Here is a 286,023-nt window from a genome sequence, read left to right as displayed (position 1 = left end):
TTGACCATCTGGTGATGTCCATATGTACAGTCATCTCTTGTGTTGTTGAAAGAGGGTGCTTTTGCTGTGACTAGTGTGTTTTCTTGGCAAAACTCTGTTAGCCTTTGCCCTGCTTCATTTTGTACTCCAAGGCCAAACTTGCCTGTTACTCCAGCTATCTCTTGACTTCTTGCTTTTGCATTCCAGTCCCCTGTGATGAAAAGGACATCTTGTTTTGGTGTTAGTTCTAGAAGGTCTTGTAGGTCTTCATAGAACTGTTCAACTTCAGCTTCTTTGGCATTTGTGGTTGGGGCATAGACTTGGATTACTGTGGTATTGAATGGTTTGCCTTGGAAACGAATAGAGATCATTCTGTCATTTTTAAGATTGCACCCAAGTACTGCATTTCAGACTCTTTTGTTGATTATGAGGGTTACTCCATTTCTTCTAAGGGATTCTTGCCCACAGTAGTAGACATAATGATCATCTGAATTAAATTCACCCATTCCAGTCCATTTTAGTTCACTGATTGCTAGAATGTTGATATTCACTTTTGCCATCTCCTGTTGCTTGAGATCTAGGCCTCAGTTTACTCAGACGGATATGACCAAAATGCCAGAAAAACTTCTCAATAGCTAGAGCCTTGGGTTCAGCCTTGGACCTCCCTCCCTTCCTTCCACTCTCATTACCATCTATACGGTACCATCTCCCATCATCTATATGGTACCATTTCTCAGTACCATCTATATGCAGCTTTATACCTCCAGCCTGGAGCTCTTTCCCTGAACTCCAGACTCCAATTTCCAACTGCCTTCACCACATCTGCACCTGGATATTTAACAGGCATATCAAAAGTAATATCTACAAAACAGAACCTTTCAGTTCAGTTCAGTCGCTCAGTCATGTCCAACTCTTTGCGACCCCATGAATCGCAGCACGCCAGGCCTCCCTGTCCATCACCAACTCCCTGAGTTCACTCAGACTCACGTCCATCGAGTCAGCGATGCCATCCAGCCATCTCATCCTCTGTCGTCCCCTTCTCCTCCTGCCCCCAATCCCTCCCAGCATCAGAGTCTTTTCCAATGAGTCAACTCTTCACATGAGGTGGCCAAAGTACTGGAGTTTCAGCTTTAGCATCATTCCTTCCAAAGAACACCCGGGGATGATCTCCTTCAGAATGGACTGGTTGGATCTCCTTGCAGTCCAAGGGACTCTCAAGAGTCTTCTCCAACACCACAGTTCAAAAGCATCAATTCTTCGGCCCTCAGCTTTCTTCACAGTCCAACTCTCACATCCATGTATGACCACAGGAAAAACCATAGCCTTGACTAGATGAAACTTTGTTGGCAAAGTAATGTCTCTGCTTTTCAATATGTTCCCTCCCTAATCTTTCCCAACCCAATAAACAGTAGCCCCTGTTGCTCAGGCTAAGATCTTGGGCATCATTCTTGAATCCTTTCTCTCATATGCCACATTCCATCCAGCAGCCGATTCTGTGGGCTCCTAGCACTTCCTAGCCATGGACACGGTCCTCAGACTACCGCATTCACTTCCTGACATGGGTGCCCTGCTTCTAGCCTGGCGTGTACAGTCTGTCAAACAGCAACTGGAATGGTCTTTATGGAAAATCTGTCGCGTCATTGCTGTTCCCCCAGGCCCTCCAGTGGCCTCTCCTTTGCTCAGAGTAAAAGCCAGGGCCCACGGTGGATGTCCAGGGCCTGCTTGAGCTCCACTTCTTCTCTACTCTCTATGGGGCTCACCCTGGCTCCTGCCACTAGGCCCCTGCTGTGCACGAATGCCCAGGCGTGTTTCAGCGGGCCTGTGCCCTTCACCAGGAAATTGCCCTAGAGCGCAGGTTTGCAGACCTTCAACACTATCCTATTGCATCTGGACAAGCAGATCTGGGTTGCAAACCTTTGCTTGCTGGCAGGTCACCCTCCTCCTCTCCCACCACCCACTAGCCATTCTCAGTTCTTTACAGCTTTTTCCACTTCAAGGCTGGGTTTCATCTCCTCTTCCCAGGTTTGGAATGTGTCCCTAATCACTGGAGAATCTAATTACCAGTCCTTCTAAGTGAGTTCTCTGTCTCTGTTATGCAAATGTGGTTGTAATTGTGTCAGGCAGGTTTTGTTGCCATTTTATCTCTCCTCTACTGTGTCTCCCTGCCCCCACCCCCTACCCCTTTCAAAGTGGAGTTGCGGTTCCTTTTATTTTTTACTGTGAAGACCCCTGAGGTCCCCAGCTCCCCAACCACAGAAATCATCTTGATTACCCACTCTGGATCCCAGGAGCCGTAACAGGTCTGCCTCAGGGCAAACAGAAGGAAAAATAAACAGCGTTTAGTGGAAGTTATTTTATTTCTTTGGAGATGCAAATCAGAAGGTTCCAGAGGAGCTCTGGAAGCCTCAGTGAGGGTTGGGAGGAAGTTGGCTGTGCAATGGGGAGCAGACTGGGAAAACCAGCCTCTCTGCAGCTGCTGGGGATGCGCTGATTCTAATGATGCTAAACAGAGAGGGGAGGGCGGGTGTGTGTGTGTGTGTGTGTGTGTGTGTGTGTGTGTGTAGGAGTGGGAAACAGCGCCAAAGTCCAAACTGTTACACTTGCTATTTTGTCTTATTAAAAGTTTCTGAGCCCTCTCTGAGCAGAGGCTCTTGGGAAGCTCCGGCCCATTTATTTCAGCCTTGAAATTGTCCATTGGCAGCCCTGGCTGGGCTTCTGGGGTCCCTAGAAGGGGTGAGTTCTGTCCCTGGGATGGTCTGGGACCATCCTCAGCTGCCACATTCTGTAGACCTTTGGCTTCCCCAAAGTGGGCAGAGCAGAAGGCAGGGAGGTTGTTTGAGGTTCATTCACTCATCCACAAACACAGTGAGCGCCCACGACGCGCCAGGCAATATCCCAGGTGCAGGGAATGAGATTCCAACCTAATAAAGGGAGACAGACAATACACAAATGGGTGAATATATATTATAGCAAATAGCAATGAGTATAAAGAAGAAAATCCAGGCTGGAGAGATGGACTATAGCCCAGCAGACTCCTTTGTCCATGGGATTCTCCAGCAAGAATACTGGAGGGGAGGCCATTTCCTTTTCCAGGGGATCTTCCTGACCCAGGGATCTAACCCAGGTCTCCTACATTTCAGGCAGATTCTTTACCACTGTGCCACCTGGGAAGCCCCATATGAGGAAAAACACAATTTGGAAAAGGTGGTCAGGGAAGAACTCTGATAAAGACACATTTGAACAGAGCATTTTGCAGACAGTGAGGCTGGAAATCCAGGCCTGACTCCACTGGCCACTCAAATCTCTTGTCTGGACTCGGATGAACGTGTTCAGGATCCGCAGACCTGCCTGGGGGAGCCTGAGCTGGATCCCAACAGTTGTGCAACCTCGTGCTTGACTGGCTCCCAGTAACCCACCTGTTTAAATGGGACCTAAAGGGCTGTTCGGTGATTAAATGATATACTGTGTAAGCGTGTGTGGACTTTAAACCTGAGGGCAGTGTGCTCATTTAAAAGCACCTTCTCCGTGTGAGTCTTGCAGAAACTGTGTGGCTTCCAGTACAGCATAAGCTTGACCCCCTTCAGGAGGAGGTAGCTTTTGAGTTGAGAAGGCAGCTAACCCGGGGAGGGAGGGGGTTGGAGCCATGCAGCTGGGGCAGGTGACTGCAGAAGCAGAGTGACTGAGGAGCTGGAAGGACTCAGGGTGCTAGCAAATGCGATCTCACCCTTTCTCTCCCAAGCCCAGCTCTCCTTCTCTCGTCAAGGAAGCACAATGACAGCAGGGTCACCTTGAATGCAGTATTCGTGCATGTATAAAAATCATTAGCAAATGTGATCCTTTGTTATTAGTAACAGATAATTTGTGTTATACCACATACTGCCTGGACATGCTCCTTGAGGACAGGGGCCAGGTTTTATTTACTAATTGTATTATCACTTTTAATTTCTGGCACAGTGCATTGTAAGTTATCAGGAAATGTTTAATAAACAACTAACTAATAACACTCCCTTCTCCACTACTGAGGTGTCGGCCAAGGGAAGAGGACTCCTTAAAACCAGACGGCTTAGGTCTATAACCAGCGTGACTCAGCAAAGGATTTAGGCACTGCTGTCTCCCATGTGTGACTTCTGGGCAATGTTAGGATGTTGGAACCAATGTCCCAAGTTCCCAAGAAGAGAATGGATGGCAAGGAGCTTATCTAAAAGAGAATGGACTCATCTCATCCTCACCTCTTATCTGGACTCGAACATTAGAGCCTAATTCCTGAGATTAGAGAAGAATGAGTCAACTGTTATTCTTTTACAGGTGTGTGCGAGTGTGTGTGTGTGTGTGCATATAAATGTGCACGCGCATGCGTACATTGTGTGTGTGTGTTTTCATTTAAGTAGTGGTTGTGGAAGTATTTCTGCAAGTCAACTATTAGCTGAAGCTGTTTGTGCTGAGCTGGTTTCCGTGGTAACCCATCAGCTTCCTGTGCTTCCCTCTCTTCTCCTCCTCTATTATGGGGATACTTCTTTTCTAAACAGGAGGGCCAAGAGTAGTGAGAGAGAGAAGGGACCCTCATCCAATGCCTCAACTGCCCACTGACACCACAGCCAAGGAGCTGTTGCTGGAAATCTGAGGGGTCTGCCCCCACGGGGCTCCTAGCTGGTGGAGGGACAGACAGACTCCCTGCTCCAAGGTCACTGCCCCCCAGATTCCTGCTCAGGCTTCACCTCACCCTGACAGCTAGGCTGGTAGTGCAGGTACAGCTGTGCCCAGGGACTTAATTACATGCTTGGGATTCTGTTCTCTCCCAGATCAGGTATTCGTTTATAAAATAAAAGGACAGCAAAGGGTTTGGAGGAAGACAGGCACTGACAGAGGAAAAATGACAGACAGACAGGGTCAGAAAAAAGAGCACAGTAACCTTTTGACCTTTTGCTATTCTGAATAAAAAGAGTCCCCAGAAATTACTGGTGAAGGACTAGTTAGAAGATGAGGTCTCAGGCTCAGAACAAACACAGCCTGAGCCCACACGTTTTCCAACTTGCAGGCTACTTATTTTATAATACAAGGTGCATGAACCCATGAAACCTTCCCCTCCCCCTGCCAAATGTATATAAAGAGGGGACCACCCTTTTTTGATATTTTCTGATACAGTTAACTTCTTAGAGCAAGGAGACACATTCAAAGAATCTAGACTTGAGGTTTTATTTAGACTAGATGACCATGTGCCAGGCACCACTCTCATGCCATCACAATATATTAATTAGCTCATTTCATCCCGGCAAAAAGCCTTTGATATAGATGCTATTAAGAGCCCTCATTCTACAGAGAGGGAAAGAGAGGTGCAGAGACGTTGAGTAAATTGTCCAAGGTCACACAGCCAACAAATAACAGAGCCAGAGTGCAGAATCCAGAATCTGTGTTTATAATCTCTCTACTAATGTGCCTAGAAAAGAATTTAGACAACACCCATCCTGTTTAACCCTCTCACTTTACCTGGAATAAGGAAGTGACCTAACCAAGGTCATACAGCCCCTGAGCAGCAGACACCGAGGGCAAGTGCTTAGAGGATTAAGCTCTACCTGCTCTCTCCCCTCTGAAAAAGCTCAGCTGGGGTAAAGATCTCCCCCAGCCCCACGCCAGTCGCCTGCCATTCCGAGGTTCGTAGTCCTGGCTCCCTCCCCTTTGAAGTGCCTGGGTCTCACCCCCTGGGTGAAGGGGACATCTCACCCCCTGGGTGAAGGGGACCAGGCTCTGCCCGGCAGTGCCGCTGAGTGACAGCACCGCCCACCACCCTGTCATCTCTGCCTCATCCCCGTCAGCCGCCTCCCAGCTCCCAGCTGTCTGTCAGCAGCTGCTGGGATATAAATAGCCACCCGTTGGCAGAGCACCCTGGCAGAGAGGGGCAGGAGGGGGAGGAGATGGAGTTGGGGTGGTGACAGGCAGGAAAGAAACCTGGGGGTCTCCTTTGGGCTCTCGCTCGATAGCGGGGCTGGTAGAGGCCTGGCAGAGGAGCGGGAACCGGGGTTTAGCAGGAAGCGACCAAGCAGATGCCTGGAGCAGGCCAGCTCGGTCACATATCCCTGGGTGCTGGAGCAACCTGCATGCCCCAAACTCTTCCCTCTACCACCTGATTCTTGAGGACGCGCAAGGGGAGCTCCTCTCCCCACCAAATCTGTGGGGTGTGAGGATGCTGGTTCTATAAAGAGAAGACACTTCTAGAGAGGAGAGGGCTCCTGAGGCCTGATGAACACCCAGAGTAAGGGCAGAAATAAGAAGTAAAGGAAGATTGTGGCAAACTTGGGAGGAGAAGGAAGTAATTTAAAATTCAACTAACATCTATCAAGCCTCTACCATATGCTGGGTGCTTCCGCACACATCACCTCACTTCATCGTCTCTATAATCCCGGGGGTGGGCACTATCTCCGTTTTACAGATAAGGACACTGGAGGGTGATAAGGAGAAGCAAGGAGACTCGGGGCTGGGAGATCAGGGGCGCAGTCGTCACCTCTGCCGAGGAGACACGAGGAGGCTGATGATAAGCCCAGAGACACAGAGCCAGGCAGGGGCTCACTGGAAACAGCTCCACAGCCCCTCACCCTGCACCGCCTCCCAGCCGCGCACGGCGCAGCTGCGGGGTCGCAGGAGCTCAGGTATAGCCAGGGAGGCACGCCCCAAGAGGAGACAGTGACCAGGCCTGCTTAATGCCTTGACTAAGGCGGGCCCTCTAGGATCTCGCGGTGTAGGACGGTCTCACACTTCAGCGTCACCGTCACCATCACCTCCAGGGGTTGAAGCGGAGGGCTGAGCGCCGCCCCCTGAGTTTCTAGATCAGTCAGGGTATACTTTTTATTTTTTGTATTGTAAGGCACTTTATAATCATGGAAACCTTTCTGGCTGGGAAGAGGGACTGCCTCTTGGGCTAATCAGGTAGCAAAGTGTCCAGCTGGGAGCACATCTTCCTTTGATATGCAAACTAACCAATCTGAAGCCAAATCTCTTCTAATATTTGGCTGGGACACCCCAGGAGGCAATGCTTCCGCCTTAATCATCCCAAGGCTGGGTACCAGGCAACTAACAACACCTTATCGCTCAGAGCCCTCCAGAATTGTGCAAACCTGCCAACCTTGTCTTGCTTGCTTTTCCCACAATTCAGTTCAGTTCAGTCACTCAGTCGTGTCTGACTCTTTGTAACCCCATGGACAGCAGCACACCAGACCTCCCTGTCTGTCACCAACTCCCGGAGTTTACCCAAACTCATGGCCATTGAGTCGGTGATGCCATCCAGCCATCTCATCCTCTGTCGTCCCCTTCTCCCGACTTCAATCTTTCCCAGCAGCAGGGTCTTTTCCAAGGAGTCAGTTCTTTGCATCAGGTGGCCAAAGTATTGGAGCTTCAGCTTCAGCATTAGTCCTTCCAATAAATGTTCAGGACTGATCTCCTTTAGGATGGACTGGTTGGATCTCCTTGCAGTCCAAAGGACTCTCACGAGTCTTCTCCAACACCACAGTTCAAAAGCATCAATTCTTTGGCACTCAGCCTTCTTTACGGTCCAACTCTCATACCCACACGTGAGCACTGGGAACACCATAGCGCAGCTTTTCCCACACAAACCTCAGTAAAGGCTGTGCTGCCCGCTTCCTCCTGCACCTCCTGCCTCCTGACTGTGCTTCCTCATGTGGCCCTCCCTGTGAGGCAAGCTTCCGGTTTCTAGAAGCTGTGAGTATAATAAACGTGTTTCCCTGAGTGTCTCTTCCTATGGCCGCACCTGACTGACAACCACATAAAAGAACATAGTACAATAGCTCTAGGGTGAGCCCTGAGAACTCGAATTTCCAACAAGTTCCCAGCTGATGCTGCTGATCCAGGGACCCGACCTTGGGAAGGTGGGCTCAAAGATAACTGAGGAAGGACTAGACAAACTTGCACAGGGCTCAAGAAGCTTCATGAAAAGAACATGACCAAGTCCCCGATCTTAAGTTCAGTAAGCAGTGGTGACCGTAGACACCACTGGGGAGAATGGACACCAGGGTCTCCCAGGGAGAACTCATCCTGAGGAAAGGAGACTGTAGACCAGGCTCTGCAGGGGGTCCGGTACTGGCATAGGCATCGTGTGGGATGAGATGAACCGGTTACGCCCCATCCAAGGCCCGCTCAGTCAGAATCTGTGAGGTCTGTGTTTGAACAGGCTCTGCAGGAATCCTAATACAATACACAATACAATTGGAGAAGCCCTAGTCTAGACTGGCCGTCTGGCCGTAACGCTGGAGCCCAGGTTATCTTGGTAGCAGAGCGGCTGGTTCTGGCACAGAGGATAGCTGTAGCCAGCAACGCTCCCCAGTCCAGCTGCGAAGGCGGCCTTTGGGGACCGTGGCTGAACACGTAAGCACACGTTCATCCGCAGTGAGTCTGAGGCCCGGGAGTGGAGCATCCCTGTGCTGGTCTGTGTGAGAACCTGAGCAGCGAGGACATCAAGGCAGCCATGGAAAAGTGCCTCTGGAGCCGGGAGACTGCTGTCAGAGCCTCGTTTCAGGAGGAGTGACGCAACATGGACTGGTCAGGCTTTCCAACTGCCTGCTCACCCATCTCTTCCCACTTCACAAGGCCTAGGACTTTCCTTACAATTACAAGGGCCAGGAGTTCTGGCGGAAGAGAGGGGCATCAAGAAAGAGGTAAGGGACTTCCTGCTAAACTGGGCAGGTGGATGCTCAGAGGATTTAACTTAAATACTAAAAAGCATCTGTGACCTGACTTGTCTCCTAAGCCAATGAAGCAGATCACACTGGTTATCTTTTGATACATTTCAGAATTTATCTGTGTCTCTAACAGAGACGGGTTACCGGTACTCGCCACTGAAGGTTCTGCCTAACGGTAACCTGAACGTGAGGTAAGGTGTAGCCCAGCGTCCTCACCCTGCCCTCAAAGACTGCAGAGTTCACACAACTGCAGATGAGTCCATGAAGGTTTGCTGCAAGAGAGGGTCCTGGCCAGGAGAAGGAACGATGCCCCTGAGCACTAGGGTGCCCTCGCCTCACCCTCATTTCTCACGGTCACCTATGCCTTCTAAGCCCCAGGCGACTTTCCACCTCTGCTAAGGATGCTCCCTCCCACTGGAAGGTCATGCTCCACCCTACCCAGATGACAAGTGTCTGTACCTCCCTCAGGACTTGGTTTGGGGAACTTCTCTCAGATTTTCCAGACCTGCTCTCTGGTGGTATGGCCACTGCTTTGCCCCCACTGGACACTATCTGTCAGAGCACAGACAAGGCTTTTTGCTGTACTGCAAATCCCCAAAGGGCAAAGATAACTTGCCTTTCTCTTTAGGCTCAGCTTCTTGCAGGGTGAGCAAGATAGTCACTACCCAGGTGGAGTTTATAATCAGGTATGATTATTATAAAGTGATCCAGATAAAGAATTCAACCTTGGATGAGGAGCCTTAAATGCCTGATATTTTACCAATTAAACTACCAAGACCCAATCTGCTTAAGAAACAGGCATACCTGGGGAGCTCCCATTTGATTGGGGAACCCAGCCCCTGCCCCGGGAACACCAGTCTGGTAGGGGTGATACATCTCTGGTCCTCAAGAAGGTTCCAGCATGATGGGTAAATATATTCATCAAGACACTGTTACGTGCCATTGATGGGGAAGGTGGCCCCTAGAAGCCCAAAGCTAAATTGCCCTACAGCTCACAGTCCAGAGGAAGAGACCCAGGTCCTAATGTCATGTCCTGATCAGAGAAGGCCCTGTGGGGCCTGGCAGGTTAGGCAGGGTGAAGCGGGTAGGGCGCTGCTCACGCTGCCCAGGCACACAGATGGCTCTGCCGTAGGAGAGGGCTCTGGTGCAGGGCTGAGAGGGTGGACAGAAGAAAGGCCGCTCCGGCTGCAGGAGGCAGACCCCCACACCCAGCCCGGGATGGTGGGCACGGACGGTGCGTGCGAGGGCAGGTTCACCCCTAGGGCGCTTAAGCGCTGAGGGGAGCCTGGTGGTCCGGGTCAGCGGGGTTAAACAGCAGGCGCTGACTGACGGGGAGGGAAACCTTGAATGAGAACAGGGAGAGAGAGGCCCACAGGGTCAGAGAGGGCGGAGGGGGTCCTGTCGGATGCCGGGGTGCTGGGAAGGGGTCGGGGGCACTCAGGAAGGAGAAGACAGTCTCTCAGACCGTGCTGGAGGCGTGAGGCCCAGCATTCCCACCAACCTCACTCGGGTCCTCTGCCCCCTGCTCCCGGCTCTAGCACAGGACACGACCCCCTCAGGGCTTGGCACCAGCTCCTGGAAATCTACAGCTCTTAGGAGGACTGGAAAGCGTGTAGCCCTACTCCTTCCAGAGGGAGAGGCGGGGCCGGCAGGGATTTAAGTCCCACGGAAGTTAGGAATGACGGTGGGGGAGGGGGTGCTGAGCGGGAGAAACTGAGACGGAGAGAGGTTTTTAGCTTGTGCAAGGAGCCGAGTACGGAGTGGGAGCGAACCGAGGCAAGCTTCACTGTTGTCATGGCAACACAGGCAAACCCAACTGTGCCGTAAACACCGCCGTCTGCGAGTCTATTCCTAAACCCGGAGCCCCGAGGCTCTCCCTGGACAGAGAGGAGTGAGGACAGCAGAGCCCGGGGTGTGCGATCCCCGCCGAAGAGCCTGCCCCCGGCACGGCTGGACGCTCCCGGGACCAGGGCAGGGCCGGACTGGGGCCTCCTTTCGGAGGAGGCCGCCTCTGCCCTCGGGGCAGACAGAGGGCAGCCGCTCATGCAGGGTGCCTCCCGCTACAGAGAGGAGCTGAGAGGTGCAGCTTGGGCACCGGGAGTGCTGGAGCTGTGGGGGGCAGAGGAGATGCCTCCCACCAGGTGGGCCTTGCCTAGGGAACCCAGGACTCATCACCAGCACCTGTGGTCTGGCGAGGCACGGCCCTGCTCCATCCTCCCTGGGAGGGGGCAGGGGGGTGGCAGGAGACAGATCCCTTCGGCTGGCTGGAGGGGGGTGGCCGCAGGAATCCCTGCCACCTCCTCCTTTATTCTCCGCTCCCCGCCGGTCCCCTGCCTCTCCCAGCTCTCATCTTTCCTGCTCCGCCCCGCCGCCCCCCACCCCCTCCCCGCGCCGTCTCCACGCCCACAGCGCGCTGTTCCCTTCCTCTTCCTCTCTCTGCTTTCCTCCGCCTCTTGTTCCCTTGGTCGCACTCTTTGCCCGCCCCACCTGCCTTCTCTCTATTTAAATCGATACTAAGCCAGAGGAGTGGGTGGAAAAATACTGCGCTGGGACAGCAGGGAGGAGTGCTTTAGTGTCAGGCCTTTTTCCTCCTGCCACAGTGGAAGCAGCAGAGAGCCCAGGGGGCACTCTCCCGGGCACACGGGTCACCCACGCACCCCACCCCAGCACCACCCTTTGTGGGATGGGCGGTGGGAGACCAAAACTCAGGGGAGGAGAGGGGGATCGCACCCAGCCCCCTCTTCTGTGTGGACACCCTGCAGCTACCTGCGATCTCAGACTCAGGAAAACTGGACCGTTCCTGAGTGTTGTTCACCTTGGGACCAGCCCCAGAGAAATCCTAGCTGTTGTGCACTGTGGCTGGCTGAAGCTGACAGAGAGCCCTGTGCAGTCATGTGTGATGACCACGGGAGGAGAGCTGGGGCTCTGCAGGAACCCGGGCCAGTCCTCTGTGCTGGAAAACCCCCCAGCTGAGGCCGATAGAGAGGGCAGGTTGGCCTGAACGTCTGATGTGGATGGGTTGGTGAGGAAGACTTTCTCCAGAATTGAAACTAAAAGTTCATTAATGAAAAGGGCCCTTTGATTCCCATTCTGCAGTGGGAATACTGCAAAACAGTGATACTTCTTAAGTCGTAAACCCACCGTTGAGACTGCGGCTATTCCTAATGGCCTGTAAACACATTTCCTGAATCTTACAGATCCCTATTTTTGGGGGGTGAAACTACCCATCTCGGAGCCCATCCTCAACTCTGGAAGGCTACACTAGATATCGGACAGCCATAGGGTGTTTCAGGATGTCACCCTGCCCCCCATAGAAACTGTTGACCCTAGAGCCGCCCCCCCTCCCCAGATGAATCCAGACTTACAGCAGAGTCACCTTTAAGTCTCCAGGGTCCTAGAGTACAGCTAAGGGTGGTGAGGAGCAAGGTTGCATGTGAAGCGCTTTCAGCCCTGGTCCGCAGCTCCACCCTGTGCAGACACTTGGGATCCTGGGCACTGTGGGCAGCACAGTTGGTCAAGCATCAATCAGCAGCATCCGGGGCATGTGTGTGTGTGTGTGTGTGTGCACGTGCATAAAATGGCTAGATCACATGCACCACATGGGGAAGAAAGAGAAGATCAGGTTAGCCAGCACAGGAGGTAAGAGCGTGGGTTTGGTAAGGTCTCACGGAGCACTCAGCTTCTTCCTGGTACTCACTACAGTCTACACCTGCTGATCATAACGCTTGTTGTGATTGCTCTAGAATCTGGACATTCTAGAGCACTCTGACTTTTCAGAGCTCTTTCTCATCCATTATCTCATTTGATCCTCAAAGCAGTTTCACGGGGATCACTTTCCCAAATTCCAAGACAAAGGTTGAATTCAGAGAGGTTAACTGAATTGCCTAAGGTCACACAGCTTATTGGATTTGATAACCTCCCAGATGTTTCCATTGGGTTAGAAATGTGTTATTTCTCAAAAAGATATGGCATATTATTTGGTAGCTCACTGGTCTAAAACGTGTCAAGCCTAACATTGGTCTAATACAGCCCAGGAATTTGCCCCTCAGACCTCCTGGGCTTGGACCAGGGTGGAATGTGTCAGCAACTGCCCTAAAAGACCAGGAAAAAGTGAAAACTCTAGAATGCTTGGGGAAAGCAGCCCCTGTTGTGCTAGTTGCTTTCTGTGTGAATGCACACACGCACACATGTCACCTGGGCGCCCTCTCCCTGGGTCTCCTGCGTGTCCTGTCCTTGCTATTGTCATCCTGTGGCCAGGCCTATTCAAGAGCAGAATCCTGGATCTAGGAAAGGGGGCAGCCCTGTTCCCGCGCCCGAGGCTCTCCTTATGTGGGCTGCCTGTACACACAGCGATGCAACCCTGGCAAAGAAAACAGAAACAAATGCAGAGGAACAGCCCAGCTGCGGCAGCTCTGCATAGCCATGCTGGGGGTGCAGGGCAGGGGCAGAGTGCGGACCCGGGGGTGCTGAGTCCAGGCGGCTGTGTCTGCGGTTCAGAAACTAACTTTAAGGGTGAGCTCTAACCAGTACAGAAGTCCCGGGGCTCCTCCGCAGACAGTCTGCATTGAGCACGACTGGGTGGAAGCTTGGACAGCCCCTTGGGCTCTGACCCAGGCCTGAGGCTCCCGTTGGGGCTGGGGCAGGAAGATAAAGCTGCAAGAGATAGATATTGTCTCTGCTAAGGGGTAGAGAGAAGGCACTTCCCTAGAGGGCTGGGCTAGTGACTTTCTGTGGCCAGAGAAACAGTCTGCTGTCTGAGTGCAGAAAGCCCATCCTCAGTTCTACTGAGGGGCAGAAGGGGGTCCCTCCCACTACAGTAACTGGCCCCGTGAACAGGCTGGGAGAGGAACCAGCTTGCCAAGGAGGACACATCAGGGCACAGCAGGGCACTCTGAACTCCTGGATGCCAGACCTCCTGCCTTCTTCTTGCAGCTCTTCTTCACCATGGGCCTCATCCGAGATCTTCTGGAGGCTGATTTAAATCAAACTTGACTAAAAACTTCCTACCTTGTATCCCTTGGTTTACATTCCCCAGGCTCCAGTTTCCTGCTTGTAATTTGGACCTCAAGGAAAAGACATAAACATCCTTACATTTGAAGGGCCTCTAAGGAGCCACAGCAGCTCCTGGGACCCGGTGATCAGGGGGTGACGGCCCCAGCCCTCCCGCAGAGCCTGGCCCGGGGCTGGGAGACGCAGGGTCCTGCCCTGCTTGTGAAGCCAGGAGACACAAGGAGGAGAGCTCCTCGCACCACGGCTGTTCTGCAGTTTACAGCCGGGCACCTAATTTATAAGCTGTTTTTACTGCTGTTGTCAAACAGCCACAAACCAAAGAAATAAGCAGCCAGAGGAACAATGTCTGCCCTGGGCCTGGGCCCTCCCAGCCTGTCTGCTGTCTCAGGGCGTCTGTCTGGAGGGCCGGGGAGTTGAGGTGCTCTGTGACAGCCCCTCCAAAGTGACTCCCCCAGGCGCCTCTGAGGAGGGAGAGACATTCAGGGGGCTGGTGGGAAACATTCAAGGCTGGCCCCTGAGCTGGATGCCCGAGAAGAAAGCTCCTGGCCCTCTAGACAAACGAGGACGTGCCCAGACTTCCCCGCTTCCTGGCTGAGCATCCCTGGTCCGCCCTGTGGTCCTTTCTCCCCGGAGCCGCCAGGAAGGATGTGCAGCAGAAGGAAGGGGTGATGACATCGCCCCCCAGGGTGCACCCTGCCTGGGACGGGCCAGCTGTGGCTCTGCTCACCTGCAGACCACAGTGCCATGAGCGATGGCACATGATGATGGGCACTGTGCCCTGGGGAAGGGTGTCTTCTACAAAATGACACCTTACACGGCTTTGGGCCCCCTTCTCGTCACACGTGGGCCCGCAGAGGGCAGCTGACCTGCACCTACAGGGATTAAATGTGGTTCTGGGAGGGCAGGGCTGAGAACATGTGAAGGAGGCAGCAAGCAGATGGAAGGGGGCCAAGTGTGCGGGCCCATCCCGGGAGGGGCACGTGCCATCTGGGCATGCCTGCTGGACCTGGGGAGGAGGGCCAGGGCACCGGCCGTGTCTCACAGCCACTCTTCTGTCGGGGCAAACACAGGACGTGTTTGGTCAGATGCTGAGGCCCCGACCAGTCTCCCCTGCAGAGAGAAGCGTCAAGGCCTGGCTCCCCTCCTTAATCACGCTGGAAGAGCAGAGAAGGACAATGTCTCCCGGGCCTCCAGGAGGGTGTCACCCAGATAAGTATTAAAAACCGAGGTTCCTGGCTAAAGCAGGGGAGACAGCTATTTGAGCCACGGAAAGCTGGGCAGGTCGTGGCTACTCCGTTGATGAAGCCTGTTTGCCGTGGCTCAGCACAGACACCCAGGCCCAACCACAGCTCTGAGCTCTGCAGCCACCCAGACCGCAAGCTCACCTCTACCACTCAGAAATCCCTGTCCTTAGAACTGCGAGCCCAGGTGACTCCTCTGTGCATCCTTTAATCCAGACCCTGGCTAACATCTGATGGGAGCCCCTCCGCTGCTCCCTCCTGCCCAGGCAGCCTCCCTCTGCTGACTGCGACTGCCGCCCTTTCCAATCTTTCACGCGACCAGCACCACTCACCTACCCTCCCACCCACCCACCACAGCTCCAGTCAGTTTCATTTCCATTCAGCAGCCTGCGTGGGCCTCCCCTCAAAGAGGAGAATGCGAGATGCTGGGGAAGGAACCCTGAGGGATACCTCGTCCTCGCCCTCACCCTCAAGGGGCCCACAGTGGAGCAGAAAACCCTGGCATGATGGTGGATAACTGACAGTCATTTCCAAATAATTCCCACATGCACTCTAACCCAGGAGGGATCATAGTGGGTGAGCCTCCTAATAATCATGGAAGGCTTTACAGAGGAGGCGGGCACTCCAGGAGGAGGGGAATGAATCTTCAAGAAAAATGGAAAGGTAGGAACAGACATTCCAGAAGGTGGAAATGGAATGAGCAAAGGCCCAGAGGCAGGGTTTGACTCAGTATGGAGAGGGGATATTGAGTCCTGAGCTTACACATTATCTTTTCATTCACTCACTCATCCCTTTACTCATTCATTTGTTCAATAAATATTTTTTATTGAAGTACAATTTATTTCCAAAGTTGTGCTAATTTCTTCCCTACAGCAAAGTGGTTCAGTACATACACATACATTCTTTTTTATATTTGCTTCACTGTGACCAACACAGGATACTGAATATAGTTCAATATACACAGTGTGTGTGTGCTCACTCAGTCGTGTCCAACTCTTTGTGGCCCCTTGGACCGTAGCCCGTTAGGCTCCCCTGTGCGTGGGATTTCCCAGGCATGAATCATGGAGTGGGGTCAAACCCTCGTCTCGTCCTGTATCTCCCGCATTGGCAGGTGGCTTCCTTACCACCGAGCGACCTGGGAAGCCTGAGCTATATGCAGTAGGGCCTTGTTTATCCATTCTATATATACTAGTTTGCGTCTGTTAATCCCAAACTCCCAATCCTTCCCCCCCTCCCTTCTGCCTTCTCCACTGGTAACCACAAGCCTGTCTGCAATGTCTGTGAGTCTTTCTCTGTTTCATAGATAAGTTCATTTGAGTTGTGTGTTCATGTGTGAGATTTTGCATATAAGTGATCCATGCGGTATTTGTCTTTCTCTCTCCGACTTACTATCTCTAGTTCCATCCATGTTGCTGTAAATGGCATTGTTTAATTCTTTTTTTTTTTGGTTGCACTGTGAGGCATGCAGGATCTTGATTCCCTGACCAGGGATCAAACCAGTGAGTGAGTTTCCCCTGCAGTGACAGCACAGACTCTTTACCTCTGGACTGCTGGGGCAGTCTCTGTTTCATTGTTTCAATGGCTGAGTCATATTCTGTTGAAAGTCAACATTCAAAAAACTAAGATCATGGTCCCTTCACTTCATGGCAAACAGAAGGGGAAAAGTGGAAGTAGTGACAAACTTTCTTTTCTTGGGTTCCAAAATCACTGTGGATGATGACTGCAGCCATGAAATTACAAGATGTTTGGTCCTTGGAAGCCAGTTATGAGGAACCTAGACAGCATATTAAAAGCAGAGCCATCACGTTGCAGACATAGGGCTGTATAACCAAAGCTATGGTTTGTCCAGTAGTCATGTCTAGATGTGAGAGTTGGACCATAAAGTTGAGTACCAAAGAATTCATGCTTTCGAACTGTGCTGCTGGAGAAGACTACTGAGAGTTCCTTGGACTGCAAGGAGATCCAACCAGTCAAAGTCCTAGAGGAAATCAACCTTGAATATTCACTGGAAGGACTGATACTTTGGCCACCTGGTGCAAGAGCCAACTCATTGGAATAGAGCCTGATACTGGGAAAGATTGAAGGCAAAAGGAGAAAGGAGACTCAAGGGATGAGATGGTCAGATAGCATCACCAACTCAACGGACATGAATTTGAGCAAAATCTGGGAGACAGTGGAGGACAGAGGAGCCTGGAGTGCTGCAGTCCACGAGGTTGAAAGAGTCGGACACGACTTAGTGACTGAACAACAATACGCGAACCACATCTTCTCTCTCCATTCATCTCTTGATGGACATTTCGGTGGTTTCCATGTCTTGGCTCTTGTAAATAGTGCTGTTATGACATGTATGTTTTGAATTTCAGTTTTGTCCAGATATATGCCTGGGGTGGGATAGTTTTTTGAGGAACTTCCATACTGTTTTGCGTAGTGACGGCACCAGCTTCCATTCCCACTAACAGCATAGAAGTGTTCCCTTTTCTCCACACCATCTCCACCACAACAAATATGTCTTGAGCACCTACTCTTTGTCAGGCCTTGTGCTAAACCTTGGGGACAGAGAAATGAACTATGGATGCTGTTCTCAAATAACTCAGTCTAGTTGGCAAGACCAGCGATACATGTGAAGATAGTAAGGCACACAAGTTTTCGTGCTAGGGGACCCGGAGGAGGGGCCCTCCATCCCTGCGTGTAGACTTGGGCAAGATTTCTCAAGGAAGTAGTTTCTAAGCTGAAACATGAGGGACACAAATATAGAACGATTTTAAAAATATCCATAGTCACTATCATCATAATCAGCGTCGTCAAAATAACTGACATTTGTTGAGCCTTCACTGAGTGCCAGAGACTAATCTGAGCACTGTACATTTCTTCTCTTCCAATACTCACGATATCCCTGTAAGACAGATGCTATTCATTACCCCTGTTTAGGGATGAAGAAACACAGGCTAAGAGTGTCCACAAGACTTGTGCAAAGTGACATGGCCAGGAAGGGACAGAGTCAAGATTCAAACTAGGTCAGATGGAGCGTAACCTTTATGTCCCTATGTACCATACTAGAGGTCAGGAAGAAGTATGCTTAAATCCCATGACATTCATGTTTGCATACATGTGCGTGTGTGGGGGGGGTTGGTTCAGGAGAACACTTGTTTAGTCCGTCTGCCCACAGTACCACCACCATCACTGCAACTGCCCACACCCTCAAGCTCAGCCCTCCTGGCCCTGGACTGGGCCGATCCTGCAGTGTAAAACTGGTGCTCCGAAGAGCCAGAGCACCAAAAAGCAAAGGAACCTCCAGAAGAGCCAGAGGCATCGTCTCCCTTTTCCTAAGCTTGCCCCATCCTTCCAGCCCCTTCTGAGATGCCTGCCCCAGGAAAAGTAGGGTGGGGCACAGACCCACAAAGCTGACTCTGAGTTGTTTGCCAGGGTAGTTCAGGTGAAGTCCCACATCTGTCATCACCAAGTCTCCCAGTTACAAACCACAACAGTTAGCCAGAAATAAATGTATGTAACTCATTCTCCAAAAGAGGCAGCATGGAGTCCCATGGTGGGCTGCAGACCAGCTCTGCCACTGGCTGCTGCAAGGTCTCAGGGTCTTCATCCACAAAATGAAGCGTCTTGTCCATGCGAGCCTGGACACAAGACGAGAAAAGGGGGACATGCACTCCTGGATTATTGCCTACCTTTCTGGCAGCCCCACGAGATCAGGACGGGAAAGATGAGGGTGGGCCTAGATGAGCAGTAAGGAGACAGCATGGGATGGAAGCAGGACAGGCCTGGCTCCTTCCCCACCAGGGACTTCGAGCAGGGAGAGAGAGCAGAGCTCCTGGGGCCATTCACAAGGGGGAGGGGTGAGTGTGGTTAAAGCAAGTCTTAGGATAACTCTTTCAGGCCCCTACCCTGGACTCCCCTAGGGCAAGCTGCTCTCTGTAACCCATGCCAACAGCAGGGTGGGGCCTCAGATCTCCAGGTACACACCACGGGTTCAGAGAATGCAGACATGGCCCCAAAATAAAGCAGCAACAGAAGCAAGTCTTCTGGTAATTGAACTCAGGATCTTCCTTAAACTTGAAGGTGAAGCTGATTAGACTTAGAATAATCAAATAAACAAAATATGTTTATGCTCCTACTTCACAGGGTAGATAATCCACTTAGAAAAGAATACCCCAAGAGGAGGCACAGGATGGAAACATGCAGAGCGCCCAAACCAGATTATAATGATTCTGGGGGAAATGGATTCATTGCAGGTTAGAAGGAGAACTAAAGTATTTTAGCTATTGTTCTAATATTTAAGGATGCCAGCAGAATCTGGCCCTTCCAAACCTATCTTGAACATCAAGCCAGAAATCAAAGGCAGCCCAGGAACTGACAGACAGTGGTAGCGAGGGGTAGAGAGGTTCTTTTTTAAAAACAAAATAGGAATTGAATGCTGGCACAACATACAGGCCTTATTGAGATTTCACCAGTTTTACATGCACTCATGTGTGTGGTGTGTATACTTCTATGTACTTTTATCACACGTGTGCGTGCATGCTAAGTCACTTCAGTCGTGTCTGACTCTTTGTGACCCCGTGGACTGTAGCCCACCAGGCTCCTCTGTCCACGGGATTCTCCAGGCAAGAACACTGGAGTAGGTTGCCATGTCCTCCCCCAGGCGATCTTCCCGACCCAGGGATCGAACCCACATCTCTTATGCCTCCTGCATTGGCAGGTGGGTTCTTTATCACCAGCCACCTGGGAAGCCCAGTATCACGTGTGTAGATTCATGGATCTCGTGCCACAGTCAAGATGAAGAACTGCTCCCGTCACACCTCATGCTACATTTTTATGATCACATCACATCCCTTTTCTCCTCTTAAACCACCCCTCCTCCTCATACCCTGGTAACCTCTAACCAGTTCTCTGTACAATCTGTACAGTTTTGTCATTTTGAGAACGTCATATAAACAAAATCATGCAGAAGTGACTTTTGAAACTGGCTTTTTTCACTCAGCACAATGCTCTGAGAGCCATCCAAGTTGTTGCATGCATCACTAGCTCACTCCTTTTTGTTGTTGAATCGTATTCTGTGTGGTGTGGAGGGACCAGACTGTCTAACCATCTACCCTCTGAATGATGTTTTGGTTGTTTCCACTCTGGGGCTATTACAAAGAAAATTGGTCATTCATGTATAGGATTTTATGTGAACATAAGTTCTCATTTCTTCGGGTACCTGTCTAGAAAGATGACTGCAGGATCATATGGTAAGTATATATTTATTTTTTAAGAAACAGCAACTAGGACAAATAAACAGGCACATCTGGGAAGCGCAGGCACCTCCAGCACACGATCAGAGGCGGCCACTAAGTCTGGCCAGGTCCAACTGGGACAGTAACTGATACTTACCAGGCTACAGAGACTGAGATGTCAGCTGACCCAGCAGCAAATGGGCAAAAGCAACTGGACGGAAGAGCTATCTGAACGGCAGAGCTATTTCAAGCAATCTAGAGAGACAAATTTTAAACAGCAAAGTAATACTAGCCTCCAATAAACCCCTAAACATGCTAGAAAGATGGGTTGCCCAGATGATTTTCAAGACTTAACCACAGTCTGGTAAATCAGAGCCCTGCACATAAAGAATGCAATCAGAAGAACTCACTTGTTCACTAAGAAGCTGCCTTATGATCCAGCCCCAACCTGCCCTGGCTCTGCCTCCCTGGACCGGAGGGGCAGCCAAGTGGAAGGCACCAGATCACTCGGTCACTCTCTCAGCGGGCATCAGTGGAGGCTCATGTGCACAGTAATGTACTAGGCGTCTGATTCAACCAAAAGGAACCAGTAGATGGTCAACATCCGGGGGGCAAACAAGAGAATGTTGAGGGCTGTCCAAGGTACCTTAAGAAAGTTAGCATCTTCACCAGACAGCATTTCTTAAGAGAGGGCAGCCAACAGGCCGTGTGTGAAGGCAAGGTGTTGGGGCCTTAGGGACAGTGGCCACCTCTTATCGAGCACTTGGTCACCACCGACACCAGCAGTATGCCGAGCATTTGACAAGACAAATAGTCCCTGACTTCATGATGGTTTAACAAAGATTTTTTGACTTTATGATGGTACAAAAGAAACCCTTGGGTACACACCCTTCTTCAGATTTAGATTTTGATCTTTTCCCTGGCTGATGACATGCAGTCTGATACCCTCTCACTTCTTAACATGCAAACATTTTATATTTCACTTTCAGTACAGTTACAATCAACTACATGAGATATTCAACACTTCATTATAAAACGGGCTCTGTGTTATATGATTTTTCCCAATAAGGCAAATGTTAAGTGTTCTAAGCACATTTAGGATAGGTTAGGCTAAGCAATGTTATTCAGTAGGTTATGTTAAATGCATTTTTGACTTCAGATATTTTCAGCTTATGATGGGTTTATTGGGATGTGAGCCCATTGTAAATTGATGAAGACTTGAAATTTAATAATGTAAGTTTCATGCAGTATATACTTAATGAGTTTCCTCCTGTGTGCCTGGATGACTGAAGAAGACACTGATTTCTCAAGATGAGGGGAGTGACTTGGACAAGAGACTAAAGTGTCCTTGGATAGTCCCCACCTGGCATGGCTGGTGCTTTTCTGCTTATCCTGTGCTGGATGTTATGGCAGTGATTCAGTGATTCTCCATGGAGAAGGGTGGGGAAATTTGATCTCCAATGTGGGACTTACCTAGAGATTGAAAGAGCATATTCAAATGATATTATAAATCTATGTTTGGAAAATTAAAATTTTAATTTTTATCATAATAATTACATTAAGTTAGGCTTGATGAAATGTTCTCAGCTAGTGCAGATACACAGAACAACAATCATTCTCAAAGAGGGTAAAGTTCTGGGGTGAGATGCTGCTGAATCTCTGAAAGGGTGTGTACTATTTTTACGGTCATCACAAAGAAAATTTGAGTGAAAAGAAAAAAAAACCACATTATATTATCGGGTTACTATAATCACCCTGCCCTGCCCACTTTCACAAGCTCTGGAGCACCTGTCAGGGGCCCTGCGAGGCCGCTTGTCTCATCTTTCTTTCTGACACTGTGCCCTCCTCCAATAAGCCCATTATGGATGTCCACGTGTTTCCCTTTTCTCCGAAGGTTCTGCAAGAAAAATGCACCACGTGTTGGGGAAACCAACTGGAGCTGGCCCTGGCTGAAAACACCCTCGTTTTGGTGACCTTGTCAGGTCGGTCTGGTAGTGAGGGTCCCGCCACATCAAGCAATCCTTCGGCGAATCTGGTAGCAATAGGACAGGAAGGCTGGGCAGTGGGAGACTGCCGGGCCTCCATCCTGTCGCACCCACTAAACGCATCTGGCAGCCCCCAGAATGTTCTATACCTCAATCAGAGGAAAAGGAGCGAGATCAGCTTCTCTTTGTCCTTAAGAAAAAAAAGATACATTCCAGATAATTTCACTGTGATGAAAGGAGAAGAACCGCTGAAGTAGCAAAGGAAACAAATTAACGCCATCTCAGCTAAAATCACACACAATTAAAACCTGGATCTGCGTGTACTTTGCTTTGCAGAGAGAGCATCTTGAAAATGACATGCATTAGTCATCCCCTCCAGCCACCCTCCTCAGTGTGGGGAGGTCATCTCTGACACTGTGCGTGGTGGGCGTGGGGGCAGGGAAGGAGAGGGGCTGGGTGCCGGACCTGGGGCCTCAGCTTCCTGTTCTCCCATCTGGAGTCGGAAATCCCAGTCCTCTGGGAGGGGAGTGTCCTAGTGAGCAAGGGGCAACTTGTTCCAGAGGCTGTTTCACCCATCTTCCCTTCCAGGGTGGGACCCATCAGCAGAAACAGGGGCTGGGGTCTGAATGGATGTGCACCACTAGCCAGCCAGTCGTGCAGAAGCAGACAGAAGTGACCCAAGATGCCTGGCTCTCTGTCGGGTCCTGGTCTGCAAGGAGCTCAGCACTCATAGGGGGACCACCTGCTCAGGTCACCCGCTCAGGTCGTCCTTTCAGACAGACCAGCCTCCCTCAGCTCGGGAAGAGGGGGACTGATTTACAGCTGCAGCTCTCTTCTTTCTCCTGCTTTTCTCCTCCCTCCTCTCAAAATTTTTCTTCTCCCAGAAAAGAAAAGGAAGCCCCCCACCCCGACCACCAGCAAAGGAGATGAGTTTACAGTGCCTGAAGAAAAGACAGAAAAGACTTCATAAAGCCAAAGGCTAAGGGGTTCCCACATACAGAAGCTGGTGACCGGTGACAGGCCGTTCTTCATCCCCCCCGAGGTTAAAACAGGAAGAAATGTGGTTTGTGGCAGGAGGAGCAATAAGGATAAAACATAACGACGAGTTTTCTGACAGTGAAGATTTTAATCCCTTTGACAAGTGGCTCTCAGGAATAGTGGGATGGGGAGGCGGGGGAACTGCAGAGGGGGATGAAAACAAAGAACAACAGAAAGACACAGAGGACTTTGACCAGAGGACATGGGCCCGAGTTGGTGGAACCCATAAGGACCAAGGGAGACCACACGCTGACCACTCCTTGCACAGAACCAGGAACTTAGAGTCAATTTTATCCAAGTTGCTTATCATGCAAGACAATGCCTTGGGACAGGAGAATGGACCAAGCTGACCTCTGCCTGAAGAAGTATTTAATCCAGGAACAGGACAGTGTTCGTGCCTTCCTCTGTCTGTCCATTTTAAGGCTTAAGTGTCAAAACTTAGGGCCCAGGATGCTTGCTTTAGGCTGCTCAGCAGCGCTGGGAGTAGGGTGAGGAAAGCTGCCTAGAGCCGAGAGTTAAGGAGGTGCCCACTCTCGAGGACCTGTAAGTGCAAGGTCAGCATCTAAGAGCGGTGGCGGTGGTGGCGGCGGCGGTGGTGGTGGTGGTTTAGTCACCAAGTCGTGTCTGACTCTTGCAACCCCATGGACTGTAGCCCATAGGACTTTCCAGGCAAGAATACTGCAGTGAGTTGCCATTTCCTTCTCCAGGGGATCTTCCCGGCCCAGGGATCAAACCCAGGCCTCCTGCACTGAAGGCAGATTCTTTACCGACTGAGCCACCAGGGAAGCCATCTAAGAGCGGCACTGCCTTAAATTTTGCTCCGTAGGCAGCTAGCTTGCCTCATTCTAGAACGAGCCTTGCTGCTCAGACCCCTGCCTTTGCTCTTCAACGTGTTTCTGAATGGGGAGCATATAATAGCCTTTGATGAAGCTACAGTCCCAGCAGGGTCATCTAGACTCATCAGTTTTTACCGATTCACTTCTCCCTAATGCTATGGAGGTGAGATGGAAAGGACAAAGTCAGACACAGCTGAAATCACCCAATCAATAAGGCTGCTTGATCCAGGGAACGACGCAAACACTTACCCCTGCCCTGAGCACTCAGGGGACAGACTACCACCTAAGCAGACAGGGGCTGCAAGGGGCAGGGGGATATACGGGAGGATTCTGTATTATGCACAGAGAGCATATGAGAAGTCTGCCATGAGCAAGGTCCTCTGCTGGGCACTCTGGGGAAATAGTAATGAATGATACACTTCCTTGAGGGAGCTCATAATTTAAGTAGGAAGGTGGGATACCCAGATAAAATAAGTTTTCAAAGTGCAAATGATTGCAAATAAACATAAAGTGGCAAAAGTAAGACTATTCCTGAAGAAGAGAAACAGAGGAGTGATCAGAATCCGAAGTGAATCGGAAAGCTTCCGGCAAGGAGGTGAATTTTCTCCATGGTTTATAAATACATAGTGTTTCTCAAAGTGTGGTCCTCAGAATCACTTAAAGAACTGGTCAGAATCGCAGTTCAGGAGCCCCACTTCAGAGCTATGTGGGATCCAGGAAAGTGCATTTTAATCAGTTGCCCAGGGGGTTCTTTTGTATGCACAGTTTCAGAAGCATGAGTTTAGAAAGCAAAATTAGACCCAGGAACTGGGGGGCTGGGACGGACCTTAGGAGTGATCTCTGCAGAGCCCTGTGAGCTCTAAGATCTCTGCTGGAATTAATTCAAATATTGGAAGTAAGACCATAAAGACTTCCTTCTCTGAGAGAAAATAAGAAAGAAAATATAGGTGTTATGTATAGCCGAAGCAGTCTTGAGAAATAAGAATGGAGCTGGAGGAATCAACCTTCCTGACTTCAGATGACTACAAAGCTAGAGTCATCAAGACAGTATGGTACTGGCACAAAAACAGAAATATAGACCAATGGGACAAGATAGAAAGCCTGGAAATAAACCCATGCACCTATGGGCATCTTATTTTTGATAAAGGAGGCAAGAATATACAATGGAGCAAAGACAGCCTCTTCAATACATGGTGCTGTGAAAACTGGACAGCTACCTGTAAAAGAATGAAATTAGAACCCTTCCTAACACCTACACAAAGATAAACTCAGAATGGATTAAAGACCTAAATGTAAGACCAGAAACTATAAAACTCTTAGAGAACATAGGCAAAACACTCTGTGACATAAATTATAGCAAGATCCTCTATGACCCACCACCCAGAGTAATAGAAATAAAAACAAAAGGAAAACAAGTGGGACCTGATTAAACTTCAAAGCTTTTGCACAGCAAAGGAAACTATAAGCAAGGTGAAAGGACAACCCTCAGAATGGGAGAAAATAACAGCAAATGAAACAACGGACACAGGATTAATTTCCAAAATATACAAGCAGTTCATAGAACTCAATACCAGAAAAACAAACAACCTAATCAAAAAGTGGGGAAAAGACCTAAACAGACATTTCTCCAAAGATGTACAGATGGCTAACAAACACATGGAAAGATGCTAAACATAGCTCATTATTAGAGAAATGCAAATCAAAACTACAATGAGATATCACCGCACACCAGTCAGAATGACCATGATCAAAAAGTCTACAAACAGTAAACGCTGGAGAGGGTGTGGAGAAAAGGGAACGCTCTTGCACAGTTGGTGGGAATGTAAACTGATACAGCCACTATGGAAGATTCCTTAAAAAACTAGGAATAAAACCACCATATGACCCAGCAATCTCACTTCTAGGCATATACCCTTAGGAAACCAAAATTGAAAAAGACACATGTATCCCACTGTTCACTGCAGCACTATTTACAGTAGCTAGAACATGGAAGCAACCTAGATGTCCGTGAATGGATAAAGAATGAATGGAGTAGATAAATGGATAAAGAAGTTGTGGTACATATACACAGTGAAATATTAGCCATAATAAGGAATGCATATGAGTCAGTTCTGATGAGGTGGATGAACCTAGAACCTATTATACACAGTGAAGTAAGTCAGAAAGAGAAAGATAAATATCGTATACTAACGTATATATATGGAATCTAGAAAAATAGTACTAAAGAATTTATTTACAGGGCAGCAATGGAGATACAGATAGAGACATGGGGAGAGGGGAGGAGAGGGTGAGATGTATGGAGAGAGTAACACGGAAACTTACATCACCATATGTAAAATAGAGAACAAACGGGAATTTTCTGAATGGCTCAGGAAACTCAAACAGGGGCTCTGTATCAACCTAGAGGGTGGGATTGGAAGGGAGGTTCAAAAGGGAGGGGGTATCTGTATACCTATGGCTGATTCATGTTGAGGTTTGACAGAAAACAGCAAAATTCTGTAAAGCAAGTATCCTTCAGTAAAAAAAATTTAATTAATTAAAAAAAAGAAAATGTAGGGGTTAAAGACAGTGCTGAGAGCAAAAGACAGGATTAGGATACAGGGAGTCCTGGTTTCTTTGCCCTGCCAACCAGTTCTGGAATAAAATGCTCAGAAATGAACAGAGTCTGATTGGAAAAGAATAAAAATCAGAGAGAAGTCATGCCATGGAAAAAAGCTGGATTTGAGTAAACACCTTAGTTTTAAAATGTGAGATTGAGTCAACTCCTAGGCAGGTTGATAAGAAGTCAAGGATCCTCAAGGAGGAGATAGGGGTTTGGGGCTCTCAAGGAGGAGTTAGGGGTCTGGAATTCTCGAGGAGGAGGAGAGGACAAACGTCTTTTTTTCTCTACATTCCTTAGTCCTAGTTACATACAACTAATTAATTTTTCTTAATAATTTTTTATTAATACTTTTGCTCCAGTTTCATGAAATCTTATGTGTGTACTATGTCATGGTGTTCAATGAATATCTTACCATGGGTCTATCAAACCATGGCTATTTATTCCAAAAAGTCTGCAAATAAGATAAGGATCTTGATAGCTTAAGGTGAAAGGTGTTAAGCCCAGAACTGATGATTACACAGCAAACAACTCAGTTTAAACTCTGACTAAGGATTATATAATAACAATATACCCTGCTTGAGGACAGTTTTTCCTTCCTGAAAACCTTCTGACTAACCCTGATATCTTAGACTGTATATTATGGGAATGGGTCTGGTAAAATCTTTCTATTGTTAAGTTCTAATCTTGTTAGAACTTATTTGCTTATTTAACTTATATGCAGAGTACATCATGAGAAACATCCAGCTGGGCTGGAGGAAGCACAAACTGGAATCAAGATTGCTAGGAGAAATATCAATAACCTCAGATATGCAGATGACACCACCCTTATGGCAGAAAGCAAAGAAGAACTAAAGAGCCTCTTGATGAAGGTGAAAGAGGAGAGTGAAAAAGCTGGCTTAAAACTAACTCAACACTAAAAAAATGAAGATGGCATCTGGTCCCATCACTTCATGGCAAATAGATGGGGAAACAGTGGAAACAGTGACAGACTATTTTGGGGGGCTCCAAAATCACTACAGATGGTGACTGCAGCCATTAAATTAAAAGATGTATGCTCCTTGGAAGAAAAGTTATGACCAACCTAAACAGCATATTAAAAAGCAGAGACATTACGTTGCCAACAAAGGTCCGTCTAGTCAAAGCTATGGTTTTTCCAGTAGTCACGTATGGATGTGCAACCATAAAGAAAGCTGAGCCTCGAAGAATTGATGCTTTTGAACTGTGGTGTTGTAGAAGACTCTTCAGAGTCCCTTGGATTGCAAGGAGATTTGACCAGTCCTTCCTAAAGGAAATCAGTCCTAAATATTCATTGGAAGGACTGATGCTGAAGCTGATACTCCAATACTTTGGCCACCTGATGAGAAGAGCTGACTCATTGGAAAAGACCCTGATGCTGGGAAAGATTGAAGGCAGGAGAAGGGGACGACAGAGGATGAGATGGCTGGATGGCATCACTGACTCAATGGATATGAGTTTGAGTAAACCCTGGGAGTTGGTGACAGGCAGGGAGGCCTGGCGTGCTGCAGTCCATGGGGTCGCAAAGAATCGGACATGATTGAGCAACTGAACTGAACCGAACTGTGGTGTTGGAGAAGACTCTTGAGAGTCTCTTGGACTGCAAGGAGATCAAATCAGTCAATCCTAAAGGAAATCGTCCTGAATATTCATTGGAAGGACTGATGATGAAGCTCCAATACTTTGGCCACCTGATGTGAAGAGCTGACTCACTGAAAAAGACCCTGATGCTGGGAAAGATGGAAGGCAGGAGGAGAAGGGGATGACAGAGGATGAGATGGTTGGATGGCATCACTGACTCAATGGACATGAGTTCGAGCAAGCTCTGGGAGATGGTGAAGGACAGAAAAGCCTGGCGTGCTGCAGTCTGTGGGGTCTCAAATGGTCGGAAATGAGTGAGCGACTGAACAAGAACAATGGAGGGAAGGAGGAGACTCTGCAGCCCCCTCTGTGGCTCCCTCCTTTCCCCCAAAAGAGCATTTCTCCCAGGAATCTTCTGAATTCATTAAGTTAAACTGAATGGGATTTGGTTATCATATTGCCCAGTTTAGCTGTTTTATATTATATTATATACTCAAAGTCAATTTAACAAATACAGAGTGCAGGTGTATCATTTAAAGTTCATTAAATATGATGTTTATGGTGTTTATACGTATTCCTTTAAAAAGCTGGGCACCAGGACTTTGGTGAGGATTGTAATTTCCATCATCACATTGTTTCTGGGCAGAAACAGATTCAACCTACATCATTTTGCCTGCAATATCTTTTCTAGAAATATAACCCCAGATACATTTGCGGACTCCCTGCAGTTCCCTCAGTTCGGCCGTCTGCAGTGTCCTCTTGCCTTTCTGGTGCTCTGTGCTCCAAGGATGTGGATCCTGGGAGCTCCCTGAAGGCAGGGCCAGGGGAAGATCCAGTTTTTGTGGGGCCCTCTTAAGAAAAAGAACAAATACAAAATTAGCCCCAATGGTTTCATTTCTTTAGAACTAGAAAGATCACAACAATGTATGTGAACCTTGGAAATTCAGATCCCTTTCTTCTGATACGTCTTCATTCAGTTCACCAGAAATGCTTGGATAAAAATGCTTGCTGTTTGTAAACTGACCTCCCCTCCCCTCATCCCCTCAAGTGAACAACCATAAAGCTGAAACTTCATCAGCTTCATCGTGAATCTGCCTCTGGCAGGGACCCTGTGTTCTCTTTTCACTGTTGTTCCCCAACAGCCAGAATATAGGGCTCTGCACTTGCCATGCCCAGGCAGAGAGAGATCAGAGAGTGATGGACACTGCAGGCCAGTGTCTCAAAGCAGAGTTCATCTGCCACTTGAATCGGAATCACCTAGAGAGTTTGCCAAACTGCAGATTCCAAGAACTAGAGGATCTAACTCTGGGGTAGGACCTGTGAGGCTGCATTTGTACACATGCTCTAGCTGACACTTAAGCCTGAGGACCACCGCTCTGGGGCCACAGTCTCTACTGAGTTGAGTCACTGGTGGGACAACAGTCCTCAACGACTCCAAGGGCCTCATTCAGGGCTTCCTGAGGTGGGGGCTGAGCAGAGGCTACAACAGTGGGGGTTTCACTGAAAGAGGTGGCACCACCCTCCAACCTCCCTTCTCTAACTTGGCTCACCGCCAGGCTCCAGGAGGATCCCTCCTCTTCTCACTGCCCCCCACCACACAAATAGCATGCTTCCAGCTCAGTCTCTGACCCCTACATTAAAGAGCCAAGTGGAGTTGAGCTGAGAATCATTTGTAGTGGTGTGTAGTCCCGGCATCCTTCTCCCAAGACACTCTGGGGTCACAGAGTTCCAGGCTTCTGGCAGTAGTGATGCACAGCTAAGCCTAGAGATTAAATTTGGAGGGCAAAAGGTCATTAACCAGGCCATTAAATCTCCTGCGAAATTACCTAAGAGCTTCCAAAGGACTGAGTTGAGTGCCCATCTTTCCCCAGAAAAGTGTCTGGTTCAGAATGGAAACCATGGAAAACGAGTTGAGAGAGAGAGAGACGACCGTTTACTGAAATGTGCTATATGCCAGGTAACATGCTCACTGCCAGACACACGTATCCCCTCATCTTGAAGAGGCGGTGCAGGCTAGTGGTTCAGTGTTGGGACTCTATCATCAGATACCCTGAGTTCAGATCTCAGCTGTATTATGTACTGGTTACATAACTTTAAACCTCTTTTGTCTTCCGATCTCGAGTCCTAGGGTTGATGGACTTTTCAATGAGCTGAGGCATAAATATGCCTTACGTGTAGCAGGTGTTCAAGAAGTATTAACTGCTATTACTTGAATTATTTTCATAGAAAAGAACTGGAACCCAGAGAAGTTAAAGCACTTTTCCCGAAGAAAGAGAAAGTGATGAGGAGAGTTTCAAACCTCAGGCTTTGAAACCAATGCTCAGCTCCATTGGATTGTAAGGAATCTGGAGTCAGCTCAAGAAGTCTCCCCTATCCTCTGCCCTGAGACAATACAATTCCCTATCCCTTACCCAGCACACGTCTTACAGGTCTGCCACTTAGAAACAGCCAATTCGCAATGCTACTTGCTTTCACCCCACTTATTCTTTAATTATCAGTTATTGAGCATCTACTATAAGGCATTGCTTCCCTGGAAGCTCAGAGCTAAAGAATCTACCTGCTAATGCAGGCGACTCAGGTTCGCTCCTCAATGAAACGGCAACCCACTCCAATATTCTTGCCTAGGAAATCCCATGGACAGAGGAGCCTGGCGGGCTATAGTCCATGGGGTCGCAAAAGAGTCGGATTTGACTTAGCAACTAAAGAACTGTGAGCCCCTAGTCCTGACTCAGTGCTCCGTGGGAAGTCTCAGCCTCCAGAAGTCCCCATCTGGGTGGGGAGCTGAGACACACTACGAAGCATGGATGGGTGTTGAGGGGCTGGGGCCCTGGAGTGTCGCTCAGCTGGCAAAGGGCTGGTGACATTTCCTCCTTTTTAAGAGTAGCCTGAATACACTGACATTGTCCCTCAGGACGGTGAACTGACAAGGGACTCCAACACTCCTGCTCAAAAGCTTAGAGTCAAGTTTTGACTCCTTTCACTCACTCAGTCAGTGTCAGACTTCTACCAAATCTTACAGAGGCCTATTGCATTTACTCTCCAGTCTCACTGCTCCCCTCCCTTTTGCTCCACTAACAGCCTTCTCTCTAGCCTCCCATCTTCCAGCTTCTTTTATCCCAAATCACTTGTGTACTGGGCCAAAGCTAAACTGTTCAGCCTGGAAATTCATGCTCTTTGTTCTGCAGACCCAGTATGGTGTTACAGCAAGGGCACTGTGGTTCCAAGAAGAGGTTCAAATTCGGCCTATAGAACTTAAGGTCTCTGAGCCTCTATTCTGCTGTCTGTTAAAGGGAGGTGTAAGAGTCAACTCAGAGGATAAAATGAGCGGGGCATGTGAAAACGCCTGGTATCCAGTAGTAGCTCCACAAACTCCCTCCCTTGCCCCCTTGCCCTCCAAGCAACCCACTCCGCTCTGAGGTCTCCACTTGCCTGCATGTGCTGGCCCCTGTTTTCTGTCAGTTCCTCCATCTGGGCTCAGCCTGAAGCTCACCTCCTCCATAAAAGCTTTCCTGAATAACCTTAACCTATAAGAGCCTTTTCTTTCTGTATTTCTATGGCACTTCCTTTGCCTTGAAATGTTTAAAATTGTTTCTTGTAGTTCCAACTTGTCCCTCTAAGCTCCTAGAGGCCATCATGCCCCACAGCAGGGGTGGAGAGCATGGCATGGGAGTGGGTTAGGAGGTACAATGGGAACTTAATACATGCTTACTGAATACAAGAAGGTGAGAACCCCCTCTGTGCATACAGGACATACAGACCTTCAGGCTGATTTGATTTGAAAAGCCTCCAGGCACGGAGTTAGCACTGGCTGTGCCCTTGGAGAAGGCAGAGCGAAAAAGCTCTCTGAAGCTCACAGGAGGCATTGAGCTCAAGCCCTGGATGGAGGAAGGAAGACCGGATGCTGCTCCTGGCAGAACTCCCCATCCCTTGGGCTCCAGCCCACCTGCTTCTCTATGGTTGCTTCTGCAGGCTCTGGTGATGGATCTGAGCTTGTTTTGAGCGGTCCAGGTCAAAGGCCCCACTGAGGCATGGGACTCAAGCAGTTGGCCCCAGCAGGAGACACACTCCTAAGCTCTGACAGGGTGGTGACCCAGTCTTTGTAAGCCACCACGTAGCAGCCGAGCACCACCTTCAGCGCCCTGCTCTCCTTTCCTAGTGTTCACAACGCTCGGCCCGGAGAGGGGGCATTCGCCCAAGCCAAGCCCCTGAGTGGGCTTGCCAGTTCCTAACACCTATGGAGATGGACACCTTGCTAAAGACCAGGATGGAACCTTCCAGAAGGTCAGAGCTGCCGAGCTCAGGGGGCCATGCTAGAAGGGTATGGAACTGGCGGGGGTGGAGTGTATATTGCACACTGTTCTTTAGGATAAGAGACGCCTGTGCCTGTGGACAAATTCTAACCCACTCTTTGCGTTCCTTAGTCCGCTGTTAACTTGGGGGGAAAGGGGGTAACAGCACCGCGCAAGGCAAAAATGCTGTGCCTGTGAGTTGCACCTATCCTCTAGAAGCTGCTGGATTTCCCTTCTGTCTTCCTTTGCAAGGGAGTAAGAGGCAATATGAGAACGGCCCCTTTCCCCTCTCGGATCTCCCTTCTTCTTTCGGACCAGAGCTGCGTCTGAAGGCGCAAGGGCTCCGCAGCCCCGGAGGCCCAGCCATAGCATCCGGCCCGGCCCCGCCTCCCGCGGGCTGTGTCGGGAGCGGGCCGCCGGCCACTCAGGAGTTAAAACGGCAGCGGGCCTGGAGGGAGGGGGCGGCGCGGCAGGCAGACGGCGAGGAGGCGCCCGGCGCGGGCAGGGGAGGCCGGGGCGCGGCGCAGCGGCGAGGAGAGGCCGGGCGGAGGGCGCGCGGAGGGGCGCGGGCGCCGCGGGGGCCTGCCGGCCGCACCCGCGAACGCGCGGAGGGCGGAGGAAGCGCCGCTCTCGGCCGCCGCCCTCCAGCCCGGCGCGCGGGCCCGGCGCGGGCGGGGAGCGGGTGCTTCTACCGGCGCCGTCACCCCGCTCTGCCCCGGGACCACTCCCAGGAAAACTCCGCGGCGGGGAGGCGCCCGCGACCCCGCCCCGGCCTGTGCGCGCGGCCTCCCTGAGCCCGGCCCGGGCGGGAGCCGAGCGGTGCGCGGGCAGCAGACGGCGCCCGGGGTGAGTGTGCGGTTCGCGGGCGGACCTCGGGGGCCGGGGGGCCCGCTGGGGAGCGGGGGCTTGGGCGGGGGGCAGCCGCGTGGGGGCAGGGAAGGAGGGCCGGAGACCGGAAAGGTTGCGGGCCGCGCGGGCTGGACCCGAGGAAGGGGCGTCCGAGCCTGAATGCACCCGGAGAGGTCCGAGCCGCCCCAGACTGTGGCTGGGCAGAGCGGGGGCCCCGAGATGTCGGGGGGCCGCGAGGTTAGGGGGGGCGTGACGGGGGCGGACTCGCCAGGGAGGGCTCCGGAGCCTGCGGACTTGCCCTCCCTGGAGCTTGGGCGTCCAAGGTGGCCTTCGTGTCGGTCCGAAGTCTCTGGAGCCCGGAGCCCGGCTCCTCCCGGGCGGCCGGAGTCTGTGCGCGGCCTCTGCGCGGGGACCTGCGGCGTGGAGGAGGGGCCGGCTCGGGCCGCCGCGGCCGCCGGCCGACCGAGGGTGGGCCAGCCACAGGTGGTGCGTTCGTCCTGCGGGCGGAGGGCGGCGCGGGCTCCGGATGCCCCGCCGGCGGGGCGCCGCCGGGTGGGGGGAAACTGAGCTCCGAGAAGCCCCGGAGGTGCGGGAGACTGGGGCCTGGAGCGGGGGCCCGGGGGTGTTGCTGTGCCCCCCTTCTGGCCCTGCCCTTCCTCCCCCACCAAAGGAACAGGAAGGAAAATGTCAGCTGGGCTTTGTGCTCTGTTCTTCAGCCTGCCGCAGCTCCCATCTGTTGGAGCCAACGCAGCTTCTAATTGGGCAACCGGCAGGGTCGGGAGGGGGTGGGCTGGGCGCAGCGCTCGGTTGATAGAGATGGGCCGATTGGGCCCTCTTCTTGAAGACCCCAGAAGGTGGGTGGTAGAGGAAACAAACCCCCCTCCCCCAGGTCAGGGGGGTAGAGGTGGCTCCCTGCCAGCTTGGCCATCATCATGGGAAGATCTGGGTCTTTCCATGCGCCCTGATAGCCGCAGGCTCCCCCTTCCCTGACGGCTTGGGATGGGCTCTGGCCCATGTCCTCTTCCTGAATGAGAAGGCACGGATCCCCTCCCACTGCCCACTGCTCCTTAAAGTTCCCTCCAACAAGAGCACTGGGCATGGGGTGGGCAGGGTCGTGTACAGGGCACCGAGGCCCCCTTGCCTGTTGTTAGAAGAAAGTCACATGTGAGCGGCCTGACCCACTTTCCTGGCTGGCCAGGTGCCTTTGTGGGGAGAAGATGGAAAGAGAGACCAGCGAGGGGTCTGAGCCTTCTGGATACCTTTCCTTCCCCTGGGCTGGCTCACACTGAGTCTCCTTCCCATGGTGGCTGGGGAGGGGCCACCCTCTAGACCTAGGGTGAAACCTCATTGTTTGGAAAGGATGGAGCAAAACGCCTCAGGCTTCAGGATTGGGACCTGCCCAGGGTCTGGCAGACACCTGGCATCTAGGGGCACCCCCAAATCTACAGCCTCCCCCTGCACAGCCCAACCCAGAGGAGACGCTGAGTGGCAGGGGGAACTCAGAAGTCTCGCTAAGGCAATTCCACCCAGGCTGAGACAGCAGATTTCCTCTGGAACTCTCCACAGTTCCTACCCACTCCCCATCCTTATTTCCGGTGCCTCCCCCCCCCCCCCCACCACCGTGCTCGTCCTGTGGCTTCAGGAGTCTCTTCCTCTCCCCCTCACCAACAGTGTTCCCCTTCCTCTCTCACCCTCCTCCTCTCCCCAGACTTCTCCCTCCCTCCCTCCCTTCCAGGCCTGTCTGCACCTTTTCCCTTCTCTTCTGTAACCTGCAGCTTCAGCCACAAGCAGGGCGGCGCGTGGACTCCTGGCTTCCGAGCCTTTGAATGGGGACACCTGCGCTGGTAGATTTGTTGCATCCCCTTTGCAGGGGCGGAGCCTGGGTGGCCGGCCTGGCAGCTGCATTTCCCTGGCATCACTCCTGTACCAGGGCATTTGCCCCTCCTACCCTCTCTCTCTTTTTAATTTGAAATGGGAAGGAAAATCCATTGTTTAAAAAAAAAAAAAAGCATTCATTCAGCAATTTATTGAGCACCTACTCTGCTCAGCACTATCTTAGGAGCTGAGGATACAGCCATTACACCTTTATATCTCAGGGCTGAATTTGTATCTGGACCTCCCAGCTGATCAAGTCTTTGCCCACTAGGCTTTTTACCCATTACTTGTGTTGCTGGGGGAGGGGCGTGAACAGTCCTAGTAAATTGTCATCTTTATCATACTGAGTAACCTCTAATGTGACAGGCGCATCTCCTTACAATAAACCAGGTACTGCAAAGCTTCCGGACCGAGGTCATCCTGTCCTTAAGACATTTTTGACCTCCAAGGATGGATCAGTTCACGTCTCATCGTTTATCTGGGACGGCTAAATAGAAAGCCGGTGCCTTAGATGGAGAAGGGAGAAAGAAGCATTTATTACTGAGTACCTACTAAGCATCAGTCTGTCAGGAACTTTACAAAAATTATCTGATTTGATCCTCCTAATAACCTTCTAAATTTTGGATTATCATCTGCTTTATAACTGAGGACGTTGAGGACCGTAGAGGGTAAGCCACTTGTCCCGGGTCACAAAGGTCTCCATTTTGAAATCACTGCATCTTTGCAGTGCATTTGGCACCTGTGTTTGTGACATCTGGTAACTTATGCAGTTCTCTGAAGGTCACATTTTAACCAAACTTTTCAGAAGCATGCCTTGTCTCCTCCGAATATTAAGATATATAAAGATTTGCTGAATGGTTGCATGAATAAGCTTTCTCAAGGGATCAGGGAAGGCTTCCTGGAGGAGCTGGGACCCTGGGAGAAGAGACAGGGAGGGCAGTGGATCTTCCTGATCCAACACAGGTTTGTGACAAGCTACAGGCAGGCACACACACACAGCACGTACGCAGAGATCGCTGTTTTCATTCAGGGTCTGTGTGTAGGAGCTTGGTCCGTGGCCAGTCTAATGAATCAGTGTCACTGGTGTTCTCAGCTTCCTTGGGGAAGTCTGGATTCTAGAAAAGCTCTAAGGCAGAGAATGAGGGTGGAAGGCTTTCAAGCCTGCAAGAACTTTACGGAAGGACAGGGCCGATGGATGGAGGCTGAATGGGACAGGAAAAGGGGAGAGTGACCAAGGAACAGACAAAGGCAGGAGACATGCAGGAAAAGACACAGCGGGCAGGACAGACTGCAGGATATGGTGCACTTGCTAAGAGAGGGCGAAGAAGGATGCCTTTATCTGATACTTTCTGGAGGGGCTTGGTCTCTCTGTCCTACAGCTCAGAGGCTGGAACGTTCGCCACGTTAGCCGTATGCAGGCACACGCTTAGCCCATCTTTTCTAAGCACCTGCTGTGCGTTCAGCCCAGTGCTAGGTGCAAGGGATAGAAACCCAGCAGGTGTTGCCCCTGCCTTCTAGGAGTTCTAAAGCCACATCACTGGGGCTTGAATCCAGGCCCCATCACTTCTAGCTGAGTGACTTTGGGCAGGTTATCTAACATCTCTGTGCCTCGGTTTCCTCATGTATGAATGGGATAATAACAGTACCTACTTCATAGAATTGTGATGATTGAATGAGTTAATACATGTCCTGAGTTTAGAACAGTGCCTGGCACAGTAAGCGCCAGATAAATATTATTTTTAGCATTATTAAGTGGAGTAGTTATGTACTTGCAGTAATGAAACAAGTGCTATAATACAGGGCTTTCCTGGTGGTCCAGATGGCACAAGTGAAAGTCGCTCAAGTAGTATCCGACTCTTTGCAACCCCAGGGAGTATACAGTCCATGGAATTCTCCACACCAGAATACTGGAGTAGGTAGCCATTCCCTTTTCCAGGGGATCTTCCCAACCCAGGGTAAAGAATCTGCCTAAAATGTAGGAGATCTGGGTTTGATCCCTGGTTGGGTAAGATGCCCTGGAGAAGGGAATGGCTACCTACTCCAGTGTTCTGGCCTGGGGAATCCCATAGGCAGAGGAACCTGGTGGGTACAGTCCACGGGGTCACAAAGAGTCGGATACGACTGAGCGACTAAGCACATACAGCAGTTAGTCTTACAGTAACAAGACAGGTGCTGTAATCCAGGGATCTCAGATAAAGAGGTGACTGTGTCTGTCTCCAGTTTACGAGACGGACCTTGGAGGCCATGATACTGGGGCATGGTTTGAAAAGGAGTCAGCCAGGCAGAGGCAGCGGGCCTGAAGGCCCCCGCGCTCAGGACTGCATGTGGAGGGGGCCGTGTTGCGTGCGTGCTGCCCTCTATGGAGGGCAGGAGCCCCTTGGACACATCCCACTGCAGCCTCTGCTTCCAGTGCTCAGAGCTGGGCTTCCGGTGGGGCTGGCAGGTCACCCAGAGCATCCCAACACGCGCCAGCCTCAAACAGTTGGCCTTTGGGCCGGGGACCTGGTGCACCCCTAAGATTGCTAGGATTGGTCTCGTGACCGTGGCATCTTAACTGCTCTAAGCCTTCGTCAAGCAGTCTCTGCTCCAAACCCAGAGCGGCCACAGGCCTTGTTCTCTGGCTTCCTGCTCTTCCCGGGGACCCAGGAGATGCCTTGGCCTGAGAGCCTGTCTTAGAAGGTGAGTTGAACCAGGCTTGGTTTAGAATTCAGTTTCTGTCTGTACATTTCTTCCACCCACACCTTCCCTGCTGCTGAGTGTTTGATGGGCTTGAAGTTCCAGGATGAAGAGCAGACAGAGGGGTTCGTGGGGCGCTGACTGGTATTCAGCCTCCACCTCATACGTTGTGATGGCATTAATGATAGCAGCTGGCATTTATTGAGCACTAACTATGTGCCAGGCACAGTGCCGCGTGCTTTACCTACATTTTTCCATTAAGCCCTCAAAAAGTACCCCATTAGGTAGGTCCTCCTATTATCCCTAATTTAAACACCAGGAAACTGAGACTCAGGTTCAGTAACTTGCTCAAGGACGTGTCGCTAGAAAAAAACTGAGGGAGGCCTCAACATTCTCTCTGACTGCAGGGCTCCTGCTCCTTACGCCCCCAGAACCCAGTGTTCCTGGGCCTAGAGGTGCCCTGGTGGCATCCTGCCCGTTCTCCCCACTCCTTCCTACAGTAAGCTGCTCCCCAAAAGAGGGAGATGGGAGGGAGGAGATCTGGGTGTACCTATGGCTGATTCTTATTGATGTATGACAGAAAACCACAAAATTATGCAAAGCAATTATCCTTCAATTTAAAAAGATTAAAAAAAAGATGCCCCCCAAGTCCTGTCCAGGCTAGGGGCTGCCTGCCCCACTTTGGGGATCCTCAAGGAGGGTCTCCCTTTTTTTCCCTCAGATGACAGCTCCTGGAGAATCAACATTTTTTCCTTCTGCTTCAGCTAAGTGCTTCAGGGGCCACATGGAGCCAGTGACCTCAGAAGAGCTGCACCCTAAGAGTCAGTCCCTGGGGACCGACACAGTAGTGGGGCCGACGCAGAGGTGACTTCTGGGAGAGGTCTGCTCCCAGGGGCTCCAGGGAACCAGAGTGCAGAGTCCAGACACGGCGGTGGGTGGGGGAAAGCTTGCGATTAGTGTTGCCAGTGGGGTGTCTCTACAAGGGAGACTCCTGTGTGTTGGGAAGAACAAGAACAAGCAAACATCGTTTTTGCAAATATCTTGCAAGGCAGAGCCTCCAGGAGCAAACATGTGGAAGAAGGGGCAGCGGTTGTTAGGCAGCCAGCGTGGGTCCCCCAGGAAAAGCAGGTCTGTCTGCCCTCATCCCTACCAGAGTGGGAAGAAAAGGGGCAAGGAGAGAGGAAAGGCAGGGAAGGCCGTGTTCCTTTACACAGTGTTCTCAGAATGAGCATTGGAGGCAGGCGACGAAAGTGGCCTGGGAGGACAGGGGTGGTGATGCCCAGGAGATGGAGCGAACACAGGGGCAGCTGATGGGCAGGCTGCAAGCGTTAAGCGCTGTGCGTGCGGAGGGGAGGGGCTTGACACTTGGCTCTGCCCCGTCCTCACCCTCACCCTCCGCCTTCTCCTTGGACAGCCCTCCCAATGAGATGAAGGTCACTGGGGCTCGCGCAGCTCCAGGCCTCCAAACAGAAGGTGCTTGCCCAGAGTTGGCCTGGGGTTGGCACTGTGGAACCCTTGGGCTTCCCTGATAGTTGGTAAAGAATCCGCCTGCAATGCAGGAGACCCCCGTTTGCTTCCTGGGTCAGGAAGATCTGCTGGAGAAGGGACAGGCTACCCACTCCAGTGTTCTTTGGCTTCCCTTGTGGCTCAGCTGATAACAAATCCGCCTACAATGCGGGAGGCCTGGGTTCGATCCCTAGGTTGGGAAGATCCCCTGGAGAAGGGAAAGGCTACCCACTCCAGTATTCTGGCCTGGAGAGTTCCATGGCCTATACAGTCCATGGGGTTGCAAAGAGTCGGACACGACTGAGAGCCTTTCACTTCACTTTCATCTAGGGAGAACCTACACCCTACAGAATTTCCTGTCCATTGTCCTGCTCTGAGCACAGCTGTGCCTCGGCCATCTCAGACCAGGGTGGTGCTGGGTGTCTTCATTCGGCAAGTATTTATGAAGCACCTGTGTCAGACACTGGGTACAAATAACTGAGCAACCAGGGATCATCACCCTTACAGAGTTTATACTTTATTGTCTGAAGTGAAAATGAAGTTGCTCAGTCGTGTCCGACTCTTTGAGACCCCATGGACTTTTAGCCTACCAGGCTCCTCCCTCCATGGGATTCTCCAGGCAAGAGTACTGGAGTGGGTTGCCATTTTCCTTCTCCAGGGGATCTTCCCGACCCAGGGATCAAACCTGGGTCTCCCACATTCCAGGCGGATGCTTTAACCTCTAAGCCACCAGGGAAGCCCTTATTGTCTGAGGATACAGTAAATAAATAGTACAGTCGACCCTGAACCACACAGGTTTTAACTGCATTTTTTTTTTTCCAATAGTAAATACTGAAGCACTCCATTACCCCTAACATGCTTGGCTGAATCTGTGGATACAGAACTGCAAAATAGAGGGTTGATTATAAATTAAACTCAGTTTTCAACTGTGCAGAGAGAGGGTCAGTGCCCCAAACCCCACATCGTTCAGTAGTCAGCTATGTATTATTAGGTTGGTGCAAAAGTCATTGCAGTTTTACATTGTCAAACTTTGCCTATTGATATTGGAATATATTCTTAAATAAATGTGGTTATGTTATACATCATTTTAACGTGCATTTCTCGCTTTATGGTTTTTTGCTAATGACTTATTACTTGCTGTTTGTTTTATATTTATTTTAGACTAGGGAAATGATATTAGACAAAAAGCAAATTTGAGCGATTTTCTTGAGTTCAAAATGGGTCATAAAGCAGCGGAGACAACTCAGAGTATTAACAGTGCATTTGGCCCAGAAACTGCAAATGGACCTACAGGGCAGTGGTGGTTCAGAAAGATTTACAAAGGAGATGGGGGCCTTGGAGATGAGGAGCACAGTGGCCGGCCATTGGAAGTTGGCAAGAACCAACTGAGAGGATCGTCAAAGCTGGTCCTCTTAAAACTGCACGAGAAGTTGCCAAAGAATTCAGTGTCGACCATTCTGTGGTCATTCGACATCTGAATCAAATTGGAAAGGTGAAAACACTCGATAAGTGGGTGCCTCATGAGCTGACCTCGAATCAAAAAAATTGTCATTTTGAAGTGTCATCATCTCTTATTCTACACAATAACAACAAACGAGTTCTCAATTGTATTGTGACATATGACAGAAAGTGGATTTTATATGACAACCGGCAACAACCAGCTCAGTGGTTGGAATAAGAAGCTCCAGAGGACTTCCCAAAGCCAAACTTGCCCCCCACAAAGGTCATGGTCATTGTTGGGTGGTCAGCTGCCAAGCCAATGCAGCTTTTTGAATCCCGGTGAACATCTGAGAAGTATGCTCAGCTAACCTGTGAGATTCTCCATAAACTGCAACGCCTGCAGCTGGCACTGGTCACCAGAAAGGGCCCAGTTCTTCTCCACAACAAGTCCCGACCCCACGTCGCAAAATCAGGGCTTTAAAAGTTGAACGAATTGGGCTACGAAGTTTTTCCTCATCCGCCATATTCACCTGACCTTTCCCCAACCCACTTCTTCAAGCACCTTGACAACTTTTTGCAGGGAAAACACTTAAACGACCAGCAGGAGGCAGAAAAAGCTTTCCAAGAGCTGGTTGAATCCCAAAGCATGAATTTTTATGCCATAGGAATAAGCAAACATTTCTCCTTGGCAAAACTGTGTTGATTATAATGGTTCCTACTTTGATTAATAAAGATGTGTTTGACCCTGTTGTTGTTCAGTCACTAAGTTGTGTCTGACTCTTTGCAACCCCATGGACTGCAGCACACCAGGCTTCCCTGTCCTTCACTATCTCCCGGAGTTTGCTCAAACTCAAGTCCATTGAGTCGGTGATGCCATCCAACCACCTCATCCTCTGTCACACTCTTCTCCTCCCGCCTTCCATCTTTCCCAGCATCAGGGTCTTTTCCAGTGAGTCAGCTCTTCACATCAGATGGCCAAAGTATTGGAGCTTCAGTTTTAGCATCAGTCCTTCCAATGAATATTCAGGTTTCATTTCCTTTAAAATTGACTGGTTTGATCTCCTTGCAGTCCAAGGGACTCTCAAGAGTCTTCTCCAAAACCACAATTCGAAAGCATCAATTCTTTGCTCTCAGCCTTCGTTATGGTCCAACTCTCACATCCATACATGACAACTGGAAAAACCATAGCTTTGACTGGATGGACATTTGTCAGCAAAGTGATGTTCTGCTTTTTAATACACTAAGTTTGTCATAGCTTTTCTTCCAAGGAGCAAGCATCTTTTAATTCCATGGCTACAGTCATTGGTCACAGTGATTTTGGAGCCCAAGAAAATAAAATCTGTCACTGTTCCCACTTATTCCTCATCTATTTGTCATGAAGTAATGGGACCAGATGACATGATCGTAGTTTTCTGAATGTTGAGTTTTAAACCAGCTTTTTTTACTCTCTTCTCTCACCTTAATCAAGAAGTTCTTTAGTTCCTCTTTACTTTCTGCCATTAGAGTGGTATCATCTGCATATCTGAGGTTGTTGATATTTCTCCCAGTAATCTTTATTCCAGCTTGTGATTCATCCAGCCCAGCATTTCACATGATGTACTCTGCATATAAGTTAAATAAGCAGAGTAACAATATACAGCCTTTACATACTCCTTTCCTAATTTGGAACCAGTCTGTTGTTCCATGTCCAGTTCTAACTGTTGCTTCTTGACCTACATACAGATTTCGCAGGAGGTAGTCTGGTATTCCCATGTCTAAGAATTTTCCACAGTTTGTTGTGATGTACACAGTCCAAGGCTTTAGGATAGTCAATGAAGCAGATGTTTTTCTGGAATTCCCTTGCTTTTTCTCTGAGCCAGCAACAAGACCTGGAGCTGACTGTGTCTCAGACCATGAACTCCTTATTGCAAAATTCAGACTTAAATTAAGGAAAGTAGAGAAAACCACTAGACCATTCAGGTATGACCTAAATCAAATCCCTTTATGATTTTGCAGTGGAGGTGCAGAATATATTCAAGGGATTAGATCTAGTAGGCAGAGTGCCTGAAGAACTATGGACAGAGGTTCGTAACATTGTACAACAGGTGGTGGCCAAAACCATCCCCAAGAAAAAGAAATGCGAGGAGGCAAAGTGGTTGTCTGAGGAGGTCTTACAAATAGCTGAGAAAAGAAGAGAAGTGAAAAGCAAATGAGAAAGGGAAAGATATACCCAACTGAATGCAAAGTACCTGAGAATAGCATGGAGAGATAAGAAAGCCTGAAGTGAACAGTGCAAAGAAATAGAGGAAAACAATAGAATGGGAAAGACTAGAGATCTCTTCAAGAAGATTGGGGGTACCAAGCGAACATTTCATGCAAAGATGGGCTCAATAAAGGACAGAAACAGCAAGGACCTAACAGAAGCAGAAGATACTTCTTAGAAGAGGTGGCAAGAATACACAGAAGACCTGTACAAAAAAGATCTTAATGACCCAGATAACCACGATAGTGTGATCACCACCTAGAGCCAGACATCCTGGAGTGTGAAATCAAGTGGGCCTTAGGAAGCATCACTACAAACAAAGCTAGTGGAGGTGATGACATGCCAGCTATTTAAAATCCTAAACAATGATGATTGACTTTCCTGTAGCTCAAATGGTAAAGAATCTGCCTGCGACGCAGGAGACCAGGGTTCGATCCCTGGGTCAGGAAGATCCTCCAGGGAAGCGAATGGCAATCCACTGCAGTATTCTTTCCTGGAGAATTCCATGGACAGAGAAGCCTGGCAGGCTATAGTTTGTGGGATTGCAAAGAGTCGGACACAATTGAGCGACTAACACACAAACAATGATGCTGTTAAAGTGCTGCACTCAATATGCCAGCAAATTTGGAAAACTCAGCAGTGGCCACAGGAGTGGAAAAAGTCAGTTTCATTCCAATCCCAAAGAGAGTATTTGAGTTTAGTTATAATGATTTAAAAGTCAGTCCAAAACTGCAATTATGTTTGTACCAACCTAATAGAAAGTTGGCAAGTGCTAAAAAGAAAAATAAAGCCAGGAAGGGGGTAGAAGAGTCTTAGAGGAGGAAAGTGTAGCTTTGTACAGGTTGACCTTACTGAGAAAGTGACATGAGGAAAGAGGAAGGCGCAGGTACAGTCTTGGAGGCAGGGCTGTGCCTAGCAGGATTGAGGAGGCCAGATCTTGGTGAGCGGTGGAGCTGGGCTGGGAAGTTTGTTTTTTTCTCAGAGCAAGGGGAGTTTTTGCAGCATTTAGGGCAGGGGGTGGTATGGTCTGATCCTTTGAAACCCCAAGGTTGGGGCCATCCATTTCAGTGTTTTACTAGGTGGAAAGGAAGTTCTCCAGGCCTTGAAGCTGGTTTAGTCAATCTGCACTGTCCCAAAAAGTTGTCTCATGAAGGGCACAGCCTCCCAGGCAATAGCGGGTGGAGGGGAGAGAAGATAAAGAAACAGTAGACATGGTCTTGACTGGTGAGGAAACCTCCCAGTCATTGGAAAGGCAAAACTTACAGTCGCAAGAAATAAAGAGGGAATAATAACAGACCGTATTTAAAACCAAGCACTAAACTGTGTGATTTAGACTATACATGCTATCAGAACTGTGAGCTCTGTGTGGGAGTATATACTTCCCTGAGGAGGTGCAGCGGATTTGGGCCTGGAAAACAGGGTGGTGTTTGGATCTGCAGAGAGGACTCCTCTCTGGAGGGGAGCTTGTGGAGTGGGAGGGGGGACGGGTGGCCAGGCCAGGGGAGGGTGTAGAAGCTGCAAGGGCAGGCGTTTGTCTCTGGAGTGGCCCTTTCCCATCACCTGGGTTTCTGGGTCCCCTTTATGCTCTTGGGGAACAGGAGGGCAGCCATTTAGTGTTCTTGGCCTCTCCTTTGCAGAGCCAGCTGCTCTCTGTCCCTTGGAACCTCTTGCTCTTCTCATCCCCAGTCCCAGCTCTCTGGTCATTTTCATGGACCCGCTGTCTCACAGTCTGGGGCCCATCCATGAGCCCCCAGCCTCCTCATGTTCGGGACTCAGTTCTCTGCAATTCCCTTGAGCTCCATTTTTCTGCCCCATCTGCAGCCAACTTCTCTTCATTCCTCATTGCCTAGGCTCCTCTTTGGTGGGTTACTCCTAGAACATTACAGTAGTTTAATGTGTAGTGAAATGGGGTTTTCCCTGATGTCTCAGACAGTAAAGAATCCACCTGCAGTGCAGGAAACCTGGGTTTGATCCCTGGGTTGGGAAGATCCCCTGGAGAAGAGAGTGGCTACCCGTTTCAGTATTCTTGCCTGGAGGATCCCATGGACAGAGGATCCTGGTGGGCTACAGTCCATGGGGTCACAAAGAATGGGACATGACTGAGCGAATAGAGAGCACAAAATGGAAATGAAATTCTGCCCAGATGTGCCCCCATCCTTCTCTTTGTCTTGGAGAGAGGCTGCCTGGGTCCTGGGGGTCGGGCTTCCTTCTGGAGTATGAAGAGAGAGAGCCCTGGGGTGGGGTGGGATCATTGGTGGTGCCCTCCCCTGCCCAGGATGCCGGCCGACCCAGAGCCAAGCGTCCCTTGGGCGAAGCCTTCTGCCCAGTGGTCCGCTCTTCCTCCTTGGGGCCCCCCGGCAGCCTGAGGAAGAAGGGCCTAGCACCGTCACCTCCAGGATGCAGGCCTGCGCCTGGGGCTCGCCTGCCGTTCAGAGGAGCTGTAACCAGAGCTGCTTAACGTCCCTTCCCTGACCATATGCCCTTGGGCGTTTTACCTCTCTGAGCCTCAGTCTCCTCATCTCTACATCTGAATCAATAGCACCCACTTCATAGGCTTGTTAATGATCACAGCGGAGTTGCTGAGTGCTTGTGATATGCCAGAAGCTTTGCTGCATTCATCCCACTTAATCCACATAATGCTGTGAAGTAGATGTTATTTTCTCCCATTTTGCTGTTGAGGAAACTAAAGCTGGGAAACATGAAGTAACTTGCCTGAGGCCACACACAGCCAGCATATGGCAGCACCGGAATTCAGCCCCCAGTCTCTGACTCCAGAGCCCTGGTTCTCAACCAAGTGAGCTAATGAGTTAATCTGTGTAGAGTGCCTGCTCCAGAGTATAAGCTCAGTAAATGCTAGTTCCTCTTCTCCTCAATCTCTCCAAGGCCGCACCTCCAAAGAACAACTTTCCCCTCCTGTATCACGTTTCTTCTCCAGAGTTCCCTGAGGCACATGATAAAAGTAGGAATGGGAATGAGCCATCGGTTGATACCAGGGGGGAAGAAAGGCTGAGAGAGGAATAATTTTCATAAACTCAAAAAACACCAGGGCCATGATTAATACCCAGGGTACCTTTCTCATAAGAATTTGACTCAGCTCCACTGGGTCCCAGGCAGTTTGGCAGGGACTATCTTGCAGAGGTGAGAACAGAGGTTATGCTGTATGGGAGGGCCACCGTCTCCCCCAGGGCCAGTGTTGATCCCAAGAGGCCTAGAGACGCGCTAGCCGGGAGATTCTAAGACCTTTGCTTTCTGAACTTGGGTGCTGTTTCTTGAGTTTATTACAAATCATCTGGGGGCTTCTCTGGATGGATTTAGGAGGGGGACAGTGTTGAGGTCACAGTGAGGGAAGAAGGGGTGCTATCTCTTCTTGACTATCAGATCAGGACACCTTCTGCACGAGATGCAGTGCTGAGGGATGGGAATGGGTAATGGGGTGCAAAGGAAGCAAGGACATGGCCTCTGGGATCACCCGGTCTGATGGGGGAGGTCATTCACTTGCACGCCTGGATACACTGCGCACACAACTCCATCCGACCTGACCGGAAGGAAAAACAAGAACAGATGACTGCAGGGTGATGTGGTAATATGTGGATACAGAGGGATGGGAGAGGAAAGAGCTGAGACTGGTGGATTCCCCAAAACAGGGCTCTTCTGGTGGACAGAGACCTACCTCTCTGCATGCCCTGCCGGGACAGCCTAAGCTGTCAGCATTCACTTTGAATGGGCAGGCCCTAGAGTTCCTCTGAATTTCCTTGCAAGGGTCCCCCAGGGAGAAAAGGAGGTGTCCAGGTCATAGCATTTAAAACTGATGGCAACTGAGAGTCTTCTGGTCATGTGGCTTCAGACATTGCTAGAAATTGATCCGTTTTTCAAAACAAAGCTATATGTGTGTAGGTAGAATAATGGCCTCCCAAAGATGCTCACCTCCTGATCTGCAGAACTTGTAAATTTGTTATGTAACAGGGCAAAGGGAATGAAGCCTGTGAATCAGCTGACCTTAAAATGGAAAGATTATCCTGGATTATCCAGGTGGGCCCCGTGTTATTATCACAAGTCCTTTGAATGTGGAGGAGGGGGCAGAAGTCAGTGTCAGAGTGACGAGATGTGAGGAAGACTGGCCATTGCTGGCTTGGAAGGTGGAAGGGGCCGTCAGCCATGGAATGCTGCAGCCTCAAGAAGCTGGAAAAGGTGTGGAAACAGGCTCTCCCTGAGACTCCAGGAAGGAGTACGTACCTGCTGACATCTTGGTTTTTGCCCAGTGAGACCCATTTTGGATTTCCCAGGTGGTGCTAGTGGTAAAGAGCTTGCCTGCCAATGCAGGAGAAGTAAGAGACGCGGGTTCCATTCCTGGGTTGGGAAGATTCCCTGGAGAAGGGCATGGCAACCCACTCCAGGATTCTTGCCTGGAGAATCCCGTGGACAGAGGAGCCTGATGGGCTGCAGTCCGTGGGGTTGCAGAGTCAGACATGACTAAAGCGACTTAGCACACACGCACGAGACCCATTTTGGACTTCTGGCATTTCGAATTGTAGACAATTATGTTACTTTAAACCACTAAATGTGTGGTAGTATGTTACCGCAGCAACAGGAAATTAATACCGGCTGCTGTAGCTAGAGCAATGCTGAGCCACAGCCCCACTGTTCAGCCTCCTCCTGATCCACGACTGGAGGAATCGCTCCAGAACTCAGAGGCTCCACAGAGCCTTTTTGAGGTACACTGTGTCTGGAACACAGTCTGATTATTTTCCCAATGACGACATCGAGGCCCAGAGAGAAGTGGCTTTGTCAGAGTCCCCCTAGACTGGTGTTCGGTCCAGGGCCTGCTCCTATCCTGTCAGAGATCTCGGGTACTGACCACGTTCATTCCCATCTACTCACTTGTTTGTGGCCAGTGGATGTGTGTGCTAAGCCCTGGGCTGAAGCGCATGTGAGTACCTCGTTCAGGAAGATGGGAGAGGGTGGTTGAGCATAGTCCTGCCTTCAGCCCTCGGGCTTCTTCCTCCAGACTCGGGCCAGCTGCTCAGGTGTCAGCCTTCCTCCCTGGGGCTGGTCCCCGAATGTGCTTCGTCACCTCCTCCGGGCAGAGCGGCAGCTCTCTGAAGGGAGGGGCTACCTGCTGGCCCGGCTGCTCCTGCCCTCTGGCAGTGTGCAGGGCCTGGGGGAGGGTGGGGGGCTTGGCCCGCTACTCCTCCCCGCGCCCCCCTCCCCCCCCACCCCGCCCCGCCGCAGCCCGCGCCTGCTGGGGCTGCCTCTCCCTTCTGCTGGGCGGTTCGGTCTTGCCAGCCCTGCGTGCAGCACACCGGGGCCACAGGCCGGTCCCCGGGGCTGCCAGCTCCCGGTGCTGGTCTCCATGGCAACCCCACATTTGCTGTTCTGGTTCCTAATGACTTATTGGCATGTGTGGTAATTTGCAGAGCTTGGCAGGCAGAGCTAGGGGCGTTTGTGGGGGAGCAGAGGGGGGCTTGGCAGTGGGGAGGGGGTTCAGGTTTGGGATGGCAATCGAGGCATGCTTTTCTTCCCAGCCCACCCTTCCTGTTCTCTACTAATTAACACCTGCAGCAAAGGAGGTCCTTCAGGTCCAGGGCCCCCCTCTCTGAGGAGCATCAGCTCTCTGCAGGCCCCTGAGATGCAGATGGACAGACAGATGTGGAGCACAGCTGCTCACCTGTCAGGCAGTGGCGGGCAGGCATGGGCTGACAGCCATGTCCATCCGTGCAGGTCAGACCATTTCTGTTTTCTGGCGTCTCCGGCGTGCTCCCTGGGCCCTGAGAACAAGGGTCCCTCTTAGACAGAGAGTCTCTCCACCTTGTGGGGAGGCGACAGGTCTTTGCTGCGTCTTGGCCTCACACACTCAGAGAACCAAGCCAGGTCGTGCTAAGTGGGATGCCAGCTCGCATAGGCAGTGGGCGATCCAGCCAAGCAATCAAAGTGGGAGGGATGAGCAAGGGCCTGACTCTCTGCACCTCTCTTCAGCAAAGCTTACCCAGCCTCGAAGCCGCTGCCTCGGGCAAGGCAGCGGGGAGCCTTGCCTGTGTGCTGCACAGTCTTCACCCTTCTCTGCCACCGTCTTCACTTCTGTCTTCATTCTGGTCTCTTTAGGTGAGAGGTAGCTTGGTGTGTTGAAAAAAACACCATCTTTAAAGTTGGATGTATCTGGGTTAGTGTCCCAGAGCCACTGTCTACCACTTCTATGACTTTGGACATATCTCATAACCTCTCTTTGAAACTCAGTTTGCTTATCTGTAAAATGGGATTAACAGACCCATTTCACAGGGTTCTGGAAATGAAGCCAGCTCACCCTTCAACAATTGGCATGTAGTAGTGTGCTGTGCTTAGTCGCTCAGTTGTGTCCAACTTTGTGACCCCATGGACTGTAGCCTGCCAGGCTCCTCTGTCCATTGGAATTCTCCAGGCAAGAATACTGGAGGGGGGTGCCATGCCCTCCCTCAGAAGATCTTCCCAACCCAGGGATCAAACCCAGGTCTCCCGCATTGCAGGCAGATTCTTTACTGTCTGAGCCACCAGGGAAGCCCAAGAATACTGGAGTGGGTAGCCTCTCCCTTCTCCAGGGGGATCTTCCTGACCCAGGAATCGAACCAGGGTCTCCTGCATTACAGGCAGATTCTTTACCAGTTGAGCTACCAGGGAAGCCCCTGGCACCAATAAATATCAAAGAATTTAAGATATAATCTTTTATCTATACCAATAAATAGGAGCAATGTGATCAATAATTTAAACAATTCTGGTGGGCTTGGTAAAGTTTTCTTTTTTAAGTATTTGAAAAGAGTCTTCATTTATTCAGTAAATATTTACCAAGTACCTACTGTGTACAAAGTCCTGGGCCAGATGGCGGTCTTTCCTAATATTATGATTAGGGCATAGCTAAGTTGCCTGTGCAGTCCCTAAACACTGGCGTCGGACAGGAGGTGGGGGGTGCTGAGGAGGGCTGATGCAGAGAGAGGGGAGCCCAGGGTCAGCCTTGTAGTGCCCTCCTGTGGGTCTCCGAGGAGTGGCTGGCCCCAGGAGAACGGTCTGCACTGTGAAGGCTCTTTCTGGGTCAGGTACCGTGAGACATTCTGCCTGCCTCCTTGGAAGTGCGGAGCCTGTTTTTAGAACTGGGAAGTCTGTGCAGGAGCCAGGAGGAGGTCACACCTCCACTTCCAGAAGCTGCTGTGGAGGCTTGAGAGGGCCACCGGTGACCCCCAGGCCCAGGACGGAAGAGGAGCAGATGCAGCTGCGGCTCACCTGGGCAGCTGGGTAGATCCCAGCCCTTCAAGCTGTTGCTGGGAGGGAGGCGCGGGGGGCAGGAGGGAGCTGGGGACTTGGCTTCCGTCTCTGCCAGCAGATGGGCTTCTGCCTGCAGCCGGAGTCTGTCTGTTCTTCCATGGGCCTCCCCACAGCCCCTTCCGAGATGGAGCACTGAGACGGCTGGGCCTGGAGAGTCTGGCCCACGCTTCCCCACCCTCTTGTGCACGGAACAGCACACAGACATGATGACAGCGGCTCAGGAACTCTGACTCGGGGCTGGGGGGATCCGTGTCTGAGCATGCCTGTAACCCACCTGGGGCTCCCTAACGTGGATTGGGGAGCACTAGCTTAGCCAGTTCCCCAGCCTATTTTTACTGATGTGAAATCTGAGGCTTGGGGAGGGGGAAGGACCCGCCCAAGGCCACACAGCATGTAAGTGTCATCAGGACTGGTGTTCATTTGACTTCTGGCCCTGTGCTCGATCTGTTGCCTCTTCTCAAGACTCTTTCCGCTTTCCTTTCTGACCTTCCACTCTGGAGAAAGTACTTAAGGTGCAAGGGAATGTAATTCCCCTAAGGGACCATTCTTCCCCAAATCTCATAAAATTAGGCTTCATCTCCACCTCCCCCTGTCATCACCAAGCGCCCTCTTGTTCATAGAAGCCTTTGGTATCTGCCCCTAGGCATCCTCCCCTGGAACAAGTCTGTCCATCGTTCGGAGTGAGCTCAGTGACTCAATGGGCAATGAGTTCTACCCCCAGGCCCATCAGCCCCTTTACGGGCCTCCCCCTCAGCCAGCCACTCCCAAGGTCACACACTGGATCTTTCCCTTGCCTGGAGGTCACCTGATGGAGTCCCCTGCTTTCTGGCCACCACCTCCTAGCCCCCCAGCTTGTTATCTCAGACTCCCACGCAGCCATTTTTAACCTCGCTGAGACCTTTGGTTCACATGGACGTGGGGACCTATGTTCTAGAGTCTTCGGTCCACTGGCACCTCTGCTTTCTTGCCATCCGTGACCTTCATCTGCCTACTCTTCTTTGAATCCAGAGAGATTCCATGTTCCATCACTTTAAGAACTCTCCTGCCAATATCCTAAACTCTCCTGACTGTCTTCTTATTGTCCCAGAACTGGCAAAGTCCCAGTTCTGGATTAACCACGCTATCTGCTGCTTTCTGCCTGCATCCAGTCAACAAATCTGCTAGAAAAAGACTCAAAATGAGGCAGATTGGGACCTGTAAAAATTCACCATCGCCAACCCAACTTACCCTGCAGAACTGCCTGGTGTTCCTACCACATTCCTATGGTTATCTCCCTCTCAACTCTCCACGATGACTAGTTCACACCTTCCTTCCCCAAACTCTACCTACGCCCTCACTCTCAGCTCAAGACCTCGCTTCCTACTTCACAGAGACACAGAAGCGTCAGGAGGACAACCTCAACTCTTTCATCAAGCCCGGAAGCCCACCTGCCTCTGCCTAGCCCTGCTCTTCCTGCCTGTCTGAGCCAAGGCGGGAGGCGGTGTGGCCCCCATGGCCCAGCCCTGCTCCTCCCGCCTGTCTGAGCCGAGGGGAAGGCAGTGTGGCCCCCGCGGCCCAGCTCCTGCTCCGACTGCGGCACACCCTGTCCTCTGGTCTCAGAACGTCCTCCCAGCCATGCTCATGCCTCTCCCGTCTCCAACCACAACAGAAAGCGTCCCCAGCATTGCCGTGGGGCAACACGAGCCCCCTTGCTCCTTAGGGGCCGCGCGGCTTGAGAGGACTGGCTGGTTGCGCTGGCTCTCTGTTTCTGCCTTCCCGCCCCTCCCTCTCCCGGCTCTGCCTGGCCGCCGCCGCCTCCATGAAACAGCTTTCCATGGCACTAAGCGCAGGCAACAGTTTTTAGTTCTCAGAACTGTTTTTCACTCCTTTCCGACACTTCTTTTCCCTCCGCTTCTCTGACCCCCTATTCCTGGCTTTCCTGGTTATTCCAGATCTTCTTTGCTGACTCATCCTTCCCTTTTCTGACTCTCAGCGTTGGCATTGCTTATAGTCTGGCTCAAGGTATTTTTTAATGACCGCACAGGCTTGTACTATCAGCCCTGTGCAGGTGGGTGTCTCGCCTGCGTGTTTTCCTCTGACTTCCATATCCCTGTGTCCATCTGCCTAATTGACTAAGCGGGATGTCTCGAGAAACCTCAGACGTGGCATATCTAAAGACAGAGTCACGGTCCTCCTAAATCTCCACTGCCTTTCCGCTCCCCTGCCTGGTCCCCTTGCAGCGTTGCCTGGTTTTTGAATGGCACCACCTCAAGCCAGTTCTGTTCTGGGAGTCGTTGTCAACTCTTCCGTTTACCCCTTTATGGATGGACTTGCTAAGTCCACCCACAGGCCCTGTCCAGTCTCTGGAACAGCGCCCATGTCCCCCACTCCCCATCTACACACTCCCTCCACACTGCCTTCACCTCTTGCCTAGGACACTGGAACCCCCTTCTGATTCGAGTGTCTGCATCTGCCCTCGCCAATCCGGTCTCCAAATAGCTGCTAGAATGCTCTTTTATGGACGCAGATCTGATCTGGCCCCAGTCTTTCCCTCCTCTCGAAACTCCCCAGTGATTCCCAGTGCCCCTACACCCTCATGCTCTGCACTCTGCACACTGGCTTCTTGCCATTCTTTGCTAGGTTTTTTGACTCGTGGTTTTCACACATGCTGTGCCCTGGCCTTGCGTCACTCTTCCCACTCCATACTTCTCCCTCAATTCTAGTTAGCCTTCAGATCGCAACTCAGATAAATCTTTTTTAAAAAAAGCTTCCCCAGGATGCCTCCAGAATTTCTTCAGGCCTCTTGAACACACTCATAGTGTCCTGTATGCTTGGGTGCTTGTTGGACAAATGTCTGTCTCTGCCACTAGACTGTGACCCCGTGAGACACACTGGCCATTAAGTTCACTTTTGTAACACAGATTAGGTATACAAAAATTATTTGGGGAGTTTAGTGAAAGATCTTTAAATACAAAAAGGATCTCATGAGAAAAGGTGAAGGGAAAAGTCAACCCCAAATGCAGTGTTGGTGGACCAGATGACCACTGCCTTACCTGTGTTCTACTGTAAAAGGAAGCAGGGTTGATGTTCCTGTCTCCTTTCCCTTCACCCTCCTACCCCAGCTAAAGACCTTGCCTAGCTTCAAAGAAGATTTACTCTGATTTTCCAGCCAGAGGGATAGACTCCTCTTCACCAATAGTTCTGCCTACAAAGCTCTTTCACATATGTCATCATGGTGTTTTTTAAAGGCCTTTGAGCCACCCCTATGAGGAAGCTGGGGTATGTGTTATGATCACTTGTTTCACAGCAGAGGAAACGACTGCTCAGAAAGGTTTAGTGGCTTACTTGCAGCCATGGGGCTGGTCAGCGAAGAGTCAAGCTCAAACCTAGTGAGTGTGGCCCCACTTCTGTGCTCTCTGCCCTGCTCCATTCATGCTTGTATTCTAAAAAGAGACAAGTTCTGGGTTATTGATAGGAATGGGAGGAGTGGTACCAAAAAAAACAGACAGACCTACATGGGTGGGGAGGGAGGAGGTGGGTTGGAAAGTGACATGCAATCTGGTTTGTGTAGATTTACCTGCTGCGCGGCTCAGGGCGATCCCAGTGGGCTCTGCGGAGCCTGCACGGGCCTCTCACCTTTCCCAAGCTCTTAGGGTCCCTCGTTCAGTGCAAGACAGCGGGACCGGTCAGGCTCTGGCGACCCCAGGAGCAGAGTGTCTGGGGAATCCAGAGGAAAGGACAAGGTGACTGAGGAGGGCATGGGACAGTGGCCTCCATGCCCATCTCCGGATGGAGGGTTCCGGGCTCCCGGGGCATCCGCAGCTCCCTACTTGGCTCCTGCCTGCTTTGCAGTGTCTCCCTACCGCTCTCTGCCCCCTAAATGCCCTTCTCTGCCGCCCCACACCTTAAGCTTTGCTCTGCTCTTCCCCCTGCCTGGGTGCTTTTCACGCACACTCACCTGGTCGGCTCTCCCTGTGCTTCAGCACTCAGCCCTGGTGACATCTTTCCCAGGAAAGCTTCCCCGAAGCCCGAAGACCTCTTCCCTGTACTAGCGCACTCAGCATGCCATATGAAAAATCTCTTTCCCGTGTCTTCCTATCTTGTTGGATTGGAAGCTCCTTGAGAACAGAGGTCTCTGTGACTTATTGATGTGGTTCTCCCAGCAACTGGCAGGAAGAAGTAACAACAGGTAATGAAGGCTTGCCATGTTCTAGATGCTCTGTGAAGTGCTCTATATTAATTCATTGAACTTCAAAATAACCTTATCCTGTAGGTGCTATATACCCTATTTTCAGAAAAACATTTTGTCTTGAAATAAGTAAGGATTCACTGGAAGTGCAAAGAAGTGTACCAGGAATTCCTGAGTGTGCTTCATCTAGCCTCCCCCAACATTAACATCTTATGTAGCTACAGTTCCATATCAAAACCAGGAGACCGACACTGATGAAATTCAGTTTATCCATATGTCATCGTGCATGTAGCTTTGTGTAACCACCACCACAGTCAGGATCCTTAACTGGACGGTCACAGGGCTCCCTGCTGCTACCTTCATAGCTACACACCCCCATCCCTAACATCCGGCAACCTCTAACATGTCCCCCATTTCTGTTGTGGTATTTCACAGATGTTACATCAATGGGATCATGCAGTTTATATCCTCTGCCATTGGCTTCTTTCCCATCAGCACAGTTTCCTTGAGGTTCAGTCAGGTTGTTCCCTGTATCAGTAGTTGGCTCTTCTTTGTTGCTGAGTGGTGTTCCCTGATAGGGATGCACTACAGTTTAACTACTCACCCCCTGAAGTATATTTGCATTACTCCATTTTCAGGTGAGAAAACTCACTTGCTAGGGTCACATAACTAGTAGCTGGCATTTCATAAGGGTTTAGTAGTAGGCACCAAATAGATGTCTCTTGTACTAAGCTCAGCTGAGGGCACCTCGTGCTCTTCTGTTAGTTCCCAGCCTGGTGTCTTACACACAGTAGGTGTTCAGTGATGTTTGCCATGAGGATGTGGCTGCAATTGCATCTGTTTACATAGGTAGCAGTAATGTCTAACTTATCCCTGTGCCTAGACATTTGCAAGAGAGACATTTGATAGCTTACATAACTGCACTTTCAGTTTCACTTGGAATATCAGAAAAGGAAAATTGGGGCAGTAAATATGATCACATACAGGGCTGGCATTTTATTGCCTAAAATGCCCAAAGCTGTTGGTTCCAAATTAATATATGCCATATTTGCGTGGTATTTTGCATCTAATTTGCAGGTGGCTCATTTTAGCACAATGGAGAGAGGCCCTTCCAGCTCCTGCTTGTCACCCCCGCCCTCTCAGCTGCTCCAGGCAGGCTGGCTGGTGCAGGCTGCACAGACCATGGTTGGGTCCTGAAAGTACCCACCCTAAGCCAAGAAGGCTACCAGGGCATTTTTGCCCATCGAAGAGGACTGGAGTTATTGTCCCTCAGCAGGGGCATTAATTAAGGAGGATTTGTGGAGCAGTTGGAAGCCTCAGGTGTGGAGCCAAATTCGATTAAGTGACTGGCAGGGCCCCGCAAGGTGGACTTGTCTCCACCTGGGCACGGCACCCAAGGGACGGGCTTGCTCAAGCCCCTGTGCCATCCCTCCTCCAGGAGTCCAGTCAAGTCCTCACCAAGGGTGCGTGTTGGAGGGTCAAACAAAAAGGTGAGCCCTGCCCTCAAGGAACTGCTTATGGTATTGACCCAGCCTCAAAGCAGTGATTTAAACACCAAACTAAATGGTGCAGGCCCCCACACCAGTGAAGGTTGGTGGAAAAAAGAGGCTGTTAACTGGAGACAGTGTCCTGGAGGAGGTCAACCCGGTGGGTGTGCCTCTCGGGGGTAGGTCCTCCTTGACTCAGAGGCTCAGGGAGGAAACGCCAGAGAAAAGCAAGTGTGGGTCCAGCGTGAAGTTCACAGAGTCAGACCAAGACTGCAGAGCCACTGGGACCTTTCTGCAGGCCCCTTGGAATGGTGTCCTCAGACCCCCAGGAAAGCATGACCACTCTCTGCGGTCAGGGCCACTTCGAAGGAGCAGTTGGCTTGCCTCCCTCAAGAGCGTGGAGTGGTGGGTGGAGAGGCAGCGTGGGTGTTGGGAGGATGGCTTGCTGGGGGCTCCGCCGACGCCGGGGAGAGGGTGTGGCGTGTCTCATTTGGGGCCAGTGTTTGAAGGACTCGAGTTAGAGTTTGGTAGCTTAGGGACTGAGTGGAGAGAAAAGATCACAGCACTTGGTGGTCACCGGGGTGGTGCTGCCAGTGTGACAAGGGGGGGACCAGGGAAGGGCCAAGGAGGGCGGGGAAGAGCCTGCAGGAGGCCGGTCCTAGACGGGGGTGAGAACTGGGAGCACGGAAGACGGGGAGAGGGTTCCTCAGAGAAAGGGCTCCTCGCTGAGTGGCTGATTCCGTCAAGGGTTCCTGGAGGCTGAAAGCGAAGAAAATGCTGCCAGGTTGAGAAGAATGGTGAGACTGGAAAGCAGCTCACAGGGCACTTTTCTAAGCCTCTATTTAGGAGGAAGAGCAGACCAAAACGGCATTTTTATTGTTGGTTTTAAAGATGGAGAGAGGGCTGAGTTTCCTGGAGGTGGGAAGGGATGAGGTTGGTGTTTAAAGAGAGAAAACCCCTCTCCTTAAGACGGAGCGAAGGAAGAGAAGACGGGCCGCTGGGCGAGGTGGGGACGGAGGCCCAGCGCAGCGGGGCACGGGGGTAGCGCCTGCCCAGCCCATCAGCCCCGTCAGAGGACAGGGAGCGGACAGGGAGAAGCAGGTCTGGGAAAGGGCGCTCAGCATGTGCCTGGGCAGCAGGGAGCGGGCCAGGGAGGCTGTCTGCTACACGGCTGGTCTGCTGGCTTCTCTTCTTCCTGCAGTGCTTTGGGAGGAAAGGAACGAGGGAGGGTAGGGAAAATTGCTAATCTTTTCATTAAGATGGGGTGGCATTGACACCAGTAATCTTTGCCTCACTTCCTGGGACCTGGGCTCCTAGACTTCTCCAAAGACTTTCCCAGCCTGGCCGCCTCCTGCCAACAGCCCAGCCAGGTGGTCCATCCATCTGGCCTTGCCATCTGAGGAGTCTTCCACCTCTCAAAGGCTGAGGTCATTTCTTCTTGTCCTGACTTACCAGTGGATCCGGTTCTAAGAGTCCCACTTGCCCTCACTGCTCTCTGGGCCCTGCTTTCATTTTTCTCCCCTCCTTGGTCTTGCAACAACGGCTAAATAGCCTGCGAGAGGGTCAGGCGGGGAAGATGAATGCCGGCCTGTGGGGGCTGCATCCTGCCTCTCCATTAGGGAGTAGACAGAAGGCGGGAAGCAGAGTGGATAATCCAAGGAAACACCAACAGACACAACATGCCCCTTGTCGGATAATCCAAACAGCGTTTCCACTTGTGCTCGGAGAGTGCGGTGATGACTCGAGTGCACTGATTTGCTGGTCTAATTAGGTCTGATTTGGAGAGCACTGGTTGCATTGCCTAGAGGAGAGGCAGCAACAATCAAAGCATTGCTGGGGAGAAGCCGTCCAGTGAATAATCCCCACGTGCATGCAGAAGCAGGATGGAGGGTCCGTGAAGACCGCCTCCCCGCCGGCATCAGAGCAGTCCAGATCCTGCAGGGCACCCCGGGACACAGCACTCCACACGTGTTGTGTGTTGACCCCCAAAGGCCAGGTTAACCAGGGAGAATGCCTGCACTTTACTCTCTCCCTCGAGATAGGAACAAAGAAAAAAGGGGGGAAAAACCCCAAGTTTTTTCTGAGCTTAACCCTAACCCCCCCTCATTGCACTTTCCTCCCTGTCCTCCACCCCAGGCCTTGGAGGTGTCATGTTTGGTCACCATCCTTCAAGCTCTAGTGTTTCTGGAGGCCCAGGACCCAGCACTGTGCCTCCAGAGGACCCAGGCCTGTTCCCCTGCCGTCTCCCTGTCACAGCTCCTAGGGACACGCATTTGCTGTGTGCAGATTGCCAGAGTCCAGGCACACTCCAGATGAAATTGGCCAATTTTAGCTACAAATGAAAAGACAAATGAGATGGAAATTGCACAGAACAAGCCTAGTCCTCATCAGTAGGTATCAGTCCTGACACACGGAGCTGTGCAGCCTGTTCAGGCCCTTCCCTCCCGCCGAGGTCTGCAGGGTTCCCCCGTGCTGAGAAGACCAGCTCCTCCGCTCCCAACCCAGCGGAGGGGCGGTCAGAGAGGTTTCGAGAGGAAGCCAGCCAGGGTGTGAGCCGAGTGTGAGATGGTGGTGGGGCAGGGGGTACAGGTAGGGGACATAAAGCAGATGCCGAATCGCACCATGCAGAAAGAAGAGCTCATTATTCCAAAAAAGGAAGGAAAAAACTTTTTGAAAATCTGTGCGCCCAGCCCCACGCTAAGTGTTCACACTGTAAAAGTAGAGAGCCCTGTGGGGCTCCCAGCCCAGGGGACATGAAGAGAGAAAGCGAGAGGATGGGTCAGAGACAGCAAGTGCAAGAGCACATGCCTGGCAGAGGGAGGGGACACTGGGAGGAAGAAGCGGGATGGGCAGGAGAGCGGGGGTCAGCTCACACCGCGGGGACGGAGCCGGCCGAGCTCCACAGCCACCCAGGACGTCCTGGAGCCTGAGGTACAAAGCAGGCCAAGGCCTGGGAGGGGCGGCCTGCCTGTCCCCTGGACTGCAAGGGGCAGCCGGGAGAGCTCACCAGTGCTTTACAGACAGCAGCTACTTGGTTCCAGGCGAGGTGACAGGGAGTCCGCGCACCGATCTAGTGAACGAGGAACACCAACAAGCAAAATGTTTGGAGGATCGTTTACTTGCTCTTTGTGAAGAGGAGTCAAAGACCCAGGAGTTCTCAATCCCGGGGTTGAGAGACCTTACACATTTTCCGAGCTGAGGGAGTTGCAGAGAGGCGGGGAATGCAAATTTGTTTTCTTATGGATGTAAGCTAAATACAGCTTTTGTAATAATAATAACAGTAGCAGACACTTGTAAAGCACTTACCAGGAGCCAGGCTGTTGTAAGCACTTAACCCTATTCATTCATAGTAAATATGCTGTGGTCTGGGGTTCAAAGCCAAACAAACACATGTAACTTAAAAACCATCCATTTCCTTTCCTCTTCCTCACTCTGAAAGTTAAGAACTGGTGGCCACAGAAAGAACTCTGAGCCAACTCTCCCTTGCTTGGGTTAGCATGAAGCAGAAGTGCTGGGAGGCTGGATTTGGGAGCAGTTCCAGGAGGCCTTGGATGATCCAATCTTGGTGGGTCAGACAGACTCCCCCTCTGCCTCTGCATTCTCTGAGCTGAAGTGCTTCAAGCCAGGCCCCTTGCTAGGGTGGGGTGAGGTGCCCGTGTAGAGAGGAGATCTAGGAGATACCCTGAAGGGTGAAACTGGCCGTGAGGTTGAGTATGGCCAGTTCTCCAGGGACTGCTCCCTGCCCGTTACCAGAGCCAGAATCGATGTGCATCCTACCACTGTGAATGTCTTTAATTAAGCCTGATTGTCACCAGGGAACAAGTTTCTATAGTGACAAAGATACACTAGACCCTTGACATTCTCAAGGGAGACATCATAGCCCGTCATGAATCAATGGGTTAAAAACTACCCTATAATTTTCCCCGTAAAGCACAGTAACATATGGCTGAGAAATGTAACGAGGATAGCTAATGAGGGCAAAGTTACCTAACTCTTAGCTTACCGGGAGGTTTCCCTGAATCTGACTCAATAGGCTGCAAGTCAAGGCCACGCACTGTTTCATGTCAGATGTCGGCTGCTGGTTGCAGTGTAAGCCACTTTCTGATAAACTTGAGAATGCCAAGTGTCTACTGCTTTTCAAACAGCAGATAGCACAGAGGGACGGTGATGGAACGGGGTAGGCTGAACTCATCCATGTTTCTCTCTGCGGCCGCATGTAAACAAGAGCAGAGGAGGGGTGCAAGCCCACAGGGCAAGGGGCAGGAGACCAAAGTGAACTGGTGATGTCCGTGCAGCTTTGCAAGTTGAGAAGCTAACTGACTTGGCTTGATGGAGCAGGTAGAACCTAGAGATCCCCGATGGAGAGGCCAATGAGCAATGGACAGATTCCCGCCATTGAACCACAGACAGGCTCAGAAATCAGTGGCATCTGACGATAGGGTAAGGAGTAGGGCCAGAAGCAGAAGAGTGATTCCTCACCCTTTCACCACCAAGTAGCATCCTGGGGAGCACTATTCTCCAGAGAGCCTGAACCCAAGAAGTGCTGGCGTGGGAACACGGCTACAAGCGTGGGTGGAGACGAAGCAGGTTATTGAAAAATGGGCATGTGCTGAATGTTCGCAAGCCAAATGGGGAGACCCCCTTGCCCTGTTCTCCCTGTTGGCTCCCTGAATGCCAGTGACTGGGCAAACAGTGGCATCTGGGGGGCTCCACTGACACCTCCCTTGGTGAAATCCACACATGCACGCAGAGCTTCCAGATGCCTCACTCGTAAATACGAGCCATCGGCCAAGCACCACTAGATTTTTAAGGAAGGCATCCAAAATAAAAAAGCACGAGCCAAAATAAACGTAAAACAAATTGAGGACCGTAAACTATGCAGGGAGCAAAAGAAAATGTAAACAGCACCATCACGATTGAAATCCTCAGAGAAATAAGGGAGGATTTTTTTGTGCCCAAAGAACAAGCATCCTTTAAAAAAAAATTGAGAGATAATTCACATACCATAAAATTGGTCCTTTAAAAATGAACAGTTTCGTGGGTCTTAGTGGTATCCACAAGGTCAGATCGCCACTATGTAATTATGGAATGTTTCATCATCCCCAGGAAGCCCCGCATCCGAAAGCAATCACTCCTCATTCTTTCTTCCCCCTGCCCCTGGCAGCCACTAATCTACTCTCTGTCTCTGTCCATTTACCTATTCTGGACATTTCCTAAGTGGAATCATGCAACATGCGGCTTCTGGGTCTGGTTTCTTTCACTTAGCATAATGTTTTCAAGATTCATCCATATTGTGGCATTATCCGTATGTCACTCCTTTTTGCGGCTGGATAATATTGCATGTATGGATATTTCACATTTTATTTATCCATATATCGGTTGATGGACATTTGGGTGATTTGCAGACAGTGAAAATGTAAAGAACAAGAATGAACTCTTATAAACTTAAAATATATTTCATGTTTCTTAAAGGAAAATGATTACTTTCCAGATCACAAGAATCCATTAGGTGGCCAGCATAATTAGTGACAAAAGGCCTTCACAAAGACACATTTTAAAATTTCAAAATATTGGTGATAAATGAAGATTCTACAGGCTTTAGGATAACAGCAGACTTCTCAACAGAACCCTGGCAGCCAGCAGATAATGGAAAGATTCCTCCAAACACAGGAGGGAAGGTTTTTAAAATCTGAAATTATATTTTCAGTCAATCCATCAATTAATTACGGAGATTAAGACATTTTCAAGCATGCCAATTGTCAAGAAACTCACCTCTTGTTCAAACAAGTAACTTGCTGGTGTGCCCCACCAAAACAAGAAAGACGACGTGAAACCCAGGCAGAGGAAGAAGCAGTGAGAATGTTTGCTACCATAGGAAAAGCCTGGAAGGACCTGCGCCAAAATACTAGTATCGGTTAGTTGGAACTGGGAGGGGGAAAAGGAGATTATTTAAACCTTCTCCATGTGTTTTCCTCACTTTTCAATAACAATGCTATATCGCACCTACGTGACTACATACGTGTCGTCTCGTGCTGAGAGAGGAAGGCAGGAGCGAGGCGCAGAGGGCAGAGAGGAGTCCCTCTGCTGGCTCTCCCCTCCATTACTCCCACTGCAGCGCCCCTGTGACATGTTGCAGCCTTTGGGGCTGAATCAGACCTGCGTCCGTCTGTCTGTCTGCTCTGCTAGGCTGAGAACTTCCCCAGGGAAGGGCTGGCTCTTGTCTATCGTGTATACCCCTAGTGCCCACAGAGAGCAGGCACAGAATCAGAGCCTGGATGAATCTGTGGAACGAGAAAGGGAGGAGGAAAACAGAAACAGGAAAGAACAGAATTCCTACCAAACGTAGACCATAAAGTGAATGAGACCTGGGAGTAGGGACAGCGTCAGAGTTTTACAGATCTGCTGGCCTGGAAATGAAAGAAGTTGACTACAGGTCAAGGAAGGTAGTCAGCCCTGGGCATCCTCCACCGGGGGCCAGTGGAGTCAACTCCTGGAGTAATAATTCCCCAAGCACAGAACTGCACCGCTGAGAGGGACCAGTGGTTACGTAGCTTTTATCTTACAGCTCAGACTCAGAAGCCAGGATCCGGTGAGAGGGCCCTGCTCAGTCTCTTCCTACTCTGGGCCTCTGGTTCTTCCACTGAAAAGCCGGGAAGCAAAATGAGGTGACTGAGGTGAGCGCTGACCACCCGAGGCTCTTAGCACACGCATCCCAGGAGGCTGAGGACCAGCTCACCTTACTTAGGTGTGGAGGCTGCCCAGGCAGACGCCTCCTCCGCCTCCCAGCCAGCTCCTTCCCTCTGTGGAGGCAACTTCTGAGATAAGTGCAGTGCCGGACCACGTGGGACAGCAGGTGTGGACCCAGCCGCCTGCATCAGAATCGCCCGCTTAGAAGTGAGTTCAATCTGCAGGTTTCTGGGCCCCACCCCCAGGCTTGCACGATCAGGGACTTACAGTTGCATGTTAAGAAGCACTCCAACTGATTCTTGCGTGCACTCTGATTTGAGAAATGGATTCAGGGGGCTGGGATTAGGGTTGGGAGGTTCAGTGCTCATAATTGAAATAGCTCCCATTTATCCCGTACCTACCCCATGTGGGGCACTTTCTGACATCTCTCATCTTTACAACCACCAGCCGGCAAAGTAGGTATTACTCTAATTGTACAGAGGAGAAAACCGAGACCCAGAACAATTAACTTGCCAGACAGCGCACAGCTAATGCGACAAAGAGCCGGAATTGTAGCTGAGGTCCTTTTTTGCTGTCCTACTATGCAGCTCTGGCTCTCCGCCTGCCTCCAGTGTTTGGCGGGAACACGCTGCACCGCCGGAGGATGGGGTCGTGTGAAGGCGGGGCTGCCCGGGGGGCAGGCTTGGGGTGCAGCTGCCTCTTAGAGTCCTCTTCCCTCTCTTCTCAGGCTTCCTTCCCCCAGGCACGTTTTGACAGGGCTTGAAGCCATCCTTTACCTCTGTCTTCCCTTCTCCCAGCTTCTCATTGTCTTGCTAATTAAAGACGCCTCGAAGAATTGCCCTGCTAGAGTTGGACACGACTGAGTGACTGATAACTGAGCCGCTGGCTGCGTGCCGCACCCTCTGGGGAAGCAGCGGCAGACACTTGGGCCCCTGGGCCCTGGCGGGGGCCGGCTGAAGAAGGCGGCAGAGCAAGGGCGAGGGCAGCCGCCCGGGAGAGGGCTGGACCAGGCCGTCGCCGGGAGGACGGTGTTCCGGGATGAGCCCGCCAGCCGCTCCGGGTCACCTGCTCTGGTATTTGCCTTGACTCCCCTGGGATGCGTTCTGTGCCAGGTCACCAGAAAGCCCCACCCCAGAGTCTTCGCCTGCTCTCCCTTCTGCCTCCTGGTGACCAATCGTTTGGTTTGCTTGGAACTTGGCTTTGGGGATTCTGGACTTTAAAGCTGGGAACCGGGGACAGATTGGTCGTCGTCCTCGGCTGCCCCCTCCTCATTCGGGTCTGGGTCCACGAGTCCCTCCTCAGAGAGGTCTTCCCAGACCCCAGCATACAGAACCACCAAGTCACAATCCTGTTTTGTTCCTGGGTTGGTTTTCTATTGCTCCTGGAACAAACCACGCCGAATTTCGTGGCTTAAAGCAACATGCATTTGTTGTCTCACAGCGTGTAGGTCAGCAGTCCACCTGGGTTGGTTCTCGTGGTTTCTCTGCTTCAGGTTTCAAAAGGCCAAAATCAAGCTGTCAGCCAGGCTGGACGCCGCATCTGGAGGCTCTTAGGAGAACCCACCTGTGAACTTAGGCGGGTGGCAGGTGGAGCCCAGCTCCTTTCGGGCGTGAGGCTGATGTCCCTTCTTCCGTGCTGGCTGTCAGTGTCCAGAGGCCTCTCTTCAGCCCTGGGCGTAGCTCCTGTGCCTCCGAACTAGCAACAGGACCCCAAGTCCCTGCGTGCCTGGACTCCCCCTCCACTTCAGCTGGACAAAACTCCTGCGTAATAGGGACTTGTGACCAGGTGAGCCTCACGTAATAATCCCCGTCACTGCCCTTTAGAGTCCGCAACCGTAGTCACATCTGCACTGTCCCTTTTGCTGTGCAAAAGGTAACGGATTCAGCAGATTTCAGGGTTTTTAGAGGGCATCCTTGGAGAAGGCAATGGCACCCCACTCCAGTACTCTTGCCTGGAAAATCCCATGGACAGAGGAGCCTGGAGGGCTGCAGTCCATGGGGTCGCTGAGGGTCGGACACGACTGAGCAACTTCACTTTCACTTTTCACTTCACTGGAGAAGGAAATGGCAACTCACTCCAGTGTTCTTGCCTGGAGAATCCCAGGGATGGGGGAGCCTGGTGGGCTGCCGTCTATGGGGTCACACAGAGTTGGACATGACTGAAGAGACTTAGCAGCAGCAGAGGGCATCCTGATTCCCACGCTCCTTAAGAGCCCTCGCCACTAGCAGGTGTCTTGCTTGCATAGGTATTTATTCTCCGTTTACCGTGTGTCCCTCTCCTCCCAATGCAAGTGCCACATGAGCAGGACGGCATCAGTATCGTTCCCTGCAGTGTCTCCGGCCCTTTCCAGTGCTTGGCGTGCGGTAGGCGTGGCACAGTTTGTTCGATGGTTATAGTGATTGCTGGACACCCGGTGGAAAGGGCAAGTTCTGCAACTCGCACGAGGCTTCTCAGAGCCTGCCCCCCACGGAGCAGATGGCAGGAGGTCCGGCAGGGAGACGCCCGCAGCTCCAGTGCCCTTGGCACTGACTTCTGACCAGCCCAGCCTCTCTGCCAGTGTCCCCCTCCTCCTCCCGAAGCCCCCAGATGCTCAGTGTCTCCCTACCTGAGGACTCCAGAGGGCAGAAGCCTCAAGCTAGCTGGTGGCCCGAGGGGTGGTGAAGACTGCAGGCCAGCCTGGGAGGAGGCAGGGACTGCTGCAGCGGCTGGGTTCAAAGCCAATCCACCTGGGACTTCCAACAATTAATTTTCCCCATCTGCACAACGATCAGCTTCTGAGGGAAAACAATTAGCCCACTGCAAATTGTAATTGTCATCTCACTCCTGACTTTAATTTGGACTAATGAGGCTAAGTGATTCCCGCTCCCTCCGCCTCCCGCTGTCCGGGCCCTGGGCCCTCACCTGGGCAGGCAGTTAACCCTTGGCTGTCCGCCTTGCGCCAGAGACTTAGGGCCATTTGGTGGCCGGCCCAGGCCGGGGCTGGGCCGAGCAGAGGCTGGCTGAAGGAGAAAGGAAGAGAGTGCCTCGGGCCCGCAGGAAAGCTGCCTGTTTACGCGGCTCCTAAACGAACAGAGTTTTATTGAACAGAATTGACTGTTGGCTCGCTCCTCTGTCACAGCCAGTTACCTCTGGCGTGCGGTCTCTGGGGACCCAGCATCCGGGAGCCCTCCCTCCCACAGGCCAGGTGCCCCTGCCCACCCTCTCCACTCTTCCTGTGCTGAAGCTGTGCTTCTCTGCAGCCGGGAGAGTCACGGGGTTGGTGTCAGCAACTTGGCATCATTCAGTTCAACCCTGCTCCTGCTGGCACAGACCAGGGCTGGCACAGACCAGGACTTGCTCAAGGTCACTCAGGGGCCTGGCCTCAGAAGGAGCGCACACCACCGTGCTGCTTATTGCTTACCTGTCTGCCTCTTGTCTCCTCGGGCGCTTCCTTGCTCTCTTGCCCCTGGCTTGCCCCCGGGCTTGCCCCCAGCACAATGCCTGGCATCCTCACAGATGCAGGGAATGAGGCGCGTGCAAAGTCCTGAGTGCACCAAGCCCCTCACTCCTCTTGGCTGGGTTGATTCGTTCACTCACATTCATTCACCTGTCAGTGTCAATGTGTGCTGGGAACCACGCCAGATGCTGGAGCACAAAGACCAACAAGACCCTTCCCTGCCCTCGAGGACCTCCCAGCCTCATGGTTCTCGTGTGTGGAGCCATTCAGCCCTGGGTCCCCAGCCTCCGATGGGCCAGTCTTCAGTGAGAACCGACTCTGACCCTGACTGGCAGCAGGTGAGGGAGCGGGCCCTGGTCCCTGGCCCCACCCCTGCTGCAGAGCACCCTGAGCTCTCGTCACTGCTGCCTGTGGAGTTAGGTGTGGAGTCAGGAATTTGGATTCCTCATCCTGGCTTTGCCACTGGCTCTGTCTGTGCTAAGTCACTTCAGTCGTGTCTGACTCTGCGCGACCCCATAGACAGCAGCCCGCCAGGCTCCCTCATCCCTGGGATTCTCCAGCAAGAACACTGGAGTGGGTTGCCATTTCCTTCTCCGATGCATGAAAGTGAAAAGTGAAAGTGAAGTCGCTCAGTCGTGTCCGACTCTTAGCGACCCCATGGACTGCAGCCTTCCAGGCTCCTCCATCCATGGGATTTTCCAGGCAAGAGTTCTGGAGTGGGTGCCATTGCCTTCTCCAGGCTCTCTCTGTGGCCTCTGCAAACCCTCTCCTCCCTCCTGAAGCCAGGGTGCTGGGCTCTGGTGTCTGTACAGCGCCCTCTGGAGACTCGGCCGGGGCCCCCCACCATGGGGACCCGGTGGGGCTGGTGGGAGGCCCGGGCTCCTCAGGAGCAGCCTGGCTCCAGGCTGCCGCCACCCCCATGACCTGAGCCCATTAGGCCTGCAGGTGAAGGTCTGCGCTGCAGTGGGCAGCCATGCAGCCCCTTAGGTGACCGCTGGTGCCACAGGAGAGGAAGCGGGCATTGCTGGTGTGCCCTGGTGGGAGCCCCACATCTGAGTGCCATCCTTCAGTTTGGTGGGAGCACTGACTCGTGGGGAGGTGGAAACTGGGAGTCGGGAGAGAGGGATCTCTCAGAGCATCCTCTCCCAGGCTTCCATGGTGCCAGGCATGTTGGCAGCTGAGGGCAGCCTTGAGGGAGGCCCCTGCCCTGGCCCCTCCGTCGCCTCCTCCTGAGGGAGACACAGGCGACTGCCCCTCTGCTGCCTTCTCTTTGCGTGCTCCCCATGGTCTGCCCACACCTGGACCAGCCAGCCCCAGCCCTGGGTCGTTTCCTGCTCCTGCCCCTCTTGGCTTGGCTGGGCCACGGGCCCGGTCCCTCCTCTCCCGCCCCTACCTGTGCCTGAGGGAGAGGCATGGGAAGGTCAGGACCCCTGCTGCTCTGAGGGCGCTTAGAGCTCATTGCCATCGGCCTGTTGTCCCTGAGGACGGGAGGCCAGATACATCAGCATGGCTGGTTCTTCACCTGGGACATCCCCACTGCGGCCCTGCTGCCGCGGCATGGCCCGCTCCCCAGGTGGGAACCAGCTCTGACATACACGGCTGCGACAAGAGGGTGCAGCGACCCTCCCCCTGCGATGCACATCTGGTCCTTCACTTATGCTTGAACCTCCCCCGCTCACCCGCTGATGGGGCCAATGCAGCCTGCTCCAGGCTGGGGGCAGGGAGGGCACTCCCCAGCCCGGAAGTCTTAGGCTGACCCTGACTGGGATCTCCATCAGTGCTTGTCAAAGACCACCTCCAGAGTGGGTTCAGCTCACAGGTTCCTGGGTCTCACCTCCAGAGAATGTGATTCCAGAAGTCTGGGTGTGCATAGGAATCTGCAGGATTAGTAAGTACCCTGAACCTGATTCTGGTGTAAGAGGACCGTGGCCCACCCTCCATGAAAGGTTGCTTGATCTAGATGTGGTGAGAAGAGCTCTCCCCTGCTCTTTAAGGCCTTGGAGTTCAGGGTCAAAGAGAGAAAGCATTGGCCCCCAGCCAGACTTGGTCAGGGGTCTGGAGTATTGGCTCACCCGGGATCTTCAGATTGCTGTCAGCACCCCCTTCCTGCCTTGGTGCCCCTGGTAATCCTGGTCTTCATCCTTGTTCCTGCACTGGCCTGGGAGGTGCGTGCCTCAGCAGAGCAGAGGGGCTGGCTGTGGGCAGCATCTGGGAGCTGGCCCAGCTCTAGGAAGGGTATTTGCTTCCCCAGGGACTAGGCGATGCTCTGATGCTCCCCCACCTTCTTTAAACGCACTTTGAATCCCCCACTTGGGCTCACGAGGCTGGTCACAGCCCAGGCTGCACACGCTGGTGATGTGGGGGCTTCAGCACCATGCCCCCGGTCCAGACCCCAGCCCAGAGCCGTGGTGTCTGCCACAAGATGCAAGCACATCAGGCTACCCTAGGAGGTCAGGAACATCACCACTGCACCTCCCTCCGATACTGCTACTTGCCCCTCTCAAAGACAGGTGAGGGAACAGGCGCCCGGAAGTTAGGTAGGTCACAGAGCTTTGGGGCACACTCAGAAGTCATCAGCCCACCCTTCATTTTACACTGAGAAAACCAAGGTGCCAAGGGGTAACAGTTTCCCAGACTCTCAGAGAGGGCCAATGGAAAAGTTAAGCCTGCAGCTAGTTAGTGATGAGACTTGGGGAGTGTTCAGTCCTGGCTCCTACCTAGGACTAGGAAGGGGAAGCCTTGAGTGAGTGATGGAGGTAGGATCTGGACCTGCATCTTTCTAAACCGCAGTCTATGCTATTGCTCCTCAATAGAAATATAATACAAACTGCATTTTATATATGGAGTAGCCGCATGAAGGGCTTCCCAGGTGACTCAGTGGTAAAGAACCTGCCTGCCAATGCAGGAGACACAGGTTTGATCCCTGGGTCAGGAAGATTCCCTGGAGAAGCAAATGGCAACCCACTCCAGTATTCTTGCCTGGGAAATCCCATGGACAGAGGAGCCCGAGGGCCAGTCCACGGGGTTGCAAAAGAGTTGGACATGACTTAGTGACTGAACAGCAACAGCCACATTAAAAATGTGAAAAGAAACAGGTGATGCTAATAACGTGTAACCCAGTGTATCAGCCCAGATTATCATTTCAACATATAATGGGAGTAACAGATTTGCTAGTACTTTCATTCTTTCTGCACATTAAACCTGTGTAAGCTGGCGTGGACGGCAGCGTACTGCACTTCTCAGTCTGGACTGGCCACGGTTCACGTGTTCAGTGGCCATGGGGGCTGCCATGTTGGGCAGTGCAGGCCGAGGTTTTCGCAGCTGCTTGTTTGTGCTGCATCGCCCAGTGACTCAGCATGAAAGTCAGAGCCGTCCCCTGGCCTCTGCTGCCCTGACTTCCTGCTGTTCCCGTGGGCGGGCCTCCTCTTCCTTTGGGCTCTTACAGGATTGTGGTCTTCCTTCCCTCTCACCTGCCCATCTTCCCATCCACCTCTCTCTTGCCCCCCTCTCCTGAGCTCTCTCCTGGAGATCTTGTTGTCAGACAAGAAACCTTTAAATAGGTGAAACAAAGGTGACATGTCCCTCATTTACATTCAGGTTATATCTGGCTTTTTTGGCCCTGTTGAATGGCACTTCTATCAAAACATCTCATTTGGAAATGTCAGTGTGGTTTCTGATAAGTCATCAGTCACCGTGATGGCGACCGACAGACGGGAAAGAGTGTGGTGGTATCTAATGCGCTGCAGAACCTCTCTTCTGCAGTTGCGTAGTGTTTTATTTATTCAACGTGGCATGAAATCTCTCTTGAAGGAAAGAAGCGATTAACCCTGCCACACCAGGCCCCTCAAGGTCTTCTTTTCTCCTTAACTTGCCAGCCTTGCTTTTGCCTCCTTGCGCCTTTTGCACCTGGAGTCAGGATCTTGTGGTCACCACAGGCTCCATGGCACCTCCACTCCAGCGGGAGGCAAGCCAGCCGCCCTCCTGGCACCCGAACAGGAGCTGTGAAAACTGCCCAGCTGCTGCAGGGCCCTGGCTCTGAATTCAGGCGCCGGGGCTGCCCATGAAGTTGATGTGGACCTGAAGCAGTTCCCGTGTGCAAGGAAAGCTGGCACGCTCCACGGTCGCTGTTCACTCTGGTGTGGTTGTGGTCCTCCGTCTCCCCCTCTCTGTGTCCCACCCTTCCTCAACTGCAGAGAACCCGTGGGACTGCGCCCCCAGCCATGCACTAACTAGGTGCCTACAGTCCTGATTTCCTGTCAGTTTCAACAGAAACAAGAGTAGATTTTTAAAAAGAGCATTAAACATTTTTAAAAAAATGATAGTGCACATGCAAAAAAAAAAAAAAAAAAGCACACAGGAGTCTCAAGATTTTCCAGATCACATGTTTCTGATAGAAAATAAAGGTACTGAAATCTGAGGTGGGCTGGTTTCGTCCAAGCAGCTGGCCCCTGGCTCCGTCCTTCACTTCACCCCTGTGTCTGGAGCCCCCTCTCCTCTCACCCTGAAGGGCTCCCTCCCTCTCCCCACACTTCCTGCCCATCCTTTTGGGGCTGAGACTTTGGTCAAGTAAGCAAACATGGGATAGAAACAAGCGTGGGCTGAAGCCCCTGGGTTGTTCGTCTCTGTGCTGAGAGAGCCATTCCCTACCAGTACTTGGAGATGGTGACAGCTGCTCAGAGGCTCTCCTTGTGACCCCGAACCCCGTGTGAAATCCCCTGACCTGCATCCGGATATGTGGGAGGAGAGGTTGTCCAGACCTTCCTCAATCCATTCTCTCTTCATTGGTGATGAAGGGGAAATATCACACAGGCATGCATGTGCACGCACAGCCTTTCAGTGTGAGCCTTTCCCCATTCCTCTTCCCTCTGGGTGCTGTTATGATTTCTGCAGAAGACAGCATCTTGGGAAGAAAAGAGCTCTGGCTCTAGAGTGGGACCATCTTGGCTCCGGTTTCAGCTCTGTGCAGCTTCTTGCCTGGCTCTGGGCCAGTGAATCGCCTCTGAGCCTCAGTGTCCTCGCCTGTGAAGTGAGTGGAGGATGCCAGCCTCTCAGAGCTTGCCCTAACACTGCCAGTGTTCCTGATGGTTAATTCCCCTCTTCTCTCCCTTCACATCTGCTTCCTCCTGATGCAGGTGCAAGGTAGAGAACGGTCTGCAGTGATTGGCAGAAACCCTGTGCCCTGGCCCCATGGCTTGAAATAGGCACGTGCAGATCCGCCTTCTAATTGTCTCCCACTGCTCATGTAGTCTAGACGCGGGGTTAGATCTCCCCCATCAGAGCCCCAGCTGGCCACCTTTTAATGGGGGGCTGTCCCTTTTCAGGAAGCCTCCTGTTAAGGGCAGCCCCACTGCCAGGCATGGGCAGTCACACTACTTGTTCTTTTACCTCCAACCCACATTTGCTGCTGCTGCTGCTAAGTCACTTCAGTCGTGTCTGACTCTGCGACCCCATAGATGGCAGCCCACTAGGCTCCCCCTTCCCTGGGATTCTCCAGGCAAGAACACTGGAGTGGGTTGCCATTTTCTTCTCCAATGCATGAAAGTAAAAAGTGAAAGTGAAGTTGCTCAGTTGTGTCTGACCCTCGGTGACCCCATGGACTGCAGCCTACCAGGCTCCTCCTGTGGGATTTTCCAGGCAAGAGTACTGGAGTGGGTGCCATTGCCTTCTCCGCAACCCACATTTATTGAGCACCAATCATGTGCCAACCCCCGTGTGAGGTGAAGGGGAAGCCAGGGTGGAGCAGGCCCAGCCCCTGCCCTGGAGAAACTCAGGCCCGGGAGGCAGCCACCCCGTGGCTGCTGCTCAGCTGGGGTTGGTGCTGGGGGAGGGAGAGGACGGAGGGCAGGGATGTCACAAAGGAGGTGACAGTTGAGCTGATGATGGACGGTAATTAAGAGTTTCCCCAGCTGCGAATGGAAGAGCATTCCAGAGCGAGTTAAAAGGCCTGCAGGCACAGAAGGGAACATCTAGTTCCTATTCAGCTCAGGAAATGAGGAGAGGAGGGGAGGCCCTGCAGAGGCGGGTGGGGAAGATGGGGCTGGGGCTGCTGCTCAAGCAGCCGGGGTCTGCATTTGGTCAAGGAGAGCTGGTGGCTTCCCTCATCACAAGGAGAGAGCTGAGGCAGAGGGACTGAGTGACAGATGGAGCACCCAGAGGAGAAGGGGACCCCAGGGGCACATGAAGGATTGGGAGATTCAGCAATTTGGGAAGCAGTAGCTTCTGGCCCATTCACATGTTACCAAAAAGCCGTTCTCCCCTGGGGCCCTTTTTCTCTGATACTGCACTAGTGAAGCAGGAGGGTGTAGGTGTGCATGTCATAGCCACGTCTGCTGGGATATAGAATTCATTTGTTGAACTCCTGCTGTGCGCCAGCACTGTGCCAGATTTTTTGTAAGTATTACTTCACTCAGTTCAGTTCAATTGCTCAGTCGTGTCCGACTCTACGAACTCATGGACTGCAGCATGCCAGGCCTCCCTGTCTATCACCAACTCCTGGAGCTTACTCAAACGCATGTCCATCGAGTCAGTGATGCCATCCGACCATCTCATCCTCTGTTGACCCCTGCTCCTCCTGCCTTCAATCTTGCCCAGCATCTCATCCTCTGTTGACCCCTGCTCCTCCTGCCTTCAATCTTGCCCAGCATCAGGGTCTTTTCCAGTGAGTCAGCTCTTTGCATCAGGTGGCCAAAGTATTAGAGCTTCAGCATCAGTCCTTCCAATGGATATTCAGGATGTGTTTGATTTCCTTTAGGATGGACTGGTTGGATCTCCTTGCAGTCCAAGGGACTCTCAAGAGTCTTCTCAAACCACAGTTCAAAAGCATCAATTCTTTGGCACTCAGCCTTCTTATGGTCCGACTCTCACATCTATAACTTTGACTAGATGGTTGGATGGCAAAGCTGACTCAATGGACATGAGTTTGAACAAGTTCTAGGAGATGGTGAAGGACAGGAAAGCCTGTTGTGCTGCAGTCCACGGGGTCACAAAGAGTCAGACATGACTAAGCGACTGAACAGCAACAATCTCACTGAATCCTCAATAACCCTGTGAGACATTATTCCCATTTTACAGATGTAGGAATTGACACTCAGAGAGGATAAGTAATTTGTTCAAGGTCACACAGTTAGGAAGAAGCAGAAGTAGGATTTGAGCTCAAATCTTTCCTATTCTGAAGGCTGTGTTCTCTCCATGCTGCTGTGTAAAGCGTTTGGTCCCAGCTTCCTGAGCCTGTTCTTCATCTAGCCCCCGGGGTTCTGGAGGGATTTATATGACTTTGATGCTGCCTTTGTCATTAGAAGGCTGTCACTGCGGTGACAGAGAACAGCAGATATGGAGCTGTCACCGCGGGGAAAAGGTGACAAGGAAGGCACTTCATCCCCGCCGCTCGATTGGAGGCAGCCACAGCATTGCCTGGGCAAAGTGTCCCTGTCACGGTTGTTCTGCTGTGTCCCCAGAGTTGTCCTAGACCCCTTCTTCAAGCTGGTGGGATCCAGGCCTCAAAATCCACTGCTGGTTTCTGAAGGACGAAGAGAATTTTATGGAAAGGGGCCAGTCCATCCTCTTCAGAACTGACCCAGGAATAGAGCAGTGGTCCTTAACATTTGGGGCCATAGATACCACTCAAGGAGAAACATACCCATATGCCCACACTCACGTGCACACACACGATTTCAGGTATTTGCCAGGCTCTTCAGTCCAGCTGTGAACTCGAGATTAAGCAGGCTTTCTCTCCGGAGATGCGGGGGACGTGTTTATGATAAACAGAGTTGCTGTCTGTGTTTACCCTTCTGACCTTTTCCTCGTCCTATGGCTCCTAGAGGAAGCAAAGGAAGTGTTGCTCAAATCCAGTAATTGCTTTTCAAGTGTGTCTTTGGGGAGGCGAAGCCACAGACTGCTTGAGAGTTTTGGCTTCTCTGTATTTAAATTGCCAAGGCCTTCACGTCTGTGAGGGCTGGGTGGGCTGCCTGGGCAGTTGGGAGTGGGCTCTGTGTCTAAAAGTCTGTCAGGATGCCGGCTCTCAGGACCTCGGGAACTCTCCTTGCCCTGAATTCCCTGAAGACTGCTCTGGAGGAGATAGCCGTTGCCACAAGGCTCTGAGGACCTGCTCCTCCCCCTCGGCCACCTCTGGACGTTCCTGTCCCTCCCTGGCGGGAAGCACGTGTGCTTGTAATAGAGCTGCCTAATCACTTGTTTAAACTAGGCATTTGGTGTGTAATGACTCCTGGCTGGGACCAGAAAAAGCCATCAGCCTTTCTCTGCAGGGACCAGACCTGCCGGCCGTGGCTCCATTGGCTGGAGGAGCGGGGGTCGTCCTCCCGAAGGCAGCGCCCCTGTGTTAGGAGCCCGGAGAGGGGGTCACCTTTCAAAGTTGGGCAAAGACGGCTGACACCCCACTTCCTTCCTCACCTGCTCACCTCCTGGGCACAGGGTGAGCCCAGAATGGGAAGGAGTGAGAAGGCAGGGCACCAGGGGTCATTTCCCAGCTCCGCTAGTAACCTGAGGGGGCAGCTTCTGGAACAGTCTCCTGTGCACCTGCCTTGCTGCCCAGCTGGAGCAGACAGGAAATCTGGCAGGGCCTGAGGCTTCCCAGGCTCGCGACTATGACTGGAAAGCCAGCAGGTTTGCTATTTGCCCAGAGTTTTGAGATCTGGGGAGAGAGACGCTGGAGAAATATAAGCCACAGCTGTGTTAATTATTATTATTTTTATCATTATTACAGAGAAGAATGTTCCCTTGTTAATTCCCTGGGAAAACGAGCTGGCACCACTCAGGCCTTGAGCCCAGGAGAGCAAGAAGTGGTAAAAGAAATAAAATAGGCTCTGTATCTGCTCCCCTCCGAGCTGGTTCACCTGGCCGGCTCTGCGCCTCTCCCTCACGCATGTGCACACACACAGACACACACGCACCCTCACATGTGTGCAGCCTGAGCTGCTCCAGCAGAAGGGAGGGGGCACAGCCCCTGGAGCACTTCTTCTTGTGTCAGTGGGAGAAAGCTGGCCATGCCACAGCAGAACTGTGTGGGAGTTGGGGAGAAGACGCTTGCTTCTGTTGTTCTGGAGGTTTCGGTCGAGGAGCACTGTGAACACCTCCACCATCCACAAGTGGGCTCCCTCGCGGCCTGGCACGTGGTGTGGTGAGGAGTCAGGGCCCAGCGTCACGGGCTGGACGTGTGTCGTGGCTTCTGCACGTGCCAGCTGTGGGGCCTGGGCGGTGGCTTCACTTCTCTGAGCCCCCGTTTCCCCTGCAGTGCATATACCTGCCACTCTCAGAGGGCTGTTCACATGGGTTAGAGAATAGAGAAACTTTAGGAGAGGCCCAGGACAGAGTAAGTGTTCATTAAATTGTACCTGCTAAAACTCAGAGAAGATGTTCTTATCCCATTTTACAAGTGATCTGGGGTTCAGGGAGGGGGTCCCCTAGTTGATGAGTGGTGGAGCTGCTGTTTCTTCGGGAGATTTCCTTGGGGGCAGAGTGGACCTGGGCCTCCCACCACAGCCAGCTCCATCACCCCTGGGCTGCACACACATGGCCACCCCTCTGGGGACTTCTCCAAGGGCTGACCTGGGCTGCAGCTGCACCCATTCTCTGCCAGGTGGGGGCAAGGGTGTGGAGGCAGAGGAGACCCCCAACCAGATGGCAGCATCAGGAGCTGGTGGGGGCAGAGAGAGGAATGATGGATGACCTGCAAGGTGGGAGGGGGCAAGGAGAGAGGGCAGTGGTGAGGAAAGAGGTGGAGGCTGGGAGAAGGCGGGGCCCACCGACTCCCAGGGAGCCCGTGGCCAGGCTGCGGCTCTGTTTGCTCAGACAGCTGGATGCCCTTCCAAGAGGAGCTTCCTCTTGGTAATAATAAAACATCCTTGAACTTGGTGGCAAATCTGGCCACTAAATTTACCTCTCAAATATAATGTGATTGTGAATTGTGACACATGAATTATATCCGAAAAGCATTATTTATATATAACTGTAATAATTATATATAACTAATAATTATATATAACTGTAATAATTATATATAACTAATAATTATATATAACTGTAATAATTATATATACTGCACATACATATATACTCACATGCATATGCATGTGCTTGCGTATATGTGTGTCTGTAATCACACAGTCGTGTCCAACTCTGCAGCCCTTTGGACTGTAGCCCTCCAGGCTCCTTTGTACACGGGATTCTCCAGGCAAGAATACTGGAGTGGGTTGCCATGCCCTTCTCCAGGAATCGAACCCACATCTCCTGCATTGCAGGTGGATTCTTTACCCACTGAGCCATTGGGGAAGCCCCCATGCATATATATAAGTTTATAAATATATAAAATGGGGTTGTTAAGACCACTGGTTCTTGCCCCTTCCTAGTTGTATGATCTCGAGACTGAGGTTGGAGGCCTGGCCCTGCAGCCCAGACTGCAGCCGGCAGGCTCTCTGCCGGGGCCTGGCGCTCGGGCCCGGGGGAACGGACAGTCACGGCCGGGGGCCCCTACGCTCAGTGAATGCATTCATGAAGCAGAAGGGGGGCCAGAAAGAAGCAAAGAAGAGGAAAGAAACCAGCAAATTCTCCTCTGTCCTCCCCCAGCTCTGCAGCTCCTGGGGGAACCGAGCTGCATAATACAATGGGATTTAATAAAATGCCTTTAACTCACAAAGTTTGTCTGCCGCCAGCTCCTTAATTAAATTGCCTAATGCTGCTTTGCGATGGCAGCACAGACTCCTGTGTTTAAAGAGCGTGGTGTTGCCATGGCGCTCTCCCGGCAGGGCCAGCCGGCCTGGAGGAGCATACAGATGAGGCAGGGGCATGGCCCTGCCCGCAGTGTCCACCACACCACACACACACACCAGACACGCCACATACACACACACCAGACACACACACACACCAAACACACACACTAGATGCACACACACACCAGACACACAGACACACACACACCACACACACAAACACACACCAGACACACAGACACATACACCACAGACACACACACCACATACACACACACCAGACGCACACACACACACCACATACACACACAGCAGACACACACACACACAAACACACACCACATACACACACACCAGGCACACACACACACATCAGACACACACACCACAGACACACACACACACCAGACACACACAGTCACCAGACACACACAGTCACCCACACACACACCACAGGCCTGGCCCTGCCCACAGTGTCTCCCCCCCCACACTCACACACACTACAGTATACCCTGGTGTTCCTGGGAGAGGTTTCAATCCCTGCCAAGAACGCTAGCCGAGGCTTTAGAAAGGGGAGACCTGGGGACACTGAGCAGAACAGAGCTGGCCTGCCTGCATGGCAGTGGTCATGGGCCCCGCCCTGGCACTTGGGCAGCCCCCCAGCCGCCCGCTCCCGTGGGCAGCCACTCCATCTCCCCTGGTGCCCACCCAAATACCCTTGTCTGTGTGTGCTGAGACCCAGGGAGGGCTGGGAAACACTGGTAGAGAGTCCGTGAGTCTGATGAGAAAAGGGTAGGATGTTTTTTCACACATGGAGGGTGGAGGAAAGAGACGCTCACTTGCTTATGGAATTTTCCATTAGGTGCAGTGCTTCTCAGCAAAACCAGTTGGGTATTTCCCCCTCTACTTTATTATGAAAAATTTTAAATATTGTATCACAGCAAAGTTGACAGAATTTAACAGTGAGCAGTCATATACCCACTACCTAGATTCTACCATTAACCTTGGATGACACTTGCTTTATCATATCTCCTCCCATCCATCAATCCATCTTATTTTTCCTGCATTTTAAAGTAAATTGCTGGTATTAGTACATTTTCCCTAAATGCTTCAACAACCATGGAGTTCAACTTTATTTTACAGATTTGTTTTTTATGTAAAATTTACATGCAAATAAATTCTGGGGAGTTTTCATTCCATGCCTGCATTGCACCCCCAGAGATTGGTTTAATTGGTCTGGAGTGAGATGCAGATATGAGTATATTTTAAAAGATCCTCATATGAATCTCTGGTGCAGCCAGACTTGAAAAACAGAGATAACAGGAGGCAAAGAGTGATCATTTTTATTCCCCCAAGGAGAATGCGAAGCTCTGGTTGCCTGTCCCCGTTTACACTCCCAGCCCCACTTCCCTTCCCCCGGTACTGTGTATGCATCACATGCCCACATTCATGCTGCTTTTAGGGTGTACATGTGAATCCACTCACGCTCATGTTAGCCTTACAGGGTCTCTTCATCTGTATTTCCCAATGGCAAAATCCATATCTCTTTCAGATGGTGTACAAGTCACAGAGGTGAACCCGAACAAATCTTAGGATGATCAGGGTACTTACGATGACCGGGATCGAGGCAGCGGGTGCAGGGATGATGATGCTACTGAAAGGTGTTCACAGTGATGCGTGGTGAAGACAGTGAGTGAGGGGTCCTGGGGTCACAGCTGAGGGCGACAACAGGGTGATGCTGATGGAGACGGTGTGCTGCAGGTGGGGTGACCACCAGCGTGGTGTCAACCCCAGGTGGCTGCTGCGTGGTGGCGACTGTCATGTGCTGCTGCGAATGTTCCCCTTCCTGTGAGGGCGTGCAAACAGATGCTCACTCACCACACTGATGCCCGTCTGGGAAGAATATTGGTCGTCGTATGGCAGGAAGGTTGGTCCCCCATTTGAGAACCCCACTGCTGCAAAGTGCAGCTCCTTCCAAAATGCTGAGAGGTCACCTGAGAGCCGCACCCCTGGAGCCCTGGACGAGGCCCTGACAGAGCAGCAGCCCCGCGGTCAGCCGCCCCGTTTCATTGTGCTTTAACAAGACGCAGCTCTAGCGTTAAGTGCGAGTGGATCATTAGGAAAATTTATTTAAGTTGACCAGCTCTGAGCAGCTGGACCTGGGATGCCAGCCATCTCATGATCGATAGAGATTTTATTTGCTGCCTGCGTGGTTTCCTGTTCGTTTCATGCCTGGTAAGCTTGAGTGAGGACAGAGGAAAAGGGCTCGGCTTCCTCCCTGAGGCAATAGGGGGCAAAAGTGTGCAAAGCCCAGCACTCCTGTCCCTCACCACAGCACTTAGCTGGCCCCCCTCTGCATTCTCCTGGGCTGCTGGGATGAGAACGAAGTTAGGATGCTAAGGTGTACTATTTTAAATATATACACATATATCAAATATATATCAACATATATATGTATAAGGAATTGATTTAGGAAAATATCTGGAAAGAAAGTGAAAGTGAAGTCGCTCAGTCGTATCCGACTCTTTGTGACCCCGTGGACTATAGCCCACCAGGCTTCTCTGTCCATGGGATTCTCCAGGCAAGAATACTGGAGTGGGTTGCCATTTCCTTCTCCAGGGGATCTTCCTGACCCAGAGATCGAACCCAGGTCTTCCGCATTGCGGGCAGATGCTTTAACCTCTGAGCCACCACGGAAGCCCCCACTTTAAATATATACGTATATATCAAATATATATCAACATATATATGTATAAGGAATTGATTTAGAAAAAATATCTTAATGTTGTCCAACCCTTTCATTTTACAGATAAGAAAACTAGGGCCAAGTGGGCAACAAATAGAATCCCTGTTGAGAACAACACTAAGAATCCCTTTCATGTATATAATATTGCTAATGAGGCAAAGACACCTCACACCTGTGATCTGATTTGATTTTTAAACCAGCCCTGTGAGCTGGCAAGGACCTTCCTGCCCATTTGACAGACAGCTCCTGAGTTATTCCCAGATTTTTTCCACTAGCAGTTAAGCCTAGATGGTATATCACAGCCCATAGCATATTTCACACTTATGTTTTCATTAGATCTAAACCAGATCTCTGGACAAAGAAGGCACTAGTCTTATCCCCATTTCTCGGAAGTGAAAACTGAGGCTCATGGAGATTAAGCATTTTGCCAAGCTTGTACAGTTAGTAAGTGGTAGAGTGACAGCCAGAACCTAGGATCCCAGCGTAAGTTTGCTGGGGCTGCCATATCAAAGTACTACAAAGTAGACTGGATGGCTTAACCAAGAGTAACTGAATCGCCTCGGGTTCTGGAGGCTGGAAACCTGAAATCGATATGTTGGCTGGGCGGCAGGGCGTAGTCTTTCTGCAGCCTGGAGGGGAGGTTCCCCCCCAGCCCCTGGTGCTGTCTTTGGCCGCTCAGAGCTGCAGCGCTTCATTTGCGTTCTTCATCACCTCATTGCATTCTCCCTGTGTCTCCGCGTCTGTGTCCAAGTTCACCTCTTCTTACAAGGACACCAGTATTGGATTAAGGCCCACTCTAAACTAATAATCGGAGAAGGCAATGGCACCCCACTCCAGTACTCTTGCCTGGAAAATCCCATGGACAGAGGAGCCTGCTAGGCTGCAGTCCATGGGGTCGCTAAGAGCTGGACATGACTGAGCAACTTCACTTTCACTTTCCACTTTCATGCATTGGAGAAAGAAATGGCAACCCACTCCAGTGTTCTTGCTTGGAGAATCCCAGGGACGGGGGAGCCTGATGGGCTACCATCTATGGGGTGGCACAGAGTCGGACACGACTGAAGTGACTTAGCAGCAGCAGCAGCAAACCTAATATAACCTCATCTTTACTTGATTACCTCTGCAAAGACCTTGTTTCCAAATTAAGGTCATATGCACAGGCTCTAGGAGTAGGTCTTCATTGCATCTTTTGTGGGGGACACAGTTCAATCCGTAAGGGTCCAGTGGACTTCTGCAATGCTGTTTGCATCCTGTGCTGCATCCCACCCATTTTCTCCTCCGTGGCTTCCTCTGCCAAGGACGAGGCACTCCCCTCTCCTCCAATGAAGAAAGTGGGGCTGGCTCGGATCGCTTTTCACCTTCCGCTCTTCCCAAACGATTACAGGCTACTAAGGTGGAATCGTGAAATAGAGGCAGGCTTTTTTGTCTTTTTTATTCCCAGACAGTAAAAATCATTAAGGCTTGCTCTTAATTAGTTTCATTTCGAAGCTTCTAAATATTGATTTAACCTACACTCCTTTGTACTTGCTGCAGTCACTGAATTATGCCTGATATTGATCATGGGATGGAAGCGTTTCCCTCCACCAGGCCCTGGGCCCTAGAAGCCAGTGGTCCCCCAGCAGGTCTGTGGGGCTCAGAAGGCATTGATGGGCTTGGAGGCAAGAAGCCCCTGCCAGGTTGGATAGGGCCTTCCTCTCCCAGAAGGGCTATTCAGCTTAGGCCAGGGGCCAGTGTCTTTCTCTTGGGCTGGCCCACGCTTGGGGGAATTTGATCAGCTGGAAACTTCCCATTCCTTTCCAGGCCTGAAAAGAGCTGGGCAGGGGCAGCTGGAGGAGGGTGCTGTGGGGTCAGGGTTTAGAGCGAGGGCATTGGCAGCTGCCAGACCTTGTTTGACTCCTAGTTTTACCAGCTGGATGTTCTTGGGTGAGGGACATATCCTCTCACATCTGTGAAATGGGGCTAGTAATCCCCTTATCTTCCTGTGGTTTTGAGCACTGAGTGTGAGCACTCATGTCAGAGCCCAGCCCAAGGCTGGCTGAGAGAGTCCTCAGTCAATGGCTACCATTATTAACATTGCTGTCCCTCTGGGATAATAAATCTGGATTTGGAAGCACACAGTGTCTTTTAGCTAAAAGCCGTGGCTTTCACTTGCTTGCTATATGATCCTGGGCAAGTCACTTAATATCCTTTCCATTAAAATGGGAGTGATGACATCTATGACCTTGCCAGCCTATTGTGAGACTCACACAGGATCGTGGAGGTGGAAGAATTTAAACTGCGAGGTGCAAACAGTCATAAGGGTATTGTTATTGATGGCTACAGGAGGCACTGCCTTCCATGCCCTCTGTCTGCGAAACATGTGCCTTCTGGCTCCAGCCTGCTGTTCCGTCTCTTCACACCACCTGCACTCTTGGAAACTAAGGGGGACCACTCAGTTCTTGAAGTTCTCTTCATCATTTTTGTCCCGGGACCTTTGTTTCTGGTGTCCCCAGTATGTAAAGAACATCTTTCATCATCTGTGCATCTGTTGACCTGTTGATTTAGACAACACTTCCCTGGGAGGTTTGTTTTTTTAAGAAACAAAAACAACTTTATTGGTACATTTCATACCTTCAGATCTACCCATTTTTTGTGCATGATTGAATGACTTCTGGAAATTTCCTCTGAATTTTTGCCCAGTGTCCCTCATGAGGCAGAATTGTGTGTTCTCCTCTGGACCGTGTCCATGTTGCCCTTGGTAGGTACTTCTGTGACAGCTCTTATCATGCTTTAGTAGAGTGGGGATTTTTTAAATCTGTGATCACACCTGCCCTCCCCGTGACCTTGTACCCCTAGCCACCCATAGTGCCAGCATACAGTCGCGACTCTATTAATGCCCATCGGGTAGAGAGTTTCCTTGTGGCCAGAGGTGCGAGGCGTCTGGAATACTCAACCCTGACCTAGCAGCATAATGATATGAAGCTCATCATATGCGGAGTTTTAATTAAGCATTCCTAGCTGGCATTGTTCTTGTTTACAGAATTCTAGGCTCAGCTGGGGGGCGCTTTAGAGATTATCCAGCCCAGCAGTTCTCCAACATGGAGCCCATCGGAGGCACCTGGAGGGTTTGCTCAAGCACAGATAACTAGGCCCCACCCTCCGATCCTGGAGGTCTGCGGTGGGCTGGAGAATCTGCACAGCTAACAAATTTCCAGGTGATGCCGATGGTGCCGGTCCAGGGACCTCAGCTTTAGAAGCGCTCTGTGGCCCAGCCCCCAGGTCACAGGTGAGGGGCCCGGACACATCCCCAGGCCAGTGAGGCCAGGGGCAAACCCAGTCCTCTCCTGCCCCGCGCCCTCTGCCACTTCCCGCGCTCTGACCTCTGCTCCTGCCCTGACTGCAGAGAAGCTGGATGCGGGCCCAGGTCACACAGGGCCTCTGACAAAGGCTCCAGTCAGGGCAGGACGAGGGGGTGCTGACTGAGGGCGGAAGCAGGGGATGGGGAGGGCCCCGGGAAGGGGCAGGCCCAGGCTGGGCAGGGCGGGCCTGGAGGAGGCCACGCGGACAGGCCGTGCTCACTGCGGTCGGTTGCGGGGGGCCCTCCGCAGGGCTCGGCTGCAGCCATCTGTCTCGCAGGCCTGCCCGAGACAGCTGACAGAGAGGGGAGGCGGTGAGCCCCACCGGGGCCGAGGCTCCTTCCGACGCGCCATTTATCTCGGAGCTTCATCTGGCAAACCTGCTGATGAAACGAGTCTCCTTTTCTCTCCGCCTCATCAATTTTCATTCTGATTTCATTTTCTTTTTCCGTTAGAAGAGCTTTGGCCCTTCTCCTTGTGTAACTGGTCTGTTCCCCACTGGCTCCGCGTCTTTCTCCTCAGCCCCGAGCCCGCCCCCCAGGCACCCCTCCCCGCGCACCCCCGCTGTGCTCACCTTGGTGCTTCTCTCCCCCTTAGTTCTGGGCACAGGGGTCACAGAGTTGCCCTCGAGGGGCTCACAGTCTGACACAGGAGCTGAGCATCATGCTGGATGTGGGTTCCTCGATGAGAGAAGGAGCAAGGGATTAATTAGCTGGGGGCGGGGTGGTAATGGAAGACTTGAGAGAAGGACAGTGTGAGAGAGGCCGCGGAGAATTCCCAGGGTACACGAGCGGCGACAGGGACTTCTGGGCAAGGCCCCTGCATGTGCAGAAGCAGGGGAGCAGGAAGGCGCATTGCTTGCCGTTCTCTGAAGCCTCCCCCTCCTTCCGCCTGCACCTGGCTCCCAGGGACCCACTGCGTCTTAAGGGCTGCTGAAATGCTGCCCAGCACCCCCGGCTGCTTCTAGGAAGGGCAGGGGCAATTACAGGGAGGGAGCGGGAGAGGCTGAAGGTTGGCGCTTGGCCTTGGCTGCCCCTTGGGCTGGCGGCCAGTGCAGACGGTCTGTGGGCTGCAGTCACACTGGGACACTTGCAGCGCTGCTAGGAAGGGCCCTCTCGACCCTTCCAAGGAGCACCTGGGCAAATGGAGGCGCTGCTCACCTAAGCCAAGGAGAGTGAACTGTTTGTTGGGTGAGACTGTCAGACATTGGTGATCTGGACTGAGTTCCAGAGCCTTCTAGAGTCCTGAAGACTAGAAACAGAACCCTGATTGGAAGCCGCAGGGAGTGCTTAGAGTTGACCCAGGAGAGGGCAGCTCCACCAAGAAGGAGTGTCAGCCTGAGATGGAAGGGCTCCTGGGAAGGGCTGCCCAAACTGGGAGGCACACATCCACGGGCAAGCCGTCCGGGGCGGGCCTGGTGTGGGGGCGGCCTGGAAGCTGGAGACTGTGCCCCAGACAAACCCAGGGAGATGGAAGTGGAAGAGGGCTCCACTGAATGCCGGGCGCTTGGCAGGCATCACCTCTGTCAGATTTCCCCCATGAGGGAGGTCTCTCCCCAGCTACCGAGGAGCAGCCTGAGTAGGGATACTCAAGGTCACCAGGAGTCAGGTACAGACTGACTCCAAAGCCCTCTTTTGAATGGCTGACCTAATCTAAGGCCCCCGAGAGTCCAAAGCCAGTCCAGAGACCTGGAGATGCAGATATTTCTTTCTGGAAACAAATCCCTTCCCTCCCAAGCCAGGAAAAGGTTTTTACTGGAACAGTGACTCCTCTCACTGCAAAGTGGAAGAGAGGGCAAAGGTGGATGGGAAGACCTCATCCTTTCCCCAAGAGATGCCCCCCATTTTTATCCCTGATCTCCTCCAGTCTCCCCAGTATCTTCTACTCTTGGAACAGCTTCTGGTACCAGAATCATGGAAGCAGAAAGGGCTGGTGTGTGAGGCACAGCCGGGTTCCCACTCAGGCCCATCCACATCCGAGCTGTGGGACCTAGGTCTGATCCCTGGGCTCCACTGAGTTGAAGTTTCTCTTCTAAAAAGTACCCATTTACAGGGATGTTGGAAGGATAGGATAAGGTATGTAAAGGGCCAACAAATAGAAATCTGGCATATACAAAGCACTCAGGAATGTATCTTCCCTCTGACACTGATTTATATCATCCTTCCTGCGGCGTCAACAAGAGTTGAAGGGACTCACCTCAGTCAGAGAGGCCCTGCAGACTCATCATTTCCAAGCTTTTATAGCTGCGACTCAAGGGCAAAAATGCATGATTTTGCATCATATCTGACTGTGTACAAGTGTGTGTGTGTATAAAACAGAAAGAAAAACGTTTCTTAAAACATTGCTTCCTCTAGCTACATACCACACATTCTATTGTCTATTTCATTTTTTAATGCACATTGTTATCCACTTTAAACTGTTTTCATGACCCACTAATGGGTTGCCGCTCATAGTTCATGGTTGTAAACACCTCCCACCCTCTGCACTGCCCTAGGTTCTGAGAAGATAAAAATCAGTACCAAACCATTCCTTCCTCCAGGAACTTGCATCCTGGTTGAGGAAACAGGCTCACTGAATGGCAGTAAGACAGATGCTGTTACAGTGGAGGTTTGTTCCGGGTTCCAGGGGCTGCAGTGGGCATGACCACCTTTCTCGGAGGGACTCTGGGAACATGTCACAAGGAGGTGGCATTTGGGATGGGTTTTTAATGACTGGAGAGGAGTTTGACAGTTGAAGTTGGGGAGAGGTTTTGCCGGTTGAGTGCGAGGCCTGAGGAAGGGAAGGAAATAGCAGGTCTAGTCTGGGGGGAGCATGAGGTGTTTGGGAACAAGAGGGTCACTCAGGGCTGAGAAGGAGACACCAAAAGAGGCTATCATAAGAGTCAAGACAAGCGATGAGAAGGGATCGTAAGCATGCGCACTGCGGAGGGCAGTGTGAGGCGGGAGAGGGTCACGGTGGCGATTTCCAGTCTTGGAGACTGGTGGGTGCTGGTGCTGCCTGAGCAGGTTTGCTGGGAGATGTTGGGCTTGGGGCCCATCGAGTGAGAGGAGCCTCTGAAATGGGTAGGTGCAGGGGCCCGGGGCAGTGAGAAGGAGTCTGGTCTGGGCCTCTCTTCTCTGGCTGCTCCCCTGCTTGTCCCCTTGCCTGCTGCCGCAGACTCTGTCATCAGAATATCTATAGATCTGGTAGCAGAAAGCAGCCAGCAGTGCTGCCCCAGGAGGAGGCCAAGGCCCAGCAGGGCTTTGGGGAAGAGCTGCCAGGGGTGTGTGGGGCCAGGAGGTCATCCTGCCTTTGCCTCGAGGCAGCATAGCACTCACGGGTTCAGGTCATAGGGTTCCAACCCGAGGGGGGACCCTAAGATGTAGGACTGTAGATCAAGAAAGAGAAATACAGGCATCTCCCTTCTTGGAGATCACTTATTAAGAATGAGACCCTGAGAAGCTATAGTCACTGTGAAGCAGGAGGATGAATTAAGTGAATTTCAAGTCTGAGGTTCTGGAGTTCCCTAGAGCCTGACTCAATATTTCCAGAGCCGTGGTTTCGAGTTGTGATGGGGAAGGAAGGGAAATTCTGTGCTTAAAAGATGAAGTTGACTGATGGTGACAGAAACAGGGGGACAATGGCTACTCCAGGTGGGAGCTGGACATTGACTGGGAAACATCGCACAGGAACCTCAGGAGGGCTTGGAAGTATTTGTTTCTTGTTCAAGGGGTGGTTATATTGGTATCTACTAATGTAGAAATTCATCAAGCTGCACACTTGGGATTTGTGCCATTTATGTGCTCTCTTATTATACCTGAATAAGAGAAAGGAAAAGTTAACTACAAAAGGTAAGAGTTGAGAAGTAGGAGCTAAGATGGGGGGAGAGGCAATGGGGAAGGGGGCCATGAGGGCCACGAACAGGCACGTCCTAGACCTCGATCCGGGGTCCTCACAGCAGCTCTGTGAGAGGGTCTCATCCTCACCTCCCGGCCCGGGGCGCTGACTTTGCCCAAGGTCACACAGTGAGCGGCAGAGCCAAACTCAAAACTGATCGCAGAGGCCGGCTTCCTTCTGCTTCACCACTCCTCCTTTGCATAAGTTATTTATGGAATTCAGACTCTGGAAGACTAGATAAACGCTGAGGTCTCCTGCAGCCCTGAGGTCCTGGTTGTCTGTGATTAAATGGGAGGCGGGAGCGAGGGCCATGCTCCCCTCCCAGGAGGAGCTCTCAGGGGCCAGGTGTACAGATGGAGCGCTGCCCGCCCCCCGCCCCTCGTGTCCCCCCACCCAGAGCTTATCTGCCAGTGAGGAGGCCGGAGTTTATCAACGCTACACTCAATTATGCTGCCCATCTGTCTCTGCAGCTCAGGGGGCCCTGGCACTGAAGCTGCAGTGAAGGCCAGGCCATCGATCATTGCCTGGTGCTCCTCCCTCCTGAGGGCTCCCAGCCCAGGGGGGCTGGGCTGCAAGGAGGGGAGGGGGATAGATCCACTCTGCACCCACGGCTGTCTGGAGGAGCATCGCTGTCTGCTGGCAGGAGCCCCCAGCTGTGCTGGGCCAGAGAAACGGGAGAGGGGCCGCTCTGCCCCTGACGCCAGCTTCTCCAGAATTCTTCATTCGGTGCTTTGCCAAGGATCGTGGTTCAGTGGGAAGTGTCTGGAGTCCATTCCATACTCTCTGCTAGGTCCAGAGCAGCTGCCTGGAAGAGGGGGTCCGTCAGAGCTCACAGAGCCAGCTTTTCCAAAAGAAGCTTTGCTCCTCTCTTCTCTTGGGCTAGACCCCCCATGTCCCCCTCACTGAAGGCCAAGGCTGCAGAGGTCTGCACACAGCAGCCCCCAGCCCCCAGTCCAGAGGCAGACTGAGGTCTGTGCCACCACACAGAGGAGCAGGGGCTTCTCTGTGTGTCCCCAGGGGAGTCCCTGTAGATAGGAATCAAGGCATGGTGCCCGAGGGCCCCCTCAGGTCGCTGTTGGGGAGGAGAGGTAGAGGGTCAGGTCGTCCCTGAGGGGCTGGCCACTGAGGCAGGCTTGCTGGGCCACCAGGCCGGCCAGCATCGGTCTGCCAGGCAGTGAGCCGTGGGCCGGGGAGGCAGGCTATGGAGTCAGAGACCTGGGTTTGAATTCTGACCCCACCACGTCAGAAGCCATGTACCCTCCGACATGTCACTTAACCTCTAGGTGCCTCAGTTGCTCCTGCTGCAGAGACTAAATAATCTCTTCCTTCTCTACCTGCACACAGGATTGATAGGAGCATTACATACTTCACTCTTTGTATCCACTCACCAGTACCCTCTGCCAGTCCTACACTTGGCACCATGGGGACACAAAAACATGCACGACACGGCCCCTGCCACCAAGAGCCCGAAATCCAGCTCTCGGGGAAAGCATACACATGATAATCTGAACTCTTGCTCACCCGGGGAGATTATAGATAAAAGACAATTAGCTTTCTCTGCAGCTCCTGCAGAAACTGCTAATCAAGCCTGCATGAGTGGGCCATGTGCAAGACAGCCTTAAGTGGTGATGGCAGGTGAGTGGGCAGCTCTGAGTTCTATCCTGGAAGCTCAGCAGCGGTGGGGAGGACTTGTCTAGGCCTTTGCCAAGCATCGGGGCCAGAGGTGCATGTGAACGTGAGGCATCCAGCCACTCCCCCTCTCTAGATGCCGGCTCTCACCCCAGCCCAGCCACAGGGGCAAGGAGGTGGGTGAGCCTGGGGTAGAGGGAAAGGCATGTCTCTGAACATTTTAAATGAGCTTTTAAGTGGCTTCTCCATGCCCTTCACACCATTGTGCATCAGCAGAAAGAGGCTCTGGGACAGAGGCGCTGGAGAGGAGCCTGGGACTCGGTCAGGGCCTCAGGGCCCTCTCCACCCACTGCAGCCTTCTCTTCCCTCACGAGCTGTCTTGGGCTCTCCTAATCATTTTACATTTTTGGTCCTGCCAGAGTGGCACTCTTAAAGGTGTGGCATTTGGTTCTGCCCCCAGCTCCCCACCCCACCTGGGGATGACACTGGGCCCACAGTGGGCAAGCTTCATAGGGACTGGTTAAGTCCTAGGATCCAACTTCTCTCCCCCCTGAGAAGTCCTGGAGCTGGGGTGCCTCCCCATCCTGGGGGATGCGGAGAACTAAGACTTCCTGAGCTCTGTGTGCACCACACCCAGCTCCTTCAATCCTAATGACGAGCTCATTCTACACTAAGGAACAGATGCTCAGAATAGTCAACAGCTTTTCCCTAAGTGCTCTGGTAGGAAGTGGTAAGTAACAGTAAGATCTGTTTGCTGTCAGGCCTGGGCAAGAAGCAGAGGCCTCTGGTGTGCCCGTGAGGCAGGACCACAGTCTTAGCCCCACGACAGGGACAGCCCTGCTTCCTCTGCACCACACAGCACACTACAGAGTCCTCACCCCTCCTCCTGACCTCCACTCACCGGCCTGGGCGGCTGACAGAGTCCTCACCCCTCGTCCCGACCGCCACTCACCGGCCTGGGCGGCTGAGGTCCCCCGGCTCCCCTCTGCACGTGGATGGAGGTGTGCATGCTTTTGTACATGTGTGTTTGTTTGCCCTGAGTTTTATGTGTCAGTGTACACACACCCCCCACGCAAAACCTCTGTGCATTTTAAGTCATGTTGTTTTTCCCACCTTCAGAAATAGCTGCAGAGGAAGGTGGGAAGTAGTCGAATGTAAACAGGCATGCCGCTCCCCTGCTCAGAGGAGGCCTCCAATTGCTCCCCTCCCAGCCCCAGCATCCTGGAAGTGGGAGGAGGAAGCCAAAGAGCGCCTCTGGCCGACTGAGAGGCACCTGCCTGGAAGGTGATGGGAGACACAGCTCCCAGCTTCTCATAGCTCCCTGGCAAGTAGTCATCTCCTCAGGGGACACAAATGGGCACCCAGCCTGCTGCTGCAGCGGCCAGGGCAGCTCAGGGTGCCCAGGATTGGGTCGGGCCAGATGTGGGGCAGAGAAGGACAGTGTAAAAGGCACACCCTCTGGATTCCTGGCTCTTGCCACTTGCCAGCTGTGTGGCTTGAGCCAAACTCTTCAACCATCTCTGAACCTCAGTTTCTTCATCTGGAAACTGGAAGTATTAATGCATATCTTATAGAATCTTTATGATGGTTAAGTGAAATAAGACACGCACAGCCTTGGGTCCTGGCAAACTGCAGGTGTTTAGTAACCGTGTGCTCCCCTGACGCCTGCAGCTGGAAAACTACCCAGTCAGACCTTCACTTGGGAGTCAGATGAGGTCAGATGAGGCTTGGAGGCGTCCTCTAGTTCCCCATATTGGTTCTAGGCCAAGGCTGGACTTGCATCAAGGGTGATGCAGCCGGGCCCTGGGTTCCAGAGAATCTAGACTGGATTGTCCATGCCTGCGAAGGACAGCAGTCGCTGAGATTCTAAATGGGAGTAGGAGTAAGGACCCAGCCTCCTGGGGAAAGGAGCCCTGGGACCACAGAGACTGATTTATATGATAAACCCTCTCTGGGCCCCTGCCCTGGGATGTAAGCATGATGATGAATGACACAGGTTCCCAGCTGGAGAGACATTTCCACATGATGTGATCAGGTCTGTGACAGAAGAAAGCAGAGGGCAGTGGGAGAGCAGGAGCCAGGCCCTTAGCCTTCCAAGGGTGCAGAGGGTGAGAAGCAGCTTTCTGTAGGAGGTGACTGGCCTTAGGCTGAGTTTTCAAGAACAAGTGGAAGTTGTCTGGGACACCATGAGAAGGTGAATGTCGAGGGTAACTTTGGCCCAGAATATTGCCTGCAGTGAGTCAGTACAGTGGCCAAAGCTAGGAGAATGGGCAGAGGCCAGATCACCTAAGGTCTTACCTGCAGGACTGAAGAGCTCAGACCCAGGCTTAAACCCACCTCCTCCTCCTAGCAGCTTGGCCAGGGTGCTGGGGAAGGGAAAGCCCCTACCTCCAGGTAGGAAAGTTGGCAAAAAAGAAAGCCGACCTCCATCCCAGGAGAGCCTAAGCAGACCCCAGACGACCACCCCACTGCCCCAGCCGGTCTGGGCACAGGGTTGGGGCCCACTGCCTTTCAACTTTCAAAGTCTTAGGAGCTTACCCTGGAATTGAGAAGCCACATTTGGTTCTGCGACCTTCTACCCACACTGTGCAGAGAGATGTCTGAAAACTGTCACTTTATTTCCCATTTACTCAGTGAGCCGAGGAGAGAGGGAGGAGAGAAGAGAGGCAGGCCGGAGAGTCTATTTCTCGTCTCTCTGGGCTCAGAAGGGCTCTGAAGATGACAGCAATTCCAGCCACTCCCTCTCCTTCACACGCACACACCTTCCCCGAGTTATCCCCGGAGCGTCCAAGGCTCAATCTCTTGCTGCTTCCCTGAGGACTCCCAGTCCCTCCCCCAGCAGATGGGAGAAAAGGACAACAAAGCTGAAGGGCTGTAGGATGGAGCGCAGGAGCCCTGGCTCATCTTGTCCTTTGGCCTCTTGAGTCTAATGCGGGAGACGTGGGAGGAGGGGGTAGATTCGGATCCTTTGAACCCTCCTTAACTCTGCGTCCTCTCCTTCCAGGCTGCCCTGACGGGGCATGGTGACGAGTGAGCAGACCCGGCACCAGGATGGAGCGCTGTTCCCAGGAGGGCAGGAAATGGTGCCTTCCCGTTCCCGTTCCCGCATAGAATGACTGCCCTGGGGGGGTGGTTCCCTGGGTCCTGGCCGGGCTGCTGACCTTCAGCCTTCGAGCCGCCAAGAGCACTGGGACTCCAGACTTTTCTTGTGGATGGTCCCCTGCCCTGCAGCTCCACCATGAGGCTCCTCGTGGCCCCCCTTTTGCTAGCGTGGGTGGCTGGTGCCACTGCCACAGTGCCCGTGGTACCTTGGCACGTGCCCTGCCCCCCAGGGTGTGCCTGCCAGATCCGGCCCTGGTATACCCCCCGATCGTCCTACCGCGAGGCCACCACCGTGGACTGCAATGACCTATTCCTGACGGCGGTCCCCCCAGCACTGCCCGCAGGCACACAGACCCTGCTTCTGCAGAGCAACAGCATCGTCCGCGTGGACCAGAGTGAACTGGGCTACCTGGCCAATCTCACGGAGCTGGACCTGTCCCAGAACAGCTTTTCAGACCCCCGAGACTGTGATCTCCGTGCCCTGCCCCAGCTGCTGAGCCTGCACCTGGAGGAGAACCAGCTGACCCGGCTGGAGGACCACAGCTTCGCGGGGCTGGCCAGCCTGCAGGAGCTCTATCTCAACCACAACCAGCTCTACCGCATCGCCCCCAGGGCTTTCGCGGGGCTCAGCAACCTCCTACGGCTACATCTCAACTCCAACCTGCTGCGGGCCGTTGACAACCGCTGGTTCGAGATGCTGCCCAGCCTGGAGATCCTCATGATTGGCGGCAACAAGGTGGATGCCATCCTGGACATGAACTTCCGGCCCCTGGCCAACCTGCGCAGCCTGGTGCTCGCGGGCATGAACCTGCGGGAGATCTCTGACTATGCCCTGGAGGGGCTGCAAAGCCTCGAGAGCCTCTCCTTCTACGACAACCGGCTGGCCCGTGTGCCCCGGCGGGCGCTGGAGCAGGTGCCGGGGCTCAAGTTCCTAGACCTGAACAAGAACCCACTCCAGCGGGTGGGGCCCGGGGACTTTGCCAACATGTTGCACCTCAAGGAGCTGGGGCTGAACAACATGGAGGAACTGGTCTCCATCGACAAATTTGCCCTGGTCAACCTCCCCGAGCTGACCAAGCTGGACATCACCAACAACCCTCGGCTCTCGTTCATCCACCCCCGAGCCTTCCGCCACCTGCCCCAGATGGAGACCCTCATGCTCAACAACAATGCTCTCAGTGCCTTGCACCAGCAGACCGTGGAGTCCCTGCCCAACCTGCAGGAGGTGGGTCTCCATGGCAACCCCATCCGCTGCGACTGTGTCATCCGCTGGGCTAACGCCACCAGCACCCGCGTCCGCTTCATCGAGCCCCAGTCCACGCTGTGTGCCGAGCCCCCGGACCTTCAGCGCCTCCCAGTGCGGGAGGTGGCCTTCCGGGAGATGACGGACCACTGCCTGCCCCTCATCTCCCCCCGCAGCTTCCCCCCGCGCCTCCAGGTGGCCAGCGGAGACAGCCTGCTGCTGCACTGCCGGGCGCTGGCGGAGCCCGAGCCCGAGATCTACTGGGTGACTCCCGCTGGGGTTAGGCTGACGGCCGCCTGGGCGGGCCGCAAGTACCGGGTGTACCCCGAGGGGACACTGGAGCTGCGGAGAGTGACAGCGCAAGAAGCAGGGCTGTACACCTGTGTGGCCCAGAACCTGGTTGGGGCCGACACGAAGACGGTTAGTGTGGTTGTCGGCCGGGCCCCGCTGCAACGCGGCAGAGACGAGGCGTGGGGGCTGGAGCTCCGGGTTCAGGAGACCCACCCCTACCACATCCTGCTGTCTTGGGTCTCCCCACCCAACACAGTCTCCACCAACCTCACCTGGGCCAGCGCCTCCACCCTCCGGGGCCACAGGGCCACCGCGCTGGCCCGCCTGCCACGGGGCACCCACAGCTACAACATCACGCGCCTCCTTCAGGCCACGGAGTACTGGGCCTGCCTGCAGGTGGCCTTCGCGGATGCCCACACCCAGTTGGCCTGTGTGTGGGCCAGGACTACAGAGGCCGCCCCTTGCCGCAGAGGCTTAGGGGACCGGCCCGGGCTCATAGCCATCCTGGCTCTCGCCGTCCTCCTGCTGGCAGCCGGGCTGGCAGCCCAGCTTGGCGCCGGCCAGCCCAGGCAGAGCGTGGGTGGGCGGCCCCTGCTCCCAGTCTGGGCTTTCTGGGGCTGGAGCGCCCCTTCTGCCCGGGTGGTCTCGGCACCCCTCGTCCTGCACTGGAATCCAGGGAGGAAGTGGCCCAGGTCCTCCGAAGGGGAGACTCGGTCCCCGCCACCGTCACAGAATTCCTGAAGCTCAGCCTGTTCTCGGCAGTAGAGAAATAACTCGGACTACTTTTCACCAAGAGGGAAGCAATCTGGGCCAGACGCCCCGCCAGGAAATTGACCTGGACCCACGTGCTTGAGGCCTGGCAGCTGAACCGAGACAACCAGCTTCCAGCCCCAGGGGGTGCCCCGCAGCCTCCAGGAGCCGCCCTCACCTTCTGGGGGCGCCTCTGCTGCCATTCTGAGGAGCAGCTCCAAGGAGCAGGAAGGACTCTGGCTAGAGCCGCCTGCCTCCCCAGTTGGCTTTGTGCCCAGAGAGCCCTGGGCCTCTGCCTGGATGTCCCCTGCCTGCATCCCCAGGGCCCACAGGAGGCACCCCCTCCTCTTTGTCTCTGTGCAGTCTCAGTTGCTTGCTGTTTCCCCCACCCTGGGCAAGGGCTGAAGGCCTCTCCTCCCCACCGTGGGGGCAGCTGCTCCCCACGTGGCCCCGCCCCGGCCTCGCTGGATTGGAAGGACGCGTGGAAGAGGGATGCCCAGGAACGGCTCTGCCCGGCAGCCGGCTCGCACTGACAGTGACTTTCTGTAGGCAATTTTGTACCTTCGTGGAGAAACATGTCACTTCCCCTCAACTCAGTTTTGCTCCTGTTTTGTAAAAAATAAAAATAAATAAGAATAACAACAATAAGGGGAGAGGAAGGGAACAAAAGACGAGTGATCATTCAAATACTGAGTGTGACTACAGAACTCTCAGTTCTGAATCCCTTTGGAGCCTGAGGGTGACAGGAGGGCTGGGGGGATGAGGGAGCTGGGGGAGCTTGGAGCTAGAGGCGCAGTTTGCCCTGCAGGTTTGGAGTCTGACATGCAGGCACCTCCAGACTGCTCCCCAGAGAGCCCTGTTACTGAGCAGGAGATCTGGGGATGGTGTGCAGGAGAGGCTGACAGGAGAGGAAAGAAGAGGAGACATGGAGTGAGAGGGAGAGAAAAATGGAGAAGAGTCTGGAGATGGCGACAGTGGAAATTTCCATCACCACACACTGTTACCCCTTCCTTTTCTGTGATAAGCAATTAACATGCCAGTACATAGGAAGCACTTCCCAGCCTATTTCTAATTAAACAAACCCAAGAGGCAGAGTCACACAGAGAATTTCAAATCAAGACAGCAAGGACTTTGGCTCACTGGAGTAGGAGGGGTCTGGGGGGGGTGATGGAGGGTCTGAGGAGGGTAGGGCTGTGGGAGACTGTAGCATCTATCTTTCCAGTCCATTTCAGTATAATTTGCAATGAGCCAGGTTTGCTTTTGCAGTTTTTTTTTTAATGGATCAACTTCTTAGGACCAAATGTGAAGAGAAACATCTGTTGGAAAAGCAGAAGAGCCGAGGGGAGGGGGCTGCCGTGGCCAGCCAGTGGGGGTTCCAGAGCAAGAGGCTGCCAGACAACAGCTCTTGTTTCTGAGACGGGTCTCTTGAGATGGAAAAGAAGCCACATGTGAACCTGAGGACTCCAATGTTACAGACACAGTTAGCAGACATGAAGGAAGTGGGCTTTAAGTCACCCTCAAGGTTGCAAATGTAGATGCAAGGAAGCCAGACCAGTAGCCGGAGCTTCCGACCCCACGGACCCAAGAAAGAGAGCCCTCACCCAAGTCAGAGGGTGATGCCCCTCTCCCAGTGAACACAAAGACAGTAGGGTTCTCTGAAGACCTTCAGCAAAAAGCCAGGTTACAAGACTTCTTCCTCTTGGACAGAAGGGTTCTCACACACCAGCCTGCATCAGTCACCTGAGGGCCGGGTCAGCACGGAGGCTGGTCCCACCCCCAGAGCTTCTGATCCAGGTCTGAGTGGGACCTGAGAGTGTGCATGTTTAACAAGCTTTCAGGTGATACTGATACTGCTGGTCTGGGGACCACACCTGGAGAACCACGGAGCTCCAACCTGGGGTGGCTGCAATGTTTTGCTTCCTCTAGGTCCGTTTTGTTTTTTCCTAGACAGTGGTATAGGTTATGGCCCTGTGAGAGGGTTGCAGGGTAGGGGGGGCTGGAGGCTGGTCCATTGGCTCCTCTCCCCTCTACTGCAGGGCTGCTCAGCCCCGTTTCAAAAGGACAGCCCCTTGCCCTGAGTCAGCAGGCTCCACCCACATGTGCTCTTTCCCATGCGCAACTTACATGTTCTTAGGGGAAAGTGAAAAGAAAAGTCGCTCAGTCATGTCCAACTCTTTGCGACCCCATGGACTATACAGTCCATGGAATTCTCCAGGCCAGAATACTGGAGTGGGTAGCCTTTCCCTTCTCCAGCAGATCTTCCCAACCCAGGGATCGAACCCAGGTCTCCTGTTTTGCAGGTGGATTCTTTACCAGCTGAGCCACAATGGAAGCCCTCTTTAGGGGAGGGAGCTGGGAAAGCTTTAGGACCATCATAGCCAAGTTCGGGGCAGCCTATTCACTGCTGGTGAGGGTTCATCCTCTATGATCCAGAAGCTCCGTGGGGAAGAGGCAGGGCAGGACCTGCATTGATCTCGGAAAACTGAAGTCAGAAGTCAACACCTCCTCTGTCTAGGATGAAGGGCAGGTGCTACCTTCTGGACGGGCCCACATGGCAAGGAGAATCCAGGTGCAGGTCCTTTATATAAGCACCCAGAGCCCTGTGAGCCCTGCAGCCATCTCCCAGCAACACCTCCTTTGCCACCTCAGAACTCCCACCCAGAACGCCTCTAAGAGCTCAGGCTCAATCATAACAACCCCAAAAGTGACCCCAGCACACCTCAGATCCTGCAAGTGCAAATGCTTGTAAAGGTGCCTGGGGTTGGAGGGTGAAAGGCTGGAAGATGAAAAACATCTTTGCTACTTTCCTTTCCCAAAGACTCCTGAGTTACAGGCAGGGAGCCCTGAGGGAAAGGGGTGCTGCTCTGGCTCCATGTCCTCGGGAGTTCCCTGCACTGAGTCCTTGAAAGTGATCCCTTCTTCTGGGGGGAAAGGCATTATGGTGATTTAACCCGGTCTCAACTGAATTCCCTGGTCCTGAGCATGTGGCTGCCTCCAGAGAAGTTAGGTGAGCTGGGGAAGGATGGTGGTGAGCGGCCTCTTTTCTCCTGGAAAGAGAGCTGATGCTGCCAGGCTGAAGCCAGCTGTGAAGGGGAGGGATAGACACTTTGGGGTTGCCGTGTCCCGGAATAGCTAGAAACTGATCAAATGAGAGCCTCTACCCTGGTACAGAGCCGGGCACGTGGCTCAGGTGTGTTGCGACCAAGTGGGAGAACAGTGGGACTCACGCCCTGTATCTCTATTAATTCAACCTAAGTGCCATTCAAAGTCTTAGCTTTCCAACTAGACTGGGTGTGTGGGCAACAAAACATGCTGGGGTTAAGACAAACAGAGCAGCTATTTAGCCTGGTCTCTTCTGGATATTTAAGATTGCTTTTTAAAAAATGCTAAATAGGAAGCAGTATTTGTCACTGTTTGAATTTCAGGTTGTTACATTGGGCCTATCATTTCCATCTATTGAGATGATTTCCAAAGCCAGCTCAGACTTGCTGACTTGTCCCTGGCTAGGACACGCCTCTGCAGGATCCAACCTTGTCTCTCTGTCCTCATCTGCGGCCCAGGTGGTGAAGATGCAGAGGCCAGGATGTGGTTCTGTGGCTCACCACAGCGGCCTTCCCACTGCATGGACCCATCCACCAACACATCTGAGATGCTCAGCCACCTACAAACCACTTAAACCCACCCTCTTGCAGCCCACGTCCCTGCATTCTCCCACGAGACCGACTTCATGGGAGGCTCTGCCAACACAAGGATAGAGTGAGTGTAAGGCAGTGCTGCAAGCCCTCAGACCAGTCCCCATGCTCAGGAGTCAGTGAGCCGGGCTGACCTAGCGTAGCATGACCAACTGGGTCTTTCCTGGCCTCAGCACTGAAAGTCCCTTGTTTCAGAAACTCTCTGTGCTGGGAAAACTGGGATGGTTGGTCATGCTGGTCTAGTGACCTCTTTCTCAGCCTACCAGCCACCTTCTTTTCTGCTGTTCTCCTTTCTGCCTTCCCATCAACGAACATTTAATGAACATGACTATGCAGTTGACACAGTTCGAGCAACTGGGGATGCAGATAAACTCTCAGAGTCCATAAACCTTGCATTTTAGTGAGTGAAGAAAGTTGATGAACAGGACAGATAAGTAAGGATATGTAGCCTTTTGGGTAGTAGCAAATACCATGGAGAAAAGCTTGAGTCAGGGAGGAGGGTGAATTGGGGTGGGGACGTTACATTGGAGGGCTCAGGAAAGGCCTTGCTGAGAAGCTGACGTTTGAGCAACACTTTGGGGGAGGGAACCAACCAGTTATCTTGGAGGAAGAGTGGTCCCAAGGGAGAAGGCAGGCAGGAAGCGCAGAGCAAGGAGGAGGGCGGAGGGAGAGGAACTGTGAGCCCTGAGGGAAGGGAATAGCCTGGGGGTGGGGCCGGGCCTTGTAAGCTCCTGTGAAGACTCAAAGTTTTCCTTCCAGTGAGAGGGGAGACACTGGACGGAGCTGAGCAGACGTGGCCGGATTTGACTCATGTGGTTCCTCAGATCACAGGCGTGTGGGGAGGCCAAGGGCAGCGCAGAGAGGCCACTCAGGAGGCCACAGCAGCAATGGCCTCAGCTTAACCATCGCTTCTAGAACTTTGGCAGAGACGCACACTAATGTGCCCGTTTCCTAAGTCTATCCTCTCCCCCATTTTTGAAAATCAAAGCCTCACTTACTTTTTTGCAGGCTCCTGACCCCTCTCATTCTCCCTGTGACTCTTCACGGCAGCTCACTAGGTCAAGACTCCACCATCAAGTCTGCTAGTTCTGCCAGTGCCTGCCTCATAACAGAGACTGGAATTTACGCAAGGTAGTGAGGGATGATCTTCACTGGCCTTAATTCCATCTTAATTATGTTTGCCATTCAAGCACGTTAGTCATTCCAAGGGAGAAACAGCAGAGGCGGGAGTCCTTATCCTGCCCATTCCCTGACAACGCATTGCCGTGGAGTGTTGCAAAAACGCTGCAGAAGCAACTCGATGACAGCCCATTGGCTGTTCCAGGCCTGAAGTCTACCTTCCTACTGGATGGTTTTGCCAAAAGAACCCTTGTGTGCTCCTCATAGGTTTCACACACATCCCTCGCCTCCTAGTACAATTGTTACCCATTTGGGCTATCCTTTTACAGATGCCCTTTGATTGCAAGTGTTTTGTATTTTTTAATAGAACGGTAATAATGGCTAACGTTGAGCATTTACCATATGCTAGCCACTCTAGTGGAGAAGGCAATGGCACCCCACTCCAATACTCTTGCCTGGAAAATCCCATGGACGGAGGAGCCTGGTAGGCTGTCGGACACGACTGAGCGACTTAGCAGCAGCAGCAGCAGCAGCAGCCACTCTAGTAGGGACTTCGACGGACCACTTCATTTCAGCCACAGCTACCTTATGAAGTGGGTACAGGACTTCCCTGGCAGTCCAGTAGTTAGGAATCCACCTGCCAATGCAGGGGGCACGGGTTCAATCCCTGGTCCAAGAGTATTCCACATGCTTTGGGGCAACTAACCCTGTACCACAGCTCCTGAGGTCCAGGCTGTAGAGCCTGTGAGCTGCAACAAGACAGCCTACACGCTGTAGAGCCCGTGCCCCTCAACGAGAGACGCCGCCACAGTGAGAAGCCTGCGCTCCACAGCTAGAGAAGGCCCTCGTCCGGCAGCGAAGGCCCAGCAGCCAAAGATAAACAGATAAACATGTAAATAAATAAAGTGGGTGCAATTATCCCCATTTTACAAATTTAGGTATCAGAGCTCAGAAAAACTAAAGGACTTATCCAAGGTCGCACAGCAAGTAGGTGGCAAAGTCAGGATTCAAACGCTAATTCCAAAAAACTCAGTCTTAACTACTGCTGTACTATATTCAAATGTATGTACTTTTAAAGTGTGTCAATAGATTTCCAGAACACGGACACTTCTAAAATCTGTGTGCAGATTTTAGAGAACTCTCTGTGCAGCCACAGCTATTTTTAGATGCTGCCCTCTTTTTTTTTAAACTCAGGATAATTTGTGGCTTTATTGTCAGGCCTTCAGTTTTAAAATCTCTTGAACTATATTCTCTTGAGAATCAACCACAGCTTCTAATTCTTTTCTCTGAATTTTTGGAACATGCCTTTTAGAAGCCCGGGTGTCTGATTTTGCCCCCTCTCCCTCTGCATCCTTAGATACTGTGAACTCTAAAATTCCACAGTGGCTTCCCCTGGAGGTTCCGTTGTCTCTCCTCATCAGTCAGTTCTCTGTTGATCAGAATCACATCCAGAGCAGCCTTTGCCCATGAGCTTCCTTTTCGTCTGAGCTCAGACATCAGCTGGCCAAGTCGGGAATGCATCACAGGCTCCACTTTGAGCCAAGCAATGCACCAAGTCCTCCTACTGCTTCCTCTGGCCTCTGTGCCCGTTTTATGGCATCCCTTAGAGAACACGGTCCCCGTGGCCCCCTTCTGACCCAGTGGCCCACGTCATTCTCATACCACAGTGTCCATTCTCCTTTCAGCTTCATCCAAAAGCTGGCTCTGCTCCTTACGACCTTGCATTGCCCGCCACAGCTGTCAACCAGCGTCCCCACCGCCAGTCTCCACCACACACTCCAAGCCTCTGTGCCCCTCCGGTTTCCCTTCCTACAGTCCCGAGCCAGAGAACCCAGAGTTCCCTCTGCCATAGCCCCCACCACTGCTGTGCACAAAAAGAGACCTGCTTGTCTTGCTTGTGAATGTCTTAGAGCGGAAGAGCCAGGGTTGGAAATGGCAGCTCCCTTGGCAACAAGAAAACACCAGTTGGTTGAGGAAACACTAAGGAGCGATCCCTCATTCCTTCATTGCTACCCTCAGGACTCAAAAAGCATCAGGCTGTCAGCCTCTGAGGGAAGAAAGAACCCAGGCTCACCTACATGATAAGAACAAGGTGCAGTATGTGGTGGCCTGTTACTAAGCTTATTGCTATGTGCTTTCTCTCTTGCTCTTAGTCATAATGAGTTGTACTGTACAGATACGATTATTATTCCCATTCTACAGGTAAGGAAACTGGGACTTGGAAAATTTAAGCTTACCCAACGTCACACAACCAATAAAGGTAGAATGGGAGTTTGAGCCCGGTCTTCTAATTCTGAATCCCCGTGCTCTGCTCACCTACCCACACCGTGCTCTACATCCCGAACACAGAGTGAGTGATGTGTGCTCCTCTCAGGATGGGGGCAGGGGGCGAAGCTGGATGGACATAACCAGGTACTGACTGCAGAGGAGAGAGGAGATGGAGTCCCTTGTACTGACTGGCTCACAGGAGCTGGTGAGTGGTGCCAGGAGCAACAGCCCACAGATGGGCTCCAGGACCATGGGGTGGGCTGGCCCAGGCAGCAGAGCCACAGCAGAGAGGGCCACGCCGGGGCAGTGCCCAGCTACGGGGCTCGGAGGCCAGGGCATGGCAAAGTCCACCTCCTTCAGCTGAAGCCAGCCTCCCAGAGTCCCCTGGCCTAAGCCCCTGCCTTCTAATGGCCTCAATATCATTATCTCTGTGCATTTCACAGTGAGAGGAGGAGAGGGACCGGCTCTCTCCACTCAGGGCTGGACTTGTCATTGGGAGACGGATGGGCACTCTCCTCAGAGCCCTCCGTTAGAGTCAGTCATTCACAGATGGACTTGGAGAGTCCATGGGCCTCTCTGAAAGCCTGGCAAATTTTTCTGTGCACATGCATATGTGACATTTTCTGGAGAAAGGGCACCTTGGATTTAGTAAGACTGCAATGGGCCTCAAATCCAGAAAGACCAAGGATTACTGCATTAGAGGGTCCTAGAGTCCCACTCACAGCTGTAGGTCTTTTGCTGGGAGTTACCACAGGAAACAGGGCCACCCACAACTTGTGGGTCTGTCCGGGAGGATTAGGTTGATGAACATCCCCCATCCTTCGGTGTGTGGGCTTCTCTTCCATTGTAACAAGCGAGCTCAGTTGACGTGTGGCATGTGGGATCTTAGTACCTTGACTGGAGATCGAACCTGCATCCCCTGCACTGGAAGGTGGATTTTTAAACTAAATGGATTCAGATTTCCTCATATAGACATTTCCTTTAAAATGAGGAAGATGAATTCTCAGCATTTTCATTTGCAAACATTGTCTGCCCCTAACCAAACAAAGCGTCAAGCTTTCAACTCATCAAAACCTATAAGCTCCCTGGAACTCCACAGCACCCCCCACTTCAGCTCCATGGGTCCCCCAGCCCTGAGAGCCCCAGGAGAGCTCACTCAGCCACTGAGCAGCACCCATCTGACAAGCATGTGCCCAGGGAAGGCACGGGATTCACCGAAGTTCCCTGGGAAACCCAGGCTGAAGCCCTTCTCTTTAATCCTGAGTAGACTAGAGTCATCCATTCTGTTCTATTTCTCCTTTAGACCCCTTCCCCAGTTCCTCAACTTCTCTGACCCCTTATGCACACACACACAAGCTGTGTGCACACGTGCATGTCCATGTGTTTGCACAAACACACACAACTTTGTAAATGTCATTTGCAGCTCTGTTCCAGTCCCCATTCTACACGCCATCTGCCAGAAGCTATTTTAAGCACCTAATAAAACTGTTTTAGAATGAATCCTGGGATGTTCTGCCCTTTGCTTCCCCAGGACAAGAGCAGTTGGGCTCCAGATGGAGCTATGTGTTGGCATCAAGCAAAGAGAAAGAGAAAGAATCATCAACCCAAGGCCAGCAAGAGAACCCAGTCACCTCCCCACAGCAGTGTGGTGTCTACACAGCCATACACCTGAATTTAAACCTCTGCCGTGAGGACTTCCCTGGTGGCCCAATGCTTAAGAATCCACCTTCCAATGTAGGGGATGCAGGTTGTATCTCTAGTCAAGGAACTCAGATCCTACGTGCCACGTGGCAACTGAGCTCGTTTGCCACAACTAGAGAGAAGCCCGTGCACCAAAGGAACAGCCCACGTGCGTCATCTAAGATCCAGTGCAGTCAAATAAACAAAAATAAATCCTCGTGGTGATCCTTACCATCCCTGAGACCTTGGCTACTGACTACACCTGTCTGGCTCATTTGTGACGGAGGGCTGCTAGCACCTCCATGGTTCTCAGCCTGAGCACACATCAGAGTCACCTGGAGGGCAACTGAAGCGCAGACTGCGGGGCGCACCCTCAAATCTGGAGTGAAGCTTGAGAATTTGCATTTCTAACACAAGCTCTCAAGAGGGTGCCGCTGGTCCAGGACCACTCTCTGAGAAGCACTGACCTACCTTGCGAGTTCTTGTGAGGATTAAATGAGAAAATAGATGTAAATCCCCCGGCACTTAGTATGGTAGTGGTCTCCACCTTGACTGTGCATTGGAACCACCTAGGGAGCTTTGAAAAGTGGTGCCCAGCATCACAGACCAATTAAATCAGAGTCTCCAGAGGTGAGAAACAGACATTACTACTTTTTCAAAAAAGTTCCCGGGTGACTTAAACGTACAGTCAAGGTTGAGAGCCACTGTAGCAGGAGCTCAGCACATTTAAAACACCCTGTACAAGCCGCCCAGCTGCCGCTGTTTCATGACCTCTATTCTTTCCTCAGGGCCCCATCACCCACTCTGGTTCCCCTGGGAAGGACTGTGGGGAAACGTAACCTTGAATTGACTGCTGGAAGGGCCAGGTGCTGAGGACCATTTGGAAGATGAGAACTGGTTCATTCATTCAACGCACACCGTCAGTCATTCATTTACTAACCATCAACCAAGTTGCTAGGCTTTCCTCATAGCTCAGTTGGTAAAGAATCTGCCTGCGATGCAGGAAACTCCGGTTCGGTTCCTGGGTCGGGAAGATCCCCTGGAAAATGAAATGGCAACCCACTCCAGTGTTCTTGCCTGGAGAATCCCATGGACAGAGGAGCCTGGTGGGCTACAGGCCGTGGGGTCACAAGAGTCGGACACGACTGAGCACAGCACAACCAAGTTGCTCTATTTGTGAGGTGCTCTGGAGGGGGTACAAGAATGAATAGAATCCAATCCTGCCCACAGGAGTTCGTGCCATAGCACAGAGGAGCTGGAATAATCGCCTCTCAGCTTTGGAAGTTCTCAGCCTCTCCTCCTCTCTGCCTTAGGAGCTCTTTCCACAACCACCCCATCATTTCATCCTAGCTTCAATACTAAGAGAGCTCCTTACCTCACAAGGCGGCCCATGGGGTTTAACATTTCTACCTTTTAAAAAGTTTTCCCTCAGACTGAACAGAAGCAGAGCCCTTTGACTCCCACTCATTAGCTCTCAACTCGCACCAGGCCTCCTTGCCCACGTGGGCTCAGCTGTGCACAGCTGCCTTCCGTGGTGGGATGGGGGGTTGGTGATTACAGCTGCATGTTGAGAGTGCTTTCTGATTACCATCGAAGTGTCGGAAAGGCAATGTAGAGGTTCTTGGTAACCGAGTATTAATTCATCAGCTTTCACAGGTTGTGCCAGGACACAAAAGTCAACGTAAAACAAAAGCACAATGAATTGACCACACTCTAACCTTAACCCTCACTCAGTTTTGTTCTGTAGCCTCAGGCTGACTTCATCCCTGGGGCAAAGGTCTTTGTTCAGGCTCTGCTGACTGTGGGAGGTTAGCAGGAAACAAATAAGATACGAGCCCATTGCAAAGTAAAACTGCATATCTTGCCCCCAAAATGCAGATTTTAATGCTGTTGACAAAATGTTAGAGAAATATTTAATGTTGAAAAGTGTTAGAGAAATATTTAAATCACCCACAAAGCCACTGAAGAATTAACACTGGGGTGGGGACACCAGTTAACAATGAAGAAGAGAAAATCCACAAGGATTATACACAGTAGTCACCTCAAAAGTAAATGATTTGGACACCCAAAATTGAGACACCCATGGGAAATGGAGGAAGCACTGTAATAGCTGTACAAAACAAAGACCCTCTTTAAGATCGTGTTCCTTCCCTGGTGGCTCAGATGGTGAAGCGTCTGCCTGTAATGTGGGAGACCCGAGTTCGATCCCTGGGTTGGGAAGATCTCCTGGAGAAGGAAGTGGCAACCCACTCCAGTATTCTTACTTGGAAAATCCCATGGATGGAGGAGCCTGGTAAGCTACCATCCATGGGGCCGCAAAGAGTCGGACACGACTGAGCAACTTCAATTTCACTTTAAGATCCTGTTGCAAAAGTAAAGAAATAAAGACTGTTTCTCTCTAAGAATCTATCATTTGGTTAAGGAGTTCAGTTTTACCCAATAAAAGAATTTCTACATTATGCCAGTAGCGCACAGCAGTGACGATCAAAAGTTGGGTTAAGGGGAACACAGATTCTGGCTTCAGAAGAGGAGAACCAGTGAAGTCTGGAGAGGCCAGGGAAGGTTTTGTCAGGAAAAGGCTTGTTTTTCAAGAAGAATGTACACACACCACCCGTCTTCCTTCCTGACTCCTCTGTGGATACTCATCACATCCTAGTCAAGAGGCCCCCAAATTTAGGAAAGCCAAGCGCACCTGACCTATCCAGCACACCCCGTGTTTCTGGTCAAGATCCCAGGAACTTAAGCAAGCAATGGACCACACCAAATGGCAGAGGAAGGCCGAGGGCCGGAGAACGCCTGAGGTGGCCGAGGAAACACTCAAGGCCCTGGTTACGTTGGTCCAGCCCGTCTGGGGGCGCGCCAACAGCACAATCCTGGGACGCCAGTGGGTCTGGCTGCCTCAGCCTGAGGAGGGGTGAGGAAGGCAAAGGGGAGCCAACGGCCGCTTCCCCGCCATGTGGGTGAAAAGAGCTTCCCACCCACCAAGAAACCCAACCCGGGTCTTCAGCGGGACCTCAGCTCAGTTCTCTGGAGAATCAAAGAGATTGCTTCTCGGCCTTGTGGCTAAGATCTCGTGGAGAGACAGAGCAGGGAGGAGAAACAGGGAGCCAGACACACCTCTAGATGAGTGTGGGACCAAGGCAATGTCACGCCTCCACCTCTCAGCCTCCCCACTGTATTTACGAGAAGAGACAAGCTAGGACTAGTGTTGAGGGGAAAGTCAGTTGAAAGTATGTGCTCAGAGCAGATGCAATGTGTGTGTGTGTGTGTGTGTGCGCGTGTGTGTGTGTGGGGGGGTGGGGTGCAATGGGGAAGCCACAGCTGTGACCTTGGCCATTTGGGTCCCAGCTCAACATTCAAGTACTTCTCCTGCTGCCCCGACAGCCACCTCATGTCCTCCCCGACCCCGTGAAGGCAAGGGGACCCCTGGGAATCAGAGTCCTCACCTAGGGCTGCTCAGGGGAGGAGAGTCAGAATACAGGCCGACCTCTCCCTTCCTACGCCCTCAGAAATGGGGAGCTGTTTATACCCCCACCCCCTGGCCCCTGCTTTGCTCTATTTTTAATTTAAATTATCTGATTTTTAAAATTTTCATTTTAAATTGTGGTTTAAAACACACAACATAAAATGTAGTATTGTGGTGAAGAATGTGCCTGTCAATGCAGGAGACCTGGGTTTGATCCCTGTGTTGGGAAGATCCCCTGGAGGAGGGCATGGCAACCCACTCCAGTATTCTTGCCTTGAGAATCCCACAGATGGAGGAGCCTGGTGGGCTAAAATCCACGGGATCAGAAAGAGTCAGACACCACTGAAGCGACTTAGCACACACGCAAAACCAGTTCTAAGTATACAGCTCAGAAGTGTTCAAGATATTCACACTGTTGTACAACCACCTCCACAACTTTCTCATCTTGCAAAACAGAATCTCAGTTCCCTTTAAGCAATGACTCCTTGGTCTTCCCCAGAGGTCCAGTGGTTAAAAATCGCCTTGCAACGCAAGGGACACTGGTTGAATCCCTGGTCCCAGACGATGCCACGTGCTGCAGATCAACTAAGCCCAGGCGCCACAGCTGCTGAGCCAGCTCTCTGCAGCCCAGGAGCCGCGACTACTGAGCCCGTGTGCCTGGAGCCCGTGTCCTACCACGAGAGAAGCCACCATCACGAGAAGTCCTCACATGGCGACGGAGAGGAGCCCTGCTCACCGCAACTAGAGAAAGCCTGCGTGCAGCGACCAAGACCCACCGCAGCCAAAAATAAAAGAAAGAAAGAAAGAAATCTTCAAAGAAGACAAGCAATGACTCCTCATTTCCCCCTCCGCACAAGCCCTGGAAACCACCATTTCTACTTTCTCTTTCTGTGAATTTGGCTACTCCAGGTATGGCAACTGCACAGTCTTTTGGGACTGGCTCCTTTCATTTACATAATGTCTTCAAAGTTCATCCATGCACTTCACGTGTCAGAACGCCTTTCCTTCTGAAGGCTGACACGCCATTGTGTGTATACACCGCACTTTGTTCATCCATTCATCCGTTGGTGCACGCTTGCATTGCTTCCACCTTTTGGTTATTGTGAATAATGCTGCTGTGAACATGGGCGTGCAAATATCTCTTGGAGATGCTGCTTTCAGTTCTTTTCTATATATACCCAGAAGTGAGCTTCCTGGATCATATGGCAATTCTATTTTTGATGTTTTTGAGGTATCGCTGTGCTGTTTCAGCACAACAGCTGCACCGTTTCACATTCCCACCAGTGGTGAACTAGGGTCCCAGTCGCTCCATCCTGCTTTGCTCTTAAGGAGTCGCCAAGAAGGAGGGGCTCCCAGCATCTCTGGGTTTGATGAGGAGCTTGGACCTCACAATGCTTGCTGTCCTGTCCTTTCTGGCCTTATCCTCAGAGGTCTCACGTCATCCCTCAGCCCTCAGCTCTCCAGCAGGCCAGGGAGGAAGAAAAGCAACAAAGTCTTCCCAGGTAGCCCGCAAAACAAATCCCCAAGCGCAACGGTGCTCAAGTAACAGGAGCACCCAGCAGCGGGACAGATCCGGGCGAGGACAGGAGTGGGCCGCTGCCCCCACGCTGAGCTGCCTGCGTGGCAAGGGGTGATGGGGGAGAGACTGGGTGGGGAGCTCCTCCTTCTCAACGAGCGTGGAAGTCCACGCTGCTGCCAGCTCCCCAAGCCCCCAGCAGCCGGCAACCGGTCCCCTGCCGCCCTTGTTTTGTGCGGGCTCAGCAGCAGGCAGCGGGCGCCTTTGAACATGCAAACCCCGTCCTCTCACTTCCCTACTGAAAGTGGTTCACTGCTCCTACTGCCCTCGGACTGAACTCCTTGACGCAGTCACAGCCCTTCACATCCCAGCCCTGCCCGGCTCTCGGTGCATCTGCTGTGTCCCTCCCTCCTACTCCGAGATCCAGCCACACAAATGCGTTCCGATTGCTAGAACGTGCCACACTTGGTCTCTGTTGGGCTTTTGTACGTAATGTTCTCTCAGCTTGGATCAGTCTCCCCCACAACACTCTCTCTCCTCTCTTCATCTAACTAGTTCTTGGCATCCTCTGGGTCTCAGCTGAGATGTCACTTCCTCCAGGAAGCCTCCCATGGCCTCCAGGATTCTAAGTATTACCATGGGGATCATCTCGGGACTGTGCTGCAGGTTATGTTCCGTGGTGCCTCGTGTCCCTAGGACACTAGGTCCTGTGAGCAGAGTCTTGTCCGTGTTTCTCCCAGCTCCTAGAACACTGCCTGGCTCAGGGTAGGTGCTCATAACAAATTTTTGATGAGTGAATTAGTGTGTGAATAAAAGCACTGGAGGCTTTAGTCAGGAGGCTGATGAGACCTGGGAGGTACAGGGGATTGGCTTCCTTCCACCCCCCTTTTAACCTTATCCTTGTCTTTTGGCTTTTCAGTTCAGTTCAGTTCAGTCGCTCAGTCGTGTCCGACTCTTTGTGACCCCATGAATCCCAGCACGCCAGGCCTCCCTGTCCATCACCAACTCCTGAATTCACTCAGACTCACGTCCATCGAGTCAGTGATGCCATCCAGCCATCTCATCCTCTGTCGTCCCCTTCTCCTCCTGCCCCCAATCCCTCCCAGCTTCAGAATCTTTTCCAATGAGTCAACTCTTCACATGAGAGAGAAGTTGGCCAAAGTTGGCCAAAGTACTAGAGTTTTAGCTTTAGCATCATTCCTTCCAATGAAATCCCAGGGCTGATCTCCTTCAGAATGGACTGGTTGGATCTCCTTGCAGTCCAAGGGACTCTCAAGAGTCTTCTCCAACACCACAGTTCAAAAGCATCAATTCTTTGGCGCTCAGCCTTCTTCACAGTTCAACTCTCACATCCATTTGGCTTTTAGTGTCCCCCAAAGTTATGGGGAAATGAGGATACTCCAAAAAGGGGATAGGGACCATACAGATGAAGCATAAACCCTGGAGTTCCTTGGGGAACTGTTCCAAAGCTCTGGACTATCAGGATATTTGAATTTATCTGGCCGTCCCCAGTCTTGTGACCCTGAGTGATGAAGAGTTTATGGCTTCTTCCACCTCCTCTGGCTTCCCAGACTGTGCACAGTGATCACGCTCTGTCCCCTCTGGCCCTACCCCCATTGCTAGGAGACAGCTGTGACCTATGGCCATTTGCCTAGGGGGCCCCCTGGCCAAGAGGCCCAAGGCCCCAGGTACAAAAGTGGTGCACCTCAGAGCTGGGCTCTAACGGGCCATTCTGCATGGCGTGTAGAGATCTGGCAAGACAACAGTCTCCCCTGCAGCATCCTGAATCTCTCCCTCACAGCAGAGAAATAGCAAGCCCTGGACCGGGAACATTCAGAAGGGAAGGGCAGCAATTTGGGGAGAGGAGGGCAGACAGGGGTCCGTCCCAGTGCCCAGGTTTGTGTACATCACGGCACTGCCATGCCACAGAGCCCAGGCTGTTTCTGCTCCCCAGCGCTCCCCAGCCTCTCCTGTGGCAGGCAGGTGGAACGCGCTCCTTTCTTTGTCATGTGGCTAACCGAGGGCACCGTGGTGGGGGCCCAAAGAGCCCACCGCACCCTTCACTCGGTCCCGGGCACCTTGGCTCCCCAACGGTTACCCGCTTCAGGACCTGGGAGGGTCGGACAGCACGTCCAAGGCCTCCCGCCTCCTTTTCTGCGCATCGGGAGCCGCACTGCAGTTTTCTTTGGCTGCACTGGGCCTCTGTTGCTGCACTTGGGCTTCCCCTAGTTGCGGCAAGCAGAGGCCACTTCCTCTGGTGTGCGGGCTCCTCACCGCAGTGACTTCTCTTGCTGCGGAGCCAGGCTCCAGGCGCGCGCTCAGTGGCTGTGTGCACAAGTGCAGTTGCCCCACGGCATGTGGAATCTTCCCCAGCCAGGGAATTCCCTGCACTGGCAGGTGGTTCTTAACCTTTGGACGGCCAGAGAAGTCCACAGTACATCTTAATTAGGAGGAAATCTGAGGCGATTAGTATGGGCTCTCCTGCAAGGCGCATATTAGCAGAGAGTGACAACCAGCTCCACACACACAGGGGTCTCAGCGCACTTCACCTGGGCTCGTGTGACACTATTATTGGCCGAGGCCTGCGGTCTTGGCCAGGTTACCAGAAGCGGGCTTTGGGGACCTCCTGGGCTGCACACAGATGCAGCCTCCTCGGTCATCTCTTTGCACTGGGCACTGGAGGGGATGCAGGGGGTGGTCCAGAGGTCATCTCACGTGCAGAGCTCAGCTCAGCCTGCAAGAAGGTTTTTCCAGTAAAATGAGATTCAGTTACAGCCAAGGTAAGAAAGGAAAGGTCCAGATAGGTGAGGTGAAGACAGGCACTCGACAGCTGTTCTAGAAGATTACTCTGCCACATCACGCACAAACACATGTGTGTACACACACACACACACACACACCACACACACACCACAGCTCCACCCCAACAGAGACAGTTGCTAAGCATCACAGACAAACCAGGAACAGCCAGCTCAAAGGCAAACCCTCCTGCCTCCTCTCTGCCCAGCACTTAGACCCAGAGACCAGACGCACGGATGACTCAGGCCAGACCCAGGGGGCTTGCAGTTCTTACCCTCTCATAATAGTTCCTGCTTTGAGCTAAGCACCACAGTAATTCACCCACACAGGCCAGAGCAGCGGAAGAATTTCTCTTGCCAAAAAAGCTAATGGGAGGCGAAATGGCATTAATAACAGTATAGTGTCTAGACAGGAGGCAATGGTCCGGAAACTCTCTGCCCTGGTCAGGCCTCTCCTTGCTCAGCCTAAGAGCCACATGCAGAGGCCACTGGTAAACCTGGGCTCCCTTCAGCAAGACCTCCAGAAAGCAGGGTGGGGGTCTAGAGGGAATCCTTCCCCACTTGCAGCCTGTGAGAGCCATCTTCAGATGGCAGAAGGCAAAGGAGAATGGTTCTCAGCAGGGTCAGGATGGACACTCAGAACAGGGCCCATGAGTTACAGGGAGGTGGGTTTCCACTCAAGGGAAGAAAACCTAACAATCCAAGCTGCTAATGATAGCACCGTCCTCTTGTGAGGTGCTGAGACCTCTGTCACAGCATGTATTCAAACAGTACAGCGTAGTGTTTAGGAGCTTAAGCTAGAGACTCAGATATATCTGGCTTCAATTCCTTACTGCCACTTACTAATTGTGTGACCAGAGGAAGTTAATTGAAATTGTTTGCTCATTGGTACATAAGCATAATAATTGCCTCCTCAAATTTTGAGGCATATATGAGATTAGTACATGTAAAGTAGAGTACCTCATAACCATGAATACTCATTGGAAGGACTGATACTGAAGCTGATGCTCCAATACTTTGCCCACCTGATGCAAACAGCCGACTCTGGAAAAGACCCTGATGCCGATGCTGAACAAGACTGAAAGCAGAAGGAGGAAAAGGGAACAGAGGATGAGTTGGTTGGATGGCATCACCAATTCAATGGACATGAACTTGGTCAAACTCTGGGAGATGGTGATGGAAAGGGAGGCCTGGCGTGCTGCAGTCCATGAGGTTGCAAAGGGTCAGACATGACTTGGCGGCTGAATAACAACTACCACCTCACAGTAATAAGCACTTGATAAATTTTAGCTACAACTATTCTTACATATAATAACAAGCAGAAATTAGGTGACTACCAGTTGGGGGAGGCTAACAAAGAGAGTCTCAGAATGATTCGAGATGGGAATAGATAATCTGAGATCCTTTCCAACTCAAAGGATATACAGAGCCACTTATTCATTTTTTCCCTCTTTTTTGTCATTCAACAAATGAAACCACTCGGTGACAGAAACCATGCTAGACTCTGAATAGACAAAGGATCAGAGGCTGCCTCACACTCCTCCTTCCATCTGAGAGCTCTTTAATCATTTCTTGCCTTAAAGCCCTCCCCAGCTGATCAGAAGGATGAGATGTTGGCATGCAACACACACACACACACACCACCACCACCACCACAGTGCTTTGCCCTCACCAACACGACAGACGCTGAGCCCTGTTCACAGGCTGTCTCTGGACACTGGTGATGACCCAGGCCAGCAGTAAGATCTCTCTGCCACAACCTGGCTCACCAGATACCTATTCCTTGGGTAAGCAAGCTAAGGGCTGCAGATTCCACCATTACAAAAATGACCCTGGTTAGCAGGGACCCTCTTTCCTCCAGGAACAAGTGTCTGTTCCAGGAGAACAAACCGTAGCCCCCTCCATGGATCAGGAGCCACATTACATCTCAATTAGAAGGAAATTTGAAGCAATTATCTGAATTAACCAACCTAGCCTAAAGCAGCTGACACATCCCTTTAGATTATGGTGCAAGTCAGGAGCTCAGGGTTGGTTCATGCTTTTGGAATGCTGGGCATTTAACGATGGCAGTGATCGGCTTAGCATTGGTGAGAAGACGTGGCTGAGCTATGCCAGGCTCTCAACCTGGTCACTGTGGCCACTCTGTTCACAAGCCACTGAGCAAACGCTGGGGGAGGCTGAGGGAGAATCTCAACGTACAAAGGGGACCATCTTGTCTACCTGACTACCAGAGGGAGCTTGGTAAAATTCATGCGGAACACAAATATTTTCACATTCTGTGCACATTCTAAGAGGCCCATCCACACACCTTTTTTCTAAACTTCCTTCCTTGTCACCAGTTCTTGAATCTTATCCCTTCCAAGTTCATGACCAAGCCACACGAATTAGGCCTTAACTCAGGCCGTCTCTCCAAGTCAAGTTGTCCAACTCCAAGCACTCACCCCAGGCAGCATCTGTCCCCATGTGAGGGCCACTCCAGAATGAGCTGCGGTGCGAGGGGAGTCCCTTCAGGTGGGAGCCAGGGTATCAGGAAGAGTTCCTCAGCGCAGTCTGGGCTGTTCTCCTCCTCAGTCACCTCCCCCTGAGGCCACAGGGGTCAGCTGAGGAAGAAGCATCAGAGAAGCAGGAGTGGACACCCTCGGGCCTTGAGTGACTTGCCACGAGAACGCAGGTGAGCCATGGGTGTCACTCAGTCCAGTCCCGCTGATAGCACCCACAGCTGATTATGGAGTGCCGCTGGGCAGGCCTGAATTCACGGCTTGTCAGTCGTGATGAGTAACTGCGGTTACAAGGTCATGTGTTATCCTGTGGTCAGAGATGTAGTCTATCAGGGCCAGCAATAAGCCAAAACTATTTCTCAAAAGAATAGTGAGCTGACAAAGCACGTGTTCATTCCCAAAGCTTCAGGACAGATAGAGTTTGCCATGGGACCCACAGAGCATCCCAAGGTCGGTCTCCAAAATCCAGAGACCAGCTTGGAGTCAAAATGAAGCAACAAGGGCAGGATTCACCCTCCCACCTAAAACATCCAAACACCAGACAAAATACACGAAACAACTATTTATAAAACATAGCACATCAGGCAATGAAGGACAACGATCCCTGTGAAGTGGGAAATAAACAAGGTCATCCCTGTGACTGCCCCAGCTTGCTACCTTAAGAGAATCTCCAGGCAGCCTAGGGAGAGGGAATCCATATGGAGCCTGATGGGCTGGCTGAGTCAAGGCGCAGTGATACTGAGAGTGCAGCAGGCTGAATTCACAGGACAGAAAACAGACAGGAAAGAATGCACAGAGGAAGAACTCTGGAGACCTAAAGCACATCCCCGTCGGGCACTCAGCTGAGTGCTGATCAGCACGTACGCGTGAGGGACCTCTGTGAGGCTGGGGAAGAGTGAACCAAGATGGCTAAGGGGAACAGTGCTCAGCACTCACACAAGCTGGGAATGGCGCTGGTTCCCACAGGCCAGGCTGGCAAACCCTGCGACTCAGGAGCACTGAAGAGAGGGGAAGGGACTTGCTCTAGGACCTGGAGAACAGATTCTCAGCTGACATTTTGGGCTGGATAATGCTTTATTGTACAATAATTCTAAACATTATATGCTTTATAACAGAGCTTCAAAATACATGAAGCAAAAACTAATAGAACTCTAAGGAGAAATGGGCAAATCCACAATTAGCGACTTCCATACCCACTGTTAACAACTGATAGAACAAGTAGTCAGAAAATGAATAAGGATACAGGAAATTTGAACAACCCTATCAACCAACTTGACCTAATCCACAATTACAGAACCTTCCACCTAACCACAGCCAAATATGCATCATTTCAAATAAACTATTATTCAATAAGATTGTCTTCTGGGCCATGAATAAAACTCAATACATTTAAAAGGTCATACCAAGTATGTTCTCTGACCGCAACAGAAATAAACTAGAAATTAATACAGGAAGATATGGAGAAAATCCCTAAATATTTGGAAACTAAATAACACACCTGTAAATAATCCATGTGCCAACAAAAAAAAAGCTAGAAAGTATTTTGAATTGAATGAAAATAAAACCACAACATATCAAAATCATGGGTTTGGGTATAGTGGGACTTATATGATTTTTATTATTAATCATAACAACCAAAATTCATTGAGCAGTTATTTGTTATGTGACAGGCATATGTAAAACCTTTACATATATTATCTCATTTAATCTCTATAAAATTCCATATTAATAGAGTACTATTATTATTCCCATTTTATACATAAAGAAAGGACTTCCCTGATAGCTCAGTTGGTAAAGGATCTACCTGCAATTCAGGAGACCCCAGTTCCTGGGTCAGGAAAATCCACCGGAGAAGGGATAGGCTACCCCCTCTAGTATTCTTGGGCTTCCCTTGTGGCTCAGCTGGTAAAGAATCTGCCTGCAATGCAGGAGACCTGGGTTCAATCCCTGGGTTGGGAAGATCCCCTGGAGAAGGGAAAGGCTACCCACCCCAGTATTCTGGCCTAGAGAATTCCATGGACTACGGTCCATGGGGTCACAAAGAGTTGGACACGACTGAGCAATTTTCACTTTCTTTCGTACATAAAAGAAACAGAGGCTTAGAGAAACTAAAAATAATCATCAGGATGCTGCTAAAACAGTACTATGAGGAATTTAAAGCACTAAACACACAGCTTAGAAAAGAAGAATGGTTTTAAATCCATGCTCCAAGGTTACTTCTCTCACCATCCTGCTTCTATCCCTGACCTGCCTGTATCTGCCCCACAAGACTGAGTGCTCTGAGGGCTGCATCTGTATCGTGTGCGTCCTTAGTATACCGACCTTAACACACAGCCTGGCCCACCACAGGCCTCCAGATACATGCCTCGACCAAAGCTCCAGGCTCACTGGTGTCCCTGTTACAGGAGCCAGAGAACGCCTTGGGCCTGGGCCTTCTATTCCATCTGGAATGAACAGAATTCTGGTCCCATAACACGGCCCAGGGAGCCTCTGAGGACTGGCGATGGGCCCACTCCCCAGGCCAGTCTGAGAGGGACCACAGGGCAAGCCCCCCCGACCCGTGCGGCTCCATGGAGACCCTTCCCACCGCAGGGCTTGGTACCCGCGCCCTCCCCCGCAGCTCTCCTCGGGTCTGGCTCTTTCTCACTGCTGAGGTTTCCGTTCATTTCCTCAGACGGGCCTTCTGTGCCCCTTACCTATAATCCTTCCTTCTACACATCACTGGGCTTTGGTTTTGGACAGCCACCCCTCCCCTAGTAGATCCAGTCCTGGTGAAGCTGTCAGCTAAGGCGCTCTGGTCTCCCCTAGTGAGAGAGCTGTGGACCTTCTGTTCCTGTGTTGTGACTGCTCCGGGGAACTTTTTCCCTACGTCTACCCCTGAAGAGACAGTCTACTGGGGCCACAAAATAACCCTGCTTCCTGTGCCTTCCCTTATTCTCTCTCCCTTTCATTCTGTCCTTTGATCCTGTCTTATCCTCCTCTTATCTGTCCAGAAATTTCCTTTTGGCTGAGTCGTTTCTTTGGCTTACAATAAAGAATCCTGACACTAACCCTCAGCCATTATCTGTTTGTTCTTCTTACAGCATTTTTCAAAATCCAAAATGATTTTTTTTTTTAAATGAGCTGACATGTTTGTCGTCTGTCTCCACCGTGTCAGGAGCAGCCTTTTCAGCCTCGCTCCCTGCTGTCCCAAGACCTGGTCCAAGACTGAGGCTGGCGCAGGCAGGGCTGCGGAGGAAGGCAGGGCCACACTGGGCCGTGTCTCACCACCAGACCCTCTGGCTGGAGCACCGCCCAGACTGTGTGAGAGGGGGCAGGAGGGGGCCGTGGGGACCGGGGGTGAGCCTCCACCTTCACTTCGGATTCCAAGCAACAGATTCCAAGACCAGATCTCTCTTCCCCTCGCCCTATGATCTCTACCGATCCTTGGTAAGTCTTGAGCAGTGTCTTCTAAATCTTTAATTACAAAAAAATTTGCAACCCAACCAGTGAACACACGAACACTGTTGATAAATATTTAAAATTGCTACAGCAGCAGATCTGAAGGGATTAAGAAAAGATATATTGGAGTGACAGTTATTAAACACTAAATCCCAGTAAATGTTACTGAGCAGATAAATAATGCAAACTCCTGACAGCCGCTCTGCTGCTGACAAGACAGGAGAGACGTCTGCTTGGGGACATGGCATCGGGGGAGGAGAGGCCCTCCCTGCTGTGGCAGGGGTGTCAGGGGAGGAGGCAGCATGGACGCAGCTCCCTGCCCCCCAGGCATACCCTGCCTCGTGCTCTCTCAGCGCCACTGTCCTTGGGGCGCAGGGCACGGCGGGAAGGGCAGACAGAGAAGCCTGCAGGACGGCTGCCGGAGGCTCTGGGGCTGGGCCACTTGGGCTGCCACCACCCCACAACTCTGAGCAAGAAAGGAAACTGCATCCTTTCCTTCAGTCACATCTCCCCAGCCTTGGACTGACCATTCACCTATTGCCCCAGTATCTCCTTAAGAGAGCCACTCACTGGCGTATGCATTCTTTCACACATTCATTCAGTTACGCGTGTGCTAGTTTACTTGTTAGTTACTCACTCACTGCTCAAACGTTGGCTGAGAGCTTGTTATAGCTGGGGCGACACGGAGCTTAGCAAGACCCAGGCCTCGCCCTCAAGCTCTGAAAGCCTAGGTGTGGGGTGGGGTGGAAAGCAGAAAGGTGAAAATACAGCCACCCAGTAGACTCGGCATTTGCAGATTCCATACTTGAAGTCTGACTACTCAGTAGACAACCACAAAGGTCTGTGAGCACCAGAGATGTGCCCTGTAGTTGAGACACGTTTGAATTACGTGTGCGCTGAGACTGGTGTGTGGGAACGAGGAAGGTACCTCTAAAGGTCGAGAGAAGCAAGCAGGGAAGCAAGATGGCGTTAGACACCAGCTGTATACCAGGCACTTTGCTGTATGACTGGATGGCTCTTTTAGTGATCAAAACAATTTCTCAGCCCATTTTGAAGATTAGGAAATCAGAGATCAGCTTGTCCAAAGTCACAATGAGAGCCATAGCCTATACAGAACTAGAACTAGAACGAGAGACTGCCTGACTCCAAAGTCAATGTGCTTTCTACAATAATACCCAGCTCCAGCGAAGAAGAGTGGGAACATTTTCTCCTGGTAAGAACAGCAAGGCAAGGTTATTTTGCTTATTGTTCGAGATATAATTTATGTTCAGTAAAGTGCACAGATCTTAAGTGTACAGTTCAATAAGCTTAGACAAATGTATACAACCATGTAACCAATATCTAAATCAAGATATGAAATATTCCCAACACCCCAGAAAGTTCCTACCAGAAGCAACCATTATTCTATTTTCTATCACCATAATTTGATTTTGCCAGTTCTTGAACTTCATATAAATGACTTCAATGTATAAATGGCTTCTTTCCCTTAACATAATAAGAGAAAGTTTTAAAAAGGGATTTTTTTAAAAAAGAAAAAGAGAATCCCTCCGAAATACCCAACACAATGAAGTGACATATTACCAAGTTCTGACTGAACTCTAAAAAAGGCGGCTAGATGGGTTGGCATTGCCCAGGCCACTCGAGATCTCTAGTTCTATCTGCTTGCCCAGTCGTCTGCGGAGCGGGTCCAGGGAACTCCACAGAAGCTCGGAAGGCAGCCCCTGTGCTCCGGGTCGGGGCGCCTCTGGCCTTGAAGGGCCCGTCTTGCAGCGGGCGCTCGGGCTGAGCTGCCGTCTGCTCGCCTTCTACCCTGGGTCTCAGAGCCACCGGCCCGGGGGAGGAGGGCCCGTTCCCCTCCGGCCTCCAGATTGGCCCGTGCCTTTTAGACCGCCCTCCATCTGCCTGGCCACGCCTTCCTCGCGCCTCCAGGAAGCAGGAATCCAGGTTGTTTCCGGGATTCCCGCCCTTTCCTGGGGGTTCTGGCCACCATCTTGGCTCTGGCTTTCTAGGTGCCCAGCAGCCTCCACACTGGACACCGTCTTCTCAGGAGGCTTCTGGCTTTACGAGAGATTCTTTGTGGGTCGGAACCTTCTCTGTGCCTCTGGTCTCTGTCAAGCTTCGTTCTCTCTATGGAGGACCCCGAGTCCCTGTCTGCTATATGAACAGTGCCTCTCTTAAAGAGCAGGGACCACAGAAATGGCTTGGCTCCTGGAAAGAACAAGTTAGCTCAGGGAACCCGTGCTGTGGATTGCAGGGATGACATCCATGTGTTCCCCAGGGAGGGGCAGAGCATTCCTGAACACTGCTCCATTATGTTTTCAGCACCTGGGGGATCACTTTCATACATGACAACTGGATAGCAAGCTTTTCTGACACCGGGTGACTGGGGAAGGTGGGGGAAGGTGTGAGAGGAAGGAGTCCCCAAGTGTCTGCAACTGCAGAGACCCAGGTGTGGTCAGGACTGGGTCAGGTGAGGAATGGGGCAATGACCTTGGGGCCTCTTGGACGCTCCACTGTCTTCCCTTAAAAGAGCTGTGGCTGAGCCAGATGACTGATGGGATCTTTTTAACTGATGTCCTAGACATCTCAGCCGTAATTATCTCCAGCTTAGGCTGTCTGTCCCCAAGGCAGCTCCGTACTAATGCGCCTGTGGCAGCCTTCCAACAGCCCCTCACAGAGAACTCAGGCTTTGCCCCGCCAATTAATTATCTGCGGGTGCTGCTCACCCCAGAAGGAAGCGGGGGCTGGGACAGAGTAACATCTCTCTCCCGGAGTCTGTTCATCAGTCAGTCAACAACCATTGAGGAGCACTACAAGGCAAATGCTTGTTTCATTCACTCTGATCTTTAACCACCTGGTCTCCCACACTATTTCCTAGTTGTCTCCTTCTCTTTCCCTCTGACATACTCATTCATTCAGCAAAGATGTAGAGAACTTGAGAGGCAATCCAGTATGATAAAGGATACTGACTTTGAAGCCAGTATTCTGGGTTTGACTCCAACTATTCCCCTCGCTAGTTCTGTGATTGCAGACAAACTGTACCTCAGAATCAATAATTGACAGTTATTGCAGACAGCAGATGAATTAAATACGTTACTTGCTTTGGAGGGTTTCTGGCACATAGTACTATAGATGCGTTTGTGATTCGAATAATAATCATTACTGTGTTCCAAGCATGCCCCTAACTCTAGAGATAAACAGTGATCAAGCAGAGAAATTCAGCTTGCCTTCATGGACTTTAGCAGGGAGCTGCCTCTGACTGCACAGGGGCTGAGAGATATAATGGGGGTCACCCGAGCTGGGCTCCCCCCTGAGGAAGCTGCACTGAGAGATGTAATCGGGGGTCACCCGAGCTGGGCTCCCCACTGAGAAAGCCGCACTGAGAGATGTAATCGGGGTTCACCTGAGCTGAGCTCCACCCCCACCCCCAGGAAGCCACACTGAGCTGACTCAGCTGGATGGTAGGAGTTGGCTGGAGGAACAGCTGAGGGAGGAGGGAGCTGCAGGCAGGCTGAGGGGGGAGTGCATCTGAGGAAGCAAAAGGCCTGAGTTTGCAAGTTTTCAAAGGGAGGGGCAGGGAGCAGGTGAAGAACCTGGGGTCAGGAGTCAGGAGACGTTGGTATGCGCCACGTAAAATTAGACAATGTGGAAAGTATGAGTCACGAAAGAAGAATTGGGAAGCTGGACTTGATGAAAAAATATAAACTGTCCTGTGCAAGACATATCCAGAGAATGAGAAGTCAAGTTAAAAACTGGAAGAAATTATTTGCAAAAGATATATCTCATAATGGACTGTTACCCCAAAAATGCAAAAAACTCTTAAAACTCAACAATAAAAAATAATCCAATTAAAAGACAGGCAAAATATCTAAACAGACAGCAAAGAAGATATTCAGATGGCAAATAAGTACACTAAAAGATACTGTAGGGAACTCCCTGGTGGCCCAGTGGTTAAGACTCAGGGCGTCCGGTGCAGGGCACATGGATTCAATCCCTGGTTGGGGAACTAAGATCTTGTGTGCTATGGCACATGGCCAAATAAATAAATCTTTTAAAAAAGATACTCGATGTCATATGTCATCAGGAAAATGTTAATTAAAACACGGAAATACCACTACACACTACACATTGCTGCTGCTGCTGCTAAGTTGCTTCAGTTGTGTCCGACTCTGTGCAACCCCATAGACAGCAGCCCACCAGGCTCCCATGTCCCTGGGATTCTCCAGGCAAGAATACTAGAGTGAGTTGCCATTTCTTTCTCCAATGCATGAAAGTGAAAAGTGAAAGTGAAGTCGCTCAGTCGTGTCTGACTCTTAGCGACCCCATGGACTGCAGCCTACCAGGCTCCTCCATCCATGGGATTTTCCAGGCAAGAGTACTGGAGTGGGGTGCTGTTGCCTTCTCCAACACATTACACATTAGAATGGAAAAAATCCAAAATACTGACAACACCAAATGCTGGCAAGGATGCAAAGTAACAGGAACTCTGGTTCATTGCTGTAAGAATGCAAAAATAGGCAATTTGGCAGTTTCTTACAAAACTGAGTTCTTACCGTGTGATCCAGCAACTGCATTACTTTGTACCCAAAGGAGTTAAAAACTTGTAGTTACACAGAGATCTGCACACGGATGTTTATAGCGGCTTTATCCACAATTGCCCAAACTTGGAAGCTAACAAGATGGCCTTCAATAGGCGAATGGATAAATTGGGGTATATCCAGACACTGGACTGGTCGGGTATTCAGCAGGCACTTAAGTTTGTAGTTCTGAAAACAACGAGGTCCTACTGAGAACTATATTCAGTGTCCTATGAAATACCGTGACGGAAAAGAATATATTTTTAAAAGGATGTATATACTTTGTGTATGTACATATACATATGTGCAACTGAATTATTTTGCTGTATAGCAGAAATCAACACAACATTGTAAATAACTATACTTCAATTAAAAACTTTAAAAAATTAAAAATGTATGGCTCTGAAGTTCAGAGAAGAGGGAGGCATCCACATAGAAAAGATGGTTTGAGCCAGGAGAGTGGAGAGATTGCCCAGGGCCACATGAAAAGACAGAAACAGGAGCAAAGATTACACAGGGTCGTCTTGTGCAGCCCAGCCACACCCCGAGTCCCGAAGCTGTGCCTTCTCCCCATCAACATTCAGGCAGCAGCTGGGGCTCCGCCTTCTTGAGAAAAAAAAAAAAAAAAACGTGATCAGACTTCAGGGCCCAAAGTTTAGGTAGAGAGGGTTTGGAGGACTGAGAGAGGGCATGGAGGAGGCAGATGCTTGAGGGACAGGGAACTGTGGCCCCAGCTGGGAGGGGAGGGAGGCGACCAAGCAGGAAGGGAAGGCGGAGGGTGAGAGGAAGGAGAGACAGGCCACAGCGGCCCCGCGTCAATAGCTCGAAAGAAAACAAAGATCTGGAGGCTGGCATTTACCTACCGTGGGAAAGGGAGCTTCCTGACAAATGCACGAGTGCAGGTGTGAGTGTAGGTGTAGGTATGAATATGGATGGCGGCCGTCATAGAAACGGACGTGGATGCCGACGTCATCGGAGATGGAGGCACAGAGGGCTGCAGGGCACATCCTGATACGGAGAAGAAGAACGGGGAAGGGCCACAAATGAGCAAACTGCCTGTCTACCACCTCACAAATCTGGTTTCATTTCCTCGTGTACTTCCCTTGGCCGTATGCACGTGTGCGTAAGATCTCACCTCCCTGCCCTATTAATGAAGATGGGATTCTCTCTTCTGCTACACACATCTGAGAAGCAAGCCGCTCTGTAGTCGTCTGCCTGGGCCAAATGCGCTGACTCTAACTCGTTAGAGTCAGTTACCAGCTGAGGGAAGCCACGCTTTGGACCCCAGAAGGCAAAGTCCCCACTAGTCACCTCCGTCTCCTGCCGCGCCCCCGGCACCCCACCTCACCCAGCCCGGCCCAGCTCTGGGTTTGTTCTGTCTCTGCTCAGAGTTTCCCATCCTTCCTGCTCAGAGTGCCTCTCTGTGCCTCCTGGGCTCCAGCCATGGACCCCTCCCCAGCACGGGAGTGCCTCTCCCAGCCCTAGGGTCCTCAGCTGAGCTCACCTGTCCCACAGCTGACAGGCCCTGGGCAATCTCTGCTTCCCTCCTGCTCCCAGCGGCTGGGAAAGCAAAGGCCCAGGGACTCTGCGGCATCTCACATGGACTCTTTTCTGTGCTGTGCGCGATCTGTGTGGTCTCCTTCACCCATTGCAGGCCCTCTACCCAACCATTGCCTTAGGCTGAAAATACAGGGAATTACTTTAAAAAAAAGGTGGGGGGGGGTTGTTCCCCCTGAAAGTGTTCCCTAGGAGCCTGAACGATGAGAAACGGTGCACTTCTTCTGATCCTTGGGCAGGTAAGTCCTTGAACTCTCTGCTCTGCTGAGACCCAGAGACAGTGGGGATGACCTGTGTCCTGCCTTACCTGACCTCTTTCCCCGCAGCTCCATGGGAGGTGTTGGGGAGGGCTCCAGTCCCAGGGACACTTGTGTCCCCCCCATTGGGTGTGCTGCATTGCTTCATAGCAGCGAAGCAATATGGACGCGAAGGGCTGGTCATGTTCTCATCTCTCTGCTCAGCTCTCAGCTCAGTGCCCGACGCATCATGACATGAGTGCACAGAGCAAACACCAGATGAACACCTGCTCTCTGCCAGGCACAGATGCCTTGCACATATTAGTGCAAGCCACTAGCGTGCCAATTTTACAGATGCTGAGACTGAAGCCCAGAGGCTAATTAACATGCCCACAGACATATGGGAAAGAGAGACTCAACTCACTTGCAAGCTCCTGAGTTTCTAGTGAAACTTGTCTGAAATAATCATATAGGAGGAGAAATCTGGAGCTAGCTCCAGGTCTGGAGGGAGGGCTCAGAGGAAACACTGCCCCCGGAGGTGAAGTGATAGTGAAGTGAAGTGAAATGAAGTGAAGTGAAAGTCACTCACTCGTGTCTGACTCTTTGCAACCCCTTGGACTATACAGTCCATGGGATTCTCCAGGCCAGAATACTGGAGTGGGTAGCTTTCCCTTTCTCCAGGGGATCTTGCAAACCCAGGGATTGAACCCAGGTCTCCCGAATTGCAGGCAGATTCTTTACCAGCTGAGCCACAAGGGAAGGCCCTGTTGAGGTGAAAGGTGACTTATTGAAGGTCACAGCATGGTGAGGCAGGAATGGCATCTATGAGCTGGAAAGGCTTTCAGAAGAGGATGGAGCTCATCTTTACCTGGGGAGGAAGCCTCCTTTCGGCTATTTGCCGGTGGCTCGAGGCACCCGAGGGTGACGCCTCTGTGCTCAGGGCCTGGGTCTCGTGCCCAGTGCTGCCCATGCACCAGCCTGTTCCTTCTTGGAGGCTAGCCCTCCAAGCTAGGATGGCTAGCCCTCAGGATGGTGCCCGTATGGTACAGGCCTCCTGTCTCTCAGTGGCTACACACTGCAAAGCCGGCTTTATGAAAGAGGACCAGCAGTGTTTTCCCACCTAAAACACTGTTATGGAGTTGCAAACGCCAGACTCTAAAGTGGGCTTGCTGGGTTAGACCTGCCTGAGTAACTCTGAGAGCCAGTCATGGAGAAACTGGCCCTTCCCCCCAGAATGTGGCTGAACCCAGAGCCTGGATGGCACAGCAGCATTACCACCAGGCCTGTAAGTTCAGGCTGAGCTGCAAGGGGGCACCGATGGAGACAGGCAGGCCCAGCCCTCAGGAGTGTGTGCAGTTGGGGTGTCACCTTGGAAACACCCACCAGCTGTAGGGGACTCCAAGAGGGCTGGCTGCCCAGCAGCTCCTCTTCCAGAAACTGGTTCCAGCGAGACTGCCAAGTGTCAGGTGCCTCTCCGCAGCCCCGACTCCCAGCCCGTGACTGGACCAGCAGTGCAAGTCCATCTTAGCTGGGCCACTCAGAGTTCTCTCCTGAGAATTTGGATTTAGAACCCAGAGATCCAGGCAGGGTCTGGCTTTCTCATAAACAAATGTTAGTCACTCAATCGTGTCCCGTTCTTTGTGATCAGGACTGCAGCCTGCCAGGCTCCTCTGTCCATGGAATTCTCCAGGCAAGGATACTTGAGTGGGTTGCCGTTCCCTTCTTCAGATGATCTTCCTGACCCCGGGATCAAACCCAGGTCTCCTGCACTGCAGGTGAACTGTTTACTGTCTGAGCAAGAGGGTTTGTAAATTTCAGAAATGTTGGTTGCTGGCCATTTTCCTCCATGTAGGCAAGGATACAGAGGAAGCCAGCCGGCAACGAGAGAACAGAAGGAGTCAGACCTAAAAAGAGAAGGTCCAGGAGCACATATACCTTTGGGTTCTGCAATAATGTAAGGTTCTTCTAACAAAGTTGCCATTTTTGCATAGAGTTGGTTTCTGTTACTTGCAGCCAGTACAGAATTAATATAATTCCATTCAATTGTTCTCAACCAGGGGTAATTTGTTCCTCAGGGGACACTGGCAATGTCTGGAGACATTTTTGGCTATCATAACTGCAGCAACACATCCTACAATGCACAGGACAACTCCCTCAACAAAGAGTTTTCCAGCAAAAATGTCGATAGTACCAAGGTGGAGAAGCCTTACTGTGACTGAATGTACCACGTATGCCTAAGGCAAGAGCATCATCATATAAAAATAAGTTCTGTGTTTCAGTTCCTCTTGAGTAAAGATTATTTTAAATTAAATAATAATTTTCTGATGTGAGAATTCTCAAGCCTTGAGAGTGAGAGGAGTGTGGGTTAGTGCAACCTCACTGAAGAATCATTTAACAATATGTATATCAACGTCCTTAAAATATTCACTCTTAGATCCAGTAATTGACTTTGTAGAACTTATTCATCATAGAAAATCTTAATACAGAGTTATACACAAAGATTTATGTGGGAAGGATATTCATTGCAGCTTCATGACTATGCCAAAACCTTTGACTATGTGGATCACAATAAACTGTGGAAAATTCTGGAAGAGATGGGAATACCAGACCACCTGACCTGACTCTTGAGAAACCTGCATGCAGGTCAGGAAGCAATAGTTAAAACTGGACTTGGAACAACAGACTGGTTCCAAATAGGAAAAGGAGTACGTCAAGGCTGTATATTGTCACCCTGCTTATTTAACTTGTATGCAGAGAACATCATGAGAAACGCTGGGCTGGAGGAAGCACAAGCTGGAATCAAGATTGCTGGGAGAAATATCAATAACCTCAGATATGCAGATGACACCACCCTTATGGCAGAAAGTGAAGAAGAACTAAAGAGCCTCTTGATGAAAGTGAGAGGAGAGTGAAAATCTTGGCTTAAAGCTCAACATTCAGAAAACTAAGATCATGGCATGTGGTCCCATCATTCATGGCAGATAGATGGGGAAACAGTGGAAACAGTGTCAGACTTTATTTTGGGGGCTCCAAAATCACTGCAGATGGTAATTGCAGCCATGAAATTAAAAGACATTTACTCCTTAGAAGGAAAGTTGTGACCAACCTAGACAGCATATTAGAAAGCAGAGACATCACTTGGTCCACAAAGGTCCGTCCAGTCAAGGCTCTGGTTTTTCCAGTGGTCATGTATGGATGTGAGAGCTGGACTGTAAAGAAAGCTGAGAGCCATAAAACTGATGCTTCTGAACTGTGGTGTTGGAGAAGACTCTTGAGAGTCCCTTGGACTGCAAGGAGATCCAACCACTCCATCCTAAAGGAGATCAGTCCTGGGTGTTCATTGGAAGGACTGATGTTGAAGCTGAAACTCCAACTCTTTGGCCACCTAATGTGAAGGGCTGACTCATTTGAAAAGATCCTGATACTGGGAAAGATTGAGGGGAGTAGGAGAAGGGGATGACAGGGGATGAGATCGTTGGATGGCATCACTGACTCAACGGACATGGGTTTGGGTGGACTGCGGGAGTTGGTAATGGACAGGGAGGCCTGGCGTGCTGCAGTCCATGGGGTTGCAAAGAGTCCAACACGACTGAGCAACTGAACTGAACTGAACTGAATGGTGAAAGATGGATACAACTTAAATATCCAACTATTGCATATTGGTTACATAAATTGTGATACATTCATATCACAGAATAATATATGTAGCACTGAAAATTATGTCTGTAAAGATTATTTAATAACATTATTATATTAACTTAAAAAAGAATTCAAAAATTTTGAAACATAAAAGTAAGGAAAAAAAGGCTACAGGGAAATATACGAAAAGATTAATCATGGCTATATCTAGAGAGTAGGATCACAGTTTGCTTTCTTAGTTTTAAGAAACACCAATTTTTCTACAGTGAAGCATGTATTATTTCTTTAAAAAATATTTATTTATTTGACTGTGTGAGTCTTCGTTGCTTCGTGCGGGCTTTCTCCGCTTGCAGTGCAAGGGTTTCTTGTTGCGGCGGCTTCTTTCCTTTCGGAGCACAGGCGCTATGGCATGAGAGCTTCGGTGTCTGCTGCATACAGGCTCTAGAGCTCAGGCTCAATGCTGTGGCTCTCGGGCTTAGTTGCTCCACGTCACGTGGGATCTTCCCAGATCAGGGACCGAACCCAAGCCCCCTGCATTGGCAGGCAGATTCTTAACCACTGGACCACCAAGGAAGTCCCTAGAAACATGTATTACTTTTATAATTAGGAAAAATTAATACTAAAAATGAATTCTAAAATTAGAATTGAGGACAATGCAGATTTATTCATTTATCCAAAATTAAATATATACATTAAGAACCTTCCATGTACCAGACATCATGAACAAAAGACAAGGCCCCTGCCTCACTGGGTTTCTAGTCGGGAAGGGGAAACACTCCGGAGTTTCCAACCACTTTCAAATTGAGTTTCAGAGAAATTCTTTGAAAAGACTTCATTATTAATAGCTAAGTATCCACTGTTTATTGAGAGTTTGTTGTAGAAGTACTAGATGCCTCACAATTCGGATATCATGATCTCTGCACAGCACACCAGAGAGATATGGTCACGTCTTGATTCAGGTCACAAGGCTGTTGGCGGTGGCTGGGAGTCAAATCGGATCCATTTATGCTGTGATTCAATTACCTGTCTTCTCTGCTCCCTGCCTCAGTGACTGAGCATTTGTGAGCCTGAACCATGGGACGTGGCAAACAGGTGTCACCAAGAAAGATGTCAGGAAGGGCCACGAGGGGTTCGGGTTGGCCTGGGTGTCGGGCTAAAGCGTCAGGCGCTTGCGGTGTCCGGGAAGGTGGCAGGGCGGGGTCGGGGCTGTCAGCGGGGCTCAGAGCGTCCCACGGGCAGGAAGGGTGGGAGCCGCCCCAAGCCTCCTGCTCCCCTGCTGACGAAAGAGCCCCGAGAGCTGCATGCAGGGACGCTGTTGGCTTGGGATCAGCGGACTAACTTTGCGAACTGAACTAAGAAACAAGAGTGGACGCCTGGAGTGGAGCAACTCAGGCAGTTTGTGCCTGGGACAGAGGGAATGGCGTCTGCACTTCTGACAGCTGGCTGACCGGGTCAAACATACCCCTCGAAGCCCCGGTCACTGCAGTCGGCGGGGACGTCCTGGCCTCTTTAGTGTCAGAGGCAGAAGCTCGTTGGTGGAGAAATACAGGCAGATTGACCTGATGTCCACTCACAGTCTGGTTCTCTGCTTTGGTTCAGATATTTTGTCCTGAGAGGCAAAGAAATGTCCAGGAAGGCTAGGAGCCCAGAAGCCTGAGTTCGACTCCCAAGTGGACCCCTTGTCCCAGGACCAGATCATCCACATCACCCAGAGCTCCCGTGTCCTCACCAGCAAACAGACTCAGCACGCTCCCAGACCCACCTGGAGAGGTCAGTTCTCTAGAGGCTCGGTGTCCCCGTCCAGAGAGGGGAGGTGATATGGCAGTGGCACACCCCCCTGAGAAGAAGCCGGCACAGGGGAAGTTGCTGCAGCTGCTGTTTTGGGCTACTTTGAGATAGTGGGTGAGGAAGCAGTTTGAGAAACACAAAGCACTCCACGTTCAGATAAAGGTGTTATTTCCATCCTTCCTTCTGTCCACCTAGATCCCCCAAACGCCCCTCTCCACACCAGACAGCTGCCATAATGACGTGTACAATCTCCCTGAAACCTGCCTCCAGCTCCCCCTCCCCGCCCCAAGGTCTGACCACCCCTTCATCTGCTTGACTGAATCCTGCTCCACCTGGCTGCCTCCGAACCCCCTCACCCGGCTGCCTCCGAACCCCCTCACCCGGCTGCCTCCGAACCCCCTCACCCGGCTGCCTCTGACCCCTGTCACTTGGCTGACTTGCCTTTATCTGGCCCACAAAAGCCGACTCTGCTTCCTCTGCCTTGGACACCTTCCCTGACCCCCAGACTGGGCCAGGGGCTCCTCCTCTGGGGCCTTGCCAGCATCTGTGCTGACTCCTAGCCGCACAGGTTGCAGTTGTCTGTTTCCAGCTTTTGTTGTTTTGTCTTTTTTTTCGTCTCTTGCCCTCCCCAGTTCCCCTGCTCTCCACTCCCCACTCCCCACCCCTGCCATCCTGAGCTCCTTGTGCACAGACAGGCATCCAACGTGTGTTTGTACCTGGGCTCTGCAGAAATCTAATCATATGACTGTAAACTCAGCAAATGTGTATCAATTTGAATGAATGGGTAAATAAGGTAATGTATGTGAAATCACTTTTGACAGTCTTAAGAAAGATGCTTTTTAATAGTTCATTCCACAGATACTCATTCATCACCTGCTACTCTTTACTAGACCTCTACTAGGTGCCTTAGGCAAAGCATATGAGTCCTTGCCCTCAAGGAGTTTGCAGGGGAATGTAGGAGAAACCCCACTGTAACTTTATTCCCTACAAACTACAGTAGCATAAACACATTAGCATCAGGATGTGCTAAGAAAGGCCCAGGCGCCGTGGGAGTACAGTGAGGAGCAGCTCTGCCGGGTTTGGGGAGGCTTTCTAAAGGAGGGGGTGGTTTGAGCACTGCCTGTCAAGAAAGAAGAAAGGGTTAGTCACTCAGTCGTGTCCGACTCTTGGTGACCCCATGGACTGTAGCCTGCCAGGCTCCTCTGTCCATGGAATTCTCCAGGCAAGGATACTGGAGTGGGTAGTCATTCCGTTCTCCTGGGGATCTTTCCGACCCAGGGATTGAACCCTGGTCTCCTGCATTGCAGGTGGATTCTTTACCATCTGAGCCACCAGGGAAGCCCAAGGAGTCTCTGCAAAGCCTGTGGCAGGACCCAGCCCTCCCCCAGCCCTGCCCTGCCTCCCCGAGGGTGGAAGTCATCCCGGGACCACAGGGAGCCCTCGCCAGAGGTCTCTTCAGCACCCACTCTGGCCAGGGCATCAAGGACAGCAGAGGCAGAAAGTGACAGAACAGGGCTTTGGAGACGCCGAACTGCGGCCCTGCCACTCGGCACTGTGTGGCCTGACATCTTGCCTGGATCCAAGGATCAGTCCCCTTGTGCACAAAGTGAAGTCAACAGTTGTAATTGGTGAAGCGGTGACACAAACGAAATAAAACGAATGGAGAACCGAGAGCACTAAAAAAATACCTGATAAGTGTAGCTTCTTTTTACTTCTAGGACCCATCAAAATGCAGTGCTTCTCAGCCAAGGGTGGGCCCTGGGCCTGATGGTGTGTCACTCAAGACATCTCATAGGCCCCACCCCTCCCTCTGGTCTTTGGGTTTTTCCTGGCATCTCAGGAAAATTATGCATGTTTTTAATAGTAAAGCCCAGAGCTCCCAAGTTTTATAGGTACATTTAAGAATCTCTCCCATCACCTGGGTCAAGAATTAGCCTGTGATTAAGTTAACGATATCTGAAAAGAGAGAATGGTCCCATTTCAGCCTCTGATGCCGTGAGGCACAAGAGGGCAGGTGTGATTACCCCAGATGAGGAAACCAGGTCTGCAGAGGGGACGTGACTTGCCCAGGGTAATACCGAGAGCTGGCAGCAGAGTCCAGACCAAATCTACTCCTGCCTCTACCACGTAGAGTGACTATATAGCAGGCTGGATGCCAGGGCTGATCAGAACCTGCACCCAGAACCACCCTCCGTAACACAGGGAATGATTCGCTGGGTTTGCGGGAGATACTCCTGGGAGATGATGGGAAATGTCGAAAACCCTCAGCAAATTAGCTCTGCAACTTCAAGCTCTGAGACACTGCGCATGCGCCTTTCCCTCTCTTGGGCCTCTCCTCCTCCTTGTGCAAAGAGGCAATTTTCCTTGAAGTCTCCAAGATGCCTTTGCCCTGACTCTCATGGGCTCCCAGCCATTCAGCAGAGGGGACATAAGGCTAAATATCCCACCAGGACCCCACTACCTTTCACAGGACACAGGTCTCAGGGAGCGCTAACCCTGCCCCACCGGCTCCCCTCACCTCCTGCTTCCCAGATGGACCTGCCCCCCTCCCCCGGTTGTCAGTGGTTGGCAGGGAGGGAAAGAGAGGCCAGATTTGCCACAGCCTTGCCCGTGTCTGCCACACACTTGTTGTGGACGATCTACCACGCGTGTTGACCCATAGGCTTCACCTCCATCCGCCCACTCACTCTGCAACTGCGTCATCTCCAGTCACCCCTCTCTCCCTGCACCCCATGCCCCAACCACAGAAGCTTCCAAAGCCAATAGCTCCTCGCAGCTGGACCCTTTGCTATGGGGATGGGAGCCCTCCGGCCTGGGTATCTCGGGGAGAAGGCGCCTTGGCCTCTGCTTCCTGGGTCTCCTCTCTGTTGCCTTTGTCACCGTGCGCAGGGTTGGGAAGACGGTCGCCAGTCCCCTTACCTGATATGTTAAGGGTGGTGCGGAAGTCTGGGCTGGTGTTCCCAGCGGGAGCAGGAGGAGGAAGCCACTCACTCAGTGTGTGGTAGGTGCTTGGCCAGGACACCAGGCCTCCCTTGCCCCCACCCCACCCCCTCCATAGATATGGGGAAGGGGAACTCTGTCTTCTAACTCAGTGTGCTGTGCAGATTCAAGGAGAACTCAAATTCCAAGACTGGGATGGGACTTCCCTGGTGGTCCGGTGGTTAAGAATCTGTCCTGCAACGCAGGGGACACGGCAACTACTGAGCCCATGTGCTGCAAATACCGAAGCCCATGTGCCTACAGCCCATGCTCCACAAGAACAGCCGCTGCAGGGAGACGCCCGCACACCACAGCGAGGAGTAGCCTCTACCTGCCAACTAGAGAAAGCCCGCGCACAGCAACAAAGACCCCACAGCCAAAAACAAACATATTAATAAATCAATCAATTGAAAAAAAAAATAGAATTTGCCTGGCAATGTCAGGGACATGGGTTCAATCTCTGGTCGAGGAATCAGAATCTTCCATGCATCAGGGTAACTCAGCCCACACATCTCAACTAGAGTCCGTGTGCCACAGGGAAGGATCCATGTGAGGCAATGAAGGTCCATGGGCTGCAACTAAGACCTGATGAAACCACATAAATTTAAAAAAAAAAAGGTTGGGAGAGAAGAGTGACAAAGGGGAAAGATAAATAAAGACCCTAAAGAAAGGAGGCGTCTGACCCACAGATCCATTCTTCCAGATAAATCAAAGACCCTAAAGAAAGGAGGCGTCTGACCCACAGATCCATTCTTCCAGCCCCTTGCCAGCGCCCAGTGCCTGGCCCAGCTCCCACTGCTACTGAATCTTTAACTGGAAGAACAGACTCGCATGGGGACGGGTCACCAGCTGCACACCTCATCTGCACCAGAGACCGTCCCTCCTGGAGGGCTGAGACATATCAAGCTCTCTCCCTGGAGCACACACTCTCCAGGGGAGTGAGAGATTTGGAAAACAAACAAACGAAAAAATTGAGGAAAGAGAGGAGAGTTGGGAGAGGAACGGTATTTAGGAATGCTGGCCAAGGACAGCACAGGCTTCCAGGCCACACTTTCCCCTTGGGTCTCTCCAGCTTCAGTGAAAAGACAGTTGTCCTCTGCTCCAGGGCCCTGCAGTGAGCCCCCGACTCTGTGCACCTGATCCTGCCTGTGACTTCCTTCCGTCTCTTTCCCCAGTAGCTTGCAACCCTCCCTGGCCACCCGCCTTCTCTTTCAGGCTTCTCAGCCTTGCTGCGTCCTCTGCCCAGATTGTCCCTGGGTCAGGTTTCTGTCACTTGCGATCAAGAGTCTGACACAAGAGGATGGTCAGCCTGGGGGCGGGGGGCGGGGGTGTGTGTGTGTGTGCAGAATGGGTGGTTGGTAAGTATGTGGACTTTGGAGGGAAATTGCCAGGTTCAAACCCTTGTGCCACAATTTGCTAGCTTTATGACCCCGGGCAAGGCCTTCAGCTTCTCTGTGCCTGTTTACTCGTTTGTCAAGTTGGGTTGTAACCGGACCTACCTCACACAATTGCTGTTAGTGAGTTAGTCTCTGTGACTCTCTGATTAGAAGTATGTGCCGTGTAGACACAGGCCATTACCACTGCTGTGGCCATACCCCACTGGACTGCCTGGCAAGGGCGCCTTGCCAAAGCAGGAATTCAAGTTCCTCGTTCAGCCAGTTGGCCATGCCTGGTTCTGTAAGCCGGGAGCACGCCCTCCAAGGCCACATCTAAGAGTGGGAGGGTTGGGCTATCAGCAGGGTAGAGGTTAAGTAGGAGAGGATGGTGGAGGGAGGGCGAGGGGGAGTTGGGGCATGAGGGAGCATGCAAACAGAGCATCTCAGAAGCCCTGTTCTCCACATGGTGCCAGGAAGAGGGCACCGCGGGTCTGCAGAGGGCAGGGCTGAGCTCTGGGCTCCTTGCAGGGGGGCCTCTGGCCCTCTGAACACGGCTTCCCGTGCCACAGCAGCTGGCTTCCTCCTAAGAGGTATTCAGTCAAATATACCTTGCCACCAGAAGGTCAATTTATTTTCAAAGCTTCCATTCACATTCCTCCATTTCTCATGACTTTACTCTGTCTCACAAGAGCTCAGACTCCTGGCCTTATTTTGCAAGTAGAGCATTTGACCCCATTCTTCACCTTACAAATTGTTTACAAATTTTCTCCTCAAATTAAGCAAAATTAATTTGCCCTGTATGGGAAGGTAGGGAGGCAAGTGGGGGATGGTGTGAGGTGGGGGATAATTAAATAAATTCTGCTACAACATGAAAGAATAGCATAAAGCATTTTTAACGTTCTGTTCTTCCCAGTGAATTAACACAAACAATCCCTCTCTTCTGATACTCAGTAAATAGTTGCTGAATGAATGGCCGTTAGCAGCATGTGATTCTGTTTTCTCTGCTCTGATAAGTTAAAAAGTCCATGTGGCCAAGTCAGCATTAAACCTAGTTTGTACGCAGTTTTGTTTTGGGACTCCAGGCCAAGGTGAAAAAAAATAGTTTGGGGCCCAAGGCCAAGGCTGCAAAGAAGTGAGAATGTTCATTCGCTGTCTGTGCTTGGTAGGGGGAGGGTTTACCTGGCTTGGTGTTGGGAACTGGAGGGTGGCCTCCCACTCCTGCAAATGCAGTTCTGTTTCCAGAAAAACCAGGGTTAGGCTCCCCATCCTATGCTAGGACCCCACAAGCAGCTCCAGTGAATCACCACCATATGGGACTCATTGCTTTCTTGCTGGGCCCAAAAGTGTGCAGGAAAAGGAGCAATCCAGGCAGGACAGGTTCTGGCCTCAGCCGGGCCCTGCCTTACTCATCACAGGTATTTCGGGCTCTCTCTAGTGCTGCGGCTGCTCTGTCTGCCCTTGGTTCCACGGGGGAGTCACACACGGATCCTGGCTGCTACCTGAACACTGAGCATGCTGGGAGATTCTAGGGACAATAATTTCTGAGTAAATTACCTAAGTGCAGAAGGGTCTACCACGGGAGCTAGGGGCGCACAGAGCAGGAACAGGAGGCGATTCGTCGTTAATCACAAAGCAATCAGTGGACGACAAGGGGCCCTGGAGTCACTTGGTCTGTCCAGCTGGACTTGGTGGAGGGAAGGGTCACGCTTGCCCCATCCATCACCGAGACACCCACTCACCTGGCGTCTGTGTGCTCAGGCCTGCTGTGCTGTGGCTCAGCAGAGATGCCGCACTGACCTGGCTCATGTCCTTGATCTTCGGGGCCATTCCAGCGTCACATGCTTGGCCACACCGGCGCAGGCCACCAGGTCTCCTGGGCCAGCACAGTGCAGGGGGTGTGTGGCCTTGGCCAGCTGCCCTTTAGGAGGCTCTTTTGGGGTCTGGCCCTCCCCAGTTCCCGAGGTGTGCAGCCTCCTCTCCCTACGCCCTGCATCTTCCTGGCTGTCACGTGCCAGTGAGACAGCACGGTGCCCACTGCTCTCCCCCACAGTGCACTCAGCAGGCCTTCCCCAGCGCCCTCCTGGCTCCGCCAGGTCCACACCCCCCTTAGCTCAGTCCTGTGCAGCCCCAAGGATCCCCAGACCCCAGAGGCCCCCGCTGCCCCTCTCCGCCTGTGCTCTGGCCTGTCAACACCCGTTCCCAGGTTTAGATCAATTTGTTTCAGACATTATTTTCACGGCAAGTGTGTTAGGCCTTAAAGGGCATTTCCATTTTAACGGGGGCACTGTCTGCCCATGTGCAGCACTTGGCCGTGGAGCTCCGCAGCGGGGACCGGTTTGGGAAGGAAACAGTCTTGACCAGAAGGGCTGCTTCACAGCTCACACCCGCAGCTCTGGAGTCAGGCCCTAGATTTCAATCTGGCACAACAATTTCCTAGCTGTACAACCTTGGGTCAGTCATTTGACCTCTTCTGGTTCCTCACCAGCAACAGGGATAGACATATCCATCTCACGAACCTGAGGGAGCTGATGGTGTACATTTAAGAAGCTGGTCCATGGTTGGAGCTACACCCCAGTGCTCGTAAGCCCGTGCTTTACGCATTGGACAGGGGTGAAGGGAGGGGAATCAAACCGTCCTCTGCAGCTGAACGTCAGCAGGGCAGGTCTTTTAAAGGCGCTCGGCCCCAAATATCTATAACCCGATATCCCTCTGGTCACCATGATGATCATTCTTCCAGGTAAGCATTACTCTTTCCTTAGGGTCCTCTCTGGAAATGCGAAAATCCTTGGGAAGTCAAAGTCACTAATACTATAATATGAGATGGTTAATCAAAATTAGTTTCTTTGTGAAAACTCAGGTGCCCTGGGGCTCAGAATCCAGAGGAAGCAAGGACTATCCCCGCTTTGAAGGCACATTCTGGGCCAGGCCCTGGGTCAGACCCTCACTTACCCATGACCTCATTCTACTTCACGATGACTCTCAGAGGTGGTTATTGTGCTATGGAACGCTTTTAAAGGTAACATCAAGACCCTTGTACAAATATAAAATTAACACGTCAATGATATCATTTAACTCATCAATTAATGAGGGATCTAGTAAGTTGTTGCTGCTGCTGCTGCTGCTGCTGCTGCCGCCAAGTTGCTTCAGTCATGTCCAACTCTGTGCAGCCCCGTAGATGGCAGCCCACCAGGCTCCCCCGTCCCTGGGATTCTCCAGGCAAGAACACTGGAGTGGGTTGCCATTTCCTTCTCTAAGTTGTTACAACTCCCCAAAAGAGAATCCAAAGAGCAGGTATACAGAAGCCATCAGAAATGCCGTAATTAGTTTATGTAATAGATGCGACACTGGTCAGTATCCACAGGGCAATAATCGACTGCATCACCACTGGAAACAATTTGCGCTTTTATTGGCAAAATCATTTACATTATGATCAGTTTTCTACAATTTACAGATTGGTAAAATAGCTCAAAGACTATGAAAGGCAAAGGTAATCCAAAGGGAACAGGACACCCAATAATAACCTTTTTTTGCCCATTTCAAAGTCTCTCAGAACTTTCCCTAACATGACAAAGCAGAAACAACAGAGAGAGGCACAGAGAGTGGAAGGGAAAGCTGTCCAGGGTGAGCCCCGTCGGACTGCTGAGGGAGCCCGTAAAATGGTGCTTCAGGGGTGGAATTAGGAAAAAAAGAATGAGACAACTCTCTCCACAAAGCTATAAAATTTCCTTCAAAGGACTATACTTTATTAGAGATTATCTCCTTCACACACTGGCAGCATTAAAATGTCCTTTCCTTTATGAAAGGATGGTAGTAATATATGGTAGCAGTAATTGTTCTTTTTTGGATGTACTGTTTGATGAAATAGAAGCTGGCAACCATGTGTAAGTCCCCATCTTAAAAAAATGTCAACTTTTATTGTTGTGTTTTGTTAGTTTTAATTCCATTCTTCTGTAACAGCCAACAGTCTGGAAATGCTGATCCTGCTCACAATTCTGAAATTCTGTGCTGTAGGTAAACTCCTTAAAGGATGATTCCTGAGCAATACTACTGAGGTCCCCTAGCCCATGAGAGTTGTCCTTGTAGTAGAGGAAGGAAAGTTGACTTGGACAAGGCATCCAGATATGAGGCTGAATGGAGAAGGAAGAAGAAAGTGCTGACCGATGGGCTGACTCCCGGAGATGCTAGAGGGAAGCTGAGATGGAGGAGAGCCGGAAAGCCCCCTTCCTGGGTGCTGGCCTCAGAATTCGTTCTGTTTATGGTGCCGCATGGCCTGTCAACAGCCTCTGCCTACACTGTCCTCCTGTCTGTAGCAGAGAAGCTTCTGAGGATCAATAAATCCTGGCCCATGCTGGATATGATCCAGGAAGGACAGGCAACAGGGCTGGGGACTACCTACCCCCTGAGAGCCCACCCGAGGGCCCAGGGCATGGAAATGTAAGCAAAGCCAGGAAGGAGGGCTTGCATTCTGACACCCGTGACTGATGAGACCCGGAGGAGCAGACCAGAGGTTTCCTGGCGTGTTCGGTATTATTTGCAGCCTGGTTTTCAGCTCCTCCACATCGGGAGTTTGGTTGGCAAGGCCCTGCTGCCTCCCGCAATGTTACAAGCGGTGCTGCTTGCAAAGGTGCAGCTCAGAGAGCAGGACACCCTGAGGGCCACTCCCGGAATGGGAGCAGGGCCCTGCATCTGGGGCTTCACTCCTGCCATGGCCCCGAAGGAAGGCGGGCTGAGTCCGACAGAGCGCCCAGCCTGCTTTCAGTGCGTGCTTTCTGCCAGGCTCAGGCAGAGACAGAAAGCAGACAGGAGGAGACGGCTCCCGAAGGTTTTCTTAAAAAGTGTATTTAAACTTAAGCCTATGGTGCCGCTGAACAGCTGGGCTGGAAAATCGGTAGTTTAGCTCCGCAGTTGATGTCAGGGGCCACTGGCTGAGAGAGAAGAAAGCTGTTTGAGTTTGTAGACTGCCAGAGCTGTGAACCGAGGCAAAGGGCCTCTAGAGAGCGGGGAATCAGTGACCCCTTTCCCCCATGTCTACACATCAAGGGGAACAACAGCACTGAGTGAAGGAACCATCGCCAGGGGCCTGGGCTGGTGGCATGACAGGCAGTGGCCAGGTTCTAGAGTTTTCCTGTCCCACCTCTACCTTTAAGGACTCACAGGCCCAGAATTCCAGAGCCACCGATCCGGAGGAGACCGGAGCATGCGCAAGAATGTCGGCTTCAGCTCCCCGGATAGATCGGCCTCGGGCCTCCGTGAAACGCACAGCCCCGGGGAATGCTCACAGCTTCTCTGCAGGCCCCTCTGATGTCTGCCAGCTCAGGAAGGTAGTAAATGCCTCCTGTGTGTGCTGAAACCCACGTTCTTTCCACCAACTAGCATGGTGGGCGTAGCCCTTAAACGGGAATGGCCCCACAGATGACCTGGCCCACAGGTCATAACCTACCCAATTCACCTGCAGGCCTCTTTTCTTGGCCTAAATAATGCTTTAAACTCTTCTTTTTAAATCCAATATTTACTCCAGCCCCAGCACTCCCTGTTGTCCCCTGACCCAGTCGCTTGTCTGTGAGACCCAGGTGGTCTCCAGAGGTATGAGCTGTGAGGCCAGACCTTGTTCACGCGTCGAGTTTTGGCAGGGACCGTGTACAAACAGCCTCCTTGCTTCAGTCCCTTCCCTTACAATTTAGCCTCTTGGCTTCCACAGCCACCCTCACCGCAGGGATTGCCTTCCTCCATCCTGTGACCTTTGTTAATGCGGAGTCTTGTTGACCGCTCCTTTTCCTGTGTGCGTGCATTTAAGTCAGTGGTTCCAATCAGCAACAGCATCACCTGTACTTTACCTTCTGGGATTCGGAAAAACTGAACGTATTATCATAGGGATCCAGGCAATCAATGCTTGGGGGGCAAAGATGCTAAGTATCCTGTTGTGCAAAGGATAGTCCCCTTAAAAAAAAAAAAGCCACTAACCCTCATGGGTACTTTCCATGTGGTTCAGTGCTAAACAATCCATCTCCCAATGCAGGTTCGATCCCTGGGTCAGGGATCCCTGGATCCCTGGAGGAGGAAATGGCAACCCACTCCAGTGTTCTTACCTGGGCAATCCCATGGACGGAGGAGCCTGGAGGGCTGCAGTCCACGGGGTCACAAAGAGTTGGACATTACTTAGCAATTCAACAACAGCAACAAATCCTCATGGAGAAACACTTATTTAAATGGACCTGACTTACTTTTTTCCCTATATCTTTAATTTCTTTCTCTATGCTTCCGTCTATGGGGTCACACAGAGTCGGACACGACTGAAGTGACTTAGCAGCAGCAGCAGCACGCTTCCTTAAAATGGGGATAACATATTTCATTCACGGAACACTACCTTTCTTTCACAGCGTTTTTGTGAAGATTACACAAGATAAAACAAACAGATGCTTGACACATGAGCACATAATACATGTTGGTGGTGATGGCAGATTTAAAAAATTAAATGGTGAGACAAGAACTGGTGTGTCTACCCATGGATCTGAAGTCTAGTTCTGTTAGAATAGCTAGTCTGCCATTAACCAACCGTGTAATTCTGACCATGGCATTTCTCCTCTCTGAACAATGAGGGGTTGGACTAGATTTCTGGAGACCTGTTCTTCCCAAACAGTCTATGATTTCCTTACTAAGATGTACGACCCACCCTTTGATTGCTCCCAGGCACTGTCTCGGCCAGTGCCCCCAGGAACAGTGCTGAAAGCTGACCATCAGATTAAAGGACAAAGAAGACAGGTAAGGCAGAAGCCGTGTGCACAGGACCGGCATGCACTGGCTCTCATTTCTCCCATTGTCTGTGATGGTTTGTGGAAGGCGGTGGTGGCTGGTGGCCTCAACGTTTCCCAATTGTCTGCCTTCCTTAAATAGAGAAAAAGCTTTCTCCCCAGAACACATCCTTGCATGATGGTACCCGCCGATCACTAGACTGTCACCACAAAGGGATTCAGGGAAGCAGCTTTCTAGGCTCAGCAGTGAGACAGAAGCTCGGAAATCCATTCCCACCCTCCCTTCCCACCCGCTGGAAGGAAGGCGGCCTGCGCCTGGGGACAAAGGTGGGGCAGCTGTACATCAAAGGGACAAAACCAGCAGCCCCGCTCATTTGAATAAACCAGGGAGAAAGGCACTGCATAGCCTATTACTGAGAGAATAATCCGTAGCTAGGTTACAGATAACCTGAGGATGGAAAATGAACGGTAGAAATGGACCAAAAAAAAAAAAAAAAAAAAAAAAAACAGAAACATAATCCTCTTTGTGCCTGGTGTGGAGTTAGAATACCATTTTCTCCAAATTTCCTACTTCAGATTGCCCTCCTGGATATTTGAGGAATGTTACAAACAATTCCTCCAAGCACCGGGAAGAATATTTAAAGACTTGAACCTAGGGGGCTATCCTCGGGCAGATTCAAGTGTGCTGTTTTAATGAGGACCTTCCCCTTAGGCTTTATAGAGCACTGGGGCCCTCTGGTGGAAGATAAAGGTTACATCTGCTGGTTAGAGGCCACAGATTTGACTGGTCACTCCTCCAGCCCTAAGGTGAGCGAGGAAGAGGAGCTACCAGGTACTTAAGGACCTCACACACATTACTTCATTTGTCCCTCAACGCTCTGTGTTCCAGCTCAGTGGCTGAAGCTCAGAGACATTAAGTGAGTTGCCTAAGGTCACGTGCTAAGTAGCTAACTGGCAATCCTAATTCAGTGCCAAGGATTCCAGAAATCCTGCTGGTTACACATTTTGAATACACGTGCACGCACATACACACCAAGAAGAATGCAGATGCAATTACCCCCAGATTGTGTCCCATATTTAGGTAACAGCTTTATCCAGTTTTAACCAGTGTACTTTGCTAGAGTTTAATTAAGTTTTCAATGTCGGGCACCAGAAGTTTCATGTTTCTTTAAATTGATTTGAATATATGGCTTATTTCCCACTTTTTCTTTAAATGTTAATGATGAAGGGAAAAGAGCCACAGAGGGAGAAGAAGCAAGATGGGGCTACAGGTCAAATGTTTTAATTAGCCAAGCAATGTTCATATCACTTCCCCTCTGCAAAATAAGGGTGTTCAAGAAAATGATCTTTAAGGACATGTTAACCTAAAGGGTTTTCTTTGCACATCTTGCCCTAAACCTGAAATGAGTTGCTCACTCCTCTCTCCCTTCTTTTGTCCACCCCTGAAAGGTTCTCTGTGGGGCGAGGCAGGGGAAGCAGAAACATTTGAATATCTAACTGAAATCTAGAAGGCTAGTAGGACAGAGCAAAAATTCATTCTTCTCCTCATGATCTTGCCTCCAACAATTTCCCACTGTACCTCTTCTTTCCAAAACATTCTACTATAATTAGACAGCAGCAGTGACTCTCAGAATGGGGTTCCTAGCCCAGCATCACCTGGGAACCTTATAGAAACGCAGGTACTTGGGCCCATCTACACACATTGGTCAAAACCTCTGGAATGAGGCCTAGCAAAGCTCTCCAGGTGATTTTGATGCTTGCTAACTTTTGAGAGCTATTGCTGGAGAACAAGGACTTCCCCTGCGGCTCAGCGGTAAAGAATCTGCCTGCAATGCAGGAGACGCAGGCTCAGTCCCTGAGTCAGGAAGATCCCCTGAAGGAGGGCAGGGCAACCCACTCCAGTATTCTTGCCTGGAGAATCCCATGGGCTACAGTCCATAGGGTCGCAAAGAGTTGGACACAACTGAAGCGACATAGCATGTACACAGCATGCATGAGTACAGGGTTCTTAACCTAGGGTCCCCAGAGAGTGTTAGGGGGGTCCAAAAATTCCTTGGGTTTTCATGTAAAATCTCATGTATGTATTTACCCTTTCTCTGGAGAGGGGCTCCAGAGCAGCCACCTCTTGACCCATTATGAACTATTTTGCTGTTGTTTAGTTACAAAGTCGTGGTCAATTCTGTGACCCCATGGACTGTAGCCAACCAGGCTCCTTTCTGTCTGTGGAATTTTTCAGGCAAGAAGACCAGAGTGGGTTATCATTTCCTTTTCCAGTGCATCTTCCTCACTCAGACTGAACCCACGTCTCCTACACTGCAGGCAGATTCTGTACCTCTGAGCCATCTGGGAAGCCCCCTATGAACTCCTTGCTGCTGCGAAGTCAGCTACTTAGGACTCTGTAATTCCATTTCCTGGTAAATATCCCCCTGCTTGCACCCACAAACTCTTCTTTCTCCCACTTCTTTACCTTAAAATATACCTGGCTTTCCTTCAAGGAATCTTAGTCGTGATTTCCCCACAACTCACCTACCTTCAGTACGGGGGATGGGCCTCCCCTGCACTGCACCCAGACCATTATCCCTCTGCACATAAAAATCTCTGCTGTTTTGAAGCTTTCACCTATTATTCCCTTTTCTCCTCCTTTATTGTATCATCTGCTGACCTTCCAGATAGCTGCTGTCATTCACTTTGACTTCCTACAGTCCTGCCATCATCTTGGGTGACAGCAATGTCATATGAATGGCTCATCCAACACCCCAGCCTCACAGGATTGCCACTGAAACCTCAACATCAACGAATTTCACCTCCATAGCACTTCAACCGCTCACCCTGTGCCATGCCTGGGGCTTGTCCTTGCTTGGGATTGTACCAGACAGCTAAGACTGAGTTACAGAGTGGTAACAAATACCCCTGACCTACCTCTTGAGAGACCTGTATGCAAGTCAGGAAGCAACAGTTAGAACTGGACATGGAACAACAGACTGGTTCCAAATAGGAAAAGGAGTACATCAAGGCTGTATATTGTCACCCTGCTTATTTAACTTCTATGCAGAGTACATCATGAGAAACGCTGGGATGGAGGAAGCACAAGCTGGAATCAAGATTGCTGAGAGAAATATCAATAACCTTAGAGAGATATGCAGATGATGTCACCCTTATGGCAGAGAGTGAAGAAGAACTAAAGAGTCTCTTGATGAAAGTGAAAGAGGAGAGTGAAAAAGTTGGCTTAAAGCTCAACATTCAGAAAACAAAGATCATGGCATCCAGTCCCATCACTTCATGGCAAATAGATGGGGAAACAGTGGCTGACTTTATTTTTTGGAGCTCCAAAATCACTGCAGATGGTGACTGCAGCCATGAAATTAAAAGACACTTACTCATTGGAAGGAAAGTTATGACCAACCTAGACAGCATATTAAAAAGCAGAGACATTACTTGGTCAACAAAGGTCCGTCTAGTCAAGGCTCTGGTTTTTCCAGTGGTCATGTATGGATGTGAGAGTTGGACTATAAAGAAAGCTGAGCACCAAAGAATTGATGCTTTTGAACTGTGGTGTTGGAGAAGACTCTTGAGAGTCCCTTGGACTGCAAGGAGATCCAACCACTCCATCCTAAAGGAAATCAGTCCTGAATATTCATTGGAAGGATTGATGTTGAAGCTGAAACTCTAATACTTTGGCACCTGATGCGAAGAGCTGACTCATTTGAAAAGACCCTAATGCTGGGAAAGATTGAAGGCAGGAGGAGAACAGATGACAGAGGATGAGATGGTTAAATGGCATCATGAACTCAATGGACACAAGTTTGGGTAAACTGCGGGAGTTGGTGATGGACAGGGAGGCCTGGCATGTTGCTGTTCATGGGGTCGCAAAGAGTCGGACACGACTGAGCAACTGAACTGAACTGAACTGAACAAATTCCCAGATCTCACTGGCTTCCAATAAAATGTTTCTCTGCCCATTTCAGGACAGCTTCAGCTCTACCCCTGTTCTCGCCAATCCTGGTGCAGGCTGATGGAGCAGCCCCATTCTGGGGTGCACTAGCCTCTGTGCAGAGAGAAAGGAGTAGACTGGCCGCTGCAATGGCCCGAGTTTCTGCTCAGAATGCTTCTTTCCCACTCACATTTCACTGACAAGCCTGCTTCAAGGGGGCAGGAGGTACAGTCCTCCACAAGGCCTGGTGAGAGAAGAGGCGGATGTCTTTGAAGTCTTAAGAGACATCAACCTCTCAGGACGTGACGACCTGTCCCCTCCTGCCAACAGTGAGAGTAGATAACCTGAACACTGAGTAAGTGCTGACTTGACATCTGTTATCTTGTCAGGTATTTCGGCCTTGGAGAAGTGACATACCTGTCTTCCCTTTCTCCCCCTTACTGACTTCTAGATTAGAACCGTCACTGCAACTGTTAGGGAAACTCGCAGACCTGCGAGTCCAGGTCGGGCACCTGGATGTGCAGTAAGAGCAGTCTGCAAGCTGCGTGACTTTCCTCCAGAAGCACTCAGCAGCTGGACCTCCCGGTTCTCAACTGGGGCCATTCTCTCCTTAAGCGACACCTGCCAATGTCTGGAGACATGTTTGATTGTCATAATCGGTTGGGGAGGGAGTGCTACTGGCTGCGGGCATCTAGCGTAGAGGCCACAGATGCTGTTCAACATCCTCTAGTACACAGAACATCCCCCCGCCCAGCAAAGAATTTTCCAACCTAAAATGTCAGTGGTGCAAGAATACTGGAGCGGTTGCCACACCCTGCTCCAGGGGATCTTCCTGACTCAAACCAGCATGTCTCCTGCATTGGCAGGCAGGTTCTTTACCACTAGGGCCACCTGGGATGCCCAGAGATGGAGTACTCTCAGGCAACTGCCTTGCAAAAGTTTCCTACTCTGTTCTCCCCGCTGTTCTCGAGTATCAGTTTTAGATCTTCTCCATTCTCTTCAAACTCTTGTCCCAGCCACCTCCTCTATTATACGCCACTCTCCTTCCATGCTTTCAGCAAGCCTTCTTAGATGTCACTGCTTCCTCACCTTAAAGGCCCTTGCGAGCGTGCATGCGTGTTAAGTCGCTCAGTCGTGTCTGACTCTGTGTGACCCCATCGACTGCAGCCCGCCAGGCTCCTCCGTCCACGGGATTGTCCAGGCAAGAGTGCTGGAGTGGGCTGCCCCTTCCTGGCCCTTGCGTGTCTCCTCTTACCTGCAGCATGCTTCCCCACCTCTTCAAACTCCTCTCCTGCCTTTAGATCTCAGGTTCTCATTTCTTCAAGGTAGTTGTTCCTAGACCCTCGACTAAATAAGGCCCCTCTTCTATATTTTTCATAGCAGCATGTATTCTCCCAACGCAATTCTTCCGTGCACGAATAGTACGTGCTTAACCAGTTAGTTTCCCTAAGCCATGAGAGCAGGGTCCACATTCGTCACTTTCACCACTGTATTCCCAGTACCTAGAAAGTATAAGATGCATAACAGATACTTAATATTTACAGCCCAGGTCTCTCCTGAGCTCTATTTCCATTTGAATCTCCTTATATGCACAAAATCAACACATCCAACTCATCTTTTCCTACCTCATCAGCACCTACACTTTTACCCATATTCTTTATCTCAATGAATGGCACCACCATCCACCAACTGTCCAAGCCCTCCTTGACACCTCCCTCTCCCTCATATCCACACTCATTCAAGAAGGCTGTCACCTCCATGTTGATTTCTCTCAAATCCATGCATTTCTTTTGGGCTTTTTGTCTCAGGTACAATGGTTTCAACTGCCAGCTCTTCAATTCTTACTTGCCTTGGACAGAGTAATTTTGCAAAGTCTTAAATACCTCATGGGAAAACAGATGCCAGGTCAGCACATATTAAGTGCTCAGTAAATGTTACCTATTATTATTCTTTCCAGGTTCATGGCCATTAGCTTAGGAGTATCATCATTCCAGCCCAGACTGTCACCACAGCCTAGCTCTGTCTCTGATCTAGCCAGCACTCCAGTCTCTTATCAACAATGCAGCCAGAATGATCTTTCAAAAATGCAAATAAGATCATGTTACACTCCTCATTAAAGTCCTTTGACAGCTCTCCACTGCCTTCAGGGTAAGGCTCAAACTTGCTAGCTTGGCTTATCACAGCTTTGTCACCCAGCCCCTCCAACACTCCAGTCCCATCTCTCGTCACGTCTCCAATCACAGCCTTTGGTCCAGAAAGGCGGAACAAGCTTATGTTTCTCCAACAAGCCATTCTCTTACCTGCAGCTCTTTCGTTGCTGCTTCCTTAGTCCGTGTGGAAACTGTCTTATGTCCCTAACTAAACTGCTGGACTGTTAGGCAAGTTGAGGGAGATTCTTTATTCACCATGGTATTCCCAGTACCAAGCAGGCTCTGGTTCATATTTACACTTACATCCTTTATTTTGAAGAGAAAAAAAAGGCCAAAAGAAAATACTAATTTAGGGTTGGGCATGTACATAGCAAGATTATCCCTCTATCCCCAAACATGTTAACAACCTGAAAATTTTCTAATAGCACTAATACTTGTTATGCCTTTAGAGGGTGGATTTAAGCAAATCCCAGCAAACAAGTACTGGCTAGGGATTTGTCTGTTAACAACTATTTAACTCAGTTACTGGTTTCAGCTTGCTTTCTAGCCTCAAGACTACATTCAGGAAAGATTACAAATCTGCAGTACCAGGAATCAAGCTGAGTAGCATACAAAATCCAGGTAACAAATAAAGTATGCAGTTGTTATTAAAAAGTAACTTTTTAAAGAGGTCACAAAACATGGAAATAGTTGTATGAACACAGAAGCTGGCTCCATCCTTATCTCTAACGTTTTCATTTTTATTTTTTAAAAAATGTTAATTTGTGGCATATAAAAATCTTAGTTGAGGCACGTGGGATCTAGTTCCCTGACCAGCAAGTGAACCCTTGGACCCCAGCCTCGGGAGTGCAGAGTCTTAGCCACCAGACCACTAGGGAAGTACCCTGCTCTCCTTTTTAAGATGCCATCCCTATTTTCAGCGTCACCCCCACCCTGCCCCCCAGGTGCTCCTCATACAAGCGTCTACTATCTCTAGGGCATATCATTTGTGCTCCCAGAAGTCGTACAAGTGCCAATCTGTGGCAACTACGTGATAGCTGTCAGCTCGGGACAGCTGACCAGGTTTATCCACCTTAACGGCCTTGGATGTGAGCTAGCCAAACTCTTAATGGACACGTTTCACTTTTCTCTGACATCCCTCCAAAGAACAGAACCTGGAGGGTCACAGACTAGTTTCAATGAAGCTCCTGGAAGTAAATGTGAAATGTACTTTTAACATGAGATTTCATAAGTTTTAGTAGCTTTTCAAGGAGGGCTAAATCCCCAAAAGTTTAGGATCCCTGCTAGAGACCCCAGCACATGCTCAGCATACAAGTGATCAGTGCATACTTTGTGACAAGCCCTCAGTACCTCTCACACAAGCCTCAATTCAAAACCACAATGAAATAGAATCCTGCACTTGGCGCCCCTTTATAAACTCAATGGCAATCCTGAAATCTCTACATCAGTAGCAGAGGGTGGTAGACAGGTTGACGTACTCATGGGTTCCGAAGAGTCGGGCAGTCTTGGGACCGGAAGAAGGCTTGCCTTAAACCACTCTGGACATGCAGGTGCGCTATGAGCTCTAATTCTCAAGGGCTCTACGGGGAACCTCCACAACTCACTGCCTTAGCTCAAGTTATTAATAAAAAATACTCTGCAAATTCTGAGGTTTCCTTCAAGATTAGGAACCTGAAATTGAAATAGGCCGCCAGGCTCCTCCATCCATGGGATTTTCCAGGCAAGAATACTGGAGTGGGTTGCCATTTCCTTCTCCAGAGAATCTTCCTACCCAGGGACTGAACCCAGGTCTCCCACATTGCAGGCAGATTCTTTACCATCTGAGTCACCAGGGAAGGCTAATAAAAAATTCTCCGCAAATTTTGAGGTTTCCTTCGAGACTGGGAACCTAAAAGTGAAATATAACACTTACTCTATTAATAGTTAATTGTGTGTATGATTGGGGGTGGGGGTGGGTTAAAAGTTGTTTTTAAGTACAATATCTTCTATTGTAAAAGCTACTCTCTTCATTCATTCCCATCAGACCAAATTTGTGGTCTGACACAAATTCAAAGGCAGAAAACAAGATCTGGCTGTATACAAAAACAATTCTGTATTTCCCCAATAATGACACCACAAAATGACAAAATGAAAATTATTTAATACACAAAAAAGCACAACAAAACCAAACACATAGTGCAAAAAGATACAGAGCTACCAACTTAGTAATGCTTATAAAGATCAGGCAAGAGCTCATGAACACATCTCCTTTCCTCACGTTCTGGGCTGGTTTCAAAGTTGGTTTTTTTTTCCCACCGTATTTGCTACTATTATTAATTATGACTACCTAATTAGATGTTATTTGGAAATCTGCATGATTTCTATACACTGATTGCATTTTATGCCACCTATTCAAGTGCACGTAAGACAGAATTTTTTATATCAAGACCATAGCAAGGCAGTTGTAGCTACTACCCAAATTTATATACACAGTTCTCTCAGAACCTAGGGCCAGAACTCTTCTAGACGAGATCATGTGAAGCAAAGGATACATAAGCTAGAGGCATGGGTAAAAGGAAGCAACGTAGGCTCTGCTAGGCAGGCACAAAGGGGAGCTCAGCTTCTAGGAGACGAGGCATTCTGAATATATACCCCAGAGCGTGGTCTACCAAAAGCTTAACAACGTCTAGTATCTTATTCAAGGCAACCAGAGGTTCTATTACCTCCCACACTTAATCCCCCCAACAAACTATGAGGTAGAAAGAGTAGTATGTGAACTCATTTTACAGATGAGAAAAACTGAGGCTTAAGAAGGTCAAGATTAGGACTCATGATGGTAGAATAAGTTTATTCCTTATCTCTATCCAAGAAGCACTTAACAGGGCCTGGCTATAGACTAGAAGAGAGTCCTGTTTAAGAGGCTGCCTTGCTAGGTGATGAGGAGGCCAGAAACACTGCACTCCTTTAAAAAACATTTTCTGTAACTTTCTCAAGAGGAAAAGAAAAAACTAAATGAGGCATTTTGATTCTTTATGAAAAAGAAAAAAATGAGGCGAACTGAATAGGGGGACAATGTACACAGTTCTATATTTAAAATGGACAACCTACTCTGCAGCACAGAGAACTCTGCTCAGTACTGGGTGGCAGTCTGTATGGGAGGGGACTCTGGGGAAGGACGGACACCTGTATATGTATGGCTGTGCGCCTGAAACTGTCACAACATTGCTAATCGGCTATACTCCAATATACTTTATATTAAGTAAAAAGTTAAAGCAAGATAAAATGAACTCTGCTCAATATTATCTAACAACCTAAGTGGGAAACGACTTTGAAAAAGAACAGATATATGTATAGGTATAACTGAATCGCTTTGCTGCACACCTGAAACCAACACAACACTGTTAATCACCTACACTGCAACACACAATGAAATAAACAGCTCACATACACAAATCTCCTACACTCCAACACACTGATGAAATAAACACTTCATACACACAAATCTTCATCTACAGTTGTTTTTAATAGACAGTAGCTCTGATGTCATGTCTTTGCTTCTTATTGCTAGACTCCACCACCTAATTCTGCAGGAGAAACATTCCCCAGGACTGACTGGAAAAGAGGAATATTATCTAAAGACACTGGAGTTACAACCGTCCAAGGGGAAATACAGAAAGGCCTTCAATATAAAAGCAATATCCAGAAGTAGATAATAACTTTGAATTCCAAGGAAAAAGAACAACAGGAATGGGAAATGTCTGACAACAAAGTTTTTACTGTTTAAAAACAAAAACAAAAAAAAGCCTTGGGATAAGAAATCAGATATTCTGATAAAATGTTTTAAGTATTAATTTTCAATAAAGTATTTATCAAACTACAGCAACTACAACAAGTATTTTTCAAACTACAGCAACTGAGAAAGGAATTGCTCTGACAGCACCATCTGGCCCCTTTTAGGATTCTTGACCCATCCTGCCCCAAGAAATAAGCAGTTCTACCTGCTGGGCTATCCTCCAAGATGACATTTAATAAAGATCCCCAGTGAAGAACAACCTGCAGAAGCAGCATCCTGGATTTCAGGTAAGCTTCCCAGAAATACTAACTACCTCTTTCTGAACACTTCTTTCTCTGTGACATTCCAGTCATTCAAAAGGCTCTTGAGAGAAGTACAGGAAACCCCAAGTGTAAGCTTATTATAATATTTTAACAATACCACATTCACCAACAGTGGCATTATTTGGGATTGCACATTCATTGCATTAAAAGATCTCAAAATACTAATAGGACATTTTCCCACAGAAGAAAAAGAGATCTGGTTGCTAAACAAAGAATATAGCAATGGCCAGCAAGGAAAGCTCTATCAACAAAAAGAGTATCTCAAGGCCATCTGGAAAAAACTGTTTCCAGATTAGGTCTGGGGGGTCACCTGAACCACCACCGCAGATAATTTCCATTTCCAGTTTAGCTTTAGAGTCTCCAATATTTCTCCTCATATGCTAAACTGCAACTCAGCTAATCACAGATGCGGACAATTCCAGTAAAGTAACCTCAGGTACCCTATGGCAGTGCAAAATTCTAGACATTTGTAAACACTGTATGTGGTATTTTTGGCACAGGGGAGAGCTTGCAGGTTTCTTTATCTCTGAAGTGCAGATTCTAAAATCACCTGGTCTGCAGCCAGTTTTAGCAAAGCATTAAGTCTTGATAGCGTGTGTGCATACATCAACACCCATGAAAGAGAGAGCTGTCAGGATGAACTCTTCTTTAGGACATGAACAATTTAAGCAGATATTTGGCTAAACGGAAAACAACAGATTCACAGTATCTAAAACCATATACTTTACTTTCAGACTTCCCTGGCAACGGGTAAGACTCCATGCTTCCGGCGCAGAAGGCACGGGTTCAGTCCCTGGTTGGAGAAAGTCCACATGCCATGAAATGCGGCAAAAAGAGAGAAAGGAGGAAATCACACTTTCAGAAGATCATAACAACTGTCTGTGGGGAAAAACCAAATAGTTGTTTAACAAGTTTCCTACTTTCTAAAAGAAAACGAAGCATAACACTACAATAGCTCTGTAGATACACTGATCCAACAGTTCACACATTTCTTCTTAGCAACTGTCAAAGAAGCCAACATTGCATTGAAAGAACATTTCAAAAAAAGGCAACCTAAAAATAAGATCCTAATCTTCAAAAATAAGTTCTTACAAACAAAATAACATCACATAAAGCATTACATACAGCTTTAATACATAAATTATTATTAAAACACAACTGAATATTTCAAACCCTTGGCAGTGATTCAATCTTAAGACAAGTTTGTGGCAGTTTAGAAGCTGGTCTGTCTGGACGCTGATCCATTGTTCAAGTCTAGGATTGGGAATCTATGATATTCCATAGATGGACTCTGAAGAAATGTTAATATCAACTTAAAGCCTTGCTCTAAGATAAAGTCTGATTAAGTATAAAATACAAAAGCATACAAAGTATTATAAGTACCAAGCATACCAAGTATTATAAGTAACAGTGCAAGTAGAATGAATTAATAAGAGGCAGGAGACATTTTTAGCTATAAATTAGAAATTCATTGCTTTTCTAAGGATTTGTCATTTCTGGTCTGAACATTTTGTCTGGGATAACATGGTCATAAATATTAAATAACTAAAATAAGAAATCTGATGCTAATGTGGGATGATCTCATTAATCACAAGTCTATGGTGTAACGCAGTGGAAACAACTCCACTGACACCTACTTTAACAGATCTTTTCCACACAATTAAGATTTCAAGCTAAGCATGCCTTATCTATAACTAGGACCATAATAATTTAATGCCTAAAAGAAGACATTTGAAAGTGAAAAGGGAGAGACAGAGACAACCTGTGTAAGATGCTGAAAAACAGGAGTAAACTGGCCCTGTCCCCAGAAAACCAGAGCATTATCATCACCCTAATTACAAACTAAATGCTAGTGTTTGGAAGTCAAGCGTTTCATCATCATATAGCAATAAACTATGAAGTTTTAACATACAAACCATCTCATACTTATCTGTACCACAGTGACATTGAAAAAAGAACAAGATCAAAAATAGATCAAGAAGATGATTTAAAAGTTACTGCAAAAAAAAAAAAAAGTTACTGCAGGTAAAGCACTGCTCTGATAGTTTTATTTGGCCCTTTTAAGACTCCCTAACCCATTCTAAGCCGAGAAACACAAGGAATTCTACTCGCTGTGCTATGCTCCCGAACAACATTTAATAAAGATCCTGGGGGATGGAAGAAGGTATTCCATGAAAATGGAAATGCAAAAGACAGCTGGAATAGCAATACTCGTATCAGACAAACAGATTTTAAAATAAACACTGTGATAAGTTCCCAGGTGGCACTAGTGTTAAAGAACCCGCCTGCCAATGCAAGAGACACAGGAGACACAGGTTTGATCCCTGAGTTGGGAAGATTCCTTGGAGGAGGGCATGGCAATCCACTCCTGCGTTCTTGCCTGGAGAATCCCATGGACAGAGGAGTCTGGCGGGCTGCAATCCATGGAGTCGCAGAGTCAAGACTATGAAGCGACTTAGCACCCAGAGCACATAAGAGACAAAGGATGACAATACATAATGATCAACGGATCAATCCAAGAAGACACTGTAAATGCAAGAACAACTGTAAATATATATGCACCCAATGCAGAAGCACCTCAATATGTAAGGCCAATACTAAGAGCCACGGAGAAGGAAATAAATGGCAGCCCACTTCAGTATTCTTGCCTGGAGAATCCCATGGACAGAGGACCTGGGCGGGCTCCTGTTCACGGGGTCACAAAGAGTCAGACACGACTGAGTGACTAGGCACAGCACAAGAGTCATAAAGGGAGAAACTGACAGGAACACATAAGAGTGGTGGACTTTTAACACCCCACAGAAAGTTAACAAGGAAACAAAGGCCTTAAGTGACACATTAGATCAGATGGACTTAACTGATATTTATAGAGCACTGCATCCAAAAGCAGCAGAATACGCCTTCTTCTCAGGTGCACACGGCACATTCTCTAGGACTGACCACGTGCTGGGCCACAAGGCAAGCCTCGGTCAGTTTAAGAAAACTGAGACAATACCAAGCTTCTTTTACCATCGTGCTATGAGATTGGAAATAAATTACAAGAAAAAAACTATAAAAAAACAAACAGTTGGAGGCTAAACAACATGCTACTAAACAACCAATGGATCATTGAAAAAAACCAAAGAGAAAATAAATATCTAGAGACAAATGAAAATGAAAGCACAACAATCCAAAATCTATGAAATACAGCAAAAGCAGTTCTAGGAGGAAAGTTTATGGAAGTCTTACCTCAGGAAACAAGAAAAAAACCTCAATTAAGCAACCTAACCTGATACCCAAAGCAACTAGAGAAAGAACAAACAAAACTCAAAACCAAAAAAAATCCTCAAAGATAGTAGAAAGGAAAGAAATCACAATGATCAGATAGAAAATAATTGGAATAGAGACAAAGAAAACAACAGCAAAGATCAATGAAACTAAAAGCTGGTTCTTTGAAAAGATAAACAAAATTGATAAACCTCTAGCCAGACTCATCAAGAAAAAAAAGGGAGAGGACTCAAATCAATAAAATTAGAAATGAAAAAGGAGAAGCTACAACTGACATCACAGAAATACAAAGGATCATAAGAGACCACTACAGGCGACTGTATGCCAATAAAATGCACAACATGGAAGAAATGGACATATTCTTAGAAAGGTTCAGCATTCCAAGACTGAACCAGGAAGAAGCAGAAAATATGAACAGATCAATCACAAGCACTGAAATTGAAAACTGTGATTAAAAATTCCCAACAAACAAAAGTCCAGGACCTGATGACTTCACAGGCAAAATCTAATATATTAAACATTTAGAGACGAGTTAATGGCTATCCTTCTGGAAACCCTTTCAAAAAACTGGACGGGAAGGAAACCCCCAAACTCATTCTACGAGGCCACCATCACCCTGACGTCAAGACAAGACAAAGATACTACAAAAAGAAAATTACAAGCCAATACCACTGATGAACACAGACACAAAAATCTTCAACAAAATACTCGAAATCCATATTCAACAATACATTAAAAGGGTTATACACACACCATGATCAAGTGGGATTTATTGCAGTTATGCAAGGATTTTTTTAATATTTATAAATTAGTGTCTACACATTAAAAAAATTGAAGAATAAAAGCCATATGATCAATCAAGTGGAAGCTGCTCAGTCATGTCTGACTCTTTGAGACCCCATGGACTGTAGCCCTCTAGGCTCCTCTGTCCATGGGATTTTCCAGACAAGAATACTGGAGTGGGTTGCCTTTCTCCAGAGGATCATCCCGACCCAGAGACTGAACCTTGGTCTCCTGTATTGCAGGCAGATTCTTTACCATCTGAGCCACCAGGGAAGCCCAATGAGCAACAGATGCAGAAAAAGGTTCTGACAAAATTTAGTACTCGTTTATGATAAAAACTCTCCAGAAAGTATATATAGAGGGAACATACCTCAACATAATAAATGCTATACTCGACAAACCTATAGCTAACGTTATATTCAACAGGAAAAAGCTGAAAGCATTTCTTCTAAGGCCAGAAACAAGACAAGGGTATCCACTCTCGCCACTTTTATTCAACAGTTTTGGAAGTCCTAGCTACAGCATTCAGAGAAGAAAAAGAAATAAAAGGAATCCAAATTGGAAAAGAAGTTGAACTGTCACTGCCTGCATATGACATGATCCTCTACACAGAAAATCCTCAAGACATGGCCAGAAAACCAGCACTCATCCACGAAGCCCGTAAAGCTGCAGGCTGCACATTAATACACACAAATCTTTTGCACTTCTATACACTAACAACAAAAGATTAGACAGAGATTCAAGAAACAATTTCACTTACCATTGCATCAAAATGAATAAAATATCTTAGGAATAAACCTACTTAAGGAGACAAAAGACGTGTACTCTGAAAACTGTAAGATACTGATGAAAGAAGTCAGAGACACAAAGAAATGGGAAAATGAAACACACTTTGTGGACTGGAAGAATCAACAGTATCAAAATGACTATACTCCCTAAGGCAATCTACAGATTCAATGTAAACCCTATCAAATCATCAATGGCATTCTTCACAGAACTAGAACAAAAAATCTTAAAATCTGTATGGAGACAAGACCCTGAATAGCCAAAGTACTCCCTGACTTCACAATATTGTTAACTGACTACACTCCAATATAAAATAAAAAGTTTTCAAAAATAAATAAATAAGTGAAAAATAGTCTTTGAACAAATGCTGCTGGGACAATAGGGCATCATAGACAAAAAAAAAGAAAAGAAAAATCTTCATCTAATTACCACAACTTATACAAAATTAAAGCAAGATGAATCACAGATTTAAACGTAAAATATCAGATCACAAAACTGTTAACAGAAAACAAGGACAAAATATTCCAGATTTGGGGCTAAAACAAAGAATTTTTAGACTTGACAGCAAAGCACAAAATATATACAAAAAAACTGATAAATTGAACTTTATCAAAACTACAAACTATTTCTGAGAAAGATCATCTGAAAGGGATAAAAAGACCAACTACAGAGTGGGAGAAAATATTTACAAATACAGCATATACAGCAAAGAACTAATATCTAGAGCATAGAAAGAACTCCCAGTCCATCCTAAAAGAAAGCAATCCGGAATATTCATTGGAAGGACTGACGTTGAAGCTGAAACTCCAATAATTTGGCCACCTGATGTGAAGAGCTGACTCATTTGAAAAGACCCTGATGCTGGGAAAGATTGAGGGCAGGAGGAAAAGGGGACGACAGGATGAGATGGTTGGATGGCATCACCAACTCAATGAACATGGGTTTGAGTAAACTCTGGGAGTTGGTGATGGACAGGGAGGCCTGGCGTGCTGCAGTCCATGGGGTTGCAGAGTCGGACACAACTGAGCAACTGAACTGAACTGAACCCAAAACTCAACAGTAAGAAAGCAATTAGAAAATGGGCAAAAGGCATGAACCCTTCACCAAAGAGGATGGACGTACGGCATATACACGGTTCAGGCTCACTTGTTTCAGGTCCAATTAAAAGGTTCAGTTATTAGGAAAACTGTAATTAAAACCACAATGGGATATCATCACATATCTATCAGAATGACTAAAATATTATAGAGAGTGAAAGCACCAAATTCTAGTGATCATGCAGAGAAGTGGATCACTGTTAAATTGCTGGTGAGAAAGTGAAATGGCATAGCCATTAAGGAAAAAGCATTTGGCACTTCTTAAAAGCTAAAATTCATTTACCATACCTTCTTATCAATTGTATTACTAAGCATTTATCCCAGAGAAATTAAAACTTCGGTTTGTCCAAAATATGTTCACAAATGCTTATAGCAGCTTTTTTTATAATGGCAAAAACTAGAAAGAATCTAGATGTCATTCAATGAGTGAATGATTAAGCAAACTGTAGTATAGCTATACCCTAAAATACAGCTCAGCAGTTAAAAGAACAAATTATTCATATATACAACTCAGATGTATTTCCAGGCAATTATGCTGGAAAAAAAAAGTCCAATCCCAAAAGGTTGCATACCATATGGTTCCATGCACGAGCATTTCTGAAGTCACAATATCACAGAAATGGAAAACAAATTAGTAATTTCTAGGGCTAAAGAGAGGATAGGGTTATAAGGAACCTAACAGGTCTATAAAGGATTGTAGAAGGATTCCAGCAGTGATGGAAATGCTTTTTATCCTGACCGTTCAACGTCAACACCCTGGTTGTGATGTTACACTACAACTTTTCAAGATGTTATTATTGGGGCAAATTATTACAGATTACAAGGCATCTCTCTGTACTGTTTCCTACAGCTGCACGTGAATCCACAATTACCTTAAAAATAAAAAATTTCATTAAAAGACCAACAAAAATGGGCAGAAGACCTAAACAGACATTTCTCAGAAGGAGACATAGATGGCTTAGTGGCACATGAAAAGGTGTTCAACATTGCTACTAGAGAAATGCAAATCAAAACTACAATGAGGTTATCAACTCACATCAGCCAAAATGGCCATTATCAAAAAATCCATAAACAGTAAATACTGGACAGGGTGTGGAGAGAAGGGAACCCTCCTATGCTGTTGGTGAGAATGTAAAATGGTACAGCCACTACAAAGAGCAGTATGGAGTTTCCTTAAAAAAACTAAAAATAGAGCTACCATAGGACCCTGCAATCCCACTCCTGGGAATATATGTGGAGAAAAACAGGTTGGAAGGGACACGCACCCCAGTGTTCATTGCAGTGTTGTTTACAACAGCCAAAAACTGGAAGCAACCCAAGTGCCCATCAACAGAGGAATGGATAAGGAAGATGTGGTACATATACACAATGGAATACTATTCAGCCATTAAAAGAATGAAATAATGCCATATGCAGCAACATGGATGGACCCAGAGAGATCAGATGGTATCATATGACACGATATGATGGAAATATCATGATATCCCTTACATGCAGAATCAAAAAGGAAATTATACAAATAAACTTAATTACAAATCAGAAGCAAATTCACAGACTTAGAGAACTTACAGTTACCAGTGGGGAAAAGTGGGGGGAAGGGATAGAGACTCTCAGATCGACATGTACACTGCTATATTTAAAATGGGTAACAAAAAGGATCCACTGTATAGCACAAGGAGCTCTGTTCAAGGTTATACAGCAGCCTGGATTCAAGGGAAGTTTAGGATAGAATGAAGTGAAGTGTCAGTTGCTCAGTTGTGTCTGACTCTTTTGAGACCCCAGGGACTATAGCCCGCCAGGCTCCTCTGTTCATGGGATTTTCCAAGCAAGCATACTGGTGTGGGTTGCCATTTCCTTCTCCAGGGGATCTTCCCAGGGATCAAACCTAGGTCTCCCACATCACAGGCCAATTCTTATGGATACATGTATATGTATGGTTGAGTCACTTTGCTGTGCACTTAAAACTATCATAACATTGTTAATTGGCTACACTCCGATATAAAATAAAAAATTAAAAAAATTAATAAAACAAAGATCCTGGATGATGGAAAACAAACTGCAGAAGCAGCATCTTGGGTTTCAGGTAAGCCACAAAAGAAATACTACCTCCTTCTGCAGATACAGTTCTTTGTAACATTCAAGTTGTTCAAGACTCTTGATAGGGGTTCAGTAAACCTAAATGTATTTATTGAAATATTTTCAGCTCAAATGTGTAGTTTAAAATCTTCTAAGCAAAGTATTTACTGCTAATGGGGACAGTAAAAACCAAGGTGATCCAAGGGGGGAAAAAAGTAAGTAGAGTAGCATAAGAGGATTCTGTGCTAGGCAAGGATGCACCAAATTAGCAGCAAATATCTATATACAAAAATAAAAATTTTAGACTTTTATTAAGCTTTCTTCAAAAACTCAACTTCATATAAGAGGGACCAGAGGGTACAAGTGCAGATCCCAGCTCCTATTCCTCATTTTACTTGCAAAAGCAATTAACTGGCAAAATTAAAACAAAATCAATAGCTATCAAACTATCATGAAAAGAGTAGTATGGGGGTGGGGTGGGGAGAGAATGGGGTATAAAGTTACTTAACTTCCTAAATTTTTAGAGCACTTACCATAGTCTAACGAAACACTGAACTTAAAGGACTGATTCTATTTACTGAGGGGAAAAACCCTTGTCCCTAATGCCTGGAGACAGCTAGAGACCTAAGTTTCATCCCCCAAGGAGGACAAACACTGGACAGACAGTTCAGGTTCCTCTGCTGCCTTTACTTGTCTTTCCAGTGGGAGGAGTAACTTATCGGATTATGTACGAGGAGCTGACATGTACTGCCTTTTCTCTTTGAGGAGAAACAGTTAAGTATTCTCTCTGAAGTCCTGTTTTGGCTGCAGCTCATATTCTTCAGTATTTTAAGGCCATCAGTTATTCCAAATTCAACAAAAACCACAGTTTAAACAGTTAACAAATAATGAGAAGGAAGAAAGCATGGTTTAGAGATTTACTGTAGGAGACTTGGATCCCAGAAAGCTCTATCACTAGCTGTGACTTTTAGCAGTCATTTACCCTTTCAGCCTCATGTGCAAAATAAGAGGTTGACTATATGAGTGCGTGCTGGTTAATTTCTATGATTTTAACAAAATTTCTCTAAATACGATGCTAAATAAAGGATTTTTGTCTGTACCTGTGTGTGTACCAGCGCCTGTGAATGCATGCATGTGTGTGTTTGGGGCAGGGAGTTGAGTTGGGCTTATAGCAAGCAACCCAAGTTCATTCTTAAGATCCTTAAATTTAATAATTTTAGGGCCTTGATCTTCAAAATATTCATACCCCTGAGCATACACCAAAATTTTTTCCAATAGGGAAAGTAGACAGGAATATCTATAAGGAAAGCAACTTTAAGATCTTCAATTTCCATATGTATTATCCTAATATTTATGTGCTCAGATAAAACCTCTTCAGAGCTATCTTTAAATACTTTCCTTTTCACAATGGCCATAATCCCTATTCTCAGAAGAAAGGCTGCTTCTCACCCACCTAGAATCTTATGGGGCACTGCCTTAGGACATTAAAAAAACCACTAGAGGCATCAAATAAAAAGACAAAAACCCCTAGCAGGCTCCCAGGAAACAAAGAGGGCAGAGTACAGCACAGAGGGCTTTGGTCACAATCTCTGCGCCTTGTCTTAGAACTGCAATTGAGAAGGCTGTGCCATAGACGCAGGCAACACATGCAACTGGATTACAAATGAGGCCAAACAGGGCCTCCCTGGCGGTTCAACGGCAAGGCTCCACGCTCCTGAGCAGGGGCACGGGTCTGAATGCTGGCCGGGGATCCCATATGCTGTACTGTGCGGCCAAAAATAAATTGATATAAAGTCAAACATTTCAACTGAAAATGAAGTCTGACTTGGCTGATTAGTTTTATAATGAGAATAGGCTTTGCCAGTATATATGACAGGACTTTTTCTATAAATTCAACCAGCCAAATCTACAGCTCCAAGGTTTTGGCAAAAATATATCTAAAGCACATCTACAATATACTGGATGATACATCCTCTTTAAGTACTTAAATTTATTTAAAAAATTTAGAAGTCAAATTCAACATGTGCAAAAGGAAAACTAATCGAGGGTGAGAGTCATGAAATGATGGAGGAACTACCTAGAAAAGGATACAAGAGAACATTCTGAGGAGACAGAAATGTGCTATTGCTTGCTTCAGGTGGCTACTGAGATGTCTACAATTCAGCAGAAGGGAACACTTTATTGCTTGCTAACTACACCTCAATTTTTAAAAGGTGCAAAAAGTCATATGTACTTTTTCAAAATTGTTTTTTGAGGTATGTTAGCAAAAATGTTGGATATCACTGTTCTAGGCACTTTACAAAAATAATCGTTTCTCTGAACCACACAACATAAAGTAGTCTACTTTATACATTACTTACTTATGCTTTTTCATTGACAGCTTTAGTATCTTTCTAATAGCCACCTTGGATTTTGATGCCCAAGAACATTCCCCACCAGAAAAGAACAGTAAGAAATTAAATTAAATAAAAATGAATGTATTTCTGTGTGTACTGCTCCCTCCCAGATCCTCATCTTTGAAGACAGAATGAGTAACTTCTCTTTTAATGTTAATAGTCTCCAAATTGATAATCTAGTTCTAAAGAACTTATTCTCAAATTCTATAAGTTTAGAGGTAAAAATGACCTAGAACATAAAAGTTCACATGAATAAATCAAAGTATGAAATGGGTCACCCCTGCGTAGAGATGCTCAATACTGATATTTGGACACATGACCAGCTCTGTTACTATCTGTCTGTAATTCACTGATTCAGCTATGCTACAAAAACCTTAATAACCAACTGAATCTCTTTCTTGCAAATAGGACAAGAAGCCCCAGCCTTCTTTAGTCTTCTGGCACAATGAAAACAAGTGACAAGATGGCCTGTCCTCCCGTGAATAATGTTCCCGTTTCGTGGTCTTTTCTCACACAGACTACATGGCTTCAAAAGATTCTGGCAATCCTCCATGTTTTCTGTATCTTTTCTCTGTTCAAAAAGGTTATCTGATTGTTCTCCCATGCTTGATATGGTCTCCTGGCTTTCGGAACTATGAGCCAAATCCAAGAATTCCACCGAGTTGCAAGGATCAAAATGTTTCGAGCTTTCTTCCTTTACGTATGTATCTTTAGGTCTAACAACTGGAGCTGATACAGTTCTTCTGCAGTCAGGGACATCAACTCCTTCGCTTTCTTGCTTTTCAGGTATGGCAGTGATATCAGACGTGGAGAGAGAATGGGTTAACTTAGAACAATCTGAATACCAATCCTTCCTCAAGGCCCAGCAACGAAAACAGTACCTCTTGCTTGGAGAGTTAAATTTCTTGCACTCAGTACACTGCCACTCATCCTACAAAGACAAATGCAGCCCATTAGTACTCACTCAGTGGAAAACATGAGACTGAGAGAAAGGGAGAGTAGGCCAAATTTTCATCATCTCACACTAAGATAGTAAGCATCCAGGCATTTCTACAAAGTCTACAGCGACATGTAAGAACATCTTGAGAAGTTTTATAATGATAGTGACATAACTGCCACTTCAAGCCAAATGTGATGTAGTTATCTTTAAGAAAGTTAAACTGTTTTAGCTTTCTATTTAGTTTGTGTGCAATTTGCATTGTTTGCTTTTACCCACTGCCTTCTTTTTACAAAAAGGCAATTCTTTGTACAACTTACTCTTTTATCCAGCAAGAGGCTAAAGAATGAAGCAAAGGTAATACTCAAGATGTCATTCTTTCCTACTAATTAAAAAATGTTATAAAATTTGTCAAAAAGGAAGCTAAAATTGATATTTGACAATTCCTACATTTACTCCTTCTCTCACTGCTCTCAGGAATAGGCAGGTAATTGCATGCCTAAATCACACTCGGAAAAATGAATGCTCCTGTCCTTGAATGCCAGGTAATTTTTTTCCCTACTTCTCCACATTCAAATTAGGAGATACCAAGAGCACAATGAATTTTAAATGCCTTGCTTAATTCACCTGGAACAAGTCAAGTGTATTTAAATGTGGGTAATTGCCTGGTTTTGACAGGATCGATGATTTGATACATGCTCACCTGATTACTTTCAGAACAAAGGCCAAGCACTTCAAGTTTAGAAGTCACAACTCAACTGCCTACACTGGGAGGCAGGGATATGACCATTTGTTAAACTGGGATGTTTCTCCAGAGAGCCTCAGAACATTCTTGCCAGTTTTAAGATCCTCAGATCTCATCTGAAATGCTATACAAATATGCAAGGAACTTCATGAAGAACTGGAATTCGTAACTGATGGTGTGTCGTAGTCTAATTGGCATCACTTTTCTTTTTCAGTAGTATATAAAATGATAGGGTTTATTCAACTCCATGGCGGCTCTGAACTGATGAAATATAGTCTATGTGCTTAACAGGTTTTCTGGGCCCCAAGACCCTCAAAAATCTGATTAGGATAGAAACACTTATCTTTGCTATTCATATAATGTCAACAACACTTAATGGACCAATATATCCCATGCTATTACTTAGCCATGCACAGACAAATAATTTGCAATGAATTACCGTAATGGTCAGCAGTGGTGGGGTGGGAGCTGGGGGACAGGATAAACACTAGAGACAACCAAAGGTTTTTATACCCCCAAGCAGCGAATTGTAAAATCCCCTCCTTAACCTTACTCCACCATCGTAAGAGCAAATGGGGAGCTAGCATGAAAAGAGACAAGCAAGATGTTCGAGTCCACACCTGAGCTGCCAACTGACGACAAATCCGTACCTATTACCTAACAGCTTAATAAAATTCATTTATCAACCCTTCATTAATATAAACCTACATGGAAATTAAGCCATTTTCCATTTGTTTCTAGTTAAGAAAACATCAAAAGTATAATACTTAACAAAAACTTTCAGGTAGCTTACAGGTCTCTTTGGGACTAGAGAGAGGTGTTTAGCAGGAAAAGCAGTATAGGACTACTTTGAATCTATGCACCCACTGCACAATTTCCAAAGAGCTTTGAAAGCAGGAAGAAAGGCACACAGAGAGGCATTTAAGTCATCTCTTTCCAAGGCAGGGAAAGCATTCAAATTCCAACAAAAATCTAACAAGATATAAAGAAACCAACATCTCCTAACACCTAGGAAAAAAAGTAGACAGAAATGGGGAGAAAGGACACTCTTCAACACAAGTGAACTGCTGGGACGTTAAAATCTGAAGACGTGAGTAGTGTCAAACAGCTTATTAGAAATTCATACCTCAGAGGTAACTTCTATATCAGTATCGTCACTTATGGATTTAGGGTCCTCAAGGTCATCATTTTTTCCCACTTCAGTCACCTGAGAAAGCAAAAACATCTCATTAGCCAGGTTTACATATTTTAGATGAGGTTGTTACCTAAGAGCAAAAAGTACAGAGCTTCAGTTTAAAACTCCCATTCTTCCCCCATCACTAGCACTTAAAAATGAGACAGCTTATATGTGAGATCGAAAACATGACTCTGTACATACCTAGCTGACATTTCAGTAGAATAAATGACTGAAAAGCACCAAGAAGGGCTACCAAAGATCTCTTCAGCATTCAGAAGGGAGAGCATTCCCAAATTTATGTATTTAACTAAACAGTATCAGGGTATAAATTAGTAAATATAGAAATGTTTTATCTTGAGAATCTAGGAAGGCATTGATAAGAATAAAAAGGGATCACAGGAGAAAATGTGGGGAGTGTCTTCTAAACTTTAAAATTCTAAAAATTAAAACCTCACTTCTGTGATCCACAAAGTCCTACCCTATTTTTAAGGCAGGCGTGGTTAACTTAATGTAAATCTTAAAACTGGCTAAAGTATTACAAGATGAAAAGGGGAGACCACATGGGTCATTCGTTGCACGAAGTAGCACAGTGTCAGGGTAACCGATCTGAACGAGCTGTACTACACGTACATAACCAAAGTCAGTGTGAAACTCTTCCACAACGTACCTTTTTGTCTATCAATTTCCCTACTTCTTCACTTGTTTGTTCAGGATCAGCAGCTTCAACTTTTTTTCCAACACCAAATTGCTCTGACACTGACTCATTCAAAAACCACAAGTCATCTGTGGTGTCTGAAACAATGGCAGTACCTATATCCTAACAGAAAAAAACAAACATGAGTTTTTGTGAAGTGAAGTGAAGTCGCTCAGTTGTGTCCGACTCTTCACGACCCCATGGAGTGCAGCCTATCAGGCTCCTCCGTCCATGGGATTTTCCAGGCAGGAGTACTGGAGTGGGGTGCCAGTTGAACCAAAGTAGATGAACCCAAAACTCCATATCCTCATACATCTCAAAAGAATGCCTAGCCTTTCTTCTACAGATATCTATTCATTCAACAAATATCTATTTGGCAGTGACTATGTATAGACTAATGGGTGGATATGAGAGGACTTGGCAAGGAATTTTCTATTTTAGTAACACTAGAGAAACAGCAATGAAGTGCTTAAAAGCTAAAAACTCTTAGTTGCTCAACTAAATAAAATCCATCTCCTACATTCCTTTTCACAGGTGGCAATCTGAGGACCTAGAAAACTTTCTGTTAATTGTGACATGTTCTTCCCTGTAAGTCAATGATGTTTATTAAAGAAATATGAAAGATACTGATGATAATGCAAACCTCTATCCTCTTTCTGAATTCTTTTATTTTATTGAGGTAAAGCTGGTATATAATACTTCTTTCTTAATTCTTAAACAACTTTAAATATAACTTTATTTCCACATTCATCTATGGATAGTAAACTATCCATGTTTACTATGTAAACTATGACATGTTTTTCTACAATATTCATAAGAGACAACTTATTATTTTATTTCTATATGTCCATTCATTTACTGAACAAATAGTGTCTATTCTGTGTCAGATACGAACCAGGTACTACTTACTAAGCAATAGAATAGAGTGGTCAATAAAAGCAATAGAAAAGAGTGGTCAATTAAAAACCGTGGACTTATATTTCAATGGGGTCAAACAGACAATAGATACATAAACAAAATACAATAATACAAAGTAAGAAGAGCAACGGAGAATATAAAGAGCAGAACGGTGATGAAGTTAGACTGTAGAAGTAATAAAAAGTGGCTACATCTCAGGTATGCTTTAGAAACAGAGTTGACAACCTGATTCGGTATATGACAGAGAGAGAAATCAATGAAATCTCTGGATGCATGGCTAGAATAACTGAGTAGAAGGAAGACATAAGTAAAAGGACACACTTCCCTGGTGGTCCCGAGGCTGGGACTCAGCACTCCCAGTGCAGGGGGCCCAGGTTCGATCCCTGGTTAGGGAACTAGACCCCACATGCGGCGACTAAGAGCTTCCACATGCTGCAGCTGAGACTCAGCATAGCCAAACAGACAATAATAAATGTTTAATGACAGCATCGAGAGCTCTCTTTTGGGATTAAAAATTATTTATTTGGTTGCACCGGGTCTTAATTATAGCACACAGGATCATTACTTACAGCATGCAAACTGTTAGTTCTAGTGTATGGGATCTAACTTTCTAACCAGGGATCAAACCTGGCCCCCTGCCTTGGGGGCACAGAATCATAGCCACAGACCACCAGGAAGTCCCAAGAGTTCTGTTTTGAACATGGAGAATGTCAGACCATCCAGTGTTGAGTAGGCAGTTAGATGTGGGAGCTGGGCACTGAGGAGAGACGTCAGGGCTGAAGATATAGATTTGAGCATCACATGCATATAGATGGCACTGAAAAGTCATAGCACTGCATGGGAATTCTCAGACAAGCTAATGTATGTTTCAAGAGTAATCAAGAATGTCACTCTATCAAAGAAAAAAAGTTCCTCTTCAAATGTGAAATTTACCTGATTTGTCTGTAAATCAGTTGAGCCATTACTTCTAGGTGTATAGTTATTTCTCAAGTTTCCTAAAAACCACCAAGGCAAGCCAGCTACATCCCACTCCTCAAACCCGAGGTCCAGTCTTGACGTCTCTTCTTGAGTTAAATTTGCTACCAAGTCTTCATCTACAAAAGTCAAATGAAAAGATGATAACTGTGTATGTAACACTTAAGAATCAAGACTCTCTTCATAATGCTTAAAATTTCTTGTACAAGGTAAGTAAAAAGAAAATCCTCTTCCCAGGAAGAAAGAATCAGAAATCAAATACCTGTATCAGTTGCAGAGCCCAAATCTCCTTCCTCTGCTTTTAGATTTCATCAGCAAGTACTGCCACTTAGAGGTCATTCATCAAGAAACATAAGCCCTGACAGCATCCAAACAATGACACTGTTCTAGAAGGATTTCTAAATGGCCACCTGGTGGCATTTTAAACATGCCTACCACTGTAACAACTCAGGAATGACTTGATTCGTGACTGCAAATGGTGACGGCATAGTGGCCCAACCCTTGAGACAGAAACTCGGTGTACAGACCATACTGAGCAATCACAAGGTTGTCAAGGCAGTCTCACTGGTACCACATATTTTTGGATGTTTCTCAATAATTCATACGTTTCAGCAGGTAACAACCACTATGAAACACTGAACTCTAGGCTGTCCAAATAAATACACATATATGTCCTTTCTGGATCAACAGGCTCTTTTGGAGTTAAGATATTTAAAAGCTAGAAATATTGCAAATCCAGGACATAGTAAGGGCCCACACGTTCTAAATAAAAGATCTTGTGTTGTACATCTAAATAATATTCAAGGGAGTTACTAACATAAGTTTGTTGTTACCACATGAAATTCTTTTCATTCTTTCCCACTGTCCAATCTTTTTTGTTGTACTTTCTTACTCTTCTCTACCTCTTCCTAATACTCTAGGCAGGCCAATGGCAGCTAAAGGGGTTTAAATGTGCTAAGGTACATACAGTTGAAAAAATGTCTGCAATAAATGGATCCCTGCCAGAACAGTTACCCTATCTACTTACAAATTATGCTGTTCCTGACTATTAAAAGGTATACCTGCGCTCAGGGAAACTTCACCTACCTTTTACTTACTCACTGCTGATTATGAGAAACCTAATTTTGAAATGGTATCACATTAAAGTTATCTTCAACTACTCAAGCTCTATAACTTCTTCTGAAGGGAATGAAAAAAAGGCCATTCTTTCCACATGTAAAAATTCTGTACTTTCTACCTATACACATCCCTGAGAATACTAAGCTATTAATTCTCAAAATTTACATCATGAACTACAGTTTCTTGTCTTGGCCGTTGTTATATATTAAACAGCCTTTGAGTAGAAAATAAGCAAAGGCTTGTATTTAAAGAAACAAAATTATACACTTAGTACCATACAGACTGAAATAAGCTCCCAGCTAACTAGATAGCCCAAAATTCAGCTTATATTCAAAGCAATTTGAAGAAAACCTAGCATATAAACAGATTAAAATCTATCATTTACAACAACTGTAGCATCATAACTTTCTGGGATGCTGCTAAGGTCTAACCTGCCACTTGTGCAAATATGAGTCAGGTACCTACACTAGAAACCATCAGGCCATAAATTGAGAAATTTATGACTTTACATTATCTTTGCAGGAAAAAGTTTAGGAAGTACTTTATAAAGCAGGGCCTGGGGAAAACTTCTGAAACGTTGATCAACTCACTTAACCTGACTGTACTATACCTAATATGAATGGGAAACATCTAATGACTACCATCCAAGGATAAAGGAACTACTAGGCTTCTTATGTCTCATTCTTGGCTCTGAGACTTCAGGTCCATTTTACCATCTTTGTAAACTTCAAAAATATATGAAAATCAGCCTTTGCCTCAAGCAGACAAATAAAAATAACCAGATCAAATATATACAGGGGAGCCAAGATTTAAAACGCCAAGGCAGCCGAGTTACTAGGTGGCAAATGGATGAATGCAGGGCTATCTTCTATTAGCATGCTAGCTGAAGATGGTCTTGCTCCGTCCTGGTCACCATGTGTTGCTAAAAGAGAACTACCATCTTCTTCAAAGTTAACAGTAGTAAGTAGGATAAAGAAAAGGTTTTCAGAAAGAGTGAAAATAGGTATGACATACACCGCTGCTACATCACCTAAGAGACAGCATTAGTATTTTTGGGGGTTCTCGATGTAACTAACGGTCTTAACAGATGCCATTTCTAAAAGTCAACACCAGAAACAGAAGAAAGAGAAAGAAAAGTCTACATGGTTTTAATCCAAAACTTACCTTCTCTAGAATTTTTGCATTTATACTGTGAGGTAGGCAGCGTGGGAATATTGCCTTCTTCAGTTCTTTTCCTGGAATTGGAACTTTCCTCTACACTTTGCTGAAAGGAAGGGAAAGGCACCCATCAGTGCAGCAGAAATGACTGTGACCAGGGGATGTAGCAGTTCCATTCCAGCTCACCAGTGAGTGTGCGACACAATGGGTTACGCACCAGGAAAGAAAACGCTGGAGTTCACAACAGTCATCAAATACAGGCAACCTCTCCTTAACCCACTGTGGGAAAAAAATCTGCACAAAAGGTCCAAATCTACTGTTAAAAACAGGCTATCAATATAAAGCCTCTAGCCTACACAAAATTAGGCATAATGCAGAAAACATATACCAAGATGATCATAAAGGTTTTGCAGGTTTAGGGAAGCTTTAAGAAATGGCCTGACATGAACTTATTTGCAACAAGTCTGTTAAAATCTAATAAAGCAATTTCCTCAAACACCTATATACATACAACATCACACACAAGCCCCAAGAAAATGCAACTGGAAGAACTGAAGATCGGAAGTGCTACATCCCAAAGAAAGATTCAGAGACTGGAACTCTGTTATGGGCAGAACAGAGAAGGTTCGCTCTGTCCCTAGTCTTTGAACTCCCAAGAACCTTTCTTATTAAACTCTTACCACATTCAGGAAAGGTCTTGGGAGTCCAAGATCATAGGTACAGAGAAGGGGCCACTCTGTACAACAAAAGAAGTCACCGTGTGGTGATTTTACCTTCAGGTGGTCTTGACTTGGAATATCCATACTGTGCTCCTGTGCGATAGCGAGAGTCTGAGCAGCATCTGGATAGCAAGTAAAACAAAAGGAAAACCTTCCCTGGTAATAGCCATTCTTTCCACACCAAAAGGACCTCAGCAAACAACCCTGAAGCCAGGCTCGATCCCTAATTGTGACTGGCCAAGGCTCTCATCCAAAAGGAAAGGAAAAAAATTAAAACTAATAAAAATGGCATAGACCAAAAGAGGCTCTATTCAAAATATATTACCAAAATATAATCTGAAGAAAAATGAAAAATGAATTAAAAAATCTTCTTCCATATCATGCTTTCAAATGTAATATGACAGTGATTCCAAGCACGGAATAGTGGAGAGTATTTTATCAACTCCTATAGGCGTAGTTCCAAGTTTGCCTTTTTTAAACGATAAAATTTTGACTTTTTAATTTTTATTTTCAAGTGTTAAAGCTATAGAGAATTATGAAATCTAAAAACCTAGGTTTGCTTTATGACACAATAGCTCCCTCATGTAAAGTTACATTCTAAGTGTCAATGATATTTCACAGTTTAAACTATCATCACCAGGTATACACATTTTTTTAATGAGTAAGTCTTATTTTTCCCAGTTCCTGTAAACATTTCCTAAGAAAGAGGAAGAAGATAAAAGTTTCTCTCAAGGCCAACAAAAAGAAGTGAAGGAAAGAACAACGTGAGAGAACTTCTTAGATAATCAGAGAAAAATGTATTTCAAGGCCTTGCAAATTTTTCAAGCCAAAGAGAAGATGCAAATTTAGCCACAGGAAAAGAAAAGATGCAGAAAACTTAATAAGCTTGGACCACTCATTACATAAGGTTATACATAACTATATCCACTCAAATAAGTCTATCATGGATTGGGTTCATCAGCTATTACTAGGTCTAGAAATAAGACACTTAATAGAAAATGTCATTCCTCATCCAATAAAGACTTCCAGAGAAAGGATACAGATCCCACAACTGGTCTGACAAATCAGTTGTTTGGCACAGAGCAAATATTTTCAAAATTGTAATTACAAAGAGGATTATTTATAGAAGCATTTTTATAGATAAAATGAAGATACTGAAAGTTTTAAGAGCCAGCATTTTCTGAGCACAGCAGTTTTTAAAGATCAATTAACATATAATGCAGTGAAGCATTTTTTCAATGAAGTAATTTGATTACTGTCATTTCTAGTTCTAAATACTACCTTACTTAGGTTAAAACAATTAGAAGCAAAAAGAAATTACCAGTGAAAACTACAATGTACGAGGAAATTTCAATACAAAATTTGTCATATAAATTTCATTTTATTCGAATACATGTGGAAATTTGGAGAAATAATTTATAAAGAACCACCTTCATTTTTTCAACCATCAAAATAAAAGGTTTACTTTATTCGCAAAGGTATAAAGTAACTGACAGGGAAAGCAATTTTCTCATTTGTCCTTTCAAATAAAAAACATGCAATCCAATTTATGAAGAGCAACAGAGATGACCAACCATAAGCACTAATGCAAGTTCAAGTTCAGAACAACCAGTCAAAATTACTTTGGGGCAATTTCCTGGTTTTGATCACTGTACTGCAATTATATAAGTTAGTACCATTGGGGAATCTGGGAACTCTTTTCAGTATCTTTGAAACATTTTTGTAAGTGAAATTATTTAGAAGTGATAAATTAAAGAACGAAGAATGTTTTAAAGATTTAATGTTCAGATTTTTTAAAATGTGTTAAAAAATTAATTGGAGCAAATTTTTTAAAAGCAGGGATTAAAGAGACATCATTGTGTGGCATAAAGGAAAGAGCAAGGGCGGGACAGTCACAAATATCTGCTCTCTTATCAGTGGCATCTCATTTTGGGCAAATTACTCATTCTATTTAAAAAACAAAAACAAAACTCAAAAATCCTCAGTTTCTTCATCTCCAGACCTTCCTCATAGGGTTGTGAGGATAAACTGAAATGTGTGTTAGAGGAGAGTTCATTTAATATACAGCATGTTAAATTCTGATGAGGAAGTACGAGAAAGAAAATGAGAGAAAAAGTGAGAACTATGCTCACTCTAGATATTTAGAGAACAGATCAACCAGAAAGCAAATTTTACTGAAAGAACAGATCAGCAAATATAAAAGTACTTGTGTATTTCAAGACAATAGTGACTATCCCAGGAAAACCATACTATTTCACGAGTGCCTGAACTTCAAAACAGTGTCATATCATCTGCAAGGCCTTCCCTCTAAAACAGAGCTTTACAGATGGGTACAGTGGCTCAGTGAAACCAACAGGCTTCAGAATTCAATGTAAGTTCACACTTACATTTCAGTATGAGAGCAGAGTCTCTTTGGTCTCACTGTAAAGAGTAAATCTTTATTAGGAATGGATTTTTTTTCCAACCTGTTTGTTTCAGTAAACTATTGAAAAATACCCAATCTAAAGAGATTACCAACTTGAGTTTTCTTCAAAGAACAATGTCACCTAAAATCTAATCTGAAACTCACAAAAGGGCTTCATGTAGGAATGGAGAAAGAAAAAAGTTTCATTATTTGTAAATGAGTGAGAGGGTTATATTTTAGCTGTATACAGTTTATTCACTTATCTCTAACACACCATACTTCAGACCCTAAAGCAGCCTGTTTCCTGCACAATACTAATAAATTAAACTCAAAGGGCAGTATTTAAAATATGTGGAATCAAGCAAAAGGTCAGGCGAATTGGCATTCAAATAACAGAAAACTAAAACCTTTAGGAAAAAAGGTTCTTTGGGGGTAGGGGAAGGGGACCTTTATAATAGATGGGTCAGGGTAACACCACATAAAGCCCACAAAATATTAACACCGCTGAAAAAGGGATACATAGACCTTACATGGCTCTGATGTGATGCAATAAATGTATGAAGCACTACCCATGAAATCTTGGCACAAAATTTAACCTTGAACCTATCCAAACACTATTTGTTCAAGCACTATTTGTTCACCAAAAATAGAAGAGACAGAGAAACATGTTAAACAATGTCACAAGGACACAATCTGAAAATCAGAATGTGGGAAATTTATAAGACAAATGAAATGATCCATTTCTTCAACAAATAAATAATATAATGAAAAGAGGGTTAAGTTTTATAGATTAAAAATACTTAGCAAGACATATCAACCAAAAGCAAAGTGTGGACTTTGTTTGGATACTGATTTGAATAAGTCCAATGTAAAAGCTGTTTCTGAAATAACCGGAGTTAACATACATGAGCTGGCTGCTGGGTAACGGTATGGAGTTACTATTTGTTTATTATTATTAATTCTGTTGGGTGTACTAGTGACGCTGTAATTATGTTTGAAGAAAAGTCCTTATCTGTGAGAGACTTTTAAAGCCTGTGTCAACGAAGCACATATGGCAGAACACTAACAATTACTAAGTCTAAGAGGTGGGCTTTACTTATACTAATCTCTATTTTTAGTATACTTGAAAATTTTCACAATGAAAAGTCAAATAAATAGTAGCAACATTTTGTGTGACAGCCATCCCCCACAAGTCATGGCAAGACAGCATTCAATTTCCATCTAAATCCTCCCTGTTTTTCCATGATTTGCCCCCTCAAAGTTAAAGTTGTGATAAGGACTGAAGAAATATGATGTGACATACCTGTAGCAGCAGTAGCTAATGTGACAAGATTCTTTCTTAGCATATCATAGAGAGGGCTGTAAAAGAGATAAAATAAAAAATTAATAATCACATGGTTTTCCATTAATATGTAAAATATATTTTTCATATGCTATGTCCCAACATTCTCTATAACATATAAAGAGGCAAATTTTTTTCCCCAGAATACATTTTTTTAAATTATTAAGTATCAGCATGTTAGTACCCAACCCCTTGTATTACTCTGCCCTCATAAAAAAATTTTACATTTTATTTCATAAGCTAATAGTAATCCAAGTAGGGAAATTTCCTTTAAGACTACTCCTTCCTTCTATATTTTATAGGAAGGGAGTCTTAGAAAAACTGATCACAAAGCTATAGAGAGAAAGAGAACACTGACTTCTCAACTACTAAATAGCTCCTGATTGTGTAAGTGAATAACCATATACCCCATGCAGCTGGAAAATGCCACACAACAGGTCAGAATAGCTCCAGTGTGATTCTTATGAAGCCCATCATTAACCTTAAACTGCCCAGAAATTCTACATTTCTCTTGTTGGCTCATTCTTCCTCTCTATAACACTGCTTCACAAAATCTAACCTAGTCACATCAAGCTCCTACCTACACCTTTATACACAATGTTCAATCTGCCAGAAGCTCTCCTTCAATAGGCTCCCCCGAGTATTTAATTATCCAGCTCTCAAGTCAAATAGCACTTCCTCAAGGAACCTTTCCTCAACCCCTAAGACCCTGAATCCCATGCCCCAGTACAGTCTCACGCACCTCTTTTATGTAACACTCACCATGTATAATTTTACTATGAGGAACAGTGTTTACTGTCTCACTACTCTTTAAACTCAGTAAAATTAGACACTGTGGCTCACTATCATGTTTCCAGTACCTCACAGTCGCCTGATATATGCAGGCCCAACAAATAACTTGTGGAATAAAGGATTAAATAGACATTAATAACCAATGGGGATTAAGTGGTTAGGTATAAGCACCCCAAAAGATAAGCAAACCCTCACTGTTTTTACCTTGGATCTTTCACAGAGAAGCTCTGACGACCTAGTAGTTCTCCCAAAAGATCTCCACCACAATATACCATATGCTGCTCCTGCTGATCATAAAGCTGCTTCACCATGATATACTGGCCTAGATAATGCATGACCTACATGGGAATAAAATACCACCAAGAGATTTGTCTAGTTGTAGCCCAAAATACAAATTAAATGAGGAGATAAGGTCAGTTTGTTTGCTAGAGAAAGAGATAACATATTATGAATATGATTATCAGTACTTGTGTAAGGGGTCCTACAACAGGATGCTACTGCTAAGTCACTTCAGTCGTGTCCGACTCTGTGCCACCCCATAGACGGAAGCCCACCAGGCTCCTCTGTCCCTGGGATTCTCCAGGCAAGAACACTGGAGTGGGTGCCGTTTCCTTCTCCAATGCATGAAAGTGAAAAGTGAAAGTGAAGTCGCTCAGTCGTGTCTGACTCTTAGCGGCCCCATGGACTGCAGCCTACCAGGCTCCTCCGTCCATGGGATTTCCCAGGCAAGAGTACTGGAGTGGGGTGCCATTGTTGCCCCCAATTACTAAGTTCATCTACTTACTATCATTCTGGACACTAAGAGACCCTTACTTTTTAGAACAGAAATATACCAGTCTGATAATGAGGAAAAGTGGTGAATTTACCAGGTATCCCCTTAAAAATGTTCTCACCAGTCCAAATAAAGGAATCTGTTCTATTATTAGAAGTAATAAACTTTAAATTTGCCTGGCTCATAAAAATGTTTTCCAACTCTAGGGCACACAACTACTATAGACTTTGATGTGTGTTAAGTCTTTCTGGCAAATGGAAGTACAATGGTTAATAAGCCATCAGCACTATAAGTACATAAAACAATTTAAGTGTTTATCAAATAAAAATTTAGTCTATCTGACCTTTTCACAGAGTTAACAAAATGGAAGGGAAGACACAGAAGTTAGTGATTCAAAAATTTTTAATTATCTAATTTTCCAAATGTTTCCTCCAGGTGGTAGATTTTTTAAAAAATTGTGTGTGGGTAGTGTGTGTGTGAGCGTGTGCTCAGTTGTGTCCGACCCTTTGAGATCCCATGGACTAGAGCCTACTAGGTCCCTCTGTCCATAGAATTCTCCAGGCAAGAATATTGGAGTGGGTTGTAATTTCCTACTCCAGGGGATCTTCCCGACCCAGGGATCGAACCAGAATCTCTTGCACCTCCTGCAATGGCAGGCAGATTCTTTACCACTGCTCCACCTGAAAAGTCCTTTTTTTTCAATTGCTTAATAGTTAAGTTCACTTGATGACAGTAAGAATTTTATCACAGACCACAAAACAGATCAAAGCAGCAATTTTTATCTTTAGTCCCTGACTTCCCAAGAATTATTAGATATTTGCACAAAACTTTTCCCTACACTGTTTCTATTATACAGGAATTACGATGCTCTCAGGCTGTCCTCCATCCCAGGCAATGTGTCCCGGTATTAACAGAGCTCTCATATCTAATTGAATATCTAGAGAAAAGTAAGATGAGAAAGAACGTCTACCGTAAGGAAAAGGAAGTTTTACATTTATGTCTATCCAACTTCCAGAAAAAAATAAATCCACTCTAAGTATACAAAATAAGATCTTTAAATACACTACTCTGAATTTGTACATACTACCATTCTCATTATACAATACTGCCTCAATGCACATATGATAACCAATATTTAAAAATAAAAATGAGAAAATTCCTCTCTATGTACCAAACAGTGTCAAGATTCATAATAAAGAGCTTATTGTGTAAACTGTCCAACTTTTCCCCCATAAAACAGTTTCCCGAAACAATATATACTTAATTCTGTCTTAACTCAGGCAAACTGCCATGCTACCGAAGGAGACTGCATAATGCATTATTACAACTTAATTGATATAAAAATCCACATTTTAATAAGAGTTTGCAAAAGTTTTATCAGAATTTTAAACATAAAGTCCAAAATGATACACTTAATTTAAAATGACAACGGAAATATGAGTATTCTAGAAAATCTGAAACGCCTCCAGATTTGTTTCCTAAAGCGGTAGAGTGACTCAGGCATACAGCACTGCTAACAGGTGTCGGCTGCTGTGCGTGCGCTCAGTTGTGTCCATCTCTTTGCAACTCCATCGACTGTAGCCCGCCAGGCTCCTCTGTCCACAGAATTCTCCAGGCAAGAATATTGGAGTGGGTTGCCATTTCCTCCTCCAGGGGATCTTCCCAGCCCAGGGATCGAACCCATATCTCTTGTGTCTCCTGCACTAGCAGGCAGATTCTTTCCCACTGTACCACCTGGAAAGCCCTGATAAGCTTTTATGAAAAGTCAAAAGAAGCTTGATAATTTTGTTCCTTCCCTCTGTTTAAGAAGGGTTAGATATTTACCCTACTAAATCCAAGCAGTTCAAAGAGACTGTTTTAATAGAGTTTTTTCCACTTAAAAGAATTTAATTTGTTTTTGTTTTTAAAAAAGTTATTTAAATGCTAAGTATTTTAAATAACTCACGTCCTCAGAAGAGTATGTGACCAGGGACTGAGCCCACACCCTCCGCACCGGAAGCCAAAGTCTTAACCCCTGGGCCACTAGGGGAGTCCCAGCTTACCTCTTTAACAGTGAACATTTCACCTTGTGCACCTGCTGCTTGCAAAATCTTCAAAAGAGGCAGTTTTGGTCGTACCTGATATAAACATAGAATAAACTTGCTATTTACATTTCAATCAGAGTGGTCTCTGAAATCCAAGGGAAAAACAAACCTTAAACTTTTTTTTTCAAACAAACCCTGGTAGACATTTAGCATCTAGTAACTACGGATGATCAGACTATTACTTGCTGATTTTCTGAAAAATCACATTTTCAAAAGACAGCATGTTCATATCCACTAGGATGGCTATAACAAAGTGTTGGAGAGGATATAAAGAAACTGGAACCCTTATGCACTGCTAATGGGAATGTAAAATGGTGCAGCAACTGTGAAAAACAGTTTGGCAGTTACTCAAGAAGTTAAACATAGAATTACCGTATGACCCAGCAGTTCCACTTCTAGGTATAAATCCAAAAGAACTGAAAGCAGGGACTCAAGTAAATATCTGTACACCACTATTCATAGCAGCATTATTCGTAATAGCCAAAATATGGAAACAACCTAAATACCACTGACAGATGAATGGACAGGGTGTGGTATACACATATAAGGAATAGTGACTCTGCCATCTCCTGAGTCTGATTGTGGAGTATATCTTTAGTCAAACAATTTAATTTTTTTCAATTTATATGATTAAATTTGTTTCTTTCTTCCTCTTACAGCCTCTTAGGTTTTGTCTTAAAGTTGCTCTTATTCTAAAGTTTTACAACATCTCCTAAATGTCCTTCTAATATTTTTTATCATTTCACTTTTTACATTAAATCTATCTCTTTTTTGTTTAAGGTTTGAGGTCTTCCTTTGTTTCCGTCTAGAGATGGCCAATTAAGAAAAAGCCCTTTATTACATAAGCCACATTTTCCCTTATCAAATCCAAATTCCAGCTTTATCATAAACTAAGGTACATAATACTATATATGGTGCAATACATATCAAATACTAAACAAAATTTTTTATTTCCATGTTAAAGGAAAAAATCTGGAACACGACACACCAAATTGGTAACAGTGTTATCTTAGGGGGCGAGAACTTTGAGGGAAGAAAGGAGGAGATGGTCACAGGAATCTCTACAGATAAAATGTGATAAATTGAATTTTTTTATAAGAATACACTTGCTATAATTACAATTTAAAACTGATTTTTAAAGAAAACAAACTAGCTACAATGAAGTGAGAAAGAAGACAAATATATAACTTGGCCCCAAATTCTCCACTAGCCAGTCATATCCTAAAGCAGGGTGGTGTTTAAAATGTGCCATTTTGAGCAATCTGTAACCTTTAAATATTTATTTAACAGATGATCAATTCAAATTTATGAGCACTGATGCTATTTATGACATTTAAAAAGTAATCTTTTCTGCTCTACATAAAATCCTAGTCAGTGAAGTCAGCTACATGCCCCTATCTATTCAAAAACTTGAAGAAAAACAGGAATGCCTAAAAATAATTTACCTGATTGGTTTGTTCTGGAGAGATCCTGCGAGCACTGTCAGATGCTGAACATGGGGCAGAGGTGGAAAACGATGTCATTTTGGCAGTGAAGTGACGTGAAGTCTGCTGTTAAGTTTAAACGGAAAAAAAATTATAAAATATCTTCTAAAGTAGAAAATTCTCTTTAGGATACACCAAAAAGAAAAGCAGCAAGCAGAAGTAAAAAAAGACACATATATCAGAGCACCCTACGCAAGTGCAATATACCCTTGCTGCGGTTCTTCTGATCACTTTCCAGTTGATTCTGCAAAAAACGGAAGAACATAATTAAGAGTAAAAACCATCTATACTTCCCTCGAGTGAAGTCTGCAAGAGAAATCAGTTCAGGCATGTTCCAACCTCTACACTGATGATGATGAGTACACTATTTTAGCTGAAAGTGAAACTTACAATCATTACCTCCCCTGTAGATCACATAGTTCTCTAGTATCGCCTCCTCTTTTGGACAGTGCTCAAGAGCACCCCCTAGGAGACAGATGCAGGGCTGAGGGAATTACCAAGATTAAGTAACAGGGTTAAGATTCCAAGAGCAGGCCTAGGAAAACCTCTGCAACATGTTGAAACATGTCTTGGCAAGAGACCACAGGAAAAGTGAAAGTCAAAATATTCAGTATCAGTTAAAACAGCTTTTAAAATGTGCCAAGCCCGAAGAGTATATAGCAACTGAATACCCATAAAATGGGTTACACCGAGCTGGACATACAACATCAAAGGAGAGATACAGGAATTGAAATACAAGTAAGGTTTAATTATTTTTCACCTTTTATCTCTTGTCCTTTAAAACAAAACAAAACAAAAACCCTACAGGGGTTTCCCTGATGGTCCAGTGGTTAAGAATCCAGCTTGCAATACAGGGAACACTGGTTCAATTTCCGGTCAAGGAAGATCCCACGTGCCACAGAGCAACCAAGCCCATGCACAACAACGACCGAGCCCGCGCTGCAACTACTTAAAGCCTGCAGGCCTAGAGCCCGTGACGACGAGAGAAGCCACCACACACCGAACAAAGGGCCACTCCCACCTGCCCCAACTGGAGAAAGCCTGCATGCAGCAACCAAGACCTACCACAGTCAAAATTAAATAGATTTCTATTAAAAAAAAAAACCAGAGAAAGAAAAAAATTTTAAATAAACTTGTGTTTACCCTCAGAACTTTTTCTAGTAAAAAGCTGATAAAAGTCAGCGAAATTTATAAATAAAATAAAATCAACAGAGTCCGGCTTGCAGGTAACAAGACTCCTCACTCTTCTGACAAGACTTATTAAAGACAACAAAGTATAAATTCAACCCTCAGGACTTCCCTGGTGGTCCAGAGGTTAAGAACCTGCCTTCCAACACAGGGGACACAGGTTTGATCCCAGGTCAGGGAACTAAGATCCCTCACGGTGTGGGGCTCTGGAGCCCAGCCACCACAAGCCTGCGCATCGCAACAAAGAGCCCACGACACATTCTAAGACTCTACAACTAAGATCCAATGCAGTCAAAACTAAATATTTTTTTAGTGCTATCCTAAATTAATTAAATTCAACCCTCTATCAGCTTCCCTTGTTATAAAATGGAAGTCAAACGGTACATAACTTGTCATTTTAAAGCAGCTAGTTTTTTTTTCTTCATGAATTTATGGCTGCGCTGGCTCTCCATTGTTGCTCGAGGGCTCTCCAGTTGGAGTGTGAGGGCTTCTCTTGTTGCAGGGCACAGGCTCCAGGGCACACAGGTCTCAGCAGCTGCGGTGTGTGGGCTCAGTAGTTGTGGCACCATGGTCTTAGCTGTCCTCGAACATGTGGGATTTTCCTGGACCAGGGATCAAGCCAGTGTTCCTGCACTGTAAGGCAGGCTTGTAACCTATGGACTACCAGGGAAGCCCTAAAACAGCTAGTTTTTAAGTGGCATTTCAAAGCTATTAAAAAAAAAACCCTCATCTCCCTGAACCTACTAGTCCTAGTCTCCAATGGCTGCACTTACGCAGGTCAGGGACCTGGAAGCTATCCGTGATTCCTTTTTTCTCTCACCCTTCACAAATCGGAAGGTGTATCTTCAAAATAAAACATGTCCACTACTTCCATTATTACTATATTAAGAAAGCCTTCCTCAGCGATCAGTGCAAAGAAATAGAGGAAAACAACAGAACAGGAAAGACTAGAGATCTTTTCAAGGAGATTAAAGATACCAGGGAACATTTCATGCAAAGATGGGCTCGATAAAGGACAGAAATGGTATGGACTTAACGGAAGCAGAAGATATTAAGAGGTGGCAAGAATACACAGAAGAACTCTACAAAAAAGATCCTCATGACGAAGATAATCATGATGATGTGATCACTGACCTAGAGCCAGACATCCTGGAATGTGAAGTCAAGTGGGCCTTAGAAAGCATCACTACGAACAAAGCTAGTGGAGGTGATGGAATTCCAGTGGAGCTATTTCAAATCCTGAAAGATGATGCTGTGAAAGTGCTGCACTCAATATGCCAGCAAATTTGGAAAACTCAGCAGTGGCCACAGGACTGGAAAAGGTCAGTTTTCATTCCAATCCCAAAGAAAGGCAATGCCAAAGAATGCTCAAACTACCGCACAATTGCACTCATCTCACCTGCTAGTAAAGTAACGCTCAAAATTCTCCAAGCCAGGCTTCAGCAATTACATGTACTGTGAACTTCCTGATGTTCAAGCTGGTTTTAGAAAAGGCAGAGGAACCAGAGATCAAATTGCCAACATCCGCTGGATCGTGGAAAAAGCGAGAGAGTTCCAGAAAAACATCTATTTCTGCTTTATTGACTATGCCAAAGCCTTTGACTGTATGCATCACAACAAACTGTGGAAAATTCTGAAAGAGATGGGAATACCAGACCACCTGACCTGCCTCTTGAGAAATCTGTATGCAGGTCAGGAAGCAACAGTTAGAACTGGACATGGAACAACAGACTGGTTCCAAACAGGAAAAGGAGTACATCAAGGCTGTATATTGTCACCCTGCTTATTTAACTTCTATGCAGAGTACATCATGAGAAACGCTGGGGTGGAAGAAACACAAGCTGGAATCAAGATTGCCAGGAGAAATATCAATCACCTCAGATATGCAGATGACACCACCCTTATGGCAGAAAGGGAAGAGGAACTAAAAAGCCCCTGATGAAGGTGAAAGAGGAGAGTGAAAAAGTTGGTTTAAAGCTCAACATTCAGAAAACGAAGATCATGGCATCCGGTCCCATCACTTCATGGGAAATAGATGGGGAAACAGTGGAAACAGTGTCAGATTTTATTTTTTTGGGCTCCAAAATCACTGCAGATGGTGACTACAGTCATGAAATTAAAAGACGCTTACTCCTTGGAAGGAAAGTTATGACCAACCTAGACAGCATATTCAAAAGCAGAGACATTACTTTGCCAACAAAGGTCCGTCTAGTCAGGGCTATGGTTTTTCCTGTGGTCACGTATGGATGTGAGAATTGGACTGTGACGAAGGCTGAGCACCGAGGAATTGATGCTTTGGAACTGTGGTGTTGGAGAAGACTCTTGAGAGTCCCTTGGACTGCAAGGAGATCCAACCAGTCCTTTCTGAAGGAGATCAGCCCAGGGACTTCTTTGGAGGGAATGATGCTGAAGCTGAAACTCCAGTACTTTGGCCACCTCATGCGAAGAGCTGACTCATTGGAAAAGACTCTGATGCTGGGAGGGATTGGGGGCAGGAGAAGGGGACGACAGAGGATGAGATGGCTGGATGGCATCACTGACTCGATGGACGCGAGTCTGGGTGAACTCCAGGAGATGGTGATGGACAGGGAGGCCTGGCGTGCTGCGATTCATGGGGTCGCAAACAGTCGGACACGACTGAGGGACTGAACTGAACCAAACTGCCCATCTCTGAACTGCCTTAGTTCCTAAAGGTTTCCTTGCTCCACCCTTGCCCCTCTGGCTCCTAAACCTGTTCCTTTTGTCTCTGCTTAAATGTCAGTTTATCATTGAGGCCTTCTAAAGACAATACATTTTTGAAACTGCAACTCCCAACCTCCCAGTATTCCCTATCTCCTTCCCTGATTTATTCCTCTCTTCTTCACTGTCCTTGTTATCAACCTATTATATAGTTTAATTTTTATCATGTAAGACATAAGCTCTAAGTGGGAAGGAATGTATACTTATTTGTTCACTAATATATCCCCAGTGCCTAAACTGTCAATTATATACACAGTAGAACAGGATGGTGAATATAAATATTAGTAATAGTTTGGATGGTTTCCAAAAATGGCCCCCAATGAACCACATCTCCCCACTGGCTATCCTACTGGAGACCACATAGAAAGGCCCTGACCCACTTTTACCTGATTATTTAAATAATTCAATAAACATCCACAAACTGTGACTGACAACAATCTACATTTAACCATAAGGTTCTCTCCTACCATCCCCTGCCTCCTCCAAACAATCATTCTGAATCCTGTTTCGATTTTCTCTTCTTTCTTTTTAAGCACTTCACTGCATCAAAATGGAATCCTAAAAAAATACATATTTTTAGTTTGGTTGCTTTCAACTTACAAAAAAGAAGTACATTATATGTAATTCCAGGAATTTTCCCAAATAGGTATGTGTTTGGTATATAGTTAGTTACCTGATCACTAATGATGTTATCTCCACATATTTATCAGCCATGTATATTTCCTCTTTTGTGAAATGTTCTTTTATACACTTTTCTAATTGATTTTTTGTCAATCAATTTGCAATAGTTCTTTGTATATTTTTAATATTAACCCTTTGTCAATATAATGTCCTGCAAATATCTTCTCCTGATTTTAACGTCCTTTCCATTTTCTAGGTGGGAAAAAAACTTTTATGGGCAAAAACTTAATTTTAATGAACTCAAATTTATATTTATCAATATTCTCTTTTTTAGTCAATGGTCTCTGCCTCTTCAAGGTCTCATTTTCACCAACATATGGATGGCCATTTTTTTTCCTGTTCTATCTGCTGAATACTTTCTTGACTGACAGCCACCTTTGTTATGTAGCAACACGTACTGGTGTTCACAAGTTCTCTATTCTAGTCTGCTAGATGATCTTTCTGTCTATACAACTCCACATCTAATCCTTACATCTTATCATGAGTCTTGTTATCCTACAGGGCAAGTCCCCAGCCACTCCTTTTTAGAAGTGACAAGCTATTCTTGGCCCTTAACTCTTCCATACAAAATTTAGTATCATCAAGCTCCATGAAAATCCCTGCTCAAATTGTTTTCCAATCATTAACATGACATATTCCTATATTTATTAAGGTTTTATTTAATATCTATTAAGTCTTCAACTTTCCCTTTAGAGGTCTAGCATATTTGTTTTAAGCTGATTTCTTAAGTTGATATTCTTATACTACTGTGATGCCTTCTCGTTCACTGTTTTTAGTGGGTTTTGCATATATACAGAAATAAAAATGACTTTCAGTAAACATATCCAGTCACCTTGCTAAACTCATAATTTTGTCTATAGATCCTTCTGTTTTCTATGTAAATGACCATATCACCTGCGGATAAAAATTTCATTCCCTCCTTTCCAATTCTGTGCCTCTAATTTCTTCTGCTTGTCTTACATTACTGCTTAGGACTGTCAATACAATATTGAATACACGCATTGGATCAAGCATCTCTGTCTCTGATTTTAAAGGGAGTGTTTCTAATGCTTACCTATATAGCATGTTTTCTCTATTTTTTTCTAATAGTTATACCTTACTGGCTTCAGAGGGTTCCTTTTCTTCCTCATTGAATCAAGATTGCTGGGAGAAATATCAATAACCTCAGATATGCAGATGATGACAGAAAGTGAAGAGCAATTGAACAACTGCTTGATGAAAGTTAAAGAGGAGAGGGGAAAAACCTGGCTTAAAACACAACATTAAAAAAACTAAGATAAAATAAATAAATAAATAAAATAAAAAAATAAAAAAACTAAGATCATGGCATCTGGTCCCATCACTTCATGGCAAACTGATGGGGAAACAATAGACACAGTGACACACTTCATTTTCTTGGGCTCCAAAATCACTGCAGATTGTGATTGCAGCCATGAAGTTAAAAGACGCTTGCTCCCTGGAAGAAAAGCTATGACTAACCTAGATAGCATATTCAAAAGCAGAGACATTACTTTGCCAACAAAGGTCCATCTAGTCAAAGCTGTTTTTTCCCTGTACTCATGGACAAATGTGAGAGTGGGACCATAAAGAAAGCTAAGTGTGGAAGATGTTTTTGAACTGTGATGTTGTAGAAGACTCTTGAGAGTCCTCTGGACTGCAAGGAGATTCAACCAGTCCATTCTAAAGGAAATCAGGCCTGAATATTCATTGGAAGGACTGATGCTAAAGCTGAAGCTCCAATACTCTGGTCACTTGATGCAAAGAACTGATCATTAGAAGAGAGTCTGATGCTGGGCAAGATCGAAAGCAGAAAAAGACGACAGAGGGTGAGATGGTTGGATGGCATCACCAACTCAATGGATATAAGTTTGAGCCAGCTCCAGTGATGGACAGGGAAGCTTGGCATGCTGCAGTCCATGGGGTTGCAGAGAGTCGGACACGACTGAGCAACTGGACCGAAGAATATATCAAGGACAAACATGCTACTGTATACAAAACGGATAATCAACAAGAACCTACATATAACCATACTCAGTATTTTGTAATTACCCGTGAGGGAAAGGAATTTGAAAAAGAATATGTGTGTGTGTGTGTGTGTATCTATCTATATTTATATATATATGTAAAACTGAATCACTGTGTTGGATAACTGAAACACGACATTGTAAATCAACTATACTTCATTAAAATTTTTTTTAAAAATGTATCACAGAAGAGTGATTTAGAAAATGCTTTTTCTTTACCTATTGAAATGATCATAATTTTTTTCATCTTTTATTAATGTGATAAAATTTTGAATTTATGGATTTTCTAATATTAAATTCCTGCTCATTTGAGATAAATCCAACTTGGTTTTGGATATTATTCTTTTTGTGTACTACTGGCTTTGATTCCCTAATACTTTGGACAGGTTATAAAGTCTCTATGTAATAAATCTGTTTCCCACTGTCAAGTTTCTGTCTTATTTGAATGTCAGGGTTAGCTGGCCTAACAGAATAAATTGTTTAGTCACTATTTGTCTACAGTCTAGAAAAATAATTCTACAAAACTCGGATGTTCTAGTCTTTGAAAGCCTCACCTACAAAACTTATAAAACCCAGTGTTTCCTTTCTGGGAAAACTTCTAATCGCTGCTTGAGCTTAATAAATATTATTCAAGCTTTTTTCTTCTTCCATTGTCTAAATCTTCAAAATTGATGGCATACAGTTGACAGTATTCTTTTAACCTTTATTCAGTGTACAGATGCATCCTTCTTTCCATTTGTGATAGTTTACTATATCTTATTACCTCTCCAACTTAAAAAATTTTATCGTTATTTCCTGATATCATAAATTAGACACTGTGTTGTTGTTCAGTCACTAAGTTGTCTCTAACTCTTTGTAACCTCATAAACCGCAGCATGACAGGCTTCCCTGTCCTTCACCGTCTCCTGGAGCTTGCTCAAACTCATGTCCATTGAGTCAGTGATGCCATCCAACCATCTCATCCTCTGTCATCCCCTTCCCCTCCCTCCTTCCCAGCATCAGGGTCTTTTCCCATGAGTTGGCTCTTCACATCACGGGACCAAAGTAATGGACCTTCAGCTTCAGCACCAATGAATATTCAGGGTTGATTTCCTTTAGGATTGACTGGTTTGATCTCCTTGCTGTCCAAGGGAGTCTCAAGAGTCTTCTCCAGCACCACAGTTCAGAAGCATCAATTCTTCAGCACTCAATCATTCGTCCATGACTACTGGAAAGACCATAGATAGCCTTGAGTATACGGACCTTTGTTGGCAAGGTAATGTGTCTGCTTTTTAACACACTGTCTAGGTTTGACCTACAATTAAGGGACAAAATGAAATCTCTCACCATGATGGTGAATTTGTCCACTGATCCCAGGGTAGTTCTACCAATTTCACTTCATCTACTGGAAGAGCTTTTAAAAAACTATTTACTTTACTTTCTGGGCCACACTGTGTCTTCTGTGCTGTGCATGGGCTTTCTCTTCTTTGTTGCGATGCCCATTTCTCTTCTCATTGCAGTGGCTTCTCTTGTTGCAGAGCACAGGCTCTAGGCGTGCAGGCTTCAGCAGTTGCGGCTCTCGGGCTCTAGAGCGTGGGCTCAGCAGTTCTGGTGCACATGTTTAGTTGCCCTGCCGCATGTGGAAACTTCTAGGACCTGGGGTTGAGCCCGGGTCCCCTGCATTGGCAAGCAGATTCTTAAAGCACTGGATCACCAGCGAAGTCCTATTGTAAGTCTTTTTAACCTGGACCTCTCATATTTACCACTCCAAGAAACCTTTCCATCCAGGGACTTTGTTTTCCCTTTGTAATTTTAAGAGAGCTATTTTTCCATTATTTCTTCAGTACTTCCTCCATTTCGTTTTTTTTTCTCTGCTGCTAAGTCACGTCAGTCGTGTCCGACTCTGTGCGACCTCACAGATGGCAGCCCACTAGGCTCCTCCGTCCCAGGCAAGACTACTGGAGTGGACTGCCATTGCCTTCTTTTTTCCTCTAAGAGGCCTATTATTCAGATGTATCTCTATACCTATTCTCCTTATCTTTTAGCTTTTCTTTTATATATATATATATATATATATATATATTTATTTGTTTTTCCCCTTTGTTCTGGGATATTTCCTCACTCTAGAATTCTAATTCGTCCAACTGTATCCATTGCATTATTTCACCCATTTGATGCGCTGTTCAATGTTTCAACCACTGTATTTTTAAGCCTGCTATTGCTGCTTGGTTCTCTCAGCCTCTGCTTATTCTTGTTTCAAGTTGCTAATATCATCCCTCTTTCTTTCAGAATGATTATCTAACTTTAAACCCTTGATCTATCTCTTCTATTATTTCTGTTCCAAGAAGCCTATACATTGTCCTCCTCTTGAAATACCTGTGCTCTTCAACATTCTGTTCTTTTTCCCTAGAGGACAGAAGCTATTCTAATAGGTGAAGCAATACAGAGAAGACCAAATTCCACTCGATATCGGTCACAGTAAGCTGAGTAAGGTAGGAAATAAGCACTAAAGCAGGAAATCCCAAGCACCAGAAAACCACAATTACTCTCCACCCCGTACAATCACTGCTCAACTAAGGATTCATCTTTTGTTCCCCAGAGAGATACAGCATTATGATAAGGATTTGGGGAGACCTAAGGATTAAGCACTGCTGTTAATTAAGCTAGTGGATGCAATGGAATTCCAGTACAGCTATTCAAAATCCTAAAGGATAATGCCATCACGGTGCTGCATTCAATACATCAGCAAATCTGGAAGACTTAGCAGTGGCCACTGGACTGGAAATGGTCAATCCTCATCCCAATTCCCAAGGGTAGTACTAAAGAATGGCTAACCATCAGACAAGTACACTCATCTCCCATGCTAGTAAAGTCATACTTAATATCTTGCATGCTAGGCTTCAGCATTATGCGAACCAAGAACTTCCAGATGTCCAAGCTGGGTTTAGAAAAGGAAGAGGAACAAGAGATCAAATTGCCAACATTCGCTGGATCATAAGAGAAAGCAAGGGAATTCCAGAAAAACATCTACCTCTGTTTCATCAACTATAGTAAAGCCTTTGACTGTGTGCATTGTAACAAACTGTGGAAAACTCTTAAAGAGATCGGAATACCAGAGCATTTTACCTGTCTCCTGAGAAACCTGTATGAGAGTCAAGAAGTAACAGAACCCATTATGGAACAACTGATTGGTTCAAGATTGAGAAGGGAGCACAACAGGGCTGTCTGCTGTCACTCTATTTGTTTAACCTATATGCTGAGCACATCATGAGAAATGCCAGGCTGGAAGAGTTACAAGCTGGGATCAAGATAGGCAGGAGAAACAAAAACCACCTCAGATATGCAGATGACACCACTCTAGTGGCAGAAAGTGAAGAGACACTAAAGAACCTCTTGATGAGGGTGAAGGAGGAGAGTGAAAGAGCCAGCTTAAAACTAAATATTAAAAAAACTAAGATCATGACGTCTGGCCCCATAACTTTATGGCAAATAGAAGGGAAAAGGTGGAAGTAGTGACAGATTTTCTCTTCTTGGGCTCCAAAATCACTGCAGATGGTGACTGCAGCCATGAAATGCGAAGACGATAAAGCTATGACAAACCTAGAGAGTGTGTCGAAAAGCAGAGACATTACTCTGCCGACAAACGTCCACACAGTCAAGGCTGTGGTCTTCCCAGTGGTCGTGTACAGTTGTGAGAGCTGGACTGTAAAGAAGGCAGAATGCCAAAGATTGATGCCTTTGAACTGTGGTGCTGGAGAAGACTCCTGAGAGTCCCCTGGACAGCAAGATCAAACCAGTCAATCTTAAGGGAAATCAACCCTAAATATTCATTGGAAGGACTGACGCTAAAACTAAAGCTCCAATATTTTGGTGATCTGATGCAAAGAGCTGGCTCACTGGAAAAGTCCCTCATGCTGGGAAAGATTGAGGGCAGGAGGAGAAGAGGGCATCAGAGCATGAGATGGCTGGATGGTATCACTGATGCAATGGACATGCACTTGGGCAAACTTTGTGAGATGGTGAAGGACAGGGAGGCTTGGCGTATTGCAGTCTATGGGGTTGCAAAGGGTTAGATAGGACTGGGCAACTGAACAACAAGAAATAAGGAAGTAAAGGACAGAGAATGGACTGTCTAAAGTCAGCCATCACTTTTTTTTTTTTTCTCAACCCCTCCTCCCAAGTATAGACTTCTGTTATGCCCTGATTTACTTCTGAGGAGAGCTAGACCAGAGCTGAGTCACACCAAGTGTGGAAAAAGGTAATTCCAAGGTAATGAGGCAGGGAAGAAACTAGGGCATTCCAGTAGCTCTCTTCTCCCCTGATTTTATTCTCCTACAGCCACGCCTGGCTGACTCCTGTCTAAGGCCAAACACCCAGCCACCCCCCACCCCCACCTGCCCAGCAATTCAAAAAAGCCCACATCACCCACTTGTTTCTCAGTCTTTTCCTTTTATAGTGTCTCTAGAGATAACTTGGGAGAATGGAGTCAGCAGTCATGCTAGTCCAGCAACTTAGCAGGAACAGGACCTGAAGAATCTAAGCCTCAATAAGGGTTTAACATCTGGCAGAAAGTGTGCCATTAAAAAGATACTGGAGAGGGAGACGGAGGAGGGTTCAGGAGGGACAGGACATATGGTAGATTTGTAGAGCAACTGTCCTCTAATGATTGTATTTTGTTCTATGTCTCAATATTGCACAGTTATATCTTCAATAATTATTATTCAAAAAAAAAGAACCAAAACAAAACTGGAGTTTACAAAGTACTTAGATCCATAACAGCATGTAACAGTTGATTATGAAATCTCATTATTTATCACTTCCTATTATTTTGCTTTTACTACATATTGTTTGTCATACATGAGTTAACTGAAATCATGAATTATAACAGAGCCTCAGTAAAAAAAAAAAAAAAAGATACTGATTTAAGGGCCAGAGTAGTTCTGAGCAGGAGAAATTACTTTTGACTACACAGAGGAGGAATGAGAGGGAATAGACAGCAGTGGAAGGATATTTAAATGGGAGAATACTGGAAAGAATAGGACAGAAAATACCTTGAGCAATGGCACTACTCAAGGACATATATGAGAAATGAATTCAGCTGATGGGCTTTGAACCTAAATCAGGATCTTCTTCCTTTCCCACCTGGAATCTCTTTTGAGTGCAACAGAGTTAGGTACGTTACTCGCTCCTTAAAAGAGAAAACTGAGGCTTAAATAAGTCAAATAACTTGTCCAAGATTAAAGCTTATCCTTTTACATTCAGTTTCTCAAAACAGGGGCTTCCCTTGAGGCTCAGCTGATAAAGAAGCCGCCTGCAATGCAGGAGACCTGGGTTTGATCCCTGGGTTGGGAAGATCCCCTGGATACGGGAAAGGCCTGGAGAATTCCATGGACTGTATAGTCCATGGGGTGGCAAAAAGTCAGAAAGTGAGTGACTTTCACTTTCACTTCTCAAAACAGAAAGTTCAGTCATCATCTTGCTCTCGCCCTCTTTCTCCATTATCACATCAAACTTTATGGATTTTGACTCCTAAAAATCTTTTAAAACCACCCCTTCTCTTCATTTTCATGACCAATTCCTCACATCAAAAAATATTACTTCTTGCCTGTGTCACTGCAGTAGATTCGTAACTGTCTCTAACCCCACTTCAATTCAAACTCCACACTACAGCCAGAGGATTAAAAAAACAAACAACCCTACCCTGCCAGCCCCTACTCCACTGCTTGGTACTGTTTAAAAACAGCACCTTTCCTCTTTGCAGCCTGCACTGCTCTACCCTACACTGCATGCACCTTGTCCACACTGATCTTTTCTGTTTCTAAAACAGGGCCTTTGCACACATTGTCCCTGCATTTTGAACACTGAGTTCTGTACCAGACTGACTCATCCTAAAATTTCCAGTCTCTGGGTTAAATGTCATCTTCTCAAAAATCATTTACGTGAAAGGTTGGGGGAAGGGGAAACTTAAACACACTGAGCAGGCTTACAGCACTTGACCCATTGACCAAACTCATCTCTAAAAGGGAGAGGCATTCACACATCACGCGCTTTCTGTGTGAAGCAAAGGAAAGCAGCCAGTACTTCCTATGACGCTTCCTTGACCTCCCGGCCTCAAGTCCAAATCTAATCAAGCCTCTAGGTCTAACTACTACTTATTTGTAGTGGGAAAAAAATTGAGGATAGAAGAAACAACATTAAAAGCAGGCAATCAGCCAAATCCAGAATGTAGGAAATTCTACAGCACCTTCGGTTACTGCTTAAATGGAAGGCTGTTCACAGAGACTTAAAAAACATTACCCTAATACAATAGATGGACCTTGTTCAAGTCTTGGTTCAAAAAAGCCATCTGCAAAAGTGTCATTTTTTCCTACACAATCAAGAAATTCTGCATTATGTACTAGGTTTTAGATACTACTAAGAAGCTGTTAATGGTAGTCAAAAGGCACTGTGGTAACTTTCTAAAAGCTGCTTATTGCCAAATTTAGACTTAAATTGAAGAAATTAGGGAAAACCACATTCAGGTATGACCTAAATCAAATCCCTTATGATTATACAGTGGAAGAAACAGATTTAAGGGCCTAAATCTGATAGAGTGCCTGATGAACTATGGAATGAGGTTCGTGACATTGTACAGGAGACAGGGATCAAGACCATCCCCATGGAAAAGAAATGCAAAAAAGCAAAATGGCTGTCTGGGGAGGGCTTACAAATAGCTGTGAAAAGAACAGAAGCGAAAAGCAAAGGAGAACAGGAAAGATATAAGCATCTGAATGCAGAGTTCCAAAGAATAGCAAGAAGAGATAAGAAAGCCTTCCTCAGCGATCAATGCAAAGCAAGAGGAAAACAACAGAATGGTAAAGACTAAAGATCTCTTCAAAAAGATTAGAGATACCAGGGAACATTTCATGCAAAGATGGGCTCGATAAAGGACAGAAATGGTATGGACCTAACAGAAGCAGAAGATATTAAGAAGAGGTGGCAAGAATACACAGAACTGTACAAAAAAGATCTTCACGATCCAGATAATCATGATGGTGTGATCACTGACCTAGAGCCAGACATCCTGGAATGTGAAGTCAGGTGGGCCTTAGAAAGCATCACTACGAACAAAGCTAGTGGAGGTGATGGAATTCCAGTGGAGCTATTTCAAATCCTGAAAGATGATGCTGTGAAAGTGCTGCACTCAATATGCCAGCAAATTTGGAAAACTCAGCAGTGGCCACAGGACTGGAAAAGGTCAGTTTTCATTCCAATCCCAAAGAAAGGCAATGCCAAAGAATGCTCAAACTACCGCACAATTGCACTCATCTCACACGCTAGTAAAGTATAATACTCAAAATTCTCCAAGCCAGGCTTCAGCAATACGTGAACCGTGAACTTCCTGATGTTCAAGCTGGTTTTAGAAAAGGCAGAGGAACCAGAGATCAAATTGCCAACATCCGCTGGATCGTGGAAAAAGCAAGAGAGTTCCAGAAAAACATCTATTTCTGCTTTATTGACTATGTCAAAGCCTTTGACTGTGTGGATCACAATAAACTGTGGAAAATTCTGAAAGAGATGGGAATACCAGACCACCTGACCTGCCTCTTGAGAAATCTGTATGCAGGTCAGGAAGCAACAGTTAGAACTGGACATGGAACAACAGACTGGTTCCAAATAGGAAAAGGAGTACGTCAAGGCTGTATATTGTCACCCTGCTTATTTAACTTCTATGCAGAGTACATCATGAGAAACGCTGGGCTGGAAGAAACACAAGCTGGAATCAAGATTGCCAGGAGAAATATCAATCACCTCAGATATGCAGATGACACCACCCTTATGGCAGAAAGGGAAGAGGAACTAAAAAGCCCCTGATGAAAGTGAAAGAGGAGAGTGAAAAAGTTGGTTTAAAGCTCAACATTTAGAAAACAAAGATCATGGCATCCGGTCCCATCACTTCATGGGAAATAGATGGGGAAACAGTAGAAATAGTGTCAGACTTTATTTTTTTGGGCTCCAAAATCACTGCAGATGGTGACTGCAGCCATGAAATTAAAAGACGCTTACTCCTTGGAAGGAAAGTTATGACCAACCTAGACAGCATATTCAAAAGCAGAGACATTACTTTGCCAACAAAGGTCCGTCTAGTCAGGGCTATGGTTTTTCCAGTGGTCATGTATGGATGTGAGAGTTGGACGGTGAAGAAGGCTGAGTGCTGAAGCATTGATGCTTTTGAACTGTGGTGATGGAGAAGACTCTTGAGAGTCCCTTAGACTGCAAGGAGATCCAACCAGTCCATTCTGAAAGAGATGAGCCCTGGGATTTCTTTGGAAGGAATGATGCTAAAGCTGAAACTCCAGTACTCTGGCCACCTCATGCAAAGAGTTGACTCACTGGAAGAGACTCTGATGCTGGGAGGGGTTGGGGGTAGGAGGAGAAGGGGACGACAGAGGATGAGATGGCTGGATGGCATCACCAACTCGATGGACTTGAGTCTGAGTGAACTCCGGGAGTTGGTGATGGACAGGGAGGCCTGGCGTGCTGCGATTCATGGGGTCGCCAAGAGTCGGACACGATTGAGTGACTGAACTGACTAAAGAGGCAAATCTGGCCTTGGAATACAAATTGAAGCAAGGGAATGGCTAATAAGAGTTTTACCCAGAGAACACACTGGTCATAGCAAAACCCTCTTCCAACAACACAAGAGACGATTCTACACATGGACATCACCAGATGTCAATATTGCAATCAGACTGATTACATCCACTGCAGCTGAAGATGGAGACCCCCTACGTAGTCAACAATAACAAGACCTGGAGCCGACTGTGCTCTGATCATCAGCTCCTTATTGCAAAATTCAGACTCAAATTGAAGTAGGGTAAACCACTAGGCCATTCAGGTATCACCTAAATCAAATCCCTTATGATTATATGGTGGAAATGTCGAATAGATTTGAGAGATTCGATCTGGTAGACAGACTGCCTGAAGAACTACGGATGGTGGTTCATACATTGTACAGGAGGTGGTGACCAAAACCTTCCCTAAGAAAAAGAAATGCAAGAAGGTAAAGTGGTTGTCAGAGGAGGTCTTACAAACAGCTGAGAAAAGAAGAGAAGCGAAAGGCAAAGGAGAAAAGGAAAGATTTAACCAACTAAATGTAGAGTTCAGGAAAATATCAAGGGGAGATAAGAAAGCTTTGCTCAGTGATCAATGCAAATAGAGAAAAACAATAGAATGGGAAAGACTAGAGATCTGCTCAAGAAAATTAGAAATGCCAAAGGAACATTTCATGCAAACATGGGCTCAATAAAGGACAGAAATGGTATGGACCTAACAGAAGCAGAAGATATTAAGAAGAGGTGGCAAGAATACACAGAAGAACTGTACAAAAAAGGTTTTAATGACCCAGATAACCACGACGGTGTGGTCACACATCTAGAGCCAGACATCCTGGACTGTGAAGACAAGGGTCTTCACAGCCTTAGGAAGCATCACTATGAACAAAGCTAGTAGAGGTGATGGAATTCCAGCTGAGTTATTTTAAATCCTAAAAGATGATGCTGTTAAAGTGTTGCACTCAATATGCCACCAGATTTGGAAAACTCAGCAGTGGTCACACGACAGGAAATGATCAGTTTTCATTCCAATCGCAAAGAAAGGCGAGTCCAAAGAATGTTCAAATTACCGTACAATTGCACTCATTTCACACGTGCAAGATCATGCTCAAAATCCTTCAAACTAGGCTTCAACAGTACGTGAACTTCTAGATGTACAGCTGGATTTAGAAAAGATAGAGGAACCAGAGATCAAATTGCTAACACCTACTGGATCACAGAAAAAGCAAGGAAATTCAAAAAAATCATATACTTCTGCTTTATTGACTTTGCTAAAGCCTCTGACTGTGTGGATCACAACAAACTGAAAAATTCTTCAAGAGATGAAAATACCAGACCACCTTATCTTTCTCCTGAAAAACCTGTAAACAGGATAAGAAGCAACAGTTAGAATCCTACACGGAACAATGGACTGGTTCAAAACTGGGGAAGCAGTACGTCAAGGCTGTACACTATCACCTTGCTTATTTAACTTCTAGGCCAAGTACATTATGCAAAATGCCTGGCTTAATGACTCACAAGCTGGAATCAAGATTGCTGGGAGAAATATCAATAACCTCAGATATGCACATAACATCACCCAGTGGCAGAAAGTGAAGAGGAACTAAAGAGCCTCTTGATGAAAGTGAAAGACAGTGGAAAAAGTTGGCTTAAAACTCAACATTAAAAAACTAAGATCACGGCATCTGGTCCCATCACTTCATGGCAAATAGATGGGGAAAAAGAGCAAACAGCGACAGATTATATTTTCCTGGGCTCCAAAATCACTGTAGGTGGTGACTGCAGCCATGAAATTAAAAGACGCTTGCTCCTTGGAAGAACAGCTATGACGAATCTGCTGCTGCTGCTGCTGCTGCTAAGTCGCTTCAGTCGTGTCCAACTCTGTGCGACCCCATAGACAGCAGCCCACCAGGCTCCCCCGTCCCTGGGATTCTCCAGGCAAGAATACTGGAGTGGGTTGCCATTTCCTTCTCCAATGACGAACCTAGACAGTATATTAAAAAGCAGAGACGTTACTCTGCCGACAAAGGTCTGTATAGTTAAAGCTATGGTTTTTCCAGTAATCATATACGGATGTGAGAGCTGGACAAGAAAGAAAGCTGAGCACCAAAGCTTCTGAATTGTGGTGCTGGAGATGACTTTTGAGAATCCCTTGGACAGCAAGAAGATCAAACCAGTCAATCTTAAAGGAAACCAATCCTGAATATTCATTGGAAGACTGATGCTAAAACTGAAACTTCAATACTTTGGCCTCTGATGCAAAACAGCCAGACTCACTGGGAAAGGCGCTGATGCTGGGAAAGACTGAGGTCAGGAGGAGACTGAGGGCAACAGAGGATGAGATGGTTGGATGGCATCATCGACTCAATGGACATGAGTTTGAGGAAATTTGGGAAATAGTGAAGGACAGGGAATCCCGTCATTCTGTAATTCATGTGGTGGCAACAAGTCAGACATGACTCAGTGACTGAACAACTTAGTAAGAGCTACATCATGACATATTTAAAGGTAAATAAAATGACACAGCTGTGAAACTTTAAAATATTTCACCACAAAGGTGGGAAAAAAGAAAAAGCAATACTGAATTAAAACAGTGGGTTTTATTACCCCATTGAATGGTACACAATAAATGTATGCTGAGTGTGCTCAATCATGTCTGACTCTGTGCCACCCCACGGACTGTAGCCTGGCAGGCTCCTCTGTCCATGGGATTCTCCAGGCAAGAATACTGAAGTAGGTTGCCATTTCCTGTAAGAAATCACAAAAACCCCATGTGTTTGCCAATTGTAGCTTGAAAAAACTACTCATCTTGGTTTCTAGTCACCTCCTTAGTCAAGGCTTTTCTGACTCCCCAAAGAAGATGATGACACTAAAGCACCTCTATTAAAATACCCACAATACTAATTTTATGTTTTTATGTGTGTCCCCTCCTGGACTGAAATCAGAGTGCAAGAACAGTCTTATACATCTCTCAAGGATAATGGAACAGTGATTTTTACCCTACACTTAGTCCAAGAGACTCTTATATCTGATCTTTGATCTCTACCTTTGAACACAACTATAATTTAAAGACTAACTAAAATAAAAGGTTTTTGTCAGAAGTTAGCAAAACTAATCATTGTTATCAATTCTTTGAAGTCCTGAGTGCCTCTACTAAACACTACTGTCTGATTCCCTTTCAGCTAGATACCTGAAAAGAATAAAACCAACTTTTTTCTTTAGGGGGAAAAAAAAAAACAACTACCATTCAGATATTGTTTTAGTTCTTACCAGATCTGCTACACACCTAAAAAAGTGAAGAGTGTAGCAAGAATATACTCCAGCACAGTTTGCAAAACAAACAATATGCTTTAGGAAACAACCTAAAAATCCCCTGAAGAAATTCTTGTGCACGATACTCAAGTCCTTAAAAGAAAATATTATATGTACACTTTATGGAAAGCTTTCTCTGATGTTGCTACTGAAAAATTTAAGGTGCAGAATAATAGATACAGAATGACCCCATTGTTGTTTAAAAGTAAGAATACATGTGGAAAAAGTCAGGAAGAACATAATATCCAGCAGTTAAGGGTAGCTAGCTTGAGGAGGGGGCAGGTTAATGGACAGTTCATTTTACACACTTCTGTACTGTGTGGTTTTCTTCAACAACACGCAAATAGTATTTTGATTTTTTAAAAAAACTATAAAATAAAAAGTTGTGATCCTGACTATACTGTGAAACAAAATATTCTTAAGTAAATATTCTAAACGAAATGAACTTTTCGTGGCAGAAATGAATGAGGAGTACGTGCACGCGTGTTAAGTCGCTTCAGTCGTGTCCGACTCTTTGCGACCCCATGGACAGTAGCCCGCCAGGCTCCTCCGTCCACGGGACTCTCCAGGCAAGAGTACTGGAGTGGGTTGCCATGCCCTCCTCCAGGGGATCTTCCCGACCCAGGGATTCAACCTACGACTCCTGCATTGCAGGCGTATTCTTTACCGCTGAACCACCCGGGGAGCCCACGTAAGAGGGAGGAGACCAAATCCAAACTGAGATGTAGTGATACTTAATACCAAAAAGTACCAAGGACCTTCGATACTTGTTTCCCATTCCAACATCCCACGGCAAGGAGGAGCTTCCTAGAAGAGCTTCCGAGATGAAGGAAAAGAGCAGCAGCATTTTCTCTGTGTGTCGCTTTATAACAATGGTTTTCAAACTTGGGCGTGTACAAGAACCAACAGGAGAACGCGCTGATTAAAATACACCTTCCCGAGCTCCAGCTCCTGATATTCTGTTAGGGGAAGTATGGGTGTGGCCCCCAAATGAGCAGTCTTCAAACCAGTACTCAAGTGCCTCTGAGACAGATGGTCCGTGGCCCTGAAAATCACTACCATAAAATCTTGAAGACACTGCAGTGTCATTCTCTCCTCCCTTTCCCGCCTTTCCTCCAAAGTGCCTCAGTCATCCCCACACTTTGCGTCCTATCGAGCACCGTCCATCTATCCCGACTTCCGGTCGGTAACCCGCCGGCGGACCTGCGCCTAGTCACTGCACTCCCACCATCGTCCTCGGCGGATTCGCGTCGCGTGGCGCTTACCCCACCAGCCCGGCCTCGCCAGGCGACCTTCCGCACGCCGCCACCCACTCCTCTGGCTCCTCCCGCCGGCCACCCCCTGCCCCGGGCCGCACACCTGGCCGCGTCTCTCCCACCCCCCACCCCCCGCCCCCGGCCTGCCGGCACCTCGCCAACAAAACCCAAAAGCCACACCTCACGGCCGTTCCATGAGTTGCTTTCCGCCGAGCCCAGGGTTGTGGGGGCGTCACTCAACTGTCCCTAAGGTCTTAGCAGCATTTTGAAACGGCGAGTAGTGAAGGCGCAACTTCCGGCCTCCCCAACCCATCGCCCACAGGAGCTTCCGGTGAGGCCTCCGGAAATCATAGATGGGCCAGTGGGAGGGCTAGAGAGCAAGAAGGCTGAGCCGGCCCTACCATAGAGGGGATGCCAGTCCGGGGAAAGATAGTAGTAGGGCCTGGACGACTAAGACTTCTGAGGTTTCCATTTGAGGAAATCGCAGGGGCTTAATGCTATTTATAAACGTGTCCTGGGAGAGTTAAAAAAAAACAAAAACAAAAACAGGAAGGGGAGAAAGCTAAAAGCACCATCAGAGACACCTTTTCAGCTCTTCAGAAAGCTGAAAAGCCAGCCCCTCTGCTTTTCGGTGTTAGATTATTCATTCCTACTCCCCAGACATGGTGGAGCGGCAAGCTAGTGTTGACGCTAATTAGGCGAGGATAAGATTAGTACAGACACAGATTACTACAAAATATGTGGTAAATGTTAAAAGAGAAGTGCAGAGGACAATGAGGTGGAGCTTATTTGGATCACATAATCAAGTCGTCTAGCCTACTCTCACAACACACAAGTGCCTTCAACAAACTTCTCAGGCATGCTGTTTGCCGGTGCCAAATGGCAGGACCCCTCCCAATACTTCATTTCGTTTACTGTAGGATGAGTCTAGATAGTCGAGGAATTTTTGAGCTGAAATATGTTATTTTACCACCTCTACTGGTTTTAGTTCTGCACTTTGGAGAAGACTAAGGCTTCATTCTTTCTAACATAAATACTATTTTTCTTTTTTTTTTTGCAGACAGCTACCATGTCCCATCTCTAACCTTTCGTTTTTCTGCTTGCTGAAAATCCCCTCAGAGCTTTCAATTACTTATCTGCTGTGGCTTCAAGAACCTGTTTGTCCTATTTAAAATGTGCCTCCCGGAACCAGATACACACCTATGCAAAATAAAATGAGGCAATGACCTCTATTTGCACATTGCACCTTGCTCTGTTTCTGGCATCACCTCCGACTTAGGTAGAAATCAGAATTCTGTAAATGAGCTGAAGAATTAATTCCTTTTTCACACTTGCTCCCAGAAGGCTTTTCTAGGTGAACTGTTAACTATTTCTCCTCTCTTTTTCTGCAATTAATTTTAATTTTTAAAAATCCCAAACAGAAATTTGTCTTATATCTTTTAACTAGTACCTGGTTATTTTAGGTCCTTTCCTACTGTCTACTGGACTTTTTGGATTATGATCCTGTTACGCAATTCAGTTTAAGGTCCACAAGTATTTGTTGAACACCTACTATGTACCAAGCACCAACCTTCCATGAGCCGCTTTCCGCCGAGCCCAGGATTGTGGGGGCGTCACTCAACTGGAGTGGAGTGACGCCTGGAGTCTGGAGGTGCCGTCAGAATGTCCAGGTAAAGAGAACGTGCTAAGTGCAATGAGAGCTGCAGCTGGCCTTGCCTGGAGAGTCAGGAGGGATTAGCTCTCTCACTTTTGCATATTGTTGATTAACAATTATAATCAAATTATTATAATTATACAAATTATTTTCATTTAAAGCCTTGATAAATATGTTGAGTAGGAAATTATTAAGAATAGAGCTGGGGCTTCCCTGGTGGCTCAGTGGTAAAAGAATGCACCTGCCAATACAGAAAACACAGCTTCAATCCCTGGTCCAGGAAGATCCCACATGGTGCAGAACAACTAAGCCCATGTACCACAACTACTGAGCCTGTGCTCTAGAGCCCACGAGCAGCAAATTCTGAGCCCATGTGCTGCAGCTAATGAAGCCCACCTGCGCTAGAGCCAGTGTCCCACATTAAGAGAAGCCTGTGTGGTGAGGCCGCAGACCACAACTAGAGGATAGCTCCTGTTCTCCACAACTAGAGAAAAAGCCTGAACAGCAGTGAAGACCCAGCACAGCCAAAAATAAGTAAGTTATTTTTTAAAAAGAATAGAGCTTACCCCTCATAGTTGACTCTGGTTCAGGATTCCAGAGTTCTCTTCCAGAGTTGTTCTTAAACCAATTATCCCACCTAATAGAGGTCAACATTTGGCAACATTTCTCTGACCTTTCCCAAGGAGTCCATAAAAAAATAAATAAATAAATGACTTGCTATAATGAAAACAAATCGTATCTATAGTATTTCTTCTACCAGTCAAGTAAACTTGCCAAAAAAGAAAACAAAATTGGGTTAACAAGATCATAACTGATTCAGTGATCGCCGCTTCCTTCTCTAAGAACTGTGCTCACAAACCATGTATTTGATAAACAGGAAATCTGGGTTTAGTCTAACTATTCTAGAAACCAGAAAGTTCCACAGGTCTTTAGTTTCCCCAATCTGTAATGTAAAAGGAGTGAATTGAATAAATTTTCTAAGGCCTACTGCAGCTTTAAAGGAATTAAAAGCCAATGTTATTGGCCTTTCTGAAAAGCTGTAAGAAACTATTTCAGACATGTAAAAAAGTGTAATGAAGAATATGACTCCTTTCCCCCACAATTCTTCATAAAGAACATTACCTGTACAAAAAAGTCCTGCATGTGGGACTCTCCTGGTGATCCAGGGGCTGACTCTGATCTCTCAGTGCTGGGGCCCTGGATTTGATCCCTGGTTGGGGAACTAGTTCCCACATGCCACAGCTAAGACCCTGTGCAACCAAATAAATAAATAAAAATAAGTATTTTTAAAAGTTCCCCTTCAGTCTCTTCTCCGATGACATTTCCCTCCTTCATCTGAAGAGGGAACCATTATCCTGAGTTTGGTATTTACCCCTGCAACCATTTAGTCTTTTAGGATTTATACCTGTATATATTCCTTTCAAATATTTTATACTTCAAATTTTAAAAAAATTTGTCTTCATGTTTACCCTTCTGTCTGTGTACTTTGTATCCTAATCTCCTTTTCTCATGAGGACATCAGTTCAGTCGCTCAGTCGTGTCCGACTCTTTGCGACCCCATGAACTGCAGCACACCAGGCCTCCCTGTCCATCACCAACTCCCGGAGTCCACCCAAACTCATGTCCATTGAGTCGGTGATGCCATCCAACCATCTCATCCTGTGTCGTCCCCTTCTCCTCCTGCCCTCAATCTTTCCCAGCATCAGGGTCTTTTCAAATGAGTCAGCTCTTCACACCAGGTGGCCAAAGTATTGGAATTTCAGCTTCAACATCAGTCCTTCCAATGAATACCCAGGACTGATTTCCTTTAGGATGGAGTGGTTGGATCTCCTTGCAGTCCAAGGGACTCTCAAGAGTCTTCTCCAACACCACAGTTCAAAAGCATCAATTCTTCTGCACTCAGCTTTCCTTATAGTCCAACTCTCACATCCATACATGACTACTGGGAAAACCATAACCTTGACTAGACGGATCTTTGTTGACAAACTAATGTCTCTGTTTTTTAATATGCTGTCTAGGTTGGTCATGGCTTTCTTTCCAAGTAGTAAGTGTCTTTTAATTTCATGGATGCAATCATCATCTGCAGTGATTTTGGAGCCCCCCAAAATAAAGTCAGCTACCATTTCCCCTGTTTCCCCATCTATTTGCCATGAAGTGATGGGACCAGATGCCATGATCTTAGTTTTCTGAATGTTGAACTTTAAGCCAACTTTTTCACTCTCCTCTTTCACTTTCATCAAGAGCCTCTTTAGTTTTTCTTCACTTTCTGCCATAAAGGTGGTGTCAACTGCATATCTGAGGTTATTGATATTTCTCCTGGCAATCTTGATTCCAGCTTGTGCTTCATCCAGCCCAGCGTTTCTCATGATGTACTCTGCATAGAAGTTAAATAAGCAGGGTGATAATACACAGCCTTGATGTACTCCTTTTCCTATTTGGAACCAGTCTGTTGTTCCATGTCCAGTTCTAACTGTTGCTTCCTGATCTGCAAATCTAATGTGTATTCCTTGAGTGAGAAATTGGAACATTAATGAGCCAAAATTTAGTAGTTCCCCATTGCTTAGGGGACAGTTATTCTTTCAAGTTAACTTAATATTGTCAACTTTCTAAATTCTCTATGTCTCCCTCTACTCCAGTCAAATACATGTTAAGCCTTAAATTGAAGCGTCATTTTCTTAGGTCAGTCTCCCAAGACAATAGAAGTGAAAGCAAAAATGAACAACTGGGACCTAATCAAACTTAGAAACTTTTGCACAGCAAAGAATATCATGAAGAAAACAAAAAGATAGCCTACAGACTAGGAGAAAATATTTGCAGCACGAGACCAGGGGTTCATTTCCAAAATTGTATACAAACAACTCATACAACTCAATAACAAAAAACCCAAACAACTCAATCTAAAAATGGACAGAAGACCCAAGTAGACATTTGTCCAAAGAAGATACATAGATGGGCAATAGGCACATGAAAAGACATTCAGCTTTGCTAATTATTAGAGAAATACAATCAAAATAACATTGAGGTATATGCGTCACACCAGTCAAAATGGCCATCATCAAAGAGTCGATAAATACTGAAGAGGATGTGGAAGAAAGAGAACCCTCCTACATTGTTGGTGGGAATGTAAATTGGTGCGACCACTATAGAAGATACTATGGAGGGAAGTTCCTCAAAAAACTAAAAATAGAGTTGCCACTAACTCCAGGAGATAGTGAAGGACACGGAAGCCTGGCATGCCGCAGTCCATGGGGTCGCAAGGAGTTGGACATGACTGAACAACTGAACAACAATGATCCAGCAATCTCACTCCTGGGTATATATCCAGAGAAAACTATAATTTGAAAAGATATATGCATCTCAATGTTCACAGCAGCACTATTTAGGATAGCCAAGACATAGAAGCAACCTTAATGTCCATTGACAGATGAATGGATAAGAAGGTGTGGTACACATATACAGTGCAACACCACTCAACCGTAAAAAGAAAGAAAGAATGCCATTTGCAGCAACATGGATGGGCCTAGAGATTATCATACTCACTGAAGGAAGTCAGAAAGAGAAGGACCAATATCATATACCATTTATATGTAGAAACTAAAATAAGAAAAAATGAACTTATTTACAAAACAGAAACAGACTCACAGACATAGAAAACGTGGTTACCAAAGGGGAAGGAGAAGAGGAGGGATAAATTAGGAGTTCAGGATTAACAGGTGAACACTACTGTATGTAAAATAGATAAACAACAAGGTTCTACTGTATAGCACAGGGGAATATATTCAGTATCCTGTAATAAACTGTAATGGAAAAGAACATGAAAAAAGAATGTGTGTGTGTATCTGAATCACTTTGCTATATACCAAAAACTAACACAACATTGTAAAGCAAGTGTACTTCAATAAAAAAATAAATGTGTTAAAGTTTATATATAGCATGACTATAGTTAATAATAGTGTCCTATATATTTGTATTGCTAAGAGAGTAATCTTGGAAGTTCTATTACAAAAAAATTTTTTTGTAACTGTATGTGGTGACAGATGTTAACTAGATTTATTAGGACGATCATTTTGCAGCATATACAAATATCAAATCATTAGGTTGTGCACCTGAAATGATATAACATGTCAATTTTACCTCAATAAAAATTAATTTAAAAAATATGTTAAGCACTTGTTGAAGGTTGGATAGTGTCAGAGAACCAAAGAACAGAATCATGGAGTCTGATCTTGTTATATTTTTATCTAACTTTGTGAATGCTTATTATATGTCAGACACTATTCTAAGCAATTTACATAAACAATCTTATTTAATTCTTGCAATCATTTTATTGTCCTGAGACAGAGGAATAGTTTACTCTAGATCACACAGGGTAGTAAGGTTTCAAAAAGGGGCACCTAACTTCAGTACCCAGTCTTTACGGATCCTTTCAATTTTTGAAGGTACTTACATGCATCGTTTAGAAAGTTTCAAGTTGAAGTATAGTTGATATACAATATTATATTAGTTTCAGATGAACAGCATTGTGATTCAGTATTTTTAGAGATACTGCTATTGAAAGTTATTACAAAGTAATGGCTGTAATTTTCTGTGCTGTACAATATATCTTTGTTGCTTAATTTTTATATTTGAAATATAGCCTAACACTATCTTACAATTATTCCCAAATTGTGTTCTTTTACATGATTATTAATGGCTACATATCATTCTTAATAGCTGCTGCTGCTGCTAAGTTACTTCAGTCGTGTCCGACTCTGTGCGACCCCATAGACGGTAGCCCACCAGGCTCCCCTATCCCTGGGATTCTCCAGGCAAGAACACTGGAGTGGGTTGCCATTTCCTTCTCCAGTGCATGAAAGTGAAAAATAAAAGTGAAGTTGCTCATTCTTAATAGGCTATACCATAATTTATATAGCCATTTATGTCATTTACAGTTTTTTTTTTTCCAGTTAAAATGCCTTGATGTTCTTTTCTCTCTTGTAATCAAGTCTTTTTGCACATCGCTGATTATTTCTTTAGGACAAATTCCTCAGAGTGGAATTGCTGGACCAGGGCAATCACTTAAAGCAGTTGGAATTAAGGGAAAGCAACGTCAGCTAAGAAAAACCCTTCCATGTCCCGCTCTAAGCGCCACGGAGGGTTAATTCTCCACGTCAGCCCTGTGGCAGAGGGCAGCGCTCAGAGTACTGGCGGCTGTGGAAGAGAAGAGCCTCCGATGCCAAGATCGAGAAAATGTCTCACCGCTGGCATGTTCAGCTTTCCACTCTGGTTTCCTGGGATTTCTGACTGGAAGGTCATTGGGGTTTGTGTCACGTAAAACTATGACTCGGACCCCATGATGGGACCTGCAGGACAATCCCACCATCCCTCTGCGGGGTCCTTTCTCCCGCTCCACACTACACAGTTCAGTTCAACAGCTTCAGAACAGCATATCTGTATTCTCTCTTAGAGAGGTTTTGTGTGTGTGTGTGTGTGTGTGTGTGTGTGTGTGTGTGTGTGTGTGTTTTTGGTCGGGAACGTTTTAGATACCCACCCTTTTATCAAGAGTGTAATAAATCTTGTCAGTACAGATCTTCAAAAGTGGCCTGCGTCACCGTTCTGTTCATCTTAGACTTGTCAGAGAGATTACCTGATTATTATTATTATTACCCAATAATGGTTATTGGGCACAGAAGAATCTCGCAATCCTGAGTTAACCGGTAATGCTGGCGAAAGGTCCACGAGGCGCGTTCTGTTTTCCCTGGCGCACGAACCCAGTGCTTGACCGGGTTTACCACAGTTTCACAAAATGCCGGCGGAGGAGGCGGGTCCGCGGCGCTCGTCGTCCTTAAGTAAGACGCCGCAGGAGCAATGTGCGTTCGTGAGAGCCCGGATAGCTCAGTCGGTAGAGCATCAGACTTTTAATCTGAGGGTCCAGGGTTCAAGTCCCTGTTCGGGCGCTTTGCGTTTTTTCACCTTCAGTTTTGTTTTCTTCCCCAGTTCTTAGAAATCTGAAGGAAAAAAAATTCCTCCCGAAAACTGCGCAAAACCTCCGCACTCACCAAGAAATTGAGTCATTTTGCGTAGCCGCTTTTCTTTCTTCCCTGACTGTACGTTTATCTATCATACTCCGAAATCAATGAAAAATAAAGTTGATACGACTTAAGGTAGAAGTAGACTTAGCAACTAAACAAACCTTGGAATTTTCGAAAAATCAGAGGGCGCCCGAACAGGGACTTGAACCCTGGACCCTCAGATTAAAAGTCTGATGCTCTACCGACTGAGCTATCCGGGCTCTCTCGAAAACCCTTTTCTCTTCTGTTTACTTGATAATATTCTAATTGGCCCTCAAATCTAAATTTTAGTTAGTATTATTTTTTCCAGTAAGATAAGGAAACACAAACATTCATTTTTCTGTGTTTTTCTCCATTCACTTAATACGTGTTTTCTTCAAGTTCCTTCATATTTAATGTCTGATGAATTTCTAATATTCACTAAGCTCTCTAAAATTACGTGGTAGTAAATTACAGAAAAATGGGAAACGGAGACGAACATTAAAAATTCAGAAAGCTGCAACCTCTTTTTACTACACTTCTGTCTTCAGTATACTGCTTCCCTGATAGGGCCTCTGAATGTCGGTTATACTCTGCGGAACCAGGTTTCAGGGATTTCCCCCATATCTTTAATGAACAATAGGACCTCTGAATGTCAGTTATATCTACTGACCCAGGTTACAGTATTTTCCCCATATTTTTAAAGAACAATGTATTTCCATTCACTTGATGATATAGCTGTTAAACAGGCATTCCTTAGCACAGAAGAAGGAAAGATACATTTGACTCATAAATAGAGGAGCTAATATAGGAAAAGATAAGTGACTGTGGAAAGGTGGATCCGAATATAGATTGAGAGAAAGGGAGTTTAGACCTTTAATTTAGATTTTGATTGAATTTTTCCCTTTCTCCCTCTTCCAGACAAGTTGCAATTTTCAAATCAGACTCCCAAGGTGAGTCCTTCTAAAGCAGTATTAGTGTGTACCAGTGAAAGCAACATAAATTATTAAGAATAAAAATCTCCAGATCAGCCTGGCTTTTCCTAAAATCAACTTCATCAACTGTGACGCATAGGGTAAGGAAAACAGGATTATGAAATTTCAAGACTGATAAGGGAGTGCATTTTTGTTTCTGGGAACCTGAGGCTTCTGACACAATGAACTAAATTGCCCAGCCTCAGTTGCAGGAGTTTGCTTCCTACAATTGCCTGATTCTTTAAAAACAAAGGCCAACAAACTCTGTGATCCTACACAGGCCTGAGTTTCCACATCAATAAAACGAGGGAAGTTGGTTAGATGACCTGTACTGCGGCTGCTGCTAAGTCGCCTCAGTCGTGTCCGACTCTGTGGGACCCCAGAGACGGCAGCCCACCAGACTCCCCCTTCCCCGGGATTCTCCAGGCAAGAACGCTAGAGTGGGTTGCCATTTCCTTCTCCAATGCATGCAAGTGAAAAGTGAAAGTGAAGTCGCTCAGTCATGTCCAACTCTTAGCGACCCCATGGTTTGTAGCCCACCAGGCTCCTCTGTCCATGGGATTCTCCAGGCAAGAGTACTGGAGTGGGGTGCCATTGCCTTCTCTGAGATGACCTGTAAGACACTTTCTAAATTAAAAATTTTTACCACTCTTGTTACTTTTTTTGCGGGGGATAAGATTAGAAGGAAGACTCAAAACGCAACAGGAAGAAATAATGTAATTGTACAAACATTTATTGATCATCTATTGATATTATGGCTTAGGTTCTGTGATGAAAGTCAGAGATATATAGGACCTGGATCCTGTTCACAGTCTAGGAAAGAAGGGAGACATTTAAGCAGTTAATTTAAACAAAGTAATAAATGCAGTATTAAGAATTCAAGTACAAGAAGAGGCAGGAGATGAGAATGGACAGACAGAAAGGGTGTACAAAATGAGGGCAAGGGGGTCTTTCAGTTTTCAGCGAGGAAAACAGGATCAAAGTTAAGTTTCAACAAGTTAACTGTCAGAGGTATGCAGAGGAAACTGTAGTGAGCCAGACAGACATTTATCTATTCAGGTATTTCTTGAGCACTCATGTGTGAAATAAGGAAAAACTGTTTGCTCTGTTTGAATGAGATGTGAAAATGTATTATACCTAATTTCTTTTTTTTTTTTTTTTTAAGGAAAGGAACTAGTAGCTGTCCAGTGTCCCTGTGAAGTGAAGTGAAGTTGCTTCAGTCGTGTCCGACTCTGTGCGACCCCATAGACGGCAGCCCACCAGGCTCCCCCATCCCTGGGATTCTCCAGGCAAGAACACTGGAGTGGGTTGCCATTTCCTTCTCCAATGCATGAAAGTGAAAAGTGAAAGTGAAGTTGCTCAGTCGTGTCTGACTCTTCGAGACCCCATGGACTGCAGCCTACCAGGCTCCAGTGTCCCTAAAGAAGCAAAAATAAAGTTTTTTTTTTTTTTTTTCCTGGTCAATGGCTTCATTTGTTACATCATATTGCCTTTGCTCCAGGAAAATAAACCAGCTGTTTAAATAGACTAACTCATGAATTGCTTATTGAGCACCTACTATTTCCACAGCAAAGAGACAGGCACAGTGGGAAGGAAAACAGTTAAGTCTGGAAGAAAAATGAGAAATGAAAATTGTGTTTTGGGGTTGGTGAATAAATTAATCTGGCTGTAATAAAGGGAGGTAGACAGGGAAAGTGTGGGATTGGAGACAGCTGACGGGATTTATTTCAGGCTAGAGGAGAATAATTTTATCATATAGGCAACAGCAAAGTTTGAAAGTCAAATTGAAAGTTTGGCTTGTTAACATTGTAAAGTCCCATCTGAAGTAGCATGAACTGAATCTGCTTTTTCTATATTGGGTTACAAAATACCATCAGTAGCGCTTTCTCCTTTTTAAGCTTGAAATCTTCCTGGAGTGCTACCAAGCTTCTCACTCACATTGACTGTTGAACTTAATTCTCCCACTGGAGGGCAGTCTAAACTCACAGATTCTAGATTTATGGCCCAAACTCACCCACCCCCCGCAACCCTTCTCAAACTGAAATTTCCCCACTAATTATTAAACACATGCTCTTTGCTCTTCTACTCATCAGACTCATTGGTCATTGAAATTTTCCATCAACTCTGTATCAGAGCTAGGAAAGTTGTGGATGAAGAAATGGGTCCCCAAACCAATGCTGAATGTACCTACTCAGAGACCCAGTGCTTCACCATCATCATCTTTGAGTTGAGATCATTACAAGGTGCAGAGATGCATGGTACAGAGGAATTGTTCTGAAAAACTCTTGTGTTTTTGGCCCAATAACTCCAAACTGAGAGCAGCCTGGGTTTCTGGTAGGCTCTTCAAGCTCTCTCCCACCACACTCCTCTCTATGATAGAAAGGCTAATAACTCAAGAACCCCTCTAGCATTCAGAATCCACTGACTTCTTGTCAATCCAAAAGGCATTTCCAGCCCCGCACCCCTGGATGCCTCAGCCGCCCTTGTGTTCGCATCCCTCTTTCCTGACACTTTCTCTCCTCCTCCTTTCTGACACTCTGGAGTCTGAGTTCTTCCTTTCAGGCCTCTTCTTGCCTCTATTTGCCCACTTGGGTGATGTTGCATATGTAACTTTGTTTATCATCTATGAATGGAAAAGTCCAAAATTGAAACCACGTGTCCATGCCTCTACTTTCAATTTAGTTTCATAAATCTAAAGTCTACTAGACATCTCCACCTGAGCATTCCAGAGACACTGCAAGTCCAAATTTAATGTCCAAAATCAGAGTCATGATTGTACCTCCAATACCCGGGCCCTGTCTTACTACAGTCCCTCACTTAGTAAATGGCACCACCTGCCCCCAGTTCCTAAGGCATCAGGTGGGGAGTAATTCTACACTCTTCCCCCTCATTGATGACCCCTATATTCAGTACAGTACCAAGTATTACTGACTTGACTGCCTGACTCTCTTGTATCTGTCCTTCCCTCCCATCCCACGCTTCTGTCCCTGCTTCGAGATTCTCTGCTCTTGTACCCTGAATGCAGCCATGGCCTCCCCGTGAGTTCCCAGCCGGTACTCCTAAGTGTGCAAATGGCACACTCCAATTTGAAGGAACAATTTACAAAGGGCCAGCAGGGTGTAGAAAGCCAAAAGCAACAGTGTGCAGTCTCCCGGGCCAGCAGAAAAGGGAGTTCCCACTTCTTGGCCTGAAAGTCGAAAGAAGGGAGTGAGCAATTCTCTAAATGAAGAGAGAAGAGGGAAAGGGAGAGGGAGGGAAAGGAGCTGAGAGGGAAGGGGAAACACCTGGAGGAAGCTTTGTTGAGCGTGGCAGCCAGCCCACAGTGACCCCAAAGAGAAGGAGCCCAAGGAAGAAATGTCCAGACCTCTTGACCTCCCTCCTCCTGCTCTTCTGAGGAGGCTCCCCACTGGCCCACCGCTTCTAGGAAACCAGAGGGCCCAGAGTGGGTCTGCAGGGGCAAAGGGAAGACATCAGTATGTATTCCAAATCCTTCTGTAATAGGCCGCATCACTGATCACACCACTCCCAGTCTGCACCCTGGGTTCTCTGTTGCCTACAGGGCTAAACCTAAATTTTTTGACATGCCCTGGTTTCTCTAATAATACAGAATTTTCTCCCTACCAAGGTGCATTAAAAAGCCTTTAATATGATCCTCAGCCCAGCAACTCGGGCAGGCCTATTTCCTGTTAGCTCTTCACTTAAGACTCTCCACTCCAGCAACCCTGGACCACTGAGGGCCCCACACTACTGTGTTCTCTCAGGCTTCCGAGCTTAGCCTGATGACTAAGAGCACACAGAAAGGGGTCATAAATGTGTGCTGTGATCACGCAGTGAATGAGTGAATGAGTGCATGTTTTTATCCCCCGAGGCTCTTGAGCATTAGGAATAGTGTCATACATACGTTATATGTACAGAACACACAGGCTGTGGTCATCAAAATGGTCCATTACATTCTTTCCTTTGATCTTCACAACAGGCCTGAGTGGGAAGCAAAGCTGATAGAACTATTGATGCTCAGAGGGTGAAGTGGGCTACCCAAGGCCACAGTGCAGCGAGTAGAAAACAAACACAAGCCTTTGTCCCTTCTCCTTTCATGAGCTTCTCCTCCCATTGTCCCACTCAAGGTTGCCTGCAATTAATGGTTCTTTGCACTGGCCCAGATTTCACCTTATATGAGAACAAAACAATATCCCAAGAGGTACCTCCAAATCATGATCTCACTTTTTACATTGCTTTCTCCCTCTACATAGGACTTCATCTGGCTATTCAAATTTCCTTCCCCAAAATAGTTATCCTCCTTTGAGCTCTAAAGTCTCTTCCATTCAGGAAATTTTAAAACGCCCTTATCTTTTTTAAAAGGCCTTTCTGACACCCTTAAAAAAAAATCCACAGAACTCCAGTGAACCCCAAACAGACTGTAAGAGTAGCATTTTAACAAACATTTCTTTGAGACCAGAGAAGGCACGGGTTTGCAGATGTTTCCCTGAGAACCCTAGCAGGGGAGTCCTGGGCCTCTGACCTCAGGCTGGGAGTACTGAGCCCTAGATACCTGAAGGGGACGGCAGGGGAGGGACTCTGAGAACCAGGTGCTGAGCGTAGCCTGGCAAGGAAGAAACAAGGAGGACCCTGGTGGAGAGCAAGATTCAAGTTTTGAGGAAAACGCACTTTGAGATAACATAGCATCGTTATTATGCAAAACAAACGCAAATGAGGGGCGGGCCAACTATGGGTTTCTTTGGGTGGAGCCCTTCGGAAAATTCTTCTAGAGACCACTGCTCAAACAAAGGTACTGAGTCAAAATTTTAAATAGAACGTAATGTATGAAAGATTTTCCCTTGCGCTGGTTGGGCTGGAGGATCAACCACTACCCTTCCCCTTCAGGTTGTAGACTGCTATTTAACGGGGCTCGGGTCACACGACCCACTAGGGCGAACCGAAAAACCGATGAAGCAGAAAAGTGCAAAAGGCAGAGGCAGCTTCCCCACGCCGTCTCCTCCAACCTCAAGGTAGGGACTCTCTCGGGCATCGCTCTGTTAATGATGCGGGGGGGAGGAAATTCCATCCACTGATACCCGGACCTCAAAACTCTGTCATTTCCAGTAGAATGATCTGGCATTCGTCCGGCACACAGCAAAGGGGTCCCAGCAGGGGAAGGTAATGATCATCTGCAAACACCCTCACATGAGTGGAGAGTGGAGATCTCGGCCCCTGGGTTTCCGAAGCACGACTCGACGCCTTGATTTTCCCTCCCCGCGCGCAAAGGCCGGGGAGGCGGGGAGCCGAGCGGGAGGGGCAGGCAGCCGGGCTCGGGGCCCGCCCTCCTCCGCGCTTCGGGCGCTGCGGGCTGGGGCCGCGGCCTGCGGCTGCCCGCCCTGCCCGCGTCCGGCCGAGCCTCCGCTGCCGTGCAGTGCGCGGGGTCTCCGGGAGATGGCTTCCCCGCGCTCGCCCGCGGCTGCCGCTATTGTCTCCCCCGGGCCCGCCGGACCCCGCGGGCTCGCGCACGCCCTCCCCTGAGCCGACTCCCCAGCCGGTCCTCGCGCCCCTTCTGCCTCCCCGCTGCCTCGGGCCCGGCGCCCGCCGCGTGCTGCCCGGGAGGGAGCGGCCCCGAGGAGGCGGTGCGCCGCCGGAGCCGCCGGGAGCCGGCAGCCCGGGTCTCCGAGCGCACGACCGCAGGAAACCGCAGCGGGCTCAGGTAAGGCGCGCACCCGGCCGGGCGACCCGGGCCGCGTCTGCGGATCACCCGCCGAGTAGGGCGGACGGAGGTCGGGGGCTCTCCCTGAAGCATGGCAGCTGCGAGGTTCAACAATGGAAGGACCCGAGGGTTCCCGGGGCGCGGGCCGCGGGGGCGGTGGGCGCCGAGCTCCGGGCCCCGCGCCCGAGCGGGAGGCCCCGCCGCCTCCCCGCTCCTGGGGTCTCCGAGTGTCTCGGACCCCGGGCGCCCTCTTCCCCACCCCTTTCCCTCTGAACACACTTCCTGGCTCCCAGCGGCAAGGCGCCCTGAATCAGCCAATGGTTTTGGTGTTTTGGTTTGTTGAAGATGAGAAAATAAAAGGCAAAACCTGCCCTGGAGTGAGAGTGGTGGGGTGGTGCTTTCTTTTGCGGTAGGTGAAAAGTCAGCATCTAGCCTAGGGAATATATAATAGATATACATTTTTTAGGCGGACAGATAGGAAAATTGGCTTCTGCCTTATAAGGATACTGCAGCAAAAGGGGAAAGCTTGGGAGAGGGAGAGGGGCCTTCATGCCGGAGTTCCCGGTCCCTGGGGGGAGGCGCAGCTCCCCGGCCTGTACTTGTCTCTGGTTTTCAGCTCCCGACAGCGGTGGCTTTGATGTTGGGGCGCAATCGCAGCAGCAGGAAGCCCCGGGGAGCCTGCCATGCCCGGGTAGGGTGGGGTGGGAAGCCCAGGGGCTCGGCAGGCTCCCGGGTTGTGAGAAGAGGTTACTAACGTGTGAGGTTAGCGCACACACCCTGGTTGGCCGCGGGGCGCGTGTGAAGACCCTGCCATTGCTCGCGCTCTTCAGGCCGACCTCCATTCTCTTGGTCTCCACACCCTCGTGGGGTCTTTATGGCTTCCCAGCCCCTCCAGCCTGGCTGCGATGGAATCTCTATTGTCTCTGCTGCCCTGATGTTTTTTTTTCTCGGTTCTTTTAGAGAATTTTGTACCCTGGGTGGCTGGTCCGAGCGTGGCACCAGATCCCTTAGCACACAACTACCCAGGCTTCCAGAAGTGGGCCAACATGCCCCTCCTTCTCTGTCTAAACTACCTGACTGTATGGGTTGTGGCCAAGCAGATGTAAGTAATTTGCACTGAATTCCAACCCTGTATCAGCCGCTGAATGAAAACTTATTCTGTTGCCACACAAGGCCTCAGGAAGATACTGGAAGAGAAATGGTCCAGGGGGTGGCAAACTTGATCCCTCCCGGACTCCAGCTGTGCATCCCAGAACACAGAAGTTACGAGGCTTCAGAACTGCAGCTCCTCCAGAGCCTGGCGGTCCCCTCTGGGGTTGTGTCCATGGAAAAATTAAGTCGAGGCACATTTTATAGCCCTGCCTGGCAGCCAGCGTCTGAGGAGGTGGTGGCTCGGAGCCGGAGCCCTGGACTGAAGTGTGGCTGCTTCCCCTTTGGCCTTTGGGTGAGCCCAGGGTTTGACTTCCATGGCTCTGAACTTACTGCTGAGTGTGCATGGGTGTGTGTGTCTGACTCTGACCAAACTCTCAGCCCTGGCCAGAAGGGAGTTAGTCCATTTCCCTCTTCCTGGAAAGATTGGTGAGGGAGGCTCCGTTTATCTGGGTCCTCAGGCCTTTCCCTGGAGTGCTCGTTTGGATTGTCCAGTGACCTGGAATACCTGCGTACTTGGCCGGGATGTAACGATGCTCTAACAGATACCCCACGTTCTTGTGAGCCTTAGGTCTCCTCTCTGGTTTCTCCACCCCACCTAGGCCTGACATTTTGAAGTATCTCATGTGTATGGTCATTCAGCCTGGACAGCCCTGCTGGCCAACAGGAATAAAAATGAGGGAACTCTGTTCCCTTTGGGGGTTTGTAACTGGCCTTAAACTTCAGACTCCTCGTGCTCCCAGGACGTGAACTTGGGTGCAATAGTGCGGAGTAGCAGAGAAGCAGTGGGTGGGTTCAGTGTCAGGAGGCCTGGCTTCCTAGCTGTGTGAGTATGAACAGCTTGTGAGCCTAAGACTCAGTTTGCATAACTATAAAAGGGGGGAAAATACCTTTGGGTCATAGGATTGTTTTAAGGATGAAAAACACTGCTTACCATGAACTGAGTAAAATCATGTATGCAAAAGCACTCTAAAAAGTACAGAGTGCTATACAAAAGTAGGTTATACATCTGAGTTTAGTCTCACTAATGAGGGAGGGAAAGCTGGTGGGGATGGGGGAGAGGGATGGGAGGAAAGGGATATGAAATAGAGAATGTTCTGGAAACTTTCTTTTCTGGCTAAGGGAAAGTAATGTGACAATGCCCAGGTAAACTATTCTTTGGGTATTTCTCTTTAAATAGGGTTGCTAGAATGGGAACTAGGAGAGAAGGAAAGTCCACTTAATGATATTTCTAGGAAATCAGGGGGATATATACACCCCCAAAGGCTGACTGCTGTCTATAGTTAGGGTAGTACTGAGCTGGCAAATAATATTGTAGCTCACACTGATGTCAGCTAGCTAGTCAATACAGAGGAGAGATTTGAAGCGGGCATTCCCTCTCCAGACCCTGTGCTCATAAGTTGGGTGCCCCTTTGAGGGAGATGTTGGGTCCTGGGAAAGGAGCAGCAGAGTTACAGAATTCATTCATACTGGATTCCTTGATTTGAATGCCAGTGAGATGCTACCGGACTGGGACATACCTTAGATAACTCACTTCTCAAGGACACAGATCCTGGGGGACAAGTTTCCTCCACCCAGCCCTAGTCCAGCATAGCACCTCCTTAATTCTTGCATTTCCTAGGATCACATATAGTTTTAGAATTGGAAGTCATTTCTCTACAAAGAAATGACTCTTCCAAGGTCAGGCGATTCTTAACAATGCTGGAACTTGTTCCACAGATCATTTTACTACCAATGAAAGGACCTGTCTTTTAGCACTTTGGAATGTACCTATCAGTTGACCCTATCGTTGCTGGGAAATTTTCTTCTCTCAGGATATCGGTGATGGAATTCACTGTCCTCAAATCTCCATAGTGTTAAAGGGATTAATGACACAGAACATATTTTGAGCTTTGGGGAAGAAGCCCACAAGGTATGGAGGAGGAAGAGGAGAGCAGTCCCAATAGTCCTGGGGCAGAATATAGAATCTGTGACAAGGGATCTTTAGCAGTTCGTCCTTCCTCTTCTTGAGAACTTCCTGTAGGAAGTCTCACCTAGCAGAGGCTCCATAGTGTTTCAACAAGAGGCCAAAAATCATTTACCTCTTTGGAAACTTTTTTCCTTCCTCCTTAACTTTTGCACCTGCCACTCTTCTTTTTGAAAACATTGTTTGACACCCTTCATCCTGGACCTTTCTCTCCTAACCTCAGCCAACCCTAGTCACTGCGAGACTAGTTTCCTGGGCAGTGGCTTCTTTTCTCCTTGGCGTTTTTTCCACTATGTTTAATGCCTCATTCCAAATCTCAACCCGTGGATCCTGTCTTAGAGGTTAGGTTCTATTTCTGCATCCTCCCCCCTGTGGGTGGGTGCCAGTCCTGAGAGCTGCTCACACACTCTGGTTCCCCAGGCCCACCAGGAATAAGCTTGCATGGAGGCATCCTCTCCTGCCAAGGTTTTCTCTCTTTCTGTCTTAGTCTGCTTAGTACCCTTGACAGCAGACCAGAAGGCACAGTGAGGGGAACGGGATAGAGAGCCGAGGAGATAGTACAGTTTGCCTTGCCAGGTGAAGAAACAGATATGAGCTCTTCTCATCTCAGGTCCAAACCTAGAACCCAGACTGGAGTGATTGATGGTGTCCAGCCACCGTTGAGACACCTCTGAGGGCCCCGTGTTTCTGAAAGCAGAGTGTCTGCCCCATCCCTGACTTGTCACGCTCGAGTGTCTTCCAGAGGGTAAAAGAAGTTAAAGTACGAGGAGCATTGGAGGACTCATTTAATTCTGACCCAAAATGGAGAGATTGTTTGCAAATTGGATATTATGGGCACCTGGGAGAACGCAACTGTATTTCCCCCCCCAAAATATTATAACTAGGATGTCAGATTTACACTTTAGAATTCAGGAAGACAGATTTTTTTTCTTTTTTTAAATTAAAAGAAAAGATGGATATAGTTCCCTGACAAGCGATTTTGAAAGAGTGGCTCCCTGAGGGTTGTCAATTCTCTGAAGTGCAATTTTGGTTACGCTATTGTAGGTGGTCCCAACAAGGAAGGCAAAAAGGAGCCATTTGAGAAAAAGTTCAAATACCAAGCAAGGCATGATAAAAATACCAAGCAAAGCATGATGAAAAAGAATAGCCTCCAGCACTGAGTGTCTGTCTTCCTGTAGCTTTTCAAACCTTACCTTAATTCCCACCCCCACTGCAATCCTTGGAGGAAATAGATGATGAAATTGTCTCATTCTCCTTTGCAGATGAGAGAACTGAGGTTCAGCTTAGGTTTAGATTCAAACCAAGATTAAGGTTGTACAACTAATGAGAAAAGAGCCAGAGATTGAATGTAGGTCAAGATGCCTCTAGAACCTGGGTTGTTTCTATGCTGCACTGGAGGCACCTGTGAGGAAAAAATGTCAGTGAGGCCCAGGTTCTGAATGAGATGGGGCTTCCGCAAGAGTCAGGTGACAGCAGCAAGTGTTCTTCTTAAAGTCATCTGTGGAAGAAGACGTGATCACAGAGGCAAGGAAGCTTGTCAGTTAATGTTTAAAAAGAGCTCATCTGTTCATTCACAGATGTTTTTTGAGTGCATACTAATGACTTTAGGTGCTTTCAGTGTCTAGCACATACAGCCTTCCAGAACTTACTGCTGGGTAGAGAACATAGACGAGTGAGTAGACTATAGTATGGGATGCTTAAAGAATTCATAAATGAGGCGTTTAGGGTGGTCAGAATTCCTGGTGGAAATGAAATGTTAGCTGAGATCTGAACAATGAGTAGGTGTTGGGGTGGAATGGGGAGTGAAACAAGTGGTGAGAGAGGTAAAGGAAGTGTAGTTTAATTTGGCCAGTACTCTTGCCTGGAAAACCCCATGGACGGAGGAGCCTGGTGGGCTGCAGTCTATGGGGTCGTGAAGAGTTGGGCACGACTGAGCGACTTCACTTTCACTTTTCACTTGCATGCATTGGAGAAGGAAATGGCACCCCACTCCAGTGTTCTTGCCTGGAGAATCCCAGGGACGGGGGAGCCTGGTGGGCTGCCGTCTCTGGGGTCGCACAGAGTCGGACACGACTGAGGTGACTTAGCAGCAGCAGCAGCATTGGAGGAGCTTGCATTTTATCTTTTATTCATCCATCACCCATTATGCATTGAATGCACATGGTGAACCTGAGTGCACAGCAGGGAAGAAGACAGACCAAATGAATTTCCAGGAGTAGTATCTGATGCATGGCAAGGACTCAGTAGATGGTGGTGGTCAGTTAATTTTATCATCTTCCAGTAGCAGGTTTGTGCTAAACCCTCAGAATATAAACGAGTTCAACATGGTCCCTGACTTTGGGGTAACCACACTATACTCCAAAAAACTCAAGTGAACAGATGAGCTTTATGTAGGAGGTAATTCTGTAAGCTCAATATGAGTCAGTTGTCCTATGGTTGTCCCAAGGCAGCATTTCTTAAAAAAGTATAGAAACTAAGACTAGAGTACTTAACATTTTGGGGGACACTTGAATTCTGAGAACCTAATACATGCTATTGGGTATCAACCTGGAAAAATCAATTACAATTTTGCCTTCCTTATCCAGCTTCAGAATCCCTGATGCTACAACAGGAAAGTGATAATTCTTCTCTAGGTTGGTCAGAGCACCCTCAGAACACCGTGTTTAACAACTCTGCCTGTGTGTAAAGCGTTGTATTGAGCATTGTGGGGAAGACAAAGACAAATAGGAGGTAATTTTTTCCTTAAGATTAATGGGCTTATATTTATAAAGTGTTTTGTAGTTATAAACCACATACATGGATGTTTGTTGTTGTTGTTTTTAGTCACTAAGTTGTGTCTGACTCTTGCAACCCCATGGACTATAGGATTTCCCAGGCATGAATACTGGAATGCGTTGCCATTTCCAACTCCAGGGTATGTTCCTGACGGAGGGATCAAACCCGCGTCTCCTGTATTAGCAGGCGGATTCTTTACCATTGCGCCACCAGGGAAGCCCCACCTACATGGACAAGTTATTTTTATTCTAATCACCAGTAGGGTAATACCAAACAATATAAATACAACGGGATGCATTAAAATTTTTACAGACATTTGAAAGAGAGCAAAGTCACTTTCAGTCATAGGAGATGAAAGAAGGCTCTAACATAAGAGCAGGTCGGGCAAGCCAGAGTGTTCTAGAGGGCACACGCATAAACAAAGGAGTGCTCCAGAGGGCGCTCGCATGAGCGAAGGAGTGCTCCAGAGGGCACTCAGGTGAGGGAAGGAGTGTTCCAGAGGGCACGCACGTGAGTGAAGGCGTGTTCCAGAGGCCGCTCGCGTGAGGGAAGGAGGGCTCCAGAGGGCACTCGCCTGAGCGAAGGAGTGTTCCAGAGGCCACTCGCATGCGCGAAGGAGTGTTCCAAGGGCACTTGCGTAAGGGAAGGAGTGTTCCAGAGGGCACTCGCATGAGCGAAGACGTGCTCTAGAGGGCGCTCACGTCAGCGAAGGAGTGTTCTAGAGGGCACTTGCATAAGGGAAGTAGTTGGTTCCAGAGGGCGCTCCAGAGGGCGTGCTCTAGAGGGCGCTCACGTCAGCGAAGGAGTGTTCTAGAGGGCACTTGCGTGAGCGAAGGAGTGTTCCAGAGGGCACTCGCGTGAGCGAAGGAGTGTTCCAGAGGGCACTCGCGTGAGCGAAGGAGTGTTCCAGAGGGCACTCGCGTGAGCAAAGGAATGTTCCAGAGGGCACTCGCCTAAGCGAAGGAGTGCTCCAGAGGGCTCTCGCCTGAGTGAAGGAGGGCTCCAGAGAGTGCTCGCATGAGCAAAGGAGTGTTACAGAGGCCACTCGCTTGAGGGAAGGCGTTCTCCAGAGGGCGCTCACGTGAGCGAAAGAGTGTTCCAGAGGGCACTCGCATCAGCCAAGGAGTGTTCCAGAGGGCACTCGCGTGAGCGAAGAAATGTTCCAGAGGCCGCTCGCGTGAGCGAAGGAGTGCTCCAGAGGGCACGTGCATGAGCGAAGGCGTGTTCCAGAGGCCGCTCACAGGAGTGAAGGAGTGTTCCAGAGGCCACTCACATGAGTGACAGTTTGTGGGAGAGCGTGGGGCCCTGGAGAATGGTTAATGACCATCAGCGCTTTGGGGGGCATGCAGGGGACTGGGCTGGGACTTGGTGTGGGGAAGGGAAGAGACAGAGTTTCTCACTGGACGAATGACATGACCAGAGCTCCAGGATTCCCTGGCACTGCAGTATACCAGAATAGTCACCAATATCAGCTTGAACATTTGGTAAAATGTGATATTCCTGGGTCTCCATAACAGAATGGGAAAAAGATCTCGAACAATTTTGGCCTCAAACAAGATTCAGTTTAGCTTTTACTCATTTATTTTAAATTTTATTTTATTATTTGCTTGCTGCTGCTGCTGCTAAGTCGCTTCAGTCGTGTCCGACTCTGCGACCCCATAGACGGCAGCCCACCAGGCTCCCCCATCCCTGGGATTCTCCAGGCAAGAACACTGGAGTGGGTTGCCATTTCCTTCTCCAGTGCATGAAAGGGAAAAGTGAAAGTGAAGTCGCTCAGTCCTGTCCGACTCTTCTCGACCCCATGGTCTGCAGCCTACCAGGCTCCTCCGTCCATGGGATTTTCCAGGCAAGAGTACTGGAATGGGGTGCCATTGCCTTCTCCTTATTATTTGCTTATTGACGTATAATTGATTTATAACCATTTGACTTAGTCTCTTTTACTACTTGTGTGACCTTAGGCAAATTACTCAATTCATTTCCTGTTTTCATAAAGTAAGGATAATAATATAAACATTTAAGGATTGTTATAAGGATGAAACAAGACAATACCTGGCACAGAATGCCAGATAGGGTGGGGGTGGGGGAAAGATCTGTTTCCTTCCTTCCATTTCTTTGATACTTATATTCACTTATTGAGGCTAGGGTCACATTTGGGTATCAGCTGTTGCCTTAGTGTGCTAGAGTCCTTGAAGAGTAACTGCTGACCTTATTCACTGACTGTGACCCTTATGGCATAGTCAGTCACCAGGTTAGTAACATATATCAGATTGTTACACAACTATTAGATCGATTAGTGCCCACAACTTAGGGAGATGGTAATAACTATTTGTTTAGGAGCCCTGTGGTATAGGAGTGTGTAGAAGCTGTCAGGTCCTAACCTACTCTAGTACTCTTGCCTGGAGAATCCTATGGACAGAGGAGCCTGACGGGCTACAGTCCATAGGGTTGCACAGAGTCAGACACGACTAAAGCGACTTAGCATGCAAACATGCATGTACATATTCACTTAGCCTTCCTCTCTGTCAACCCCTAGTACAACCCCCCCCCCACCTTTGCTTTGTTTTCACCAGAATAAAGTATGATAACCTCACTCCAGGCAGGACAGTGGACATATCCTTGGGGTACTAATTTGACGGATTTATAATGTTTACATACATTGCAATGGTGTTTCAGCAAGGTAGCTATGGATGGTTAGCTCCATTGTGCCTGCACATATGGCCACGTTCTGGCTTCTCTCATCCAGCTGCAGGCATGCAGCTAATCTCTGCTGAGAACAGCCTCTGACTATTGCTACCCTATTGTAGACCCTGGGTGAGGGTCACAGGAGCAAGGGCTCCATGACGGTGGGGCTGGTGGGATGTGAGTGTGCCTCACTGAACCAGGTGGGCAACTGAGTCCCTACGCTGGGTATAGCCTTGGCCTCTGTCTCCCTTGGAACTTCCTGTGCAAAGTGGGACATGAGTTCAGTTTCGTCTCTCAGTCCTGTCCGACTCTTTGTGACCCCATGAATCACAGCACGCCAGGCCTCCTTTTGCATCACTCCCAGAGTTTACTCAAACTCATGTCCATCGAGTTGGTGATGCCATCCAACCATCTCATCCTCTGTCGTCCCCTTCTTCTCCTGCCCCCAATCCCTCCCAGCATCAGAGTCTTTTCCCATGAGTCAACTCTTCGCATGAGGTGGCCAAAGTATTGGAGTTTCACCTTTAGCATCAGTCCTTCCAATGAACACCCAGGACTGATCTCCTTTAGGATGGACTGGTTGGATCTCCTTGCAGTCTAAGGGACTCTCAAGAGTCTTTTCCAACACCACAGTTCAAAAGCATCAATTCTTTGGCGCTCAGCTTTCTTCACAGTCCAACTCTCACATCCATACATGACCACTGGAAAAACCATAGCATTGACTAGATGGACATTTGTTGGCAAGGTAATATCTCTGCTGTTCAATATGCTGTCCAGGTTGGTCATAACTTTCCTTCCAAGGAGTAAGCGTCTTTTAATTTCACGGCTGCAATCACCATCTGCAGTGATTTTGGAGCCCAGAAAAATAAAGTCTGACACTGTTTCCACTGTTTCCCCATCTATTTCCCATGAAGTGATGGGACCAGATGCCATGATCTTCGTTTTCTGAACGTTGACTTTTAAGCCAACTTTTTCACTCTCCTCTTTCACTTTCATCAAGAGGCTTTTTAGTTCCTCTTCACTTTTTGCCATAAGGGTGGTGTCATTCGCATATCTGAGGTTATTGATATTTCTCCGGGCAATCTTGATTCCAGCTTGTGCTTCTTACAGCCCAGCGTTTCTCATGATGTACTCTGCACATCTCATGATGTGCTCAGTGGTGTCTGACTCTTTGCAACCCCATGAATCGCAGCACGCCAGGCCTCCCTGTCCATCACCAACTCCCGGAGTTCACTCAGACTCACGTCCATCGAGTCGGTGATGCCATCCAGCCATCTCATCCTCTGTCGTCCCCTTCTCCTCCTGCCCCCAATCCCTCCCAGCATCAGAGTCTTTTCCAGTGAGTCAACTCTTCTCATGAGGTGGCCAAAGTACTGGAGTTTCAGCTTTAGCATCATTCCTTCCAAAGAAGTCCAGGGCTGATCTCCTTCAGAATGGACTGGTTGGACCTCCTTGTACTCCAAGGGACTCTCAAGAGTCTTCTCCAACACCACAGTTCAAAAGCATCAATCCTTTGGCACTCAGCCTTCTCCACAGTCCAACTCTCACATCCATACATGACCACTGGAAAAACCATAGCCTTGACTAGACAGACCTTAGTTGGCAAAGTAATGTCTCTGCTTTTGAATATGCTATCTAGGTTGGTCATAACTTTCCTTCCAAGGAGTAAGCGTCTTTTAATTTCATGGCTGCAATCACCATCTGCAGTGATTTTGGAGCCCCAAAAATAAAGTCTGACACTGTTTCCACTGTTTCCTCATCTACTTCCCATGAAGTGATGGGACCAGATGCCATGATCTTCGTTTTCTGAACGTTGAGCTTTAAACCAACTTTTTCACTCTCCATTTTCACTTTCATCAAGAGGCTTTTTAGTTCCTCTTCACTTTCTGCCATAAGGGTGGTGTCATCTGCATATCTGAGATTATTGATATTTCTCCCGGCAATCCTGATTCCAGCTTGTGTTTCTTCCAGCCCAGCGTTTCTCATGATGTATTCTGCATATAAGTTAAATAAGCAGGGTGACAACATACAGCCTTGATGTACTCCTTTCCCTATTTGGAACCAGTCTGTTGTTTCATGTATTCTGCAAAGAAGTTAAATAAGCAGGGTGACAATATACAGCCTTGACATACTCCTTTTCCTATTTGGAACCAGTCTGTTGTTCCATGTCCAGTTCTAACTGTTGCTTCCTGACCTGCAGACACAGGAGATGGGAAAAAGGCATTAGGGCGTGTACAGAGCAATGCCGAAACTGACAGGACTCCTCCTCTACTCCCCCACCGCCTGGGTTACTTCCTACTTAGGAAAGAAATCTTGACTCCTCCATGTGCAGAGATGCAGAATGGTTGTTGTAACACCATCTAAGACAAAGGTGTTGTTCTCGTGCCCCATTCTAATGTCATGTCATGTACACAGCATCAGAATGTTTAGGAAACACTGAGAGCGTAAAAGAAGTAAGGCAAGTTTGAAACAGCTGACCGGGGAAGGTTTCTGAGGATCCTGAGTTGGGGTGAAAAGAGGAGAGAGAAAGCAGGAGTAAAAGCGCCTCCAGCTGCACTCATGGCTTTTGAGGCCCTAAGGGTCAGGTGGGACCAGTAGGGCCCGGGCACTGGAGCTGCCTCCACTGTGACAGGGCTAGGTAGGGGGTGACCAGGTGGAGGGGAGGCCCGGCTGGGATCCCCTGCAATCAGGCACCATCAGGCTCTCTGCCTACTTCCCAGCCCCCTCCCTGGTGTCCCCTTCACTGTGGTTTGGGGATTCTGAACACTGGGAGGCCGTCTGGGGATGGATCTCATCTCCCAGTTCCCTCTTAGGGCCCTGCATCCGCAGTGGGGTTTCTCCTTTGACCTTGGTGAGACAGAACCCTTGGTCTCCTCCTGGGTTCTGTGTCCTTGGCTGACCCGGGCAGGATATCCTTCCGGTCTGCTACCAGGAAGAGGGGAGAGGGACTTCATGGCTGCGGGGTGAGGCCAGGCTAACAGCAGCCAAGGCCAAGAATCGGGGGGTCAGTGACTTAAAGGGTCAGGCCGCCTCCTGGACAGTGCTTAGGGGAACTTGTGCCCTGGAGAGGTCGGGAGCTGGGACCGGGGGAGGACTGGCAAGGGCTGTGTCAGAGATCTGATCCTCCACCTTCTCACGGATAATTTCTTCCAGTGCCACTTGCAATTTCCTTTTCCACTTCCAGATTCCCTTAGGTTGAGCACCTTCTCCCCAGACTCTGCTTTTTAACTACAGACGTCCCTCTGACACTCCTGAATAAATTAGTATCAGATGTTTGGTGGTGTTTTGTGTGTGGTGTGTGTGTGTTTCTGGTCTGAAAGAAGGGGGCCACTTGGGAACTGACACCCCTTCCCTTGCCCATCCTGGTTTGTGAGGACCCCAGGGTTCTCCATTGATTGAGGGGATAACCAGCCGCCGCTGAGGCTGACCAGGTTTGTTTGGGCAAAGGCGCTCCAGGGCTCTGTGTCTGGGGTCTCCTTCCCTGGCGTCGCCCTCCTGTGAGCTTTCCTGGCTGGCCCAGCCTGGCCCCGCACCCTGGAATGTGGACAGGGAAGGGCCCTGGAACCTAGGGGCCCCGTTTTCCTTTTCTTCGGGTTCAACTTCCTGCTGCTTTTCTTAGGCTTCTTTGCCAGCGGCACTAGAACTGTCCCCTCAGCCGTCTAGGCTGGCTTCTTCTGCCCCCAGGGAGCTGCTGAGGGGGGGGTGAGTCGGAGGGTGTGTGGTGGGTGGGAGCGTGCGGGGGGGACGTGTGCAGTTTGTGTGGCTACTGTGGCTCTGGGCCCCTGGGAGTGACTGCAGCCTATCGGGGACTTTCTTGATTTGGGAACTAGCACTAATGGAAGATATTCAGACAGCCTGTCAGGATTGCTGGGCTAGGGACTGTGGTGGCAGAGAGACGGCGGTCAGAGCTGGCGGAGGGAGCTGCAGAGCCCCCCTGCCGAGAGGGCGGGAAGGAGCTCCCTGGGGACGGCGTGGGGGCCGGTCTTCACTCCTCCGAGGTTCCCATGGGTGACTGGCTCAGGCTTTTTCCGCTCGACTTCCTTTCACCCTTCTCTGAGCCAAGCAGGTGGCTGTCGGCTGCCCACACAGCCTGGCTTGCCCGCTGGTTCCTCAGCTCGGGCTTCCAGCCATTGCCCTGCCCCTCCCCACAGGCGGCACCACGGCGTGGGGGCTGTTGGCTCCCCTTCTCTACTTTGTGGACTCGTTCTGGGGACCGAGCCCCCAGGTGCTTCTCGTCCCGGGCTCTGGCCATCATCAGTGCCAAGCGTGTCCTCATGGGGAGGCGCACGGGGCTGGGGCAGGCTTGTTTCTGAGGACCAACAGCACCGTGTGGCCTCTCCACACTGGGTCACGGGCCCTTCCCACTCTGCGGTGACAGCCGGGGCAAATGCACTGACTGTTCGTGGGTCTCATTCGACTCATTTCTATTAGACAGGCGGATCCTGTCACGGAGACGGGAGACAGCCTTTCAGATGTCCAGGAAAGGTGCTACCAGAAAACAACTGAAGAATTGTTATAAGTGAATGAATTGGAGACACTCCCTGCAGATCAGAGAGTTGATCCGCAGCAAAGATGCCATTCTTGTGGAGGATGGTCTCACTGGCGTTATTCAGTTGACTCTGGCTAGTCTGATGCCTCGGTGGTTACCCCGAGATACTTCCCCATCCTCTTGCTGTGGGCATGGGCCGTCATTTGCGATGCTGCTCAGCGCTCCCTTCTTCTTCCCTGCAGACTCTGATGGGTTGGCCCTGCCCAGCTTGTGAGGACTTGAGGAGTCTGCACTGGAGCCGTGAGCCAGAGTGACACCACCTGTCATCTCTCCCTTCCAGTGAGTCCTCCAAGCAGAGCAGAGCCTTGCTGGTGTGTTGGGTCCTCACTTCGGTGCCTTGGCTGGATGGGAACAGCTGTGACCTGCTTTCTGGATTTTGCTTAATGGGCTGGCCTCCTCTAGGGAGTTTTCCCAGCCCACGCAAGAATCCTGGAGAACTGGATTCCGGCGGGCATGAGCTGGGGAAGCTAGACTGGAGGTTCAGCTGGAGGTGTCAGGCAACAGTCTAATCTTGCAGGAGCTCTCAGCTGCAGCCAGCAAATGGCACTGGGAAAGGCTGCTGTGTCCCCGTGCCCACCTCCACCCACTTTCTTATATCCCCTTCCTTGAGGGGCTTCCTTTATGCTTCAGGGGCCTACAGTAGATTCAGAGAGGCTGAGGTTTCCTAGATTTTGGAAACGTTAGGTGGTTTTTCTCTTGTAGGTAGGTTGGAGTGCACTTTGGTGGGAACTGATCTGAACTAGAAGGACTGGTCCTTGGAGCGGAGGGCAGGCAGCAGAGAAAGTGGGAAACGTGGCCCAGAGGGGAGGTGTGGCTGCTCTGGCTCCTGGGATGGTTCCTGGGTTAGAAACTCACATGCTGCCAAGACCTTTCTTTCCTTTTTGCCAAATGTTCCATTCAGCTGACTGCCAGCTCCTGGTCCCGGGCCCTGCCGTCTGTAACAGTGCAGCTCTTGGAAAGTTTTGAGATGAGCCATGAGCTGCCACCTCACCTCTTCCATCCCTGACTCTCTTAATACCAAGACCCCATGTCTACAGGGTGTGTGCCAGGAGCTTTGAGCCCCAGGGATTCCATGTGTGTGCACGTGTACATATGTGTGTGTGTTTGAATGGAACCTGCTGCACAGACAGTTTCTGAGCAGGGACTGGGGACTGTGAATGCAAACCTGACGGATGTAACTGGGTCACACGGCCTCCTGACCCTCTGCTCTCTTAGGACCAGAGAGCCTTTTATTAGGGCTCTTGGGTCCACTTTGGCTTCAGATTGGTGGAGAATTCATGGTAGGCCCAGGAGAGAGAGAGATGGAAAGTAAGTCCAGCAGCAAAGACTGAGCTACACGGGACTGCTTTAATTTGGCTAAGAGGGTGCTGGAGAGGGGCTATGTGAGTAGGAAGAAAGTGCAAGTCTCTTTCTTCCACATTTGGAACTGAGTGAGAACCACCCCGAGAGAACACGGTTAATGAGCAAGACTTTGTTGGTGTGTGTTACTCAGTGATGGGCCTGACTTCAAAGCAGCCTGTAGAGTTGTATAAAACCTGTAGGTTTTCATTACGGGAGCAGGGATCGGCTGCATATCTGTTTGAGGCGGAGAGCTGACCTACTTGACTTCTGGTTATACCTCCCTGCTGGAGGAGTCAGGTTCCTGGCACAGGGCACACTGACTTCCCTGTTGGAGCTGTGGGCGGGGAGATGTGGAGCAGGACAGCAGGGTGTGGGTTGAGGGGTGGGCGATGGGTCCCTGGCTGCAGAACCACTGGAATGGGGGTCTGGATAAGTGTGGCTGTTGGGCGTGGCTAGGGGGAGGGTCCTCTCAGAAAAGAAAACTCTGTGAGCCAAAGGGATTAAGCCTTAATGGCCTCCAGCCCTTTGACCCATTCTGTCCCAAGAGGTGGTGTGGCAGGTCTCCTAGGGCAGCCCTAGAACTGAGTCATCTTAGGGAAGACAGGGGCTTGAGACTGCACATTTTTCACCCTTTCTTGATAACTCTCCATTGCCCCTGCTTGGTGAAGATGGGCCAAGATGGGCAAGGTTCAGGCAGGGATTGAATTATTTATGATACATCTGTCACCTTTGCTAGATCGTAAGCTTCCTGGAATTGTGCCATTGTCAACCGAATATTTGGGTCTAGTATGGCGCCTGGCACATAGCTGGTACTCAACACCCATTAGATTCCACTCTGTGGCCCAGGATGTGGGGAGAGTACCCAGGCTCATTAGTCTGTCCCAAGCAGGGCAGTTCTGATACAATGCCCCCCATCGAGGCAACAGGAAGCCCTCTCCACCCAGAGCTGGAGTCACTGCTGGCCCCCGGGGCCCCGCCCTCTCTGGCACAGGCCCTGCGCAGAGTCAGCTCGCTGCAGGGAGTGCCCTCTCCTTTCTCCCCACCCTTTGACTCTGAACCATTGTGTGGCTCTGCTCGGACCGGCCTCCTCCCCCCTGACCTCCAGCCATCTGTTGGCAGCTGTGTGAACTGAGTTTGGTGCCTGGTGCTGCTTAGACCCTGGCACCGACCCGCTTGGCCATAAACCCCTTTCCCTTCACCAGCTGACTGCCTGGTGCTCTTCCAGGTCCCTTTCCCCAGTTCCCTCCTGTACTCCTGGTGGTTCTGAAACCTTAGTCTTTGGTGTCAGATCTGCACATCTGAATTGCCTGAGGGTCTTTGAAATGTTCAGAGTCCAGGGACTCACCCCACTAAATCAAACCCTCCAGGAGAAGGGCCAGGAATTTGTATGTTTGAAAAACTTACCAGATGGCAATTACAAACATTCAAATGTGGGCCCTATATTAGGTAATTTTATCGGGTCAGCGTTAACATTTTGCGGGTATGCTAACTGACATTGTGTTTACCTCAGAGAATGGCCTAGGTCTTCTGTAGAGATTCAGGCTAAAGTATTTAGAAGTGAAGTGCTTGCATCTTACTTTCAAATGTTAAGCAGAGAAAGTGTGTCCAAATGTGGGGAAATGTTAATAATGAGTGCATGCAGGTGAAGGGTAACTGGCTAAAAATGGTCTTTCAGATGGTTTTCATCTACTTTCTGAGAGATGGATACTGGAAGAGAAAACAGCTGGGGCCACCACGGCGCACAACTCCAGGGGGCACCACTCTCTTTGATGTGGTAGACGATGTCAGTCTCATAGAGTACAGTGTCTGGGTGCTCCTTGCAGTTTGTGACAGAGTGGTCTTGGCCCTTGACTTCTCTTCCTGGATGAGCTGCAGAGTAGCAAAGCCCCTGGTCCTCCTCTATCCCAGCTCTTTCCTGGGACCTACATCATGTATATTTCTTTCTTTCTTCTTCTTTTTTTAAAACAGAATCCTTAGTAGCCCTTGAGGACTCAAGGAATAGGGAATTTGTCAACCCAGCAGAGTTTGGCAGGGAGGGAACTGAATTGGAAAGAGAATGGGGGAGGCAAGAAACATGAGACTCTGATTCTTAAAATACTTTGTGTATCCACACCCCTCCTGGAGGATGAAATTCAGAAACGAGTTCTCAGTGGAAGCCAGTTCCCTCTAGCTCCAGGTGGTTGGGATCCTGCCTTCCCTCTTTCCCTAGATTTCCCCTGTGCCTGCTGCAGCTCTGAACCTTCACTCCACCTTGGGGGATGGCTCTCCCGGTCCTGCCTGCGCACCACATGCCCGTCCGCAGTAGAGTGAGCAGAGCACCGCACTTTTGGAAGGCAGCTGCCGGTGTGGCCCTGGACACGAGACTTGTCAGCGGGCTGGGCCTCCTCTGCTTGGCCTGGTGGCGTCCTGGCCGGGAGCCAGGGGGCTGGTGGTTAGAGAGGGGTAGCTCAGCTTTCTGCATTTGAATTCCAGTTTGGAAAGAGCTGTAGGAGCTGGGCCTGCTGGATCTCCCTCGGGCATTTTTTTTTTCCCTTGGCCACACCACGTAGCTTCTGGGATCTTAGTTCCTGGAGCAGGAATTGAACCTGGGCCCTCAGCAGTGAAAGCGCCAAACTGTAACCACTGGGCTGCCAGGAAGTTCCCCCTTGGGGCTTTCTTCTCTTTCTTTCTAGGGCTAACTTTGGAGTCCTCTGAGGAATCAAGAGAAATCAATAGGACTGAAGGGAATCAATAGGTCAGAATCAAAGAGTCCCAGGGCTGGAGGGCATTTTGTGCGGTGGTCTTGTCCATTTGCCCACCTGCATTTACAGATGCTAAACCTGGTCCTATTAGTTGAAGCCCAGTCCTTCCTTTGAAGGATCCTCAAGGAAGGATCCATCTGTATCCTGACCACCTATCTCCGTGTCTGAAAATTCTTACCATCAGAAAGCTCTACCCTTATGTTCCAGTTCAGGAGCATTTTTTCTCAGTGGAAATGAGGTGATATTGGAACTTGAGCTTAGTTGGGGGATAACAGAATCATACACATTTAATTTTGGATAAATAATTTAAGCTGATATTTGAGGTATATATAAGTTGCTTCCCAAGTGGTACTAGTGGTAAAGAACCTGCCTGCCAATGCAGGAGACATTGGTTTGATCCCTGGGTCAGGAAGATCCCTTGGAAGAGGACACGGCAACCCACTCCAGTATTCTTGCCTGGAGAATCCCTTGGACAGAGGAGCCTGGTGGGCTACAGCCCATAGGGTTGCAAAGAGTCAGACATGACTGAAGGGACTTAGCATATTGAGGACATGAAGATAGGGCCCTTAATTCAACCTGGGGATCCGGAGAAGGCTTCCTGAAGAACCTGATGTCTGAGCAAAGTCTGAGCATTTAGAACCAAATAAGCGAAGAACACTGGCAGTTGGGAAGGGTACCTTGGAGTAGGAAGATACTGCATAGAATCACAGAGGTATCAAATAGGTAGTAATGAATGGTTGGAGATGGGAGGGAGATGTGGGCTGGTGATGAAGGCCTTGTTAAGGAATCAAATAGAGAGCCTTTGAAGGGGTTTAAACAGAGAGTGAGATGATCAGATTTACACTTTAGAAAGAACCCTCAAGCTGCTTTGGGGAGCAAGTGGTAAAGAGGGAAAGGTTAGCAGGAAGGACTGTTAGAAGGCTCTTACGATAGCCCAGCTGAGAAGGTGTGGGTCTAATTAGGGCGGCAGCAGTTAGGATAGCAGGAGGGACTCGATTTGGGAAGAACTCAGAGGACAGGCCTTGGTGACTGGACGGGGGTAAAAGGAAGGTAGGATCCAGGAGGACCATCAGCTGCCTAGCCTGGGTGACTGAGTGGTGCCGTTCACGGCGGTGGGGAACCAGGAAAGGGAAGGCTGTGGGAAGGAAATGCGGATGTGGTCGTTCATTTGGGGCATTTGGGCTTGAGATATGGGTGGCCATAGCGACTTGAGCGGGGAGAGACTCATCTGGGGCCACCAGCACGCACCTTGTGTGAGTGGGGAACAGACCGAGACTGCCCAGTGTCAGCCAACTGAGTGGAGGATGGAGTCCCACGCCTACGCCAGCATTGCAGGGGTGGACACAGGAAGAGGAGGACAACGGTGGAAGACGAGAAGAAAGAGAGTCATGGGAGGCAGCGGGTCGAGGGCACGGGAAGAGGGGAATGCTCCACGAGCCAAGGGCAGCAGCGGTGTCTGGGCAGATAGAAACCTCTGTGGAAGCGGGGAGCCTGGGCGTTATTGCTGGGGCATTCCAGTGGAATGCCGGGGGCAGAAGGCAGGTGGCAGTGAACTGAGGAGCCAATAATGGAGACCTGAGAAGCGCCGTGTGTCTTCTGCTCTTGGCTGGGAAGGGAAGGGAGCACTGAGAGGGCATGAGCTGAAGGACAGGAAGCCAAGGTGATTAGGGTCTGTGTAGGCTTCTGGTTTTTGTTTCTTCTTTCTTTCTTTCTAAGGCCAGAAGAAGCTTGAACATGTTTAAGTGCTGAAGAGAGTGAGCCAGTTAAGGGGAAGAGCTGAAAGTCAGGGAGAGGGGGAGTTTGTGGAGCGTGTGTGGAGGAGACCCGGTGGTGGGGCAAGTGCCCAGGAGGCTTCTAAGTCAGCGGGAGGGGTACTGCTTCTCCAGAGGCCGAAAGGAGAAAAGGAGGCTGAATGCAGGCGTGGATCAGTTAGTTAGTGGGCAAGAGAGGCAGGACGCTGAGAGAGATTATTTCCAATGGCCTCAGTTTCTCTCTTCACAGCGGCGCCAGGCCAGGCCATTTTACTACTATGCTTGTTCCAGCGTGGGGCAAAAATACAGCCATTCTCTGGATTAAACCTGGAGGAGGGCATGGCAACCCACTCCAGTGTTCTTGCCTGGAGAGTCCCCATGGACAGAGGAGCCTGGCGAGCTACGGTCTATGGGGTCACAAAGAGTTGGACATGACTGAGCGACTAAGCACAGCACAAGCTCAGTTCAGCTTTGAGCGTTTATCTCTTGTCTCCTATCAAAAGCATGGGCCTCCTTTTCCTGGGTCTAGTGTCCCATCTCTGGGCAGCCAAGTTCTGGGTATCTCCATCTGCTCATCCGATTCCTTGGAATTTTAAGTAGCATGACTCTCTTCCTCTGTGGATAAAACGTAGTCTATAAGGAGATGTTGAAGGGTGGAGAAACGCAACAGACACAGGAAGCAGCAGAGAGCTGTTTTTGCATACCCTGAAACTGAGCTTGTGCTACTCAATTTTGGGGGAAATACATTCCAAGACTCATGGAGCCAGCCTGTGCCTAAGGGGTGCTCCAGGATCTGGGAGGGGGCTGCATGTAAAGGATGCTCTTGCCCTAACTCATTTGGGGTGTGATGGAACTTGCCACCGTGCACCTATCTGAACTTATTTTCTATTGATGTTTTCAATTTTCTTATCATGAAGGACATGCTTCATATGTCTGTAACTTGCTGGGCAAAGCAGTACAATAAAATGAAGGATTTTTGATAATTTTAGAAATGGTGAACTCAGCTGCTGGTGAGAAGCTTCAGAAGTGACTTACTTCACACTCAGCTGTCCCAACCTAATCTGAAACACACATACACACACAGGTCTGTGGTTCTTAGCTTCGGCTACAGTTTAGAGTCTCCTAGGGAGTTTTTAAAAATACCACTGCCTACTGCAGACCAATTAAATCAGAATCTCTTGAAAGTACCTGGGCTTCAGTACTTTTAAGAATTCCCCCAGTGTTTGTAATATGCAGCCAGGGTTGAGAACCACTGGGCCAGGCTATCCTTGTCATCACGAACATGTCTTCATGCCGTGTCATCCCACGGCACCTGAAGGAGAAGGGTGACAAAGCTGGAGTAAATGAACAGGGCTTCTCATGGCAGAGGCAGCTGGCCAGGCGTGTGTGTGTGTGATCTTCCTGTCTGGTTTCCTAAGGGCTGAGGGAAATCAAGATTTTGGCACACCTTCCCTTCATCAGGCACCCGGGTCTTACCTGTTGGCTAGTTTTGTTTTATTGCTTGTATTGATGTATTTTGGGAGGATCTCAGTGCAGTCTGACTAGTTGTTTCATAGGGCTTTATTGTACTTTTCATTATAGATTTATTGAAGTATAATTGTACGTATAGTATGTACATATACATATAGTATGTATGTACATACAGTAAATTGTACATACTTAAAGTGCACAACTTTATAAATTTTGACATACATATATATGGCCAGTGGTAAAGAATCTGCCTGCCAAAGCAGGAGATGCAGGTTCAGTTCCTGGGTCGGGAAGATCCCTGGGAGAAGGGAATGGCACCCCACTCCGGTACTCTTGCCCGGAGAATTCCATGGACAGAGGAGCCTGGCGGGCCACTGTCCGTGGGATCGCAAAGCGTCCACACAACTGAGTGAGCGACTGGCAGTTGCACTTTCACTGTGGATTAGTCCTCCTTTTCCAGAACTTTATACAAATGGAATGCTACATACCCATAATCTTGGTCTGACTTGTTTTTCTCAGCATAGTTATTTTGAGATTCATCCGTGTTACTGCATGTAGCAGTAATGAATTCCTTTTTGTTGCTGAGTGGCATTCAGCTGTGTGGACGCATCACATTTTTGAATCCACTCACCTGCTGATGGACACTGGGTTGTCTCCAGGTTTTGATACGTCTGTTAGTCCCGAACGCCTAAGCCTTCCCCACCCCGCCCCCTTGGCAACCACAAGCCTGTGTTCTGTGTCTGTGCCTCTCTTTCTGTTTCATAGATATGTTCATTTGCGTCATATTTTAGACCCCACATATAAGTGATATCGTTATGGAATTTGTCTTTTTCTGTTTGACATACTTCACTTAGTATGGTCATCTCTAGGTCCATTCATATTGGAGAGCTGTCTTTCAATCGACTGAAGAGCCCTTGTCTCTATCTTTTTGTCTTTGCTGATGCAAGGTGCCTCCTTCTTTCCTTGGGGAACCTGTAAGCGAGATGAGGATGGGATTTAGGGACCAGAGATAGTAAAATGTATGGATGAATGGACGGAGAAGGCGATGGCACCCCACTCGTACTCTTGATTGGAAAACCCATGGATGGAGGAGCCTGGTAGGCTGCAGTCCATGGGGTCGCCAAGAGTCGGACACGACTGAGTGACTTCACTTTCACTTTTCACTTTCATGCATTGGAGAAGGAAATGGCAGCCCACTCCAGTGTTCTTGCCTGGAGAATCCCAGGGATGGGGGAGCCTGGTGGGCTGCCGTCTATGGGGTCACACAGAGTCGGACACGACTGAAGTGACTTAGCATAGCATAGCATAGCATGGATGAATGGAAGGGTGGATGGGTGTAATAGATACATAAAGTTGGCCTGGTGTCTCTCTATTTTTTTCTTCATCTTTCTGTTTCTTTCCATCTGTTGTAGGCACTCAAGAAACAGGCAGTGGCCCAGATTCTAGCGCCCAGTCAGATTGCTGACCCATCTGTTTTTGAGACCTAATGACTGATATTTTTACCCATTCCTTGCAGGTGCCCAGACACCATGCCACAACCCTGCAGACCGGACTTTGCCATGAAGTAGACGGCTTCCTCGTCTGCGCTGTCCCCCGTCCTCACCATGTCTTCGACTCAGGGCAGTGGGGAACACTGGAAGTCCCTGGAGTCGGTGGGCATCAGCCGCAAAGAACTGGCCATGGCTGAAGCCTTGCAGATGGAGTACGACGCGCTGTCCCGGCTTCGGCACGACAAGGAGGAAAGCAGGGCAAAGCAGAACGCAGACCCCTCTCTGATCGGCTGGGATGAGCCTGTTCTGGACTTCTACAGCAAGCCAGCGGGAAGGCGGAAGGACCTCAAGCTCTTACGCGGTCTTTCTGGCTCCGATCCTACCCTCAATTACAACTCAGTCTCCCCACAGGAAGGGCTGCCCAACCACTCTACCTCCCGGGGCTCCCAGCCTGGCCCAGATCCCTGGCCCAAAGGCTCCCTGGCCGAAGACTATCTCTACATTTTTGATGGTTCAGATGGGGGGCTCTCCTTGTCCCCAGGACCAAGGCACAGAGAAGACTCTTCTAAGAAACTGTCCCCGCCTCCTCTGCCTCCCCGAGTCTCTATCTGGGATACTCCTCCCCTGCCTCCCAGAAAGGGGTCCCCCTCCTCTTCCAAGGTTTCCCAGCCCAGTGACATCAACACTTTCTCTTCAGTTGAACAACCTCCAGGCAAGTTGCTGGGGCCCGGGATCCTAGAAGAGGAGGAGGAGCTGGGAGGTGGGAGTCCGGGGCGGCCGCTGGGTTCCGTGGACTACGACGGCATTAACGATGCCATCACACGGCTGAACCTGAAGTCGACCTACGACGCAGAGATGCTGCAGGATGCCACCAGGGGCTGGAAGGAGGGTCGGGGGCCCCTGGACTTTGCCAAGGACACTCCTGGGAAGCCCGTGGCCCGGAGCAAGACCATGCCCCCACAGGTGCCCCCCCGCACATACGCCTCCCGCTGCGCCAACCGGAAAAACGCAACACCCGGCAAGAACCGCCGCATTTCTGCAGCCCCGGTGAGGACCTCTGTGTTTCTTCTGTGCCCGTTGCCTTGTCCTTCAGAAACAGAACAGTCCCTCTTTCCTCTTCACTGTCCAAATGCAGGTCTGCTCCACCCTCACCCCTTCAGTGCGCTCCTGGCTCTGCCTCTGCGCCCCAGGCCGGGCTGGGGAAGGGAGGAGGGACGCCAGGAGAGGGAGCTCCTTTTCAGGGCCAAGTTTCGTGTGTCCCGGCCAAGCGGCCCTTGTGGGTGTGGGCGTTTCTGAATGCCCGCTTAGTGATATAAGGGGAGACCTGGGGTGAGGAGATGCAGCGTTGACTCCATGGCCGAATGGCCTCTGCTTTCTGACTTTCTGCTCGGCCGAAAGTGCTGCGTGACGATGGGGTTGAGTCCCGAGCCTGACCGATGTTCGGCGCTCAGGGATCGCGTCCTGGCCAGACCTCTCAGTGTCTTTCGTGATGAGCCTTGGTGCAGAGCCCTGCTGCCTCTCACCCCAAAGCTCCACTGTGCTCGCTCCCTTTCTCTCTGTGCTCTCTCCCCCACTTCTCTCCAGGTCTCTGCCTCTCTGCCCCGCTGTCTGTCTCCTCCCTGTCCTCTGTGCGCGCACACGCATGCTTCTCTCTCTCATTGGGATAAAATATACATCCCATAAATCTCTTTGAACCAGTCAGTAAGTATGCAATTCAGTGGCATTAAGTACATTCATGTTGTTGTGCCATCATCACCATCATCCATCTCATTTTGCAGTGAAAATATTTGGAAAAAGTATGCAGTGTGACAATAATAGTTTCACTTTTATCAGTGCATAGTATACAATAGCAAAGCATTTACGCAGAAGCACAGGGTAGGTTTTTTTCTGGTTTAAGAAGTGTCAGCAGCATCCCCTTCAGGGGAGGACCTGAAGCCTGCTTCGTGTTTCACACTCGGGCCCTGGAAACCCTGGCCCCGGAGGAGCCAAGAGGCACCCCTTGGCAGATGCCTTCTGTGCTAATGGCGTTCCACTTCATTCCATCCTTGTTTTCTCCTAGCCCATTGTCTAATGGACACTGGGGCTTTCCCACGTTACGTCCCAGTAATTGGGATCCTCCACGACTCTGGAAGAGCCACGTGGTCCTTCCTTCCTGTGCTGGTTAAGAGAGTCCCCCAGAGCAGAGGCAGCTCCTGGGATAAGCTGTAGGGCGCCAGGCTCTTTAAAGGCCCTGCTCTGAGAGGTGGGGCTGTTCCTGCTATTTATAGGGACAGGGAGAGTCTGTTCTCACACAGCCGGGCCTGCTCGCACCGAGTCAGGCCACCCTGGTAGGTGGGAACCCCTGTGGCTCCCTTTCCCCCTCCCCAACTCTGATCCTTCCCACATCCCCTGTGTGTTATCAGAATTCTGGGGGGAAACTTGGTCCAGTGTCTCCTTGAAGAAGCTAGGGCAAGCAGAGCTCCTGCCCGTTCTTAGGGGGACATGCGGCCTTGGTCCTCCCCACCCCAGCCTGGTGCGGGGGCTCACTCCAGGACCGGGGCCCCTTCCGGCTCCCGGCCCACACCACCTCCTCGCCTTCGCCGGGCCTCCAGCCGGAGCGACCCTCCTCATCCCAGGCCTGCGGGGCCAGCTGAGGAGACGGCTGGCTCCAAGTGCCGGCGCGGTATCCCTGCTGCCAGCCTCTGCCTTGCAGGTGCCCCCGGCCAGCATCAGGCGATGCCCCCAGGGCCTGCCGGCCGGGCAAACGTAAGTGGCTTTGTTTTGTTTTCTTACGGAGCCCATGAGTGGCACTGAAAGGGCCTGAGTGGCCCTCACTGGCCACTCTGTCTTCTGCCCCCTGCCTTGCCCTCCCCTCCCTGTCTCTGTCGCTCTGTTGCTCTCACTTCTGTGGGTGAGTTGCTGACAGTGGTACTATTGTTTTGACTGGGACACAGCACGAACTTGGCAGGGCCGGGACCTCCCATGCCAGCTGCCCCCACGCTGCCCTCCCCTCTCTGCACACCCTCCACGCCTGCCCAGGGGGCGAGGCCAGTGAGCGAGGGTCACTCAGAGGAAGCGATCTGGTTATTCAAACGAGGAACTCACTTGCTGCCGTCTGCCCCGGGGCGGGGCAGGCAGGCTGAGAGGTGAAGGCTGGTGTGAGCAGACTGGTGCGCGGCTTCTCGGAAATGGCGCTTTTACCCGATGCCGGCTGCTGCTCCATCTGCGCCATCACTTCGTTCCTTGGGGGCAGCCTCCCCCGGGGCTCTGGGCAGGTCTGTCAGGACAGACTTGCACCAGCCCCTCCTCCACTTCGTCCCCCTGGGGCTGTGCTACAGGTCTTGTTGGAGGGCTGCTTTAAAACTCTCCGTGGATGACTGGACAGCCCCGTGGTGGAGGTCCTGCTGAGAATCTCAGGTGGCACACACGTTTTCTTGGACTGGAAGTGGAGCTCAGGCAGGCTCCCTCACATTGCAGCTGTGGGGGACCAGCAGAGTAGAAGGACCTAACCCTTTTAGCAGGTCCTTTCCTGCCCAGGAAGCTGCTTTGACACTTTATTCCTCAAACAGCATTGACCGGGAAGGCACGTGTGTCTGAGTCATCGCCTCCATCTATGGTCTCTTAGTTTCTCTCTGTGTTGGGTCCCTGGGGCTTGCTGTGGATGTTGAAGTGTTGCCCAGGGCCCCGTTTCCTTGGGGACTCTTTGGGCAACCTGCTTCCATGGGCTTCCGTTCTGGGATAGGGGAAACAGCTGTCCGCTCAGCTTCCCGCCACGCCTCTGTGAGCACCCTCCAGAAAGTCAGCCCCGGGGTCCAGCAAGCAGGGCACTGCCTGACCTGCAGGCTTGAGCTTACTAGACACTGGCGTCTCCGGAAGGAGGTTTGGCCACATTCACGTCCATCTCATCCAGGCTTCCAAACTCAGCCAAGGCTTCAACTGCTTTTTCAACTTGGCGCTTAGTCTCCCAGGACAGAAGATAAATATATTCCTGAAAGTCCCACATATGCCACTCTCACCAGGAAGCCTTTACACCTGGAGGTTAAGAGTTTAGATCGAGGAGCGGCCTATGGGAAGGGGATGATGAGGCTCTGAGTCAGCTGCTCTTCTCTTAAAGGTGGGCTCCCGGCCCCACACCGTCGCCAATGGCCACGAGCTGTTTGAGGTCTCAGAGGAGAGAGATGAGGAAGTTGCTGCATTTTGCCACATGCTGGATGTGTAAGAGTTAATGACGGGGTTAGGGAGGGCTGTGGGGCGGGGAGGAGACTCAGTCCTTTCAGAACTTTCTAGGGAGGAAGAGCCATCTGTAATAGATCTCAATTATAACTATGGGGTGCTTCCTGCAACCGGTGTTTGTAGGCTGTTTTGGAGTCTTAGAATTTTCACATTGTGGACAAAATTCATGAAACTTGGCTCTAACAAAGTATTTCCAATCACTTCAGGAGCAGTTGCCCTTAGGAGCAAATATACCCCAGATGGAGATAAAGGGTGTAATCTTATCTGGAGCTAAAAGAGAAAGGAAATGGATTCAGAAAAATATTCCTCGGAACTTATTATGGAAAGCTGTGTTGTTTAGAACTGTCCCTAATGTTCAACTCAGCTTGAGAAACGTTTTGCAACTGTAACAAATGTGTCAAGAACATGGTTTCGCAGAGATGCTTCCCCACTGTCCCCATCCTGGCCTGAAGACCTGGAGGGCCGCAGGCGGGATGGGCATGGAGGGGCCCTTGGGCCTCAGGATGGAGGTCCCAGCAGGCGTCTTGTCCGCCACTGTCTCCCGAAGGCACAGGTCTTCCCCTCTCTTCCTGCACAGCCTCCGATCCGGCTCTGATGTCCAGGACTACGCCCTCACTGGGTATGTCTGGAGCGCTGTCACCCCGAGCCCGGAGCACCTCGGGGATGAGGTGAACCTGAAGGTGACCGTGCTGTGCGACAGCCTGCGGGAGCCGCTCACTTTTACCTGCAACTGTAAGTTGGGGGGAGGCTGCGTGGGCATCCTCAGAGGTGGGGCAGGGGTGACTGTTTTGAAACCCCAAACTGCTTCATTGGCTGGTGCTGGGCCTGCAGGGCGAGGGGGCTCAGGTTGAGCCCCGCCTGCCGCAGTGACCCCCTCCTTGCCCCCCCGCCTCACCCCTTTCAGGCTCCTCCACTGTAGACTTGCTCATCTACCAGACCCTGTGCTACACCCGTGATGAACTGAGGGATGTCGACGTGGGTGACTTTGTGCTGAAGCCCTGTGGGCTGGAGGAGTTCCTGCAGAAGTGAGTGAGCGGGTGGGGACAAGCGGGCAGGAGGTGGCACGTGTCTTCTGGGACGCAGGGTCATGAGAGGGCTTTGCAGGGGCACGCTGGGCTCGAGGCCTGGCCACAGGCAGGACTCCTGCTTTCTGGGCATACTCTCAGCCACGTCGCGCTTTCCCCAGGAGCTCGGTCTTCCAGAGGGCTTGGCCGGCTTCCTGAGACAAATCTGCTGTGGAAAGAGCTTGGAACTGGGATTGGGCAAAGAGCATATCTGCCTGCAGACTTGTGCACGTGGAGAGATGTGTGTGGGGGGGTGGGGGGCTATGCCCCCGCCCTAGATCTTGTGCGGTGTCTTTACGGCCGGGGGCAGGAGGAGGACTGGGCAGAGTGCCCCACGGGACCAGGGGTAAGAACCACAGTTGCTCTCTTCCCCCTTCCTCTGCCGGCGAGCCCTTGCCCCGCTGGCATGTGGGGCTGGCTGTCCTCCCCACCAGAGGCGCGCCTCCAGCGCCTGTCCGTTCAGCGCCCTCTGCAGTGAACAGCCTCACTGGAAAGTCTGATGGGGACCAGTCTTCTTTCCACTGTGCTGGGCTCTGGGGAGCTGGGCTGGCAGAGAGGGGGCTGCACCCCTCGGGTGGCACGGCTGTGTGGCGGGCTGCAGAATCAGCCAGAGGTCAGCGGATCAGGAAACAGAGAGATCTGCCCTCCCCCTCAAGCTTTAGCCGCATGCTGCCCTCGTCCCTGGCTGCCTGGTGCAGCCGATGCTGGGAACGGGGAGAAGAGGCTGCCTCTCTGGGCTGAGGGGCTGAGGGGCACGCGGGGAACACCGCCACTTGCTCCTTCCCTTCCACGTAGGTCGAGAGGCAAGGATGCCTGATCTGTGACTAGCGCCATTCTTGGCTGGCTTCTCAGGGGTATTGTGGGCCCTTCCTGTCTCTGTGCCCTCAACAGGAAAACAGAGAAAAGAAGAGGGCAGGGCCCTGTGTGGCACAACTCCAGGGAAGTTCAATGTATACTTACTTTCCCCCAGAAGAATAAAAGGGGCCCCAGACTCAGGGGCTCCTGGCAGAGAGCCCCTGCCACTGTCGGAAGGAGCAGTGGGCACTGTGGGCACCTGAGCACAGCGGGTTGGGGTCTGGCTGCCTTTTACGGGTTGTGAGACTCTGGCCCTCAGCTGCTTCTGTAAAATGCGCCAAGGGTTATAGATGAGAACACCCCGATGAGCAATCCCTAAATGTTCCCAGAGAAGGACCAGTCCAAAGAGAGGATCCAGGTCAGCTGGATACTGCCATTTCCTTTACGGCCCCTAGTCCTTCAGCCCCTGAGTCCAGAGGTGGTGGATAAGCGGTCAGGTGCTGACTTCTTGCCAAGACGCAGGGGGAATGTCGCAGGCGAGGTGGAACAGGATGGTTGGTCCTAGGGTCAGGCCTGTCTCCCCCTACCTTGAATGCACGCAGAAGAAAGCCTTCCACAGAGAAAGTCAGGCACGCTCCCCGGGGACTTGTGTCCATTGCTCTTGGTCCAGGAGCCCCTCCTCCACCAGGGCTCTTCTCTTTCCTCTCGTGTAACAGAAAAGCCCAGGCCCCTGAGCATCTGCCTTGAGTGGAGGTGGGAAGGCCCCTTGGGAGCTCCAGAAAGCTGCTGGCTCCCAGGAGGCCCTGGGTTTCCTCCCCTGGTCTAGCAGAGGGGCTGACGCTGAGGGGGAGTGGCAGTCCAGGATGCAGGCTGCCCTGATAAGAACCTTGAGATGGTCCCAGGGGAAGGCTGGGTTTCCTGCCGCCTCCCCCACCTCCGCCACCTCTTCCTTCCTCCCAGGCACTCCCGCCAGCCCTGCCCCATGGCCCAGCCTCTCCCACCTCCAGGTTTCGGCTGCCACCCAGTCTCAGCAGGGGGGGCCCAATTCTGAGGCTTGGCCCCTCTGGATGTGGACAACCCACTTACGTCCTAGCGGCCTGTCCTGGCCATGGGCCTGGACCCCTTTGTCGGCTTCTGCACAGAGCCCTCTGCATTGCTCTCCTTGCTGTTTCTGGCCTAGACTCCCGGCTCTGCTGAGGAAGGAAGTCCCTTTCCGGCTTCTGTTCCCCAGCTGCTGGGACCTGGCCCAGGCCTGCTGAGCTGGCCTGCAGGGGGGACTCAGTCTGCCCTTCTCCCGGGCTTCCTTTCTGACCACGGTTCAACTTGGGGCTGGAGCAGCTGGGGACCCCCTAGAGCGCCTTCTCTGGAGCCTAGGCTGGGTTAGGGGCACAGAGGTCTTGTGTGTTGTCCTCTGAGCAGGGGTAATGGCATGCAGGTCGTCTGTAGAGATTATATTGTTATTCACAGTCACACGACCCACAGAGGGAGGTGAGAAGCAGGAGTTTGGTTGGGGATAATTCCACCCGGAATCTTGGTGGGTTTGCTTGGTTGGCCTTGGCACCCCAGATGGTAATAGTGAGGAGTGTGTGACTTAAGACCACAGTGTGGGGGGACTTAAGACCACCTGTGCTTACGCTGGCTTCTGGTCTGTCCTATATGCCAAAGTTAGGCTTCTCTGGTGGCTTAGTTGGTATTGAATCTGCCTGCAGTACAGGAGACCCAGATTCGATTCCTGGGTAGGGAAGATTCCCCTGGAGAAGGGAATGGTAACCCACTCTAGTATTCTCGCCTGGAAAATCCCATGGACAGAGGAGCCTGGCAGGCTACAGTCCATGGTTGCAGAGTTGGACACGACTGGGCAACTAACACACATATATACCAAAGCCAAGAGGAAAAATGAAGTTGCTCAGTCGTGCCCAATTCTTTGCAACCCCATGGACTGTAGCCTACCAGGTTCCTCTGTCCGTGGGATTCTCCAGCCAAGAGTACTGGAGTGGGTTGCCATTTCCTTCTCCAGGGGATCTTCCCGACTCAGGGATTGAACCCAGGTCTCCCGCATTGTAGGCAGACGCTTTACCGTATGAGCCGCCAGGGAGGATGGAGTTTAAACACTACCCCTGAGAAATCTCCGTTCCCCCCCTCTCCAGAAGTTCCCACTCCTGGAGTTGAACCAGGGATAACGGTAATAAATACCTAGCACAGTTAGTGTTTGTACAGACCAAGGGTTAACTGTATTAGGCAGCTTTTCTTTAGACACACCTCTGTTTCTTTGCCTGAGCTCTACTGTGACGTTTCCCAGCAGCCAAGGTAGAGGGTACAGCACAGGAATACAGCCCCTCTCCTGCCTCCCCTTCCTCTTGTTTCTTTTGCCCCTAGGCTGAGGTGTGCATTTCCCTCGAAAGTTCCACTGAGTCTCTAGGATGCTAACGGCCTTGTCCCTCTGTCCCTACAGCAAGCACGCCCTGGGCAGCCACGAGTATATTCAGTACTGTCGGAAGTTCGGCGATATCCGGCTGCAGCTGATGGAGCAGAAGGCCGTGCGCGGTGACCTGGCCCGCACGGTTCGTGTGTGCCAGGGCGGGGGTGGGCAGACAGTGACGCGGAACATGCTGCGTGGGCCTGGGGCAGGAGCGCGGGGCTGCGGTGGAGGCAACCGCCTTTTCTGAACAGGGTGCTCCTCACACAGGTGAATGATGACCAGAGCCCCTCCACCTTGAACTACCTCGTCCACCTGCAAGAGAGGCCAGTCAAGCAGACCATCAGCAGGTGAGAGCGGGTGCCGTCCTGGGTGTGGGCCAAGCAGAGACCATGAGGGGACCCTAGAGGCACCCCCGCTTGCCTTTCTGCCACAGCCCGGACTTTTTGCACGTGTCGGGCATGGGGGTCCAGAGTCTCACAGGAGAAGATCCCCACTCCAGGGTGTGTGACGTACCTTCCCTTAGTACTTTACTACGTTCTCTAAGTAAGAGGGGGCCCACAGAAGGGACTTCTGGCCTTCAGTCTGCATGGGACTGACGGGAAGAGCAGAAACCCCTTTAAACCAGAGCCTGATTCCTGAGCTGAGGAGGAGGAGGGAGAAAATGGGTCTTCCAGAACACTGGATCTGTCCTGACTTCTCCTATGACATTTCCCTGTCCCCAACTCCCCAGGCAGGCCCTGAGTCTTCTGTTCGACACTTACCACAATGAGGTGGATGCCTTCCTGTTGGCTGACGTGAGTACAAATTCTGGAGCTGGCCCAGCGGCCCCAAACTTCTTCCTGCCTCTCCCCTAGTCCTCCCAGGATCAGTGAGCACTAAAGGGATCTGGAGCGGACACTGAAATCTATTAGCAGAGCACTTTTCATTCCTCTAGCACATGGGCACACCAAGACTGCCGTCTGTTGGGCGGCTGGCACGTGTGTTCAGAAGGGTTCTGCTCCTCTGTGGGAGCAGGTCAGGAGTCATTCCCGGATCCTCTCTCTGGAGCACAGCATCTCCAAAGCTAAGAGACATAGAGTTGCTGCCCCGCTGCACAACTTGAATGTCCTGTGAACAAGGCCAGGAACCTCCTATGTGCTGAGTCACAGGATCCCAAAGGTAGGGAAGGGCCAAGACTCTCCCCACTTGGATTCACATGGAGTTTTAAGCCTCAAAACCATAGGAATAAACATGTGTCCCATGTGCTGTGAAGTTGAAGAAAATCACATCAGATCAGATCAGATCAGGCGCTCAGTCATGTCCGACTCTTTGCGACCCCATGAATCGCAGCACGCCAGGCCTCCCTGTCCATCACCAACTCCCGGAGTTCACTCAGACTCACGTCCATCAAGTCAGTGATGCCATCCAGCCATCTCATCCTCTTTCGTCCCCTTCTTCTCCTGCCCCCAATCCCTCCCAGCATCAGAGTCTTTTCCAATGAGTCAACTCTTCGCATGAGGTGGCCAAAGTACTGGAGTTTCAGCTTTAGCATCATTCCTTCCAAAGAAATCCCAGGGCTGATCTCCTTCAGAATGGACTGGTTGGATCTCCTTGCAGTCCAAGGGACTCTCAAGAGTCTTCTCCAACACCACAGTTCAAAAGCATCAATTCTTCGGCCCTCAGCTTTCTTCACAGTCCAACTCTCACATCCATACATGACCTGGAAAAACCATAGCCTTGACTAGACAAACCTTTATTGGCAAAGTAATGTCTCTGCTTTTCAATATGCTATCTAGGTTGGTCATAACTTTCCTTCCAAGAAGTATGCGTCTTTTAATTTCATGGCTGCAGTCACCATCTGCAGTGATTTTGGAGCCCAGAAAAATAAAGTCTGACACTGTTTCCACTGTTTCCCCATCTATTTCCCATGAAGTGGTGGGACCGGATGCCATGATCTTCATTTTCTGAATGTTGAGCTTTAAGCCAACTTTTTCACTCTCCACTTTCACTTTCATCAAGAGGCTTTTGAGTTCCTCTTCACTTTCTGCCATAAGGGTGGTATCATCTGCATATCTGAGGTTATTGATATTTCTCCCGGCAAAATCACATAGTGGTCTTCAAAAACAATCCGTGTCTCATTGATGCTGTTTAAATGGTGGTCATCCTTTGGGGGGAGCTGGATATAGCTTTGTATCTAGCTCACCCCTCCACCGACTGCCAGACTCCCTGCTCTAGCAGCCTCTGCTTGGACCTTTACTGTGATGAGAGATGAGTTCTCCGAATGCCTTTTTTGTACTAGTCTGGCCCTATGTTAGTGGCCGCTGTGGGTGGAGAAGCGTAAGAATTGTGTCAGGCTTCCGGGAACCTGTGTTCCTGCCAAAAGAATGAAATGGTAACATAAAGCTATTGGTAGACAGAACAGGTTGGTATTGGGTAATCAAGAGCTCTTGGAGAGTGTTGTAGAGGGGGACTGCTAGGGAAGGCTCTGGGAAGGAAGTGAGTATTTAGCTCGTCTGTGATCTGCATTTACTTAGGTAGTCAGGGCAGGGAAGGTGAAGGGATTCCAGAACAGAAAACCGCTGGAGCCATGGTGCAGGGCATGGCATGGCTGTGGGGCTGAGATGAGGCCTCCGGGACAGGCTTGACACTAGCGGGAGACATAAAGCTGCGTGTGCAAATGCACCCTCAATGCATTTGGTTCCCTTGCTCTTCATTCTCTGTGCATTGATTTTATTAAAACTGCACGTCACCCCGGTGAGACCCCGCATGTGTTTGTGTAGTATAAACAGACGAGTGGACAGAGGGAGGCTGGAGATAAGACGAGGTTCAGTGAGGATGGCTGAAAGCATTGGGGAACGTGGTCACGGCTCCTTTAATTCATCAGGAGCTGTGTGATATTCGCTAATGCTGGGTGTCTGAAAATAAAGCATGGGCCCCACAGGTTACCCTCCCAACCCGTTCCCCTGCAGCACGTGCCTGCCGGCCTCACTGTGCTGCCTCCCACAGGGGGACTTCCCACTGAAGGCCGACAGGGTGGTCCAGTCCGTCAAGGCCATCTGCAACGCCCTAGCCGCTGTGGAAACCCCTGAGATCACCAGCGCTCTCAACCAGCTGCCCCCCTGCCCTTCCCGAGTGAAGCCTAAAATCCAGAAGGTAATGGAGTGCTAGCATGGGGAAGGAGGAGGGGAGTAGCCCCGGGAATCAGGTGGCGGGGTGTTCACTTACTGAAGGGCTCTTCCCTCCACCTGCATCTTTCATGTCTGAACACTCGGTCACAAAGTTCCTGGGAAATGGAGGCCAAGTGTGTTGCCTTTCCCCGAGTCTGAGCGCGGCCGGGGCCTGCCACCAGGACTGAGGCCAGGAACGCAGGCAAAGGCTGCTCACAGTCACTGAGGCGCTGCCTGGCCGTTTGCATACCCACTGGGGTGCAAGACCAGAATCTCCCCGAGCCAGGGACTGGAGGCGCCACCGCAGGGGCTGCATGCTGTGCAGACAGGGCCAGCTGCGTGGCAGGTGCTGCGATCTAAACGCGAGTGGCCCAAGGGCTGCACCGGCTCATTTGGGTGGACGCGATGGCTGTATCCTGGCTCGTTTGGGTGGACGCTACAGCTGTATCCTGGCTTGTTTGGGTGGACGTGACGACTGTATCCTGGTTCGTTTGGGTGGACGGGAGGGCTGTACCGTGGCTCGTTTGGGTGGACGGGAGGACTGTACCCTGGCTCGTTTGGGTGGACGGGAGGACTGTACCCTGGCTCGTTTGGGTGGACGTGACGACTGTATCCTGGCTCGTTTGGGTGGATGTGATGACTGTATCCTGGCTCGTTTGGGTGGATGTGATGGCTGTATCCTGGTTCGTTTGGGTGGATGGGAGGACTGTATCCTGGCTCATTTGGGTGGACATGATGACTGTATCCTGGCTTGTTTGGGTGGACACAATGGCTGTACCCTGGCTTGTTTGGGTGGACGGGAGGACTGTATCCTGGCTCGTTTGTATTGTGGCTCGTTTGGGTGGACGCGACGGCTGTATCCTGGCTCGTTTGGGTGGACGTGATGACTGTATCCTGGCTCGTTTGGGTGGATGTGATGGCTGTATCCTGGCTCATTTGGGTGGACGGGAGGACTGTATCCTGGCTCGTTTGGGTGGACGTGATGACTGTATCGTGGCTCGTTTGGGTGGACACAGTGGCTGTACCCTGGCTCGTTTGGGTGGACGGGAGGACTGTACCCTGGCTCGTTTGGGTGGACGGGAGGACTGTATCCTGGCTTGTTTGGGTGGACGTGATGGCTGTATCGTGGCTCGTTTGGGTGGACGTGAAAGCTGTATCCTGGCTCGTTTGGGTGGACAGGAGGACTGTACCCTGGCTCGTTTGGGTGGACATAATGGCTGTATCCTGGCTCGTTTGGGTGGACGTGGTGGCTGTATCCTGGCTCGTTTGGGTGGACGTGAAAGCTGTATCCTGGCTCGTTTGGGTGGACGGGAGGACTGTACCCTGGCTCGTTTGGGTGGACGGGAGGACTGTATCCTGGTTCATTTGGGTGGACTGGAGGACTGTATCCTGGCTTGTTTGGGTGGACCGGAGGACTGTACCCTGGTTCATTTGGGTGGACGGGAGGACTGTACCCTGGCTCGTTTGGGTGGACGGGAGGACTGTACCATGGCTCGTTTGGGTGGACATAATGGCTGTATCGTGGCTCATTTGGGTGGATGTGATGGCTGTATCCTGGCTCATTTGGGTGGACAGGAGGACTGTATCATGGCTGGTTTGGGTGGGTGGGAGGACTGGGTTTAGGTGGACTGTATCCTGGCTCATTTGGGTGGATGGGAGGACTGTATCCTGGCTCGTTTGGGTGGACAGGAGGACTGTATCCTGGCTCATTTGGGTGGACGGGAGGACTGTATCCTGGCTCGTTTGGGTGGACGTGATGGCTGTATCCTGGCTCGTTTGGGTGGACGGGAGGACTGTATCCTGGCTGGTTTGGGTGGGCGGGACTGTACGGGAGGACTGTACCTGGCTCGTTTGGGTGGGCAGGAGGACTGTATACTGGCTCGTTTGGGTGGACGTTTTGGGTGGACGGGAGGACTGTACCCTGGCTCGTTTGGGTGGACGGGAGGACTGTACCCTGGCTCGTTTGGGTGGACGGGAGGACTGTACCCTGGCTCGTTTGGGTGGACGGGAGGACTGTACCCTGGCTCGTTTGGGTGGACGGGAGGACTGTATCCTGGCTCGTTTGGGTGGACGGGAGGACTGTACCTGGCTCGTTTGGGTGGACGGGAGGACTGTATCCTGGCTCGTTTGGGTGGACGGGAGGACTGTATCCTGGCTTGTTTGGGTGGATGTGATGATTGTATCATGGCTCGTTTGGGTGGACACAATGACTGTATCGTGGCTCGTTTGGGTGGATGCGAGGACTATCTCCTTGCTCTGGCTCACTGTCCCTCACACGGATCTGGTACAGACTGTCACTCTATCCTCCCTGGGGAACCTCTGCTCCTTGAATTTCGGTCCAGCCTGGTCCAGATGAGGGCGGCTATGAAAAGCTGTGATGGAAAGGACTGTGGTCCTGAAGCTCCCCTTCCCCTCCTTTCTCCCCAACAGGATCCCACCGTCTTGGCCATGAGGGAAAACCGAGGTAAGGGACTGCTCTTCATGCGGGAGTGGGCAGGTGAAAACCTCAGGTTCTGCCCAGATTCCTTTTCTCCCCAGCTCCCTTGATTTATGGGTCCAGGTCTGCCTGTGTGTGTGTGTTTTCCTATATGAGGCATGGACACAGCTGGAGAGCATATTTCTTTCCACAAAATGTTTTTGCATTATTTTTCCTATTTATTCCTATGGTGTCCCTGGGAGATGGAGATGCATTTGTGTAAGTGTGGGAGTGGGCATGGTGCCCCGGCTTCCAAATGGGAAAACTTTCACTTGAGTAGGTTGTAGGCTCATAACCCCCGTGTTTCCAATTCAGCAGGGCCTGGGGAGACAGTGATAAAGAATTTTTCCCTAGGATCCCCTCTTAAGTCTTTCCAGCAGAATGTTGCCCATATCCTAGAAATATGTTGCTCATATCTCCAGGATTCTTGGTCAGTGATTCCCAATCTTTCAGATTTTGTGGACCAAAAAGTATTATTTTGGTGACCGACATACAATTGTTGGTCTTATTTTGCTAAGCAGTGACTTCCTAGTAACTGATAACTCTTATTCCTACTATTTCCTAAAAGAAAGGACATTTAACACAAAATAAGTAGCAGCACATATAAATCAGGACGATGTTTAGAACTGAGCATCTTTCATTTTATGAGCAGTATGTGCTGTGCCCCTGCTTTCCCCATTTCAGCACAGACGCGTGACTGGCGTTCAGGGCCGCGGTCCCAGGCAGTGCCTTGCCCACAGAATGGAGCTCACTGACCCTCAGAGCTCTTCCTCCCGACCCCTTCCTTAAACAGAGAAGGTTGTGGAAGCCCTGACGGCTGCCATCTTGGACCTGGTGGAGCTGTACTGCAACACGTTCAACGCAGACTTCCAGCCCGCGGTGCCTGGGAGCCGCAAGCACACCCTGGTTCAGGAGGCCTGCCATCTCTCGGGGCCGCTGGCCTTCACGGTCTATGCCACCCACCGCATCCCGATCACCTGGGCTACCAGGTGAGCGCGGGCTGCTGGCCCGGGACTAGGGAGCAAGCCGAGTGTCACTTCAGATGCCTTTCTGTCTGCATGGGACGCCACGGCCCTAAATTCAGGATCTGTGGCACGGTGATGCCCCATGCGCCCACTGAGAGGGACACAGAAGAGGGACGTGCAGGGGGGGAAGGGGCAGCGGTGGCCGGGGCTGGCGTTCCCGCCTGGTGCTGGCTGCAGAGGCATCCCTGCCCCTCCCACCCAAGGCCGGCGGGGGTGACACGCTGGCAGCGACAGATGGCCGCTTCCCAGCTTCCCAGGCTGAGTGCACCCTCCTGCCGTGACAGCGCGCACACAGTGGGCGGGGCGGGGGCGCGGCCGACCCTTTGTCTGGAGTCCCCCAGGCCCGCGGGGGTGGGTGGGGGACATTAGCGTGGTCCTCAGGCCCTCCCGTGCCGGCCCCCTTGGCCCGAGGGGATCAGGCCTGTGGCCCCCCCACTCAGCCCTCCTCCCGAACCCCCGCCCCCTTCCCCGCTCTTTTTGTTCCCCCGCTTAATGTATTCCTCTGGGCGACTGGCGGAGAACAAAGGGCGACTCTGGGAGCCTGGGCCTTCGCTGCCCTCCTCTGTCAGGCACCTGTCGGCGCAGGGACCCCCCTGTGTCGGCATTCACGTCCGCATCTGTCGCGCTCTCCTTCCACGCCACCCCCTGCCCGCGCACGCGCACCGGCGCAGATGCGCACGCGGGCCCGGGGATGGCGCTGGCCCTGGGCAGGGGCTGCGGGCTGCATCCAGTAAGGGGCAGGGACCAGGGCTCCACACGCAGCCTCAGAGCGGGCAGGGGCACCCAGGCTGAGCTGCTTTTCCCGGAGGTCGCGTCCCCAGATCCTACCTGGCTGTCCGGCCCTTTGACCGCGTGTTCTAGTCCCGCAGACCGAGAGGAGTGTAACCGGGGGAAATGGAGCTTGGCGTGGTTCGGTGCCGAGATGCCCTCTGGGAGCCGAGGGCCCTGACTTGCCTCCTTTCCCTTGTAGCTATGAAGAGTTCTACCTCTCCTGCTCCCTCAGCCACGGCGGCAAGGAGCTGTGCAGCCCCCTGCAGACCCGACGGGTCCACTTCTCCAAGTACCTCTTCCACCTCGTCATCTGGGACCAGCAGTAAGCACCCCGGCCCCGCCAACCTACCCCCGAGGCTCCAGGGCCCACTGCAGACCCTCTCTCAGCCTCTGAAGACCCAGGTTAAACCGGGCTCTCTCACTGACCAACCAGGAGAGCCATTTAGACTCTTGAGTCTCCACTTCCAGAGCTCTTAAATGAGGACTGGTGTAATTTCTACCTTTAAAGTGGTTATGAGTCTCCAATGAGAAGTGACCATAAAAGCGTGTTGTAAACCATGAAGGACCATATAAACATTAGTCTTAATAATAATTCATCATTTTAATCTTGTCTCCCTTAAAAGGTTTAACTAGTCTGATAGAGTCTCATCTCCCTTGTTCCTAAATTTCCTGTAGAAGAGGGAGACAGGACTGTGTGCTTTCTCCCTTACATATCGGGGGGAAAGGCTGCCTATGGGGAAGAAGAATGGCCTTGGAGCCCTAGGAGTGAAGCTCTGTCTCTAGCTCTGCCTGTAGTCCTAGATTCTCCGAGGCCTCAGTTTCTCAACCTGTGAAGTGGGGACATTTGTTTAACTTAGAGGCAGTTGTGGCACTGAAATGAGATAGGCTACAGATATAAACATGAAACCACAAGCACAGGATAGCAGCACCGTGCTGTTAACAGTAATTTGCTGTCAGGAAGGTAGGCATCAGCCAAGCGAAGCAGGAAGGAAATGGAGGTGCGGGCGCCTCGACGCGACAGGGCAGAGCTTCGTGTGCCTTGTGCGTTTTCTGTGCTGTGCTCCATCCGCTCAGGGAGTTTGTTGCTCCCCCAGCTTCACTTTCCCAGATTGACTTATCTCTGAGTCCTTATGTACAAAGCAGAAGATTTAAGAGATTGAGGAGGTTCCTTGGTGAGGCCACGGGGTGCTGAAATAGGTGCATGGAGAGCCTGGAGGTCTGGGAGAGGTGGGCCATTTTACGGGTGGCTGAAGGGGGACAAGCAGCACGGAGGGCAGCCCCTGTCTCCTGTCGTCACACTTTTACGGTTCTTAGAGCAATAAAGGGGGAAATACAGTTCTCTGATTAAGCAACCACCAGGGCAGGAAAGTCTCTTTGGAGGTGGAGGATGGCTGCATTAAAAGGCTCCCGAATTCCATCATCCCCTTGGGACTCTCTGACTCACTTACCACTGCTGCTAAGGGAGGGGTGCGTTACAGTGCTCTGGCCCAGGCAGACCCCACAGTGAGCCGTTCCCTGCAGAGTGTCAGAGGCGTGGAAGCAGCCCAGCATGTCCTGCCCTGGGCTGCGTGCCCTGTGGCCTCATCCCGCTTCCTGAGTCTCTGCCTCAGACCCCAGGGGGCTGGTCTCCTGCCTAGAGCCTTGTGGAAGGGGTTGTCTCAGTGCTGCCCCTCCGGGTCGCCCTTGGGCACCTTCCCGATTAAGACCAAGGTGCGTGGGAAGGCGTGCTACAGTGTAGGGTTCAGAGCACTGGCTTGGGGTGCCACCATCCTCTCCTCCCTGCAGGTCCCACCTTGGGCAGGTCATTGAGTCCAAAATGGATGGTGATACGGCCTACCCTATAGGGTTGTTTGAGAGCAGTCGAGACATTGCCAGTAGTTGCTTGGCATGATACCTAGTGCACGATAGACGTTTTCTTCTTTATCATCTTTGTTGTGTTTTGAGCTGGGGGAGCCCTCTCAGTTCCAGTTTCTCTGTTCCAAGTGACTGGCGCAGTGACTGACACATGAAGATGTTTGTGCGTGAAAGGACTAAATGTGTAACTCAGTTCCAATGCAGTAACCACAGTGTCACACAGAAAAAAGCACATAGTCTACACACATGTCACACACGTGAAGCTCTGTTCCCCTTTTCACTGATAAGGAAACTGAGGCACAGAGGTGTGAATAGCTGGCCCAGGTTGGGAGAGGCAGAACCAGGACTGGAAGGGCACATCCCAGGACCCCAGCCGGTGGGAGCTGGCCCCTGTGCCATGCTGTTGAGGGACGGGTTGCAGCTCACCTACTGGTTGTCCTGACTGACCCCAGGTGACGGTCCATGGGGAGATTTCAGAACACCGGATATACCCAAGGGGCGAGGAGAAGGGGGCCTTGGCTGGGGCCAGACTTGCTGGTTTCAGTTCAGAAAGTTTCCACACTCCACTTTTCCTCTGGGTGCCCAGCTGGAAGCCTCTTCTTGGGTGAAAAGAAAGGATCGGGACTAGCTCCGTCTCCTCTCTGCTGTGGGGCCAGCCGGTCCTCTCCCCCACTGTAGTGTGGGGATCAGCTAACTCTCAAAATAGGCCCAGCAGCCTGGCTCTGCCCCTGGCCTGGCCTGGCATGTGTGCTGGCTCCTGGAGGGGTCCTAATTATAGCTGTGGGCCCCCGGGGTAGGGACGGGGCAGGGCCCTGCCGGTCTCTGGCAGGGAGGTGGGAGTGCTCCGCTTAGGTGGAGGTTCCCCCAGGAGTGAGGGGCACAGTGGGGGGAGCTGCTGGTCATGAAGCTGCTCACCACGGGGGTGGCCGCCCTGCCTCTGTGTCCTCGGGCATAGAAGCTGCTGGGCCCGGGGCTGGCCAGAAGGGTGTGACAGCATGGACTTTGGCCCCGGGACAGCTTCCCCGAAAGGTAATGCAGGTCCTCCCTCTTCCCACAGCTCCCCTCCCCTTCCCCCTCACCCCACCCCAGGGCCTGCTCCTGAACTTGGAGGGCGCGGCTGGGTGTGGTGTGACTCAGAAGGGGAGCAGGCGGAGACCATCTGGGTCCCCCGGGGCTTCTGTGCCTGACTTCTTCGGACCCTGCCGGTTGCTTTCTCACTACCCGGGGGCAGGGAGGAGCCTCTACTTTTTATTCTTTTGGTTTTCAAAATGTTGGGGGTGAGAACAAATTATTTGGGCCTGGTGGGTTAGGAGAAGAGGGGGCTGGGGAGGGCTGTGTGGCGGTGGGTGGGGGAGTCAGCGGGAGGAAGAGATCCTGCTGCTGCTTCCTGGTGGCGGGGATTGTTCAGTGGAAAAGGACTGTGGGTCCGTTTCAGCAAGTGGGTTCTTGGGGACCCTCTGCAGAAGTCCTGAAACTCAGGAAGGAGTGCGGCAGACTGTTTGGGTCATGTTGTCACCTGAACTCCAGGTGGCTCTGGCTCAGTGAGTTCTGTCTGGTCACAATGAGGGGCCTCAGAGTCCGAAGACGTTTGTCTGACTCTCCCCAGAGGCTGCAGAGACTGATCTGTGGACTGTGATCCCGAGGGCCTTGAGGGAAGTTTTGCCTCCAGTCTGGGGTCTGTCCTGGTTCTGCAGGAAGGCTTCCCCAGGGAGCACGTGGGAGGCGGAGCCCTCAGCCTCAGCCTGCCGTCCTGCCGCCTGGCCCTGGAGGCCACAGGGGCAGCACTGGCTGATCTGGTTTCCTGTCCTCCCTAGGATCTGCTTCCCTGTGCAGCTGAACCGGCTGCCTCGGGAGACCCTGCTGTGTGCCACCCTCTACGCTCTGCCCGTGCCCCCGCCGGGGAGCTCCTCGGAGGCCAACAAGCAGCGGCGGGTGCCCGAAGCCCTGGGCTGGGTCACTGCTCCGCTCTTCAACTTCAGGCAGTATGTGGGCCCAGGGCACCAGCTTGGCCTTGGGTGGAGGAGGGCCTAGGCAGAGGTGTAACCAAGGAAGCTACTGGGCAGGACTCATGGCCCAGGACTGGTGGGAAGGGGCAGGGAAATGCGTGCTCATGTAATGCCATCTGGTCTTATCATTGGAAGGATCTCAGAGGTCCTCCAGTCCCCCTCTCTAGCTCATGAAGGCATCCACCCCAGGTGTGGTGAGCTTAGAAAGGCTTCCTGGAGAGAGTGGGATTTTTTTAGGGCTTGAAAGAAGGAACAGGTGGTGGTCTAGGGAGAGAATGAGAGAGAAGAGTTGGGCAGTGGATTCGAGCAGAAAAGGCAGATTTTTGGATGGGGAAGCAAGAGGAAAACCATGTCCTTAGCCACTGGGTTTGTTGGCTCACCCCCCATTTCATCTCCCTTAGAGTCCTGACCTGTGGCCGGAAGCTTCTGGGCTTATGGCCAGCAACACAGGAAAGTCCCAGTGCCCGCTGGAGTGCACCTAATTTCCATCAGCCAGATAGTGTGATCCTGCAGGTGAGAGCCCAGCCTGTCACTCCCACCCTCAGGCCCCTCCAGAGGTGGCTCCAAGGCTCCCCCGGAGGTCTGGGCTGGGGCGGTAGGAGAGCATGCGGAGCTGGGGCATGGGGTGATGTGGCGGAGGCTGGAGCAGAGAGGGAGGGCTGTCTCTGTGGAGTCCGTGTCCTGTCTCCTGGAGGTCACCTGATTTCAAGGAGCCCGAGGCGGGATTTGAGGCCCTTGCCAAGCACGGCTCAGCTCCTCAGGGCCCCTTGTGATGAACTCTATTAGTAGGCTGAGCCATCCCCTCTTGGTGCCCGTGGGGGGACCCATTGTCTGGACAAGGGAGGAGTCAGGTCCAAGGTCTAGTTACCACTCTCCGGCTCCACTGTGGTCACAAGATGCTTTGGTATGGAATATGGGATATCAAAGTGGATACAGAATGAAAGCTCCAAGAGGCAGGCATTTTTATCTGTCATATTTACTACTCCGTACCCAGGGCCTAACGCTTGGCGTATATTAGGTTTCGATAAGCATTTCCTGAATGAAAGAATGTGGAACTCCCTTTGAGGACGGTCTCCCTGGGCTCTGACATCCGTTATAGGAGGATGAACATGGCAGCACAGAGGAAGGGGACGCAGCATTGCGGCCTCAGAGTTGGCAGGGCCCTCGCCTCGCATGTGGTCCCAACTTCCATCAGGCGGTACCCGCCAAGACTGAAGACTCCCAGCCTAATCACACATCTGTGCAGAGCTCTGGCCTGGGACCAGTCCCCTCACCTAGACGCATCTCAGCCCAGTCTCTTCCTCACTTGACCATTTTTCTTTCTGTCTCTTTGTTTCCTTCTCATTTTTTGCTGGAGGTTATAGCTGGAAGGGACTGTAGTGATCACCAGCTCCAACAAGGTTATTTTACAGACAAAGAATCTGCGGGAGGGAGGGAGGGAGGGAGGGAGGGAGGTGGGCATGTTGGCAGGTGAGAGCGAGTTGGAGCCACCCAGTTGTGGTTCTCTCTCCTCACTTTCCCGATGTCACCCTGCAGATTGACTTTCCCACCTCGGCCTTTGACATCAAGTTCACCAGCCCTGCTGGAGACAAGTTCAGCCCCCGCTATGAGTTTGGCAGCCTCCGGGAGGAAGACCAACATGTGCTTAAAAACATCATGCAGAAGGAATCCCTGCACTGGTGAGGCTCAGGGCATGCCCCGCGTGTGACTCAGGCCTCCAGTGAATTTCTCGGCTTTCAGCTGACCTCCCAGTGGGTCCCTGCCCTCCTGCTCTGGGAGGCGAGGTGGGCTGGTGTGGGCATTGATTGCCACCTGGGCGGGAAGTCATGGAGACAGGGCTCTGCAGCCCCTAGAGCTTTTTCAAAAGCTGAGGAGAGTGGAGAGCTCAGAGTGAGGGTTTTAGATCTGGGAATGCCCCTCCCCACAATGGGCACTTGACCCAGGATCAGCAGGCCAGGAGCACCAGAGCTCTGCCCACTGCAGAGGAGCTGAGGGCTGTTTGCTGTCCATGGGGGCCGCTGGGCCTCCCACTGTGCCCCCACCTGCTGCCCCTGCCACACCCACAGCCTTGGTGTTTCTCTGGCCCTGACACTTTCCAAAGAAGATCTGCTCCCAAGGCAAGCTGGCAGCTCTCAGGGGTCTGTGAGCCCAAGCTGATCTCACCCTGGGGGCCACTTCTCTCAGCTGGTGCAGAGGAGCTGGAGGAGCCATGGGGTCTGGGCGCTCCCTGGCTTGTCCTCTCCTGTACCTCTCTGGCTCTGGCATGGCCCTGCCTGTGGCAGCTGAGGAAATGAGAGAGCTGGAGCTTCTCTTGCTGGCTCCTGTCCCATCGGGGCACTCCCCTCCCCCTGCTGACCCCTTACTCATCCGCCCCTCAGCTCCCTCCCCCATTGGACACCAGATCTCAGGCTCGGGAGGCACTCGGGCTGGGCTGGCCCCCACCCCACCCCCCCTCGGCCCCAGAGGCCTCTCAGCTGCCTTGACCCTGGCATGGGGACTGCTGCCCTCTGGTGGCTCTACTTGGGAGATGCCCTCGGTGATGCCCTCAGTGCGCCCTCAGGAGGGGCAGCCGATCCTGTGCCATTGGCCCGGATGTCCCTGAGATTTGGAGTCTGGCCCCCAAAATTTGCTTCACACTTTGCAACCCCTTAGGGATAGCGTCAGACACGACCAAAGCGACTTAGCAGCAGCAGCAGGGATAGCGTCTGCCTTCCCTATTCTGACTTAAGGGCTCTTGGGTGTAGCCTGGAGGGAGGCGTTCACAGCGCCCCTTGGGTACTAGTCGGCGCGCGCAGCGTTCTCTCAGAGGCCGGCTCCCTGCAGACAGCTGGCCCCACGCCCTTTCACCGCCCTGCACCCCCACCCCCAGGCTCACGGATGCCGACAAAAAGCGCCTGTGGGAGAAGCGGTATTACTGCCACGCGGAGGTGAGCGCGCTGCCGCTGGTGCTTGCCAGCGCGCCCAGCTGGGAGTGGGCGTGCCTCCCCGACACCTATGCTCTGCTGGCGCAGTGGACCCCCATGAACCACCAGGACGCCCTGGGGCTCCTGCACGCCACGTGAGTCGCGACACCCACCTTTCCCGACCCAAAGTCCTGCCCAAGCCAGCCTGCGGCGCTGGAGTGAGCTGTTCTGAGGGGGAGTGGTCACGTGGGCGTGGAAATTCAGGGCTTTCCTACTGTTTCTCCACCCCATGTTATACTCCTCATTCTTCTGTTTCTCCACCTCATGTTATACTATGAACATTTTCCAAACATACAACAAAACTGAAAATAGTGAACATCCATATTCCTACCACCTAGATTCTAACCTGTAGCATTTATTACATTTGATTTATTGTATATGTACTTCCATCAATATATCCTATTTTTATATGCATTTTGAAGTAAATTGAGACATCGTAACTCCTTCCTAAATTCTTTAGCAAGCATATCATTAACTAGACCTCAATGTTTATTTACAGTTTTTCCTTTGAGATAAAATATACATATAAATAAATGCCCAAGCCTTATGTGTACATTTGCTGAGATTTGATGTATGCACACACCTGTTTAACCCAAATCTTATTACTTAGTTCTACTTTTGAAGCCATCGCTTTCTTCTTTCCGCTAGGGACACAGGCTTCCAGTCTCAAACCCCTAGATGGTACCCACTGTTCTTGGCTTATTTTCTACTACTCTTAGTAATTAAAATGTATCTAAGCCATGCATTATACCTTCTGGCCTTTTTGAGGCAATGGATTTGCTAATCTCTGCTAAACTAATTCTGGCTAGGTATACTGGCTTATAGTGATCTCTGTTATTCACCGGACAAGTTTTGCATTAAAGGATGGTACCAAGAAGTGATGGCACTTTGACTCTCATGAGGACTCTTTGATGATGGGAATTTCTAGCAGAGTGGGAATTAAGGAAGAGATCTTTGGGAGTGGGTTTGAGGACTTTGTCTCATTTTCTTTAGCTCATACAGGGAATGAGAGTGACTTCCATGGCCTCAGGCTGACTCTAACTGTGGGCTGGGACGTTCTCAAGGATTGCAATCCAGAAAAGGTGCTTAGGACTCCTAGTGGCTTTGGCAAATTCTGGAAGTCATTACCTTTTCTCCACCCATGCCTCTGAGGCCCCGGTGTGAGGGTGCTTGCTCACTCCTGTGCCTCAGACCCTGGGACTGGATTGTCAGCGTTCTGGGCTCTGTTTTGCAGGTTTCCAGACCAGGAGGTGCGTCGCATGGCTGTACAGTGGATCGGCTCCCTCTCCGATGCCGAGCTGCTGGACTACTTGCCCCAGCTCGTGCAGGTGGGTGGGCTGGCCTTCCCTCCAGTTCTGATGGTCCCGCCCCCGGGACCCCAAGACAGACTGTATTCTACAGGGATATTGCTTGGTATAGAGTACGGACAGTCAACAAAGCCCCCTGTCCCCTGTCTCCCACCCAGGCCTTAAAGTATGAATGCTACCTGGACAGCCCCTTGGTGCGCTTCCTCCTGAAGCGAGCGGTCTCTGACTTGAGAGTGACTCACTACTTCTTCTGGTAAAACTGTGCAGAAAGGGGAGAGGTAGACTTGTCTCCCTCACTTGGGAGTACTTTACTTTCAACCTGCAGGGTAGGGGCTTCCTGGGTGGCGCTAGTGGTAAAGAACCCGCCTGCCAGTGCAGGAGACAAAAGAGACGCAGTTTCGATCCCTGGGTTGGGAAGATCCCCTGGAGAAGGAAATGGCAACCCACTCCAGTATTCTTGCCTGGAGAATCCCATGGACGTAGGAGCCTGGCGGGCTGCAGTCCGAGGGTTTGCAAAGAGTCGGACACCACTGAAATGATTTAGCACTGCCAGGTGGGGAGCTGAGCCATCTGGGTTGCAGTATTTGGGCCAGCACCTTTTCCTCAGGGGGGTCTCAGCCCACCCCTATGGTAAGCAGAGTGGGGTCATCCCTGGCCCTCCCCTCCACCCTCATGTGGCAGAAATATACAGGAGAAACCAGATGCATGAGGCCTTTGAGCTCTACTTAAAAACAGCATGGGCAAGCTGAGAAGTGGATGAACACCTCTGTATCAGTTTTACACCCAGAGTCTGTTTTCCGTCCCAAATTTGGGGTGGGTTTTCCAGGGAGTTGGAGCTGGGCCTGGCCGTTCCCCAGCCCCCTTGCCTGTGGTCCCTTGGGTGTTCTGATTGCCGCGCTTCCCTTTGCCGGATAGGTTGCTGAAGGACGGCCTCAAAGACTCTCAGTTCAGCATCCGCTACCAGTACCTGCTGGCCGCCTTGTTGTGTTGCTGTGGCAAGGGGCTGAGAGAGGAGTTTAACCGCCAGTGCTGGCTTGTTAATACCCTGGCCAAACTGGCCCAGCAGGTCCGGGAGGCTGCCCCGTCTGCACGGCAGGTGAGCAGGGCGAGGCTGCCTCTGCCCTATTCTGGTTCTGGGCCTCTGCAGCCAATCGTAACTTCTCAGGCCTCCTGACCAGCAGGATGGCACTTGACCATCACTGGTGAGGGGCTGGAAGGAGGCTACAAACCATGGGAGTGTTTTCTTTGGCTTGCTAAGTATTAAAATGTCTATTTAACTGTTTGCCTTAAAGGCTGAGCCAAGTTGTATCAGTGCTTCACCACACAAGAGCGCCCAGCCAGAGGGGCCGAGGGAGGGCGAAAACCCAGTCATCCTTTGTCCACTGCGCAGTGAGCCTGTTCCAGGACCGCCAGAGGGGGCACCTTTGTGTTTGTACGACGGGCCTGTATTAGGCCAATATTAGGGATCCTGGTTGCTAACCTTTAAAAATTGGGAGATGATGAAGTCTAGATTATTGGCTTCCTCTGGCCACGGCCCAAGGGACAGCTCCTCCTTGGCCTGCGGCCCCCGTGAGCCGTTCTGCCATTCGCTCCGTCTCTGCAGGTGTGGCCTGGCGCTGGCCCGGGCAGGGATGTGGGGGTGGTTTTCCTTCATCGTGGTCTGCAGGAGGCTGTCCACACCTCTCTGGTGATTATTTCCATACCAGCTGCTACTGGGCACCCGCCGGGAGATGTGTGGTGTGTGGTGGTGGGTGGTGTGTGGGTGGGGGGTGTGGGGGGTGGGGGTGGGTGTGTGTGTGTGGGTGTGGGTGTGGTGGGGGTGGGGGGGGGGGGGGGGGTGGGGGGTGGTGGGTGGGGGGGGGGGGGGGGGGTGGGGGGGGGGGGGGGGGGGTGGGGGGGGGGGGGGGGGGGGTGGGGGGGGGGGTGGGGGGGGGTGGTGGGGGGGGGGGGTGGGGGGGGGGGGGGGGGGGGTGGGGGGGGTGGGGGGGGGGGGTGGGTGGGGGGGGGGGGTGGGGGGGGGGGGGGTGGGGGGGGGGGGGGTGTGGGGGTGGGGGTGGGTGGGGGGGGGGGGGGGGGGGGGGGGGGGGGTGGGGTGGGGGTGGGGGGGGGGGGGGGGGGGTGGGGGGGGGTGGGGGTGGGGGGGGGGGGGGTGGGGGGGGGGGGGTGGTGGGGGGGGGTGGGGGGGGGGGGTGGGGGGGGGGGGGTGGGGGGGGGGGGGGGGGGGGGGGGGGGGGGGGGGGGGGGGGGGGGGGGGGGGGGGGGGGGGGGGGGGGGGGGTGTGGGGGGGGGGGGGGGGGGGGGTGGGGGGGGGGGGGGGGGGGGGGGGGGGGGGGGGGGGGGGGGGGGGGGGGGGGGGGGGGGGGGGGGGGGGGGGGGGGGGGGGGGGGGGGGGGGGGGGGTGGGGGGGGGGGGGGGGGGGGGGGGGGGGGGGGGGGGGGGGGGGGGGGGGGGGGGGGGGGGGGGGGGGGGGGTGGGGGGGGGGGGGTGGGGTGGGGGGGGGGGGGGGGGGGGGGGGGGGTGTGGGGGGGGGGGGGGTGGGGGGGGGGGGGGGGGGGGGGGGGGGGGGGGGGGGGGGGGGGGGGGGGGGGGGGGGGGGGGGGGGGGTGGGGGGGGGGGGGGGGGGGTGGGGGGGGGGGGGGGGGGGGGGGGTGGGGGGGGGGGGGTGGGGGTGGGGTGGGGGGTGGGGGGGGGGGGGGGGTGGGGGGTGGGGGGGGGGGGGTGGGGGGGTGGGGGGGGTGGGGGTGGTGGGGGGTGGGGGTGGGGGGGGGGGGGGGTGTGGGTGGGTGGGTGGGTGGGGTGTGGTGGGTGGGGTGGGGTGGTGGGGGGGTGGGGTGGTGGGTGGGTGGTGGTGGGGGGTGTGGGTGGTGGGTGGTGGTGTGGGGTGGGGTGGGGTGGGTGGGGTGGGGGGGTGGGTGTGGCCTGGGGGGTGGGGGCTCTGGGGGTAGTGGGGGTGTGGGTGGGTGGGGGTGGTGGGGGTGGGGGGTCGTCTGTGGTGGCCCTCCCCTGTGGGGTGGGGGTGTGGTGGGGGTGCTTCCCTGGGATGTCAGGTGGGTGGGGGTGGGGGTGTGGTGGTGAAGGGGGTACTGTGGGCCCCGGGGTGGGGGTGTGGGTGGGTGGGACGGGACACCTGATTGCCAGCAGTCATGCAGTGGAGCAGTGGAGTGAACGGGAGGGGTAGGAGGTCAGGCGCAGCAGCTGATGTCAGGTTTCACCCTCACCACTCTCGTGAAGTCAGTACTGTGAGCCCCGTTTTAGAGGAGAGTATAGACGGGACACCTGATTGCCAGCAGTCATGCAGTGGAGCAGTGGAGGAACGGGGGCCCGGAGGTCAGGCCTGCTGGGCCCTAACACGGTGAGCGGCCGCTGGAAGGCAGAGGAGGGTGGGCCCGCAAAGGCCTGGGGACGGTTCCCGCCTGGGCTGGGCCGGCCTGACCCTCACCACTACCCTCTCGACGGCGGCAGGACTGTTCCTACTTCAACTCCAACGCCGTTCCCCTCAAGCTCTCCTTCCAAAACGTGGACCCACTGGGCGAGAACATCCGTGTCATCTTCAAGGTGAGGACCCCCTCTCGAGCCTGGTGGGGTGTAGGCAGTAGAGAGGAGAGGAGGGAGTCCAAGGTGGGGCAGGAACAGCCTCAGGGCCCTTCTCGTCCTACTAATCGCGCTCATGCTGCTGCTATAGTGCATGAAAGACTATCGGCTGAAAGAGGAAACAGATGGACTGTGTGTGGGCCCAGAGAACTAGGAACAGTGTTGGAATGTACAGGGAGGCAGCTGACAGCCTGTGTCAGAAGTGTTTTCTAGAAGGCCAGCAAGGGAGCGGATAAGGTGCTACCCTGCTTGTCCCGGGTTTTCAGGCTGAATGACTGTGACAGGCATGCTGAGGGGGAGATTCATGTATCAGGTACAGGCTGGACTTAGATGAATCTTGAGGTCCCTCTAACTGGTCCATCCCTGATTCTGAGGAATAGATATAGCCTCAGAGCACACAGTCCAGGGGGGAATGAAAGGCATGAGCACGGCTTAGTCACATCCATGTGCTGTATGTAAGCTCCACCGAGGTGTAAACTTGACTTGGATGGTTAGGAGGGCTGCATGAAGGAAGGGCCCCAGACTTGGCTTCAGATGGGGGTGTGGGGTCGGGCAAAGACCACAGTAGCGCAGGGATAAAGTGTAGCTGTTGGCCCCTCTCTGGTGTCTGGCCTGGTGGGAGCTGGGTGAGCAGGTGCAAGGCTGAGGTGGGGAACCGGGCAGTGCCTGGCCTCTGTAGTCTGGGCCGCGGTTGCCCTCCTGGGGGAGCTGGGGCCTGGTGTGAGCTGGGGGAGGTGAGCGAGGTGGTCCTGGTCACTGTCTTCCTTCATCCAGTGTGGGGACGACCTTCGCCAGGACATGCTGACCCTGCAGATGATCCGCATCATGAGCAAGATCTGGGTCCAGGAGGGCCTGGACATGCGCATGGTCATCTTCCGCTGCTTCTCCACCGGCCGGGGGAGAGGTCAGTCAGGGGTGGGTGGGGTGATGGCTGGGCAGCTGCTGTGGGGGGCGTCCTTGCTTAATGCCCTTCTGCTGTTCCTTAACATGAACTTTGTGCTTCTCCAGGAAAATGAAAAGGGCAGGATTATTCCGTTAGAAGCTATGGAACAGCATAAAAATGAAGGCAGAGAGACATAAAATAAAGCAGACTTGGAGACATAGCAACCATGTATACTGTGTAGACTTTGGATTCTGATTCTAACAGACCCAACTGTGGAAAGATATTTTTTCAGACAGTTGTGGGAAATTTTCATATAGATTGGGCTAGATCAGATCAGATTAAAGAATGTTAAATTTTTAGATTTAATGCCAGAATTATATCCTTGTTAGTTATACTTGGAATACTTATGAGTGAAATGACATGTATGGGATTTACTTAAAAATACTCCAGATGGGATTGAGGCAGGAGGAGGCTGGAGGTGAGAAGAGGGAAGCAGGGCTGGGTGATTGAAATAGATGAAACAAAATTAGCAAAGTGTTGATAATTTTTGAAACTGGGTGATGGTTATGTGTGAGTTCATGATACGATTTCTTTACTCTTACATGTATTTGGAAATCCCATAATAAAAATTAAAACAATAAAAGATTATGGCTGTGAGCTGGGGAGACCACAGAGTCACAGTGTGGAATATGAAAGCAGGGGAACATCTTTCCCCTTAGTATATATATATTTTTTGATTGAGCTATAATTCTGCACAGTACTGTGCCACGTGTATACATATACCCCCTCTCAGTCTTCCCTCCCCCGGCCCCTCATTCCGCCTTCTAGGTCGGCACAGAGCCCTGAGCTGAGCTCCTTGTGCTGTCCAGGAGCTCGCACTGGCTCTCTGCTTTACACACGGCAGTGTGCATGTCTGTCCAGTCCCCAGGTCGTCCCCTGCTGCCTCCATTCTGTGTCTGTGTGTGTTTCTGCCCTGCAAACAGGCTCATCTGTGCCATTTTTCTAGATTCCACAAATATGCCTTATTATACATCTGTTTTTCTCTTTCTGATCTACTTCCTTCTGTATGACAGGCTCCAGGTCCATCCACTTCTCTACGAATGACCCAGTTTCGTTCCTTTTTATGGTTGAGCAGCTTTCCGTTGTGTATCCGTCCCACATCTTCTTTACCCGTTCATCTGTTAATGGACATTTAGGTTGTGTCCGTGTCCTGATTATTGTAAATAGTGCTGCGATGAACGTTGGGACACGTGTGTCTTCTTGAATTATGATTTTCTCAGGTCATATGCCCAGTAGTGGGCTTACTGGGTCATATGGAACCTCCATACTGTTTTCATAGTGGTTGTGTCAATTGACTTGCCACCCACAGTGTAGGAGGATTCCCTTTTTTATGCCCTGTCCAGCCTTGATTGATTATAGGTTTTTTATCTTTGACCAGTGTGAGATGAGACCTCATTCTGGCTTTGACCCACAGTTCTCTAATAACTAGTGGCGCTGAGCATCTTTTCAGGTACCTCTAGGCCATCTGTATGTCTTCTTTGGAGAAATACCTATGTAGGTCTTCTGCCCATTTGTTGACTGGGTTGTTTGTCTTTTTGATATTGAGCTGTATGAGCCCTTTTGAATATTTTGGAGATAAATCCCTTGTCAGTTGCTTTGTTTGCAAATACTTTCTCCCATTCTGAGGGTTGTCTTTTTATCTCATTTATGGTTTTCTTTGAGGTGCAAAAGCTTTTAAGTTTGGTTAGAGCCCATTTATTTCTTTCTGTTTTTAGTTTCATTACTCTAGGAAGTGGGTCAAAAAAGATCTTGCTGTGATTTATGTCAAAGAGTGTTCTTCCTGTGTTTTTCTCTAAGCATTTTGTCCAGTCTTACATTTAGATCTTTAATTCATTTTAAGTTTATTTTTGTGTATGGTCTTCAGTGTTTTAATTTCATTCTTTAACATGTAACTGTCTAGTTTTCCTGGTGCCAATTATTGAAAGAAACTGTCTTTTCACCGTTGTATATTCTTGCCTTCTTTGTCATAGATTAGGTGACCATAGGTGTGTGGGTTTAATCTCTGGGCCTGAAGTCAGGGAACCTGATTCCTCCAGCTCCATTTTTCTTTCTCAAGATTGCTTTGACTATTTGGGGTCTTTTGTGTGTCCATACAAATTGTCAAACTTTTTGTTCTGATTCTGTGAAAAATGTTGTCGGTAATTTGATAGTGATTGCATTGATTCTGTAGATTGCTTTCGGGTAGTAAAGTCATTTTCACAATATTGATTCTTCTAATCCGAGAACAGGGTGTATCTCTCCATCTGTCTGTGTCACCTGTCATTTCTTTCATCAGTATCTTACAGTTTTCTAAGCACAGGTGTGTTGCCCCCTTGAGTAGGTTTATTCCTGTTCTTTTTGTTGCAGTGATAAATGGGATTATTTCCTCAACTTCTCTTTCTGATCTTTTGTTGTTAGTGTTTAGGAATCTAAACACTAATGCAGGATCTTTCTGTGCATTACTTTTGTATTCTGCAGGTTTACCAGATCCATTGATGAATTCACAGGCGAATTTTTACTTCTTTTTTAAGAAGTAAAAAAGAAGTTTTACTTCTTTTCCAATCTGGACTCCTTTTCTTTTCCTTCTCTGACTGCCATGGCTAGGACTTCCAAAACTGTGTTGCCAGTGTGGACAAAAATAGTGGCAACAGTGGACATCCTGGTCTTATTCCTGATCTCAGGGGAAATGCTTTCAGGTTTTCGCCAACAAGAATGATGTTTGCTATGGGCTTGTCATATTTGGCCTTTATTATGTTGAGGTAGGTTCCCTCTATGGCCACTTTCCGGAGAGTTTTTATCATAAATCAGTGTTGAATTTTGTCAAAAGCTGTTTCTGCATCTATTAAGATGATCATATGGTTTTTCTTCTTTGTTAATATAGTGTAACACATTGATTCGTTTGCATATATTGAAGAATCCTTGCATCCCTGAGATAAAAATCCCACTTGATCATGGTGTGTGATCCTTTTAACATGTTGTTGGATTCTGTTTGCTAGTATTTTGTTGAGGATTTTTGCATCAGTGTTCATCATTGATTCTGGCTTGTAATTTTCATTTTTGTGACATCTCTGTCTGATTTTTTATCAGAGTGATGGTGGCCTTGTAAAATGAGCTTGGTAGTGTTCCTTTCTCTACAGTTATTTGGAAGAGTTTGAGAAGGATGGGTGTTAGCTCTTCTCTACATGTTTGATAGAATTCGCCTGTGAAGCCATCTGGTCATGGGCTTTTGTTAAAAGATTTTAAATTGCACTTTCAGTTTCATTACTTGTGATTGATCTGTTTGCATTTTCTATTTCTTCCTCGTTCAGTCTTGGAAGGTTGTACCTTTCTAAGAATTTGTTCATTTCTCCCATGTTGTCCATTTTGTTGGCATACAGTTCTTTGTAGTAGTTACTTATGACCTGCTGTATTTCTGTGGTGTAATTTTTCCTTTTTTATTTCTAATTTTCTTGATTTGAATCCCCTCACTGTTTTCCTTGATGAGTCTGGCTAAAGATTTATCAATTTTGCTTGTCTTCTCAAAGAACGAGCCTTTCGCTTCATTGATTTTTGCTATTGTTTTCTTCATTTCTATTTTATCTCTGCCCTGATTTTTATGACTTCCTTCTTTCTACTAACTTTGGGTTTTGTTTGTTCTTTCTCTAGTTGCTTTAGGTATAAGGTTGATCTTCCCCCTTATCATCAAAGTTTGTCCAAATGTCCTAGGGCTTAATTTACACGGACACATCCAGCAAAGCTCTTGTAGTCCTCTCTTGACAGATGTCTTTTCTCTGCACTGGAGAGTGACTCGGTGTCTCCCCTCACAGGGATGGTGGAGATGATCCCCAACTCTGAGACCCTGCGCAAGATCCAGGTGGAGCATGGGGTGACCGGTTCCTTTAAGGACCGGCCCCTCGCCGACTGGCTGCAGAAGCACAACCCTGGGGAGGACGAGTATGAGAAGGTAGGGCTGGAGAGGGGGTGAGGCTGGGGTGGGATGCTTGTGGCCTGGCGCCCTGCCGTGTTCCCCCAAGGCCTGCATGTGCACAGCGAAGGTGGCTCAGCTGTGCTGGGAGGGAAGAAACACTCGGTGGACTGGTGCCTCCCGGTGTCTAGAGGGGGGTCACATGCCCGATGTAAGCTGACCAAGCACATCCTCTGGTATCCAGCTGGGAACCCTTCCCTAAATTCCTCTAGTAGACTGAGTTTGGAGGAAAGGGTGCTGTTTCAGTCATGGGTCCTATTCAGGTCCTCCTGTGCCTTCTGAGGAGTCCAGTGATGCTTTGGAGAACAAGAGTTGGAAGGAACTTAAGAGATCATTTTATCCATCTCCTCTTTTAATTAATTTATTTTTTTAATTGAAGGATAATTGCTTTACAGAATTTTGTTGTTTTCTGGCAAACATCAACATGAATCAGCCATAGGTATACATATGTCCGCTCCCTCTTGAACCTCCCTCCCATGTCCCCATCCCACCCCTCTAGGTCATTACAGAGCCTCTGTTTGAGTTCCCCGAGTCATACAGCAAATTACCATTGGATATCTATTTTATCCAACTCCTCTTTTTCATAGATGTGAATTAAGGTTCATTCAGTTGTTCCCAGTTATGGAGTTGGTTTGTGGCATGCAGGGTTGAGGGTAGATAGTGACACAGAGATGATGGAAAAGGTAGTTGACTTTCCTCGGGAGGGGCTTTCCTGGGTGGTAGGGCTTGGTGACCTGCTGGGTTTTGTGGCTGGTCCACAGCTTCATGGCTCTTGCCTCTGGGTCAGTCATGTTTAAGGGAGAGAGAGTAAGTCATAATCACCACGCTCCTAAGAGAATGACCTTAAACCAGAATGCTAATTTATGGGGATCTATATATACTGACTTTTCTTGACCAGTGCCTTTTATCCCTCAGGGAGAACCTACATGGGCAGCCAAATTATAATCAGAATGTTGTTTAGTGAACATGTAATTAGATGGTCTTCCAAGGCCGTGAGTGTTTGCGTTCCCCAGGGTTTAATTCCTGGCCTGCTGAGCTCTTTGTACTCTTCTTGGGCCAGTTCATCATCCCCTGTTACTTTATCCCCCCTTGCTGATGACTTCCAGAGCCATTCCCTCTTCCCTCTCCCCGCCCGATTGCTGGACCTCTGCTTGTGTTGACCTGTGTGTCAAACTCAAGTCAAAACTGAGCTTTCTGGCTCTCTTTGTCTTCTTGAAACCTGGTTTTGGTGAGTTTCCTGGGTGATAACACTCTCTGTGTGGTCTCCCAAGACAGAGCCGTGAGACTTCTGCTTTTTATTTTACTTCACCTAGCTTTACGCTGTGCTGGGTCTCCATCGCTGTGCGTGGGCTTCTCTGGCTGCAGAGCCGGGCTCTAGGGCACGTGGTCTTCAGCAGCTGCAATGGGCGGGCTCTGGAGCACAGGCTCAGGAGCTGTGGCACTTGGGCTTAGTTGCCCCGCAGCATGTGGAGCCTTCCCAGATGAGGCATCGAGTCTGTGTCCCCTGCATTGACAGGTGAATTCTTAACCTTAACCATTGGATCGCCAGGGAGGTCTGAGCCAGAAGTCTTCATGCCTCCACTCTGCTTTACCGAGCCCTGTTGATTCTGTTCCCCAGAGGCCTCTTGACTCTGTCTTACTTCTCACCACTTCTTTCAGCTGGTTGCTGTCTGCCCCCTGAACCACTGGAATGCCTCTCCTCTTCCCATTATCATTCTCTGCTTGATTTCTGAGGCTTTTAAAATAAAGTGTAAACTGCTAATATCACTCCTTTGCTCTCTGTTCTTCAAGGACTCCTTGTGTCCTAAGAGATGAGCTTATCGTCCACAACACTGCTGCAAAGCCTTCTGTAACCCAGCCCCGCCGACCCCTGTGGTCTCCTCCACCTCGCCTCCCCATCCACGACACTGCTGCAAAGCCTTCTGTAACCCAGCCCCGCCGACCCCTGTGGTCTCCTCCACCTCGCCTCCCCATCCATGACACTGCTGCAAAGCCCTCTGTAACCCAGCCCCGCCGACCCCTGTGGTCTCCTCCACTGTGCCTCCCCGTCCACGACACTGCTGCAAAGCCTTCTGTAACCCAGCCTCGCCGACCCCTGTGGTCTCCTCCACTGTGCCTCCCCGTCCACGACACTGCTGCAAAGCCTTCTGTAACCCAGCCCTGCCGACCCCTGTGGTCTCCTCCTCTGCGCCTCCTGGTCTTACGGTCACTTATCTTGTAGCTTAGGCAGCCACTTCCATTTCCTGGATTCCTTTAGACGGTTGTGTTCCCTTTGCCAGGAAAGCCCTTTCTCCCTTTCCCCATCCCTCCAAACCCACCTCCTCTATGTTGTGAATGTTAAGGTCCTCTACCTTTGGAAAGAAGTAATATTGTTTCCACCCTCCCTCGACTCCATATACTATTTATACTAACATGTATTTTTCAGGTATTAGATAGCCACCATAGACAGGCACTGTACTTGGTGTTGGAATTGTGATTACTCCTTGCCAATGTAATAAAGAGTCATAATAAATGTTAATAGAAGTTTGTACAACAAGAATACACACAGAGAGAAATTAACTCAGCATCTCAGTGTTTATTATCAGTCTTTCAAAGGTCACTCCCAGCTCTCTAGCCTCCTACTAGGATGATGCTGGTGGTTTCTTATGGTGCCTTCCAGGAGGGAAGTGCTAGAGATGCTTGTCGCTTGGCCACCTACTCAGCAAACAGAGTACCCCCATCTTACACATGAAACCCCTTAAATCAGGAGTGCTTTCTTTATACTTTGAGACTTCCTGCCAGTAAGCAGCTGCTGCTGCTGAGTCACTTCAGTCATGTCCGACTCTGTGCGACCTCATAGACAGCAGCCCACCAGGATGTCCCGTCCCTGGGATTCTCCAGGCAAGAACACTGGAGTGGGTTGCCATTTCCTTCTCCAATGCATGAAAGTGAAAAGTGAAGTCGCTCAGTCATGTCCGACCCTCAGCGACCCCATGGACTGCAGCCTTCCAGGCTCCTCCACCCATGGGATTTTCCAGGCAAGAGTACTGGAGTGGGGTGCTATTGCCTTCTCCGAGTAAGCAGCTAACACCCTGTATAATCAGGTGAGGAGACTTTAGTCATTTACTCTGTGATATAGTATAGGCATATAGCTGCTTCGTAAGTCAAAACAAGATACATTTCAGGTAGCAGAAATACCTGTGACAGGAAGACAGGTAGGTAGGGATGGTCAAGACTGAGAGTTGATGGGTTATTGAGCGGTTTCTTTTCAGTTACGTATTTCCCTATCATAGAAGTCATCTTTTTTTTTTTTCCAGAACGTACATTCTGTGAGTTCTTCACAAACTTTCTATTCTTAACTTCCTAGGGATTAGTCATCTGGTTTAATTTAACAAGTAGCTGGGAGATTTCTGTATTTTGAAATAGGCCTGTGGAGCAGCCAAGAGGCTGCTGGGAGATAGGATCCCTGGGCCCTGGGAAAGGGAGAGTACTGAACTCTGAGTGAGTGTTGGTGCCTGTAGGGGATCAGCGTCTGTGCGGGCTGGGAGGGTCTGGAAACTCAGGAAGGTCCCTGAAGCCTGGGTAGAAATTTGCAGAGGGAGGTGGCGAGGGCATGTCCTATAGCTGGGAAACTTTCTCTCATGCCCAGTTTCCTGCTTGGCTCTGAAAGCTGTGGCCTCTGCTCAGGAGTCTTTCTTGAGGTCTTAGGAATTCTCTGAACCTCCCAAAGAAGATTTGGAGGATGAAAAGTGTCCATTCACGATTTCCATACATTTTTACTGCAAAGACAGATAAGGGGGCAGATATTAACCAGATAAAATAAGGTAGATCCAACCCCTTACTCCTCCCCCTCCTGCTTTAAACTCAGAAATAGCTCTAACACATTTTACCAACTAAAGATGTCTGATTTTCAAGCGTAAAACACCCTCTAGAAGTGTTAAAACTCCCTCAGCTCTTCCTTGGAGTGAAGCGCATTTAAGTAGATTAGCATTTATTGGTTACCAAGAACACCGGAAATGGGAGCTCTATTAGGGATGAGGAGACGGACAGAAGAATTCTGAGCAGGATCAGGAGGGGACCTTTGAGTCTGCTGCCTCGGTGCTGTGCTTGAGTTAAGGTCACCACAACCAGGCGGGAAAGTTGTAAACATCAAGCCTGCCTGATTCTGGGCTGGTCAAGCCCGGGCTCCTGAATCAGTCCATTGTCCTTCCAACCAGTTTCCGTGTATTGCAGATACGGATATATTGCGGATAGTGGATATATGTGTGTATATATGTCCCGTCTCCTTTTTGCCCCATAAGATTCAGGACAAGCTTCCGTGTGCTTCAGTGTGTATGTCAGTGTGTGATGAAGGCTGAATAGGCAGATGTGAGAGCCCCTGGGCTCCTGGGAGAGGGTCAGGGCGGGCTCGGGTCAGCCTGGTTTTGCCCCTGGGGTCCCTGCACACCAGCTTTACATCCTGCCGTCTGCGTGCCATCCCCTCAGGCTGTAGAGAACTTCATCTACTCCTGTGCCGGCTGCTGTGTGGCCACCTACGTCCTGGGCATCTGTGACCGACACAACGACAACATCATGCTGAAGACGACTGGCCACATGTTCCACATAGATTTCGGCCGCTTCCTGGGCCATGCCCAGATGTTCGGCAACATCAAGCGGTAAGTAGCGCCCTGAAGCCAGCATGTGCATAGGCCCGGGAGGTCAGCGGAAATGGTTCAGAGCTGGAACACAAGCCCACGATGGGAGAAGTCCCTCACACTGCAGAGTGTGGCCCCTGGGTTGAGCGGCTCTGAGGAAGAGAGCACTGAGGCCTTGCAGAAGAAGGCAAGGACCAGCCCTCTGCCTGCCTGCTGAGGGCTGAGCAAAGGAAACAAGCCCAGACCACAGCCAAAAGAAACCAGATACCCGGGGGACATCACTAGCTCACAGGCAAGGGACCAGTGAACGATGTGTCTGGGGATCTTCTGAGGTTAAAGTGGGAAAAGAAACAGTGTTGGAGGAGCCCGTGGATCCAGTGTCACGCGGGTTTTGAGGGATGAGGGGACGCTTCCCCGACAGCCCACACGGTGAGCCCCCTCCTTCGTGCTGACCTTCTGCCTGTGTGTTCCCCTTGGCTCAGGGACCGTGCCCCCTTTGTCTTCACCTCGGACATGGCGTATGTCATCAACGGGGGTGACAAGCCTTCCAGCCGCTTCCATGATTTTGTTGACCTTTGCTGCCAAGCCTACAACCTCATTCGCAAGCACACCCACCTCTTCCTCAACCTTCTGGGCCTGGTGAGGAGCTCCATCCCTTTCTGAACCCCTCCTTCTTAATCATCTGACACCATTTTTAAGACTCCCCATCTTGCTTCTGGAGATCTGCTTCTCTGAGCCCGAGATAAAGGCAGGGCCCAGGCCACCTGGTGGTGTCTGCTGGTGTCTGACTTCCTGCTCCAGACCCCCCAGCTCCTGTGGCCTGCCAGCCGCTGCCCACTGCATCTCTCTACCACCCTCTGGAAGGGTTAGGGAGCGAAGCTGTAGAAAATGCTGAATTCCTGGTCGTTACAGACACCCTCTCCTCTTTGCTCTTCTAGATGTTGTCCTGTGGGATCCCTGAACTCTCAGACCTGGAAGACCTCAAGTACGTGTACGATGCCCTGAGGCCTCAGGACACGGAGGCCAACGCCACTACCTACTTCACCAGGTGAGACGCTGCATACGAAACAGTGCTGCCCGTTCTGGGTAGGTAATTTCCAGGCTGCTCGATGGGGAGGAGCTGGGCTAGGGAGACGGGAGAGGCTTTGCTCTGGTGGCAGAGCTTAGAGTTGACAGCACGGGTCAGTTGTCTGACTTGGGTAACTCGTTTTACTTCCCTCAGGCTCAGTCTCCCACCTGTACTTGGGTGCCAACCTTTACGCGGAGGTATTGCGATCCCCCGCTTGCATTCTCACCAGGTCGCGGGCAAGGACGTTGTCTGTGGGGCCGTGTACAGTAGGGGTTTTGTAATAGTTTTTAGCTCTCTATCAGGACCCTCCCCCTTGTCAGAACATGGAATTTCATGGTTCTATTTTCCCATATTGGATGTTTTTAGACACGTTATGCACGAAAGCAGGAAAGTGCCTATGTACTAATTAATGTCTACGGTTTTGTCCATTTTATTATGTACCCTTTTGGGAAGTTAGCGAGTTAAATTTTCTCTGGGGCTAATACAGTACCTTTCCTTCGGAACTAAAGTCTCTGTGTTGGGTTTTGTTTGGTGGGGATCCGCTGTACTGAAGCTGAAACTCAGTTTGACAACAATATTTAGACTTTCACGTGGTGACCCCACGGTGGCGTCCCACAGTTCCTTCCTACTGTGGATTAACCGTCTTTGGCCCAGGTGGGCAGTGAGGGGAGATGAGACCCCCAAGATCCACAGGAGTAAACTGTATTCAGATCATTGTGTGCAGTCATGTCCTTATAAGGCTAGCACACAGGGGAAATGATCTGATCTGAGCTGCGTGTTAGCCTCAGGTGTTGGGTGATATTCCTTGAGATACAGCTCTGCCCAGGCAGTGGCGACTTGGGTCTGTGGTTGCAACCTTTTCTTCCCATCCTTCTGCAGGTTGATAGAGTCCAGCCTTGGCAGTGTAGCCACAAAGCTCAATTTTTTTATTCATAACCTGGCTCAGATGAAGTTTTTAGGCTCAGATGATCGGCTGACCCTCTCCTTTGCTCCACGAACACACACTCTCAAGAGCTCAGGCCGCATAAGCGATGTGTTTCTCTGTCGCCACGAGAAGGTCTTCCACCCCAACAAGGGCTATGTAAGTGTCTGCTCCAGTTTGACTCTCTCCTGCGCCCCGCCACCCAGCTTGTTGCGGTTCTGTTTCTTTCCTTCCACACTGTGGGTGCTGGAGCTGACTGAGCACCCTGCGCTGGGGGCAGTTGCAGGCCCTTTCCCCTCCCCTGCCCAAGTGGCCTGCCTACAGTCAAGGACCTGAGTTGGATGGCTGTTCCCTGTGAGCCAAGGGTCTTGTGAACTAAGGATTCTTGTGAATCTTTGCTTTCATTTTCCTGCATAGGTATATTATCTTCGTCTCCATTAGAGACATTTTTATCCTCTTCCTTCTGGAACGCATAACTCTTCCAACACACACACACACACACACGCACCCTCTGTCCCCTCACGTGCCCTCTTCATTGGTTTGGCCGGGGGTGTTCACGAAGATTTGGGCTTTGCAGATTTACGTGGTAAAGGTGATGCGAGAGAATGCTCACGAGGCCGCTTACATCCAGCGGACATTTGAGGAGTTCCAGGAGTTCCACAATAAGCTGCGGCTGCTCTTCCCTTCTTCCCTCTTGCCCAGGTAAGTGCTCCGCCTGCTCTCTGCACTGCGGGGTAGCGGGGAGGGCAGCCAGGGGCTGGGCAGCACAGCCCTTGGGGGTCAAGACCTGCGTCCTCGGTTTTCTTAACTGGCCATGTGTGATGACAAGCGCTCCCCCTGCTGGCCATGCGCTTCTGAGGCTCTCCAGTGGTCTTCCTCCAGCCTCAAAAACAAGCCTGGGCGCACCTGCCAGGGCAGCTGCTGCTGCTGCTGCTAAGTTGCTTCAGTCGTGTCCGACTCTGTGCGACCCCGTAGATGGCGGCCCAACAGGCTCCCCCGTCCCTGGGATTCTCCAGGCCAGGACAGCAAACTGGGTCTAAAGGCAGGGGATTGTTGGCGTCTGAAGATGTTTTGAAGTGTCTAATCTTCTAAAGAGTAAAAGTGTTTTTGAAATATATAAAGAAAATGTGGTGTATATACAAAATGGAATATTACTATACTGCATGATTCCATTTATATGAAGTACCTAGAGTAGTCACATTCATAAAAACAGCAAGTAGAATGGGGGTTGCCAGGGGGAGGGAGCAAACGGGGAGCTGCTTAATAGGTACAGAGCTTCAGTTTCGCAAGAGGAAAAGACTGGAGAGGGATGGTGATCATGGTTACATCACAGTGTGAGTGTGCGTAACTCTGAACTGTACACTTACAAATGGGTAAGACAGTAAATTTTATGTTAGATGAGTTTTACAACAATTTTAAGGAGCAGATTTTCAAATAGAATTTGTACCATGATGAGGAAAACTGGAGGCTCCAGAGCTGCCTGAGCACTTCTGGGCAGCTGTAGTGCTCTGCTCAGCACTTTGGTTTTCTCTTCTGTGGTCCGTGGAATCGTCCAGTGGGAGATACTGCGCATGCGTCCTCGGCACAGACCTGGGGAGCCGGGGGAGGCATGGAGTAGGGGAGAGGTCCCTGGGGAGGGAGGCCAGGGAGAAATGCGGATCAGGTGGCTGAAAATGAAAGTGGAATGGGACTAAAGGCTATTGCTTCCTTTTTTCACCATCTTTTCACCGGCCGCCAGCTTCCCCAGTCGCTTCGTGATTGGCCGCTCGCGAGGAGAGGCAGGGGCCGAGCGGCGCCGGGAGGAGCTAAACGGATACATCTGGCACTTGGTCCACGCGGCCCCGGAGGTGGCCGAGGTGGGTGGCCCTCAGTCCCTGCCCGGCCTGGCGCCGCTGAGGGGTGGGGAGTGTGGACCGAGGCGCGCTTGCGTTTTCTGGGCCTGTCCGGGGATGGGGGAGGGCAGTGGGTCGTGGCACCAACCCCACTGAGCTGCACGCAGAAACGTGACACCCAGACACGCAGCCGGGCACACGGAGACACAGATCCGTGTCAGCTGCCATCACACAGTGCTTGTGCTAAGCAGGAGCCTGAGGAAATGGAAGGTTTCTGAACAAGCTGAGTATGTGCACCACCTGAATTTTTCTTTTAAACAAATGGTGTTATAATTTGGTTTTATAATGGTCATAAAGACAGAGAGTCATCAGGAGTCCCATGACCCTAAAAAACCGTCTAACCCCATTTCCATGTTTCCTTCCTATCTGGCCATATATAAATGTGACTTTTACAGTTTTATAGTGGTTTTTTATTTTTACTGAAGTGTTTATAGTTAGCGTAACTTTAAATATCTATGCCAAGTTAATACACTGACTTGCAATACCATCTCTTTAACCATTCACCTCTTGAAAGATATTTAGATCATGCCCCTCCCCACCTTTTCACTATTAATGCTAGAGTGGGTATTGTCACACATTTTAGCTTTTGTTTCCCTAATTGCTTAGGAAGCATTCTCAAAAGTAGAATTTATAGTCCTTGTCCAAGGCTGGCTTAAGCTAGGGATTGAGCCTGGGACCAGGCAGTGAGCGCTGTGAGTCCTAACCACTTGCCTGCCAGGGAATGCCAAGGACAGACTGCTTTTGAGTTGATGTGAATACTTTTATTTGCTTCCTTTTTTCCAAAACTTTTTTATATGGGAACTTTCAAACATACAGAAAAATAGAGAAACAGTATAATGAATACCTATATATTCATCACCTAAACAGGCGTTATTTTTTTTGCCATGTTTGCTTCATCTGTTTTTTCTGAAATATTTTAAAGTCAAAGGCATCATGACATTCTACCCCTAAATACTGTGCATCTCTAAAAATCGAGAACATAATTTTACATAACTGGACCGCTGTTACACCACCCAACTCTTAGCCCACATTTAGAATTTCCCTGTCGTCTCCGAAATTCTTTAAACAGTTGGTGTTTTTGAGCCATGACCCAAATAAGAACTGCACATTATGTTTGGTTATCACATTTTGTAAGTCTCTCTTAATGTTGACGAGTTCCTTTTCTTCCTTGTGCCATTGTCTTACTGAGGAGTGACCCTGTTTTCTGATTCTGTTCCAGTGTGATTTGGTGTACACCTTCTTCCACCCCCTGCCCAGGGATGAGAAGACGGCAGGCAGCAGCCTGGCTCCCAAGTCCTCAGGTATGGTGCTGTCGCTGTGACATTTCTGCCAGCTTCCCTCTTGTTGTTGTTCAGTCACTCAGTCGTGTCTGACTCTGTGACCCCATGGACTGCGTGCTTCTCTGTCCTGCACCATCTCCCAGAGTTTGCTCAAGCTCATGTCCGTTGAGTCGATGACACCATCCAACCATCATCCTCTGCCTTCCCCTTCTCCTCCTGCCTTCAGTCTTCCTCAGAATCAGGGTCTTTTTTAATGAGGCAGTCCTTTGCATCAGGTGGTCAAAGTACTGGAGCTGCCCTTCCCCTTCTCCTCCTGCCTGCAGTCTTCCTCAGAATCAGGGTCTTTTTTAATGAGGCAGTTCTTTGCATCAGGTGGTCAAAGTACTGGAGCTGCCCTTCCCCTTCTCCTCCTGCCCGCAGTCTTCCTCAGAACCAGGGTCTTTTTAATGAGTCGGTTCTTTGCATCAGGTGGTCAAAGTACTGGAGCTGCCCTTCCCCTTCTCCTCCTGCCTTCAGTCTTCCTCAGAACCAGGGTCTTTTTAATGAGTCGGTCCTTGGCATCAGGTGGTCAAAGTACTGGAGCTGCAGCACCAGTCCTTGTGTTACCAGATTCGCAAGCCTGTGTGCCCGGGGCACAGTGAGGCCCATCGGTACGCAACGTTAGAGTTTGGAACAGAGAAGGGTTTATTACAGATTCATACAAGGAGATGGGTGGCTCATGCCCTAAGAACCCCAATGTTACTCAGAGCTTTCAGCAAGGCCTTTTAAAAGCAAAAGGTGAAGGATGGATGTGGTTAGTTCTTGCAGACTTCTCAGTGTCAGAGTCTTGTTCTTGAAGTTAGGCCAGTGGTCAGGTAACAACGTTCCGGTGAATCTCTGCCGGACGAATGTTATTCTCTGTCCTGATAAGAAAGGGCAAAGTCCCAAGGCACAACTTTAACCCTCCAAGGTCCCAGCGCTGGCTAAGGGGAGGCATATCTCAGTTGGCAGCTCCTCAGGGCCAGGTTCCCATGTCTTGCCCAGCTGTCATCCTGAGGGAGCCTGGCATCCAACCCAGCTGGTCCTCAGTCTCCTCAGGTTGCCCAAATGGGGAGACCAGGTCCCCCGGACTGTGACCAGGCAGACGGCCACTGCTAGAGGGTCACAGAGACAGGGATAGGGGAGAGGGGCACCACTCCTCAGGGCCAGGGCCAGGGCTAGTGGAGGGCCTGAGTGAGGGCTGCCAGGAGTCATCCCCAGTCTATTCCCTGGGCCCCCCAGCTTACCACTGGCCTGAGGCTGGGTAAGCTGGAGGGCCTCCAGGAGAAGGCCTGGATCTGCCTCTTACCTCACTTCCACCTGATGACCACCATACCACCGACCCTTGACTCAGTCACTTCCTCAGTGCTCCCTCGATGACAGTTACCAGTGGGCGGGGCCCGCTGCAGCCATGGCCAGTAGCTGAGCAGGAAACGGACGTTGCTCGTTGACAGTGGCTGCTTGTGGGCAGGGTCTGCTGAGGTACCTGGGTCGCTGTTGAGCAGGACCTGTTGCCCAGTAACAGGTGCAGAGTGATGAGGACCAGCAGGGGCTGCCTGCTCAGGGCTGTGCTCACCCTGTTACTCCTCCAGTGAGTATTCAGAGCTGGTTTCCTTTAGGATGAACTGATTGACCTCCTCGCTGTCCAAGGGACTCCTCGAGAGCCTTCTCCAGCACCACAGTTCAAAAGCATCAATTCTTTGAAACTCAGTCTTCTTTATGCTCCAAATCTCACATCAGTCATGACTACTGGAAAAGCCATAGCTTTGGCTACATGGACCTTTGTTGGCAGAGTAACATCTCTGCTTTTTAATACGCTATCTAGATTAATCATAGATTTTCTTCCAAGGAGCAAGCATCTTTTAATTTTATGGCTGCAGTCACTGTCCACAGAGATTTTGGAGCCCAAGAAAATAAAGTCTGTCACTATTTCCAACTGTTTTCCCATTCTATTTGCCATGAAAGTGATGGGACCAGATGCCATGTTCATAGTTTTTTGAATGTTGAGTTTTAAGCCAGCCTTTTCACACTCCTCTTTCACCTTCATCAAGAGGCTCTTTAGTTCCTCTTTGCTGTCTGCCATAAGGGTGGTATTGACTGCATATCTGAAGTTATTGATATTTCTCCCAGCAGTCTTGATTCCAGCTTGAGCTTCATCTAGCCCGGCATTTCTCATGATGTACTCTGCATAAGTTAATAAGCAGGGTGACAGTATAGAGCCTTGACGTCGTACTCCTTTCCCAATTTTGAACCAGTCCATTGTTCCCTGTCTGGTTCTAACTGTTGCATCTTGACCTGCATATAAATTTCTCAGGAGACAGGTAAGGTGGTCTGATATTCCCATCTCTTTAAGAATTTTCCACAGTTTGTGGTGGTCCACACAGTTAAAGGCTTTAACATAGTCAATGAAGCAGATGTTTTTCTGGAATTCCCTTGCTTTTTCTATGATCTGTTGGATGTTGGCAATTTGATCTCTGGTTCCTCTGCCTTTTTGAACCCAGCTTGTATATCTGGAAGTGAAATAAATGAAGTTGTGTGGTAATTTGAATATTCTTTGGCATTGTCCTTCTTTGGGATTGGAATGACAACCGACCATTTCCAGTCCTGTGGCCACTGCTGTTTTCCAAATTTGCTTGCATATTGAGTGCAGCACTTTAACAGCATCATCTTTTAGGATTTTAAATGGCTCAACTGTAATTCCATCACCTCCACCAACTTTGTTCATAGTAATGCTTCCTAAGGCCCACTTGACTTCTCATTCCAGAATGTCTGGCTGTAGGTGAGTGATCACACCAGGATGGTTATCTGGTTCATTGAGACCTTTTTGTACTGTTCTTCTGTGTATTCTTCCTCCCTCTTCTTAGTATCTTCTGCTTCTGTTAGGTCCATGCTGTTTCTGTCCTTTATTGTGCCCATCTTTACATGAAATATTCCCTTGGTATTTAATTTTCTTGAAGAGATCTCTAGTCTTTCCCATTCTGATTCTGTTGTTTTCTTCTATTTCTCTGCATTGTTTACTTAAGAAGGCTTTCTTATCTCTCCTTGCTATTCTTTGGAACTTTGCATGCAGTTGTATATATTTTTTCTTTTCTCCTTTGCCTTTCTCTTCTCTTCTTTTCTCAGCTATTTGTAAGACCTCCTTTGACAATCATTTTGCTTTTTGGATTTCTTTTTCTTGGGGATTGTTTTGATCACCACCTCCTATACAGTGTTCTTAGGGCACTCTATCAGATCTAGTCATTTGAATCTATTTGTTACTTCTACTGAATAATCATAAGGGATTTATTTGATTTAGGTCATACCTGAATGGCCTAGTGGTTTTCCCTTTGTTCAATTTAAGAACCAATTTAACTTCTCTGAACCTTCCAAAAGGTAATTTTTCCTGCCCCCATTTCTTCCCAGGTCTCTCTCCTTGACTCATCTCTGTTCCTTTGCTTACCGGCTAAAGAATCCGTGGGGTCCACAGCTCCTTGAGCAGATTTCTCGGGGACTGAATCTATTTACAGACTGAAATTCGATAGACTCACCCCAATCCAAGTCATGCTTGCAGACACCAACCTAAGTCATGCTCGCAGATGCCACGTGGCTGATCCCTGGTGGGATATCAGGAATCTGACATGGAGATAGGGCAGGGGGTCAGAAGAAAACAGAGACATCTACCTGGCACCCGATGGGGACAGGGCTGGCCCCCTGACCTTTCTCTCTGTCCTTTGTCCCTACAGAAGGCACATGGGCCCGGCCAGTCGGGAGGGTTGGAGGAGAGGTGAAACTGTCCATCTCCTACAAAAACAATAAACTCTTCATCATGGTGATGCACATTCGGGGCTTGGTAAGTGCATGCGCAGCCCGCATTTGCATCTTTATCTTCCTTCTGGTACTTTTCTGACTGATGAGACCTTTTTTGTACCCCCCTCTCATGAGAGTAATCACAAAAGTTACTAAATGAAGAGTAATCACAAAAGTTACTAAATGAATCCCCAATGGGCCTGCTCCCATGCTAGGCCTGTGGTATGACCAAGCAATGCTGGACACAGCTTCTTACTACCTGTGGCCTTTGGCAAGTAGCCCAGTTACTCTTAGTCTCATTAAAATGAGGATAAGGTTAGTGTCTGCCTCATAGGCTTGTTACAGGGGTTAAATGAGATAATGCATGTAGAGTACTTAACATAGTGCCTGGTATTATTATTATTATGGTGATTATTATAAGAGAGAGACCTGGGGGGCCTATTTCCTGGTTATAGAGGTAAGGCAGCCGTATGACATCCTTCAAGCATAATCAAGGGGGCGTATAATTCCTACGTTTTTGATATGTTTCTGAGAACCTTCTGAGTGGAAGGGGAAGGGAACTCATAGAATACCTACAGAGTGCTGGACTTTTGCAGGTTGGGGCACTGATGTGTGGCAGGAGGTCCATGAGCTCTGGAATCAGAGGTGACGGGGCTTCACTCTCACAGCATCACTCATTCATTTTAGTCAACAAATCTTCATCAGTCCCTTACTGCGTGCCAGGCACTGATACGTTAGCTCTGGACAGGAGGGCAAACAAAATAAAGTCTCTGCCTTCAGGGAGCTCACGATCTAGTAGGCAGAGGCAAACGGTTAAGTAAAATACATGGCAGGTTGGACAGTGGTGAGCACTTTGGTAAGAAAGAAAGCAGACGAGGAATACCGGGGTGGAAAGAGGGCGTCAGCAGCCAGGGAAACCCTCACTGATGAGGAGGTGAGGGAGGGGGCCGTGTGTGTCAGGCCCTGCAGCGGGGGCCAGTGTGACTGAAAGCACCGGAGCAGGGGGACAATAGTGGACGCTGAGGTCGGAGAGGGCCGACCGGAGCCGTGGTCCTGCGCTCAGGAGCATGGCTTTTCCTTGAGTGAGATGGGGGCCACTGGAGGGTTTGAGTAGAGGCATGCCAAGATCTAACTGACATTTTAAAAGGAGTGAGTCACTAATTGGCTGACCTTGAACTAGCAACTTAATCTCTCTGACTCATTTCTCTGCTTATCTCTCACTAGGGGTTTCCTGGGTCAAATGACAAAGTAGACAGACATTGGGTGAAGATATCTGGGGATATTGTGGTTCATTCAGAACAGACCAAGTTATGGTGTGCCCTGAGCATTCATATACAGAGTATAGAACTGGATATCATGGGTGATCTGATTGATGTTTTAGGATGACATCTAATGTTACCGTGGTAGGTGTTTCTGGCAGAATGCAGTAGGCTGGCTGGGAAACATAAATTATTGTGCATTGCAAGAAGCTGGGTGTCGGGGTAGAGAGGCTGGGTCAGGGAATGGCTACAGGAATGGTGATACAGAGGCAGATAGACGGTTTCTCATTCCCTTTGCAGCAACTGCTCCAGGATGGGAATGATCCCGACCCCTATGTCAAGATTTACCTCCTTCCTGACCCTCAGAAAACCACTAAGAAGAAAACCAAAGTGGCCCGGAAAACCTGCAACCCCACCTACAATGAGATGGTATGTGGAGAAGGTGATGGGTGGGGCTGGGGCTGATAAACAACTGTGCCTGTTTTTGTAAATAAAGCCGTACAGGGACAGGGCCATTCCTGTGCATTTAAGTCTTGCCTGTGGTGCTTTCATGGTGTACCAGTGGGGTGAGTATGTGTGACACAGACCAAACAGTATGGCCTACAGAGCCTAGTATATTCCGCATTTGGCCCTTTATGCTAAAAGTTTGCTGATACTTAGGGTAGGGATTCCACAGCTGGGCGTGGTCTGTGGGGAGGAGGAGCCTGCTGGTCCTTTGCTGATAATGAACTGTGGCCCCGATGACGAGCCTTCTTTTGCTGGAACCCTGAGCTGAGAACAGGGTTCTTCGAAGGTCCCCTTGGGTACTGTATGCCTTCTGTATTCCCTCGGACTTTGCTTGGGGAGGTAAAGTGGTCTTACGCTCAGCCAGATCAAACCACCACAAACTATCATTCTTTTTTAACCAGAACATTTTTTCTTTTGTTAGGTTCACTTGTTCCCCCCAGTATTTATTGGTTATTTGGCTGTGCCAGTTCTTAGTTGTGGCACACAGGGTTTTCGATCTTCACTGAGGCATGTGAGGTCTTTAGCTGTGGCAGTGGAATCTAGTTCCCTGACCAGGGGCCGAACCCAGGCCCCCTGCACTGGGCGCCTGGAATCTTAGCCGCTGGTCCACCAGGCAAGTCCCTGAACCACCACAGACGAGCATCTCCCCCTTCCGTGTTCCCTCTCTCACTGCTTCCCTCTCTTCCCAATTTGGCGTCTGCAGCTGGTGTATGATGGAATCCCCAAGGGCGACCTGCAGCAGCGGGAGCTGCAGCTGAGTGTGCTGAGTGAGCAAGGGTTCTGGGAGAACGTGCTCCTCGGGGAAGTGCACATCCGCCTGCGAGAGCTGGACCTGGCCCAGGAGAAGACTGGCTGGTTTGCACTGGGATCTCGAAGTCCTGAGACCTTATGAACACAGCGGAGCCCCGGCCCGGGACCCCAGGCTCACGGCAGAGCTGGGGAGAGGACTCGTCCCTTCTTGGGGAGGGGCATGGCCCTCGGTGGGCTCCCTGCCGTCCTGGCCTCCAGGGTGGGAGGTGAGGAGAGTAGAGATGCTCTCTGCTGGCCCCTCCTCTGCAGACTGCTTTTGAGTTGGTTGTGATGAGCAGCCCTGTGGAGGCTGTGAGGTTGCAGCAAAGTTTTAAGTTTACCTTGTGTCAAGGGAGCAATGCCTGGATTGAGGTGTGTGAGGTGCGCTGTAGAAGTAGCGTTTAGCGGGAGGGTGGGTGGGTATCTTTATTTTTATTTTTAAAAAATGAAATAGTAATGTTGTCCTAACTGGACAGGAAGCCTTGTGAGAAGGGACTTACATGTGCCCCAGAAGGCAAAAGAGGAAGACTGTTTGGACTTTTTTGACTAAGGTTCTTATTGGACTTTCCCTAGGTTTTTGTTTGTTGTTTTGTGTTTCTATCTATAGGAATTATTTGGGGAGGGGCCCAGTGGGCCCTCGGGGAGCACCCTCCCTCCCTGAGGGAGGTCGGGAGGCAGGGAGGGCTGGGTGTGCTTGACTGAGGCCTGCATGCTGGGCCTGTCTGATTTTGCCTCCAAAGGAGAGCAATGTGATGCCTGTGTGTGTGCGGAAGGGCCTTCCGGTCGGGGTTCTGCAGAGGACCTGTGTTCAGGGACCTGGGCTCGTCTGGGGGGAGTTTTTCCTCTGGTCTTGCCCTACTCTGCTAGGACATGCCTTGAACACCATCTTCGGCCCCTCCGTCAGCCTTTCTGGGGACCGTGTTGTCCCTGTGAATACGCTGGGGTGGTCCCCCGTGGGCCTTTCCCTGCAGCCCCCTCTGGCGGGATGGACTGTTGCCCGGTGTGACCGTGGGCGCCGTGGCCCTGGGGCGGGGCCGCCTGCTGGCTGGCCTCGGGGGCTTTCCTCATCGCCTGCCACTCCTTTCTTGTCACTGCTTCTCTCCCAAACTCCATTTCTGTCATTTTTTTTTATAAGAATTTCTTCCATTCTGTGGGGCCATAAACCTATTATTCTGGAGCCAAAGGGATGCCCTAACTGAAGAAAAGGGGTGCGGGTGGGGGATCCCATCAAAACTGGTTTTTTTCCTGTGATTTTCTTTGGTTGCGCGGAGGCTGGATTGAGCTGAGCTGGGAGGGAGGGACTGGGTCTCTGATTTCTTATTACTCTTCATTCCCTACCAAATGGATTTGAAATTCACTCGTGCGCTTTACTCCAAAGGGTTGTCTTCCTTGAAAAAAGAAAGAGCAACTTTGAATTTGATATTAACTTTTTAAATTGGTGGCTGTGTCCAGTGATTTGGGAATGGAGTTAAATGGGGATACTCTTTGGATTGTCCTCCCCAGCTCCAACAAGGATCAGAAATTTCCCCTTTTGTTAACTCATTCCATAACTGGAGAAAGAAGCTCCATTGATTAAAGCCACAGAGCAGCAAGGAAGTTATAAACTTTTAAAGTAAAAATGCCAAGAATATAGCTGGCTGTTGTGAGCAGGAGTTGGGAGAGTGGGGAACAGAGGTGGAACTTCTCCAGGTGAATGGACCAGAGATGTGTTACTGGCTTTTTGCCTGTAGCTCATGTTACATTGACCCTCGATGCCCCTGATTTAAGAGATCTGTGTACTGTACCCACTTCCCAGATGTCCTTGTATCTCCTACTTTCTCTGGAATTGTATTTTCTAATAAATGATGTTTAGAAAAACAAAACTGTCATTTTCAAAATTGGTTCATGTTTAGATTAAAACATCTGACATATGAGATGAAGATGATAATGTTAGTCATGGTTCCATAAACGATAACTTTTATATGCATGTGTCAGCTGAATCTTTCCTTACAACAACTTGATCAGGTGAGTAGTATTATCTCCCAGTTTACAGACAAGAGTAATTAAGTAATTTGCCTAAGGACATAGTCGGCCTTGGCTCTAGAATTTGAACCCAGGTTTGACTCCAAACCTGTGCTACTTTTTCTAGGCAGTGTTTAATACAATCCTTTAAGTTGGTAAGCACTTGATAGTTTTGGATTGTATTAATATACATGTCATTTTTCATTACAGCTGTGCTGGAAAGTAGGCATGGCTCATTTGTTAACTGTCAGCAAACATTTACTGTGCTCACCAGTCACTGCTACCTGGGGGCGTGCCTCCACCTCGAAGAATACAGTCCTTGGAGCTGTGCACTGGGCCCTCTCTACCAGGAAGCAAAGATTACAAAGATAAATGAAGATGGTTCTCTGCATTTAAGAAGTTTCCTGCCTAGTGATAGTTAACCAAGCCTGTTTCATACGAGAGGAAACAACCTTTGAGATGCCACACAATGATTATGTTGTTAGAGCCGAGCCGTCGCCCAGAATTGAACCCACATGAAAGCTGGAGGTCATGTGACCCCTGTTGCAAGCAGTTTACTCAGAAGTTTTCAAAAGTCTCCAGTGTGGAGTCATATTTCATGCTGGGAAATTTTGTGGGGCTTCCAAGGGACCTTTAGTAGTAACAGTAGTAAGTGATAACCTACCTTCTGTGTTTCTAAGTGGCTTTGAGATGTCACTGCAGTTCTAGGCAAGTCCCAATGGACTTTTTAAAAGTTAGAACTCGAATCTGGCAAGAGTCTTAGTTAAGGAAATTTCTTGGCCAAATGGGGTAGAAATCTGAACCACCCAGAGGGAGTGGGAATGAGGACTGGGGAGTGTAGGGGGAGGGGTGCCCAGGGAAAAGAGAAACAGAAGCCCCGGAGGTGGTAAAAATGATGTAACTGGACTTGTTAGGGTTTGGGAGGTAAAGGTTAGATTAGACTTGAAAGTTCAAAAGTGAGGCAGCATTTTTTAAGTTGGGAGGTAATTCTGGTGTCTGGGACTTGTCTGATACGTCTGTTCACAACACTGATGGCCCTTCTCTGGGTCAAGTGGGTACAAGCACGATGACTACTAAGATAACAAGGATGTGGATCCTGTCCTCAAGGAACTCAGAGTCCAGCTAGGGAGGCAGACCGAAACGCGGTTAGAGTGCTGTGTCCCAGACAAGGTGCAAAAGGGGAGGGGTTGGGCAGACAGAATGGGCGTCACAGGGAGATATTTGAATTGACTCTTAAAGTCCATCAGAGCTCTGGATTTCATTCCCAGTGTGATGGAGATGCCATTACAAGGTTTTGAGAAAGGGATTACAGTACAGCACTGTACGTAGTCAAAGATCATTCTTTTGCTGTTTCAAGCAGGAATGGAAGCAGTAGTCTAGGAGGGGAGTGACATTACGACGGGGATGGGGCAAAGTAGTTCAATTCTGGATATATTTTGAAGGTAGAACCGATAGGGGGCTTCCCTGGTGGCTCAGCAGTAAAGAATCTGCCTGCTGATACAGGAGATGTGGGTTTGGGTCGAGAAGATCCCCTGGAGAAGGGCTTGGCAACCCACTCCAGTATTCTTGTCTGGAGAATCCCATGGACAGAGGAGCCTGGCAGGTTACAGTCCATAGGGTCATGAAGACTCAGACATGACTGAAGCGACTTAGCACCTAAGTTTAGGGGCCTGGCAACTGGGTGAAAAGGACTGTAGGGGGATTATGGGATGGGGAAGATGGGCTTGGCAGATCTCAAGAGTTTTATTTTGATCATGGTAAGTCTGAGATGTCCGCACATCCAAGTGGAGAAGTAGGATGATGGAATCTGAAGTCTCAGGGAAGGGTCAGTCTGGAGTTGAGAAGTGGAAGTTGGCATTTAGTGCTGTGGAACTGGATGAGATCACTTAGATTAGAGAGGCTTAAAAACAAACAAAGCAACAGGTGACTGAGCTCTGATGCAGCCAACATTTAGAGGAAGAGGAAGAGTCCCTGGAATTGTAGGGACACTGCGGTATTGATGTCATGTGAGTCTGAAGAAACGGGCTACTGCAACGAGGGACACAGACTGGGTGGCTTAAACAGCAGAAACTGATCTCAGTTCTGGAGGGCAGAAGTCCAAGCTCAAGGTATAGGATTGGTTCGTCCTGAGAGCTGAGAAAGATAATCTGTTCTGCGCCTTTTGCTAGCATCCGGTGGTTTGCTGGCGATCTTTTGCATTCCTCGGCTTGTAGGTACCTCAC

At 49.1% G+C, this 286,023-nt stretch overlaps 3 protein-coding genes, 1 long non-coding RNA gene and 3 other non-coding genes across 14 annotated transcripts; 4 read left to right on the top strand and 3 right to left on the bottom strand.

The window, feature by feature from the left end:
- Positions 1-32,957: 32,957 nt before the first annotated feature.
- LRRN2 (leucine rich repeat neuronal 2) lies at positions 32,958-94,509 on the top strand. 4 transcript variants are annotated; one of them, XM_070384554.1, is made up of 5 exons: positions 32,958-33,331; positions 62,581-62,909; positions 63,500-63,775; positions 64,195-64,487; positions 91,453-94,509. In XM_070384554.1, exon 5 carries the CDS (start codon positions 91,687-91,689, stop codon positions 93,823-93,825), a length of 2,139 nt encoding a protein of 712 aa, XP_070240655.1. In that variant the 5' UTR covers positions 32,958-33,331; positions 62,581-62,909; positions 63,500-63,775; positions 64,195-64,487; positions 91,453-91,686; the 3' UTR covers positions 93,826-94,509. The 4 variants fall into 4 exon arrangements, with proteins under 4 accessions (XP_070240655.1, XP_070240654.1, XP_070240653.1 ...); XM_070384553.1 differs by having other exon boundaries at positions 63,500-64,487; XM_070384552.1 differs by lacking the exons at positions 62,581-62,909; positions 63,500-63,775; positions 64,195-64,487.
- LOC138991218 (uncharacterized) lies at positions 75,271-113,129 on the bottom strand. The gene is made up of 4 exons (XR_011467177.1): positions 112,815-113,129; positions 83,518-83,623; positions 78,474-78,708; positions 75,271-75,411 (listed from the first exon to the last, which is right to left on the bottom strand). It is a non-coding gene; the product is annotated as an uncharacterized lncRNA (long non-coding RNA).
- Positions 113,130-147,414: 34,285 nt separating this feature from the next.
- On the bottom strand, positions 147,415-199,295 carry MDM4 (MDM4 regulator of p53). 5 transcript variants are annotated; one of them, XM_070384550.1, is made up of 11 exons: positions 199,108-199,295; positions 177,076-177,180; positions 175,589-175,663; positions 172,979-173,112; positions 171,944-171,999; positions 168,291-168,358; positions 167,524-167,623; positions 165,199-165,359; positions 163,321-163,470; positions 162,603-162,683; positions 147,415-160,725 (listed from the first exon to the last, which is right to left on the bottom strand). In XM_070384550.1, exons 2-11 carry the CDS (start codon positions 177,151-177,153, stop codon positions 160,153-160,155), a joined length of 1,476 nt encoding a protein of 491 aa, XP_070240651.1. In that variant the 5' UTR covers positions 177,154-177,180; positions 199,108-199,295; the 3' UTR covers positions 147,415-160,152. The 5 variants fall into 5 exon arrangements, 4 of the variants coding, with proteins under 4 accessions (XP_070240651.1, XP_070240649.1, XP_070240650.1 ...); XM_070384548.1 differs by lacking the exon at positions 199,108-199,295 and adding an exon at positions 197,068-197,211; XM_070384549.1 differs by lacking the exon at positions 199,108-199,295 and adding an exon at positions 197,068-197,209 and having other exon boundaries at positions 177,076-177,177.
- A 5,109-nt stretch (positions 199,296-204,404) lies between these two features.
- On the top strand, positions 204,405-204,477 carry TRNAK-UUU (transfer RNA lysine (anticodon UUU)). The gene has a single exon. It is a non-coding gene; the product is annotated as a tRNA-Lys (tRNA).
- Positions 204,478-204,739: 262 nt separating this feature from the next.
- Positions 204,740-204,812, bottom strand: TRNAK-UUU (transfer RNA lysine (anticodon UUU)). Its single transcript has one exon. It is a non-coding gene; the product is annotated as a tRNA-Lys (tRNA).
- A 6,046-nt stretch (positions 204,813-210,858) lies between these two features.
- Positions 210,859-283,665, top strand: PIK3C2B (phosphatidylinositol-4-phosphate 3-kinase catalytic subunit type 2 beta). The gene is made up of 33 exons (XM_070384740.1): positions 210,859-211,236; positions 233,177-234,197; positions 237,244-237,344; positions 237,940-238,094; positions 238,267-238,387; positions 241,674-241,782; positions 241,908-241,987; positions 242,371-242,434; positions 244,626-244,772; positions 247,217-247,250; positions 248,056-248,251; positions 249,258-249,380; positions 252,727-252,894; positions 253,320-253,431; positions 254,455-254,597; positions 255,788-255,976; positions 257,116-257,209; positions 257,347-257,441; positions 258,104-258,284; positions 258,481-258,645; positions 260,651-260,743; positions 261,554-261,683; positions 265,508-265,644; positions 270,130-270,299; positions 270,761-270,917; positions 271,217-271,326; positions 272,227-272,428; positions 272,847-272,971; positions 274,008-274,125; positions 275,381-275,462; positions 279,182-279,288; positions 280,805-280,933; positions 281,715-283,665. Exons 2-33 carry the CDS (start codon positions 233,265-233,267, stop codon positions 281,901-281,903), a joined length of 4,959 nt encoding a protein of 1,652 aa, XP_070240841.1. The 5' UTR covers positions 210,859-211,236; positions 233,177-233,264; the 3' UTR covers positions 281,904-283,665.
- Positions 219,258-219,387, top strand: LOC138991294 (small nucleolar RNA SNORA3/SNORA45 family). Its single transcript, XR_011467323.1, has one exon. It is a non-coding gene; the product is annotated as a small nucleolar RNA SNORA3/SNORA45 family (small nucleolar RNA).
- Positions 283,666-286,023: the final 2,358 nt, after the last annotated feature.

This window comes from Bos mutus, chromosome 16 (assembly GCF_027580195.1).
Source record: "Bos mutus isolate GX-2022 chromosome 16, NWIPB_WYAK_1.1, whole genome shotgun sequence".
Classification (NCBI taxonomy): domain Eukaryota; kingdom Metazoa; phylum Chordata; class Mammalia; order Artiodactyla; family Bovidae; genus Bos; species Bos mutus.
This window is presented reverse-complemented; position numbering and strand designations above follow the sequence as displayed.

Excerpts from the sequence above, each read along its gene's own strand:
- LRRN2 (XM_070384552.1), top strand. The coding sequence starts at position 91,687 with ATGAGGCTCCTCGTGGCCCCCCTTTTGCTAGCGTGGGTGGCTGGTGCC.
- MDM4 (XM_070384550.1), bottom strand. The coding sequence starts at position 177,153 with ATGACATCGTTTTCCACCTCTGCCCCATGTTCAGCATCTGACAGTGCT. Across the intron at positions 168,359-171,943 it reads ATTAGCTACTGCTGCTACAG|ATGCTGCTCAGACTCTCGCT; the intron begins GTATGTCACATC and ends CTTGCTATCCAG. Across the intron at positions 162,684-163,320 it reads GGAAATTGATAGACAAAAAG|GTGACTGAAGTGGGAAAAAA; the intron begins GTACGTTGTGGA and ends TTGCTTTCTCAG.
- PIK3C2B (XM_070384740.1), top strand. The coding sequence starts at position 233,265 with ATGTCTTCGACTCAGGGCAGTGGGGAACACTGGAAGTCCCTGGAGTCG. Across the intron at positions 275,463-279,181 it reads CCTGGCTCCCAAGTCCTCAG|AAGGCACATGGGCCCGGCCA; the intron begins GTATGGTGCTGT and ends TTGTCCCTACAG. Across the intron at positions 280,934-281,714 it reads ACCCCACCTACAATGAGATG|CTGGTGTATGATGGAATCCC; the intron begins GTATGTGGAGAA and ends TGGCGTCTGCAG.